The following is a 277,500-nucleotide window of genomic DNA, read 5'->3' as shown; positions in this document are numbered from 1 at the left end:
AAGCTACTTCAGCGATAATGTGCGTTTGGTGATGTACATCGCAGTGACGATGACCTATAAGATAGACTGCACCCCTAGGAGAAAATTCCCAGAAAGGGTCGGGCAGTTAGATTTCAAGAGAGGGTGCTAAGAATGTTCATGCGAATTTTTTTATCCGATACAATTTTTATTTCAAAATTTGCATATTTTTTTCCCACATTTTCACGTTTCACGTGTGTATTTTGTTTTCAAAAAGCAACATGCAATGGCTACATTTTGTAGCAATTTTTATTCTTCAGACTTTTTCTCCCCGCACTTTGTACCACTCCCCCAGATATCTAATGAACGATCCCTACATCTTTCAATTTCCACAAGTCCGTTCGATGTTTCGTTTATTTGCTTTTTATTGGTTTGTATATTTTACTATCAAGGCTTGAATGCTCAGCATTGCTTTTTAAAGGAAGCAGTGTCCTAAATTCGTGGCGTTTATGAAATTCAAATATTGAAATTTTGACCTAATTTGCCACTCTGTTCCAAATCTTCGCTCCACCGAGCTTGACTTTTGTCTCTGGCAATATCAGAGAACGTTTCACTGGGACAAAGTTGCTTTCAAGCGATGTTTTTTGTGCGGAAAGAAAATCAAATATTTCACTAGAACAAAGAATGAACTCGAATCAGTGTCAGGCATGAAGTCAAATTAACGTCAAACATGATACAATGGGTGCCGTCCGTTGCCGTTGTCATAGCAACTGTCACCCCGTTAGCATATACATAAATATCTGTCAGTACCAGAAATTTGCTGTCTTTATCCATTTTGTCTGTCGTCGGTGATTATGCGTCTGTTTGTTTGCCCGTCTATACGTTGAAAATGCAAAAAAGGATAACCCTATTGCTAATATGACGTCACGTTAATCAACAAAAGTCCAAATTAAATAGCACTGATGATATTTTCGTCATTGTGTAAAATATCGATAAAATTTAGGACTTCGATTGTTTTTTTTTCAGTGCATACTAGCTAAACATTGAACAATGTACTTCTCACTCGCGGACTGTGTGGAAACTTTTTGATCGTCTTCCAAATTATAGGATACCTAGTGGTCCAAAAACAGATATAACGGTGAAAATAAGAAACCAAACGTGCTTTTGGTATTGCATTTCCGAATTCCCCCAAAACCTTGTCCTTGATGCCGTTCCGACGATATTCTCGCGAGAAACATTAACGTGATTGCGGATTAACTTTAAATATTGAAAAAATAGCCACCGAACTTGTTGAAGTGTGCACTGATGAAACTGCGAAATTAATAAATCGGCCTCTTTGCTCCAAATGAAGTGCTCTGTCACGTGATCAAGGTGACTGCGCCATACAATGGCTTTTCTGACAAAGCTATCTGTCACTACCACAATCTTTTAACTTCTATCAGAGAAGCTTAACGACTCCCTCGGAGTTCCTCGCTAATGTGCCGCGAATTTATGGCTCGGCTGTAATAGAATTAAAGAACCATAAAGAAGGGCGATGGGTTCTTTGGCGGTCACGTCCGATCGCCAGCGACGGTTTCATGGGCAGATTACGCATGCCTTCGGGCGCCTCCTGACGACTGCGTCGTAGTATCTTCACGTTATTGCGCAAAATAATTAGAAGCGGCTCTCGTAAGTATCGATTGGAGAAATCCACCAATCGCAGTTAGTTTATCGCGTTCGTGCGGTTGCTCATGTCAATCGCTCTCCGCGCCTCTCTCACCTCTCCGAACTGCTTCCCTCTGCAACTTCTTGAAGGTCAAAGTCGCTCCTTTGTTGACATCAATGTTGTTATTAAGTTTGTCTTATTAAAAAAAACTCGAATGTTGACTAATTCCTTCAAATAGAGAAAACGATGCTGTAATTTCTCGTACCTCTCAGGAATATTATGCTAATGACAATCCCAGCGTACGGGAGGACACAGTCCCGCCCTGCAGCGGTGGGACGGTTCATAGAATGAAAATTTATTTGTCAATTTGTCATTCATGATCTTCAGGTTGTATGTTTGCGTTATTTACGTATTTTATGTATTTATTTATCTATGTATTTATTTAATTATTCACTTACTTGAATGTTTGTTTCTTTGTTTGTTCGAGTTTATTTCTGATTTTCAGAAGTCATTTCATGGCACAGGAAAAAAACTCAAAATAGCGACAGGCGACTATACGGTATAGTTTTGCGCCAACAATATCATGATTGGTACATCCCTATCGACTGGGGAGAGACCACACTCAGGACAACGAAAACGCCCTAGTATATGTGAGCGTATGTGACCATAGTTCCGTCTCGGGGTTTTCTAGGTACAAATCTCGATTGGCACGTAAAACTATGAGGTATAAATGACAGGGATAACCGTTATTAAACAGAAGAATTTAGACCAGAGACGGTAGCCATGCAGAAATGGCTGTACTGACGGACGCCGATGCTGTTGCAGGTTCTTTCGTTTCAGTTGTTCTAGCATCGCATGTTTTACCTGGATTGTTGGTTTGTTTCTTACATTTTCCATCAAATGTTTACAAAAATGTGTAACAGTTGTCTTAGCGCAAAAGTATTAACACGTGTGAAAAAAAGGCAAATGAAAAAGACAGTATCACCGACAACATGAAAACAACACAGCAATCAACATATATATTTTGAGAGGCGATCGCTTTCGGCCGCTTTTGAGAAAGAACGACAATGCTCGCGTGTCGGCTTTCGTTTCGCACGTACGAAAAACTATTCTTAAGCCAAGGGGTTTATGCGAATCCGGTACTAAACACGGCAGAACCCCGGGCGGAACCGTGTGGATTTACCCGTCTGAGCAGGGATCTAAAAACAGAATACACAAATCAGTCGCGTCAATCAATTTAATTGCGGCCAAATTAATAAATAATGAGGAAGGGACGACGATACTAACGATTTAAGCAAAGTCGGTAAGATTTCAAATTTTATTTGAGTTCCCGCAGACACCATGGGCTAGTCAGAGTTTGGTACAATTGATCCAATTTGAAGTCTCGATCTTTCCAAATAACGTGACTGAGACACACTTTGAAGTGACTGTTTTTCTCTCTAATCAGACTTGAATGTCACGAATACACAGATCAATATCTCCCATCAGAGATTTCGTCCGGTACTCTGTGAATCTTGTCCGTGTCTAAGAAAATGGTCCAGAATATCTCACGGATATAAGACTTGTCAGCTCAAATTCTCGTCTGTCTATCTCTTTGTCTCTGTCTTGCTTTCTGTCGGTCTGTCTGCCTGTGTCTGTTCACCTTGTCCACTCACCATCGCTCACACAGCATTCTCCAAACTGCGAATTCTCCCTCTGTCAGTCTGTGTTTCTCTTTCTCTGTCTACCCTCTCCGTCTTCCCCTTTATCTCTGTACCTCTCTCTATCTGTCTACCTCTGTCTGTCTGCCTCTGTCTCTGTCTCTCTCCATCCCTCCCCTCCCCCTCTCTCCCTCTCTCTCCCTCTCTCTCTACCTCTGTCTGTCTGCCTCTGTCTCTGTCTGCCTGTCTCTGTCCCTCCCTCCCCCTCTCTCTCTCTCTCTCTCTCTCTCTCTCTCTCTCTCTCTCTCTCTCTCTCTCTCTCTCTCTCTCTCTCTCTCTCTCTCTCTCTCTCTCTCTCTCTCTCTCTCTCTCTCTCTCTCTCTGGGTCTGACGCTGACTCCAACAATACCTAATACTTACAGACAGGAATGGTTTCCTTTCAGAGACCCTGTTGAGAAGCCTAGACGAACGCAAAGCCAGATTAGAACAAGCAACTCTTCAAATTAACATAAAAAACGTCGCCTATATTGTATTTAGTACAGTAACTGTATGTCTCTATCTTGTTTGTCACTTGGTTGTTATGAAGGTATCGCTTTGCCATTCCTGCCTTTGTTTCCCAATGTTTTCTTCAAGTGTTGTTATTCCCTGCCTTTTTATGTTGGTCGTTGTCTTTGAAAGACTTTCCTCTTCCCAATGCTCATTATTCTTTTTCTTTTCCCTTGTCTCTGTCTTTCTGTGTCTCTCTTTATGTTTCTCTATCTGTCTGCTCTGTTTCATTATTCTTTTTCTTTTCCCTTGTCTCTGTCTTTCTGTCTCTCTTTATGTTTCTCTATCTGTCTGCTCTGTTTAATGTCTGTCTGTCTGTCTATCTGTCTGTCTGTTTGTCTGTCCTCTGTTTATGTGTCTGTCTATCTGTCCCCTGTCTGTCTGTCTGTCTGTCTGTCTGTCTGTCTGTCTGTCTCTGTCTCTGTCTCTCTGTCTCTGTCTCTGTCTCTCTCTCTGTCTCTGTCTCTCTCTGTCTCTCTCTGTCTCTCTCTCTCTCTCTCTCTGTCTCTGTCTCTCTCTCTCTCTCTCTCTCTCTCTCTCTCTCTCTCTCTCTCTCTCTCTCTCTCTCTCTCTCTCTCTCTCTCTCTCCCGCCCTCTCTATGTTGTCGCGAGGCTCTCTTTTACTGTAAATTTGTTGTCGTACATAATGGAATATTTTGTTCGTGCAACTTAAAGAGTGCAGGCCTTCTGTATACATTAAACCTGAGGCCATTTACAATTCTTCTAATTCCGATGGCTGAATAAATGTTTTCACTCGGGGGAATCGTCAAATACACTTCTTCGCTGAACGTACAAAGAAACTCTCTCGGGCATAAAATGTTGGCAGGCAAACACATTCAATGAAAATTTACCGAGCTATCCGTACTTTAAGAAGTCTCCATGGTTCAACTGAGCGCCAGGCGACGCGACAATAACTTCTGGCACAAAGTGTATGCCGATATTGTGTCTTCACTCGGTCTTGAATGCGTTTCCTTTCTATTACTGAGCTGTGTGTTGCAATTACAGCGAGACCTGATTCTTCAGCGTCACAGCAGATCTAGAACTGTTCAATTTTAACACACCACTCACGAAAACTTCGTTATGTCATGAATGTGTCTGCGTCGCGGGGACAAGAAATGAGAGAGCCTTCATTGCAAACGTTTATACCGGCTATATTTTTAAGAGAAGGTCCAAACTCTCTATTGACTTAGTTTAATACCGGTGGTTGGCACAACCAAACGAAACAAGAAGCGAATCGGTTTCTTCTCCAGTGATGTGACAAAGTATTTTGAAATAACACCACTCACACTTAGGCTTAGAATATTTGTGATCATTCAGTGTCGTACTAATATCTTCAAAACAAGATAAGTACTAAATGAATCACCCATTTCTGTATCGTGCGCATTTTGCCTTTAAACAATAAACTGCCATTGCAGAAGGTCATTCTGTGATAAATGGCGCCCATTTGAAACGATCGCTGAAGTCAGATTTACATAGCTTCTGTGCGCTGACCATTAATTTGCTTCTAGTATCAGATGAGATAACGGTGCCTGAGAAGGCTGCTTAAGAGAGAGAGAGAGAGCGAGAGCAATTTGGCGTTTGGCGTTATGATATCGCGAAGGTGGACTGTCGCATTGCGGTGCTTGATAGGACGATGTCGGTATTTTCTTCGATGCGTCAAACTTAAGATCGGGTATTCTTTCCTACCCGTGGACAGCGTCCATCTTTCGTTAACGAGTTATATGAAAGTTAATTTGGTAAATTCGCTTCGGCTTATTAGCAAAAGTATATAATCAGTTTGAGCTCCACTGAGAAGGCGCGACACGAGCCATGATCATACATGTTCTTGTTTGACGTCACATCACTTGCACTTGTTGAACAGTGGACGTCTATGGACTGACAGACACGTACTTCGCGCCATCGTCTTTTCCGCCTGCCTGTCAAGGCTCTGAAAGGGTCAAATTCTTTACACAAGTTTGGAGCCTATTTTCAGAGGATTTTAGGCAGGTTTCCATTTTAGGAGAACTTTTCAAAAGTTCTTGGCTAAACTGTTATAGATGTTATTCAATTTTGTGCCTGCGTCACTCTCTCTCTCCCCCACACACATAAACACACACCGTTCAATGATACATGCGATGAAATAGAATTTTCAACAAACTTTGGTTTGTCGGCGAGGGCGCTGTTTACGAGGGCGATTAGGAGAGAGTTCGTGGATTCTACAGGCATTCACTATTCAGCTGCCAACGCAGGTCATCATCACACAATATTATCTTTAGAAAGCTTTATGCACCTAACGCACATGAGAAGTTCTATAGCAATATTATTTCTTTTTTCTTTGGCTTTGTATTGATATTTTCTCTTATCAATCGACGAAATGAAAGTAGCTACAAGGCATACAGAATTTTTTTTTCAGCACTAAAATATATACCAATAGAACAATTGGTAGCGAATTGTACGGGGCATGATCAGATGGGTCATAGGTCACCATTCGTGACGTCACAGAGTTCATCGCTCCGCTCTCTACTCTGTCATCGGGAACGCAGAGACGGAGAAAGCGGATATCGGTAAACTCCCGCACCGAAGATAATTGCCACCTTGTACCGTTGGGAAAGGGTTCGTTTTTCAATTGCCAACTTCCGAAAAGTCAACTCCGATTGGGTGGTTAGAAGCCTAAGCGGGCTAACGAGCTGCAATTTGGGGAAATCAACATGGGGAAGTTGCTCAAGCGCGATTGTTGGACCACTCAGGGAAAAGGTCCTCAATACACTTGATGACGTAGCAAATAGTAACAAGAAGTAATTGTCATTCCGAATCCAGTCGATGATGCGCCGGCATTCAGCGAGGGTGGGTTTGTCTTTGTTTGTGAATGCGCGCAATTCATATCTACGGTTACAAAACAGAGCAGACGTTGAGCATGGGAGAGGAATGGTGCGTTCTGATGAACGTTATTGATGTCCTTTTCATAACCTAATTCCGGTAGTTAATGGTTACTCCGGAAAGCTGTTGTATTTCATTTTCAAAACTTGCAACTGGATGCATACTCGCATCTGTCTATGTTAGTTAGTCCATACCCGAATGACACGCACACATTAATAACGATTATGAAAATTTCTTTTTATTTACAATGCTTGATAATTGGCGAGTACAAAGTCGAGCACCATTTCAAAATATACAAGATGGATGTTTATACAACACACTCGCGAGCATGCAACTTGAAATGCGTCCGTGTGCGGCGCGTGCGCGTAAGTGCACATATGTATGCACTGTGTCTTAAAGGTTTGTGGATATGAACACGTATGCCTACAATAAGATAAATTTGATATCATATAATTTTATTGTATTTGTATAAAATTATTATGTTGTATCAATATCCTACGATGAGCAAATCATTATTTACACGGTGGCTGTCATTTTTTCTCTGACTATTAATTTCATAATGGTTCAAACTTAGATTATTTTTAAATCTACTGTAGCCTATTCTTATAATTATGTACAAAAATGCAAGTTTTCTGTCTTTTTTTCGGTCAAGTACAAATTTTCTCAGACCCATACACGCTGTCATTCAAGATCCAAAAATAGATTTTATCTCGCGTTAAAAGGAGTTCATCCAATTAGCAAAAATTTTTATCAAAAACGCATGTCTGTAAATCGTAAAATTGCGCCACTTCATGCATATTACTTCATTTCGCTCTTGAATGTGAGCAACCTCACCACGGAAAGAAAATCAAAACCAAACTCCAGATCAGTTCTGTAGTTGAGTAACAAGTTTCACATGAAATCGTTTTCTTGAATGACAATCGTGCTCAGTCCGAAATATCGCCTATTTTGGAAACAGGGTCGTTTATTTCGTTTATAAAATGGAGGAAAATCCAAAATTGTTGACAATCTTGAATTCGGCGATGTTATCGCCTTAGTCACTTTGTTCCACCAATGTACAGTCCTGTGTTGGCCTCTTCTTCAACGATTCTAAACAACGGCTGACTTGTCTTCAAAAAAGAATTATCAGAGCCGCTTATTTTTGTTTGTTTGTTTGTTTTGTAACCTCGGCGACCGTCATCAAAGTCAGCGTTTCACCGTTGCCATGGCATCGCCGAGTGATGGTCATAGTTCCTCGACCGTGATTGGTCAGTTTTCCGTGCACCGGTTGACGTCGCATCTCTCGGGTCATTGCCCTTTTCGTCGAAGAAAGTTCACTGTCCGTACAATTGCACTGTACACAAAACTCACGAAAATAAAAACTAAATAGTGGCATAGGCATGTGAATGCCATCAAGCTTAGTACAAATTATCGCAGTAGTCAGGTTCCGGCCAAACAGTGAAATTAAAGAGATTTAAAATAATCAGAACACTACATATTGGAATGCTATTTACAAAAGTTGGGAAATTCTTGCTTGTATTTTTGAAGGACATTAGTATTCCACATGTTACAGCTATGGCAGAACAAATCCGATATTTTGTTAAATGAAAGCTTGGGAGGGAAACGAGTTTGCACAACATGTTAAATGCCTGGTATATCATTTTTTCTCTGAAAGTTTTGTTTAAACAATAATCATAAAAAAGAGGATTTTTTCTTTACTTACTATTTATCTCGTATTATAAGAATAAAATTTTCGGGCTTCATCTTAAAAAAGAGAGAGAACGCTTTAGATTAAGAATAACTTTTTACATCATTTATATTTACAACATTTATTTTTTCGCATAAGACACAAAAGAGAGTGTCAGTGAAAACTGACGTTGGTGGCGCTCACAACAATCGCGACCAGGAGCGTGATGAAGCTCGCCACGGGCAGCCTGCTGGATCCTGACAGGGTCTCTGAGTTGCAGTAGTCGGAGCTGCAGCAGTAGAAACATTCCGTGACGCCGGATGAATCGATGCACACTTGGGACGAGGCTGCGTCGCAGGAGAGGGACGTGGACCCACTTTCGTAAGTGTCGTTACAAATTCTGGAGGTATTACCGTTGCTGTCAAGAATCGTCTAAAATTTGAAAATGAAAAAGACAACCATGAAAAATGCGAATAGTCAAAATGTTACATTACAACACCGTCCTTACTGGTTGGTTCAGACCTTAATTTTTCTCTACTTTTTGATTGTATGAGCAAATATGCAAAATTTCGTTACACGTTCTGCCCTCGATATCCTAACAAATGAACGCGTTGCATTCTATAGAATCGTTGCAATAAAAGAGAAAGAGGGCGCTTCAACTGCAGGAAAAAATATGAACACCAATATTGAATACTCAATGCATTTATATGATGATCTTGAATTAAATTACTATTTTTTGCAGTCATTTTGCATTGTAATTTTGTTCAAACGCTTGACACATTCACAGTTATGTAGATTTGTTTTATTTGCCACTTTGTTGAATAACTTTATCTTTAAACAAACACCAATATTGTTGTGTCGTCGTTTGAAGAGCCACCGTCGTTGGCAAGTCGCTAAAAGATCGTTTCGATCACATCTTACCGATGACCATGTGTGGTACAACTAACGTGGCCTCTGTCGATGAACTATCGATAGCAAAGTCAAGTCCTTAGTGCAAGAGGCGAGGTGGATTAGTATTCATATGCAAATTATACAAATGAGCATTGTTACGATATTAAAATGTTATGCTAATGAGTTTTTTATCAATGTGGAATATTCGAGTACTTCTTATATTGCATTGCAAAAAGTCGCTACGGTCTAAACCTACTCACCCAACAGTTATACTGGCAAGTCTCGTTGTAGTCCCCGGTCGAGGAGAGATCCGTACCACAGTCCTGGTCGTTGCTCTCGTCACAGACATAACATATAATCGATGAATCTATAAGTAACGCAGGGCATACATAAAAATTGAAAGAAGTTAGATACAACAGCCTGTGAAAGCCCCGGTAGCTGCATGAACCTCTCTCTAACGATTTCGCTTCGGCAAATTTGATTGTTATTACGCCGTACAAGAATGTGTTGGTAAAAATTGCACGTATATATAACTATATCTGCTTTCATGAAGAAATTTGGCTGCAATGTTACGACTATATTTTAACACTGGACCTTATATTTTCGCTCAGGGAACACAACATTAGGACGTATAGTTACAGGTCCTTCTAAAACACATCACTGAGTCAAGTCTTTTGGAAAAAAGCGCATGGAGATAGTTTAGAAACTACAACTAGGCTTCAGGTGGAAATACAGATACTTGTGGCGGCCACATCACACGTAATTACGGAACGGTACTATTGACAGTGACGGAGATGAAATTGCCTTTGGAAGCTACTTGGGAGAACGTGCAGAGGAAGACTGGATGGTATTTCGGAAAAGATGATTAAAAAAGCTGCAGCTACGGGCATTGTACCCTTGTGTTGTGTTGTGATCTTCGGGATGCGATGGTGAAAGTAATTGCTATTGTACTGTGTTGTTGGCAGGCAGGAAGCCAGATCGTTTGGAAGTAATCATAGGGCCGTGTTGCGGCGCGGCTTTTGGTGGAATGTCGGGCGGTTGTCGAGATAGATGCCGTATCTCTGGAAACGAGACTTTTCAGTCATCTTTGTCAGGCCACCGGTATGGCTGATGATACAAATCGTCTCGTGGTTTCGTCCGTGACGGAAAGAGAGAGAGCTGTGTTCTCAGGATGGGAGGCTAGGAAATGAGTGGATGGTGGCCATGAGGTCGTTTGTGATGTAGAGACAAAGTGGGAAGGCGACAATACTGTTTCCTTACCTTCAAGTCATGTAGAAATACCAGCAAAAAAGTTAGTATGAGTGCGATTCGTGGGTATTCATATGAGTGACAGGCAAATGACAGTGAGTTGATGTGCAATGATGCAATGTGCAGTGTGCATACCGTTACGCCAGGGACACGGTGATGGTGGCTAGTCTACAGCTGTGAGACAGGTGGTTGTAGTGCGATATTATTAAAAAGTATTCGAAGTATAATCAACGACGTGCAAGCGACATGATCGTCTATGCCAAGTGGGGACGCATGCGTATGCAGTGACCGTAACCAATCAATCAATTATCGATCGATCGATCAGTCAATCAATTAGACAATTCACAGGGTTCAGTCATTGGCATTCACATATACAGTGCGCCCTCTACATTATGTTTTGTGAAAGATCAAATACACACACCGTCCACTGATTACCACGTCCGTTGGTTCTTATACGATAACCCTTATCGGTCCGTTCTTACATAACTGCACAATGCTTGACAGCGCATCTGTGTTTGGACTTGTCGTAATCATACACAAAGGAAAAACAATTCCTTCTAGATAGCAACTTGGCAACGGAGGCATTGTACACGGCCCTTCATTTGCTATTTTATTTTGAGTTGATTTTATTATTTGTTGAGGTTATTGAATCATCGAGTCACGATCTTTTCTGTCTACACATTCTGATGTCGATGAAAAGGCTGGAATATTTGTGGTTGTGAGCATTATAACATTTTTGCAAGGGTATACTGCATATATTGTTAAATAAACATGGCAGTAGTACATGGAGGCCCTGCAAGGAGCAGACTTAGGGACAGGTCATTAGCTCCTGGGAGGGGTACTGATAATAAAAAACAAATTCTGCAAAACTTGCTTTATCAAACTGCAGCCACGCTGACGTTTTGGAAAATAGATATTCACATAAAGGTCAGTTGAAAAATGGGAAGATTTGGGGAAAGAGTGTGATGCCTAGCGATGGGAAACAAAAAAATGCGAAGTGTAAGCATACGAACACAAACTGCGTGTTTGAATCCTGACGAAACCCACCCAAGACCTGTTGGCATATCCCTTATCATTTTCCAACGCCAACATCATCTGCCTTTGATTAGATCCGCCGCAATACATGCAATTTTTTGTTTTTTTCGTTTCCGCTGTTTTGTACTTGGGCGGGCTTTAATGTGTTGTAGGGGACTGGACTGTTGAAACGTAAGATTACATAGTTTTGCAACATCATAATACTATAATAGGAAGCTTTGGCAAAGGCGAATCGTGGCCTTCGAATGTCACAGGAACTGTGAAGTGTGCACGGCGTTGAAATAGCTGGAACGTTAAAACACGCATGGCGCACTATGACCTGGTAAATAGCTAGTGTGATATACTCTCAGTTATTTCTTCAATGATGCTTTCATTCATGTTCAAAACTTGACATTCTTCCCAATATGACGCGACTCTCGTGTCGGGGGTACCTACCCACGGTGGTGAGCCTTGCGTCGGTCGTCACAGCGGTACTGTTGTCGTCTGCCAGCGTTGTTCCGATGACGGCGGTCGAGTTTCCGATCACGGTAATGTCTGTGGTATAAATGTCTGTGGAATTGTCTACATCGTTGGGTCCACGTTGGCGGCAAGGGTTGAATTCTGCCCTTCGACGACGTCAAATTCAACGGAGCAAACTGAAAGGAAACACGGCTTGGGGTCAAAATACGTGTCAATGTCTTCGAGTAGGGCAGCTGATAAGGAAGGGGTAATCGTAATGAGGAGGTCTTCAAATCACACACGAACATTCCATCACGTCGAGGTACATTTTAGGCAATATAAACTTAAGAAATACAATACCAGTCACCAGTATGAATACGAAAATAAGTTTTAATAATGGACAACCCATCTATAATTGCTAGTGTATGCATACTTTAATATACACAAATTTCTCGGAAAAATCACCACCCACGACCTCGTACAACGCTAAGACTCTCTTTGGAGACACCACAAATTCAACCCATTGCGACCAACAATCAAAAAGTCCCATTCATGAAAATTCTGTCTTCCAATTTCATTCAAGTTTCCAGGCTTGTGTCTATAGCTCCAGACCATCGAAATGTGAATTCGCTTACCTACTACAAATGCAAGGAGATGTTTGAGAGGAGACATCATGGTAGCCGATCTGAGGAAGAAGAAAACAGGAATGCTATCAAATGCGCAGACGTCACAGATCTCAGTTCAAAGGTCATAATATATATGGAGTTGGCTTTCTGCTCGTCTGCCTCCCTGTCCTGCAATTACTGAATATATGTACACAGATTGCATCCTCCTCGTGTTGGCGCGGAATTTTTGTGAAAAACAAATATTTGGAAAGTAAAAGCTGCAAATTAGATGCAGGTATGTCAATAGATAAATATATGATGTAATCGACATGCAGACGCGTGGTTTTACGGTTTTAATAATTTACACCACTGAAGCTGAATAGTGCAAAGAGGGACGACAAAATGTGGACGAACAGACAAGTATTAGACCAGTCGATTTGGCGCCTGTCAGACAATTGCGGACATCGAAGGGTGACGACAATCAAGGCATTGTACAGTAGACATAACCAAAGGAAGGGAAGATGCAAGCTGCAGCAGGTGGACAGAATGCAGTGTTAGAGTTTGGAGAATCCAGAAAACTTGTTCATGACAGAGGTGTTCGTATTACAAGCGATTTCTTGGCAAGTTCGGACAACGATCGAGAAATTGTATCTTGTATCAATGGGTAGAACGGGCGGGCTGGTATTCCATAGGCTGGCGGGGAATTTTTTGCTCGGCGGGCAGCTTTAGAAGAACAGGCAGAGACTGAGTATGATTCGGTTATTTTCGGAAATTTGTCATCTGGATTGGTAAACACACGTGGTGAAGAGACGGCGGTTGAAAAACTTGCAGTTCGGGGATGGAAAACGGGGAGATATCTAGTGGGAGAGGGGAGAAGGGAAAAAGGGGGAAAATACCAACTTGTTGGTGGAGGCCAGCTGCGGACAGTTTTTAGTGCCCCCTCTCCCACCCCCACCCCCCCCCCGCCCAAATCTAAATCGTACTAAAAATACGTTACAATAGCATAATCACATGCAAACACGTCTTTCATTTTCGCGACAAATTCTAAAAATTGACTGGCTGGTAATTGCTGCCCCCCCCCCCCCGAAATGTACTGGACACATTGTGTGCTAAAATACAGTAACGTTTAACTGCAGGGTGCGAATTCCAAAATTTCCGTAAACCAACTAGCAAGCTAAGACTGACAAACATGTGTTAGTTCAGTTCTAAAAAAGGATGTGCGGGCTGACCCGTAACGTTTGTAGATGTATGTTAGAGCGACTTTTCATTTCATTATTTTTCAAAGACCTCGTTCCTATAGTTTTAATTTTTGTATAACCGACAATACACACTCACAAACTGTTTTATTACGAAGTCTTAAAATCTTTAACTGGCAAACAAAAGCTCAATTCGAAGTTTGTGAACTATCATCTTTTGATCATTACCAGTTTAAAACTTCAAGGAAAGCAAAGTTAAGTGGCTTACCTTTAATGCAGTGTCACCACTTCGAAATCCAGCGGCTCTGCTCACGTATGCCGGCAGTCTCCGTCGATTAAACCTTCTTCCGATCTGCGACTTTTCGTAATGCGGGCCGATAGCACTGCCTCCCCAAGATAAGCCATTCTATATAGTTACCTTTGCCATAGCAAACGAGTAAACAAAAGTCGGTGGCGTAAACTCCAACACCAAACTTTACTCTGATTGGTTTTGGGTATCACTGATGTGACATCACATTTTATTGCGACTCTCTAGATCTCTGGATAACAGTTTCGATATTTCTGTGCGTGACGTCGACTTCGCCTTGATACGAAATTATGACACACGAAGCTTCAACAGTTAAAGTATCAAAATTGATCAAATCATACAAGACGTACTTCATTTTTTTATATTTTTATCTACAGTCAGCAAGGACCGTATCACGCCCCGATCTTATGAAACGTGTTGGAGTTACGCAATCGCCGCATATCGCCCTCTCCGATAGCGCTGGCGACCAACGGTGAGATTTCCATCGCAACTTTGTTTGCCTGTAACTAAGGTAAACAACAGCGACGTCACGGAAACAATCATCGCTGGACGGAAAGAACCGGACGCAGGAGTGGTGGAATCCGAGTCATATGTCGGAAGACGGAAAGGTGATATTTTGAGAATATACCGTTTTGTGCGAATTGTTATCGGTGATAGAAATCAGAGTCAAAGCAACAGAACACTAACAAAAAACAAGCCCCATCCGGGCATGAATTAATTGTGACCTTGTCCGTCACACATAGTACGGTATTCTGAACATGAACGTAGCATATACTAACACAGATATTAACGGGATGATGAGTAATTATTGAGTCCATCATTTTGCGGACTGAGTAGGAGGCCCTTGACTTCTGACACATCTTATCAATGACAAAACAACAGGTTTACATACAAATATGGAAACATTCCTCGTGGAAAAATTCACTGGACGTCGCATTCAGATCATGTTCATGCACTACCCTAAATCGAAATGCGTCGAGACAGCAACGAGGAACTCTTTCATCAAAGAATCTCGGAAAACAATTTTATTCATTTGTATCAACCCGAAAATTATATATGTTATCAATCCCTGTTCATGCGCACACGTTTGCTCCGACGAACAACCGCCTAAACTTTCCATGGCTATCGTCATTTTCTCAGATTCATCAATATTAACGATGATAATGGGCAATCACTTCTTTTCGAATTTCCAAATTATACTTCCTTTATTGATTGACCCTCGTTTGACCTTTTAAAAGGGGAATTATGGCATTAAAAATAGCAATTTCTACTCCGTAGAAAAGTTTTTAATGATGACTTGCCCATCCCCACGCAATAATGGACTTTCCCTAAGGTCTACTCGATTGCTATTCAAAAGATCTGAACTTGAACTCTGCGAAAAATGTCCAGTCCGGTAGACAAAGGCAAATAATCAAATCGGTTTTTTTATTTAATATTCTCTATATTTGGTTTGTATCCGGTTGTTTTTCGTTTGTGTGTACTATGCAGAATGCGAATTTCGGACCATGGGTATTGCTTACACGTGCACAGTGACGTTGACGCTTTAACTGTAAGACCACCAGACTTCTCAAACACAAGATTGTTTCAACACTAGCTTCCATAAGAATACTAAGTCTCAATAAATAATCTCTCACTCATAGTCGAATGATCCAAACGAGGCGACGGTCAAACATGTACTTGAGAGAGCTTCAATCAGCGGTTTGTTGAATTTCGGTAAATGATTGACCAATATTAAACCGGACCCATATACAGGCGATATTTTGAGTAGCAGTACGTTTGAAGTGTAATTAATCCGAAACTCTGTGTTGTTTAAACCGTGAAAGTTGTGCTTGAGACGTCCTGATCGGATGCTAAAAAGCAATATCGACCCATGCCTTCAAAACTTATGGAAAGAAAACAGCCACAGGGCTTTCGTAATCTTGGCGGTGACGTCAACTTCTGCCCCTCCCCCCGGCCCCTCCTCCAAAAACAACCTAGACATCGACAGAGCCAGTGAAAAAAAGATACGATGTGACTCTGATTTATTGAGTAATTAATCTTACAAGTTAACATTTTTACAACAACGATAGAGTTGGATGACGTCATCCTTGATGATCAAGTAATTTATAACTGTTTTGGAAAAAACAATCTTTCAATTGAATGTTTTACTTAGATTTCAACCTTAGCAATAGATTTTAGGCCACGTTTGTAATTTGAATTATTTGGTTTATTTGAGTTCTCCGTGTTCCGTGGGACTCTGTTAACACTTCTTCTTCCCGTTTCCTGCACGCGAAGTACCAAATTTTGTGTCGTCAACACTGTGTTATAGTAGTCATGGAGGTGATAAATTATGTTATATAATCATACAAGTCAAATTTGTCCAATTCGTGATATCTTGCAACAGAAAGCACAACAACGCCAGACATCTCTCGATCTTCTCTATGGTCAACTTTATTCAACTTAATTGATTGACAGCAAAGTCTTATAATGACTGAATTGAAGTAAATGTGTGATGTTGTACCCATGGACACAAAATGTTAAGTTCTGGCCTTTGAACCTGCGGCCTGAAGTAATACCAACGTCTTGTACAGTGACGTTCATCACGTCATCATCATTATCATCATCATCTCCTGAAAGATTGTCCGTTTACATGATGCTAACCGTAAAGACAGCACCTCCCAAAGACAACAGACCGTGTGTCATCTTGAGTGAATAAAGTTAATTTTTTATTAGAAAAGAAATTGTTACTGAACGAAGAGCGTGGCGACGACGCCCTATCGTTGTCTGAATCGCGCTGCCTAACCTTGTACGGTCCTATCGCCTGGCTCTCTCCATTGTGACGTCATATGGCCCGCCAAGGCCTTTCAGAGTGAACTGTTCGACTCATGGATTCCGTGAAGGCGATGTCGGGCTTTGCTATGCGTCATTGGTCAAGCAAATCAACATCCGGAAGTCGTACCGTTGCAATTCTAAGAAATTTTGCGATTGAGTCAATTCGTTGTACTACACTAGTCTCTTTAAAATGCAACTACACTTTGCGTAAAATATATATGAGTAAAAAGGAGAGCTTCACAAATTTATTTAAAAAACCATTCTCTTCTCATATGTCTATAATGTTTCATCTTAATCAATGTATAACTATATTTACAATACACAGCACTTTAATTACAAACATTCTTGTATAACTACTACAATATTCAAAGAATACTTTTTAAGTTTTTCTTGCTGAATGGAAGGCCAATTCTCTGGATACCTCTTAATAATATTGATTCCTCGCATGTGAGAATTACCATACTTTTTTATCGCTGAAGACCGACATACGCCGGCTCATCGCTGCTTCAAGTTGGGCCCGATCCATTCGTAAAGAAAGTGTTGCGTCATCGCTTTGATTCATCCTAATTTGTACCATTATTCAGTAGCCCTGTGAATCGATCAAAAGTGGCTGCAAGTCTGGGAACTTACTAAATACGGTAAATGCCTTCAAGTGACGAATGTCTACCAGATATAGTCTATTTTAGAAAGGGGTTAAACAGAGCACGAGCTATCCGAACTGTATGTTTAAAGAATAAATTTATTTGCGATAGAAATCAACAGAAAATATGTTTCATACTGGCCGCCATATTGGTGAGTGATTATCGCTTAGCAACAGCCGAAGTCGAGGTCACAGCCTCATTTTGATGTAAAATTTACTATATATATGATAAAGATCCGATATCACTATATTTGGTAGGTTCCTGAACCGGCAAATGCCACGTCACGGTGACTTGCGATACAGTTTACAATCGGTTACATTCATTTTCCTTTGGTTGGACTTCCTGAATGTGGAAACATTTCCTTTAGGCCATTCACGCCAAAGTTTGAAGCATATTACTCTTACCTCCAATAAGCCCCGTTTTTCCCAGGTACTGTAGCAGTCTCCCGATTAAACGACAGATATAAGCTGACATAATATATTAAATGTAAAATCCTTGTTTAGCAGTCAGGAAGGTAGAGCAAGAACCCTATAAAAAACTGATAAATCGTAAGAGATTTTTCGCCCTGAAGTTTTTCGAATACTTAGCTGTCTTTCAATGGCAGAAAATATTAGGACATTATACGAGAAACACATCATCTATCACTCTTTGGCAGGATGACACGTTTTGCTACAGCATTTCTATAAGGTGTCCTGTACAGGCACACACTCGGTGTCATATTAGAAATATTTATTGCATTTATGCCAAAAAGGGAAAATGCGTCACTAGCACTTAAGTATTATTGTATGTCACTCGGTAAATAAGTGTGAAATAGTTTCACAAGAAAGACCTGAATTATTTATTAGTTACGTCAGAGAACTGCCTATGAATGCATTTATCACCATGGTGGCGGGCTTTAGACTCGGCAATAAATGCAAATGGCGGTAATGAATCGCTCGTGTAAATAAGGACATTTTTTAATTTTAGTGTTTGAAATGTGACTAATAATATCCAAAAGACGTGGATTTTCCGCAGTAAAAAGCCATTCAATATTCTCTCCACTATTCCACCGATAAATAAACTGATGACTTATGGCATCTGAATGCTTAAGCTGATTTAATAAGGACAATTTTAGAAAAAGTTAATTAATTGCATAGCAATCTACTTCATACAGTACTTACTTCAGAATGAGGAACCAAGTGATCGAGATAAGGAGATTACGGAAAATGGTTCTTCGTTTTTTTCGAGCCGATTACAATAATAGTCTGTCTATACTTTGTGGAAGTCTTTAGCAGTAGTTTTCATCCAGCGAAACAGTATCTTTTTAATAGGAGTCTTACAAAATTTATATGCGTAATATTTGAGTATAATATACGGTGCAGATCGTATGGGAAAAACTAGCTGAAAGAACCAAACAGTGCACAGTAGGAAATGTGTGACTGAGATACGCCTGTCTGCACCATAGAATAGCGAACAATTAGTCTCGGAAAGAAAATGCCGAGAAATAAAACAAACATCAAAATATTCAATTTCAATGACGATTACTATCTTGAAGGCATGATGCTCTGCGACCCTATTTTCATAGAGGCTATGTCGAATTACAGAAGCAAACGTAACGATTGCGAGATTAGAGGTCTTGACGTGACCACAAGGCCTCGTTGGGGCGCTCTTTGGTATCCTGGTTCTCGGTTTCTTAAACTGCAGTGTGAGGTGCCAAATGAGGATCTGCAAATGAGAGTCCTTTACATGTTAATTTATAGCAACTGTGGTATTGCAGCCGGTTCTCATCGGTCGGGTGACGCCCCCAACGTCATTTGAGTACGCGTATTCGTTTTTTCTCTTTTTATGGTTTTTCTAGTGTTTTCTGTTTTTGCGCTTCACTTTGTATTTTGTCAGGGTTTTGTGTAATGAATCAGCAGTACTTTGTTGCCCTATATATGACAACATATTAAACTATCCAGTATTAAGCTTGACAACATTGATTGCATGGTGCGTTGTTACTGTTGGTAAGGCCAAGAAAAATAAAAAGTTTGTTTCTCATCCTAGACATATTGCAAAATTCATGCGCCGCCGACGCGGTTTATTTTTTTTTTTTTTTTTTTTGCTCCTCAATTTTTTTTATTCTTCAACCAACAAGAACGCGCAAAAAAAAACCATGAAAACAACATAGGAATGCACGTAAAGATAAATGCACAGCAGAGTTGCTTTAGTATTTTTGTATAGCAACAATTCTGCAGTTTGACTTTCAAGCTAGTGCAGTAATGCACAGTTTTGACAGCATAACAGTGACATTGTGTACAGTTCTGAATGGAATGTTAGTGTCAGTTATTTTGTTTACAGTTCTGTTTTATACAACACTCTGTTATGCACTATCGACACGTATTCTTGCGGGGTTTTTTTGTCATTTTATTTCCCCATGAGCAGAAAAAAGGTTGACGTGGCGGATCTGGAGGATGAGAAACAAACTTTATTTTTCTTGACCTAATCGAATTTAGGTCCTGGGTCCAATTGGCGACAATAGCAATGCACGTAACACTGACACTACGCATTTGACTAGCAAAACACAAAATTTCAGGAAGTAGACAAAGAAGCTGTAAATGATAAGAGAAAACATTTTGAAACATGAAATAAATTGTAGAAAGTTACAGCTTCTGTAGCTTTTTTCACATTTCTAGAATGCTCTTCTGTGATCAAAGTTAAAGGATTGTAGGAGATGTGATGAATGTATTCAATATACTATTACCTGTAGCGGCCAAAGAAATACAGGCCAAACTGTTGTGTAAAAGCTATCATATGTTGGATAGTGTTTATTTTACATTTCATCAAATAGCCGTTGAAAGTTCGACGTTTTCGATGCATCAAATTTATTTTCTGTGTAGTTAACAACAAGAGCGATTCTCGACGAGGTGTGTGAATCGAGGATGGTGCGGTATTGCTATGCGGGTTGTTGGAAAGACGAGCGAGTTTTGAAGTTGACAACTTTTTTTTTCGAGGAGCTTTCCACGGCTTTTCACTCTTTGAGTTCCTTTAGCAAGGTGACTATGCAGAAGGTCAGGATCAACACCAGAGGGCTCCCTCTTTTCCTGGCTTGCCCGTTCTTAAGTGTAGGCGTCACTCCTGCAAGATAGGGAAAAAATCAGCTTTAGTGAAAGGTTAAGACTTTGTCAGAAGATCATGAGATATCGGTCAACAAAATCAGACGTTACAACAGTCTCGACTTATCAGGTAAGCGCGCTGAAAAGTCTTCTCTGAACCGATGATGTAAGATTAAAAAGTAAAAGTGCAGTTAAGTATGCAGTTCTCATAGAAGGGTCATGACCCGACTTTCCTAAGATTATTTGGTCCAGAAACCTTGACAACATTCTATCCTGCCGCTGTCTTCACATTCATGCATCCACTCACTCATTCGCATGCCCATTAGCCAAGATAATTATTACTGTTTATAAATCAGTTAAGAATATTTTCTCAGTGGCTCAAACCTTTTCATTTCCCTGCTGACTATAAATCTGTCGCAGACCGCCGGAATTTGTGTTCCACGCATAATCAAAGTTGAGGCTATCTTTCCGAGTGTCGTAATAAGTTTAGGTCATTTGTCACTATTTTAAGTATCATGCATATTTAAAATTTGTAATAACATCGATTAAACTCTGCATTGTTGGCATTCAATATCAGAGATTTCAGGCGCTATACATTTACCTACTCTTCGTCTTGAACTTGTCCTGGGTTGGAAAATGGAAGATGTTCTTCTTGTCGGCGTTGTTACCTTGGTACTTCTGGTCACTGCAGGAGTTGCGGTCCGCCTTTTTGGTGATGTTGCGGACGTTGTGGTGACTTCAGCGGTCTGTGTTAGCGACACTGTGGAAGGTGTGCTTTTCCTACAGTTGCTAAATTTGTGTTTGTCGTAGGAGTCGCTTTTGCGCTGGGTGTAGCTATTGATGTTGCTATCACCGTCGAGGGCGGAACAGATTTGCCCTTAGCTGAGGTAACGGACGTCAACTCTGTCGCAGGGGCAATGCTTTGATCAGTTTCTCCGTCCGGTGATGTCGTTGCTGTCACGCCGATTGTTGTCATTACCTGCGACGTCGCAAGCCGGCTTGATGTGGCGCGTGTGGTGAGCTCGACGGGGGCAAGATTGCTCGTTGATTTGTGTGTTGCTTCTGTGGAAGTTATAGGTGTTGCTGTCGGCGACTGAGAAGCGCCCGTGTGGTTGTGTCCGAGGTTTGCTCCGCGGTACAGTCGGTGCAGGAGACGGTACGTGCTTTTCGGTGATGAAGTCATCATTACGCTTGAGTCATGAGTGGAGTGCCCTGCTGTGACAAGCGTAGTTGTAGACTTATCGTGCGTCGACCCTTCTCTCGTTATCGCTACGGAAGATTTTGACGCCGTCTGTGGCGTTTCTCGGCTTGCTCTGGTCACGTCTGTAGCGATGGTTTCGGTTGCGGATGTTGAGAAAGGGTCGCTGGCACTCGCATGGCTCCGTATATCATAGGTGCCGGCGGCTTTAGATTCGTCAGTTGTCGTGGAAGCTACAAGAGTTGTCGTGACAACAGTTGGGTTGTGGGGCCCAGTGACGACGTTATCCGTCGTAGTCGCCCTCGTTTCAACTTCGGGTGACGTACTCTGGTCTTCCATCGGAGTCTCCCGATCGACAGAAGATGTCGATTTTGTGTGAGATGGGTATGACAAAGTTGTACGTGCTTTCGGTGATGAAGATGTCATGACGCTTGAGTAATGCATGGAGTGTCCTGTCGAGATAAACGGAGCCGTAGACTTAACGTGCGTCGATTCTTCTCTCGTTATTGCTACGGAAGATTTGAACGCTCGTCTGTGGCGTTTCTCCGCTTGCTCTGGTCACGTCTGTGGCGATGGTTTCGGTTGCAGATGTTGAGAAAGATTCACTGGCACTCGCTTCGCTCAGTATATCATAGGTACCGGCGGCTTTAGATTCGTCAGTTGTCGTGGAAGCTACAAGAGTTGTTGTGACAACTGTAGGGGTGTAGGGCCCAGTGGTGACGTCATCCACAGTAGTCGCCCTCGTTTCAACTACGGGTGACATACTCTGGTCTACCATTGTAGTCTCCCGATCGACAGAAGATGTCGATCTTGTGTGAGATGGGTATGACAAAGTCGTCGGCGACGTCACAGTGTCGCAAGTGGAAGTACCAGTGCACATCGTCTGCTGTTTTGTGGTTTGGTCGGTGTTGAAGGTGGTTAGTTGTCCCGTCTCCGTTGCCACACTCGTATCGTCTGTTGTAGCGTCAGAAATCAGGAATTTCTCAATCAAGTAACAGTATTGAAATGACGAAGCAGCTAGTCTCAAAATCCATCAACCGCCAAAAAAGGAATAGCTCTCTGCTCCGAGTCGGAAAGCACAGTCTCTCCTCCAATGGAAATTTCATCGGAAAACAAAGACTATAATTTGTAAATAAACATGCATAAAGATTGGGTGACGGCTTAATACCGGTACTGTGATGTGATGTAGATACTGTGACCGAAACCACGTGTGGTACGCGCGTGGTCTTTGGAAGGAAGGCAGAAAAGTTTGTGAAAAACACAGAGTAGTGGGATGAAACGTCATTTCGAGAGACAGAGCTTGAGAAGAGGTAGCTCACTTTGCCCGGCGCACACATCGGTATTTGAAAACCGTGCATCGCACAGAGGAGTGTATTTACGCCCGTTCGTTCCAGCTATTTGCAAACGCGTGCGATTTGGGAGTTTTGTGAAATGTGCGCTGTTCAGAATGTGTGGGTCTGAATGTGAAAATATCGGTTACCCAGACGACATTGCGAGACTCGAAAGCGAGGCAAGACGACCATATTTGACCTCGCTTTCGGCCTTCGTAGCCTCACTTTCGGTCTAGGCGACAGAACAAGGGAACAATTGCAGGGAACAATTGAGTGATTGTGAGGTTGCTGTAGACTGGCCCCTGTCGCTTGGCTTTTCATGGCAGCTGCTACTGGCTGGCAAGGCCAACGTGTTCACCAAACGATCTATGCAGCAGCCTACCACTAATGTGACAGTCGGCTGAAGTTTATTACCGTAACTTCAATTTATTCTAATTTGATAATGATATGCCAACAGACTTGCAGCAAGACTAAGGAAATGCACGGCAACGGACACTTTGTACTATTTCCCCTGTCTATATACAAGACTGTAAGATATAACCCTTTTTTTCAATCCTCAGATCACGTTGATGGTAGTGCATGTGCATGATGTTTTACATACCATCAAAACTTCTTGAATTTAATGTTTTCCAGAAATACTGAACTTTTCGAATATTCATGTGCTTCATGACTCAAATCCTGTACATGAAGAATACAACGACTACAAAGAAAGATATAATGTCCGTCACCAGCCAAGCTTCACGACATCCTGTTTTTTGTTTTGCCTGATCGTCCACTTTGCAAGAGTGCCAGGGAGTTCAAATTTACGTCATCAAACTCAATGTTGCAACAGTGCGGGTGCAGTTCATGCAGAGTAGTGACAAGAAGGTGAAATGACACACTGTGTGCACCGTGCAGTGATGAACTAGTTGTTTGTGCTCGTGCTCCAAGTACTGAGATTGGGAACGTTCTTTACCTGTCCTGGTCCCTTCTGTTGAGCTTGCAGTGCTGTTCCCGCGCCTCACTGTTTCAAACGGCGTTGTTATCTTTGTCGTCACAGGATCTGACCTTGCTGTGGGATCTCCAGGAACCCTTGACCCTGTTGTGGTATTATCAGTGGTAGAAGCATAGACAGTAGGAGTAAGAAAGTAGTGGGATCCTTTTTTCTTTCCGTATTAAGCATCTTCGATGGTGAGTGGGTTTACCACAGTGGCGTTGCCTCTGTACTTATCCCTGTTCTCCCCAAGGTCGTACCTTAACGTAGATCTTACCCGGTAAAGATGTAAAATTACCATAGAAGCGCCGATAGCATGCTGGGCAAAATGGTCGAAGGGGTCCACCAGAAGTTAGAACCAGTTGAGGATTGCCCGAAATGCACTGTATCGGTGGCTCTTAATAGTGTGCGGGAACTTATAAAGCATGATGCACCCGGTGCATGATATAATTTACTCACACATCGGTATCTTACAGTTTATGTTTGCTTGTTTGTATGTTTACTTTGCTTACAGCAAGAGCTTTACGTTGCTTTAGGAAAATGCATGCTCTATGTCATCAGCAGAAAATTATAGGCAAGGCAATAATGCCAGAAATTTTAACAGTTTTTTTGTCCGTTAGTTCATCCAGTTTTCGCCAGCCATTTTCATCTAACTTGCTTTTCATTTCCGAAAACGCAGATCCTACATAGATATGAACTAATCGACAGCTCGAGACGAGAACCGCTTATCGAGAGTTTTAAGTTCAGTAATTTATCGAATGAGCTAATGGAGCGATCTCTAAGTGCGTCCACTCGTGCATCTGTCAGTCACACTCGCACGCTGTTTAAAGGGCGGGGGTCGTCACTTACGTATGTCCCAATGTTTCTGTTTACAAACAATTATTTAACCAATAGCCAACCAGCGGTTTCTACCCATATTTAGTGTGACGCCATGTTTCGCCATGCAAAATCAAAACGAACTTGCTTAATTTCGATGAAAATGTCCTGACAATCCGGCACTTTCAACTGTGAGGGAGTTTCGGGGGATGTCCGACAATAGAGACAAAATGAGACCATAGAGACAAAATGACTGTCTGTGAATATTGTTCTTTCACTCCGAATCACTCGTTTATTTTCATCTAAGGTGAAGTTATTTGCAATGGTTGACCGGACCAAACAGTGGATAATCTTGTGCAAGAAAACATTATCACTTCAAAGTGAAGACCCACGCTCTTTTAACTACCTACCTGTCATGACTTTATAAGCTTACTTCAGTAATCAATGAGATTATTTTAATGGGTGCACTTATAGTGAAAAAGGCGGGATTAAATGATCATAAAATTTTCTATCCATTTACCTGTCGTTCCTGCATTCATTGTTGTGTCGCCTGTTGACGTCTGGTTGTCCGATGGCGTCGTCTGTATATCGGTCGTATTTTCTGTACTGTGAAGCGATGTCGTCCTGACGGTCGCTGTATTCGTTACTGACGTCGATGCAGTGGGTCCGGATTGCTGTTCCGTCGTCCTGGTGTTGTCTGCAGATGTCGGGGTCTCATTGTTGCTCGTTGAGGCAAGTGCCGTCGTGTCCGGTCCCGCTGACGTATCGCCATTGGTGGTAATAGTCACTGTTTGCGCAAGTGAAGTGGTTGTTGCGTCAGTGTTCGTCATGGTCGTCGAGTCGACGACTGTGGTTCCCCGTGTCGTTGGCGCGTTCGCACTGGTCGAATGTGCGGCTGGTGTTGATGTGGCCATTGTTGTGTCGGCGCCAGCGGCTGTTGAGACTTTTGTCGACACGGCGTTTGTGGATTGACCAATGGTCGTCGTCAGTCCACCGGTTGTTCCGCCTTGCGTCGTCTCTGATATCGTTGACGTTTGTCCCGATGCCCCCGTCGTAGCAGCCTGCGTGTTGCATCAGTAGTCGTAGCTTGTGAAGTCGTCGCTGCCGCCGTCGTCACCGCTGCAGCTGTCGTCGCCGCTGCAGCCGTCGTCGCCGTCGTTGAGGCAATGGGTGTTGTACTGTCAGCTGAAGTTGTCGACTGCATGGTGGTACCGTCAGTTGTTATAGCCGCCGCAGAGGGCTGTCCGGTAGTTACGGCCGTTGAAGTATCTGCCACGGAAGTAACATCGTCTACGTTGTAGAAACTGTCAATGTTGCTGTAGTACCGTCTGTCAATATAGGTGTTCCCGTTGTCACTGTTGGCGTTGTTGTCGCTGTTGTACTTGATAGTGAGAACATCACAAACAGGGTTCCTTGACACGAAGAAATAAAAAGAGGTAAGGGACTGGTCAGTTTCTTCGGCCTGGGGGTCGGTGGATTCATTGGGGGTCACCCTGTTTTTGACTTTGGTGATAGGGGGTCACCATGTTTTTGAAATGCCCAATAGGGGGGTCAGTGTGTTTTTGAATTTCGACACAGGCTCATCATTGCCTAAAATGCATCGTGTCAGCCACAAATTTCATCCAGTTGCATTTTTCGGCGCGCCCTTTGGGCGCGTAACTTTAATAATAAGACATATTTTCAGCACGCCAACTTTAACATATCAGGCATACATATATCAGAGATATCTGTATGTTCAATATTTTTCAGCGTGCTCTTCGAGCGCATTACTTTAATATATCAGACATTTTTCAGCACGCCCTTCCTGTGCATGACTTTAATATACTAGACATATATATCAGAGATATCAGGATGTTTCCGGCATATTTTTCTCCGCGCCCTTCGGGCGCCATACTTTAATAAATCAGAGATATATGCCAGAGATATCTTGATGTTTGCTATGTGAAAGTGTACCATTATGAAATCTGCAGTTCATATGAAAAGTATGACAAATTCCTGATACTTTTCTGTTCTATGAGATTCTGTATGAGAAAGCAACATGCACAAATATTTCACAATATATATTTGATACAGTGACTTATTAGAAATAGCTGTGCTTTTATGGTTTCAATGTTACAGAAAAGGTCATCTCAGACACTGCACACATCAGATTTGGCTAAAATGCCTCTCTATGGCTCCTCAGGAGATTTAATTGGATGGCTGGCAAGTCTTAACACCAATCAAAGTTTTTGATTTACTGCTTTTTCCTGTTTGATTTTAATGATTGACATCCATTTCTGTACAACAGTTCAGGACATCTGGGTAAGCATAGAAAGTGTGAAATACATTCACAGCTCATTCAAAATGTACTGTATTCAAACTTTAAGATTGACACTTTGAAATTCCTATCTTACAACTGACATGTCAACAATTTCATTAAAACACAGAATGACTGTTAAAATATAAATGTATGTAAAATATAATATTATATATATATATATATATATATATATATATATATATATATATATATATATATATATATATATATATATATATATAAAATTTATGTCCACCTTTTGTTTTACAGTTGTCGCGTGCAGGGGGAGTCACCTTGTTTCGAAATTTGGAATAGGGGGGTCACCCTGTTTTCAAAATTTGGAATAGGGGGGGGGCCAGCCACTTTTTGACGTCGGCAAAAAATAATCCACCGCCCCCCCCCCCCCGGCCGAAGAAACTGACCAGTCCCTAAAATAATTTTGTCTAGAGTGCGCGAATTTGGAAATCGATGCGTCGGTACCGTTTTGCGGAGTAAAATTACTTGCAAACTGCATCACGTGATGCATGGGCATATTTAGCAACTCTCCCGCCAATTCGTCTCGGTGTTTCCGACGCGGCACCAATCATGAAATAAAATAATGTTGCACATACACACTATGAATGTCAAGTTAAAGCTCTCTGTCGATCGTAAATGGTTAAAGTTTTTGACAGCCCTGTAGCACACATTATGCACGGTGGACACAAGAAATTTGCAAATCCTTAGTTCAGCCGTGTTTCGTCATGTCGACCATTCTCTGGGCTCATACGGCGCGTCGGTTCTAACCAATATAAGGTGACTTTCAAATGACGTTTTAAAAATGCATGTCCAAAGACTGGTTTTGTCACAAATCACCCAACCCTGGATATACCAACCAGGGGACGTTGGGGGGGGGGGGGGTCCTTGTTTGCAGTGGTAAATATCGTCATACGCATTAAATACTTGGATCGACCGTTGTGGAAAATCTTCGGGACTGCGCGTTCTGGCATCCACTTCTTCCCCGTTAAAAGATTCAACAATTGGAAACAGTACAAATTCTCAACCCTTCAAGATTTTCTGAGTTGAGGCGACAGCAAAATACTATAGGTATAGGAGTCAGTCGAAATCCAAAATGTTACGCAAAAAGTGAGACTCTATTCGCCCTTACGATCACAGAGCAATAAGTGTACAAAACGTTCCGTCATGATGCGAGGAAAATTATTCGATTCTGTGTGAGGGCGTCCTTCTCAACTTTCTACAAGTACGCCACTCTGCGCAAATCTATCAAACGCACCCATCACATCTTCTGGCCGAATGTCGTCGCAATCTTTATATGGTAACAGCGTCAATGTACATGTATTTCATCAGCGAGATTCTCGCTAAATGCCGAGGGCCGGGGAAGGGGAATCAGCGTCGAGCCAGAGAAATGGTACGAAGTTACAGCTCAGTCAAGCCCCCCTAACCCCCCCCCCCCCCACCTCCAGCACTACATGCAGGTAACGAACAAATTAAGGTCACACGCTTTCACTCGAGCACATAACCGAAACTGAGAGAAACAAATTTTAAAGCTTCCGAAGAAGGGAAATGAAAACTGCGTTACAATTATTAGGCGTTTGGTGCTACACATCATTTATTCGTCATAATATGATTATTCATCCCAGGCCTGTCCTCTTCAAAACTAGATAGAGCGGGACTCCTGCATCTAGAGGCTTCAAGTACACGTAACTAGATATCAAATTTTGGTAATTCATCGGAAACATGATATCAGAATTTACTTCATCTTATTTTAAAGCTCTAGAAGCAAGTTTAAATGTCTCCCACCCTGGTGTTAAGTTAATTTGAATGCCGAGTTATTTTCACTTGATGAATTAGCCGATGTTGCGTGCTGCAAAGCGATGCCCCCGAACAAGTCTGAGCGTGTCGTTTCAGTTCATGATTTATTGATTTGGAAATACATCTGAAAGCTTAAAACCATCCACTGTCTGGTCCCAAAAGTGAATTCGAGGAAAACAAATTGATTCACCTTAATATACTGATAGTAATGAATTCCATGAAAACCCGGTGGCTGTTCCACTTCCCCCGAAGTGTATTGCATTGTAGTTGTGCATTACGCTAATTCCATGATGGAAAAGGAACTTTGGTCTTCAGAAGATTCCATTATTGTTACTCACCTGCAAGTATTATCGATAGAATATTTTCCATTGTCCGCCTTCCCTTGCTCGTTATGCACAGAATGTCAGAGACCTGAAATACTCGGTTGTCGTTCCGTTTCAAGCAAATTACTTAGTGACTCTGAAAAAGAAAGACGGAGAGTGGTTCTGTTAGATTGCTGTTCTACTCGCTTTCTCCTTCCTTCAAGAAAACGATGTCTTCGAATATTGTTGTTTTAAATGAGCGAAAGTTGTTATCAACTTCAGGGAGTTGGGTCAAACTGATCCAAGGGTCACAATATGCTGCCCAATAGCCATATAAAAAAAATTACTTGCCCTATCATGGATACGGAGCATTATATCCGAGCTCCTTTCCCTGACGATCAGGGGCGTGCACGAGGTAGAATGTTTTAACAGTGGATCACAAGTGGATCAACAAAAGCCCTGGCAACCACTGTTGTCAGGGTGACGATCGATGACGCACACTTTCAAAACAAATTGCAAAACTCGCCTGCGGTCATTCTACGAAAGATAGCGACAGCATTCCGGACAAAGCATTTGGAGTTTCTAAAATTTATGGACGATACTTGTGATTAATCCCTCTTCCACGTGCTCACACCGACAAAGAAATACCCCGGTGACATTTTTTTCGGTATCTTTAATTTAATCTTTTATATCATTTCCCTGGAAAGTAATACCGTTGTGCCGATACCGACTTTTCCTCTTGTGTCGTCTCAGAGAGTTAACAAGTCACGTGACTCCTGCTTTTTCAAGGCAATTTAGAACCAATGCGCAAGCCCGTACTATTTACAAGAAGAAAATTCGCCATATTAAATGTTTGTAATTTTTAAATATAAAATCATATTTAGTGTTCTGATCGCCTCGCACGAAACCCATATAAGTTGAGAAATGCAAAAACAATTGGAGTAACACCATCAACAACATGACCTTTGACCTTTAAATGCAACATTTTTTTCCGTCCCAAATTAGTGGGTAATTGTATTTTTTCCAGGTCCCCTTCTTTTGAGCTCCTTAAGCGTTATTTTTTACGTATTTCCTGGTGTTATTGTTCTGTTTGTAAAACATTGTTTCTTGCCCTACGGCCAAAACCGAACCAAAACGCCAAGAATTCAATTCTTCAATACAGAATCACTAAATTTCATCATTATTTTTGACAGCTTAATGTTAGTATGCACCAGAATATACGTTGCATGTTATTCACAGCACACGGTGCTGGAAGGGTTATTGCGTTGTACTTCAACACACTTCACTGAAAAGAACATTTAACTGCCAGCACTTGTTTGATAGAACCTAAAAATGATACCTTATCAAAAGTTACAGCAACAGTCCGCATAAACACTCGGTTTCTGTCTATACAGGAATAATAATACCAATCTTCTGACTAGTACCTACTTGGATATGAATTCAATGAAAAAAGCGCGCGAAAGTTTTATTTGAAATTTTCGGCTGGTCATTAAAGATTCTTCTCGAGTTAAAATTTGATTCCCTCTGACATATATTAGATTGATTTTTTTTTAATAACGTTGGAAGACCACAGCGGAATTTGAGGCTTCATCTTGTGTAACACCCAATGTGTTTTCTCATTATTTTTTGTGCTGTTTGTGAAGCACACCTCCTCCTCGTTAAATCGCGCCTAAAATGCTGTTCAACACGGTCTGCCTCCCTTTATTGCCCGGTTTCGTTGTGAAATTGAAGCCGCTTAATGTCAGTGCAGAATATATAGAAATTCACTTCTCAACAGTAACACTATATACGATGCTTTACACAACTCACTGCCTCATCAAGGCGATTAGCCTTTTGTTCATTCAAAGTACTCAAGGGAGAAGGATAAAAAGGAGACGAGTTTGTTTTGCGGAACAAGAACGATGAAAATATTAATTAATGAGAGGTAACAGCTATTTCTCTTTCAGTGGCTTTTTGCCAAATTAAATAAAATTGACGTCATCACAGGTCATTATCCATTGACGATTAGGCCTAATTAATTAATTCACTCCTTGGTTCTCTTGTTACATGTGTAATCCCTCAAGATTTTTTTGCGAATCTTCCCCTTTCTGTTCACCAGCCTCTCATAGTTTATTCTCGAAACCATTGCTATGTTTGTTGTGTGTAGGGGTTCATTACAGCCAGGTTATGAACTGTTGGGATTAAAAGATGTTTGCCTCGACGCTTAAGGGGCCGTCGATAATAAAAGCTGACGCACAAGAAACGTAATTCCTTCGTTTTACTTGAAACCCCCTCCCTCCCCCCTCAAAACGAAAGTTCTTATGCGAAATCAATTTCGTATTATGATGCCGTTTCTGACAAACCCACACGCACCTCTCCGATCCGCACGCCCATGAAAAAATACCGGAAGGGCACATGTATTTCGCACGTAGGAAAATGTTTCACATACATGTTTCACGTATAGGATAAAGCCCGAGTACAAGGGCTCTTCTGGTATATAAAGTCCAACCCAACGATAAAATGTCGAGGCCGCAGGCTGAGACATTTTATCGTAGGGTTGGACTTTATATAGCAGAAGAGCCCGAGTACGAGGGTTTTATCCGACTTAAAAACTATCGCCCCTAACTGATATATTTTCGTTTTCAATGTGTTTACGTCAACCGTCTACTTTGTCAATATAACATGTTTAGGATATGAATTAAAACTTTTATTTGTGAAATAGCCTTCCAATGTAATGGAACATCCTATAAATGCCCTAGGGCACATTATATAAATGCCCTAGGGCAAAGCAGATTTTGTGCTGCAGCTGGTTTCCGCTGTGTTACCAAATTTGAATATTAAAACGTACCAGATGTCTACAGAATATGACATGTTCACTTTTGATTGGACAGTACTTTACTACGGCGATGTCATTCGTTTCTGGAATTTGGTGACCAAGGCTTTACGAGTAAATAAAACACCCTGAATTGAGCACTCTGATTGGTCAATCAACAGTAGATAGTTTTTAAATTAAAAAAAAACATACAAGTTTTTATTTAACCTTCATGTCTTTCGTTGTCTTTTCTGTCTCCGTATTTGTGGTCATTCTGTTCTTGATGAATGCGAAGGTAGTTTTGCGTTCTCGCTGCAAAGTCGCACTTCGAAAACAATAGAAAATCCTTATGCGATTTTGACGCACACAAAACGAAATGAGCTTTTACCCCCCCCCCCCCCCCTAAACGAAAGAATTACGTTTGTCGTGCGTCAGCTTTTATTATCGACGGCCCCTAAGTAAACACGAAGGAGTTATCTAATGCAGAAGTTAATGAAATTAATTTTGTCTGCAAAATGTGATGAAATGGACCAGTCGCGCTTGTTCGTCTCTGCCATTACAACGACTGCAGCGACAAACCAGATGCGAGTAGGAAATGATATTTGAAAAATTGGATTTTGCAACCATATTGTATGTGCCTTGATCATGACACAAAATTAGAACCGAGTACTTTTGATGGGTTTTCGTGTTACCAGCGCCTGGGAAATTTTCAGACCACCCGCAGGTGTCTCTGGCCGGGGTACCAATGGTTACGGTGGGACTTAGACGTCCACCAGCTTCCAGTGTTGACATATCGCCATGGTAACTGTCGCTTACCGTTTCCAAAGGAGGACAGTATTTATTTTGCAGTGGGTTGATAAATCGATGTACTTACGCACTCGAAACAAAAGAACGGAGACAAAAAACACGATCGCTGGAAATTTGAAGCCAGTGTACCGCGGAAAGGTCTGTTTGGCCTGCGTCCAAACTTTACGGAAATTTTTCGCTGTGATGTCGACATCAACGTCAACCGCCATTACTTCTTCAAATAAAGATTCACAATTAAATCTGTACGAATGAGGATTTTTGAATGTATCCCTATGGATACGGACTGAGAGGGTTTACCTGCCGGTCTCTAGCTGGGTATTCATTTTCAACCCGAACCTCAACGACTATACAGATGAGTTGCCATTATTACAGATTTCTACAAAATACTGCATATAGCAGACAATGCCCACTGCTTAACTATCGCCATTAAATCCTGATGAATTTGTGGAAAGATTATGAAAGTCCACCACGAAAACGAGGAAAATTTCACGAGGCAATTTTTTTTTCAAACCATGCACACGCCCTTTCGCTTATTTATGTGAGTGTTATCGTCGGTGTCTGCCGCTGCTATGGTAACCAGAGCTTTAGAAAAGAAAGTTCGTTTACAGAACGTGTTTTGTAAATCACAGGTGCATGATGTGTAGGTGCAGACAGACAGACAGACAGACAGACAGACAGACAGACAGACAGAGAAGGACAAACAGACACAAATAGACAGACAGACAGACAGACAGACAGACAGACAGACAGACAGACAGACAGACAGACAGACAGACGGATAGACAAGATGGATAAACACAAACGAGAGGGACAGATACAAAAAAGAAAGACAGCGCCAAGCGAGCAAACAGAGAAATCATCACACAGACACAAAGAAGTCATATCGACAGTTTGTACCAGTTTTGAACGTCGTATGGAGACAGAATTCTTAAAAGCTGAACCTAAAATACAAAAATGATGAGAAGATATACCAATGATCACCCTTCATGACAAATGCGCCATGCCCGTCAATGTTACAACCATAATGGCTTTTTAGCTATCCATTGATTATTCCAAGCCCCCACAATGCAGCCCTTCATTTTACTGCGAGAGAAACTTATGTTTAGTCAGAGAAGGTTTAGAGGTATCCGGAACTGTGTTCAAGCATAGCAATTAAGGACTGTTAGCGTTGGATTCTTAGATTTTTGAAAGGGGATGGTATATATATATATATATATATATATATATATATATATATATATATATATATATATATATATATATATCGGTATTTAGTATCGGATACTTCTTCCTAGTTGAAGGTGTGCAATGCTGGTTGACGGGAAAATTACTCATAGCAGGATAAAGAATGAACTCAAACTTCCTGTATACCAGTTTCAGGAGAGATACGATGGATTGTCAAATATATTGCTGCATTGTCAAGAGAAAGGCAAGTGCCTAGTGTTCAGGGGAAGGCCTCTGTGTTCAAGGTTGAGGTATAAGCGCCCCCGGGACATGCCCTTGAGGAAATTTCTAAACTATCTTGCAAATGATTTACTAGAACCGGAGTGCAGCTCTTCGGGAGCTCTTTGGAATCCTGAAGAAAATTGAGTGTTTGTCATCCGTTTTTTTGTAAGACTTGAATTTACTTTTCCACTGGACGGCTAATACTAATTTCAAATACTCACGAGAATTTGAATATCGACTCTAAAAATTGCAGAGCAGTCCTAATTGTTAGTATTACTGTAAAAGCTTTGGGACTCAAAGCTATTTGCACAATGTGTGAACAAGACTGAACTTTCGGTTTCCAAGTTTTATCATCCGGGCATTTACCCACAATACTTATCTGGAAAGATGGCGAAAATGGCCGCGGTGAATTCAATTATGTAGTGCATGCTGAGCATTTATTTCCGTCATTACATCAACAGCACAGATATTATTGGGAAAAACGACACACCGTAGTATTCATAACCTTTATTTGAACACATTGAATAGAGGATGTCTCTACAGAGAACTGGTCTTTTAAAAGGCACAAGAGATTTGTGTAACTTTTGAAACAGCTTGTTTCGCCACCATTGTTTTTATACAACGAATTTATAATATGTGCCTTTCGAGTCAATGTCTTGCACAGTCAGAATCACAGTCTGGGTTAAAATGCATTTGGCGGACCATGACGTCAGACATTAAACGCGTGCAGGTTGTGTCTACAAATTGGACAATGGGCATTTTTGAGTGATTTGAGGGAGGTGAAAAAAGAAACTTGTATTTTCAAACACGACTCTATCAAAAGTTGATGCTAATTAAGCTCTGGATATTGACAGGCTGTTGCTCTGACGTCAGTCTAATTTCCTGTGAACTATCGACTAATCATGTTAATTAATCCTGCTAATATCGCTTTAATCGCTTCGACACCTCCAACTCCACAAATATGTTTGTTATCGACTAGTATAATTTAATCATTTAAAATATGTGAATAGAGTGGATGCTCTCCAGCCGTGAAATTATGTGCACTTTCCTCATGAAAAATTAAAAATATTTTTTACAAGTCTTTGTGTCGCCTGGTAACAAAACGTTTATTTAAAATGATAACAACCTAAAATGTCAGAGTTTGAGCGGGGAAGTATTGTGCAGATGGGTATAAGCGGATTCTGATACATTAGAGAAAATTTGACTGAAAACATGAAGGGAAGCAAGGCGGACGGCAAGACGAACCATGGCGAATGAACGAACGAACGAATGAAAAAATGAGTACAGCAGTGAGAGTTGATTTAAAATGTAAACAGCAGGTCAAAGGGCAGAGTTAAAAAAAACTCAGGTGACGTGGGAGGTTTTCTGGAAGAGAAGCTCGTGAAGAGAAGCAATGATATTCAACATGAATGAATGTATGAATGAATGAATGAATGTATGAATATATGGACGAATAAATGAATGAATGAATGAATGGACGGATAGATGAATGAATAAATGAATGAATAAAGGGATGGATGGCTGAATGAATGAATGAATGAATGAATGAATGAATGAATGAACGAACGAACGAACGAACGAATGAATGAATGAATGAATGAATGAATGAATGAATGAATGAATGAATGAATGAATGAATGAATGAATGAAGATGATGAGTAAATGATTGAATGGATGGATGGATGGATGGATGGATGGATGGACGGACGGATGGATGGATGGATGGATGGATGGATAGATGGATGGATGGATGGATGGATGGATGGATGGATGGATGGATGGATGTATGGATGGATGGATTGATGGATTAATGAATGAATGAATTTGTTTGGATAATACAAACAGGAGAGACAAGGTCAAAGGGCAGGGTTGTTTGAAAATCATCTGAATATATCTACACACACTTGTGAGTTTCAAGATCCAGTGGAGTAGAGAGCGCGATACCGAAGCAGAGCTAGATAAATTACTATTTTTACCAGGATAAACCAGTTTACATTCCCACTTCTAATTTGTTTCGTAAAATCATAGTCATTTGTAGTGGGAATGTCACCTGGTTTATCCTGATATATATATATATATATATATATATATATATATATATATAATATATATATATATATATATATATATATATATATATATATATATATATATATATATATATATGCTGTTTCAATATGATTTGGGACTACACTAAGGGAATAAAGTCAATATACGGAACAAATAAACCTCATAAATTGTCAAAAATTACTGTTATTTGCGCTTCGCAAAACACGATGGTAAGATCCATTAAAAGTTGGAGTTCAAATTACAATTTAACAACAGAAAGTATCGCTTTCGGACACTGGAGCTGGGAGGGGGGTCTGATTTGTCTGGCAAATTTTGAATTTAAATATGCAAACGATGAACATTTGACCGACAAAAATACCAAACTGTGTAAGTAAGCATTCTTATCAATGCATGTGCTTTCCATGGTAATTCTGAATGTAGACACAATTAGACACAATTTGACTTTTAAGTTTCAATACACATTAGCGGTTGAGTCCAACGCATCGAACGTCATCAACTGTATCAATGTGCAAGATCGATTAGCGGTATTTGGTGTGTCGCCTTTAATACTACGTGCCTTTGTAACCCCGGCCGCTGTAAATAGTACCCGCCTGAACGCCGTTTTTCCTAAAACACACTCCCGTCTACCACCGGCAGCAAGCTCCCAAATTGATTCGACAACGGTTGCGCCCGGCACTAATAGTGTCGCTGATCGCGCATGAAAGAGCGATCGGTCATCTGAAGTGTCGAACTCCATTATTTATGTATGATGCATGTATTTATGGAAATACAAAGTTTTATGAGCGCTTCTGATAGATGGCAAATATGTACACAGTCGACTTGATTAAAATTAGGTTGCTGGCTTCTTTAGCTTGTAACATCAGTCAGATCGTTCACTAGACGGCAAATGGTTGGCGCTCACGTAGACATTTTTGATATATGCGCCCGACGAATGAAACTTCCCTAATCAGATGAAATATATCTGATGCTTTGAGTATTAATCAATGACGTTTAACGACTAGTTATCAATTGTAGTGTCGCTTGGAGCGTCACTGTCATATTTCACATGCAAGAAAGTTTACACGGTATGCATACACTAGTTTTATGTTATCGGGGAAAATCTGACCGTGTGGAATGTTCGGCCTTAGCAGACAATTCGGGTCTCTTTACAGGAAGGCGGTCGTCGAAGCTGCGCATGTGCGAATTTCTCGTTTACAAACATTGTAATTCATGCACTATATATAGATGCAGCATGTCAACATAGCTACCACATTTAAATCTTACGAGGTATATTATGACAAACATGTTTTAACTTTCATCAATCGCCAACGTACGTTGGCTACAGTGTTGACATCTGTCATAGTGCACAGTAAGTGAGGCTACCCACAATTCCCCTTGATTGTTCACTGAGACGTTTTTTGCTAAAGGCTTTTCAATTTTATCAGTTTCTTAACAATTTTTAACTTACAATTTAAGTTCAGGATTATTTGTTAAAAACTATGTTCGAACATTATTGATTATGTTTAAAATTCAATAGTAAATTAAATGAGAAGTCGATGTTTTGAGGTGCTAAAAATTGTTACACTTGTCAAGGTAAAGTTATCAGCAACTAAGATGGTCTAATCATACCACCTGTCAGACATTCAAATTTCCTTTGTTACGAACATAAAAAAAATCACTACCTTTTCTTTTGCCAACACAGATGCAACTTATTCCCTTAGTTTCCTTGAAAATATTGTGTATGGCTGTCAAAAATCTATGTCGACAAAATTACAAAATTGCTATCTCCTCCGCGGAAAAGGGGTTGATCTTCTTATTATTCACAGTGAGAAATCAGAAAATTATGATTATCAGAACTATGTTGCCAGAATTTTGAAATATGGACCGAGTTGTTCTGTGTACAGAAGAAATTTGCTTCAGTTCAGTGAGTGATCTCCGTGTGTACAGATCATGGAGAATTGTGGGTAGCCTCACTTACTGTGTAGTGGTCCCTAGCGATCTTTGAGCACAGTTCCGACGACCACCCCTTTAAATGACGACATGAAGTTTGGGTCACTTATAAACTACGGATTCTAGGGGTCATTCTTTGTAATTGTAACAACGAATTTCCCTCCAGGTGTTTAAAGATATTCTGTCACCTGTTCCAATTTTGCCACAGTTACCACAGAAAGAGAAAATCTAACCGACATCATAGATTTTAAGCGGGTGGCCGCTTTTTAAAAACAGCGCTCTCACATGGCCATTTTAATAACAAGGAACACCCCTTTGACCATATACGGGCATATTTAGATTACAGGTGACTGTATAATTTTAAAGCTGTAACTTTCAAAGACACAATTTCACGGTTTTTTTGTTTTTCATGTCAACTACAGTTCCTTTATATACTTCTCGTAGCACGTTGAGATACACAGTATTCAGCTAGTCACTGAACTCAGCCTGCACACATGTAAACTGCATTGTTACTGTCGTCGATTGGATTCTGGTCCGGACTGGAATCCAGATGTAAACAACAGCATTGCATTTTATGCACGTTTAGACGCTAAGTCGATAAGCTGAATAGAAGATATGATTTAGGAATAGAATAAGAACTTGCGATTAACATACAAAACAAAAATAGTGAGGAAAAAATCAAAAGTTACTGCTACTGGCCCTTAACCTTTGATGGACTTTAATAAATCATCTTTATCGATTTAATCGACGTGTGATGGTACTATTATTACGCCTTAATCGTCTGTGCCATTTCTGTATACGTCATTTGCTAATATATTTAATCAAATATTTATCCGTCAGCTGTTGCCGTATGACGCTGATTGTCATTTTTTTTCATTGAATTAAATAAAGTTTGAAAACAAAATACACGTACCGCAGAATTCACTGTTTACTAAACTCTGCGTATTTTTGATCAAAATGGGCCGCCTCGAGGCACCTGCAGGTAGACAAAATGAGCTGCGTTTCGCGAAAAAAAAATGATAGGCTAACATCCTTCAATTTGAAAACAAAGGTCATGAAATAAAGTCATCCCAGCGACCTATTTATCAAATTTTATCCTGAATCATTAAGCGGAAGCTCTTTTGACCTAAATCGACTGAAAAACAAATATATAATGTAAATGTGCCGCAAATTATAACAGTGTTGTTCGATTTCTTTTAAATCATGTAGAAGTAAAAGTTTCGTCTTATAAAAATGTGACATATTACCGTTTTAATATAGTCAGGACGGACCTGAATTTATTACGACTGTACACAATAGAATTAATAAATATTGTTGTGCTTACATATTTCACGCCTGACCTTAAAATCACTACGATGTGATCGATCAAATTCCGCGAAGTGATCACATGAAAACATGATTTATCGGGCGAACGCAAATCACAAATTGTTCAACAAACATAATGTGAAATGGAACGCTAACGAGTATTTATATTACCGCGGCTTCCCTGTTGTTTGAAAAAAAACTCGACAGAATCATGGGGACCGAAATCGACATCAAGAAACTGTCTTCAAGTTAACGTTGGTAAATACATGGTACCAGTTGTCCCACCTTCGGAGGAAAACACCCTTCGTTTTCCCCCGGTGCACTTCTTTCGCTTTCCACTGTAAAATTAACCAGGCATGACTGTATTAACATGCAAGCACGGTCTCCTGACAGAGTGGGTTTTAAATTTCCGCAAAACGGCACATACACGGACACCAAACGCTCATGAAATGGTTGTCAACGACTCGACGCGTCGACAGGTGTTTACGCGTCTGCCGTACATGATAACATCGCAAGAAAGGCGGTCGAATTTTGATAATTGTTACAGTTGATGATGGCATGGACGTCAGCAGCACATATGAGATAAAATGCTGGTCTCACCGTTCATCCAGTTTTTCCTCAGTTTAGATGGTTTTTGGGTTTATGTTGAAAATCAAAAAGAAAAATGCGAAATGCAATCATTTCATTTTAAAGGAAATTACGAAACTATTTTTATCACAAATGTAACAACAAAATAAGGGAACATATTAATGTTTAAATATGATAAATTAAACGACGCGTATTTCTCCAATCTAAAAATTGCACTTATACAAGGGCAGAAGGGCAGTGTAAAATATTATTTGTTTTCTGTACATAAAGCATTGCATGAGGCTAAGTATCACGAAGTCTGTTGATCTGTACACATGTCTGTCTGTTTGCTTGTGCATATCTATTTTGTCTATGGGAGATTAGGTAGTTCGACCCTCGAATTTGGAAGCCTTGATCGAATTTTCGCTCAACTTTTCTTCAGACAACTTTGAATGATTACTTTCGAAATAAAGAATAAAAAATCAGGGGTGCAAAATTTGGTACAAGAGAAACAAATTACCCGATATATTTACCGTTACTTGAGATTCAAAATGGCCGCCATTCCTGTATTAACTCTATGGGGAAAAATAACATTTTCTATTTTCAGAAAACAAATAGTCTAGTCGGAAGGTAGGGTTCCCATGCACCCCATGGATGTATTTTTTTAACCTACATTTTTGTAATCCTTAGGGTCTATATTTAATGAATTTTGATGTTCCCAAAATCAAATCGTGTCCCATGGGGTTCATTTGGCGCCATCTTTGCCGCCATCTTGGCCGCCATCTTGGATTTCAACAATGGGGTAGGGGTCACGTATCTACCGCTCGACGGAAACAGAAACAATAAAATACTATAAACGTTACATTTTTAGAAAGCCAAGATCATGGCCTTTTCATTGATATATAACTTAATAGGGATTAATTAATATTTGAACGTCGATTAGACTTTATATCGGTCATTGGCCGTAAATCGTAAATTTGCGAAATTTCACACCCAATAATTAAGTTCCCGTTCCCCCAAATAATTTTTCATAAGGTATTTATATATTTTTGGAAGAACTCGGTGCAATAAACAAGAAAACAAGATTAAAAGTATGTGTCTTGAGATTTAGTGGGTGCATGAGCTTGTTTTCTGATTACGCGGTATGCCACATATCCGTGTGTAACATAAGGGGTAGGGGTAATGTTTCCCTTTCTGTTTCGAATCATGAATAATGAAACCATAAAAATGTTACATTTTTTGAAAGTGCTGCATCAGACCTTTCTAAAAATATATAGATTTATGGGGAATAATTGCATATTTAAAAGTTACAAAGCTTAAACCTTTCGGTTTGTGTCAATTTTAAGTGATTTTTTAAGAACGAAATTACAACATATGGGGTAAGGGTAATGTTTCCCTTTCTGCCTCGAATCATGAATTACGAAACCATATAAATGTTATACTGTTTGAAAGCTCTGAAATTGGCCTTTCCAAACATGTATAGTTTTATTGAGAAAAGTCCATATTTTAAAGTTACAAAGCTTATGCCTTTCAGTTTGTGTAAATTTTAAGTGATTTTTTAAGGACGAAATTACAACATATGGGGTAGGGGTAATGTTTCCCTTTCTGCCTCGAACCATGAATTATGAAACCATATAAATGTTATACTGTTTGAAAGCTCTGAAATGGGCCTTTCCAAACATGTATAGTTTTATTGGGAAAAGTCCATATTTTAAAGTTACAAAGCTTAAACCTTTCAGCTTGTGTCAATTTTAAGTCATTTTTAAGAACGAAATTACAACATATGGGGTAGGGGTAATGTTTCCCTTTCTGCCTCGAATTATGAATTATGAAACCATATAAATGTTATACTGTTTGAAAGCTCTGAAATTGGCCTTTCCAAACATGTATAGTTTCATTGGGAAAGTTGCATATTTGAAAGTTACAAAGCTTAAGCCTTTCAGTTTTTGTCAATTTTAAGTGATTTTTGAACAAAATTATAATAAAAGGGGTAGGGGTAATGTTTCCCGTTCTGTCTCGAATCATGAATTACGAAACCATATAAATGTTATACTGTTTGAAAGCTCTGAAATTGGCCTTTCCAAACATGTATAGTCTTATTGGGAAAAGTCCATATTTTAAAGTTACAAAGCTTAAACCTTTCAGTTTGTGTCAATTTTAAGTCATTTTTAAGAACGAAATTACAACATATGGGGTAGGGGTAATGTTTCCCTTTCTGCCTCGAATTATGAATTATGAAACCATATAAATGTTATACTGTTTGAAAGCTCTGAAATTGGCCTTTCCAAAATGTATAGTTTTATTGGGAAAGTTGCATATTTGAAAGTTAAAAAGCTTAAGCCTTTCAGTTTTGTCAATTTTAAGTGATTTTTTGAACAATATGCACAAAACAGTTAGTCCGTTGGACAGGTATCGAAATCATCCCCTCTAAGGCATTTTACCCACTATGATTTTAGCTAGTATTCTCAGCTGTCATAATCTGCTTATTTTCCATTTAACTGATGGTGTGTGCGAGTGTAACGACTTGTTTGTGAAGGGCTGTCACGCCCCGGTAGTAAAATAGGAATGGGTTAGGGGTAACATATTTACCGCTAGTCGGAAACAAAAACAAAAAAGCACCATAAACAATGCATTCTTAGAAAGCCCAGATATAATCTTTTACTTTTTTGATAATTATTCGACTTTAGATGGCGCCAATATTCCGTATGTACATGGCGGTCAGCAGCTGAATTATTCACATAACGAACGTTGATATGGCCTAAAACTTCAGTAAATTCATTCAAGCAAACTCTTGTTTGATTAAGTTGATAGTTTTCCTTTCTTTTTTATTTCGAGTATTTGCCATGGCATGACTGAAACGAACCTTGAAACGAAGGCTGTACGTATCTATATTAGTCCGAGCCTGAGCGTGATCTGAGAGCAAACAGATCCGCAGATAATGCGAACGATCGCAACCGTTACCAACAGACTCATTATGCAGAGCCACGCCCCAAAACGCCCAACCAAACTTGGCACTAATCATGATCCCAGTCCATTTCGAGCCGGGCTTTAAGGGAAGTGCGGTGGCCTTTGAAAGACCCTTTGGTTTGGTTTTGTACCGTAGTATAGGAAGAAAACCCGACCTGTCGTCGTTGCTGTGAATGTTTGTGTTGGTTTTAGCCTCTTTTTTGCCTATTTGAAGAATCGTCTTTGCAGCCTTCCATTTTGCGTTCTGTGAGGCGAGTGTCTTCGATCGCTCTCTAAGTTTGTGATGTACAACTGTCTTGAGTCTCGGTGCTTTATTGGGTATAGAGGTAAATAGTTAGAGATCAGGGTGATAAATTGGTTGCCGCAGTGTCTTTCCAGGTGTTGCCACTTTGAAGGAATTCAACACTCGGTATTTTATCCTGGTAAGTATTCTTTAAGGTGTACCTGTAGGATTGCCACTTTGAAGGAATTCAACACTCGGTATTTTGGCCTGGTAAGTATTCTTTAAGGTGTGCCTGTAGGCTTCGTGGTACTGAATAGGGGCCACTTAGGTTTCAACACGTTCGATACTCTTGGCTTTCGCTTATACCCCGTTGTATGAGTAACTGGGATCGGAAATGGGAAAGGCTCAATTAATATCCATCTTTGCTAATATTAATTCTCGTTTGGCTTACAGATGGCCACCTCTACTTGTTTCGGTGAAAATTTGACTTTCAATTGGACAAAACATTGAGTATGACTTTCTTCTGTGTGTTATTTAGGCCTATGAAAAATATGACAATTGCATACATATTGTTGTCAAATATCTCAAATCTTAGATTGTAAGAGATAGGCTTAGGCTTCCCTGTAATCATACAAATGAGTTAAATGGGAATTTATTGGAGTAGATTACAGTAATCGAAGAGAATGGTTGACACTATAGAAAGACTTATCTCGGATTGCGGGGACCTAACTATAAAAGAACAGCACAGAATACTTGCCGGATGTATTGACTGTTCATGTATAGTACAGGCTAGTACAACATGGAATGTAAAACATACAAATCATAGAAGTGGCAAATTTTCTCAACTTTTCACAAAGTTTATATTCCATCATTACTATCAGGATTAGGATTTTCCCAATCTAAAATAAGCTATTACTTGATTACACCTTGATTCAGCATGACTAACATTTTGCATTTGCCACACTACCAGCCATGCCCGTCCCTGGGATCGCGAACAATGCCTTTAACGAAGCTTTTGAACGCTTTTTGTGAATTGTGTAAGAATGTCCTCTCTGTGGAGTATAATGTGTGAAGTCGTTGTCTACCTCGCTTGACTCTGATGATTATGTTGACTTATTTTTTCTCAGCTGCTGGTGGCTGATCTAGCTCGAAAGTTAGATCAATCTAGTCTCTCTGATTCGATCATGCTAGTGGAATGGTATCTTCAAGCATTGACCCTAAAACGTCCGTTTGTAGGGTCTTTGCTTCAAAGACGTCAGGGTCTAACATTGGTTAAATGTCATCCATGATAAGAAACTAATGATAGATTCACTCACAAGGCATTTTAAACATTGAGGTGTCAATGGGAATATAAGCCTTTTTAGTCATTTTCTGAGGTTTGTCTCGCCTTATTATTGCTTGGTGTAGAGAGTGTTTGTTCGCCTTCTGTTTACTATTTAGTTGCGTAATTTGAATGCGTTCTGTGACATTTGGCTTTTCGGGTTTAGTTCCAGAATTATTTTGCTATTGAATTTTAGTACCCAGTCGAAAAGGTAATCCTCATTGGGAGTATATAGTGTTCTGCGTTGTAAAATAATTTCGAAAAATTGGTTATGATCTCTTGTTTTCTGGTAAGGAAGGTAAAGTGTTGTCGATCCATCTTATCTTATTATGGAGAAGCTATATTGTGGATTAATGGTGATTGGTTTTCAGCGATAAAAGATTCTCTCGTGTTCCCGTGTGGTATTAAAAGTAACACTATTAATAGTGAGCTCTGATTTGCCCAGACGGTCACGTGACTGTGCATGTATTTACGATATACTGTAAAGTTGGCCATTCCTATCTCCAAAGTGGGTTTCTTTCACATTGTTTGTATTTTCATCACAAGTTTCAATATACTGATATAATATAGCGATAAAAAACCCCTATAAGTTGGGTACACCACTCGAGCTCGGTTTTGACCACTTCACTCCTTATACAAACGACTGAAGTTCGTGCGTATATGTTGTTTACCGGTCCAAACCGTGTGGTATCCTTTCAAAGTGGTGCGTTATTGCCTATATATCTCTCGCGATACAATTAAAGAAAAGGGATTGATTGTTGCTGCTGTCATATCAACTTGGCATGACGACTATGACATCCAATTTAGTGTTTGTGGGTTTGGAATATATAATTCTTGACATATTATAGCTGTTAACTTTCTTTCCCTAATTGAGTTATTGAAATTAGTAAAACGTCTTTTATTAACCACCATTTTAGCTTTTTAGTGCTATTTAGTGCCTATAGAGTATTTTTCTATGTTCCTTGTAACAAGTAAATGTCAGTAAAGTAACACAAACTTTTGAGTTTAGGCATTGTCACTGCATAATTTTGAGTTTACCCAATCAAGCCATATCTTGTTGGAAAAACAACTGCGTTAGTGTTTCAGAGATATGATATTTATGTGGCTTCCTTATTCGCTGCGTTTGGTAGTAGAGGAAACATTACCCATACCCTATCGCTTAAATGTATATTATAGAGGGATGTACGGCATACCATATATTAGGTAAACAATCGACGCACCCCATAAGTCTCAAGAAGATACACTCTTTTAATGTTTTTTACTTCTCTGTTGCATTAAGTTCTTTCAAATGATATATAAATACCTTGTAAAAATTGTTTGGAGGAACATGAACTTAATTATTGCGTTTGAAATGAAGCAAATTTAACAATTTACATTTCATGTCCGATATAAAATCTAATCGATGTTTGAATATCGATTTATCCCCATTTAGTTGTATACCAATGGTAAGGGGATTATCTGGGCTTTCTAAGAATGTATTGTTTATGGTACTTTTTGTTTTTGTTTCCGACTAGCGGTAAATATGTTACCCATAACCCATTCCTATTTTACTACTGAGGGTGTGACAGCCCTTCACAAACAAGTCGTTACACTCTCACACACCATCAGATAAATGGAAAATAAGCAGATTATGACAGCTGAGAATACTAGCTAACAGAAAATCATAGTGGGTAAAATGCCTTAGAGGGGATGATTTCGATACCTGGCCAACGGACTAACTGTTTTGTGCATATTGTTCAAAAAATCACTTAAAATTGACACAAACTGAACGGCTTAAGCTTTGTAACTTTCAAATATGCAACTTTCCCCAATGAAACTATACATGTTTGGAAAGGCCAATTTAAGAGCTTTCGAACAGTATAACATTTATATGGTTTCATAATTCATGGTTCAAGGCAGAACGGGAAACATTACCCCTACCCCTTTTATTATAATTTTGTTTAAAAAATCACTTAAAATTGACACAAACTGAAAGGCATAAGCTTTGTAACTTTAAAATATGGACTTTTCCCAATAAAACTATACATGTTTTGAAAGGCCCATTTCAGAGCTTTCAAACAGTATAACATTTATATGGTTTCATAATTCATGGTTCGAGGCAGAAAGGGAAACATTACCCCTACCCCATATGTTGTAATTTCGTTCTTAAAAAAATCACTTAAAATTGACACAAGCTGAAAGGCATAAGCTTTCTAACTTTCAAATATGAACTTTTCCCAATAAAACTATACATGTTTGGAAAGGCCAATTTCAGAGCTTTCAAACAGTATAACATTTATATGGTTTCGTAATTCATGATTCGAGGCAGAAAGGGAAACATTACCCTACCCCATATGTTGTAATTTCGTTCTTAAAAAATCACTTGAAATCGACACAAACCGAAAGGTTTAAGCTTTGCAACTTTTAAATATGCAATTTTTCCCATAAATCTATATATTTTTAGAAAGGTCTGATGCAGCACTTTCAAAAAATGTAACATTTTTATGGTTTCATTATTCATGATTCGAAACAGAAAGGGAAACATTACCCTACCTTTTATGTTACACACGGATATGTGGCATACCGCGTATTAAGAAAACAAGCTCATGCACCCACTAAATCTCAAGACACATACTTTTAATCTTGTTTTTCTTGTTTATTGCACCGAGTTCTTCCAAAAAATATATAAATACCTTATGAAAAATTATTTGGGGAACGGGAACTTAATTATTGGGTGTGAAATTTCGCAAATTTTACGATTTACGGCCAATGACCGATATAAAGTCTAATCGACGTTCAAATATTAATTAATCCCTATTAAGTTATATATCAATGAAAAGGCCATGATCTTGGCTTTCTAAAAATGTAACGTTTATAGTATTTTATTGTTTCTGTTTCCGTCGAGCGGTAGATACGTGACCCCTACCCCATTGTTGAAATCCAAGATGGCGGCCAAGATGGCGGCAAAGATGGCGCCAAATGAACCCCATGGGACACGATTTGATTTTGGGAACATCAAAATTCATTAAATATAGACCCTAAGGATTACAAAAATGTAGGTTAAAAAAATACATCCATGGGGTGCATGGAACACCCACCTTCCGACCCGACTAAAACCACTAAAGTCTAAAGTTACTCTGTGAGGTTCAAAATGAGTCATCACAAGTGGTAGACCGAAAAATTGTAAAAGTGGGAGAGTCCCAATCTCTATCCCCGGGGAGCATTTTACCTGAGACCGAAAATGGACAGTTAAGATGTAAGGCTGATATTCGGGTTGTGGATACTTTTATTTCTTATGTAGATCCGTTTATCTTAATGAGGCCAAAAATAAATTGTGCTGTTCCGATAACATGGTTTTCAAAATAGGATGGGTAGGTCGGCAGGAATTTTTTTCCATAATATTTTAATTTTGAGTATGCATTTTTCAGGGGTTCAGGGCTATCAAACACTGACCACAACATTTCCAGAAAAATGTATCGTACATATAAAAGGAAAAAAAAACATAAAAGACATCCTCGTTCAAGCATAAATCGAATGCCAAGTAACGAACGCGTGTAGTTTACGATTTTTCTTTTTTCTTTTTACTTCCGTGTTTACGTAGCTCTAAAAAGTTTAGGGTCGGCAGGTAAAAAATCGGGTAGGTCGGGTTATCGGAACTGCGCACGTTTTTTGTTCGGCCTTAGATATTTGTAGTTTTGTCTTTGTTTAGTTTGTCAAAATATAATGATCAATCTGCCCACCGTCAAAATCTTCTCAGCAACAACTCACTCTGATACTTAGGGATCCGCTCGAATATTTTGAATGCGTTGAACTTTGGCTTTATGAGTTCTATATAGGGATGTTCCCATATAATTGCGTCATAAACATTGATTGAACCCCGCGGAAAAGCAACTAACTTCTCAGTTGAATTAATATTCTTCACTATTATGGTCGAATTGCACATGTAACGAGATATGTCCAAATAAATCGATAAACTGCGTTGGACCGAGACACTTTGCGCCGGGCTTAAATTGAACATTGTCATTAGCAATCCAACCATCTCTTCGTCCAAAATGGCGCCAACTGTGTCATATAATCGTGTTAGGTAATGTTCCGGATACAGAAAAGGTACGGGACGATATATTCTATGTCGATATGACGTAATCAGGTTTTGAAATTTTCAAAAAATCATATATATATGTTTTGTTTATGTTTCTTTTATTTATTTAGTTATTGTTCTGGTTATTGTTTTGCTAAATCGCATCTTTATGTCTCCCTGCACGATTGTTTGAAAAGTTTTGTCAGACGCTGTTGGCGCCAATTTGAATATCTCTCACCCTCCGACACGTTTCTCTTTTACCTTTCCAATTGACGACTCATACACAAACATCACATGCACAAAGCATGGGTGCTTACCCATCATCCATCAAATGCCATACAGGGTAGCCGCCAAATTTTGGCAGTGTTGTAACATATCGTTCAAACAGGCACGCAAAAGCATTCCCGCCAATTCGCACATGTATAGTTTTTTCCGGGCCGTTTCAATGTGACCGACGCGTAACTCATTCGCCAGTGTAGGAAAGTGCATTGCACGACGAGATTATGAGATTGCAAAGCCGAAATCGGAGATGTTGCAAGGGTGCAACCAAAGAGTTTTCGAAATTATTAGAGCGGTGGCGATTACCACAAAGAAGTGATTGTTTTTTTTTCTCTACAAGTGTATAGCATTCTTTGAACCATTCCACGAAGTCTCACCCAGTTGACCTCTGTGACCTCAAACACTCTCTCACCCAAATCTTTACGCACGACTTGCGATGAGTTAAGGGCTATTTTGATACTTTCTTCGACCTTTTAGAGACCGAATTACACACAATTACAAGAAATTTCAAAAATGGCTGATCTTGGATTTTTGGATAAAAACAGGATGAATAGGTGAATTGTACGAGCACGCGTGTCCAGCGATTCACGCCGACGATTGTGTCACATATGTATGGATACAATTTTGTAGTTAGTTTGTTTGGTTGTTGTTTTGCTTTTGACTGGAGGTCAGCCATTGGTCAGCCTTTTAACCTTGACATTACTCGGGATAACATCTGATTTGGGGGGTCAGAGGAGGTGGGGGTACAGCAGTGGCCGGACATGACGTAAGTGTTTCGCTGTTTATCTACAGTTGCGACTTAAACACGCTTACTTTTTCCAGAAAGAGGTGCGTCGGCACGGGTGAACACACTCGAATAGTAAAAGTTGAACAGTTTAATTGTGAATGGTAGAGCATGCGGAAATAAAGCGATTTATGGGACAGACTCCAACCAGTACAGGGCGAGCATGTTTAATTACAACTCGCATACGTGACATCTCTCAGCTTTTCCCCGCATATCCAGAAATGAAATCATGTAAAGCCGATCTTTGGATTATTAAAGTTGACTGAACTCAGAAAGATTATTTGATACTTAAAATATGCTCACTTCTTGCAAGTTCCGATCAGTTTGCAAGTAACTGCGTCAAAGACTGAAGGAATGTTAACTCCCATGAACCTTGCAACTTGGCTCCTATCTTCATACCTCGGTGATAAACGACATAGTGGCCAGGGATAAACCATTCAACAAGAGAGGTGATACAGACTGTAGAAATAGATTTTGGAGTATTTTTATGATATTAAAGTAATATTCAGTTATGTTTAATATTACGAGCAAACGTTTTGACATAATTCCCTGTTTCCGATTTTAACAGCCCTATATACCTTAACAAGTCAATCGGTGATTTTGTCTACATACATACATACATTTATACATACATACATACATACATATTTCCACATAGGACCTACTTAATCAATTTTGCAAGACTTTCGTTGTTTTCGTCATTTAATACGTCTTGAAAAACAGCGGCGCACTCGATATCACCTCGGTCAAGCCACTTTGCACTGTCAGAAATTTGAATCTTCTAAAAACAAAACGAAAGAGCATATGTACCAGCTTCCAGCATCCCCGATCAAATGCCGAGAAACGCTGGTCAGTTCACAACAGAAAGAGAACCTTGTTTTCGAGAAATTGGTGTTTTCAGGACCTCGCAGTGCACGATAATCTTAAAACACTGGCACAGACGAAACGTGTTACCAGCTTATGTTTCTTTTAATGCGAGCTGTCACACTCTACTGCCTGTTAACCTTTTTTTCTGTCAGTTCAAAAGGCGGACTCTTAAAACTTGTCGATGGACAGACAAAGAAAACGACACACCTGCACTATTACACATCAATTCGAAGATGAAAACACTTCTGGCTGATACCAAAAGACATTCCTCCGATGAAACCGCATCCGGAATCCTAAGCCGGAAATAAATCTGGCTCTGCACGTGCTGTATACGGTGTACTGCAACCCCTCCCCCGATCGTTTCTCTCTTGAGGAGTTCAAATATCAAAGACATTCCAGTTTACCTTCGGTTTAAAACAGATGCCTTTTTAGCTTACATCAACTGTCCCCAATTCAAAACGGGACAAGGTTGTTTCTCGCCGTCCTCCGAGGCCCTGTTGTAGAATTGGCATTCTCACAACCGAGTTACAAAGAGCTCATATCTAACCTAACCAGTTATATTTTCATCCAAACAGCTTTAAATCTTACAACTTGTAAATATGAATGAGTTCATGTTTTCACAAAAGCAAACAGTGTCTCTCTGTCGACGAAATAGTTGAGTTGGTTTTAGTATGTATGACCAGTCGCATTTACTGTCACATAGTATCTTAGGAAGATTAATTCATGGGGCACTCCTGGTCACATTTCGTTAACGGCATCTGAACCCATGTGGTACTCAGGCATGGTACTACTTTTTAGACACGAGGTAGCTTTCCTATCATTATCTGAATCCGAAATCAAGAAAATGGAGAACCTTTTTTTCCAAAAACAACTTCATGAACGAATCACTGTTAAATGCTGAGGGGCAATACTCCCACCACTTTATGAATAATTTTGTATTTTCCGATAATATTTTTCTCTTTCAATGATTTCTGCAAAATCGGTGTGTCGGTGTCAATGACAAGTACAAAAAAGGGGTCAGTGTTCTGATTTTCCGGGAAGGAGCGATCAGTCTGGCACTCCCGCCATCTCGGGAGCAGGGTAGTGAGAAACATGCTGGGTCTACTTTTTGCACGAAAAACAAGTGTTTCTGTAGACTAGATCTGTTTTGCTCATTGGCTCCAGATATGTACAAGAGGAAGTGAAAAAATTAAAACTTCTCTGACATGCGACGCCGTGTTTGTCGGCTCTCTTTAACCTGTGAATTTCGAGCAGTTCGTCTTCAACCACTCCCAACCCCCTCACTTTCGCCTCGCTTTCATACAAAACTTGGCCTACCTTGGTACGACGCGATTTGGATGGTTTCGGCGTGAGCGCGTCGGAAAAAGGAACACTATGATCCGCGCCTTGGAAACCTCGTGACTCTTTCCGCTGTTCCTTTTTCGCCTTGATCTCTCTGTGACTTCTAAGACTTGTTTCCGTCTCGGGTGTGTCCTGTATGGGAGTTGGGGAATGACCTAAGTGAAATGTCAACACTCGCTTCTTATACCAGCGGGCCTCGGGTTGCCTTGGTTGCTGCATGCATAACAACTCGTGCTCCTTGCCTCGTTTTGGTTACCCGCTGATGATCAGGGTGCTATATTTCACAAAGTTATGTCAAAACAACTTGCGGATATACTTAGGAGAGAGGACAGTGAATTTTGACCTGATTTCCCAGTGACCGACTGACTATACTCTCCGCTTCCAATCAGATATTCAATAACGCACATCTATTCACACTATCGTGCCCTTTTCAACTTCTACTTTCCATTTTCTTCCTTGAAATTTTTTTTTGACAGTTTTCTATTCTATGTTCTAATTTTTTCAGGGTCTATTTCTTGCCTTGGTCTCCAGGACCTGCGGTGGGAGCATTTTCACCGTTACCAATCATTTTTGTAATAATCTGTTCATGGATTGATCGATTGATTGGTTGATTTCCTTGCACGTTTTTCTTCGACATGAAATCATATATATATATATATATATATATATATATATATATATATATATATATATATATATATATATATATATATATATATATAAATAATATGACCTGTTTAGTTATATATGCTAGGACCAGTGTTCCGTTGTCTCTGAAATGCCAATCTCTGAATAAAATTTACACGGTTTTGTCCTTTTGTGGAACGCGATTTTAATAATCACCTATTGTGAAGCCTGAGCAAAGAAAGTTTAATATTTATGCGCAAGTTGAACAAATATTTCCCGCCAACAATTGTCATAAACGTCAAAACAAAGTAAATTAGAGGTGCGAAGCCAATATACATATTTACATACACGTTTATGCCATATCGTTGGCGCGCGACATCCGTCAATGGAAAGGGAACTTGAATTGAGAAAAGACAACTTCACGGATGCTGACTTGTAAATCTATCGGAGATCGAGCAAGTGGAGAAAAAAATTGAACAAAATTAAACAGCAGAGGTGACGAACACAATAAACTGATGGTTAAAAAAAGCAATTTCCCTTTGATATGTAGCATTGGCCAGGCGCCTGTTTCCGTTGAAATAATTCATCAGGCCGACGTTCACAAGCAATCTCAAAAGGGATTTTGTACACAGTCCTTCTTTGCATCATATAGCCCCACACAATCATATAGCCCAAACTTGTCCAATGATTTTAGACACCTAGCCTCTTAAAATCATTTCACGTCTCCCGAGCTGGGCTCGGTGTATAAATGGAAATTGTCCGCGCGGTTTGTTGTGAACGACTAAAAGTGGTCCAATTTTAGAAATATGAGTATGCTTACCGTTACCTCGGCTCGATAGGTTGTAGTCGCTCCTAGTATTTTGTATAAATTATATTTAAAAATGGAGGTTTAGACCGGTTTGTCAAAATACGCGATATTTGAAAGATTTCGCTCGAAATTCGTTTACAGAAATCTAATGACATTAAAATCATATAACAGTGTATGTCTGCAAATCTACGGCTTATCCCGATAATCGTCAGGATTTAATGCAAGGACTTTTTTTTATAAATATTTCACACATTTTATGTTTACTTCTCTACTTCCCATTCGGTTCCCTTTTACTAGGATTACTCTGTAAAGTCCGCCCTCCAACCACAATTTGATGTCGTCAAAAGCTATCGACAAAATGAGCTGATAAACATTCACAAAGTTAACATTTTAGAAAAGTCGTTTCGCTTTTGAGAATTTACATTACAGTATTCATAGCGAAAATTGACATCTTTCCATGAAGTTTATGGTATCCACCCTCGCTAGATTTAAAATTATTAAGAAATTACATAACGAAGAAAGTACATTTAAAGAGAACAAATTTCATATTCGGTATATTTCCAAACCCCTCCCCGAGTTGTAATTACAATATTTCCATGTACACGCATTGTAACGTTTACAAAATTGCTCCTCAATTCTTCCTCTCCCTCTCTGCGTGTTAACCTAAGGCAGAAAGCGCCCGGGGACACAAATCGGTCTCTCAAACTTTTACATTCTTTTTGATAACACTTGCGGGGTTCATTTACAAGCTCTTGGTGTAAGAAAACTTTTCACGGCTTAGTTTTTCGAAATTCGAAAATTTTATTTGTCTCTGTAGAGTTAACGCAGGGATGGCGGCCATCTTGAATTTTAAATATTGGTAAATCTTGAGGTATTCGTTTCCCTAGTACCAAAATTTGATCGGTGACTCCCAATTTTTATTCTTGAGTTTTGAAAGAGAATGATTGAAAGATTCCTCAAGGAAAATTTGAGCAAAAGTTTAAGTCTTTCACTTTTGAGACGCATACTACCTTAACAGGGAACTGGATTGGGCGACCGAGTACATATCATAGGAAAACTGCCATTCCTTTTCATGACCCGGATGTGCTTCATAGCCAACGTTTAACTTATACAATGCAATGCAGTGTTGCGATTTTGTTGTTTGTCTTTTTTATGTTCTTGTTTGTTAAGGACCCATAAAGATAGAGTTTTTGGACTTGTGAGATAATGATATACCTGACCATCTCATCGATTTCGCACTATTTGTTAACTTCACACACACTTACGCAAACCCGGGCCGAGTCCGTCACCATGGATACAAACAAACCCAACGTAAACACAACCACTGAGCGTGACCGGAGCACAGCTTCAAAGAAACCCCCGAAATGCCAAGGGTATATGGAATTGCCCGGGACCGAGTCATCAAACGATGCGCCGTTGGAAGAGAACATTTGAAAGCAGAGCGACTCGGCTGGGATGAAAACGAACGGACCCGTGGCTGCCCATTAACGGTATCATACATGTAAAATATTCGTCCCATGGGCACGGAGCATAAGTTGGACGTATGTGCTCATTGTATATATTCCGTCGATTAAATTAATCCTAATTAAATTGTGCTCTCGACTCTATAGAAACTTAAGCCAGAGGCAAAAGCCTCATTAAGGTTAGTGAATCGTCCCTAAAAAGAAAGACACACAGGAAGAGATCTAGAAGGACAGTTCGTCTTCCCGCCCTGTGACTTTCTCTACATCTCCTTTCCCTTTTTATCAACTCTTTTTCCAATAAATGAAACCTGTGAACTGTTTCTCCCGCCAGAATTAAAACTACTCAAGGAGCAAATTAGTTACCGCTTCTATGCGACCCGCGAGAAGTGCGTCAATTATGAATATTGTCAGTCACGTGATACCCATTCTGCATGGCGGGATGATGATAACACTCATCCCGCCAAAGCGAATTGCTGTAGGCGGGAGCACCTTTGTGAAGTCGTACGACTTTGTGCCTCGACAAAAATATTTGGCGGTTGCTTTGAAATGCCATCGGCAGTTTTATGATACTTGAGGTTATTCAGGGAGCGTGGAATTTTTCATTTAATGAGAAAATTATGACCTTGTGAAGGTCAACATTCACAGGGTCTCGAGGTATTCGGCATGCCAGCGCTAATCGTTTTCAAAAGTCCCTCGACCTTCCCCGTTTCGAGGCTATACAAGGTAAAGTCAAGTGCCCGAGGACGGCCGAAGCGTGCACGAAGACGTCCGATCGTGCTTCGAGGTGGTCTTTTACACGTGCGGTCTGTTTTTGGTACAGATACTGTAGTTGACACATGCGAGACGACACTCGTCGCAAATACTAGAAGAGCCAAATCGGTACTGTCAGCCCCGATAGGTTCGCTGAAACCCGCTGTCTTTTTTGGTAGGTGGTCCATGATGGACGGCCCTGTAGGTGTGCATAAACCATAAAAACCCAACAGGTACACATGTAAAGCGCAACCCAATGTAACCCCGACAAAATGAAAGTACAATGATTTTATGAAGTGCCAACAGAGCTCTTTTTAAATGCCCCATGGGTACAAATTTAGGAGAAAACTCTAAGAACAACAATGTCTGTTTGACAAATAACTGTCAATAATTGGTTAATCTCAGCTGAATAGATTTAATTGCGAGTTGATCAAAATATGATGAACTTCCCTTCTGCGCATATTGAAATTATGAACTGCAAAAATAGATTCGTTTGGGGAAAAAACAGATCCGAAACCACAAAGTTAATTGTGCGCGTACACCTGTTCAAGCGACGGGTAATTACCTCAGCCGAGGATTTCGTTGGTGGAACTATTCCGAAAAAAAAAAAGAAACAAAATTACCCGGCTTGCTAAAGTCATGAGAAACGGGGAATCTCAGTCTGATAATATAACACAGTTTATTCTTTGCCTTTTTTGCGTATAAAAGATCTCAGCAACAGATATGTATGGAGGGTCTTGTTTCTGCTGTGGTTTGTTGGCAAATTACGGTAACGCAGGGTATTACATATATCTGAGCGGTTTAAGTCTCGAAATCTCACTTCCTTGCGTGTGTGTGTGCGCACGCCTCTGTGTGTGTGTGTGCGCGCGCGCGTGCGTGTGTGTATTTGGTGTACGCATGCGTTGCTTCTCATCCGACACGACCACCACGTCACAGACGTAAGGCCTCTGAGATTGCTTGGAGCAGCCGAATGCCCCTACCATCCAACCCCTACACACATACACAGTCGCGCATGTGTATACATGTCGCCTTGGAAAACTGACGGACTGTTTCCCCGTACCGCGCTACAGTATGATTTATCGTCTCCTGTTAAAGGTGTCAACAATCTCGTTACGAGCTAAGGCGTGTGATCCCTAAGTGAATACTTATTGCACATCTCGACAAGTAATAAGGTAGAAAATGGAATTAAATACCTACGTGGGTTCTTTACTCCTCAATTAAGTACCTCATCAACTCATCTTGGAAGAATATATTTATACGTTGGATTGCCTTTTAATATGTCTGTAGTAAGTCCATAGATTAACTGTTTATGTGATTTGACTAATGTTGAAATTTAATTATTTTTTATCGTAGAAAGTAGTAACGTCTGCTTAACTCCTTGTCAGATTCAAGACGCGAGGCGATCAATTGCCCCGTTCTTCGTTAAAGTTTGAATTATAAGATATCGCGTTGCTTGGTTGCAATGGAGGCTCCCTGTAAACTGATGCATTGTGGTCGTGCAATCAGATCCGACAGTATTGCATAATAAATGGGAAATGGTAAGTAACCAGAATGAGCCGGGTATTGGCGGCCTCCTAAATTCAAATATAACATGAGTGAATTCTTTGAACAAGAGTATGTTTCAGTCGTTGGCATATGACGCGCCGTCGCATTGATCCGCTGATCGTAAACATCTCTCGTGAACCGAACGAACCAAAATGCATCTCCAGTCGACGTATCGCGAACGCTGAGAAATATACACCATGCCAGACAGAAACATCAAGAGGGCGGGTGCACTAAACTGAGAGAAAAAGGACCGCCAGGCACACGCGTTCTTGTTACGTGACTCAATTATCGCTTTGCCCGTGTGTCTCATCAATCTTTCAGCTTGTCACTGAGCTACACTACTCTCAATTATGAATCGTTCTTATTTCCATAGCAACAAACGGACCATGCTAGGGTGTGCCAATCGTGTGGAATTCAACAAATCGTTTTGCAACTGACAGATTAAATTTTAAATTCTCTCCCCTCCCTCTCTCCTCTCTCTCTCTCTCTCTCTCTCTCTCTCTCTCTCTCTCTCTCTCTCTCTCGTGTGTTAATCGTCAGTAATTAAAAACCACACCTTTCGTTCCTTCCTCATTTACCGTAACATAATCTTGTAACATCTGTTAAATTACTCGAAAAGTCACTACGAAAACTCTTCCCTCTTTCTCTTGTTATTATGTGAATATTAGAATTCATTTCCCAAATCGTGCAAGCGCAACATGTGTTCGCTGTGAAGTGCGAATGCGTAAGCGAGTTTCGTGAGCAGGTGGGAGCCGTCATTGTCTGAGAGTCTGATAGGGTCGGGCCGAAATGCCTTGTTGTGCATATTTAAAACATAGTCTGGGTAAAATGACATCAACCAATTGAATTTTTTTTTATCGTGGCCTATCACAATTTATTAGTGAGAAACGGGTAGCCGTGTCAACGAATAATGCCCATTGCTAATTAATTTCCCGCGCCGAGGAAATTCTGCGTTGATATATGTATCCGTGTAGACTTGATTACCTGGTAAGTAGCCAGTCTGTATTGTGATAAATTGCCACGATCTTGTGTTGACTCGCAGCGGTCCACCTCCATGGCGTCGGGAGTCTCTGCTATGCCGGTTTAATAGCTGCAATTATTCCTTGTGTTTTTGTGCATGGCAGAATGTATACCTTTCTTAAAATGTGATTTTCAAGTCCTTACTTGACCAGAGACTCTCTTATAATAGCGATAACCCAAACGAGACTCACGAGCTTGCCGTCCGTGGGAAGCTGAACGCGCTGCACATCAACGACACACCCTCGAGGAGGTGAAGTGAAACTGCGGTGTTTCATAGCGATAACGCCACAAAAAAAAACTAATTTGGAACGTTACAGCTGCTGGCCATTCGTAAAAAGGCGATGAAATGTTCGAATTGTTTTCACTAAAATCATTTTGCGTTGGCAACTGCATCCGTTGCAATTCACTACAAAAACATCAGCAGAAAATTCACGTTCATCTGATATGCGATGCGGAAGTTATTGTCACTTAGAAATGAGAACGGATTTCGACATAAGGCTTAGATGGAGTTTTGAAATTATTTAAGGAAACGTGAACCATATGGAACACACGCACCTGCCCGAATACAGACCTGTTCGCATTGCTCACATATAAACGGAAAAAAATGCACTTTCGGTTTGCTGGCTGAGCGTGTCACCCGCTGGGACTTGTCGACGTTACAGCGGCTTACAAGAAGATTACTCAACACGGTTTGGCCACACACACACACACACACACACACACACACACACACACACACACACACACACACACACACACCACACACACATGCAGTATAACGTAATTGTAGTTTCGTGAATAACCGCTTCGGGCAGTCACGGAGATTACTCTGGTCGACAAAATGATGATTAGACAGATATGCAAATGCTTGACGTCCAGCAAACTATATTCTTGGGAACTGATATAGACCATGCTATGAGTATCATGGTCCAGTGTCTTTTGTTTACGTTCCTGTAAAGCAAGCTCTCTTTCGCATTGCTCATTTAAATGCAATTAGTAATGATCTGATTACTTGCAATGATTTAATCTCTCATTTAAATCAATAATCTTCGCATTTTTTTCCTGCGTCGTGACCGTGACAGCCCGTGAGCGCGAGCAAAGTAAGTTTTTGAGAACAAACCTAACACGATCCTGGCGATTCTAATTTCTTAATCGTCGTAATATTAATTCGTTTCTGCGAAAGACTGAATGCATTAGCTAATTCGATAGGTAAAATCAAAAGTGGACATACGTACTTTTAATTATGCAAGCCACGCCCATCAATAAGTCATCTCTGATGACATTCCTAAAAAAAGTCATCGTTCAGACATACCTTAAAATCGTTGGGTTTTTAATTTTTAAAACCAACATATATAGTCATGTCAATAAAGAGAGTTAGTTTATAGTGACAACTTTGTTTAGAATTTTCGAAGTTGACAGAGGAAAAGTGTTTATACAAACTGAGCTGTTCAAATTTTTAAGGTTTAGGAAACTGCATGAGATGTCAATGCGATGTTCGCAAACAGCATAAAGATGCACTTTCGGTTTGCGGTCTTTCATTCACCGAGATGCTGCTACATTCAACCGTGAATGGCGGAACAGAGAGGCAGATTTTGAGCAAACGGTAAAAAACCTTGTTGCGCAGACAACCTACAAACACGCTCAGAAGTGAAAACAACGAGGAGTTTGTGCTTACCTTGGAGGGCAAAAAATCCGCAAATCTGATCTGCCACGTGGTATGTATGTCCTGAGCGGTAACACACAAGGTGCAGTCACTGTGACGTATTCATTAAAAGACCTCTCCGGTTCCCCTCCTCAATACAGACTGAAAGGGTGCTACTGTGCGCAGGTCTGCGGGGGTGATGCAGGGAGTCACGTGACCACCAGGTCTGATCTCGAATGCGGAAGTTTAGCAACGCTTGAGAAGCATGCCATCTGGCCCACGTTGTTAGGAAAAAAAACATCACTTTGGAAGGCGGGCAACAGGTATTAATTGACATCGTAATTGTTTTCATAGTGCAAACAACAATCGAAATAAATGATATGAGCATTATGAGAAAACAGACCACACGTCTACTTGTCCGAGAGAGTTTCTTTTTTTTTGCGACGTTTTATCTTTGTACCGTGGTCTTGTGTTTTCGAAACCGATGAAATATTAATTACTCAAAATACAATTATCGAAGCGTATCACCTGATCACAATCATGATAAAAAAACGGTGAGAACACATATGTATTCATCTATTAGAGAATAATGTGGCAAGTTATGGTTTGGAGAGACAATCGTTACTAATTCGCCTGCAAGCAGCTCATTCAATTTGCATTTTGCACATTTGAGAAACTCTATGAAAGTAATACTGGAGCTGAGACTATCCACAAAAGTAACAAAGGGTCGTTTTCAGGTCGACAGAAGTTCGCAGGGTTATTGACCTCTGGATGTTGACGGGAAAAAATGTGCTTTATGTGTTATCTCACAGACTGTAAAACTGTCATAAACCTTGCTAGGCACCTGTGCGGTTAACATCATCGTGTACACACATTCTGGCTGTGTGACGCGCCTCGAGGACAGACATTTGGACTCTCGAACTTTGAAAGTATTCTTTCGGCCTACCACTTGTGGGGGGTTCATACTAAAGCTTATGGAGTAAATAAAGTTTACACCAGCTGGGTTTTGTGAAAATCGGGAAATTTATTTTTCCCCATAGAGATGGCCATAGAGGTGGCCATTTTGGATTTTCAAATGTAATTTGTTTCTCTAGTACCAAAATTTGCACGGAGCCCCCCTCCCCCCGCCTCCCCCGATTTTATTCTTGATTTTGAAAGAAATGGTTGAAAGTTTGAAGGATTGAGCAAAGTCTAAGTGTTTCACTTTCAAGGCGCAAACTACCTTATATATATATATATATATATATATATATATATATATATATATATATATATATATATATATATATATCAGCAACAGGTTCTTACTGTACCATTTACTTGATTTACAAGTCTCTTTTGAAGGAACAAAGTCGCGGCCATCTTTGCAAATTTGTTCGGTTATGTTTGTTTCGTGTTAAGAGTTGTTCTGCTTATTGATACATGTGGACTTAGCTATATCATCAGAGCTCTACTCACGCCTTGAGTACACAAATAACGAGTAAATATACTGATGACATGATTTCTGGTATGTGCCATAAATTATGTCATCGAAGTTTTCATTGTTGTGCGTACTAGCAGGTAGAAAGTAGAGAGCTTACAAGTCACGGTTTATCATGTTTAAGTGAGCAGAACAACACGAGTTGCTCTCTTGAAACAAGATAACCGAAATAATTTGAAGACATACCGACTTTGTGCCTTTAAGGTAGTATGCGCCTCGAAAGTAAAAGACTTAAAAACTTTTGCTCAAACTTTCCTTGAGGAATCTTTCAACCATTCTCTTTCAAAATCAAGAATAACAATCGAGGGTCACCGTGCAAATTTTGGTACTGGAGAAACAAATAACTCAAGATTTACCGATATTTAAAATGCAAAATGGCCGCCATCCCTGTGTTAACAATATGGAGAAAAATAAAATTTTCGAATTTCGAAAAACTAAGGCGGTGAAAAGTTTTCTTACACCACAGGGTCTCACAAGTGCCTATTTAAGTCAATATTACAGCGTTTTCCTTTCTTTTTCAATGTTAAAATAATCCAGCTGAAGAGAACAACACTTGTGTAGCTGTCTTTTGTGTAGCGTGTATTGGCATGTATAGTGAGTCCTCGTAAATGTGACCTTTAGTTCCGTGACCTCTAGGCCCGGCTCTAGCCATGCCTACTTCCTGCCCTGCCCTCGCTATGCTTACTGTACTAAGTAAACACAGCGACGTCTGTAAACGTGTACAGAAGGCATGGCCAGAGGAATTGGCTAGAGGTCACGGAACTAAAGGTCGTATTTACATATGATCACATTCCCCATTGAGGCGCACTATACATGCCAATACAAGCTACACTAAAAGACAGCTACACAAATGTTGTGCTCTTCAGCTTTATTTGTAACATTGAAAAGAAAGAAAAACGCTGTAATATTGACTTAAATAGGCACTTATGAGACCCTGTGCTTACACCAAGAGCTTTAAAATGAAACCCCTCCCACAAGTGGTATATCAGAAAAGAATTTAAAAAGTTTGAGAGTCCAAATGTCTGTCCCCGAGGCGAATTCTACCTTAAACAGAGAAATTTTAATCAAAATATTGTTATCAAGTTTAATAAATAAATTTGTGTTCTTATCTGTTATTTAAACGAATTTTATTGACCATTATCCATAGTCAAATATTCTATTAGGAATGATTGTTACATTAAATTTATTTTTTTAACGTTTTTGTCACGAAAGGTAAATAAGTGCTAAGAAAATTGAGCGAATATTGTCTTGAGGTCACAGAACTAGTTTTCTAATCATAAAATATTAAAACATTCACATACAATTATTTTCTGGACTTTTAACTTATTAATGTCATAAAATTTGGTCTCACGGGCTCTATTAATCGGATTTGAACAAAAATATGGAACGATTTCATTAATGATTGCATTTATTCATGAAACCTATTACCTGTACTCCGTTCATAATTCATAAAGTAGTACGCTCTGCCTTTTATTTTTACAGTCACAACAAAATGAAATACTTTAAATCATTAAGCATTTTTTGATTCTGCACTCGAAAAATCATTAGCACTTTTATAAATTCTTAACATTTTTAATATTTCTCAACAATTTTTTTGCATTTTTGCTTGATGATTGATGCCTATTTTTTGCGCAAGATATCGATGACAGAAAGTTTGGGGTCAACGGACTACCTTCTGCATAATGTAAAGGAGTACTCAACTCATTTCATAGAAGAGAATAAAAAAACCGCGAAATTGTAATTAACTGTGCACTCAATACTAAACTGCAGTTTTCCTGCAAATGCAGAGAAATTACCCATGATGCCATGCGTCATGCCTTGTATATTCCTATGGGCAATGCTTACAGGAAATTTTTGTTAGAACTGGGGATAGGGACAACTTGAAATGATTCCCATTATCGCTAGATGTTTATATTTATGTAAGATGTTGCAATCGCATTATAAATACGACGACGTAGCACGTATTAGATCTATATCATACCAGTATATTGATGGCACAAAATACAGCGTTCTGATTGATCGAGATATGAAAAGAACCACGCTATATTCGCGATATACCAAGGCTGGTACACGAGCGAGCTCTCGGCCAGAGCAAAAATCCTTTTTTGACGTTCCATGCCACAATTTCAATATACTGTTATGATATAATAGCAATAAATCACGTGCTTTATTGTTTAAATAACACGCGTTGCTCTGTCACCCTCAAAGTTCTGCCGTGCTCGGAAGGTTATATCTGATTGGTCGATTGTCACTATTCACAGCGACTTAGGCAATCTATTTGTATTATGCAATCATTCAGATTCAGCCAACCAATTGGATAACAGCTTCCGAGACGCTACACATCAGCCCTAAAAGTTCTCACTGGTTTAAAAATGAGTTTGTTCTATTGATATTACCTCACACCAACGTTTTGCTACATAGGGCAGTGATGGTGACGCATCCAGGGACACCGTACTGCAAAGATTCTTCTCATCGAAACTGTTTATTACTGATGATTGTTGCGTGTAATTTTGACTCATACTCTGCGAGATGTGTTTGAACATGTATGCCAGGGTCATTCTTCGCGTGGCCTGGGGTCCGAGGTTACATTATGTAAACCATTCGGGTCATCAGTACCTTGTGCCAATGCCCGGACCATAGCAACCGTATCTATCAAACTGCACGAAATGCCATTTCTCCTGCGTTGGGCAAACAGAATTCGATGAATTGATAGTTGAATTCTACATCTGTGGTTAATACTCGGAAACCAAACTGGCTGTTTCTGCGGAAAAGGGTGCGCCAAGAGCATCTTGCTTTTCATCGCTTCGTGCTACAAAAAACCGCCAAAAGCAAACACTCAACGTTTCCGCAAACCTTCAAGTCGCCTTGCCCACTCGTTATTTGGAGTTTGTCAGCTTTCTGATAAAGATCAGAAACCATATCAGTAATTCCATTCTCTTCTCTGTTGGAACTAAGTTTCCTTCAAAATGTAAACTGTATTTTGTGTTTTTGTTCGAGCGTACGTGGAAGTAACTTGTTCATTTACTGTCGGGGATGAATAATTACCATTATTGAGCGGTCATACTATTTGTATGTGTATGTATGTATGTATGTATGTATGTATGTATGTATGTATGTATGTATGTATGTATGTATGTATGTATGTATGTATGTATGTATGTATGTATGTATGTATGTATGTATGTATGTATGTATGTATGTATGTATGTATGTATGTATGTATGTATGTATGTATGTATGTATGTATGTATGTATGTATGTATGTATGTATGTATGTATGCATGTATGTATCTATGTATGTATCTATCTATGTATCTATCTATGTATCTATCTATGTATCTATCTAGTATCTATGTATCTATGTATCTATTTATGTATCTATTTATGTATCTATGTATGTATGTATCTATGTATGTATCTATGTACGTATCTATGTATCAGGGTATCTATGTATAAACTGTTTATCTATGTATCTATCAATTTATCTATGTAAATAAGATGTATGTGTGAATTATATGTGCACAGACTTTAGGGGCCGTCGACAATAATCAACCCTGATGCATGACCAACGTAATGGCTCCTTTTCCTAAAACGAAAGTACTTATGCGAAATTGAACAATCAATGACGTCAGCATGATGCATTTACCTACGCGGTCACACTCCTACAGATCCCAGATACTGGGTACAGTATAAGTCTACACAAGTCAAGTCCTAAACTTCACATTAATCGAACTCAACTCATGATAAATTCACTTTCCAAGGTGACAGAACATTTTGAATGTATTACTCGCGACATTGTTTCACTTGTAGTTGTTAATTCATTTTCAACTCATTTTCCGTTACTGTCAGGCCCTGCAGTTCTGCACATCTCCCAACATTACCTTGTGGCCGAGTTACAGAGAACGATACGAAAGTTCGCATGCGATTTTGACGCACGCAAAACGAAATGAGAGTCTTACCCCCTCTCCCTGTATCCCGAAAGAAGGAATTACGTTCGCCGTCAGTCAGCTTCTGTTATCGACGGGCATTGCACATTATACGTTCATGGCCTTTAACACAGTTATTTTAAAATCATATCATTAAAATTTGTGAATGGGGACAAAACCATCAGTGTATCGCAGTGTTTGTGTTTGGTGCTAGAATGGACGCTTCCATTTACCATGGGCCAGGTAGCTTAGGTAATAGGGTTGGTAATGATATAGTAGAGCCCTAGACGAGTTGAAACCGGTGAAACCCATTGAAAACGACCCGTCCAATGAAGGAAAGGCACTAAAAGTAGTGTGTTAGTCACCATGGCGACAAAATCACCGTCCTGTTTAGTTGTTTTCCCGTTTAAATGACTCGCTTTAATCGTTTTAAACTTGGTAATTGCCGAAATTGGATTGCATCTACGTGAGGATTAGATTTCAGGTGAGGATCTCTGGTGTAGGGGAGAAATGCCATGTGCATTAAAGCAGTTCGTAGTCAAGCTCAGCTACAGGTCATTTCGTTTCCTCTCACGTCATCGTCAGGGGAAACGAAGAGACCAGTTCCGGAGGTATTCGAATGGATTTGGGTGTGAGAGTGTTGGCGGCTTAAGGTAGTATGCGCCTCGAAAAGTAAGACTTAAAATTTTGCTCAAATTTTCCCCAATTTTTCCCCTTTTAATCATTCACTTTCAAAATAAAAAATTAAAATCGGGGATCACAGGTGCAAATTTTGGAAGTGGAGAAACAAACTACCCAAGATTTGACGATATTTGAAATTCAAAATGGCCGCCATCCCTGTGTTAACGCCATAAAGAAAAATTAAAATTTTCGATTTTCAAAAAAAAAAATAACACGGTGAACGTCTTTCTCACTCAAAAGGCTTCAAAATGAACCCACATAAGTGGTAGATCAGAAAAGAATTGAAAAACTGAGAGTCCGAATATCTGTACCCGATTTAGAGATTTTTGCTTTGTTGTGCGGTGCTGACGCTAACCTACAAAATGCGTCGTTAGAGTCGGTGAGAGTCTCTCCACGTTGAACACTTGTAAAGCAAACATTTTCATAAGAGATCAATTCTTGTTTGCTACAACTGTACAATGTATACGAGAAGTGTTTGGAGTGAAGTAGCTAAAACCTGGTTTTGCACAGCATTCGCGTAGACAACTGAACAATTCCACTTTGCCGAGGAAAAGATAACCACACACTGATTCTAAGACGCCGGTGAAATTGAAATCGCTTCGGAATACTTCGGTTTTATTCATTTTTTTGTTGGTTTATTCGCTGCAAGACTTTCCCTCCATCTTCATCACCACAAACCGCGATCAAGTAAACGCAATATTTAACGGTTGTTTACTTTCACTACATTGAGTCTAAAAGAACAGCGATAAAGAAATAAAAAAAATATCCAAACAAATTTAATTGCTATCGCTGATAATTACTGTAGCTGTAATAATATTTGTGTTACACATATATTTGCTATTTGTTCGATTTTTTACTTTTTCGTCGGACGCTGGGCTGCTTTGAGTTTTCTATCAGGCTCTCTATGACAGACGTCACGAATTTTTCCCACTTAATTTATAATGCAAGGGCCAATATTTGATTTCAGATTAATGATTGATAGCGCGATCGATCAACAATTGTTTGAAAGTCCCCGCAGTGCGAATGATACATTGACCTCTCCGCTATGTCTCATCGCATTTGCGTTGGGGAGGGCACATCAAGAGTCAATTAAATACCCTGCTATGTCACGTTCCATCGTAACATGACACCGGTTCGGGGGGGGGGCAAAAGAGTGGGGCAGGAAAGAAAGCGGGAGAGAGAGAGAGAGAGAGAGAGAGAGAGAGAGAGAGAGAGAGAGAGAGAGAGAGAGAGAGAGAGAGAGAGAGAGAGAGCAACGGATTGGGAGAGTTTGAAACACAGGGAGAAGAAAATAGGTTGAAGGAAGGAGTAAGGGAAGGACAGTTTTAGAGGAAGGAAAGAGGAAATTAAATGCCTCCGTACCAACACATAATATATAGTGACGCATTTTGCGATGTGTCAACTCAAAACAATAAGCCATTAGGTTATTGGATAGAAAATTTCATTCTTCAACCTAAGTGGGTTTTTTTCTGTTTGTTTTGCTTTTAAATTATTGAAAGATGGAAAGATCGATGACCGCGGTGTTATTTCAGTGAATGATTCATCATTTTGCCAAATGAATAAAAAGTATTTTAGTTTTTTTGCTGGTTACCCGACCAACTCAGAAAAAAAGCCGACCCTAGACATTTTTGCGCATCTTCAAAAAATATTGAGTAAATTCGTAATGTGTTTTGCGGGTCACAGCCAACAAAAAATAATAAAGTATTTCCCCGACCATCGTACCCTAATTGTCGTAGGCATGTTACAAGAAACACAACCAATTTTTTTTGGCCCTACAATTCGATGAGTACTATTGATTTCCGAATTTTTTTTAAAAAAAAAAACGAGAAACTTGCAAATTCATTATGGACATTTGACGGAGGGGTAGAATGACCTTGATCGCACAGACGCTTTTTGGTGTCGGGCATTGTACATGTAACCGGACCAATTTCATCTGTCCACTACACTCCGCAAGTATCAACTTGAAAGCGAAAATGACTTGGGAGTGTTTGCGATATCGCCGAGGGCCATCCGACCTCGACGCGTTGATTTCGTCGAAGTATCGTCATAGATCACAGTCAAACTCCCGTCACTTGGCAACCACGGTCGTCCAAGTGGATACAACCACCAAACGGTGACGCATACCGCCGTTGCCAGCGTAATACGGAAAGCTTGGGGTCGCTGCAAAAGAGACAATCGATAACGTCGCCCCTTACGACATGAACAAACAAAGCGAAGTCGGCGACTTGAGTCGAGCACGACTAACTCTCACTGAGTTATTGGAACAACTGTTGCCGTCCATGCAGGTCAGAGTTCACACTATATATCGTGAAATCGCGGGGAGAGAGAGAGAGAGAGAGAGAGAGAGAGAGAGAGAGAGAGAGAGAGAGAGAGAGAGAGAGAGAGAGAGAGAGAGAGAGAGAGGAGAGGAGAGGAGGGAGGTAAGCTAGAGAGATGGGAGGGAGAGGGAGGGACGGAGGGAGGGGGGAGGGGGAGGCGAGAGAGACTGGTATATTTCTCTGGCCATTCCTTACAAATCAGTCTGTGAGCAGTTAATCTAGTCCAAACGGCCTATCTATTTACCAATTGTGCGACAGAAATAGAGTACCTCGTTGTTAATATTTACAGATAAATATCGCAAATAAATTACGGGTTTTTTTCAGGTAATGCAATTTTTATTATTTCTGTGACCTGCAACAAACTGCCACCGTGGCGGCACAACTCAGTGGAGCACGAGTCATCATCCGAAACTAAGCTTATTTCATCGTTTAGGCCAAGAAAAATTAAACGTTTGTTTCTCATCCTCGCCCGCGTCAATTCAGACCCGCCGCGTCAACCTTTTTTCTGCTCATGAGGAAATAAAATGAAAAAAAACCGCAAAATACGCGACGATAGTGCATAACACAGTGCTGTATAAAACAGAAATGTAAACAAAATAACTGACACTAATATTCCATTCAGAACTGTACACATATGTCACTGTTATATTAAGCTGTCAAAACTCTGCATTGCTGCACTAAAAGTCAAACCACAGAACTGTTGCTATACAAAAATACTAAAGCAACACTGCTGTGCATTTATCTCTGCGTGCATTCCTATGTTGTTTTCATGTTTTTTGTGCGTTCTTGTTGGTTGAAGAATAAAAAAAATTGAGAAGAAAAAAACCGCGTCACCGCATCATTTTTGCAATATGTCTAGGATGAGAAACAAACTTTTTATTTTTCTTGGCCTTATTGCAGTCCATTTTGAAGATGACCATGATCTTCCTACGACGGTCAGTCAAGTACATGCTCCCGCAGAAGGGTCGTTCGCAGGACATTTGAGCAAAGTTTAAGGAACTGACTAAATTAAAAGCCGATAACGGAAACAAAGTGTTAAAATGCATATCATGAAAAGTAAAATCTCTCGATCTTTTCAGAGCCGGCGTTTCGGGGGCGGGACATTTGATGTGCCTCAACAAAGGTATTCCTAATTCCAAACGACGGTTTCGATCCAAGCCACAGTTTGAAATATTACTTCGAAAACAGTTTTTTTTTTTGACGTCATTTGAAGACTGGTGCATGTTAGTGCCAACCAAGCAGAACGAAAAAACCGTTGCTTCAGTTTGCAAAGTGAGAGCAACACAAAACTACTGTCCAGAGGGCGGGGGGGGGGGGGGGGGGGGGGCAGGTTTGATGCCGGGGACACATTGTACTGACAATAATTAATCTTTTCACCGTTATTTTGTCAGTGTAGTTCCTCTGTAGCGTTTCCAAGGGCAAATTTCATATCAGTTTAAAATTGTGGTCTCAACGCATCATCATAAACAGTCTCCCATTAGATACACAAATTAAAACCGAGCTGGGTAATCATCATACAGACCTATGGCTCATTAGGTAAATGCGGAACTGGTTCAATCTGCGAAGTTAGTCGGAATATTTCCATAGTAATCCGTTTTAATCTCGTTTGTCGTTGTTGTGCGGCCATCTCTGAGAGCATGTCATGTAGCTTGTAGCTATACGGCCATGCAGCGGGTTCGTTGGTCTTTCAGGGCCTTCAATTGGCAAAGCTGTTGATGCAAAAAGCTGTTCGTAAGCAATATCTAGGCTGGTGCGTGGGCAGAAGGGAAATTTCATTTGGTTTTCCTTAGCTCGAGTCGCAGGCAGTTAGCGAGACTTAGTTGTAGCGGGCATGTCTTAGAAACGTCAGCGGGGAGAGGGCGTCTCCATTTATGATGTCGTGATCTGTCATGTATCATCAGCGCCACAAATATTACAAACTTAGGCGCTTTAAATAAAATTCTTTGTTTGCCGGCAGGTTCTCAGAGAAAATTACATAAACAAACACAATGTTAACACTATTACAAATAAAAGTATTATTTTTTCCAAAAGAAACCAAATAAAAATTGAGCTTATGTTAATAGACATTATGGTTTTTTGTCTGTGTTTTTTTTACCTGGCTTGCTGGTAGGTTTTTCAAAAATAGCTTAAATAGCTTAAAAGTTTCATCTGCAAGGCTCGTATATTCAACGTAATAAAAAAATTAAATGTATCGAGTTTCACCTTGTATGTTTCACAAAAGTCATATTTCATGAAATGACATCTGATTTCAAATTGTACCGTGACTGTATTCAAAAGATTTGATATCATAGAATTGTGAAAAGGATATTTAACATTTTCCACTGTTTTTTTCTTTCACATATTTGAAATCAAATGAAACGCTATCAAGATTTCGATCTGGACATTAGATATAGTTCCAGGCGACACCAACGGTGAATTTCCCAAAACCGTTTGTTTTCGTTCAATCAAATGAGGCCTTTGCTGTCTATCGTTGAACCGTTTCACCGCATCGATTTTCTCGGCAGGGTAAAAAGAGAGAAGAGAATTTAGCCCGGGGTTAAATGGTTGACCCTTCTCAATCTTTCCAGGGAAAATATTAATTTCTTAAACTGGTCTGTGATTAACCATCGCAAGTGGAACTCAACTGCTGAGTGGGGTTGCTAGGACGAATTCGACTGAACAAGACTCTCTCCATGGTGTACTCGGCAACAGGTTTCACGAACACTCCAAACAGACAAATTTGACTGATTTCTGTGTCTTGGAGTTTAAACTACGCCGACCTTGAACAAACATTCGGTTCGAGCCAGCAGTTGACGTTTTTCACGACCGCCCTTGTGTCATCAACGTGACGCGTGGTTTTCGTGACCTTTTTTTTGTCCCTACATGCCCTTCGATCTATTTAAATATTCATATGTACATCGCCCGGGATTGTTCTTACCAAGTCAGTGACAACAATGCAGATTGATAAAAATGATATCTTTGGAAAATCATTTAAGTTGTTACTTCATATTCATAAAAAGTGGACAATCCACTAAACGCTGAATGGTGAGGGGGATAATTTTGATTTATGATTACAAGTAATGCCTGTCGAGTAATATTCCCTCCGCGCAGTGACCAGCCCATAGTTTTTATGTCTATCAGCTCCTAAAGGAGCTGTAGGGCTTGTGATTCATCTACGATGATTTTCGAATAAGACACGTTCATTAGCATCCAAACTAGTGAAACGGGGATACTCGGGAAGAAGGCTGAAGAGGTCTTTCAAAACGTTTTATGGTACTTGGAGATATTGTGGAGAAAATATGACTCTTCTGTCACTAACGGTAGAATTCGCCTCGGAGACAGATATCGGACTCTCAAACTTTTACAATATTATTTTGGCGTACGACTTGTTGGGGCTCATTTGAAGCTAATGGAGTAAATAAATTTTTCACCGGCTTGGTTTGGTGAAATCGGGAATTTTTATTTTTCCCATAGAGATAACACAGGGATGGCGGCCATTTTGAATTTTAAATATCGGTAAATATTCGGTAATATGTTTCTCTACTACCAAAATTTGCGTGCCGACCTCCGATTTTTATTCTTGATTTTGCAAGAGAATGGTTGAAAGTTTGCTGTAGGAAGATTTTGAGCGAAAGTTTTGAACTTTCAATTTTGAGGCGCAAACTAACCTATTTGTAATTCATCAACTGTTGTAACAGTCACAACTTTTTACAGTGTTGTTTCTAATTCTGACGGCTGTGGCATGGCAGCAGGGCACGCTTCCCCATTCCGGGTACCTGTTACCCCCACTTACTATGTTCAGGATGGTCAAATTTTATATTTTTAAGTGATTAATGTCTCACGTGTCTGTTCATGTTTTACCTTGAATGGATATGGTGATCAGGTTTAATTCTTTGAGCACTGTAATCCCCCCCCCCCACCAAAAAAAAAAATATCAGGGCAACATTTCACCAACTTTTACGAATTTTCTGTAATCTTTTCCATTATTTTGGACTAAATGGACATAAATTTTCATGGGCTACACTTTTTGACCAAAATTTTGGGAAAAATCAGAAAAAAATTGTCTACATCTGAAAGACATTGTTGGCGTTATATTGTATAAAGGCAACAAAATCGACTTTGGCACTCAAAGGGTTAATGTCTACTGGGATACATGCCCTTCAAGTTGAATGTTTATCCCAAACCAACCGTCACAGTTGTCCCAGCTTGATTACTTTCTCTGTTGTCTAACTATGACTGTAGAACCGTATACGGAACTTTCCAAATCAAATTCACTTTTCTTCTTTAGCTTTTCCCCGTGAGTGAACGCCTAGATTTAGACTTGCTGCTCGTGACTGTGATGCAGGGTGCATGTATGTAACTGCCCTGTAGAACAGAGCTGTAACGGCCTAGATACCTCTGACACTCACTGCAACTGCTGAGCCCTGGGCCTGGTACCATAAAGCGATAATTCAGTATTGTGCTGCAGTGATACCGCTGGACGTGGCAGTACACCAGTACTGCTGCGTCGAGGGAGTGTGGTATAACACTATTGCGCGTGTCCTGACATGTTAGTGTAAAACAGCACGACTCGACTGCGACAATAGTCTCCGTTGGAGCCTCATGGTACTTTCAAAATTACAATAGCCTATGGATGGAATGAAAAGGTAATGCTGTGATTTTTCTGTAGTCTTGCAGATATGTCGCACGAGGCCGCTCGTCTTAATCTTCCTTTCAAAGCACAGTGTCATTGATTAGTCCTTATGAATACATATGCTTTAGTACCATCCAAAATACTGACAAGTAGCTCGTCTTGTTTTTGACTTTCAACGTGAAATAAATTACAGAAACAAATGTGTCCATGTCAATGAACGAGAAGTCGAAAATTGCAGTGTGAGTACTATAAATGTATCGAAGATTGTGAACATTGCGTCTTTAATTTTTTTATGCGCAAATCAAGTTTTTGAACTATACTCATTGATTGACTGAGCACTGAGCAGATCACATAAAAATGGATTACGTCTTTTTGGAAACTCCTAACCGGAATGTGTTTAAAACAAAGGACTGATATACAACACATTTCCAATTTTGGATAGAAAAATCGACGTGCATGAATATGAATAAGAAAATGGGAGATTCTATCCAATTATATAACTGTACGGGTTTAAATTGATTATCAACTAAGAATAAGTTACATCATTTGCATATGTACATGTACAACTATCATAATATACTACTAAAGGAAAATGGAATAATAATACATATTTTCCAGACACGAGACAACTACATCGAACACCCTAGGTACTTAAATCTTCAAATCATGGCTGTAGTGCTTTTGAAAAGTACTTATTGACCCCTCCTAAAGAGTGAAACTTCACGCTGTAAGAATTACATTCTGTTTATTGATAACATCTTGATATTTTTTTTCCATGATTCAAAAAATATTTCCCACTTTGCACATTGACTCGTGACTGTTGGAAAGAGTGGCGGTAATACCAGGCCATGGATGAGATGACAAATCCGCAATAATCAAACTGATAAACAATACACCGACGATGGTGTTTTGATATGGTATTACGATATAAATTTTACAGTCAACTTTAGAATTTAGTTCAATGTACTGTGCGCCAACTTTCAATGTGTCGCAGGTAATGCTCGCGTCGACAGGGGGAAATTTCAAACTTTTTCTCAAACTTTTCTCTTCCATATCAAAGAATAAAAGTTTGGCATTATAGAAACAAGTTCATTAAATTTACCAATATTTGAAATCCAATCGACCAATCGAGAAAAATCAAACTGACTATTTCACAAAAAATAGAAGGGTGAATTATCATTGGCTCCAAAGACTTCAGAATCAGTTAACAAACGCAGCGGACCAGAAAGGGTAGTGTAAAAGTAGAGTATGCGAAAAAAACTGTGCTCAAGGCGCACTCTATCTCGTGTTGCGCTTTACAAAATTTCCGAGGATTACTGCCATACATAGATCATTCGATCACTTTGTATACGGGACTAAATACACTTGCAGGAGGCAAAGGTTACCGGGAATAGAGGAGGGATTATTCTCTGAAGTATCTTAAATCCCGTACAGAGAACCGCCCAGCTACAATCATTGGGTAACTTATTACCCTAGAGGGTACAGCCATGCATATATTTACAGTGGGAGCGGGTGGTTGTTCAGTTTTGCAAATGCAGGTATACCCTGATATCGTTGGCCCATTTCCTAGAATCTACCGCTAGAGGGCGTTATGTAACGGTACGCTGGTACATGATACCACTGCAGTGACTAGCTAAAGAATTTATGGCTCGTCATCATAAATATGGCGAGCAATATGTAATATGCATTATTTGAATATTTCTGGATGAAATCCGACTGATAACAAATAAAAGAAATCTTTTTGGACGCTCTTGCAAAGATTGGTTTCTGGAGTAGGCAGAAACTTGTTAGTAAAATGAAAACAAAAATTTAAAAAATATTAAACTTGTATACTCCCAGCAAATCTTGGTACGTTGGCCTGTCTGTGAATCTGCATACCAACAGGCATAATCAGTACAAGGTGTTGGTTTAACTCATTTTGTTTATGCGATTGACACATGTACAATCAAGTCATGATCAGTGTTAAAAAAACGGAAGTGTGAAAAATATAGAAATCTTGCAAGGGCAGATAGAATAATCCTCATGCAAAAGTTCCGGGTATTAGCGTGTGGCATTATTACAACGTTAATGTCCCCAAAGTGATGTACCTGACCTGCACAGAGTAAGATTTTTTATTGCAGTCATAACTTTAATGTAAACATCCACATACAAATCGCCCCACGACATTCTTTTCGGGGGATGCTGGAAGGTGGAAAATCATATTTAAACACATTAATTTAATTACACAAAAAATTACCAAAAATGGCAGTTATGTTCTGTCCACTCGAGAGTTTTCATGAAAGCTCTAAAATATCTCCCCATTTTTTAACATGATTATCTAATTTACCAGAACGTGTAGCAATATACTTTTCTGTCTTGTGAATATCACACAAAAAAGTTTTAAAGTGTACAATACTAGGTTTTTTTGTTTGACATCTGCAAATATAAATAAAACGTTTCGCAACAAGCAACATAAAATTCAATAATTTAGTTAAGGAGCTATCACCAAAAAGTATCTGTTCCAAAGTGAGCATGGCATCAAGATGAAAATAATCACCCCACTCATCAAGAAAAGTTTGCCAGAAGTTTGAAATGAATTCACAGTTATAAAACAAATGCAATATTGTTTCATCTTCCTTTCCACAAAATGTACATGCAGCAGATGGAAATTTCGAAGGAATCATCTTAGTCAAACGACTATTAGTCATAAGAACATTATGAGTCAATTTCCATTGAAAACTCCTCAATTTACAATCTAAAGTAAGCTTAAGTGTAGATGTAATCCCAATTTTCATGTCTGGCTTGAAGAACATGATCAAAGTAATATTGTGCTTTTGGCCAAATAAAATACCTTGAAACAAAAACCTGCGTTAACAGTTTTGTTTTACAATCTTTTATGAGACTCCTGAGAAGGTAATACAGATGGTATCCTCTTCAGTGTCAAGTTCTATGACATTAGAAAAATCTATATTAACTTTCCATTGCCTTGGAGCACAGAGTAAGATGGCGTAACAGGGATTTGCTCCACGCACTGTTAACATTGGTGCGCCACGCGGCAGCTTAAACGGTGTACAATGCAGGGCGACAACATGGATGCTGCGGCAGTAATCGTAGCATTTTCGACCACTGTAAAACTTTTCGAACGATGGTACTTTTGTTTTTAAAGGGATTGGATTGTCTTGTCTGCGCCTGTTTTGATTCGTATAATGAAGGACGACCTGAATCCAATCAAGAACATTTGAATATACCATACTCCAGTTAGTGTACACGTTAGAAGTCCGTACCGTACAGTAAATTTGTAAATTCTTGCCATCGCTGAGTTTTTTTATACCGATGTAAGTTTATGGATTATTTTTCCAAAGGCGTAAGCAATAAATTTTACCAAATTTCCTTTACAAATTCCCTTTACATATTTGCACTTATATAAGCTTACAGTGTTTTGAAGAGCACAATCTAGTACCGATACAACCGAATACAGTTGTACCAAATATGGGGTTCGCTGGGCGGACACAGCGCCCTCTTTGACAGTGCTTTAGTAATAACGCGATGGGTAACAGAAGCACACGTAAATATCTACCTCGCCTGGTCAATCCTTATGCGGTCTACATAATTTATGATAAAGATATACATTTACTGTCGTAACAATTATCATTTGAACCATGGAGTATTTTTTCTGCCAAATTTTGAATGCAACGTCAACTTATATCTTTTCTATACTTATTCGTTATCGATATCGGTGTTTCTTGATCTGTATTCTTTCTCTTGCCTGTCTATAATTTAGCGTAAATATAGAGACAATGGCTTGACGTCTTCGGTATAAATCTGGTGTTTTTTCCCGGAAGAAAACGTTAATGCGGCAAATGTTATTTTGGCTACAATTCAAAGCATGTCCTTAGTTGGCGATGACGGGCCCAACGTCACCAATCAAGGTGTAATTCTGTCAGCGCTGATGATGTGATAGTCAGTAGCGAGGGGCGTGGTGCCTAGCGGCGCTAACTTCTGACGTTCGGGGTTCAAAGTTTATCTGGCATCGTACCTGTCCGCAGTTAAGTTCCGTGGCCCCGATTCGGCTGAATGCGTCAATAACACAAGGGGCTGATATTTGGAAATGTGGTTTAGCTCGTACGTGACCGTTAACCCTAGTGCAGAAACCGGTGTCCAGCATCTTGATATATTGTACTTGTAGAAGATATCGAATATAAAGACGGGAAAATGCCGAAACTTGTATCTCTGAAGAGGCTCAGCAGACGAAAAAGTTCGGTAAGATAATCCCCTTGACTTCCTCGTTTCAAAATCCATCGTAACCTTCCTTCTTCCATATTGACATACGAGCAGTCCATCGGCCTTTCCGTGATCGATTTATACAACCACAGTCATAAAAATCCGGAGGCAAAATCCGAGTGTTGCATTTTTTCAGAACGTTGGTAAACACATTACCATATGAAGTGGAACACTTTGGACTCCGGGAAACGCTTGCATGCGTGATTAACCTATGCTAATTCTATACAGTTCGATCTTCTTACCACTTCCCCCTTTCTTTTCCTGTTTTAATCCTAGAAGACAATGGTTTCACAAAAAGTAGCGATTAGAAAGCGGTAGCTAATGGGCAAAGATGTATCGGTTTCCCGAGCTTGGGCGTTGAGATCGACGACTTTCACAACCCGTTTCGTAGGCGGAAGTTTGCTTCGGTACAGCAAACAAAACATGCATCGTATATCTGCATACCGTACCTGTTCAGGTGTTGTACGTGTTCCCCACGTCTGAAGAAAAAATGGTATCGACTGACCCCCCGCGGGATAATGAACAATCACGACCGTCTGCTCAGCAGGCATGGTGGCTTTGTTATGCAAATACCAGTCCGCTCGGATTACACGGCCTCGATATGATTTTTCACTTCCGCATCAGTGTGCAACTTGTACCCTGTACGAACAAGTGCTAACAGTCTTTTGATTCTTTAACAGAGTGATCCGGACGACTCGGACATGGATGACCATACCATTCACTATGAAGGATTTCTTGAGAGAAGGTCAGGCGTGATGAAGGTAAGAACCGTTGGCTTTCTGACGTACGTGCTTTTGTTTTTTTTTCTCTGGACCGGTTCTGTTCGTGGCCATTATCATGCAACAGCTCAGTACAGTTTTGTTTATACCCGTACACGGAAATACACAAGGTACTTTCACTGATAATGTCAGTGACAGGGTCGAGATAAACCACCCGTCTTTTCATGAAGGGTTATTCTAATCACGGACCGTGGTCCAATGCTGCAAAGCATATAACTCAACATCCCACACTCCATCTCCATTGACTCAACACGTATCTTAGCTCAGCGTGGCAGGGGCTATATGTGTTACCGGCTATTTAGACCTATAGCCGGTAACACACAGCCCTGCCACACAAACCGAGTGCAGCGGTTGAAGGGCGTCACGTAAACCATTGTAGAACAAAGTGTGGTACCAATGTTTGTCTCTCGACCTTTCTAGGTCATTGGGCTTTCGATTCAGTTTGCCTACAAATAAACCATGTGATAGGCCCTTCATGTCCACTAGTATTTGCGAAGACTGATTAGACGGCAAGTAATATAAAGTCTCAAGATTACGATATTCGTCATATTTTGACGGAAGAGTTTATGTGAAGTCGCTGCAGAAACCATAACTGTTGACAATTTGAAAATTTTCAGTATTCTGTCCCGTTTATCGTCAACATCTATTTTGTGTCACTCAAAAAGATTGAATGAAATTTAAACAGCATCCGTGACTCAGCTGTGGATGAGGTGTGGCGTTTTAATTGACAATTGAACTCAGTCCGGACAGAAACTCAGTTGTCAACAACCAATAACAATGCACTGATGATGGATACACAATCTGTGTCGACAGGTTCAAACCGAACACACTGGATTTTATGAACATGCTATTATAAGGGCATGGACCAATAAAGTATAGTTGAAAGTGTTATATTTAGAACAATAGAAGATTTATATTGAAAACATAACTAATAATTAAAACAGTGATTGAAACTCAAATAACTGCCATTTATTTTCACATTGTTGGTTTTATCGATAATTTCACTCCTGGGCAAATTTAATTGATAGGTCAAAGGTCGCACGATTTAAAAAAAAAATATTTTGACAGTTTTGTTTCGTGCTTGAAGCGATGCATTTTATTATGTTAACTAAAAATCGGTTCACGCACATAGAATCAGCTCCACCTCGCTGATCAACTGTGCACAAGATATAATTCTCTGTTGATCAAAATCATCATCCGTGCTAGACATAATCTTATGGCGACGTTTTTCGCGGTTTGCCAATGTGCATAGCTTGGTATTACATACATGAACTGTCAAGCAATCATAGTGGCATTTCTCATAATGACTTCTCACACGGAACAAAATATAATGAAAAATTATATCAGTTTTGAACAGCAGGCCCTGCCTAAGAACTTCCACCAAATATATTTATGGGATATATATATATATATATATATATATATATATATATATATATATATATATATATATATATATGTCGTGATTTCTGTTTTGTGATTTCGAACGTTATTACGTCACTGTACCACTTCCCTTGAATCAAAAAACTCGAAAAAAAGAGCGACATCACGTGAGCTTAATGTACAGATTTGAGATTTGAAGTTGTCACTGACAGTGGTAGGATAAATATGAATTTATGTCATTTCTAAAACGCCAATGTGCACGCCAATGACCGAACTGTCACAAACTCTCAGGGCAAGTGACTTCCTTTCCCAGGGTTAAATAGCTGCAATGGTCAGCAACGGTCAGTTTTCGTCTTTTTTCATTATCCGTAGCTATACGTAGCTGGAGCCAGATGGTCGTTTTAGTCGTATTTTCTGTACTCGAAGTTCCGTAGAGCCAGCTCGTCGAAACTTATACGGTTTACATTACTGTTTACACAAAACTTTCTATTCTCAATTCCTGGTTTCACACAATATCATTGAATTTATAGATTGCTCATATTTAACAACGCGATGGACCAGACAGATCCCCAGTTATTTTTTATGAAAGGCATTCGTAACTGATGCAGTGTTGAGTGTAATGATAAGAAATTTACGCATACGACGGTCAAGGATCAGGGACAGTTTTCTTCCTTGCTTGGGAACGTTGACTGTAAAAAGAGAATTAAGTACCATGAAACTGACTCAGGTTACGTTGCTACACACCGGCATGATACGACACCCTCATATAAATGTACACGGACTTCTCTTACTGCAAGGATAATATTCAGAACAGCAGAAACGCCACCAAAAAAGTTCCCGTTTGTGAACACGTAGACATTGCATGAAACGCCTCGTTATGTGCAAACATTCGCCCCAATAAACGACCGCCAGTGACCAGATAACGACATAGCTTTAGCGATTATGTCGTGAAGTTGTCAAATAAAACGAGTGGTATACCCGTTGCTGAGATGGTTTACTGCTATTGTATGATAAGAGCATATGGAAATCCAGGCGCTAAACATCATAAAGACATTTCTCAGTAGCTGAGAAACCCGCTCATGTTCTCCCGTGTAGTTTATGGCGAATACAGCACGGTTGTTTTACCGTCTCAAATCTACCGATATGTTTAATGATATGTTTTGGGGACAAATACGATGTATACAAAATGGAACAGAATACTGAAAATATTCTCAACAGTTACGGTTTCTGCAGCAACTTAAACTTAGCTTAACTCTTCCGTCAAAATATGACGAATATCGTAATCTTTGGGACTTTATATTCTTGCCTTCTAAATTAATCTTGAAATACCCGTAACACTTGTGAGAATATTTTCGTATTTTCATTGTTCTTAAACATTAAGCAAAACATGAAATGAATTCTACTCCGGACTGAAATTCTTTTATCAACAACAATATTGAACATCACAAACATTGTACGGATATCGCTGACAAGTTGCATAAACACGAGACATTTCGACATTAAATCCGTTGTGGAACAGAAAACTTTTATTATTTTATTGACAGAACAAAAATACTGCAAAACACGTCGAAAGTAACATTTAATGGGGCTTCATCAGGAAATTAGTGTATTGGATCGTAAAATCGGCATTACCGTATGAAACCGAAACAACGTTTGTGTTGCCCAAGCGAGAAGATATCTTTAATTTCGAGCGTGATAAATGTTGTCTATTTACCCGGGTCGTAGCAGTTTCTAAAGGTCATTGACTTTGTGATGTGGAAATGAAAATAAATATTGTTGGGAGATTATATACAAGAATGACGTAGAAAATTCTTAATAACTTCCATTTTATTATTGGTAAACTGTAAAATTGTAAATATCTGTTGAAAATTTTAATGATCCTGTTCCTTGGTATGGCGACGTTGATAATTGATAATACTTTCGAACAACATGACAGTAAAATAAAATGATAAGGCAATCTCACGACAAAACAAAAGTACGTATGGTAATTTGCAATCGTGAAGTTTTACAATAATTTAATGTCTGAAATAGTGAAATATTATAGTCGCAAAAAAACCACCATAGCCGGTGGGCTAAACATAGCCGAGGCAGCCCATGTTCGTTGACACTATGATGCAGGTTTGTTTGTTCTCACATATTTTATACGTTTGCCTCCACAGACTTACAAAAGAGCCTGGTTTCAGTTACACGGCAAAGAGCTACGACATTACAAAACAAATCCAAAGTGGGAGTCGTCGGTAAGCAATTCCATCTTCATGGCCTGACATGTTCAAAGTGTTTCACGCCAGCAGGAGGTACATTTTTTTGCATAGACTGCAGAAGCGACATGCGATCGGCAGTGGGATGACGAACAGCGCCCGCTTGCTATTTTCAACCGTTCACCAGACACATTTGTTTTCAGTCACTTTTTAACGGTTGCGTTATGAATCGCCAAATATGTACCCATTAGATAAACCTCTTACAGCAAAAGACAGGGAAAATTTGATGATGACTTCGAACCAGATGTTGTTGTATATCAGTGGTATATGCACTGTATCAATCTGGTAGCAAATGTTCTCAACTTGTTTTCAGAAGTGTTTCTACTCCCTATGGCTATTTTCAAACATTTCGCATTTCATTTTGTTGTCATAAACTTCATGAATTGACATGCCTGATCGTCGCAAATTTGACCATATTTCGTTTTCAGTGTGTATCGGTCAAAAGTAACCAAACTTTGATGAAGTTACGCGAGTCATTGAGCGTTTTACAGGGTTTTTGCTGTTTTCAAAAAGTCGTCGGGTTTGACGACGTTTTTGTAGTTTTACTGTCACAGTGATCTCAGACATCCACACGTCAGATCTTAATTTCTTTTCACCGTGTCATTCTCTTCATTTCAGGCTCCGAAAGGCACATTTAATGTTGCGGAAATACAGACCGTGAAAGCAATGTCAACTCAAAACCGTCACATCATCCAAATTATCACTCCGAAGGGTACGGTGTGTCTGGTGCGTATAAAGGTTAAACCATGGACCCTCGTCTTTTCTCGCGGGTCCTATGCTTCAGGGAGCTCTGTGCATGTCAAACATTTTTTTCTGTTTTGCCATGTTGTGTTGCTGCGATTGCTACTTTTGGACGTTTGTGTACTGAGAGCCGTCAATCGTTATGAGAGCGGCCACAGGCGGAGTTAAAGGCGGGAAATGTACGGAATATGCAGGCGGAACATTTTTATGGGATCAACAAATATTGTATGTCTGAGTCAGTATGTTGTGTTGTGTTGCGAAACAAGCATCAATTGGTATCAGTGTATACGTATCTGATGGTCGATTTCGCTAAGTTGCAAGGAATCATAAATGGATGACTAACTCTTGTGGTCTCTCCCGCATTTTTGCCCTGTCAGAGTGGTGAAAGTGCTAGTTACTGCGAGGAATGGGCCACACACTTACGACAGGCGATGCAGAGAGCCAAGAAGTCGGCGACATCGATTTCTGTCCCGAGTCACCGTAAGTTTAAATCCCATATTTTGACAGTCAGTTTTAGTAGTAACAGCTAGTTTAGCGAGTACAAAAATTAGCAACAGCTGGTTAGTACATTGTCCTGGATATATATGCATTTACTGAACAGCTTGCCAGGAGCTCGTGTCAGTGGTTATCGTGGGTTGTCAATGATTTTCGATGGGAGGACTTTGGCCATCCATCTCAGCCTGTCGCTGGCTTCATTTACAAGTGACTGTGCTACTGGGCCATCTGACATGATATGGTCTTGTTTGTATGCATGTGTTTCGGTACCGTTTGTTTGTGCTAGATAGCCTGAAATGACACTACGGTTTCAGTTTCTGTCTGCGATTTCACTGGTGTGGACTCGATCAGGTGTTTTGGTCGGATTGGTAAACATTTCACCGCAGACTATAAGTGATTTGAATACTGAGAATGGCCGTTCTTCCTTGACATTCACAGGCCGAGGAGGGGCGTGTCGATGCGGAAGGCGACGATGAGCACTGTGTCCGAGGAGGAAGAAAAACGAGCCAGCAAAGCAAACGCCGGTCAGGAATACGACTTGCTTGGCAGTGCCGAGTCGACGCCAACATCGCAAGAGGAGTTTCTCTACGAAGAGGTGCAGCCTGTCAAACGGCAGCCAGTCCCGACACTAGCAGTTGAAAAAGAACCCGACTCCGCCGTCGACGACGACAGCCGGGCGAACGGATACCGGGACCAGCGGAGCTCGGCGTCGTCTGGCTATTCTTCGACCGAGGGGCTGCCGACCGAGCAAGACTCGGACACGTCGGTGTTCGGCGAGGATTGCTACGTCCCGGCACTTCCGTATCCGCCTCTGGTCAAGAACAAAGATTCATCCATAGAGCAGCTCAGGAAAGTGCTATCAGCAATGGGCGTTGACGCTACTGAGTCGGAAGGGGAGGGCGATTTGTACATGAACACAAGCGGCAGTGGGACTGGTATCGAGGAACTAAAGCAATTTCTTAAATCCAAATTTTTCGTAAATTTTTAATGCAAGAAAGTGTCCGCCATGTATTCACAAGACTAAAGGGACAAAGTCGGCCATTTTTCATGATTTTTTTTTGATACGAGATACTACTTATATTGTTTGACATGTTGAAAGATACTGAATGAATGGGTGACCATACATATATTCGACCCCGGTTTCAGACACGACACATGAAACCATCGCGAAAATGAATTAATGGTCATGGCCATTAATTCATTTTCGCGATTGTTTCATTTAATTTGTCTAAAACCGGGGTCGAATATATGCATGGTCACCCATTCATTCAGTATCCTTCAACATGTCAAACAATATAAGTAGTATCTCATATCAAACAAAATTCATGAAAGATGGCCGACTTTGTCCCTTTAATTAGTCGTCTGTGGTAATGAGATACTTATAATGAAATAGTACAAATGTGAAGTTAAAGCTTCGTATACTTACAGTGATAGATTTATTAGCAGAGAGTTATAAAAGGTCTATAACACCAAAACACACACACTCTCTCTCTCTCTCTCTCTCTCTCTCTCTCTCTCTCTCTCTCTCTCTCTCTCTCTCTCTCTCTCTCTCACACACACACACACACACATATCCCACACAAGAGAAATATGGATATGGTAGTGAAAGCTTGTAATTTATGTTGGGCAGAGTACTTTGTAAGCGAAACAGATGTATTTATATTACAAATATATACTGTAGGAGTTGTGTGAGAATACGTCATTGCATGTTACTTTAATAGACTGTTTGTAAAGGTGCATCACCAGGACGTGTGCGGGAGGGCGCATCTTTCAAACGCCCTCAACGGTGAGAACGTTACCCGATGTTTACAAGTCGCCTGAGTTCGAAATAATTTATTATTTAAATAGGCTTCACCATGAGGTTCTGCAATGTTTCAAGGGTTGGCCAGGATCTGGCGCTGTCGAGTCTATTTACGATTTCTGCTGTTACGATTCAAGGGAACACAACGTCCTTGGCAATGGCAAACTGCGTAAGACATGTATTCGAACCGCCGCATCACACGTGCATGTGAAATACGTGATGTTGTAACTCGCAAACGTTACGTTGATGTCACTGAAGAAAATGTTTAGTTTTCTTCATTCAGTGGTGTAGTTTTTCCAGATCATTTCTTAAATATTTACTGTGAAAATACCAATTGCATTATCCAAAATTACATACGGGTGAGAAAAATCAAACTTTTGCAAGCAAGACGTTTTCTACCCAGAAATACTTATTGGCATATGATAGCCGAGGTCGCTATAAACATGTGCCTGACTCCACAAAAAGTAGCATTTTTGGCTGTTAATATTACTACTTACATCTTACGTGCAATTCTCCTACTGTAGGCCTAAGGCACTTGTCTTTGCTCGGTGAAAATGCCATTTCCTTGTATTCAATCTCTCTTTCGTTGTCTTTTCTGTGCAGTTCTTTGAAAAAAGGGGAGGGGTTAAAAAAAAACGCTAAATTGTCCAATGACTGAAGAGGATGAAGTTTAATCTATCGTAGTACTATAGCCTGATCTAAGTTGAACTGCTGAGAGTCACCGAGTGGCAGTTAAACTTAGTAGAGTACAAGAAGTTTCCATGATATGTACACTTTCTCCACCGCGACTGCGCTGTAGTGCGATGTATGATAAAGTACAATCACCTACAGTGAAATGTTGTGCGTATGGCAATAAATCAAAATGTAGTACACTGTTGGCAATTATCTGTTTCTATATGTGTCTGTCATATATATATATATATATATATATATATATATATATATATATATATATATATTATATATATATATATTGTTGGTTTCAAAATGTCGCCACGAAACATATAAATAAGACTGGCAAAGAATCCTTTCACTTCTGTCTGAAGATTGAAGGATGCTTGAAACTTAAGTAACAGGTGTCGTTTCTTTGTACTTGAAGTAAATCGGTGTTAATATATATATATATATATATATATATATATATATATATATATATAATATATATATATATATATATATATATATATATATATATATATATATATATATATATATAATTTCGGAATGCAAAATGTATCTCGTAATACTATGCGAAATCACATTATTAAATTTCCAAATAATCGGGCTTGAAAAAATATAGCACGGTAACGACATACAGACGTACGAGGGAGGCAGCCTGACGTGTTTGTTTTTATTTTGGTATGTATGTATTTATGTACATGTGATGCATATATAATGTACATATAATGTACGTATACAAAGTTCGGTTTATGAAGAAAAGCAAATATATTATATAACGATAATTTAACAAAACAGAAGTTTTAAAAAATAGACCACAATTATTCCAGAAGCTGATGTCATCGTCCCTACGTTATTTAATCGCAACAATGGCGGGAACTTATCCTATACTGAGCCGGATCGGTTGGTATCATTGTTGAGGACATGCGAGAGAGGAAAAGAAAAAAATCGGTGAAGAGACAGTAAAAGTGGAGTGTACCCTCCAACAAACTGAAAATCGTTCATCGCCCCCTAGACGAATACCTCATTAGGAGACTATGCTATGAACTTGGCAACCGGTATAATTCATATGGTATTAGTCGGCATCGTCCGAGGCCGATCAAAATGGCGCGCGCCACGGTGTCATCAATTTTCAAGGTTTAATAGGTATACAGGAACGCGGGAACCTCCACCGTCTTACTTTTATTCGCACATTGTTAACAATACCTCCGAGCATATCAATTATAACCTTATGCATGTAATCAAGATCGATCGGCTTATTGGACATACGCGCTGTCGCAGGATCAGATGTCCACAATCCATAATAATTTCTGTGGAAATGCGTGTGTTCGCGTGTACGGTGCGAGTAAACCTCTTTTAAAACGTGGGCAGTAGCTCGGCAGAACATTTGGAATGTCGAGTGTAACTTTGAAGAGAAAATTATTAATGAATATGTAAGTAGGTATAGATGAATAGACACATAACTACAATTACAGTAAAAGAGACAAACAAAACACTAACAACAACTATGAATTTAATTATTTTGACATAGTATGTAAATGAATTAATCAACATATGTAATTATGATAATCCAAAGTTGTGGTCATTCATGCATTCGATCTATGCGACTCGTGGACATTCTACCCCCTCGGTTGTATTCACTCGGCACAACAAATTGCGTAGTTTTGCTTCATAACGAACATTCCGATTATTAATGTCGGTCGTGGAACTGTGATTTGCAGACACCGAGAGTTGATCTCTATTCCGGGTGACTAATCTTGCATGATTTGCGATATTACGGTTTATTTCTTTTCCTAATTCCATGCAGAGCATTTCGGAGGCCGTAAAAGAAACAGGTGCGGTCACGCTTTGGCCTACCACCACCTTTATAAAACACGACTAGAAATGAATGTGTATGCGCCACGTTACAAGGCACTTTGGCGGGCTGTCCTGTGCGTTGGGGTCGCCACTATTGTTTGCGCAGCGTGACGTCATGGGGATCTTATAACGTTGGTATTCACTACACTTGCAAAGAATTTCTGCCGCAAGCGTTATGGAAATGACACTTACATAATTAAGATTGATTTAGCTCTTTTAAAATGGAGTGCGCCACAGAGCAGAATATTCGGGCTGTCATATTTTTGAAATGCTGCGCTGGTAATGATATGATAGCACTTTTATGTGTGGACTCATATTTTTCGGGGGTAGGCCCTATATGATTGAAGCTTGTGAAGCAAACTGTCTTTTATATGTTTATATTTTTTGTGTGAAAAAAAATCGAAAATTTATTTCCCCGATGAAGTTAACATGATGATGGCGGCCATTTTGAATTTCACTGAAATATCGGCATTAAAACGTAAGGTAAGGCCAGAGAAAATAAAGAAACCATACCCCTGAATCGCTGCTCCTACTTCTGTCGGTTTCGAATTTCTTTAAACCACGAAAAATATCCACAAACGCATCGTTTTCCGTTGTCTTATTAAGAAAATTTTATTCAACCTCGACCGTGAATTCCATAAGAGTGTCATTGTACTCGTGGATAAGTTGTTGCTTGCATGAGCTCTATGTAAACGATTGACAACAGTACGGCACCTTGCTGTTAACATTTGCTTGAAGAAATATAATATTTCCAGTTTCGAGACAAGGCCTACCTATAATAGACAATATGTAGGCGTCGTGAAAGAACCACGAGATCAAGTACAATTTACCAGAGCCCCCTCTTGGGCCATGCTATGTTGCCCTCTCCAGTCCGTATTTTGATCCCTGGGTAGCCCGGCTCAGCGGGAGCGGGTGTGGTGTTGCCAGTGAGGATAACATGTTTGGCATAGGATCGACCTATATAGCCAGACCACTGTGGGCACATCAGTGTATACGTGACAGCTGTGGAGTAATCCAGTGGGCTGCAGCTGTGTGAGGGAGAGGGATCTCCAATGACCACCATATCCGTTCAAAACTCTTCGCCTGGTCTAACAGGCTGTTACAATGCGTTTTCTCCTGAAAAGTTTGTTCGTTATATCCATCCCAGGAGTGCGTGAACGTTACACGTTTATAACAGAGCTCGACTTTGTGCGCTATACCTCCGTGTTGGTAACACTTTCAGTTTCACGACAAAGACAAAACGATACTGAATAGAGATACAAATCTTGAAGTAGTCAACAGCTTTTCGGTTATAATTACTTCAAATTCAAGTTTGAGTCACATTTCAAAGATTATCGGCATATTTGTGCATAATAATAGATGTCAACTCATAAACTATCAGTGATAGTACCACGTCCCCGTTTTGAGCAATTAATGTCACAGGATGTTTTTTTGCACTGCGACGTATCAACAGCGCAGTGCAGCTTATCAACACGGCTGGTATGAACTGAAAATGTGTAAACTTAATTCAAGTATAATTCGCTTTATAGTGACCGCAGCGCATGCTTCACAAACTTTAGAACAATTGATATCGATATTCTCCGTGATTCTACACAAATTGCGCATGGATAAAAATGTTATAAAAAAATCAAAAGATACGGTATCACTCATTCAAATAACAACAGAATCACAGCTGAATCTGAATGCGATGCGTGTATCGAGCACACAACCGATTTACTTGTCATCGAAAATTAACCTTCAATGTCTTATTTCATTCCAATGAAAAATAATCTTTTTCAGACAAACTTTTTGATTAGGCGTCGGGGGCATCGATATTCGGACTCTCAAACTTTTACAAGACTCTTTTGGTCTCCCACTTATAGGGGCTCATTTAAAATATTGTGGAAATATAAAAGCTTTCGCCAGCTCAATTTCAGAACAAAAATTCTACGTTTGGCCTATATTTTTCCCATTGTGTGAACACAGGGATGGAAGCCATTTTGAATTTCGATCGTCGGTAAATGGTAGGCGATTTGTTTCTGTAGTCCCAAATTTTGTATTATGACCCCTTGTTCTTATTATTGATTTCGAGTTGAGCAGAAGTGTTAAGTTTTTCAATTTCGAGGCGCGTACTAAAGTGTGACTGCGTCACGGTTGATTTCCGATACCAGTACCACGTGACTGAGAATAAAGTACGTCACGGCTGATAGGCTAACGCAATGGATTGTCTGTTCATTTCCATTGTTTAGGCCTGAAAAAATAAGGAAATTCAATTTTGCTTGTGTAGTTCTCCATTGTATAGTCACGACAAGGGATCATTTTTTTAAATATCAGGAACAGATTGAAAGATTGTGTCGTGCAAGGGTGATCAGCAAGCTCCAACCTCGGAGCACTAATAAACAAACAGAATATTCAAGTCTATGCTAGCAATCGATATCCGTTAAAGTTCTGATTAGGGAAAGGGGTAGGGAGAGGTATGTGGAAAATCACTAGCACCCGACCCCCTTGCTCATTGTTTCTCTCTCCAAAAGACATTGGAATTTTTCTGACCTTTGAATTCAAGGAAATCTGAAGTGAAATCACTATATATACCATCAATCATGAGTGTACAGTTCTGACGGGTGACGTGTAAAATTATCAACAACTTTGCATTCTCTGGCTCCTAAACTCATGTGACCTTTGAAGGACCTCACGTGACACGGTTCAAATATACAGGCCGGAGTGGATCGCATTTGCAATCTAAATTCCCGTTAAATGGATTGACCCCATTGGAATTCAGAGAGGCGTTCCCATTATATATATGGACGATTACCAACTCTGTTGTGACAATGACTAAAAACGTGCACAACTTCATTTTTTGTCATTTCCTGGTAGATATTACCGTATGGCCTGTGACCTGGTGGACGACAAGATTTGGGGTTTCCAAGTCAAACGTTACGTTACCCGCACGCTCCAAACATACAGTGGGGTGAAGAGGGTATATACTATGTATACACAAGGTCTCTGCCTCAACCTGTGTTTGACAGGGCTGAGTGTTAACGGTTATAGGCCTCCCACCCATTGCACACACTCCTGCTGGCCACTCAGAGGTATTCTGCTTGATGCTTAGTGGTCATCTATGACGTCACATGTTACTGGATGGAATAACAGAATAACAACGGCCGCAGGAGTTGCCATTTTGAATGTACATTTTTCTTGGTTGCTATGAGACGAAAAACTTGGCAACGGAGGTATTTGCATATTCAGTGGACCGTTTCACGCCACTGTAAGGTCAGCTAACTTAGCGGGGGCGCACTTGCCCGCGCTCTTTCGAACTTAGTAACGGACTTTCCCCCCAAAACTGCAAGATGCACAAGGGTTTTTTTAGAGGGAGGGGCAGATTCGGGGCAAAGAGGGAAAATCCGGCATGGTTAAGAAAATCGATTGCACACAACACAGAACAATGTTACAACGTACTTGCACACTCAGAAAATTACCACGAAGGCAAAGATATTCATATAAAATCTGTTGTTTTTTATTACAAAATCAACAGTGAAAATGGTCTAAGTGAAATATCCACTTTACAAAAGGACGATAAAAATGAAATAAATTACTTGAACGTATGTGAAAAATGCATTGTTCATTTTCCAGTTAAAATATCAATGAAACGAAAATAACTGCGCAAAATGAACAAATAACAGTATATACAATTCTTTTTCCAATTTTCGTCTTCCGTCGATTTTCTAGTGTCACTAAGTAAGTGTCCTTCCGTTGAAGACGACGGTTAACTACACATGAACTGAAACAAGTTTCCAATTCAAGATGCTAAGGTCCGAGTGTACTTTACCGCTACAAAATATATACAAAATGCATATAGTATTTATATATCCATCTGGTACTTAAAACATGTCTCTATATAGTTCTATTTACTTCTTTGCGGCCTTCTTGGCCTTCTTTTGCTTTACAGGTTTCTTCGCCGCCGCCTTCTTCGGTTTTGCCGCCTTTGGCTTGGCTGCCTTCTTCTTTGGTTTAGCTGCTGCTGCCTTCTTGGGTTTCTTGGCCTTCTTCTTCTTGTCGGCTGGTTTCTTTGCCTTGGGTTTCTTTGCCTTGGGCTTCTTAGCCTTGGTGGCCTTCTTTGCTGGTTTCTTTGCTTTGGGCTTCTTGGGCTTCTTGGCAACCTTCTTCCTCTCGCCGATGCGGAAGCTGCCTGATGCACCCTTGCCCTTGGTGTGTTTCAGTTGGCCACTGGTTTCCATACGTTTGAGTGCCAGCTTGAGATGGACATTGGCAACTTTGGGATCGCCGACTTTGTAGTTAGCGACGACGTATTTCAGAATGGCCTGACGTGAAGAACCACCACGCTCTTTCAGTGCTTCGATGGCCTTGACGATCATCTCGCTGTATTTGGGATGAGCAGCTGGTGCCTTTGGCTTTCTTGGCTTCTTAGCCTTAGCCTGCTTGGCGGGAGCGGCTGGAGCTGGAGCTGCGGCATCTGCCATAATGAAAGTTTCGATACACCTTTCGACGATTGGTTGGAGACGAATGAATCAGATTGAAGTGACGCTGAGTACGCTGCACTAATAAATAGACTCATTGCGAACGTCGGAGAGAGCACCAAAACAAACTCATACAGTTGACACGAAAATGGCCGCTACAGTGAAGCGATGTGCTTGTTACTACATTTACACAAGAATATTCCGTAACAAGCCTGTTTTCACCAGGGAATTTTTGCGCCATTCTGGAGATGAGAAAGTTGGCTTTCTTCTGACACAAAGCTCAACGCTTGGCGTTGCTTCTTCGCAGAGATCGGTTAATTTTTTTTCGAATATGTCGTTACAGAGAAACACGTCCCTCTAATTCAAGACGTGGTATTTCTTTAATGGGGCTTGCGGTATGTAAAATATTATATCTGCCAAAAGGTCTGATATATCCTCTTTACACTTGGAGTGGGTGCCCATTTTATTGTGTTTCCGCATTATTTTGGCAACATGATCAAAATAGGATAACAAGCACATCTTTCCTCGGCCCGCCATCTTGCATCTCCTCAGTATTCCGCCAAAAACACAAAATTCTTTTTAAGGGCCGATTTTTCATCAAAACAACATAGACTGAACGAAATGTGCATTTTCTACACTTGAAAATGGTTGTAAGATATGCCAGATCGGTTTTTTCTACGATTTTAAACTGCAAAAATTTGCTTGTCAATAATGAGATTCATGGACAAGCTACGTCAATTTTTTCCAAGGGACCTCGGCGTAAGCATTTGCCAAAAATCGTTTGGGGGCTACATATCAACTTTATTTCAGGCAAAAATATTCTACTCTATAAGGAATCAACGTTTACATATCATGTACAATTTGCAGGTCACAGAACTCACTAAAAGTCTCAAAAACGTTATTTTATGCACAGAATCGGTTTGCATTCACACTGTTTGTTTGCGTCGTCGTCATCAAACCCTTCTCTTCCTGTTGGCTCGTAAAGTATTTTTGTTCTCTTTTTGGAACTTGTGAGCACTGAATTCGACAAAATACATCCCAGATGTGATACACATGTCAGAATTTACTCAAATCCTGCAACTCGACAACTTTAGGTTGATAGAAGCGGAGTAAACCTCAATTTATTGGGACTGGCCGCGAAGCCCCAAGCCAGCAGCTCGCCATATTGAAGAGAAAAATTTCTATACCTTTGACCCTAACAACTCTCCTCTCACTTACTTTTTGTGACTTTTGGCGCAAAGAAACGTACTTTAACCTTGATAAAACCATGGATATCGCTTTATTTCATCGTTGTTTATAACTTAAGTCAGAAAGAAAGATTTTGTATGACTTATATCCTAAATTTTCAAGACATTTCTGTCCGTGAACTGACAAGGCGTTGCCTGGTGTAGCGTCACTGAGCAAAAGCTTTTGTGATTGCGTCGTACGGCACTGGCGACCGAACTTCGCCTTTTTGCGTAAAAGCCCCGCAACATTTTCCCAAATTGACCTTCAACTTGAGTAAATGTTTGCACCTTGTATGCTACTGTGACTCGTGTATGAAGAATAAGTGAAAAATAGTGGTGGTTTCCAGGAAAAAATTGGTCGCCTAGCTTAGCACAATACACCATGACACTAGCAGCCATGTCAGCTCAACCACAATCAACTCGGTCAGATCATATTTCTCGTTCGGGAACATATTCAAGATTTAAAACAATTCTTTATTTTTTCCAGTCACACAATATGTATATTAGTGGAGACTTTTTAAATACTGATAATATTGAAAGACCCAAGCTATGAGCTTAATATTTTATTTACGACGGCGTTTGCGGAAAATTCCACCTACATGTATTCGCTGAACAGACGCGACGCCAGTGTACGTAACAACCGCTAATCACACTGCCATTTTGATGGTCGTCCAAAATGTGCAAACGTGTAACCAGAGGACTTCTTGTCACAATAAATATAGCGCATTTGAAAAACCAAAGCATGTTATTTGGACAGTCCTCCGTCCATTTTGAAGACTGGGATTGATTTTCGCGGGTTTTCCTAATAAACAACGGCGCAGAAACGCACGCAGGGGAAAGGGCGCTATATTTTAATGAAGCTATTGACCGAATTGTAAGGGGTTTGTTTGTGGATAGTGTTGGCTGACCGGAATGTAGCCTCGAATGATAGGTCGCTTCCGCACCGGGACTCCGTGTTATAACGTAAACCCCATTAACACTCTAAAATTTATTTACAGTGCGGTTACATGCTAATTACTTGAACTTAACCGCAAGGTGAAGAATGTCCTGGTGGTATAACATCTTTGAGTTCGTGGACGGGGACGCGGACGCGCGCGTCACCAAATACAGACGGCGTTCAAGTAGGGTCTACACGACTGGACTATGCGACGCTGTCTAGAGAACTTGAAATGTCTGAACAAATTGCAATCACGCGAGGCAGTAAAGTTCGCTTGTGGTGAAAATTATACACTTTTACTTAAAATCAAAGCATGTCGTTTCCAGTTCCGCAGCACATCAAATGAGAATTTATTCTTCCATTTGCAAGCAGTTAGGTTTACTACATTGCTTTTGTTACAACAGTATACGGTCTTTGTTCGGCGCTTTTGGTGAACTTTCATTGCAAGTGCTGGTCTGATTGTCATTGTCAAGATACTTTAGTAGCATCAAAGTAAGATTACACAATTTGGTGTTGATCTCTCGATAAGAGTTAGACAAACCAAGTGAAAGTTTGTGCGAGTACTTGGCTGTTACATGACTGGAGATGAAAGAATGATGCTGACAACACGGACTAACCCGAACTGGAGTGGATATTATATTCGTGGGTCATACTGCACGCAACAGTCGCACAATATCCTGGTTTGTTTTTCGCGACGTTCATATATACTTCTTAAGTGAAACTATGTGGCAGACGAACTTCCATCCCAAATCTTGGCATCGTCCTTAAGGAAACAAAGAGTTTTAAAAACTTATCATTTCATGGATAAAATCGATGTTTCAAAAAACAACGTCTAGCTGACGCGTTCCAAATGTAATCATCATATAACAAAAACTGGTGTTCGATTGTATGTGTATAAGCTTACATGAGAGAGAGAGAGAGAGAGAGAGAGAGAGAGAGAGAGAGAGAGAGAGAGAGAGAGAGAGATGTTGAATTGCATGTGTATACATGAGTTCAATTGTAAGCTTATGTGTCTACATGAGAGTGAGTGAGTTTGTGTGCATGTGTGTGTGTTCCATTGTATGTGTATACATGAGACAGACAAACAGACAGAGAGCTGTCTGCCACACACCACTGCATTCCTTGCAGTCTGACCTTTTCACGGTAGGGGCGGGGCACATCAAACATTTCCCCATAGGCAAAAATGTTTAATGAACGCCCACCTATGCCATCATTTTACGGCCACTGATGATATGAGAGTTGGGACAACCATATCAAACGTGAAGTTGGCTATCGTAAAACGATTAAGTGAGGTGTTAGATCAACATATGGTGTCGTGACGGCGACTCACCAAAATATCACCAGGAAAGAGGAATACATATCATAATTGACATGGGATTCCAATCGATTTCGATATGAGTACATGTTGTGATGCAGAAACTTCCTTTTTCATCGATCAATCATTTATTTATTTATTTATTGCTTGGGAGAACTACCATAGTAGAATCGGAATATCTCACAATCTGCATAGGAGATATGCTTTGATTCAGAAGAGAAGTACTCAACGTCGAGATGGCATAATACAACGTGGTACACATTTAGCAATTCCTTTATAAATTTGCTCCAATATCGTTAGCAGTATGCCACAGAAATCACTGCAAATAAGTAAAGTTTTGTTGAACGGATCGTTCAGTTCAAATGATGTCTAAAAGTTACTTGGACCTCGAATGGCAAAAGTATCTCACTGGTTTTAGAAAAAAATAAGTTGAGGGATGCAGACTATAAATCGTGTGCTCACAAAAGTGCATATTTTGAAAGCAGATCTAAACAAGAAATTTTGGGGGGACAAGCCATTGGCTTTGTTGTACATCGTAGAGCAGACTTCAATATTAAAGATAGAGAGTCTGCAAAACTTGCAAATAACTGATCTGTTGACATCTTACCGTATCTTATAAAATGATTATCCTAGCTTGATTAAGCAGATAACTATCCTTCAAGCATCCTTACCCGGGGCATCGCCAAGTCACTTGCCAAATGAAATGAACAAGGCCTATGAGGATACGATACACTCTGACCTAGCCAGAATTAAAACTTTCAAAAGTATAGGCAAGTTCAAATATGAAGAAATCTTCTCAGCGTTGACAATATCACATAGTACCATGCCAGAATGCTGTTCAAGATGGTGTATGTTGCAATCTGTCGCCGTTGTGAATCCAATTGTCCTTATTTACTAATAAAGTGGAAAATGTGACCATGTAAGGCTTATTCTGATGTAGTACACATGGTTGAGATGATCTTTCTTGCGGTTGTCTAGCATCATTACTGGCCTACAAAAGTAACATACGATACTTTCATTGTGGTGTTCTGTTTGGTATTAAAGTCAGTATGACCTGATGTCTATAGAAACCTTTATGATTAAGCAATACGCCAGCAACCAAGCTCAGAAATAATTTCTAGAAACAAAAAATTGATTTACCTGCAAGTTACGACTGTCTGTATTCAACTTTTTGCTTGAACATATGAAACCGAGTTCGGGAGTTGTTGGAAAAGTTGGCTGCTATATCAAATGCCACTCAACGGAGGAAATTGGGCGAAAAGTTCATAAAAAGAAAGCAGAAGAAGAAACCCACAGAAACGGAATCGAAGATTGCGCAGCAACTTTGCAAGAGTTTCATGGTAGATATTGTCTATGACAATTGTCTAGGCCTACGGAATTACTGGAAGATACCATAGCATAGATTGATTCAGCTTCTGAACACGTCAAAAATTGGGTCTCCAAACATCGGCCCCTCCATCACTCGTACCCTTTAATAGTCACCGTGACGCCTTTTACCCGTTCGACAAACAATCGTCGGCTGACATTTAGCACTGTCATGTTGCTGATTAGAAGGTCCGTCTGATATTACTGCAACGAACTGAAAAACTTGATCGAGTGAGGGGTGTTATCCTCCCGGGGTTATCCTACATGCATACCGAATGGGCTCCTTCACCGCACGATCCGATGACAAACGTGTTAAAGTGGATTGCACTCGTAACAAATATTTAAGCTTTCATAGGGAGAACGTGGAGAAATGTCGTGAAATTACCATTATCGCGGACAAGTGTTCTTCGTTAGGCATGTATCGCATGTCACTGCACGTGAATGCAGACCGTAAACTCAGCGAAACACGGCCATCCACTGGAGTCTCCTCGCAACAACTTGCCTTAGATTAGAAGTCCTTCCGGAAGGAGAAGCTGTACATTATAACATATTCAAAACGATAGCGAAATCAGAGGACAACGCCATGTGTTTCAGACCATACGAACAAGTTCACGACCATGGGAGATCTTCGCAAGAGCACAGGCGTACGGAATGTTTCCTAGATCGTCGTCGGATGGGAAGTGACGGACACTGCATGCACCGTGAGGCCGAAGGCCGAACCTCGGTACTGTAATGTTATACAGTACCGAGGTTCGGCCTTCGGCCTCACGGTGCATGCAGTGTCCGTCACTTCCCATCCGACGACGATCTAGGAAACATTCCGTACGCCTGTGCGCAAGAGCGGACATTTTGTAGCAACATGCGCCGTTTGACTGCGGTTGCAGAATCAAAACATCCGGTTGGGGGAAGCCTGCTACGTCATTTATGTAAAAGAGGACAAGAGACTTGTGACTGCGCAATGTCAGTTTGGGTACCTTTAACTTATTTGAAAGAAAGCCAAACTTTTAAAATAGATTTCATGTCGACAATATGCAATTGTTTTATTGTCTATGAAATATGATAGTTATTTATGTTTGCTCTTAATGAAATTATAGTATACTTTTCTGTTATGTTTGGTGATGCGGCCAATATCTCTAACTGTGGTAAGTTATGCTTCTTTGATAATCTACGCTGTCTTGAGAGGTTGTAGTCAAAGAAAGTAAAAAAAAAACTTATTGGTAGCTCATGTCAGAGAACTACACCGCTGAGTGTAACGAGAGGCAGGGGTTTCACCAGACGCGAGGGCAGGGATTTGCCTTGAAAACATCCCAAGTTGTACGCCGTCTGGGTAGTGTGACTGACTGAACTGACGACAGTGATGAGAAGATCGTGAAGTACAAACAACTTGGCGCGCAAAGCAAAGTTACACAGTGAGTACCGTGTGTGCGCTCCGTGGTGAGGGCGCTGAGCGGATGGCGTTGTGTTCATCCGCTCATGGAAATTCTACCATACTACAAAAGTTCAAATTATAGGAACCGATTTTATTTTTTTCTGCTTTTTATACGTTATTTGAAAGTGAACTTTTCAAAATTTATTTCGTCATATTTCGACGTATTTCAATCGGACATCGACAGCTGGGCAGCTGCGAGGATCCGCATGATGTTGACGAAAGCGTGCACACACAGGCATTGTCGTCAAAAATGACAAATGACAGTTGTACTGATCGGAAATAATTTCCCACCAATATGCTTCAGGATTTCGTATAATTTTTGTGGTGTTTTTTGTCTTAACTTATATTTAAAATTTAGAAAAAAAAATCATACCAGTCAAAAATGAAATATTACAAAATGCTGTATAGCATTACTGCTTTTCAATATATTGACTGTGAACACAAAACTTAACTGACTTATTAATGAATGTACAAGAAAATCTTCTTAAAACTGTAACACTGGGTAAATTTAGTGTACTTTTTTCCATTCAGTTGTTTTAATGTGACCCAGTTGTTTTTATGGACAGTGCTGAAATGTGAATGTAAAATTTTCACGCAGGGTGAAAAAAAATCCAAATGCTTTTGACCTTGCAGCCTGATGCCAGTCTTTCATTCGTGGTTAAGTGAATCGCCCATGAATGACCTTATTCATTGTCCCTACCTTTTCCGTATTGACAAAATTCAATCAGCACCTTAAAAACAACTCTTTGTGTTGAAGAAACAGCATCCAACTCATTACGCTTTTTGTAATTAATGTATTGAAAAGTTTGAAAGCATATGTCTGACCAGCTCAGATTACGTTTAGCACTTCCAAACCAATAGTTTGCCAGTCCAAGGTTAGATAAAGGCATCACTTTTACTTTTCTTCCTTACCAAGGTTAAACCACAATATTAGTTATTTTATTTTAATAATACAATGAATTTGTTAGGTGAAATTGTCAAGTTCGGTTAAAAGCAGTAAATTTAGAACAGGAAAAATATCGTAGGAATGTTCGCATATTTTTTTGCCTTTAGCTTTTATCCTGTCAAGTTCACATGTTACCATTAGATCAAGTTGATCAAAACTGATGAAACAATTAACACACTGACTTTTAACAGTGACCTCAACAGCTTAAGGCCCTTTCAAGCATAGATATTTTAAACAAATTTTTCACTAATACACCTGTAGGTGAAAATACTTGTAGGTTTTCGCTCAATAGCTCACAATACATTTATTTACTGACTTGGCAGATAGGGAAGCAATAAGCTTAGCAGGATAAGAGAGATAGATTCAAAACATTTGTAAGTTCAGTTGATAAAGTCTCTGAATAGCAATAATTGCAAATGACATCATTTTTCTTTCATTAATATGCAAAACAATATTTGTCTGCATTTTCAGTTACAATGGATACTAAAAATCACACTAATTTATGGGTCAGACTACAAGCTGCAACAACAGCCACGCATGCAACAATAAAATTTGTCCGAATTTCAAGCAGTAGTGTCTGATGTCGTACACGTTCAGCTATATTAGTAACAATCCTGAAATAGCGATCAGTGCCATTACTGATGTTTTCAAAGAAAAAATAATATTCCCTTCAGGGTAACAACAGCTATAACTTTTGTTAACTTCTCGTAATTATGTCCATAAAGTATGTTTACTGGCATTGTTATCATAAATATTTTGAATTGACTTTAACCTTTTTTATCAGGCAAGAGCTTTTCAAGGAACAGAGCAAGTTTCACTTGTTGAGTATTCTAAGAGGGAATCTTGTCAAGATGATCTCTATGCACACTGTCATTGACAGTAGCGGATACGATGTGGAGAGTGATGGCGAAACTCATGAAAATGGAAAGAATGCAGGGATGGGTGGCAGCGACGGCTTGCCATTGTTAGATCTGCCTCAGAGTTTGGAAGATGTGAGTATACCTAGTTAGTAATTTCAGTCAGAGATTTTTTTTGTTTCTTATCGAATCCAACTCTGCAGCCATCATAAATTTCAAATGTGTTGTTGGATATTTAGTCCTTCTGAGGCCAGGTCCTAGTCATCTCTCAGGTCAAGTTTGTGAAAACCAGTCAAGCAATAATATATATGATATAATGTATTCAAACTGACTGATAAATTCAAGATCCCTTAAAAACAAATTCAACATGATTTCAGGTCGAATTTTCTTGCAAAATTTAAGGTAAGCGGAATAACTGATATTCACCAACTTGCCCTCAGAGTGATTATATTATATGTCACATACATATGTACCAAAACAGTAATCTGATCTGGTTACCTTGATATTTTAAGCTCGCTTTGAATTAAATGACCTGAGAGGGTTAGATTTTAGAATAAAGTTTATGGTAGTATATCTTGATCTCCATCATTACAATTCCTTAGGTTTGGTCTTCCCATATGAGCTTACTGAGATTTAAATGCTGTATTGCAGATTTACTTGATAAGCAAGCTGTGATCTGATCCAAAAATGTGTGCAGGAAAATAGGCCCATAGGTTTGCTTTGTTGACATTGTAATGCCAATGTACACTTGTTTTAAAGTGCATGACTATAGTTCAAGCTTTTAGGGGTAACATTACCAGCCGTGCACACAGGTCCATGTAATACCAGTCTTACATTAGAAATTAGTATTATATAAGGAACACATAGATCTAAGCTGTGTGTACATGATTGTCTTCCACATACTGTGGCTGTTCTACAGTGGTGTGAATGCTTCATAGATGAAATTTTCACAAGTACTGTTCTACAGGGAGTATGTGAACTTCAAAATGTACGTACATTGATACAAGTGTTAATATTTCTGTGAGCACAACGACTAGCAGACTGCAAGAACAACAGTCTAGCTATAAAAGATTCAACATTTGGTTTCCAAAAGTGCCTTGAAAATATACCAACAAGAAATGAATGAAATCAGAACTGAAGGTGTTGTCAGTAATTTGAGACAGTGAAAACGACAGTGCAAATAATGTTTTCAATTCTTTAAAGACACCTGCCGGCTATAGAAAAAATGGTTCTGGTCATTGCACTCTGAACAATACATTTCTATGTTAAAACAAATCCATCCACAGCAATGCCATGTTGGTCGAAATCAGTCCAGTTTGAGAGAAAATAATCAACTAGCTTTTCAGACACATCTACTGACTGCTGAACTCTGTTGCCAAAATATTTTTTTTCAATTTCAACGAATGCTTGTATGTATAATTAGACCCATAAATTATTCAAGGCCGGCCATGTTGTCCTTTTCAAAAACACTTTGGTATGTCGTATTTGCCTGTGTTTATAAGCATAATGGATTTGTGTCATAATATCTAAAGTTTCATCCAAGTTACTTACTTGGAGGAGTAAATCAAACAGAAAATTTCAAGATAGTTTGTAATTTCCTTCTGATTTTCCTTTCCAATTTTACTTTACAAAATCTTCTGAACTCTGCACCAAAGTCACACAAATCAATGCATGTGCACAGTTGCTGGCAATATTTCAAAACTGGACAGGTGTTAGATACAGATTGCAAATCCCTTAACAATACAGTAGTTCTCCAACTTTTGAATGATTGAAACCAACCTGGAAAGGGATTTTTGAACCCTTACTCTGCCAAGTTCATACTTCACCTTCGGTTGGTTTAAACCAGTGAGGCATAACATGTCCCATATGCTGCATTTTAACAAAGACTTTAACATTTCATGGCCTCTGAAAACATATAGATAAAATACTACATAAAACATGATTTTTTACTGACTAAATCCATACCAATACCAAGTAGGTGAGAATATTTTTAATGTTTTGCTCAATACTGCTTTTCATTTCCTTGGTAAATCATGGGGAAGTGATAGACCTGGAAGGCTAAGGGTTAATTCTGTCAAGGGACAATTAGTTCAAGTTCCCCATGGTAGTCAACAATTCAAGTTAATATGTGAATTAACTGCTTTGCAACAACAAGTACTGAATGTACAGATACACTAATTGTGTGTGGACCAGTTCTTGTGGACACAGTGCAGCCACTTTCTCTTAACAAAATGAACACAGTCACTATCTTCCCAGCTGTGACCTCAGCAAATCAAAGAATTGGAGGGTAACTATACCATATCAATCACAAGCAGTATATTGTTAATGAATTATTTGCTTGATTAATAGTACATGTATGGTGATTCATATTATGTTATTTGAATACCAGGATAGGTCATAATATTCTTTAATCTGTTTATTGAGAGTTGAGAGAAGTGAACTGATCATTATTATCTAAAGTTTTAGGGTAGATTGTACCAGCGAGAAATCATAAACAGCCAACAAACAGGCCACATAATGTGCATTGTGAACAGGTTCATGATGGTCAAAAATCTCTTTATTACAAGAAACCAACATTTCCTGTGATGACTTTTCCCCCATGCAGTCACTGCTTCAGTTTCATAGATTTGAAAGAGTAACTTTCAGTGATGAAACCTATAGATTATTAAATCTTGTGAGTCTGTTTGTATTGGTGCATGATAAGCTTGGGCTCGGTACAGTACAGCCAATGGCGTACATCCTAATGCTATGCCAGATGCTCGGTCAGACCTGCATCTATAGACTGTCCACAGTCCATTGTGCCTTCATCGTCTAAACCACTGCCATAGCCAGTGTCATGGGCAAGTGCCATAGAATACTGTAGGTATGAATTCAGTGCTTTTTACCCATACGTGGCTGAATGCTGAAGGCATGAGGGGAGTGCCAGAAAGGCACGACCTCTGATCAAAAATGTGACTCTGCTATACGAAGGGAAAGTAAAAGGTCAAAATGGCACAGACAGCTGTCGACAGTCTAACCTGCATCCTCTGCAGAAACACACATCCTGCATGGCAGCTAGATCTGTGCATCATCGGTAAACTCAACAGCACAACATACATGAATGGGCTTGGTTTGTGTCTGCAGACACAAACCCTACCATTCATGTATGTTGTGTTTAATAGTTAATTATGGCTCTGACCTGTCTGCACATGTGGTCACCCCTTGTCCACCTCGGCTCATTTACCATGAATTAGACAAAGGCAAAGAAAAACAAGATCTGGATAACAAGCTTCATTGTATTTGTCAGCTTTGGATGTAATTGTACGCGAGCTACAGAATTACCTAATGTGCTTAAACACTGTATTTTTGTTGTTTTTCTTCCAACGATAAAATCTGAAACCTTTTGAGCAAAAGCTGTCTTTATTCAGTTGTAGAAGTTGATATTTTTTTATCCCACTTGAAATCTTCAAGCAAAAAAACTTGAAACAGTCATTTAAAAGTCATTGAAACCTATTTGGCTCAAATACTACTTTAGGGTGTCTTTGCTAAGTTTTTGGGTCATGGATTGATGTTGAGTACAATGATACAGAGGTTTTTGAACCCCCGTACCATTCCTGATGTTGCTGAATAAAATATCATTAATATACCGACAAGAATAACCCCAAAGATACAGACTGGGAACCCCAAGAAAATTTTCCAGGGACACTGGCCTTATAAAAGCATTTATTGTGTGTCTCAGTCTATTTTTGCAATTATTGTTTCTTTCAAATTGAAATGCACTAGCCAATGTAGATGCTATTTCAGGTTCCTAACATCTTTTGCAGCAATTTTGGTTTGTCTCTTTGCAGCTGATATTTCCACCATATATGCATATATGTGCATGAACTCTTTCTCAAACATATTTGATTTCTCATGTCCATCCCATACTGCTGTGGGAGTCACAAGATAACAATGGACAAATTCAAAGTTGAAAAGCCGTTTCGAAAATGCTGCTCTATGAGAACTACATGCACTGTGATTGCATAGTGGCTGCCTGAAACAATAAACCTTTTGTTATAGCATTGTTGGTCAGTGTCCGTACAGAAAGGATCAGATTTAACCCTTTCACCACCATGGTTTGGTCCAAACCCATTGTTGTCAATGATTAATATGGACCTGAATACAGGGAATCGGGGGTGACAAGGTTAATAATCATGTAGCGTTCGTATTAATTTTAATAAGTATGCATAAAATACGCAAATATTATATGAAGCTGTATGGAGGCAGAAATATTCTAGAGCATTAAAGCCTAACATTTGATTTGATCATGCAAGTCTAGCTGAACATTACCTGTACAAGTGTAATACTACCCAGACATACATCTCGCTATAAGGATAACAACGTGGCATAAAATTAGTTTTTAATTAAAATCACGAAATATTATGAAAATTTACAGATGTATGCCACAGCTGCTCACACTAGTTCGGTTTTTGTAACTTTCTCACTAGGAAGCACATATTCAAATTCAGCATTACTGGAAGTCAGCTATGGGAAAATGTACCCCATGCTTCGATCATGTCTGTAGGTCTCACACCCATCATATTTTGCACTACACATGCTCAGTGGTGGCCTAAGCATAAATGTTACCGGGGTCCCCTTTGATATCAATGCAGTCAGGTCAGGGGACAGCACAACTGATCAGGGTTCCCAAATCATTTCACAATGTTCCCCAACATCAGAAAAACACTGCTTGGTGCAGGCTAGCCACAAGTCACAAGTGTGCTGGTCTATGACACTGTAACTAAGTTTTAATACCAACTAAAAAGGCAAACAGTCAACCTTCTGCTCAATTGAATGTATTCAGTAACCATATTATAGAGTTGTTTGTTTCACAAGAAGCTTTTACATGCTCCTAATATATAAATGCATAAAATGTTTACCATTCTTTTGAAGCTATTTGTACCATTATTGAGATAATGCCATTCCAGACTATAATGGCCACAGAATGAGATTTGTTGATCAACTTCAGATTACGCTGAGCTGATGGTCTCTACTACAACTGTGTGAATTTGGCATAAATGTTAATAATCATTCAGGATTCCAATTAGTTGGGTAATTTTGTAAGTACACAATAATGACAGAAATATTACCTTTTTATCCATAATATTCATAATCATAAATATATCAGTAAGGCCAAAAAAAAAAAAGAAATGTTTCTGGTCAGGTCTCCCTTTAAAAAAGGTGCGGCGACGCGCATTTTATTTTTTTTTATTTTTATTTTTTTTTCCCCTCAATGGAGGGAGGAGGTCAGTTTTACAGTTTTATCAATATAGTCACATATATACTGTTCATGTAGTCACTGATCATGCCCCCCAACAGAATTTTCTCTTTCTCTTCAGCCATTTTGGTTTTAGTGTCAGCCACGGCCGCGGCCACAAACAGAAAAAAAAAGGGTGACGCGCTGTTGTTCAGTGACGCGCGCGCTGACCAGAAACATTTCTTTTTCTTTTTTTGGCCTAACATGATTTTTTTTACACTTTTGTTATGACTAATAATGCCTTGTGGCCCTGTGGGGTTTCCAAACTTTTTCACAAACAGTCAACACATCATCATTGATAGGCGCAGGGAAGGGTGTTTACAAACTGTTTATTCCAATTTTAATACAGATAAGAAAAAGTCTCAGCGGTTTAAGAAACCAGTCCAAACTTCATGAATGGCAGGTCACTTCATCCGGTATCTGGCTAAAAATGAACTAACTTTGCAATGAAAGGAAAAACTTCTTTGCTTTGGAAGTACTAAAGTAACTAGTAGGTATATTGTCTCCCTATCACAGACATTTTTGCCGGGTTGGATTGCTGTACATGCATTGCAAGTTTCAACCACTGCCCTCTGGTGGCCAGTAAGAGAATAGCATTCAGCAGCCAAACACCACCAATTAGTACATGAACAATGGTTAAAATAGATCTCTAGTATAGGAAAATATCACAGAGTGGCTTGCTCTAACCTATCAGAAAATACTTTATTTCAAAATCAGCTTTTTTTTTTCTATATCGCAAAATATTTGTATGTATAGGTCACTGTGATACATTTTTGCAACACACCCCTGCAGTATTTTATTCGGCTGTTTCAGTGTCACTTGCGGAGCATGTTGCTGACTTTGTTCTGTTGTCTTCCATCATGCTCAGCAATCATTCTGTAGACTTGCCAGAATTTCATGACAGTTGAAGAGATAGTTCGATATCATATTTGTACTTTAAATTGTACTTGATATGCATAGCACTGCTGTACTTGTGCATCTAGAAATTAGTACTGTAATTCACAGTGTCACTGCTATTGGAAGTATAGTCCTGAATAATACTGGACTCTGTCTTCCTAACGGTAGTAATTTACCTGTGCTAGGGTGCCATTCGTAATACATACCGTACATATAAATAAAGCCACCTGGGCTAATGTTGAACTGTAATATGACTTGGTTTGAACCCAGTTGTCTTTTGGTCTTCCTGAAGAAGATTAACAACGTTTGCTGTGGACAAGTAAAGTGTACCTAGAAAACTTAAGATCATGAACTCCTTGTTAATCTTTTGACTCAGAGTGCTTCAATTAAAGTAATTTTTTGCATTAACCTTGGAAGGTGGCATTTAAAACCAATTTTTGAAATCGTAGCATTGATGACACACAGGTGAAAATGTATTGCAATGAGTGATAAATTGTGGCCTTGAGCAACAATTTTACTTTAAAGTAGAATTTCAGATGGTGTAACATCATTTTCTGATGAAAAATGATTTTACTATGAGTATCATTTACAGGCCTTTTAGGCATAGGTGAGAGTTGTCATTCTGTTATAATACACCCTGTCAAAAAGAAAATGAAAAATGATAGACGAGATGTGCATTAAGTTTTTAAATCTTCTCTTCATCAGCATGCTAAATTGTTTGTTTTTAAACATGCATATTTCAAGCTGATGCAAAATGTTACTTAAATGGCATCTTCTGTTGATCAGCTATATAGTTTGATATCAGAATGAATTAAAAGTATGAAATCTAACTCCGCAGTGACTTTTTAGTATCGTAACAACCTCAAACACCAGAGGGCGTTTTCCCCATGTTTCTCCTAATTTCCCCTCACCAATCCCTTTTCTAATTGACACATGCCAGTGCCAAACTCCCCAGCTGACCACAGAGCCTATGCCTGCCTAATGCATTGTGCACTCTAGCTTTCAGGATTGTTTTAACATTTTGACGGAATTTACAAATTATTGAAACTTTCCTGAGTTGGCAGAGCAAGATTAGCTGCGTCGCCTGTAACCATATATGCAATTAAGTGAAAAGTTTCGCGAGTTGAAAGAGAATGCTTTCAGCCAAATCGTGGGCACATCACACAGGCATAGAGGGAACAAAAAGTTGCATCTCAGTCCTTCAGAAATCAGGCCTTTAGTTCTGCTGCCCCCGCCTTATGGAATGAGTTTCCACAGTGACTATAAAAATAAAAAACTACATATCCCTCAATATTTTCAAAAAGAAGCTGAAAACTGACCTTTGAGGCTTGCATATAGCCTGTGTCCCAGCTTTTCATTCTGTTTTAAGCTTATAGTTTGTTGATTTTTTAGCCATAATTCTATCTTTAGTTGCATTTTTCCTTTTCCAGCCAAGTTTTGTTTTATTTTATTTTCGTTTGAAGTTTTTCCTTTTTATCCCTTTTAATGATCATATCTTTTTATTGCTGCCGTCTTTATTTTTGTGAAGTGCCTTTTGAGAACTCTTGTGGACATACGGTGCCATATACTTAAGTGTTTAATTATTATTGTGAGTATTATTTCTGTCTAAGACAAGATAGTCCATTAGAATTTCAATGTGATCTCAAAAAAATTCCTTAATATGAACTTTGATAATGCATCAGAACCACTTGAGACAATCAATGTAGTATTGCATGCAAATTAAGGGTTTGAATACATGTTGCATATTTCTGGTGTATGATTTGTAGGTTAAAATTACAGAACAACATGCCGCTTGAATCTTTAACTGTTATTAACACCGCAAATTTTCAGGTATTCCCCTATTTTTGCATGAGTAATAAAAAAACTTTTGATTTTGAGGGAAATATTTTGGTTTCCCTTCAAGGAAATTTCAGCTCATTGTGTTTGCTTTTTCACACATTGGCTTTGGTTTAACAATTCCACATGTGACGATGACTACTAGGTCAATTGTATGAAAATGTAATACTTTCCACAAAGCACGGCATGCGGAAAATCCATTGAGATTCTGGGGAGAGATAACTGCTTGTCACTTACCCATCATGACAGTATTGATTTATGGCACAGGACCATTCCATTTTGTGCAAAGGAGGGGATGCAGCCTGTCTTGATCTAATCAGTGAGCATCCCGCGGTGGGCCGTCCCCTCAGAAGCTGTTTCAATCACCTGATTGTCGGAGTTGGAATGCCCCAGAGGGTGTTCGGAAGGGGGAATAAGAAATGAGCTGATTATCCAATTATTCAGTCACAGGATATTTTTCTTTCCCCGGAAAGCATAACGGGAAAAAGAGCCGCGTAATGTTAATTGTGCTGTGAGTTTTACGCATGTCAGGTCCAACCTTTAGATATCTGTGCGACTGTATCTATCATAAAGGCTAAACCATCACTGCCGGCAACTGCAACATGACATTTTTGGTTCAACTTTGTGTTTTGATGTATTTATAAATTCATTCCACCTCAATGATGTGTACATGTTTTCCATCCTCCGGCGGCGTTGGTTGCCATTTGATGAATCTTTGATATACCACGACGGACTGTCTGGCGATACCCTGGGAACTGAACTGAACTAAACTGGGAACTGTGATGATGCGACTGCCTGAATGCCCCGAAACCAACACAATGCTGGCACACAACAACGCACAGAGATGGAAGCCGCTCTTCGATCAGGTAAGTTCAAAAACAGCATCTTTTTCATTTCAATTGGAACCTGGTTCTATTCTGATTGCTTTAATTCTCCCCAGACATGTAAAAACATAGAGGCAATACATTTGTGCCATCCACATATCCATCAGCCCGTCAGAGATGGATTTCAAAGTGCACTACACAATTGCCTTATGTGAGATCTGCCTGATAGTTCCAAAGGCAGCTTGATTTCTGATAATCATAGTCTTTTAGGGTTTTACACTGCAGCTCTCACAGTAATATTCATTTCATTATTCTCTCATACAATGTTCAATGAGTTCTTTGTAAAGCAAAGAATATGACCATATAAACTTACAATTATTTTCCTTTGAAGATAACTCATGAATTATTGTCAGCTTCTTAATACCATTAAATATGAATCATGTTTTAATGCTGTTCTAAACTCTGTTGACTAAGTTACGCTGATTAAGTAGTAATGGATGGTATAAAAAGGAAAACAATGCCATTTCTCATAACTTGTTATTTCTGGATGATTCAAACTGTCTTCCTGTTGATTGTTTTCATTGCTTTAAATCTTTTCATGCGTTAATTGTTTTTGTTCAAGACAGGAATTCAGACTCCGACATCAAAACTTAATATGTATCCTTCACGCAATATTGCCCCCTTTTGCATACTTTGTGTCCAAAAGTGTGATTCATAGCTGTGGATGTATCTATCTCTTCCACGGTCTTCCAGCTAAAATCGTGACTCGAAATCTTCTGTAACTAGAAATTGAGCTATGCTGTGCGTTCAACAACATCGTTGTCATTGAGTGCTGGACGCTCAATTTTTTAATGTCCACCCACACTCATCTGGCATAAACACGTTTTAGTTTCAATCTCTTTAGTGCTCAGCCACTAATTGGCAACCATATTAAAAGGGGTATAATTATTTCAACACAACATTGCATGTTGCTAGTACAAGTTGGTTGATTGAGCTATGTGTTCGTATACTTTGGATGGGCTTTGAAACCCCTTGCACCAATGTCATATTGGCTCAAGCTGAGCTGTTATCAATGCAGATGATGACAAGTTACACATCAGTGTCAAAATTATGAATAAATGCTCTCAGGTTAAAACAAAACAACTATACACACATTGATTTAACCCTCATTAGCTGTAGCTTTTGATGTGCTTTCTAGCGTTTTATGAAGTTTTTTCTCTGTTCATAAAATGTATCAGCTTTTTACTTGACTCCTGAAAATCCTAAAAAAAAGTCTAGTAAAGTTTTCAACTAGTAAACATAACCTATTCCTGGCATGTGTACGATTCTAATGTTACTCTGTGGACGTCTGATCAGCTTAAAGGGAGGTGATCATCAGAACTGCACATGTGCGACTTTCTTGTTTACAAACAATGTATTTCATGCACTATATAGACACATCATGTCAACATAGCTGCCACATTTAAATTTTACAATGGACATTATGACAAACATGTTTTAACTTTCATCAATCGCTAACGTACGTTGGATACAGTGTTTACATCGGTTGTAAGGGTCCCTAGTGACCTTTGAGCATAGTTTCGATGACTGCCTCCCTTTAAGTTCCAACCAGAATTCTTTCAGTAACTATGACATCACATTTTGTACAGGAATGCATCAAGTTTGCAAGGTACTTGGTATTTCAAACACCAAGAAGAAGAAAATACCCTGTTTTGTTATAGCTATATTTTCCATGTAATGTAAAGTACATTCAGAGTGGTATAAGAGATTCCGATGATGAGAATGCTTTCAAATGCCAGCTAACAATATCCAGAAACATCTGCACAGACCAGATCATCAAAGCAGAAATTACAGCTCTCTCTCTCTCTCTGTGTACAATGATTGATCTTTGTAAATATTGGCTCCATCAATCACCATCACCAGTGTGCCATAGTGGAGTCACCCATCACAAGACTTGGCATCGTTACTACATTAAGAAAACATTACTTTTATTCATGGATTGGGAATTTCACCTGTTAAAGCTTAAGGCATCTTTACAAAATGCCAGCAAATGATCAATTTCCTGATATTTTAAGAGAGCAGATAGATTTCATCAAAATTGTTTGGTTTTGCCCTTTTTCTCTTTTCCAAATTATATTTACGGCAAGCTCAGCTGTAATCAGTCCAATTTTATTAATGGTCAATTTAGTGATTTTCATATTCTTGCAACTTTTTCATGAAAAAAAATGCATAATTATAATAAGTGCCAATCAGATTGAATGTTTTTATTGTGATTAAGAACCAATTTTTTATGAGGTAAACCATCCTAGCTACCTCTGCCATATTTCATGGTTCCACCAGCTGCTTCTGACCACTTCCAACACATCTGTGTTTGCATATCTCCACCCCCCCCCCCCCCCCCCCCCCCCCACATCTGGCCTACCTTTGGCACTTTTCCCACAAGTCTATGCACATGCATTGGGCCAGACCTCACTTCGTGAAAGTGTCTTTAGATTGGTCATTCGTGGCTGATCACATTTGTGGTTATAATACGCAATCTCATCATTAAGTTTATCAAATTTGAACCGTGTAGGAGTTACTACTATGCAAGCAATGTAATTGGAGTTGAATCTTGTGAAGTACAGCTAACCTAGAAACAGGGACTGTCTTTTAATTTTAATATTGTATTCTCAGTATAACCTTAATTTGCCAATACCTTGAAAAACCTTAAATTTTGTATCTTAAAATGTGCATCATTTATTATAGCCCTCCCCCTATTTTCAAGCAGAGGATGACATTCCCCCTTGTGAGGGAAACCTGGAGAAAAACCATGCCATGATGGTCATGTGCAATGTAGAATGTGATTGCTCATAGCTGATTTCTAGTCTGGACTAAAATTCTGTTGTCAACTGTAGATACACGTATATACAGTCTGTGTTGATAAGTTATGTGGTAATATATGCATTTGGCATTGTTTGGGGAATAAAACAAGAAACCATACCGGTATTTTATAAACGGGACAAAGGTAATGAAAAATGCATAAAAATTGACCAAAAATGGAGCTTTACAATTCTCTGTTCTGATGTAAAATGGCAATGTGCAGTTATATAGTTATGAGATACAAGCTATACTCACTTGAAATAAAACAAATCCATGGTTGCTAACTGAAATGTATTACATGACAATGAATCATTATTAATTTGTAATATGTACATTTCTGCAACGTGTGCAGTATGAATGAAATCATTGATTTATAGCTAAAGCCATCAAGTTACAATGTAAAAGTATAAAGGAATGTGGTCACGGATGCCCCATGGTTGGTGGTTGCCATGGTAATCAGATTGTCATCTGCATTGGGACAGTCACTATCCAATGGTACATGTAATTCATAATACATGTACACAAAAAGTGTACTGTTGTTTCTAAAAGCAATTCATCATTCAAAATATTGGATAGGTTTTCCAAGTCGGCAGTAATGCTGTGTACATCAAAGATGCCGAAATGGTTGTTGAAATTTTCTCACTGGATTACATCTTCTGTGCAGTAAAGATGTCATATATCCAATAATTCCTCATGAGCATGCATTTTGAAATCCCAAAATGTGTTCGGTTTCATGATTTAGGGGAAAAAAGAATCAAATTTCCGGTATACAGCTATTTCAACCGCCTCATGCCCAAAAGGCCAGATCAAGTTTGTGTCAAACCACATGATATACCAATCTCATCATGGAGATGACCTTTGACCCTTCAGGTGCTGTAACCTTCTCATCACCTGGGAATATTACTGCTAACAAAATTTAAAGTAGAATGTGCCTCGGGGACAGATACTCAGACTTTTATAAAAATTATTACAATATTTCATCTGTATGCTCTCAGTGTTGATTCATTTTGAAGCTTGTAACTTTAGAATGGTAAAAGTGGAGTTCAAATCTTATCAGTTTTGAAGTGTAATGCAAGCAGCTGGTTTAAAGAGTGGTTCAATTTGAACTTGTGTTAATTTCCAGTCAAGCCACTCATCTAAAAAGTTGATCTTTCTCTTCATATGTATTTTAACAGTAACATAATCACACCAATTCCCTGAAAATAGATGCCCATTAAATCACAATGGATAAGAATGGCTTTAAAACCATAGCAGTGAAAAGGTTAAACATTGTAATAAAACAATGCAATGTTAGCATTTTGTAGTCGTCTTTTTTAAAAACGGGGAATTCACATATTTGTTAATATTCTGCAGGGACTACACCTACCATCACAAGCAAACGTTCAGTTACATTTTAAACGTGCACCAAATTATTTCCTACAGCCTTATTTTTATTGTAAAACATATAACACTGATCAGAAACAATACCATGACTGTGTAAGATCTCTTTCTCTTATTTTTGAATAAAGTTGATAAAAGCTCTGTGCTCTCTTTGATTCAAGACACAATAAGAAATATGCCAACATTTCCCCATGGAGTCACTGTATTTTGCTCTTGTGGATTTTGTTTTCATTTACTGAACCAACTGGGACCAGATCATTACCGGAGGCTTTTGTAACTACGCATATCTCATTGACAACTTGCAGGCAAAATTTTTGAACAAAATAGTTAAATATATTTTCTTTAAAATTTTTTTCATTAAAAAAACCAAGTCAACCACTGACGTATTATTTGCAGGAAGTGATACAATTTCAAAGTCCGATGTTGAAGATAAATTGTATTTTCATAGAAAAGTGTTACAGAATGATACAGAATGAAGATTTTTTCTGTTGAGTCACAATTTTCCAATTCAAAATCTTTAGATGTATATTCTTTCACCAATTAGAATACACACTCATTCCAACACAGTCTACACCACCCACAGCCATTGATAACTTCCAGCTTTGAAAGCCCACAGGGAATACAACCAATATTGCTTTGCAATGCTGCGCACACACACACACCATTATTATACACAAAATCAAAACGTGATTGAGTCTGGCAGAGCAATTTAAACCATTTCTTTGTTGTAAATTATGGAATTTTCAAAACTCACAGCAAAAAAAAAGAAGCACTCAGTCTCCGATTGTGAATTCAAGGAAAACCCTGCGTGATCTTTCATGTTAAACGTGAGTTTACTGAATTACATTTTCCCATATTTTCATTGCGTGTTTTCCCAAAGGGCGTCACCGCATGACCACTTTTTTCCTTCCACAATTATCTCAAAAGGCATGTGAAATATTACCAGCCAATGGAAAGCCAATCACAAAAGTTTTTCACACATGCATCGTGACTTCAACACAAGATTGGCAAGGAGTTCAGAGACCCAATTTATTTTGAAATGAATCATTCAATAATCATTTTTCATCTTAAATTTCCGCCCTGCCTTACAATGAGCTAATAAAATTGAATTTCTTTTTATTGTACATTTTTTTGGAGCCCACACTTCCAATGTTTGTGATGAGTAATCACTGCTTGTGATTGTGTAATTAAACAGATGTCCGTGCACTAATTTGGACTGACTGAGCAAATGAAAGTGGATAAAATGTAATGAAAAAATCTTGTACTATTACATACAGTAGTGAAAAAAAGTCTGGAAAGCTATCATCTCATTGTGTCAAAACTTTTCACGTCTGCTTTTTTTTTAACGATTTAGCCATGATAACGGATCAAAATTGACTCGCCAACTTGTAAATCATCAGCAACAAGCGTCGCTGACAAGCCCATACATAGCTCACGTGTAAGAGTGACTCATTCCGAGCCGAAACTGATGCCTTGAAATTTGCAATGGCCAAGCTCTAAATGCCAAGATCGCTCATTAGAATGGGTGTAGAGATCAGCATTGATATGAGATAAAAGGTGTGTAATTGTCCATACCTGGGGTGTGTAATCTCGCTCTATATTTCACTCAGGCAGATCAAGCCAATCTGACTTACAGTTTCCTTACTATTTTGTCCTAATTTGTTTCCTATAATTTAGGGGTTGTTTTGAGGCCCTGGGAACAGTTTTGGACTTTCAGAATTATGAAGCTCTTTGCTGGTCAAGTTGTGCATACTCATCTGAAAACCTGTAGAGAAATTTATTGTTTTATTTCTTTTTTGCCTGAAAATTGAAATTTATTTTGATATAAAATATTTGCAAATTTAGGGCTATTTGCTTCTCTAATTTGATTTAAATATTTACACTTTGATGCATAATTTTTCATCAAACATATTAAAAAAAAGATAAGTTTAAAGCTTCTAGGGGGAAAATATAGGCAGAAGTTTAAAACTCATGTTTGAAGTACAACCACCACTTCAAAATTTGTATATGCTAATTGTTCTCAAGGTGAACATTCACACCAGCATTGCTTAGATATTGAATATTAACACTGCCAACCCACTAAAAGCCACAGCCATGGTTAGTTTCATGATTCCAGAACATTACAATGGAATATTAATGGGATCTTATTGAAGCCAGAGTGAAAAAAAAAATTCAGTTGCATTCACAAAATCCATCATCAGCACTTTGATGAGTATCTGAATCATCAGGTAACTTTCATTTGCTGAAAAATCCTCATCATTTCTGTTATTCGTCAATTACATCACTGGCACGCCTTTTGCCCATTGAACAATAATTCCTGTTAAACCGAAACATTTTCTCGGAAATTGGCAAACATGATTGCAGGGTTGACTTTTAGCGCGACATTTTCTGGGGATTACAGTTCAAGAGATGAGAGAATGATAGCGCAGCCGTCTCATCCGCCGATGCACTCTCCTTGTTGTGAATCCGTTATTCGACACCTATCTGTCTTCAAATGTCACTTTTGAAAAAACTTCAGTCTCTCTTCACCTTGTCATAAAGTAACATTGAAAAATAATTGATCCGGGAGTTTTCATCAAAGTTCATATATTATGTAGGATATTAATTGTACATAATTTAGGTAGACAGATAAAACATCCTATTTCCAGCTTATCATATCATATAGCTTTCTATCTCTTAGTCTCTGAGTCAGAGAAATGAATATATATATATATATATATATATATATATATATATATATATATATATATATATATATATATATATATATATATGATATCACTTTTGTACCAATTTAGTAAAAAGTCATCAAAACAGTATTTTTTGAGAAATTTGTGCTGTTTTTGGTATTAAAACAATGGTTAAACTCATCAATTCAAAAGTTCCTAACAATCATCTGATTGCTTTTGTATGCAGGCAGGTTTGTAGGGATGACCCAATTCAAATTTCTTGAAATTATGAGAAAACTTGCATACTTATATATCGGGAAAGTTTTGCTGGGTTTTTGTCATACGAAACATTTGTCTGGACAGTTGAGCCATGCTTCAATGTTGATATTCAGGCAAAGTGCACCAACAGTCGCAAACATGGTACCGAGTCGTATGCTAATGATCTCAGGTTTGACTTTCCTATCCGTATGTTCGATGTTCATCAGTATTCCATTAATTGACAAACCAGCCACACTTATTATCTTAATCATCTTAAATATCACAGTGGAGCTATAAATGGCCGCAAGGTCACTTGTTACAATTACCGGTACAGAAATTTTGCCATGAATGAAGGAAAAGATGCCACTTCCCATAATTTTGACCAATTTTGGTGTTTCCACATATAAGGCCATGCATTCCCCTCAGACATAACTGCAGTAGCGAAATGGCCAAAGTATCACATGTTAATAAGTTAAAGAAATGTTATCATATTTTACATTTATTTCGAAGAAGTCAAAGAGTCTGACATCTAAAATGTGAATGATTGACTTAGTCTGCTTGCCCAGCCAGTGTGATGGGCCATCTTTCCCGTGACAACAGCGATGCAGCCGCGTGAAGCTCAGACGCCGAGCACCATTGAGGAGGATGTAATATTACATGATACCTGTGTATTGGAAGTGACTGGCGCTCAATGCACGCATCATCGTTACAGACACTGTGCAAACAATCTGTGTTGAGTAAACCGCCATTTGTAGTGTGAGTAAAAAAAAGAAATGCGCTTTGAATTACATGATTACATTCATCTTGCAGGTCTGATTGTGGTGACAATGGGCTGTCGATGTGTGTTTGCTCTAACTGGATTATGCAGTTGGGGGCTTCCTGGTGATGTTTGATATCCGCAGCATTGCATGGATTTTCATGGTTTGCTTAGTGTTGTTGGGTTCACCGGCAGTGAAAATGACGCCTCAGCTGCACTAATGGTCACATTGGTGGCATATGACTTCAGACATTGTATATTATAAGAATCAAATAGCAAACAGTAAATATCTTTAACATGATATCAAAGTAATCAGATATGATTGATATCAAATGAGTCAAACTTTTGTACATGTTTGTACCACAATTCCTTTTTTCGGGAGCAATTGAGAAGCTAAACTTGAGTTTTCTCTTATATTTCATCATGCCATGCCGATAAATGCATATAGGAATTTTGAATGTTTTTGAGTATCTTACAATTCATTCTATGTTTTTGTACTTTTGATATTTCAGTAAAATTTTCAAGGTTTATTTATTTATTTTTTTTGCAAACTTAAGGTCTACATCCAGTGAAAAATAAACTGTGGTAAGAAGCAATGCGTTGTACTGGTAAATATCAAAGACAAAGATAAAAATGGTATTTTAGGCTTCTTGTTTCATTGCTTACAAAACCACAGCTTTGTCACCATGATATTGTAACTTGTCAGAAATTTCACAATCATACCAGCTAAAGTAGTGTAACCAAGGATACTAGGTGATCAATACATTTTTTTTTTTTTGCGAAAAAATAGGAAAGCTCAAAGTGTTCATAAGAGTAAGTCAATCTGAAAGATATTCAAATGCTGATTGCATTGGTTTGATAATGTTCATTTCACCTTTGCACCAAGCTTGGATGAAATTCTCAGCCTGATGTCATAGGTCACACGTAGTCAGGGGTCAAAGGGTTTCTGTATGATAGGGGTCAGAGTTCAAAGGGCTGTTTGATAAGGATCAGCTAGGGTTCAAAGGCCAAATGACAGTATGATAGCTTATTTTGGTGTATCAGTATTAGAAAATCTGGCACTTAGTACCACTTTCTCTGCAGTTTGTGAATCCCAGAACTGTTAAGGAGACAAGGTTGCTGTTTCTGGTACAAACCTGTAATTCTGTCCAGCCAAAGTGACACAGCTGTTAAATCTAAGATTCATGATGAAGTCCACCTGTCAAGGTCACAACCAACACCTGCAGAGATACAGTGGACATCTGGGATGAATATATCTTCATCCAGACCTTGGCCGTAGCTCAAGAATCCATATCCACGCAGAATCTTAATCAGAGGCTGACTGCATCCGTCAGATCACAACACTGCTGTATGTTATCTATACTAGTCCTTGAGACTTAATCATGAAGTGGATCAAAGACTACGTTGTCTTTCAAAAGACAATCAAGATGACCACTGCTGTCCATCTGCTAGCAAGCTAATGTGTCATTGATTGTGCTAATGTCAGATTTGTTGACTGCTTACAGTGTAGCTCCCCTTGTACAAATATATTGAAACTACCCTAAGCCTCATACATCACTTTCTCATTGTAATGAGGAAAAACATTGTTCACAGTGATCCCAAAATCTTTAGGCGAAAATAAAAAATAATATCTGTATCCTGTAATGCGTACACCAACTTGAAATAGATGACAGTCATCTTCGTTAGAACAGCATGTTTTTGTATTTCAGATATTATCAAACAATTGAAATATGAATGAAAGTTTAGGCACATAAAATAGGCATGTCTAGGATACAGGAAACATGTATTGTTGATTTGTGGGCTTTCTATGATGAAGACATCATATTGAATAAATTTCAGTACTTTTCAAGGAATATTTTTCTGAATAATAATGACAGCCATATTACATAATGTTTCACGCATAATGAACATCAGTCTGTTTTAATATGAAAAATGCCAATATCAGTAAATTTTACGAAAAATTTCTAATGCTCTCATGTGGAATATCTTGAAATTATGTTATTATCTATCAATATTGTTAAAGTAGAATTATCCACAATTGAATTACAGATTATTTGATTTTCATGTTTAGCCATATTGAATGTAGAAGATTATCAAATCTTCATCTTTTCTTTACAAGTTAAAGTTTCATTCTATTATACTGAAATTTTTCCTGCAGGTTTTCAAGAAAGTTTGAATGTATATATACAAGCAGCAGATGAGACTGCTACTGGTATAGTGCAGTCAAGAGCATAATGTATGACACAAGTCTATAATCATTAAAACACCATGAGAACGTACTGTCTGCATATGCAACTTCTGATCAAAAGAGAAGGATTTGAGAAAATCTGCTCACAGCTAGCCATTAAGTCCCTTGTTTTCACTAGAAAAGTAGGTGTACTCGATAAGGTCATCTTGTTTTCCCTGGAGGTCAAAGAACAGGAAATATTTCCTTGTACTGCCTGGTACTCGGTAAATCTTGAGATCTCCTCTGTGGTCATTTTGTTGGCAATGCCTAATGAACGGAAACTGTACCCTATGGTGTATTTAGGATTGAGTTTTCCATCCATTTGCAGTGTACCAGTTTGATCATACACCTAGTTGTGTGTATTCACTGAAGTCAGAGTTTCTGTCCCTTTGATAATTGTTATAGATGACTGTGTATAGCTTTCAGGTCATTTGTGGACTTATTTCAACCTAAAACATATGGACTCTAGGGTGAACTCAAGTTGACACAACGGTTAAAGTTAGTAATATCTCAGAATTTAAAGTGCACTGGAAGTTTCAAACTTTTAAACTCAGACTTTTAATCGAGGAAATTTTACATTTGTTAGTGACAACCAACTATTGAAATCAGGGGGTGGGTCGCCATTCAATTTGCACATTAAGGAGATGCATTATTACCCTAAATTTATTGGTGTGTGAAATTCAAAATGGCTGATATTGTCAGGTGCTGTCTATGGGAAAGAATTTAATTGTCCATTTTCACAAGAATCAGAATGAGACTATATACAAGGAAAGGTCAACTTTTCCTCAAGTTTTCAGAATGAATCCACACAGTGACAAGTGATAGACCAAAAAATAAAGAATCCTGTTAGATTTTGAAGACTTCAAAAATATATCACCAAAGTATTTTTTTTCTCTCAAACATTTACAATAAAAGTTTGTAAGTGAATTGAGCTGCAAATAACAGTAGAAGGTCAGATACCAAGTTATGAAAATCACTGCATGGTACAAAAAACTTTCTTAAAAGCATTTTTGATATATCTTTCTTTTTATAATGAGCACTGGTAACTCCATGTTCAGAAAAATTTAACCTGTTCACCCCCAATTTTTAGTACACAGGTCCACATTCTCCATTGATAACAGTTGGTTTGGGGTAAACCATGGTGGTGAAAGGGTAAATTTTATCATCTGGGTGACATTTTAGCAAGAGGTTCTGTGAGTGAGAAAAGGTGACAAAAATATATAATGGAAGTTTTATTTATCATGACAACAATGTTTTTCTGTATTACTATTAGAACACTGAAGACAAGTGTAAACATCCAGTTTTAATAGCTTTTGTATGCATGATTATCAGAAACAAGAAGGGAAAATATTTCCAGTTTCTTTTTAGCAAGAGGTTCTGTGAGTGAGAAAATGTGACAAAAATATAAAATAATTGGAAGTTATTTTTATCATGATAAAAATCTTTGTGTTTTCCGTCAATAAAACTGACAGAGGCACAGCACATTAGCCGCTCAGTCATTCTGGCGAGTAATACCTGTACGTCTTGTCATTATAACTCCTATTTAGACCCTAACGTGTGTACATATATTACTGTATTTTCCTTTGAAAACGAGCCTAGGAATTTGACTGATATCAATTCCACTTAAGGTTGTTGATGAGCAAAACTTTTCTCACAATACTAGAGAGCATGAGTACTGTACTTTGTACTGATTCTAAAAGCTAATGATACAGTAATTGCCATGTTGTCCTCCAATATTGACTTGAAGTGTGTCTTGGGACTTTTTGAAGACCATTGGCCAGCATGCAGATACACTGGTAGTCCATATCTGTGCACCAAGTACAATGATGCTAGCTATTTCATGAAAAATATGGATTTCTATTATGGAATAGGGATATAACACTACAAGATTGGCCATTGACCCTGTTTTTTTAATGTATTCCCAGTGCAATCTACCATGCGGCATATCACATTACAAAACCAAGATATTTCATACATCAGAATTTTACCACAACCTGTCACTAATTCTAGTTATCATGGGAAATGCATGAGTTTCTGATCAAATACATTCTCAAAAGAATATTTTGAAGAAAAAAATTATTAAAAGCTTTTCAGCCACTGTTAATAATATGCATCACTCCTGAGTGGGGGAAACACTTTATTGCCATTTTAGAAATTGTTTCAATGAAAGATTGGCTGGAAGATAATGCTTTGCATCAGAGCATATGTGAAGTCCAACATCTTTGTCGTTTAGAAAAGACAATGATAGTATACTTGAAGTTGTTTTTATTTCTGTTCACTTAAGTCATTTGATGACGAATGGAATTTTTTTCTCTATAATTTTCACTACCTGCATTCATCAAATTAGAGCAAAGTGCAGCATCTCGGAAGCTGTTATCCAATTGGCTGGCTGAATCTTACCATTACAATTGAATAATACAAATAGACTCCATAAGTTGCTCTGAATAGTGACAATCGACCAATCAGATATAACCTTCCGAGCAAGCTGCACATCAGCAGGAAATTACAGTGATTGTTGAATGGTGAATACCATGCCGTCGTTGTGCACCCATCTTGTGGCGCAGTTATTTTCATTGACCGAGGTTTCATCGTGTAAAGTTCAAAACAAATGTAGTTTTGGCTTTAAAATTGAGCTGATCTAGGGTGCTCAAAGGTAGCAGTTTTAGCAGTATGTGAAATGGTAGAATTTTGACCTTTTTGCTACTAAAATGATGTAGCTTCTGTTGTTTTAATGTTTTGACTATCCCTTCACCTGCCAATATTGTGTCTTGTACATTGGTAAACGTCTTGTAGAAATCACGCTAAGCTCCCTGTCCAAAAAAAATGTACATGCTGGATGATCTGCTCTTAAAGGTTATTAACAGCAGACAAGGGTATTTGGTGGCAGATATAAAACCTCTCTGGGGAAAATTAGCATACTTAGCCGAGAAATAATCACCTAACTAAGCCAAGTGATTGTATAAAACTGAAAAAGTGAAACTGGTCTCCATCTCGCTCACTCATCTTAAGCTTTTAAATTAACGCATAAACGTTCTTTAGGAGTAACTAAAATGTACGAAGTGAGCTCACGAGAGCACATGTGTTGCTCGGGGGAGTGTCCAATTACACTAAGAGGTATTTTAAAGTGGAGCTTTTCCACATGTCAAAGGTGAAAATAGGTATCGTCTTTGTGCTTGTCCGTTCCCATTAACACACTGAGTCATTGGAAGCCCAAGGGACGACTTTATGATGTCGAAGACCGTACTGAATAAAAATCCTGAAGTAGTTGAAAGATAGAGTAGGCAAACCCACACGTACATTTGCCGAATAAGAATCTCTTTATGTGAAGAGTAATAGTGCGATATTTTTTTTATTTCCCATTTTTCCCTTTCATAGTAAATAACTTCCATGAAGTTTCCTGCTAATTACGTGTCAGTTTGAACGGTAATGCCTCGCTTGGAATGAAAGCCATAATTTTGTTGAAATTTACCCCAAAATAGTTTTGAAAAATAGGTGAAAGTTCTTGTATAGCCATGCAGTGTCAGCAATCACAGGGCAATGGATTGTGTCAAATAATATTTGATATCCGGCCACAAATATGTTTGTAGAATCAGGATTCTAGCACTGAATATATTATTCCAGTCTTATTTAATTTTTATATTCCTTTTTTTTTACTTTTTTGCTTTCATTTGTTTACTTTATGACTGACGAAGGCCCTATCGATATCCATACCGGTGACAATAACTGGTCAGTCCTACGTCTTATCATGAAATATACAGTGGCTGTGAATTATTATTTGATGTATCATCGGGTGGAGCAGACTAAAGTCACTCAGATTTATGGCTTGGAATGTGAGACTTGGCACCCATAACTCAAGCCTTGCAGAATTTTCACTTTACAGAGTGTGACATTTATCGTGTTCAACCTTCTGTTGCACTCACCTCAATGACATATAATGTGTGTACTCTGACATTCTGGAATGTTAGAATGACGGAGATGAGTTTATACACAACAAATTTGTCTCCCAAAGTCTGTTGGAGCATGATTTTCCAGTCTATTGCCAGTTATTGTCACTTTCCTTTCATTGCTAGACATTTCTCGATTTCTAGTATATTTTTATGCTGTTATTTTGATGATCAAGTAATAATCATAATCCATGATTAAGTTTATACAAGGAAAAAAATGCCATGTCTTTGTTTTTGTAAGTCAATCATGTTAGCGTAGATCAATAATCAATTGATATGAGCATTTAAATGATCGATTGAGAAGCTGATTGTAAAATTGAAGTGGAGGGAGCATATTTTAGAACCATACATCACGCAGGCTTTAAAAGTCAGCATAAACATTTAATGTGGCTGTGTCTTTATAAAATTAACCCTTTGAGCGCTGAAGTCAATTTTTGTCACCGTTATAAGATATATCTTTTTATCACATTTTTGCCAAAATTTTGATAAAAAAGTGTGGCCTATGAAATGTTGTGTTCATTTGGTCAAAAATTATCAAAAAAATTACAGAAAAGTTAATAAAAATTCGTAAAATGTTGCACGGAAATTATGGTGGGAAAAAATACAGCACTCAAAGGGTTAAACTAAGTTGAACCATCAAGTATGTAGTACAGTTTATATATTTTGATCATATACTGTACATTTACAAACTGGTATATGTTGTCTAGCAGAATTTTCCAGCTTGTTTAGCGTGATTCATACTATACAGATCTTATATCCTGTAAAATCATGAATTTTCATGGGGATTTAATTTCACCATTTTGATGTTTTAAACATTTCACTACCACTTAAGTTTACTGTTTTTGCCAGTATAACAATAGATTCTATTGTTATTTAAGAGTTTTACTGGGATTTAATTTAACGGATTTTATGTTTCAGCGCAAATAGCGAAATTAAATCCCAGTGAATAATTAATGCCGTTGCAGTACATGTATGTGTAACATCAGCTCGTACCTTAAGGTGGGAGGTTATTCTAGATCAGGACAATACTAGCCCCTATAACATTGATGTTTCTTTTATGGTAGTTCAGATTTTTATAGCGTTTAATCTGATTAACAAGGAAGAATAAAAACGCATCATTTGAAACACTTTAAGTACGTTCAGACTGACGACTTTGCGTCGGCCCAGGTCCCGACCAGGGCCGGGCCGACGTAAAAACCAGTGTGGACACGCTGAGTCGGCCCTGGGCCGACTCAGTTTGGTCCGGTTAGAAGGGGGGGTTCAGGGCCGACTCAGGGCCGACACAAAATTTGGTCCGACGCAAATCGCCAGTGTGGACACGTTACGCCGGCCCTGGTCCCAGTTGACCAGGCCTCCGCTATGGATCGAAGTTGAACTAGTCACACTATTCGCACAAAACAAACGACGTTTGAAACTAAAGTTTACACCTATCGAAAGTTTTCAATCCAGTCTTTACATTTTAATATCATCCCATGTACGCTGAACTTCCCACCAACCTTTGTTCCGCAAACGAGACCATATCATTCGATTCCACAGTGCACGTAATAGACTAGAGAGGCATGTCAAAAATGCCGCGCACTGGTTATTTCTCCACCGCGTCTTTAATATATATACCATATGCTCATCCAATAAATGGTGAAGATCTCTCCGATGATTAAAAGGGTGAGTGGTAGTCATATTTGCCCTTCTTGTGCGTAAAAACACAGGAAAATCATGAACAGTAGAAACAGCATGCCATATTCAAATGCGCCATTTTGAACTTTGACAGGTCAGAGGTCACAAAGGAAGGTAAAGTTACGTCGGCCCTAATTCTGGTACCGGTAAGTGTGGACACGGACCAAATTTAATCCCAAAAGACAATTATTTTGCGTCGGCCCAAATTTCAGTTGGTTGCCAATGTGAACAAGACATTTATCAGATGCAGTTGACAAGATACAATGTTGTGACACAAACGAGAGAAACTAGATGTACATGTACTGTCAGCCTGTGAGTTCCCTGTGCTCTAGATCTCAGATGCAGTGTCAAGGCAACCACACCATTATCATCATCCTCATCTTGACCGTGGCACAAATGTGTAGGCTTACATAGTCAGGTAGATTACTCAGAAGGGGTATAAAAGTTTACGATGTGCTCTAGTGAGGTCTTATCACCGAACAAAGATTATTATCATGAATTTTTCAGCTTTTTCCACCATGGCATTGACACTTTGATGACCAACTAATTGACCTTGTGTTAGTTAAATTCCTGCAAAGTAGCAGTATACATGTACTGAGTGAATTTCAAATATGTCCTGAAAGCATTGCCCCACAACGTCATCCTCACTACATGCAGAGAGATATGCAAATCTTCTTTGCCAGTTCATAATTGAAATTTGCATTGTTTAAGGTAGTATGCGCCTGATATGAAAATGAAAGACTTAAACTTTTGCTCAAACTTTTCACAAGGAATCTTTTCTCTTTCAAAATCAAGAATAAAAATTGGGGGTCACCGTGCAAATTTTGGTACAAGAACTAGAGAAACAACCCAAGATCAACCGATATTTCAAATTCAAAATGGCTACCATCCCCGTGTTAACTCAATGGAGAAAAATGAAATTTTCGATTTTCAAAAAACTATTAAACAGTGTTCGCGGTGACTTTTTTCTCCTCACGTACGGCATACGCATTAGTCTGCTAAAATTGCGTAATGGCTGGATTTGAGTGCGTAATTTCACTTCCGCACTCGATTGATGAAAAAACTGACTGCAAAATACAATGTGCCGTTGAATAAACCTACACTACATATTCGGATTGTACGATGTAACATTATTTTAATGAAAACAGTTTAACGAACAACTTGAACAATGTTGAAACGTAACAGCGAAGGTTAGACATGCGACCGTCAAACACATCGGGCAACCCAAAAGTTAGAGTTATGGCAGCTTATCCAGACGGTTTCTAGACGTTTCGGCACCAAGTCGTTTCGGCCCAAGACGTTTCGGCCTTCGAATTTCAGGCCCCAAGTCCGACGTTTCGGCACCGCACCCAAGACGTTTCGGCACCGCTGAAGGCTACCTGTGGGAACTAGTGCTGGAGCGTAATGTTACAAATCAAAGTACTAAAAAGTACAGTGTCAACTAATATTCACGTACATGCTTTAATATTTGTGAGAACATGGGAAGAGACCGTAAAAAAAAACTTCATATCATTTTCAAATCTGACACAAGTTTATCGATATCAATAGCCGCCGACACGGCAAAAGTTTGAAAGCGGTGACGAAACAGCACGCAAAATTCACACAAAATGCACATAAAGTACTGGTCAGAACGCAAGGTCACTCTTACGAATATGACGGATCAGTCAATTACTGAATAGTTTGAAAAAAAATCGAAGCACAGATGCCGAAACGTCTTGGGTTGCGGTGCCGAAGTGACTTGGGACCGGAAATTGAGAGGCCGAAATGACTTGGGCCGAAACGACTTGGTGCCGGAACGACCAGTTACATCCAGACACTTCTGCAGTGTTCAAAATTTATCGGATTCCGACGAGCTCTACCGATAAATCATTTTTTTCACGGACTCGTAGAGCAAAGTTGAAAGAAAACAGATTTGTCTGCTTCGACGCCATGCTGCATGTGTGCTTGATCAAAATTTGGGAACAGCGAGACGCGATGATCGTGCACGGTTGGCATTTATATAATTTGTCGCAACATTTCTGCCAATCACTCACTTTCAGAAACTATCGCTCGCCTGAAAATTAGCAACGTATTCATAGGCACAGCTGACATAATATCGTGCCTAACGTGATAACGTGTGGACTACGATGCCGATTTTTCAGACAACGTCCAGAGAATCCGAAACTTTCCATACAAAATGAGTGATTGACAGAAATGTGTTGCAACAAATTTAGTCTGGTTGTCGCCTAAGCTCAGTCGTGGGGAGTGCTTTCGGTGTTATCCTTTGCGTATAGAAAACGCATAACGATGAAAAAATGCGTAGAGAGTCAATTTCAATGCGTATATACGCACGATTTTTGCGTAAACGCGAACTCTGTATTAAAGCCGGTGAAAACTTTTCTTACACCAAGAGCTTTAAAATGAACCCCCACAAGTGTAGCCTAGATTGTATTCGTCCGCTTGCCTCCGTACCTCGGGAGTGGGTCGGAGGTACGGAGGCAAGCGGACGAATAGAATCTAGGCTACCACAAGTGGTATACCAGAAAAGAATTGTAAAAGTTTGAGAGTCTGAATGTCTGTCCCCTAGGCGCATTCTACCTTAACTTGCTGTGTAGAGTAACTTTTGATGTTACTATTATTTTCAGTTTTACTTTTATTATGAAAGTACAATTCCTTGCTCTGCTCCCAAAAATGATTAAGAAATGCTAAGTGTTCAGCTTTTCAACATAACATGTGTGTCCAACGTTATTCGGTTGACAACTGAGTTTTAGTTCAAAGTTAGCCCTGGGTTCCCTAGGCGTGGAGTTCAAGGCCACATTTGTGTACTGTGACACCACTGCCATTGTGCCAACATAGAAAAAACAGGGAGCGCGCTGCATCACAGTACACAAACGCGGCCTCGAACTCCGTGCCTACCCTACGGAACCCAGGGCAAGTTCAAAGTATGAAGTCAAATGTCAGTGCTAAGGTTGCACACCGGTACTGTACACAATAATGTTCATAATTTTGGTTTTACAGCTGACTTTACGAGAAGGATAAGGTATCACATTTGTTTCCAGAACAATAATAACAAAAATATTATAAAAACAGCTATTGTCTACATACATTTCTATATTCATGATGCTGATAGCGAATGGGTCATGGTAACCTAGATCGTATCAAGTCACGACAGCACACAGGCGTACCGCATCAACTAAAAACAAATGACACTGGGTGGTTTGATATAAACGTGTTAATGTGTAGGCAAAATTTTAAACGAGATAGGACTTCTGAGGGGAATGACAATCTGGCACTGTGAGATTAAGCTGAGGTGACCTGCATTAACAGGATGTTATTGGCTAATGATCGTGAATGGTTTGACATACGGAATGCGAAATGGGAGGAGCGCAAATTCTCCACTTTCTGACTTTTATTACTTGGTCATCATTCTCACTCGTTTTATTATCATTGATACCTTCTTATCCAAGCATGCTGCATTATCAGCCATTAAAGCATCTTTAGCAAGATTTCAAATAATGTGAGGGCGTAAAAAATACCAAGTGTCCATACTCTGTGCAATTCATTGAATTTTTACAAGTAGGTTCAAGGCAGCTTGAGGTGACTGACTATTCATAATCCAGAGTACACTGGCAAATTCAAACTTTTAGCCCTACTTTCCTGGAGATACATTACATGTATACAGGGATTGTAATTAATGCGCAATAGCTGTACTAACTTTTGATAATATTTTCATTGGTTTATTCTGTAAAACAGGTACAGTTTTTTCTTTACTTAAATGGATGTTGAGCATACAAAGCATCAGTCTTTCCAACACATTGTATCAAGTACAGTATGCCACACCTTGTTGTTGTTACCAAATGAATTCTAGTCCGGACTAAAATTTAATTGTCAACAAAATACATTTTTGTATATTAAACACTGGACATATGCATACTGTTACATTCTGTTTGACAAGTTGAAAACTTGGCATTTCAACATAATTTTCTCAGGAGGACCAGCAAAATACCAGAAAAAATATATTTCAATTGCTCATAATGAAGGTTTAAGGTAGTACACACCTCGAAAGTGCAAGACATAAACTTTTGCTTAAACTTTCCTTTTGAAACCGTCCACCATTCTCTTGCCAAATCAAGAATAAAAATCAGGGGTCACTGTGCAAATGTTGGTACTAGAGAAACAAATTACCTAACATTTACCAAATTTCAAATTCAAATGGCCGCCATCCCTGTGTTAACTCTATGGAGAAAATAAAATTTCGATTTTTAAAAAAACTAAGACTCCGAAATTTTTCCTACTCCAAGAACTGCAAAATGAGCCCCCAAAAGTGGTGAGATCAGAAAAGGAGTGTAAAAGTTGGGAGTCCACGAGGCGCATTCTACCTTAATATTTCTTCCTATAGCACCCTAGAAATGTTCTTCCTCTGTGTTAAACACCAGGCCAAGCATTCTCAAGCAGAACAGAATAACATGTAAGAATTTCAATGATGAATATTGCAAACCTCAAATTTCTTTCCTTCAGCTAATTTAATTTACAAATTGATCGCATAAATACCATCAGAGAACCGCAATGAAATGGTAATTGAGGAGGGCTTTGCGAATTTTTTCAACTAATGTGATTATGACAAGAAACATTCAGTTGTATATCCATGGGTACGAAGAGAGCTTTCACACCCAAATCAAATCATGCCTTGATTATCTCCTCTTGATTCCTCTTGATTGTCAATTTTTCAAATCAGCACCGCCTCAACTGCTGCTTATGTAACTCAATTCAGCAAAAATTAGTTTAACATCTTGGCATTCTGAGATTTTCATCCGCCCCCAGGTACGAAACAACGGTTTACAGATTGACCTCACGCTCTTACAACAAACACCATTCATGCACGATTATATTGCAAGAGAGAAAATGTGTAAGATATGTGCTGGGTACAGTGTCCTACATACCTTGATTTTTTTATTTACCACTTAAGAATTTAATAAGCATTAAGATGCAAGATTTATACAATGAATAAAGAATAGGATGAACAGAATAAAAAACCTTAGTGCCAAAAAAGGATAGATTTTGTACTCCCTTTTTAGCATTGGTCTTCTCCGGCTGTGTCAGCTTTATTTTTATCTTTAGAATTAAGTATAAGAAAACGAGAGTGCACTATACAATACAGAAATTTATTATACAATTCTGAACAGCTTGTCATCTTGCAGTATATAATGAGAATAAAATGTTGCAATTGAACACTTCTGTTTATGTCATTTTCATGCTTGTAATTTGATCAAAAATATTTAAAATAAAGCTTTGTCACAGAATCGTATTTTTATCCACAAGAATAAAAACAAATTTATAATTTAGGGGTCTGAAGAATTTTTTAGAAGAATAGTATGGAACTGACTTTCACCTCCCTGTGTCTCAGCCAGGTCAGATTTTGCAGCTGCTGTCTGTTTTGATACATTTAATCTCCATTTACAATCATCAAAATTTAGCATGGATTGCTCAGATATGGTTTGTCCAGGAATTAAATTCTCCTGGGAAATCCGAGATGAATATATTAAGAACGGCTTGATTGCCTCGCATGCAGACTGCCTCATTGGCATTGCATTTTAACCACCATTTATTTTCAATCGAATTCCAGTCATTCTTGGTGTCAAGTTGTAAAAATAAAATAATTCTTGCATTTTTCCTGTATTTCTGCCGGGATTAATTTGATATGATGCCAATACGATTTCCATTTCAAATATAACTTGTATCTGAAACTGACTGCCTTACTCTCCATGTTATCTCATGTTGTTTTAAAATGGGATTGCAGTGTTGCACAATCAAGCCAGACAAGAAAATTTGAATCAGTTTTATCTTTACTATTTCAAATAAATGCATGAGCATCTTTCAAACTTATACCGTAACAGCTGGTCTCAACCAGCAGTTACACCTCATCAAAGCATCAGTTATGTTATGCTTTGAAATTTAAAAAAATTGTCTAGTTTCTCTGCTTTTACAAAGTTGATACATCCATCAAAAGAGACAACTTTTCAGTTAATCCCAGGGACTAGTTTCAACATTTGTGTTCCATCATTTACAAATTCATTATCAACAGTCTTCTGCCTCTATTATACTGATGCCTGCTGCCTGACCTACATAATTCACGTTTACAAAATGCAGAAGGACCCATGGAATATCTTTCATGTCACATCGTGTTAGATACACATCTGGCAAATCGGAGATCTGCCTGAATAATTTAACCAAGGGTTGAGACTTGAAACCACTCATCTGATTCCAACCTGGAAATCATCTCCTGAATTTTAAACATAGCGTTATGGCTGGCTTAATCCAAAGAAAATGAAATGCAATTCGCAGAGGGTCTTTGTCAATGGATATACTGTGTGTATATCTCATCTTCTTTCCGTTGAAAATGAACATGAACATGTTCCTTTGTTTGTCTGTCCGTTTAATTCAGATTACATTTTAGGATCTGATGATATTGACTTGAATGTTTACCAATACGTACAACTGCGGACTTACATGTATACATGCTTCTGAATACAAAAGTGAAATATTTTGAAAAGAACCACCAAACTTAGGCCGAAAAAAAAAAATTTTGCTGTTCCCATAACCCGACCTACCCTATTTCCTACCTGCCGACCCTAAACTTTTTAGAGCTATGTAAATATAGAAGTAAAAAAAAAAAGAAAAAACATGTAAAATCATGCGTTTGTTACTTGGCATTTGATTTTTGCTTGAATGAGGATGTCTTATACTTGCAGTGTTTTTGCAAAGGTTGGGGAATATTGGTAAATGATTTGGAACCCCGGTAACATTGCTGCAGTCCCTCTATTGATTGCATTGATATAACAAGACCCCGGTAAAATGACTGGGGAACCCGGTAACATTTACATGCTTACCGCCCTTAGCAAAAACACTGACTTGTATGGGTTTTTTCCTTCTATATGTATGGTACATTTTTCTGGAAATGTTGTAGCCAGTGTTGGATCGCCCTGAACCCCTGAAAAATGCATATTTAAGAAAAACCAACCTACCTACCCTATTTGTGAAAACCATGTTATTGGAACAGCGCAATTTATTTTTTTGGCCTTATAGTTGTGTGTATAGTTGTGTGTGTAAAAGAACAGTCATTGGTTATTTTTCATCAGGGATGTTGATAATAGAGGAGAGGTAGTTCAATTCTACAATGACTGCTTTTTTCTTTATGATAATATTCATCCTCAGTTCCAGGTATTGCCGCTGTATCATCTTGATAGCAGGAGAAAATGTTTTTAAGTGCAAATTTATATAATTTGCAGACGGGGGTGGAAAGAGCTATTTTCAAAATATTGGCAATAACTATGAATGTAAAATACATCCTAATAAATATCAAATGATGGTTTTATTCAAGTAATTTCACTATTTTTTACCTTTAAAAAAAAACATTCAACCAAAAATGCCAGTTATGACCCATTTTCTCTGCTACAAAAAGTATCCATGTTCTCTGCTTTTATCCTACTTCAAAAGCAAGTTCCAAATACAGCATAGTGCAAATTAAATGTCCCAGTAGACAATCAAGATTTGATGTTATCACTATGAACTTTCTTAAATATTCACGTAGGCAGCCGCACATATTTTATTGTGGTAAGATCAGTGCAAATAAGACTTCCCCTCCTAAAAACATTTACAATGAAAAATTAGTCCCCAAAAGACCATGAATGACACTGAAACTTGAATATCAACCCTGATTAATCAATACTAATGAATTTAAATGATTTCTTTAACCCTTTCACACCACCATGGTTTGTCCCAAATCCATTGTTTTCTATGGTAAAGTTGGCCCTGTATACAGGGAACTGGGGGTGAAAGGGTTAAAGTTGCTGTTCACGCAGGCCCAAGGATCTTCAACATCATGCAGTATCAAAGCTTTTAACAAAATTGATAATAAGTTCTCTTTTATAACGCTTTTGCAGAAACTTATGTTGTTAATCTTTAAACTTATAAGATAGCTTTCAAAACTGGAGAGTCAATATATTTTGTTCAAAATTATGCGTAACCTGTTTAGATTTTGGTTTTGGCTATTTTAAATTATGAATACTAACATTTTCAATCCACACAACATGGGTAATATTTATACTATAAATGGGGTCCCCAATATGAGTATAAAATTTTAGCCTTTGCTGGATAGTGACAAAGTCAAGAGAAAAGATGACCACAGGGACAAATGATCAGTACACAGTTTTGTTGCTATGCAGGATGAGTCAAAGCAATTAGCATTGCACAAGGTTACAGACTTAAATTTTGAATTCAAATGCAATCAAATATCTGACTCATGCTCTTCCCTGTGTAAATTGAAAACAATGTAAAAGTAATTAAGACACTTCTACCTAATCACTCAGATCTCAAATATGTCATGAAATTAAATCATCTAATCTATAGTCCTGCTGCTGTTAATTAATTTGCCATTATGTAAGAGGCTTAATGAATCAACTGTGTAAATATTCCTTTTTTAATGACATCATCATTAGATGTACATGTACTTGGCTATCAGCTGCAACATTAAAAAGTAGAGCTGTGACTAGGATTTGTTAGAGAGGCCTAGTCTTTTTTGCAACAATTTCAGTGATTTTTGACTAAAATCATAATGCCCTTTCAGATCTGTGAAGGCAACAACAATTAATAGTAACGATACCCTCATCCAATGCATAATTCACAACAAGATGCAGTATGAAATCTCCAGCTGTGTACATGTAATTCTCCAACATTGTTTTGCCCAAACCTATTGTTATTGATGACAATTGTCGACTATTTATCCTATAGAGAATGAGGGGTGAACATGTTAATTGACCAAATCAGGTCCAAAATAGGAGACTTTCAAACATCCATGGTGGTCTTAGGTCAAATTAAAACAATTTCAGCTACATACATGTACTCATGCTCAAAGCCATGCCATTCTGTTCCCCTCTTTTTGAATCAAAGCTCAAGTTCAAAGTTAAACATGTAGAAAATGTCTTAAGGTTATTACAGTTTATAAAACCTTCATTTCTTTTCATCTGTTATTCCTTTCTACCCAGTTTGACGAAGAGGGCAATGGTGTCATCTCCATGGGTGACTTTGATACCATTCTCAACCACTATGGTTTGAGGAATGAGCTCGATCAGCACAAACTAAACCGACTCAAAACAACAATAGAAGAAAATAGAGATGGCTACATCAGTTATCAAGAGTTTGTCAATGTTGTAAGTATAACACTGAAACAATGTTTCAAGTCGCAAGTATAACCCTGTAGCAATGTTGCAAGTTAATTGTGACTGTAACAATGTTGCAAGTTAATTGTGACTGTAACAATGTTGCAAGTTAAGGTAGAACGCACCTCGGGGACAGACATTCGGACTCTCAAACTTTTACAATTCTCTTCTGATATACCACATGTGGGGGTTCATTTTAAAGCTCTTGGTGAAAGAAAACTTTTCACCGGCTTAGTTTTTCGAAATTCGAAAATTTTTAATTTTCTCCATAGAGTTAACACAGGGATGGCGGCCATTTTGAATTTCTAATATCGGTAAATCTTCGGTAATTTGTTTCTCTAGTACCAAAATTTGCACGGTGACCCCCATTTTTATTCTTGATTTTGAAAGAGAATGATTGAAAGATTCCTTGAGGAAAGTTAGAGCAAAAGTTTAAGTCTTTCACTTTCGAGGTGCATATTACCTTAATTGTGACTGTAACAATGTTGCAAGTTGTGACTTTAACTGTAACTTTGTAACATTGTTGCAAGTAACAATATTGCCTGTTGTGAGTGTAACAATTAGTACGTTCAGACTGATGACTTTGCGTCGGCCCAGGTCCCGACCAGGGCCAGGGCCGACGTAAAAAACCAATGTGGACACGCTGAGTCGGCCCTGGGCCGATTCAGTTTGGTCCCGGTTAGAAGGGGGGTTCAGGGCCGACTCAGGGCCGACGCAAAATTTGGTCCGACGCAAATCGCCAGTGTGGACACGTTACGTCGGCCCTGGTCCCAGTTGACCAGGCCTCCGCTATGGATCGAGTTGAACTAGTCACACTATTCGCACAAAACAAACGACGTTTGAAACTAAAGTTTACACCTATCGAAAGTTTTCAATCCAGTCTTTACATTTTAATATCATCCCATGTACGCTGAACTTCCCACCAACCTTTGTTCCGCAAACGAGACCATGTCATTCCATTCCACAGTGCACGTAATAGACTAGAGAGGCATGTCAAAAATGCCGCGCACTGGTTATTTCTCCACCGCGGTCTTATATATACCATATGCTCATCCAATAAATGGTGAAGATCTCTCCGATGATTAAAAGGGTGAGTGGTAGTCATATTTGCCCTTCTTGTGCGTAAAAACACAGGAAAATCATGAACAGTAGAAACAGCATGCCATATTCAAATGCGCCATTTTGAACTTTGACAGGTCAGAGGTCACAAAGGAAGGTAAAGTTACGTCGGCCCTAATTCTGGTACCGGTAGGTGTGGACACGGACCAAATTTAATCCCAAAAGGACAATTATTTTGCGTCGGCCCAAATTTCAGTTGGGTTGCCAATGTGAACAAGATAAATGTTTTATATAGGTCTAGTCGTAACTATGTTGTTTAAAAAGAAATAAATGAAGAAACTCGAACATTTTTTAGTTGTGTTTCCATTAAATCAAGGTTGGATATTGTTAAGTTGGTTTTATTGCTAACTTCTTTGTAAGGTGTATAAGAACTGTAGCTAGGTTGCGAGTTTGAATCTGACAGAAAAATTATTAAGATGTAGGGTAGTAACTGTTCTTAATTTGTGAAAAATAAAAGTGTAACAATTGCAGGTAAAGAACATCTGAAAGTGAAACACTATCAATTTTGAAGGTCCTGGGTAAACAGTTCTTCAGAAACTCCGGTACCTCACTCTTATTGTTGATTTAAAATAAAGAACAATCATTCTTATCCCAAAAATGGAAAGTTCATGCAATATATAATATTGTTAAATCTGCCCCAAGTTTTACTTCTGAAGGTTTCCTATATGCAGTAAGACGATCACAGTACTGTTGTAATTCAAACTTCCCTTCAGCACCAAGGAAAACATTAGATATGTCAATACTAAATGTCAATAAAAATGTCAATGTGCTCAGAGCAGATCTTTTATCAAGCCTTACTTTGACAAAAGAAAGGAGCAGCTCGTGAAGTATTCTGACTGAGAATACATATTTGCCCAGTCGAGCATGGCATGGACTGAATCAGATTATGTGACCTTTCCCATGATCTTGATTTCTCACTGAAACGTAGCATGATACTGTCATAAATATTGAATGATGGGACCGCTGTGATCTGATTAGTAATATTTAGGTCAATACTCCTTAGTGTGCATGTTGATACAGTCCCTGATCTGTATTCTAGCAACGCGCCGTGGCTAGACTCTGTGATAGAAACCATAAGTGGATCAGAGTCGAAGTGGTGGACTTGTGTAAAGTTCATGTATGAATTTTATTGCCTAAAGCATTAAACTGGGATTCTCATTTTTTGAAATTTGGAAATTCTAGCTGCTTTTTCAAATCACAGTGTCCAAGACAAGATTAGTCATGAATTCTGCCGTCTATCACTCTGTAATATATTTGTATTTAGCCATATAATGTCAATAGATAGATGTTTTCTCTATCTCAAAAAGATCTCTTTAAAAACCAACACACTTCTAGTGTATATATAAACAAATAAACTAAAATGGAAAAGAAAGAAGCTGATTTAAGTTGTAAAAGCCATCAAATACAGCTAAGTATATTTAACATTGGTTTGACTGTGGCTTCTAATTTCTGATACATTGCCATGGTAAAGAAATCAGGCATACTTTTCAAGCAAATTAAGGCTGAATTCCAACACAAGTAGTCACGTATCAGAATTATTCTTTACCTTTGAAGTATGACATTGATAGGCTCTTTCACAGAGTGTTTTCGACTGTCAAAATTTGCCTTGTCTATTTTATATTACAAAGTTGTCTTCATTTTATTGCATTTCCAATGCTAGTGGTAGATTTTGTATACTTCCATTGTTAAATCGTTTTGATGTGGGTTCAGTGTGTGCCACATTGAGGTATTGGCACGCTATACATGTATGAGAAATAAAGATAATAAGAGATTTGTTAAGTGTGATATGTAAGTTGAGGAGGAAGACAAATGGATTCCTATGTCTCGTTGATACACCTGCATCAATTATTCAACTCACTGTGAAAGATTTATTTCAAAGGAGGGATAATGCATTATTGTAACATTTAGGTCAGTGTATCTCTATTTTGGAGTTCACCAGGTAAAGTGGTTTAGCTACGCTGTAGAAGCATAGTTTGGAATGTACAAGAGTATAATTTTAGACACCCCTTTCTTGCACATTTTTACATTTTCACAAGTTGTCAGTTTTTAATTTTCAATCCATTTTTGTCGCATACTTACTGTTAAATAACTCTGTCAAAATTGGCCAGAAGCTGTTAATAGCAGCTGAGACAGGGGATGGGCTCTTCCATTTGCATTATCAGCACTGTTTGTTCAGTGATTTAGAATCAGATAATCCCTGAAATTGGAAGTTTTAAATGACAGTCAGAAAAGAAATTGAGATTGTCCATCTTGCAGGGCTGTTCCTGATTGAAAGTTTGCCTTTGAAACTTTGAGCTTGCCTGAAACACAAAATAATGTGACCAGTGCTATCATCCTGTCAGACTCAATTTTATTTATGATTTTTGTTTTCAAAGATGAGCGAGAAACGAACGCTGAGTTTCTCAATCGCTGTAAGAGATGGAGACTATGACGAGAGCTGCCAATCCAGGTACAATCAGTTGTCATGCAGACAGAAGATGCTGAAGAACATAGCAGATGAAGTACTGACCAACAACTATGACAGAAAAACTTACGTAGCTGGCTATAGCTGTTGCCCACCTCCGATATTTATGATTTTCATCAGCTGCTTAGAGGTGAGTTTTTTGTGTATTTATTTACTTGTTTGTTTGTTATTTTGTTTGTTTATTGTGTTTTTTTATACAATTGAACCATTTTAGCCCATAAAGTGAATTCATTTTTATCAAATTTAGATTGGGATATTCATCACTTTATGATACGCCGTGCATTCCCTTTGAGTAGAAAGAGCGCCCTCAAGAGACCGCTTTCCACTCCAAGCAGATTCTCTTCTGAGAGTTGGCACCATGAAGAGGACTTAAAGAATACAAGCATACAGTTTCAAGCATTTTGCCATCATTTTTGAATCGGATATGCGAACAAATACCCAGTATTTCAGAGCTCGAAATTAACTTTTTTCCCTGGTAATTTCATGTCCCAGGCTTTTGTAGTCCGTGTGGGCTACCATTTCATTCGTTTTGGTAGCCCCAGGGAAAAGTTGGTAGTCTGTGGATGAGGGACTACCGCTAATTTCGAGCCCTGTGTTTGAAGTGGGAGATTCACGAGGCAGCCCAAACAAAATGACTGCATTAAGGCAAAGTGTACATATCTGAAAATAAGGTTCAGAGTTCAAAGAGAATGCACAGAAGAAAACATTTGACATTGAACCGTCACTTTTATCTACATGGCAAAAAAACTTCTATTAAAGTCAAATGAACTGAAAAAGCTTTACTTGTCTTGTCTCCTGTCCAGATAGGTGTGTATGCTTTCTATGCTATGGACGCCAAGAGAGGAGTTGAAAATGATGAAGGGATCATAGAGAATGCCGAGGTGGACTACTTGACTGGTCCAATCCCAGAGAACAGTCCTTTTCTATACAAACCAGCTAAGCGGCTAGAACTATGGAGGTTTATTACCTACATTCTAATACATGCTGGGTGAGTAGAATGATATTTTTTTATGTTTTCTGTACTTTGTACAAAGATTCAGTATTCAATATTCTTCAAAGTTGGGAGAAAGCATGTTTTGCAGTATTTTTGGCACTTTTGAAATATTTAATATTTTTCAGTAATGTATTAACTGAAGTCCTGCCAGCAGGGTAACTTTGTGTAACTTCAAAGATGAATCTGCAGACAACATAGGCCGTTTGAATTCAGCCATTGTCAACTAAATAAAAATTCATAATTTCAGTCATTGCAACAGCAGAATCTCTCCATAAAATATGGCTATTGTGAAGCCAATTGGCTGTTTTAAAATGATTCATTAAAATCAATTGTATTCATCCAACCAATAAACTACAAGCTTGTGAGATGCTACACATTGCCAGGCTGTATGTACACATAAACCATGTCTAGTGTGACAGTCCTAAAAGTAGGGAAATTTGATGGTTCATTGCAGGCTGGAGCATCTCCTCTTCAATATCGTCATCCAGCTCATACTTGGAGTACCGCTAGAAATGGTACATGGTGCTGTAAGGGTTGGGTCTATTTACTTTGTTGGTGTACTTGCTGGTGAGTACCGCCACCCATTTCAAATCCCTCTTTGTGCTTTGCTTCGTGCTCTGTCTCAGTCCTCTCCAACACCACAAATTTTCATCTCAGTCACCTCTGTGGCAACCCTAACAAAGGAAAGCCAGAAATTATGGAATCTCTTGAAAACTTTGATTTTAAACATCTATGCAATTTATATATGATTTTTTATAAATGTAAATTGAACACATTATTTCATTCTTCAAGAAATCTTACAACTCAGTAAAAAAAATACACCAAATCACTTCAAGAATTGTAATTATAATAAATCAATTTTTTGAGATTGAGCTATACATATGATATCATTGAATAACTAGCTTACTATATGAGTTACAATACATGTACCTTTTACCAATCATCATAAAAAATGTATTCATGCATTGTGCATAAGTGGAAAGACCATCACCTCAACAAGCATGTGCAGTTGTTCCTGAGATACTTGACAAAATCTGTTTTTTTTGTCAGGTTCCTTGGGTACATCAGTACTGGATATGCAGATCTACCTCTGTGGAGCGTCTGGAGGGAGTTACGCACTCCTAGCTGGTCACTTAGCCAATGTTATATTGGTAAGCATTCATTAATGAAATGTTCTGCCTCAAGGCAATCCATTTTCGTGATCAGGAGAGAGTGGAAAGTGGTGTCTGTCCCAGGGCCAACTAAGATCTTGAGTATAAGGTGGACAAAATTGCGCCTCGGGGACAGATATTCGGACTCTCAAACTTTTCAATTCTTTTCTGATCTACCACTTGTAAGGGTTCATTTTAAAGCTCTTGGCGTAAGAAAACTTTTCACTGGCTTAGTTTTTCAAAATTCAAAAATTTTATTTTTCTCCATGGAGTTAACATAGGGATGGCTGCCATTTTGAATTTTAAATATCAGTAAATCTGGGGATATTTGTTTCTCTAGTACCAAAATTTGCATGGTGACCACCGAATTTTATGCTTGATTTTGAAAGAAAATGGATGAAAGATTCTTTAAGGATAGTTAGGGCAAGAGTTTAAGTCTTTCACTTTCAAGGCACATACTACCTTAATGACAGATGATTCACCGAGTGGCAAATGCAGTTTTCTCTCGCTGCTAGAAGCTTGCTTATGCCAATAACTGTTACTAGGCTGAAGCCATCCTTGAAATTTGAGCAAATGCCGATATAAAAAGAAGGGGTTACAAACATCGTGTTACACATGAAAAATCCTAGGCACACCTGGAGGATTGTAGGCACAGCCCTTTTGGTAATAACCCTGTTGGTCTAGCATATGTCCTTAACAGTTAATGAATAGAAACATCCTCGTGAGATAATGTGGTATTGCCATATGGTGAAGTGTTATTCCACTGTTCTCCACTTGTGCTAAGCATACATAAATTGCTTGCAAGTATTGCAAAAGCACTTTCTCCAAACCTTTTATCAAATTAACTTACACAGAACCTTCGAGTGATGTTTGCTTCATCCAGTTCACAAAGCAATAATCGTGACAGTGAGCTCAGTCATTTGTATGCATGTTGTTTATTTTTGCTTGTTGTTAGTCATACTGATATAGTCACAATATTTCATATTAATCATCACATGACAGCTAAACATTATCTTCAAATACTAGTAGCTTGAAAGAAACACCATATGGATAACAAGTCATTCCATTTATAATGACGGACAGTTACAATGTACGGTAGTTCTTGTTTTAATTTGAATCTACTAATGTTGTCTGTCATATTACAGATAAAACACTCTGACTAACCGATAAATCCATTTCCTTTTTCCCTGACATTTTCCAGAACTTTTCAGAAATGCACTTTGGTATTCTCAGACTAATTCTAGTTTTCCTTCTTGGTAAGTACTCACATATATTTACATTTACCAAGTTACACCTCTCATTAATGAACTGATTTACAGAATCGCTCCTCAGATCTTAAAATAAGAATAACTTACTAACTGGTACATCATTATTTTTTCCACATTTAGTTCTTCCCCAAATGAAACTGTTTCTCATACTACTTACTAATTGAGTCGTGATAATCTGAGGAGTACTTCCTTGACAAAAGACCAATTAGTCACACAAATTTTCAAGATATGTATTACCTCTATTTATTTATTAGTTTGTTTGTTTATTTATTTGTTTGTTCATTGATTTATTTATTTGACTGTTTATTTATTTGACTGTTTATTTTGATTGCATCGCATTACACAGGTTATATAGGTTGTACCATAGACAGTAGCTTCCCCTTCACTGTCTGTACCATACGGTATTTGTACACACCCTACTGTGATACCTTTATCCCTGCCAGGTATATTGTTGAGTCTCATGCTTTTCTTACCCTTTTATGAGTTAGATACAGTCAAGGAAAGACAGTCATGTAAATTATCAATGTCAGTAAAATCCAGATAATACCATAACAGCATAGAAGAGCCATTTGTCACTTAGTATTAATCAATATTGCAATCGCTCAAAAATGATTGATAAAGTCCTAGCATATGGGAAGTAATTTTTCACTGTCACAGAGAATTACTGATAAATAATGTCATAAAGCTTGGCTGAAGCATAGACCTTAGAGAAAAACTAGGGTCTATGGCTGAAGTTACCATGATTTTGCTACAGATACAATGTCAAACACAAGAGTGTAGCGTGTTGTGCTGCCACTAGAGGGCAGTGTTTCAAACCCGCTTCAATTACAACATGGCCTCTTTCAATTGTGTTTGTACCAAAATATAGTCCCCTCAAAATAATTTAAACTAGTAGACTGTCTTCAGGTTCAAACAGTATACTCTGCTTGATCTGTTTGTCACAATCAGGAGGAGGACGTTGCACCAAATACGCGAAACAGGTCTCATATGACATATTCCAAAGGTCTTGACCTTTTGAAGAGACCCCTAATGACATACATATCCTCATGTATGATTTTCACAGACTTGTCCCGCTAAGACATACATAAACAATGTTAACATAAACTGATAAACAAAACACATGATACCATGAAATCATGGTGTAATTGCCACAGCAGTGTCTGTCAAGGAAATTTTGCATTCCTCGATTTCGCATTGATATTTAACAACCTGATCTTAAAATGATTAATATACAATTTGTTATTTCCACGACTTTTTCAAAGTGATATGTTTCCTAAGTACTGAGAACTTACATGAAAAGAAAGGTGTAATTTTGATAATCTTAATACTCTCTACAGCCAGTGTAGATGTTGGGTTTGCCATTTGGAGACGCTACGCAGGAAGGGGGATTCCCACGGCGTACGTGGCGCACTTCTCAGGAGCTGTAGTCGGGGCCACCATCGGTCTCCTGGTGCTGAGAACTACGACCAGAAACTCCATGAACGTTTCATGACCTGGGTTGCCATGGCAGCCTACATCATCTTTATCATCTTCACTATCTTCTGGAACATCTTCTACAACCCAAACAAACCGGCACCAACATGAGAAAGGACCATCAGGCTACCATTTCAACGGCTTGAAAGTTAGTCCAAAAGATAGCGAAACTTTACCAATACCTGTTGATGGTGGAACTCTGTGAAAATGTGGAAGAAGTAAAAATGAAAGTGCAACACAAGATTATTAATGATCTGTCTTTGACAATGTTTGGACAGTTTGTGGAGGAGGAGCTCTGATTAGGAAGAGAATTCGAGTGCTTGATTTGGTAGATGTAGACAATGCATTGAATGAAATGTGAGAGGCTGGCCTACTCTTCAAGTTGGCAGTCACCTACCAGTGAGTGAGAGAGTCAGATTTGATCGCTTGACAGGAGTGTTTCAGATGATCAGGTTCATGGTGATAGGCTGAGCAGGACAGATGTGCAGTTAATAGTATGGTGATATTTTAGAATTACCATGATCAAATGGTCCTTGTTGTACCTAGTGAGTGAAAAACATCTGACTCTGAGGGCGCTAGATTTCTCGATGGACAAGGCATTGCCTTTGTTTAGTTTTCGACTGTGAGGTATCATTTTAAACACTTATTTTTTTTTAACTTGATTATCATTTTTATGTGTGTTTGTTTGTTAAACGCAACTATGTTGACTCATGATATGTAATGCTTTGTTACCAGATGTATTTGTATTTGATTTTTAGCTACTATAGACTATATGCTATAGAAGCTATTGGGATGGGTATCCGTCCGGCGTCCGTCGTCAGTCTGTATATATGTATGTATGTATGTCCGTTTGTGAGGCGTCCGTCCACTCAAATATCTTGAGAACCGCAGTACTTACTGATTTGATATTTGTTGTGTAGATGAAAAATATGATTTTGAGAAACTACTTTTTTTAATTTTTTGATATTGTTGAAAATAGGCAAATTAATGCCAAAAAAGGTGTTTTTGGTAAAAAATCTTCTTCTTCATAACCGCTGGTCAGACAGCTTTGTTATTTGGTATACAGGTCCCTAGGGATAACCCAACTTAGATTTGTTCAAATTGTGATGAAATATGCAAATGTGTATTTTTAAGGAATTTTTTTGTCATTTTTGGTCAAAGTTTGACTTACATTGTATGTAATTCTTGTACTGTATAAACCCTATCAATTCACCCAGAAAAAAATAATTAATATGATTTTAAATAATTGAATTAATTAGGAAATTATCAAAGCCAAAATAATTTTAGTGTGGAATTATCAGAAAGTTCAACTTTTTTTGACAGTTCATAGTGAATTGAGGATTAAACATGTAAAGGCAACTTTCCTGAATCCCAACTTTGATATATTCTGAACCACCATTTATGTTATCTAAAAGAAATTGCTCATAATAGTTTGTCATGATAGGGTGGTCAAATAAATAGAGATAGAGAAAGTTCTAATTTCCATTTATGGTTGACTTGGTAAGGATAAAATAAGATTACTTTTTGAGGAAAAAAATAGAGTGGTCAATTAAAAGAGTGGTCAAAGTGATAGGGTTTTTATGGTAAAGCTGGGCTGTAAGATTCCTCATGTGCTATTTATAGCAATTATGCAATCTGTGTAAACAGTGCAATGAAAGTGTAACATGATTCCTTATAATGCTTTTGATGACCTTGAACTTCTTAAGTTTCAAACATTTGTCTCTTCAGTGTGCTTTCTCTGAGTACGTACAGTCTCAACTTATTCAACAGAACTTACTTACAATGTTAATTTGAAAGTTAAAATGTGCTTGGTTAATAGGATGAAAATACTGATAATAAAAGATAACCAGCTCAAGATTCTTTATAACCTGACAGATATGCTGTTTTTTTATGACGTAAATCTTGATTTAAGCAAGTCTTGTTTACTTTAATATGAATGTAATTAACTCTCGTTTATTTGCTATTATAGACTAATATAGTCTGATGAAATATGCAAATCTGTATTTTTACGGAATTTTTTTCCATTTTTGGTCAGGCCATCCTGAAATGAGCTATCAAAGATATCCACCTTCTTCATCAATACATGTGTCACAAAAGGTTATTCTCTACATAACACAGCAGAGCTCTGTCAACTGTTGAGTCGCTTGTTTTTTCAAAACCGCTGGTCAGACAGCTTTAATATTTGGTTTACATGTCCCTAGGATGACCTTAGTGAGATAATTTCATACAGTCAGGAAATACTTAATTTTGTATCCATGTCTATAGTAGCTTCAGGGACTTTGGCCTATGTTTAATCACAGTGCAGCATGGTTTGTTGGAGGTGCCAGCCTCTAAAGCAACAGTGATGTGAATTTCACAGCTGTGGTTCACTTACACATGAACCATTGAGTGCATCATCATCTCCATCAAAAATAGTTTACGTTTAGAACAGAAAAATGAGATCACGCAAATTTTTTTGCGTTCCAAGTGACTTGCTATGTCTGGATTGAAATATTAGAGAAGAGGCTCACATGCATTGCAGAAGTTCCAGTGATTGACAGTTGAAAAACAATTATTTAGGAAAGCTTCTCAAAAAGATGTATAAACTTTTGAACCTACCGTCATATAGATACAGATATACCAGCAGTGTTGGTACAGCATGTCAGAGATAGAAACAGTGCAATCTAGGATGATTAGATAGGAATACCATACCTAGTTTGAAACCTAAAAAAATTGTAAGTTATTATTTTTAAATCAATTATTCAAACAAAATGCTAAACATCTGTAGTCTCATGTTATATAATACACGTCAGAAACTTTCTGAAAGTGAGATAAGTTTCGTGAATTTGAATATTTGAACTGTTTGTTTTCATATGAAATGGTAAAATGGTACTGTAATTGATTTACAGATTTAATAGTGAGATTTTCATTCCCTAAGATGAATCCCTAAAATGGAAAGATACTCTTCCAATGATACTGACACAGGTGAAATTTAAAGGAACAAATATTTTTAGACTCCAAGTATTCACTGATTGCTTCTGGTGTTTTTTTTCTCATATATGGCTGCCTGGTGCAGTCAGACAGAAATGCCTCCTGTACTCATTGACAAGCAATGTCATCCGGCTTGTCTTTTCAGCATCATGATATTCAAAAAAACGCACAGATTTCCTAAAATTACATCAGTATTGATAAAAAGTGAAAATGCCAAAATAATCTTCTCAGATGTTTCTTATAGTTTTGTCGTTTTTCATGATATAAAAATGAATCTGTGGCATTCAGCTCACATAGGATTGTTTTATTGCATTTAAGAGGGTCAACAAAGATTTTGAGACCTTACCAACAACTTGAGGTGCTAAAGACACATCTGTCTTTTGGCCAATCACTTTGGCTTTTATGTGATCGATCTCCATTTTAGCCATAACATTTAGCCATAACATTGCATCATTTTAGCCTAATGTTACTTACATTGTAGCCATTGTGATCTACATTGGCTACACTGTAGCCATGATTTCATTGCATCATTTTGGCCTAATGTTACTTACATTGTAGCCATTCCGCCAACTGTGATCTATACTAGCTACATTGTAATCATAACATTTCTTTGTGTCATTTTAGCCTAATGTTATATACATTGTAGCCATTTGGCCAACTGTGATGTGTATTGGCTACACTGTAGTGTACCATAAGTTTTTTTGCAACATTTTAGCCCAATGTGATTACCAGTACATTATAGCCATAATTTTTCATTGGAACATTTTTGCCCACCAGTGATTTCATCTTTATTGTATAACCATAATTTTTATTGCATCACTTTGGCTAAATATGGTCTACATGGTAGCCATAATATTTTGTTATCAGGTGTAGAAGAAGTAACATATATAACAAGTTAAAAAGAGCATTTCACTCTGATCTTAACACAAGAGTAGCAGAAAGTTTTAATGTATGAAAGTTAAAGAAAACATGGTATGATGATAGTTTGTATTGTGCCCGTTAAAACCCACACAACAAGGAATTGCAAAGCACATGTTTTTAACCATCTTTAGGCTGCTATTCACATGCATATCCCTTTCACACCTAGTAGTACCAAACAGCACTGCTACTGTACATTGGAATATCACTATTGAATACCGTTACTGAGCTCAGCAAAGATCCACTCATTACCATCCAGTATATATTCAGAAAGGTATCATGTAAATACCTTTACAACGAATATAAAAATATGCCACCTGTGGGGGAATTAAAAAAGACACTTTATTCAGATAACTTTGAGACTGTCAAGCAATCAAGTGTCTCCTACTGTGCATCGTTTTGCTTTTTTAAATCAGAACCATGACAACAGATATTTCTTATTCTTCCAGAGATCAGAGGTCAAATATCGAATGAGCGTGTACAAAGTAATTAATGCGTTGATCTCATACTAGAATGAATGTTCAAAGTGAAGAAAAAACTACAATTTCTTTTCATTATAAAATGAAGACAAACTTCTTCACTTTCGTAATTAGTATTGTTTTATTTTTTACAGTAGTAAAGAACATTCTAAAGTTTTTATTTCATGTGAATTGTGTTTTACTTTGAATAATTCTTTTTTCTTCAAGTTTGAAGTTCTAAACTTTTTTAAACAGGGTAATCAGTGTCTGTGCTGTGTTTTGTTTGTATATGTTGACAATATTGTTTTGTAACAGTACTTTTTATATGTATTTATTTGATGTGAATTATGAGAATTTCACCTAGCTTTTGAAAGTTTTATTGTTGTGCTATTTTAAACTGTAAAGGTTGTAACACTGTGATGTCTTTGTTGTCTTTAGCAAAAAAAGTTAAAGCCATATTATCAAAGCTGTCTTTTACCCAAATCAGTTTTTCTTTCTTCAAAGTCCCCTGTCGTTTCATTGAAATGGTCAGTAACTCTTGTATAATGTTGTTTGAGAACGTGTATTCGTCCAGTGTATCAAATGCGCATCATGTTTTGTATTGCATCTCTCTTTACAAGTTGAAAAATCCACATCTGTAGGGATATAGTTTGCAGTTCCTCAGCTTCTCAAATCCATCAGGGAAAATATATGTCATTAATTATGCCAGCTACAACACACCCATCAAAGTCTTGTTAAAAGCTCATCCAGTCTTTGTTCAACATGCTGATCCGGGAATTTTAACTTTTGACTGCCCATACATTTGCATTATAGGCTTACACACAATTGAAATGAAAACTTTCAAGCATAGGGAATCCATCAATCTTCAGCTGTCGACCTCTTTCAAATACTGCTCCCTCTTATTGCATGCCCCCTATACTGCATTGAACAACCCTTTGAGTGCCAAAGTCAATGTTTGTCACCTTTAAAGAACATAATGCAGACTCTTTTGTTAAATCTAGACAATTGTTATCAGATTTCCCCAAAATTTTGATGAAAAACCGTAACCAATTAAAAGTTATGCCCGTTTGGTCCAAAACTATCAAAACTATTACAGAAAAATTCATAAAAATTGGTAAAATGTTGCACTAAAATTTTGCAGGGAAAATCACAGCACTCACAGGGTTAATGCGCCTCAACGGTCTAACTAAGCGAGTATCACCAGCAGAACTTTGACTACGCCAGCACAGACAGATAATTGAGGCTACCAGCAAAATGAAAGTGACTTATGGGCCAGCAGGGGGCTGTGGAAGAATCTATTAGAATAACATTTATGATAATATTAAGTTATTGATCAATTGTTTTCAATAGATAATTGAATGTGCATAGGAAATAGGTGTCTGGTGAGGTGGTACCTGTACATATTATGGGTATAACAAAAATATGACAAAAAGGGAATTGGGAAATGCTGCCGATGTCCCTTTTATAAAAGCACGAAAGCATCTTTGTTGTGTCAGTGGCGACTGCAACCTATCATGGCAAATTTTCATGCCCTCTCTTTTCCAATAATCTCTGCTTGGTATGGGAGCCGGCCCTGGATCGTGCAGATAGTTTTACCTTTCATGCTACATTCACTATTGCAATACCATCATTTCCTCTGAAGTAGACCTTGTCAAAGAATTGGCTCTACAAATACAAATTTAAAAATTGTAAAACAATAAAAAATCTATTCGCGGTAATTCTTGTAACTCAGAGCTATTTTGCATTCGGTAGAATATTCGACTGAATCACTCAGCCTTCATCAGCTGTTTGTCATTGTGAATAGTACGATGACGTAACCGGTCTGCTGACCGCAGGAGGGCATTGTAAACTGCTGGAATTTCCATCCCTTCATCCCACAGTCGCTCGAGAGCTATTCAGCTCTGGGACTATTCGCCCCATAGACGAGTATACAGAAGCGGGGTATTTCTCGCTTCTGTATACTCGTCTATGGGGCGAATAGTCCCAGAGCTGAATAGCTCTCGAGCGACTGTGCTTCATCCCTATTGAGGGCTGGCCGTTGTGCTTTGATTTCAATAGCCTCTTTCACTCTGCGTTTGATGCAATGATCTTCGCATGAGATGATCTTGACATTGTCAGGATTGATTGAATGTCCTGTCTTCTTGCAGTGTTCATAAATTGCAGAGGTTTCTCGACTCTGATGTTCCGCGAGTCTCGTTCCTAGTTGTCTAGCAGTTTCCCCGATATAATCCTGGTTACAGACTTCACACTTAACACGATAAATTACACCACACTTTTTTAGCTTTTCCGTTCTGTCTTTGACGTGGGTAAGTATTTGTCGCATGGAGTTGAATGGCCTATGGTACATGTTGATGCCATGGGATTGAAAAGCCCTCAGTAAAACTTCAGAAGTGCCTCTCACATACGGAATGCCTACATTGATGTTGACTTTCTTTGATTTGTCTGTGTCCTTGGCCCCTGTGTCCAAAGCACAACGGCCAGCCCTCAATAGGGATGAAGGGATGGAAATTCCAGCAGTTTACAATGCCCTCCTGCGGTCAGCAGACCGGTTACGTCATCGTACTATTCACAATGACACAACAGCTGATGAAGGCTGAGTGATTCAGTCGAAATATTCTACCGAATGCAAAATAGCTCTGAGTTACAAGAATTACCGCGAATAGAATATGATTCCAGAGCAAGGAAACAATATTTTTAGTTGTAATAAAAATCTGTAGATTTTGAGAAAGTTAGGGAAACAGTTTCAGTACAGGCGATCAAGAATTAGACTTTAAAGAGATTTGAAAAATGAAATTTTTATGGAGGCCTATGACCTTGATAGACAACAGGGTGTCTTAGCATGTTTTGGCCATAATTCATGTTCACAAACCCTAACATTGGTTTCAAAATTTGAGAATCATTGTTTTAAAGCTCTATTAAAGTGGTGCACGTGCATTAAGTCACAGACCCTAGGGTCTCTGTGATTAAGTAGTTTGAAATTGTTAATCATTAACTTTTACAGTACTGTGTACTCAACTATCATTTGTCATTAATGTGTTTTAACAGTGAGTTGTAATAGTTACTTATTTTGTAGCAATCCATTTATTGTGATGTTTTTGCAGTTTTTTAAATGCATGAACTACATACAAACTTTGTACACAATTTGCAATTTCATTTTGACAGGTTTTATTTTTTTAATTCCATATTTTGTATTGTACATGTATTTTAGTTTTGTTGAACTGATGTCTGTAGGATGTGGGTACAAACAACTTAGTGTACAATTGTGTAATGGCAAACTTCCATTTTCAGTATGCATGTTATTTGATGGTAAAAGTGCAGTTGGAGTGAAGACCTTCAGAAATAAAAGTGAAAGCATTCAATACTAAAAAAAAGTTTGATTCTTATTTTAACATCACACACATTCTCCAAGCTTCCTTCATGAGCTGTAAGATACAGTCTCAAGGATGTTTTGACCAAACTTGGGTAAATTGAACCGAAAATGTATACTTGCAAACTTTATCATTACTTCAAGTTTTAATACCATATTAGATCAAAAGTGAGAACCACATGCCAGGCGATTTCAGAGCTATTTAATAGAGGGTGAGATATCTTGGTCCTGAAATTTACACAGAATACCTATCAGATGATTCCTTACACCTTTGACAGGAGCCAAATTTTCAAAAATGCAAATGTGTAGATAGATATATCGTCCCAGTACACATATTTACCAAATATCAAAGTAATAATTATTTTGAAATTAATGAAGTCTAAGCCAGATCTATAAACTATTAATAGTTCCTTAGACATTCCACCAACCTTCAGGCCATAGTACTTGAATTGCGACTGCAGTTTTGACAGCCATACACAACATTTCATGGTAAAAGCAAATCTGCTGCACTTGTTTTGCAAAAGTTGCTCTAGTTATCTATGACAGAAATATTACATACCACAAGTGGTATGATCATTCTTTTCGCGAATACTTGTAAAATTGTTCAAAATTCAACAAATTGAATGAGCCCCATCTGTATTGGTGCACAAATCAAGTAGAATTGCACGCAACCTTGCTGTAAAGCAATATTCAAATAACATGATCAACCCATTGAGCAGTCCACATGCACAATTTTTTTGTACATCATTTTTGGTGAAAATATGTCTCGAACATATCACCAGTTGCCCAAATTCTGTAAAGCAAGCTTTATGCCAATTAGACTATTTTTATGGTCAAACTTTCGAAAAATTCAAACTGGAGACACCAAAATCAAACTCTTGAAAAACCTGTTTTGGAATGCAAAGGTGGCTTCCTTGTCAGATGGGAAAAGAATTCTTGGCTGTATTCGGGGCAAAGAAACACACGGCACAAGAATTTCAACAGTAAAATGTTTAATTTAAAAACTAGGTACTGGTAAATGCAAAACAAAAATGTTCACAAAACACAAAATGACAAGTTTTGAAGGAGTATAAGCCAATGATGTGGTGTGGTCTACAAGTACCAAGGTGAAAATCTGAACTTTCAAACTTGAATAACATCTGCACAACTAATGTAAAAAGCCGCAAACAATAACGGAAAGAAAGGCAAATCATTGTAAAAGCAGCAACCACTCTTAAACGATATAATTTTTCTGAAGGGTTAAAAATTGCTACCTCCATACCATTGCATAAGAGCCCAAAAACAGTGACGTAAAACCAGAGCGGTCGACAAAGTCATACAAATATGCATAAATTAATGATCGCGTGAAAATGTCAGGCTGTAAATTCGGACAAAGGTGAATTTGCTGCAACGATCGCTAGTTTATATGCCATAAGCAGGAGTTTAGGTTGCTGACGCGACATTTCACAGACCGCATAAAGTTCACCACGCACGTACATGGGGACGGGACAGTAGTGTGCAAAGAAACTTGCATTTTCGCTTCATCTTCTGACAGTACTCTCCATTGTAAATAACCACATAACGTAAATATTAGCACGACCAGGCCTTAACAAGTAAAATGAAGGCAACTGACGTATTAGCACACTTTGTTCACAGCGGCGATATGAGGACGGTAAAATTAGGGTTAGGCATTTTGGCTTCGCAGTAACTTCTCCGCAGCCCATTTCTCACCCACTGAACAACAAGCTCAAAATATTTAGGTTTCATCACACTTGGGAAAACGCTGTGTTCTTAGAAAACATCGTTCCTGCCTCGAAAGTGTCTATACTGCAGTGTTCAGGTCAGTTTACTTTGATTTCACTTGGGTCTTCTTCGGAAGCAGTACAGCCTGGATATTTGGCAACACGCCACCTTGGGCGATGGTTACACCGGACAACAGTTTGTTCAGTTCTTCGTCGTTGCGAACGGCAAGTTGCAGATGCCTGGGGATGATTCTAGTCTTTTTGTTGTCCCTTGCAGCATTGCCAGCCAATTCAAGGATTTCAGCGGCCAGATATTCAAGCACCGCTGCCAAATACACTGGAGCACCGGCCCCGACACGTTCGGCATAGTTCCCCTTTCGGAGGTAGCGATGGACACGACCAACGGGAAACTGTAGTCCTGCTCGGCTAGACCTGGTCTTCGCTTTGCCTTTCACTTTACCTCCTTTGCCACGGCCAGACATATTGACTTGATATTTCTTCGGTAACTTTTCTGGTCTGAACGATATCACTGTAAGGCTCACTGACGTCTATCAAACGATTCTTATGAGGCAACAACCTTCCTGTCGCTTTACGAAGCTTTATATATGGCCATCGAGGATTCTAGAAATTTGCTAAAATGACCAATCACAAACCAGTATCCGAACGTTATGTAAATTTTATTATAAACAGCTGTCGATAATGGTTTTCGATAACGTTCGCAATGCAAATTTCATGGAAATTTGTAAATGTGACATCATTTCCGCCTCAAAACGCGGTTTCTTTCAAATTTTACTGAATACATGCACAGCAACAGGATCAAGGTCCGACCGTTCGACTATTAGATCTTAAGGGGTAGTCAAAACTTCTTCGAAGCAACATTGTTTTTACAGTAAAACATGCGGCCTTGCTGTTTTTGCAAAGATAGGCCTAATGTTAACTTGGAAAACAAATTTCCAAAAGAGGTGCCAAAGAACGCAAAGAAAAATTTGATGTCTGTACGCTTACCCCTTCCGAGAGACAATGTGAATTCTGAAGAGAGAACTGTTGGGTGATGTGCGTTTTATCCATGGTTTGTGGAGGGACCGTGGTTACGTTTACTGTTGGAGTTCATTTTCCTCCGGCCTCTGGAGATAAGTATTTGGACTCTAAGGGTTTTTGCTTTTGTTGGTATGCTGCTGTTGATTAAATTAATTTTTCATCGTTTTGTTTGGTGAAAATCGAAAATTAAAGTCGCAATAGAGTAATCATAGGGAAAGGCGTCCGCTTTCATTTCAAATATCAACTCCATCTCTGATTGGGGCCTACGTTAACCAACATTTGCACGGTGTCCTTGATTTTCAGCCTTGATTATGATAAACATCCCTTGAAAAACGTTTTGGGCAAAAGTCTAAAACTTTCAGTTTCAAGGGGGCTATCGTGTGATCTTGACATGGAAATTGACCAGGATAAAAAAAAACACTATGACTCAAGCCTAGAGGCAAATTCAATAGTGCCGTACAAAGATTTACGGGCTTTTACCGACCGTATGCAAATTTTGTGTGACGTAAAATGCACGACACGTGACGAATAAAACCACGGTGACAGGTTGCAGCATGCACACCATACGTCTGCCATGTTTTACTCTATGGAACAATGAAATAATATAGCTCTTATATTTAAAAAGTACTACTGTGTCATTAACATTAAAAAAAAGATGTATGACATGTATTTGGAAAAAAAAAACTATATGCAGTTGAATCGGCACCCATGTACGAAGGCAAAGCCACGTGTCACGTGACCTGGCCAAAACCACATCCGGAACGTGGGTAAAAAAAAGCAATAGGAGAGACGGAATGACTGAATAAGTTGACAATCTTTATTTAAATGTCAAAAATGACAAAAAACACGCCAAGCGACTAGTGGGCTAGTCTTTCGGCGGAAAACCAAAAATTCACAAACAATACACTATACAGAAATATGACAAATTATGATGAAAAAGTCATACTTTTCGACGAATACAATGATCTGACAAATTTCAAGGTGTCCGTCATACCATTACCCTCATGGGGAAATCGGTTCCTCTGTCGATGTCAACCAATCAGGTCATCTATGCAATAGTTCTTCGCATATTGGGCAATGCTGGCCAATCACTATCAACGTGCACTACTTTCCTTGGGTAAGATATGCCTGTCTGCATGATGTATTTACATGTGAATAGAGAATGCAATTTTTCCATTGGGATACAGGTGTTCACCCTTGCCAGAGTATAAATGCGAGAACACGCACTTGGTGCCGTTACAGGTTTGAAAATCAACCAAGAGGCAATCGTTGATCAAGGTGAGCGTGAAAGACTTGGTGACATTTTGCCAAGATGCAAGAACTTTTTTTCGGTTCATTTCTCTCTATATTTGAAGTTTTGTCAGTCTTTCGTACGACTTAATAGCTTACAATGTGACTGACGTTTCGCAGAAGCATGTACATTTTCTGTCAACCCGTTTGTCTGTACTCTGAAATTTTATCGGGCAAAGTACTCTAGGCCGTGCCGTAAAATCAAGACAATTCTGTTCAACAATTTTGAATTTGATAAGATTTTACGTACAACCGTATAGAGCTGAAAGAGTCCATGTACAACATCCATGCAAGTTCCACCGCTGAAAGGTCTCATTGTCATAAATTTTGGCCACGTGGATTGTGCTCTTTTGTCTGACCAACTCGTTAGTGTCTACGTTATAGTATTAATAGGTGCAAAAGTTTTAGGTGCCGCAGACCTGTTAAAAATGTAGCGCTATGCGCTTTTATAAGATATTTTTCTAACCTTTATCATTTATCCCGGTTTCTTAAAGATCTAGTGTTCATCTGCAACTTCCTACCGCCGTCGCTACCGCCACCACCCTCCACCAGAACATCACCATGCCACCCAAAGCCGTTCCGAGCAGCAAGAAGGGAGAGAAGAAAGCCGGCAAGGCAAAGTCCTCGGGACTCCCTCGTCTTGACAAGAAGAGGAGGAAGAAAAGAACTGAAAGCTATGCTACGTACATTTACAAAGTATTGAAACAGGTCAGTGTGCCTCGTCTATCAAAGTGTTCTCCCGGGCCGACCGACACAAATTTAGGGTACAGTTTCCTTGTTCGCCAGTCCATGTGTGGCCATGCACAAAGTTCGTTCAGTTTTTCCCAACTTTTTGCAATCTTTCTGACAAAATGCGTTGGAGATGATATACACCTGTGTGTTGGTTTTTCTTTGGTTATTTCCAGCGGCCTCGCAATGTTGTCTGTGATTTGTCGATTTCTTGTTTCGTTACGCCAATTCGCACGACAGGTGCGCAAATGTAACAAATTCAAATGCGCCTCAGTGCCTATACAGTCTGCCCTGGCCATGGCAAAGCCCCTTGATGAATAATTTCAAATTATAAACTGTGTCAACAGGACCGGCGATGAGCTAGATTTTCCTAAAAACTTGCGAAGTTGGCCCTTGTCTTATTTTTTAGCAAACATGGCGTTAATGAAATGTGCTACAAGATTATGTCATCTTCAAAACGTGTGCTTTCATAATTTGAGTAAAAACTAAGCTTATAGTTCCCGTCATTGCAGATAAGCGCACACCTACTTTGTGAACCGCTTGCATCCAACTTTGGGTTTTTTCCCATCTGAGATGAATTCTCGAAAAACTCGCTGATGCCTTGTTTACATATACAATTCTCTCCCTAAATTCAACCAAACAGGTTCACCCTGACGTTGGCATTTCGAGCAAAGCCATGTCAATCATGAACAGCTTCGTCAACGACATCTTCGAACGAATAGCAACTGAGGCCGCTCGGCTGTCTCTCATCAACAAGCGATCCACCATCACCAGCCGAGAGATCCAGACCGCCGTCCGCCTTCTACTCCCCGGTGAGCTGTCGAAACACGCCGTCAGTGAAGGGACGAAAGCCGTGACCAAATACACTAGTAGTTCGTAAATATAAGAAATGAAATTAATTGCATCTGAAATTGACTGGGACAATTAACAAATTGGAATTCTTGAACGGTTCTCCTCAATGGCTGATTCAAATCTGATTGTATTTTTAGTATCTGCTGTGTATTTTCTAACTTATTGATTCGTTTTTTGTGATAGTGCGTCAGTCTTTTGTTTTTTGAAAGGCAATAAATTTTTATAATTTTATAATAAAAATTGTTTGTTTTGATCTGTTAAGAGGTTCTCTTTGCAGTGATAGGAAAAGTTGCCAGCTTTTCGCGCAAAATGATTATAAATGAACTCCCTTTTTAAGAGGGGGATACTGTAGTCATTAGTCAATTCCGCAAACAAAAAATACACTTCATAATATGCTGAAGACCTGCCTCTTCACTGATTCAGTCTCCACTTAATTTTGTCAAGTTTTAAACTCTGCTGGGTTGAAAGTGCAAGACAAATTGATGTGTGCAGTTATTCAAGAACTCTGATCGCTTTGGATGTTTTGCCGCTAAAAGGGTCACACTCGGCCACCTACCACCGCCATTGACACTTCTTGTGGAAAATTTATTAGCCCTGCAAGAGTTTCTCCCTGCGTTTGCGAACTGGCCATCAGATCTTCACGGCTGACGACTTTTGTTAAAAAAAAAACCTTGAACTTGTCGTAAAATTTTAAGGGCATTGTGCAGCTCCATGTCCAAAGTCTACAGTTTTGCAAGATTATTAAACCTCAGTTTCTGGTGTTGCCTACTGCGTTTGTAAAGGTATGAGATGGGCAAAGTTTTTCTGCTTGAAACTTGCAAAAAATTAAACCGAACTTTGAAGAATCTGAGAAATCAGAGATCTGAGAAGACTTGCAAATTGCTTAGTCTTTGTGATAAGTCACTCATTTTAACCCTTCATTCTGCAAGGCCTATTATTTCCTCATCTGTAGAGTTCTATAAAAAGATGTTAAGCTAAAACACGTATTTTTGCCCAAGCACTTGACATGGTATATGTTCTAGGTGGTCAGTAAATGTTTATAGTACGTTATCAGAGACCTGGTTTTTAAAGCCTTTGTTAAAATGCAATAAACTGGACATCTGTTTATGCCTCGCTGGTTTTAACCGACTTGACCCTATGGTGACCTTGGGATGAGAGGCTTAATTGTCCATCCCTTCAATGCTTGTACTGCTTTGACGGTGGCAATAACGCACTGATCGCTCATGGTTGCAGTTCTTGAAACTTGGCGTTGATCTTTCATTAACCATCCTTGCATAAGCCTGTGCTTTCACGAATATCGTAGATGGTTCTTTCCCTTACCGTAGCCACGGTGAGCGTGTTTAGATAGTGGTGTCCTGCACGCTCGCCCATGTACAGGTATGTGAATATCTCGTCACCGCTCGTATTGAATCTAATCGCCACCATCTGATGTTTTTGTATAAAGAGCCACAAGCCAATAGACATCGACAAACGATATGTCAACACATAATTTTAGGTCGTTACAATGAAAGTAGTGGGTCTACCACTGGATGTTGGATTTGGTAGAAGAATGCCGACATATTTCTTTTTTCGCGTTCAAAACTTTGATAACTTTAGGGGAGATTGTCGAGGGGGGTGGGGGGTACATGGCATGCATACTTCCATTCCTTTTCCTGAACTTCCACATATTCGGTCTACCTCCATGTGAATAATCTTTTCAAAACGCTGCACAGCTGCAATGTTTTAGTATGTTCTGCTCTGCTGGTTTGGTTTCCCCCTTTTTTGACCACTACTTACGATCGACCCTTGAGTGCGGCTCATCATTTCAAGTCATAGCCCACAGAGTACAAAAGACTCAATCTAACATATATATATGTATATATATATATATATATATATATATATATATATATATATATATGTGTGTGTTGTGTGTGTGTGTGTGTGTGTGTGTGTGTGTGTGTGTTTGTGTGTGTGTATGTCAAGTGCTTGGGCAAAAATACGTGTTGTTTTGGCTGACATCTTTGTATCGAACTCTGCAGGTGAGGAAATGATAGGCCTGGCAGAATAAGGGTTAAAATGACAGACCTTGTCACAAAGATATATCGTTTGATTTTTGGGCGGACAAGGCAGATTATTGCCCCAGTAGATTATTATTAATACTGTTACATACAGTGGATAATTAACGTTAATGTGAATTACCAAGATTCTGCTGTAATCAGTTGAATAGCTCTCTCTGTAGCAAACTTAGCTAGAGCACCCGAAGGGATGGGTGGTATTCATTTTACGCGAGGCACAGTACACGTAGAAATGGCCACCTCGATAACAAAACAGTTATTAATATTTCATATTTTTTACTTCAGTTCTTGTAAACGATAAGCTTATTTGAAGCACTTTGCCAGACTTAAAACACTTGTCAGACCCCGACAAGCCATGACCCCGGGGGTCAACCGACATGCTTGTATCTCCTGCCTCCTGAAAAATTTACCAAATTGTACATGCATATGGTTTATATTTCGAACCTAGCATTGGTTTTGAAATGAGGGCATTTGCTTTGGCATGCTTCACATATTTTCAGTGACGGAACAGACACGAGTATTTTCATATCAAAAAGACAAAACACTATATATAGCTGGAATGTTCCTCTACGTAACACACAGCCGACACTGTATCAATTTTAATAAATCAACATTATCGTCACCCTCATGATATATAGGCATACACGATACTCATATTTGTACGATGACGTCATCAAAGCTATATGCAATAATCAGCTGACAGAGAACAAAAGGCATTCATCACGTAATTAAACTTTGAACCAACTCTGACAAACAACAGACAAATTTCACACTATTAAAGGCCGACGTAACTAAATTCTTCGTTTTACGTCCAGCGAGTATTGGTTTCGGGTTTTTACGTGATAAAAAACGTATTTGAATAAGACTTAACCGCGTAGTTTTCTGTCTTCAAATCTTTGTTCCTAAGTTGTTTTTAAATATACGCCTGCAAGTTGTAGAATGTCACATTGTAGTGTATATTATAAAGAGGTGACAATGAAGTTTCTGCTTTGATTCTTAAAGGAATACAGTCGTCGGAACTGCCCTCAAGGGTCGTATGGGACCCATACGACCAATGGCAACACTGTATCCAAGCATAGACAGTAGAGATAATACTGTATATGATCCAGGTATGGTGATTAATGAAAGTTAAAACATGTCTGTCATAATCTACATCGTATAATTTAAATGTTACAGCTATGATGACGAGGTGCATCTAGATATCGTGCACGAAATACATTGTTTGTAAACTAAAAACTTGCACAGGCGCAGTTCTGAAGACAGCTTCCCTTTAAAGGCACTCATATTACTTTGAAACAATCAAGTACATATAAAACTCGCGTGTGTGAAATTTTCTGTGTGTGTTTTTGTACCGCTTACCGATACCTTTCAAAGTGTTGAGGTAATGCAAAACAAAGAATTTAATCACTCTGGCCCGTACGTAATGACACAGTTGTGCCAGATTTTCCTTCACGATGTGCGGCTTTGTGCATTCGACCGCATGCACACGGAAGTTTCGCGCCTGGCCTTAAAAGATAAAATACATCTGGTTTTTTTAGACAGTTTGCTAGTAACCTCGAGACAAAAAGTGGAGATATGGCAATTCCTCTTTTGGAATGTACCTTCCTGGGTTGAAAACCCCAAAAAGCAGACTCTTTAGTAATATCCGGTAACATATGATGTCATTGGAGCCCCAAGCTCTTGTTATATCATTGCATTCAGGCCGAAGACCTGTCCATGTTCATTTGGTAGGCGGAATTACAATCAGAGGAACCAGGAGGTTGAAAAACACCGACTAGTGTTCACATGATCGGAGAATTTTTCTGATGCCAAGGATACAAAACGGAAGAATCCCGTTTGTGACAGGAATTCCATCGGAATTTGTGACACAGATGTATTTTTCTATCCACCGCGCGCGCGCGCAAAAGAAAGCATTCGATGGTATATAGCGCTTCGACAAAATGAAAGTGATGTAAGCCCATTCTAGCTTAGTCCCCCTGGAATCTGCTTGAGCTGTGTTATGTAGATGTGCCTGGGGGTACACTTAGCCTTCTATACAGCCCACCCCCATTCCAGAGCGTCCAACCCCACGCCTCCCATGAGAACACGTTTTACAGGGTGCGAATCTCATGGAAGCTTTTAATATGATCGTGTTTTAATTGGTGGTCGCATACGGATGCCCAAATCTCATTAATATGCTGCGGCCGCCTTTTTAAATGAGCCGTATTTTATTTGATATGCATGCTACTGCCACACATTAAACGACTCACTGCTACGTCATACAATTGGAGTATGTAAATACGGGCTATAAATAACGACATCACACGACACTTGTACAGTCGGTAATCCTTGCATCGCCAACGAAATTCCCAAGGTGAATTTCACGTCCGCTTGAACGTCAACATCGAACATACGGTCATGAGTGACGAGGCCAGTTTCTACTATACCACATGGTGCGTATTCGTTCACAATCTTTTTCAATTATCATGATTTTTTTTAATGTTGACGTCGCTGCTCTTGAATGATATGTATTGACGTCTGGACTACCCACGTGATCTTGGAATTGACCGCACGCCGAGCTTAAAGCGTGTGGTTGGCAGTTTTTCTGACCTCAACCCTCCGTCGGCGTGACATCATCGGGTGAACATAATTGGAAAAACAAACTGTGCAATCTTCTTCCGATACGGTATGTTGTTCTACTGGTTCGAGGTCCACTCAACGTTGGATTCGTCGTGTGCGATTGGACTCAAACAGCTGTAGACAACAGACTAGATTTCTGTGATTTGATGTCGTTTGATGCTCTCATCCAACGTTTTGACATTGTCACATCTCTACAAGGAAGACGGCCTTTCGTGGAATAGCGGGTGTGAAGAGGGTTTTCGTTAGCAAGTCAACAGCAGTTAGAAGCAGCGCTCTCCGTATGGGTGGCGTACATGTATACGTGTATGTCAGTCACAGTTGAACGCTGATGGCGGGTATAGATAGGCTCTTCAATAGAACCTGCTACGAGGATAGTCCTGTGTAACGGTCGACATACACACGACACAAAATATACATCAACGGTCAGGTAGTACTCGAACAGGTCGATTCACAGTATCACCTATCATTATCGCTGTAAAAAAATGCTTTTCATATCGATTTGTTTTAACAGTTCTTCACATTTTCGTGCAACATTGACACAATTCGTTTGTCGTTGAAATTTGTTTGATGTCGTCACGGTATACGCAGCTCTTGCGTCCAAGATTTATTTTTACAGGAATTTTACCGAAGGGTATATCATTATGCTTTATGTGTTCTGGGTGAAAGTTGAATTTTGTCTTTTCTGGGGTTAAAGTTGGTGGCTGTACGGTATGATATTCTGTATATATTTAATACTGAGTGTACACATCAAACACATGCAGGCTGATATATATTTATCGTACTAGGTAGCCCTGCGTCGAAGATCTCTGTGATGGCGTCGGCGAGCATGGATGTCGTGCGTTCGAAACCGGCCTACCATCGCTCGGATTCCCTCCTTAAAACCGAGGAAGCCGCTCTGGACGTTCTCCACGAACTGGACTCGTTCCTGGAGGCCGAAATCGCCGCGGCTCGGCAGAGCGTATCGCCTGGGTCCAGCTATGGCTCCCTCGAGGTGCTGGAGAATGGCCGTTCACTCGTTATCAGTAGCCGGGTCTGTCAGAAATGCGGTGGCAAAGGTGCCTCTGAGGATTTCGAAAACACTGTGAATACTGTGAATATCGTTACAGCCGTTCGGTTGGGCCACAGAGATTGTCTGTCAGACCTCTTACAATACAATCCCCTGTTGCTAAGGGAAACGCCGAGCTCAAGACGATCTCTCTTACAGCTTGCCAGTGAGCTCGGGCATGCGACCGTTTTGGAAGTACTCATACGTCATGAACTCTCGAATCCGGCGGGAGCTGACTCGAGAACACTGTTGGACACTACGGCGGACGGCCGTGGCAGATGCGCCCTTCACGTCATTGCTCGCGACGGAAACCTCGCATGCCTCAGAGTGATTTTGAAATACTTCGGGAAGGCCTGGCAAGACGTTAGATCTGACGACGGGCGGACGGCTCTCCATCATGCCGCCGCGGAGGGCATCTTAAGTGTCTTCAAGAACTTGGAAGAGATCCTGGAGATATTAATGTACAGGACGATGCGGGAAAAACTCCAGGTGAGAAACAACATGGGAACCAATTATTGTTTCCTATAAATATTTGTTTTGTCTCAAAAAGACGAAGTTTTGTCTTGGGAAGAAACAAAATTAAGGCAAAAATGAAATAATGTCCAGCTTTTAAGGCAAAAAGCAATAAGGTGCGTTTTCCTGTAATATTCCTTCTGAAAGTAATGTAGGTCGATCGGAAACTTCGTTTTATTTTTCCAATTTGGCGCAACCCATAAAAAACAGCAAAAATCATGCGTAATTTTCAATTGAAAAAGAAGTTTAGGCTTTGGGGTTTTAAATAGGGTAGTCGGGTTACTTGGAAATATATTTAATAAAAATATTAATACTTTCTAACCCTTTCTGTTTTCGGCAACTAATGAAAACTGCTCGCCACCTTATACGGAAATTGTATACTTAACAATAAATTGAATGTTAAAAGCTGCAGAGAACGGATTAACGTGAATCCTACACCGGAAATATTCACTGTTTTACGGGAACCATAATGACATCTTAAACCCGATAAATGTTGATTTATGTGTGTGATTTATGACGGTTAGGTCTCAGGTAACTATTGTGATAAGCCTGTAATATCTCACGCAAGACAAACTTTTACGAGTAGTTGCTGCGAGGAACTATTATGGTTACCCTACGAGGACAAAGTTCCCATCTTCGAATTTAATATGCTGCATTTTTTTTGTTTCGTAAATGCACATTTTTCGCGAGACCGAGACAATCTCATTTTCTCCCATCCTCGAGCTACACGCCAACTGCCGCGTCGCTGCAGTGGCATTCGTAAAGATTTCAAGCATATCGACAACTTGCACATGTACAGTAAGAGAAGATCCGGTTTACAATTTTGATGTTTTTCGGTTTTGCTCCCTCAACTTGAACATGTCAGGATTTGTCTGGTCCAATATCTCAACATCTGTACAGACAACTACATCTAAAATACACACATTTTGATTTATTAAATGAGTGCACCCAGGCTTGTTCGATGAGACAACAGTATACCATTATACTTCCATATATTGCGAGCATTTTTTGCTAAATATTATCTAACAGTTTAAGGGCTGGACCATTAAATCTCCGAGGGGGTGGGCAGAATGATGACGCCCTTCCTTTCTACATTTTGCACGAACAGGGAGGCTTCACTTCCCCCTAAATCTTGCTATGCAGATTGTTTTAATTCTAACACCCCCTACCGCGATCTAATGGTGTATCCCAAGGTATATAAAGTAATGTCCCTGAAGTGGCGCTATCGATCGTCTGCAATCACTTAGGAGGGATAAGAACAGTGTTAAAGCTACGGTTACGACAATGCAGCACACCTAAGCCCTCACCTTATTACATATATAGACCTCGCGCAGGAAGAAATATTACTTTTATTTTGAGAAACGAAAAACTGACAACATAAACCATCTACAGACAACCGCAAACAAAGACAATACAGCTAGTAAATATCAACAGAGCCACGGTATTATTATCAGAGGCAACGTGGGATACCGATACCGAGTACCAATCGTGGCCATTATAACAACCGCGCTGAGTCCACAGACCGTCAACTGTAGATTATTTGCCAACCCGCACAATTTATCGCATCATTATTTGCGTAAAGTTCTCGCTGACTGTCACCGCAGTCCGTTCGGGGGCGGTTTCTCGTCGAAACTGTTAAGACTATATTTATTTTGTAATGATATTTCATCAACAGATGCTTACAAAGGCAATGGTTTGTTCTACATTTAATTTCGAGGATTCTGTGACCGTGTTTGTTTGTTTGTTCGGTGTTTTGTTCCGACTACTGATAGATGTTAACAAACGATTATCATAAAAATATTGCCTAATATTTGATTATCCAACATCTATTTATCTCCCACATTGCCATAACAAGATAACTGAACACTGAGTGGTAGATCTCTCTCTCCCAACAAACAAAACTGCTCGCAAAAAAGTAAGCGTTACATTTCCTGTCCCGTCATTCGTCAGCAAAAATCGAGTCAGTCAGTAAATCAAGTGACCCGTCGAAGTATTCTAAATTACAAATGCTCTCTTAGTGGCCTCGCGAGATTCTTAGTTGCTTTGGGCAACATTTAAGCACATTTTAAGAAAGTTGACCAAATCCCGCGTGCCATCATCATCCCTGATTTTCTGTTTACACTCTGACACGATGTTGGCACACAAGTTAAGCTCGGCGGCGGGTTCTTATGAACACGGTATGTGTGTTGAGTATAAGTGATCAACTTTCCATCTGCCACTGATATCCGGAGCTCTCGAAAAACATTCGTTTAGTACAGCTGGAGAAATAGAGCTTTTTCTCAGTTACCTTGAAAGATAAAGATATATCAAGGGATTTTTACACACAGAAACCGAAAGCTGTTTCAATCACGATCGTTGATACATCAAAAGATGATAAACTGAACGGAAATCCTCTAGAATTTTAAAAGACTATCACTTACACACGCGTCAGCCTCGCGTCCTCTTCAACTTGGCCAACCTCACGATTTCGTAGAGAAGTACGGTAGTACGCGCATCAAAAGCTGAAATATTTGAGCGTTTGCTCAGAATTTTCTCAGGGAAACGTTCAGCCATTCTCATTCCAAATTACAATCAAAATCAGTAGTCACCGTGGAAATTTTGGCAGCAGAGAAATAAAAATACATAACGTTAATCCCGCATTTGGAATTCAAAATGGCTGCCATCCATTATCAACTCTATAGTGGAAAGTAAATTTTCGATTTTCAAAACAGTATAAGAATGTGAAAACCGTTCCAAGAGCTTGAAAACGAGTCCAAACAAGCTGTAGGACAGAAAGTATTGTAAAAATTTGAGCGTCCGAATATCTGTGTCCGAGGCGCATTCTAGCTGAGGCCAAAAAATCAACCAAAATTTGAAACATTTTATTCGTTACTTCAGAATAAGTTTATGTATCAATCAAAATTGAGAGTCGGGCCAATAAATAGGGTCTAAGTGGAGTATCTGAAAACGTTTTCTTTGGCCCTTTCATTGGTACATTCTATACTATAGATGATAAAACTATGATTATAAAACAAATTAAGTTATTGTTTCTCGTGTGAGTTTGTTCATAAGTGGTTAGAGATGTGTGTCATTGGTGTTATCAGTTTAAATAACCTCAAATTATTCAACATCGACAGAAATATACCCAAGGACGGCTGTGTCCCTTTAATGGCCTTTACCGTTGTTATACAAGCTTAAGAAAAAATGGTAGGAAATGGCTTTGAAGAGATAAGATTGGAAATTTTAAAACCATACAGGAACATACCAGGAAGTGAATGAAAATTTAACAAAAATGATTTCAAATGTATGATCATGCTGCTTTCTATTTCTGAATAGGTCACTTCCACAAGACCATCCACATCAGAAAGCCAATTTAAGCACAATATTAGGTAACATATGATAAAATGCGCTGAAACTGCGATGTTGTATTTTCAGCCCCTGTAACCAAACAGCTATATCATATATTCTGCGCTCTATCAATAACGACAAAAACGTTATAGTTTCAAGTGTCAGTATGGTCCGGGTGCATATAGTTAAAGCTCCATAAGCTGTATCATTTTGGCTATTTTTTCAGAACTTTTGTTTTGTGGTTTCCCTACATTCTCTGCATTGAATCCCCAAACTGGAATTTAATGTCAAGTATTTAGCATATCAACACAACCTATATGAGTATAATCACCATTGTTATTGCTGAAAATTGTATTCAAGTCCGGACTAGAATTCATTTGTAAACAATAAACAATGATCACCACACACATACAAGCTGTGTTGACATAAAGAATACTCGAAATTTCAGCATGACAAACTGATTAGGGTCAGACACGGTAGTTGATATACAGAAGCAGAATACTGAAAAACTTGCCACAAGTTACAGCTTATGTCCCTTTAAACTGTTCTATAATTTTTTTTTCAATGAGTTTCCTTCTGTTTCCCGCCAAGTCATTCAGAAGACTCGTCTGCTGATAATGCGGCGTACAACCTGACATGCAAATATATTCAACCCCATAAAATCCAACCTCTTAAAACTTCCTTCATATATTTATTTTGTGTTTCACTGTTGTATTTTCGACCAGATGTTCACCGCTTTCGAAGTCATCGTCAGGTCGTTCCCTTTAGAATTTAAGCGCTTGTAATCCGTTTCCAGACATTAAAATTGCAAAGACTTTGAGGAGCCTTGTCTGAGTGCGTCTGGTCACACATCTGTATATCTTCCAAGAAAATGTGCTTTTACCAGGCTCTCCAACTGTTTTTTTATCCATCGATGTGTTATTGTGTCTTTGAATCGAAGGTGCAATAATATCGGACCATATTTTTGATACAGGGTCAACTTCGCTATATATATACGTGACGGTGCGGTACTATAACCAGCGAATGTGGGAGAGTTTTTGCTTTGCAGGCTTTGACGTCGCTGAAATAAGGTCAATCATACACAGTCCGTAAAATGAAGTAGATCATCGCGATTATCTCATTTGATGGGTCTTTCCTTCTATCTTCAAAATAATGAACTGAAGTCTAACTCTGATTACATGACTGATGATCTCAACAAACCAATTACTGGCCAATAGTAGCCGCTCTGAACTCACTTCATTGTGCAATTTTTCTGATACTGACTGAGATTCGCTCAGCTCGATTCCCGCCAAATGTGGGGTCGGAAATTGTCGTCTGCCTTTTTACAGGTTTGAATCTTCTAGTTCACATGTAGCAAGGCAAGCCAAAGCAGGAAATTTTTTAAACTGCAAGTTTCAAGAGACTCATTTATCAACCAATATAGGAATTTATGCTACCGAATGCCTATTTGTCTAAAAAAGTACGTGTTGTATATCTGCAAGTCAGTTCACCTTGTTTGAACTCGTATCCGAGGTGTAAACTTAGCACCGCCATCCATTTGTTAATATCTAGTGAGCTGAACAGGTGATTCTTCTAGAATTCACGTTTATTTTAGAAGTAGTGCCATTTACCAAGCCAGTTCATATTGTGCACGAGTGCCACTAGACTCACTTTTTCTGTTATACTGAATGTAATTTTCTTTTTGAAAAAGCCGTAGTTAATTGTTGTGGTCGACTTTATGGAGTGAAGATTGGTCCTATATATGGGATGTAAGCCCAGAGAATACCGACCGGAATTATACACAACATGGGCTTGAGCCAGAATAGAGAGGCTAGAAAATACACGCAGTGCATAGAAAACATAGCTCACGGTACAGATGAGGCAATGAAGTGAGCTTTATACCAGAAGGTGCAACCATTTTGCAAAAACCCAAGTAGGAAAACTTGGCCGCGTTAAATGACAATATCGCCGTCAATAACTATCGTATACCATGCTCTGCTCCGAAACTTCAATTTGCAAATGTTTGATCATCTTGAACAAAGTGGTGTTGAGGCCGCTCGCATAGAATTTAGGATATCAATCTTGTACAGTAGGCTTTTTCCCGGCGATTTTTGCCTCCATAAAGAAGCGTGGTGCCTTTTTTCGTAGTAATTTTTGTTCTAACCTTACGTTTCTGATGCATACTACAGGTCAGCGCCCATTGCAGTCAAAATCTAATAGTGTCACTACGCTTGTTCATGAAACCCCTGTCATGAATAATACTACTTGTGATAAATGCCTTTCTCGATAAACTCACCTACAACGAGTCAGGGTACCGTATTCTTAGAAGTGACGTATGGAAGTCTGAATATTGTAGGCAAAGATAATCGCATTTCCCGCTATCTGTTCGATCGATGTGCCGCACGCGGACTTCAGAGGTTCAGCTACACTGTACTTAGAGCAATAGAAAACCACCCGTCCACAGACTTGGAAGCAATTAGTACTAGCCAGGGGAAATGTATCGACCGATATCTGGGACGTGACGAAAATCCTAAGGGTTGAGTTACGCTCTTTCGCATCTCGAATGTGACTGGAGATGCTGCACATCGCTATTGTGACAGGTAGCCATAATTTCACAATTAACTTATCACTGGCAAGAAACCCAGGGATTTTTTAGGACCCATGTCAGGGCAAAACCACGCGTTGTCGTGTCTTCCCAATTCCGAAAACCAGCTAACCGAAGACCATTAGAAACATCATCTTTGAATTGGATCCGGTAGTCTCTGATTTGTATTGTGCGTGTGTCCCCAGCATTTCTGGCGCCAAAGAGCGTCGTTCGCAGTCACGTTTCCTCACCGACGTACGCGCGCACGCTCTGCGTTACAAATCGTGAACAATGCACTTTCGTACAAATTGAAATCGCATGATCACGCGCGCGTGACTGGCAGAAAACTCGCCAATAACGATGTTTTGCAGTTTATGAGTTACAATGGAAAGAATATCACCTTCTTCAGACAAAATAGTAGTTGGTCACGATCAATCGATAACCATGTACGCGATATGTACGGACCGGTGTGCAATTCTTTTCCATAGCTTTCTTTGCTGGAAATATGCATTTGCTCGATTGATTTCATGTCAGTGCTACCATTTGAATAATCCAACACATTCTGTAAGAGGCAAGCTCCAAAGTGCGTTTCGTGGCAAGCAAGAAAGTGAACGAGAGAGAGAGAGAGAGAGAGAGAGAGAGAGAGAGAGAGAGAGAGAGAGAGAGAGAGAGAAGAGAGAGAGACAGACAGACGACAGACAGACAGACAGACAGACAGACAGACAGAGACAGACAGACAGACAGAACAGACAGAGGCAGAGATAGAAGAGGGAGAGAGAAGGGCGGACGGCTTCTTGTGGTAGGGTTTATCAGCTACTCAGCGAAATTGCTGGAAAGTGTAGAGGAGAAGTTGTAGCTTCGGAATTACTGCTCTTCACTTCTTTCTCATAGTATTACCTCGGATGTAATGTACTCTCGATAGCCGTAATGCAACGCTTGGTGCTCTGACTATGCGTAAGAAAAAATAACCAGAGAGATTCATATTGACTCAATAACAGGACGGATTTACAATACTGTAAGGGATGGGCCATTAGATATTGGGAGGGGTGGTCAAAAATAGAAAAAAAACATTTCAAAGCAAAAAGTTAAGAAAAATATCTGCAGACTAGTTTGCAAAAACAAAAGATGATATCGGAACACAAAAGTTGTAAATCTTCAGTTTACTTATAAAAAATTAGCACATCATGACTCACTTGGGAAAACAATTCAAAATTCACAATTGTAATTCACAATCTGATTGTGACCACCCCCACCTCCCAAGGTCTAATGGTCCGACCCTAAATAGTCAAATTTTAGGCCTCGGCTGCCATCCGGCAAAGTCCGTATCCTAGATTTTTCGGCATAGTAACTACGTTTACGACCATTAAACGGTCTTATCATGATGGTCATTCAGAATGAAGATCTAGATCACACGGAATTGCCGTCGGCGAGAAAGTTTTTTTGCCTTACGTATTTAACCTGTTGGAACACGCGCGCCGTAAAACTGAGATCGTGACCAGGTGATGGCGTTCAGACGTCGTTGCATGGGCAACAGTTACTCGGGTAACTATCTTTGTCGGTGGTGGAATTCTATCAGGGAGATTAATATGAAGCCACTTCTGGAGAAAAAAAGACAAATGCAGCCTTGGGGAAGGTCGATATAAATGCTAGTCTCGGTTACCCAGACTGCTGTGCGGAGAGCCCCGCAGAGTATTCTGGGTAACCGAGACTTGTATATAATGCGTGCCATGCTACCAAGACGCCGATATAATGATGAGAACACCTTTTTCTAGCGCATAGCTCATTTTAGCGAAATGTTGTCGTGACCTGTGTGAGGCTTCTATTGACTCTGTCGGCTACCGTGGATCCCAGCTGGTACAATGGTAGGCAGTATAGTCATGCCAGGAAATACACATGGTAGAAACTGCTGCTCGGCGGTATGATGCAAATAAAAATTAATGGCGTCAACATCCTATTGTCGACAAAAAGTCTCTTTATTGAGGAAGTCACGTGATATCTTGACTAAAAACGCGCACAATAAAATTGTTGATAAACATCTGTTTCGTCACCTTAGGTTTCGTTCGCATTCAGGCGAAGGAAATGATGTCTTAATACTCAGGCTTATTGTCTTATTGAATACTTTAATCAACGAACTTTGAACAGGCGGCTATTAATATCAAAACTGCGCGTTCCGCATTTTTCCGCGACCGCGAAATATAGCGCCAGAATAACCAATCGATCAATCGCTCGACGAATTATGGATGCCTAACACACACTCAGAAAGTGGTGTATTGATGACTCGGATGGAATGCCAACTCCACGGACGCCCTCATCCCCCAAAAAATGCACACGTCATTCCAAAATATGTGCCTTTCCTGGAGGCATCTTTGAAGTTCAAAGGTTACTTTGAATACCGAGCTTAATTGGCCTTCTAAACAGTAAGGGGCAAGTCCTTCGATTGTAATGATCGACAGTGTATATTGGTGACCGTCGAGATGTCTAATTTTACATTAAGTCTGGGAAAATGACCATATTCGCTTACCTTGTTAATAACTCGATCGGTGTCTGGTGTGCGCTTGAAGTTGGCTGGCTCGGGGAAAGCATTTTGAACTGGCATTTTTTTCCGGTAATAGGGTCTGTTTTATCGATTAAATTCTTTTCCTATCATCTAGGATACAGTATAGTAATTTAAAGGTAGATGAAATATCACCACATGTAGTATCTGATTGCAATTTTGAGCGTTACGCTAAACTCATGCAACTTTCCTCGAAATGAACGAAAAGGTAATAGTTTGCCGAGCCATAGACATACAAAAGATCATAAAGGATACTCTTAGTATGTTCACAGTGACGTTTATCAAATTGTGCGAGCTTACAACACAAAAAAAAACTTGTATCCGAGCTGTGACGGTTAGGTGACTCCCATGTCAAACATACAACCAGAACGATACAGTTTGATATCATTTTTCACAGAGTGCAAGCCTTTAACGTTCAAATGCCTTAAGAGCGGTATAGATTTTCCAAGAATGCTGCCTCGGTACGTAAAATCTTGCTCGGTATATGTGACCGAGAAACAACAACTCCGGAGCTCGCAGAACAAACCCGATCAAATAAACTAACGAGGGACTACTTTTGTTTTGAATGCCAACTTACAACTACAGTTTCTCGTTGTGCTCCCCAAAGCATATTGAAAGTATTCAGCTCGTCAACTCAGCCAGACCAACATGTTTTGACTGCATTGTTATAGTTGACAAGTGAATTCTGGTCCGGACCAGAATTTAAAATGTGAACGATAACAGTGCATTCTACACGTACACGTATAGACGGGGTGTTAACGAGTTGGTGTTTCAGCATGCTTTTGGGAATAGAATAAAAAGCTGTAGCTGACATCAGAAACAAACTAATGAAAAAAAGTCCATCAAAAAGTTACAGCTACTGGCCCTTCAAAGTTAAACTATACGACGCCTTTGCTTCTATGATATGATTCATATTTTTCAAAATGGAAGATGTGACGAACGGACATCCAGAACGATAGAGCGGAAAGAACACAAAGTCGACATGTTTTGCTTCGTAGAAGCATGCCTAACTAGGAAATAAACCAGTGTAATCAGCATATACAGTGTGAGGCTTACAAGGTAAATGATGTTCAGCCATTCGTGGTTGATCATAGTCGTGCATGTGCCAATAATTGCAAATCATCATAGATTTGCAGACGACTGATACTGAGTCGTGGGAAAAAACAGACGGGAATTCCTTTGAAATACTATCGGAATTTAATTATCGTAGGTCATGAGAGAACCCTGGAAATGTCTTCAACGACTTACGTCTCTTTAACCAACGACCTCACAATGCGTGTGTCCATATTTACAGAGCAGCGGCGTGTAATTCTCCACTAACAAGGAGCAGACCGCAAAATAAACAACTCGACCGATTCTCAGACAAGTAAGCAAATTTCAAAACTGACATTCGCACGCTTCGGGCGAGTAACGACGCGAATAAATCTGTACGGTGCAAGTATTTATGACGTTCGGCATATGTGAGCTTTTTTATCGTAAATTTTTTTCGCCATGATACTGAAGCCGTCGAAACATACGTTGTCATTGTTCATTAAATATGCAAATTGGGAATTGGCTGAAGAGAAAATGCTTAATGACTTTCAATAATATTGTATTATAGTGTCTTTATTGTACATAGCAAGTTTCATCAATATTGATCAAGTCAATTCAGATAAATATCCCTAATTATGAAAATTTATTTAGTATGCAAATTAGTACTTGGCTGAAGTAAAAAATGTCTTATGACTTTCAATAATGTGATATCACAGTATCTTTGATGTATATAGCAAGTTTCAACAACTACAATCAAGTTAATTCAGATATATATCCCTAATTGGAAAGTTCATTAAATATGCAAATTCGGAATTGGCTGAAATGCTTAAGACTTTCAAAAATGTTGTATCATAGTAGCTCCAAATACATGTAGCAAGTTTCATCAACGTCGGTCCAGTCAATTCAAATATATATCCCTAATTAGCAAAGTTCATTAAATATGCAAATTAGGAATTGGCTAAAGTTAAACGCCTAATGAATTTCAATAATGTTAAATAATAGTATCTTAATATACATACCAAGTTTGGTCGATTTTGACCGAGTCAAATCAGACATATATCCCTAATTAGGAAAGTTCATTAAATATGCAAATTAGCAACTGATTACCATTGCTGATATATCTTGGTGTGATCAACATTTGTAGCAAATCTCATCAAATTTTGTGAAGTCGTTTTTAATGTATATCCGTTTTTTCTAAAATCATTAATTTTGCAAATGAGGAAAAACGTATGCAAGCCACACCCACCAAAAACTAATCAGTTCTTGCCATTTGCTAACTGAATCTATGTATCAGATTTGATTCTGATCTGATTAGCTGTTTTTGAGATATTGGATCAACAGACAGACAGACACACAAACACACAGACAGACAGACAGACAGCCAGACCACATCGCTGCGACATATGCTCACGTGTGTAAACACGTGAGCAAATAATGACTTGCTTCACTTTCGTTTTCGCGGGGAAAACTAATGTTCTAGATATTTTAGATACATGCACGAATTCGCTTGACCTCAACCTCGGTGGCCCAATAGATGACATGTTAAGAATGTCGCACAGCTGTTTTCTGACTGATGCAGAATCTGAACTTCACGGCAAGTGCCGCATCAAAGGTCAGTTTATTTTAAATCACAATGTGAAAACACCAATATGAGTAAACCCGTCGAATTTAAATAATCAATACAAATTTAGTGTAAGAATGAAAGTGTTGGAGGGCAAGCAGCAGAAACAGCTTCATGTGGGACGTCGCTACTGTTTCAAACTGCGCGCGTTTGGGAGATTGGGTTGCAAGAGGGCATGCGCAGTAGTGTACAAGCGCGATCACTATTCAGTTTATGGTAGACTGGAATTCTGAGGACCTATCGCTGCAGCGAATGTGCCAACTTTCTGTTTCTAGTCGGTCAAACCAGACAGCGCCCTGTGATTTCCTTGTGTGCAAGGCCATTTTGTCATCATTATTTTCTGGAGCCTTTTGCTAAATCGTGAGGCACAATTGTGTTCATCGTTACATAAATCACGGTCCCTCGTTGCATAAATATTCAACAGTCGAGTACTGCCAAGAAACTAAATATGAAGAAATGTCATTATCTAGGTGGCTTCTTTCTCTCGAACCGAATCATGAAAAGTCATAATTGGGACGAGACTTCCGAAGTTGGTCCGCGTGACCCAGGTGAGGAAATGCCAATGAAACCAAGAAGCCATAAAACGTTATCTGCCTCACACTGCTTTCACTGGAAATTGTTACACAACTATGAGTCATTTCCAGTTGTCGAGATTCGAATTTTTTCTCTGTTCTCTGATATGTACAGGAAACCGGATCCATTCCGTTAAACCGTTTTCTGTTCCACAGGTCAGGGGTCAAGGAGCCCATACGAGGTTGCCATCGATCATTCCATATTTCAGAGTTGTTTTCAATGTTTTCAAGGCAGTTCGTAAATGGTGATTTTGAAAAGCATGAATGATTGACGGTCGCCACCCCAGATGGTCGGGTTAAAATGCATAACCTCTGAGTATGTGTCGCTAGGGAGAATCGATTCACAGTATCTATGTATTTAATGTGCATTTTATAGCCTGAAATGTCTCTTCCCTCCATTTCAACTGCAATTCTATTTTTTTTCAAAAACGTGATCTCACAACTGCAATTCTCCTTCTCAAAACAACACGATTTTCTGTTCATAATTTTCACTTCTCTCCCCATGTCAATTACTGAGTCAATCACACGATAGGGTATACTGCAAATCTTTCAAAATTTTCACATTTTACACATCACCCTGTTTTCTCAAGAGATCCATAATTATTTTTTTATCTCTTAGCAAGAAAGAAACAGTCGCCCATTCTGCTTCTGTTATCGAGGCAGATCATTATTTGAATACCAGCACACTGCTAGCTGCAATACAGTAGCCCGAGGTTTTGCCTGGGTGTTTGGGTCGACCCAAATACCCAGGCAAAACCTCGAGCTACTAACAGCACTGCAGCTATCGCACTTTGGTAAGTCTGTGAACACTTCCCAGTCGCAGGACTGATGCCTTTTGGGTCTCGACTATTGCACATGCGCACCTTTCGGTCAAGTCTGAAGCCCCCACTCAGGCAGCTGGGCTGTCGTGCTTACGGACCCATCTGATTGGCAAACACTGATGAAGCCATTGTACTTCAGCTGATCACAAATGGAATTCCAATGTAGGCTGCCCAGTGCCTCAGTGATAGTGAAAACATCACGTAGAGTCTATCTGCCGACCCGTCTCTTTTCCCGAATGTTAAATGGAACGAGCATCATTAACGGCAGGGGGCGGAAGATAATAGGTGGGGACCTTGAAAATTCCCGAGTACCATAAGAGGTGCCTACAACTTTCCACTCAATGCAAATCATACCGACAAATTACTCTGAACAGAGCATACAACAATTATTTCATAAATCACTTTTCTGAGATTATCCAATGAAACAGCTGTGTTTCAATGACTGATGATCATTTACTTTTTGTGCTTGTGAACACTATAATGCCGACTGTCCAAGTGTGATAATGAGAAATGAGAGCAACAGTTGACTATCATGCGGGTACTAAAGAGGTAGGCAAGGGGCTGGAAAAAAGACATCAGGCAAATAAATCAATTTTGATAGATATAGCTAGTTTTATATTGATTTTTTCATAGTTTTCCTGTAGAGTCATATGCATAACATGCTGATATCTTGTAATGAATTTCAATAGTATTTTTGTTGCACAGTTCTAATCACCTTATTCTAGAGGATTAGATTGAAGTCAATTGTCAAACATATGCAAATGCACAAAAGAAAACAAATTGTTCATAGTTTACACTATAGGCACCAATGAATAATGAAATGACACTTTGGTTGAAATTCCAAAATCGAATTTCATGTACACAAATGCCCTCAAAGATATACGAATGCACGGATATATCTAGTTTGTATTAGAAAACGTTGTTCATAGTTTGCACCACAGACCACCCAATACAGTGGAATAACACTTTTAGGTGCGATTTCAAATCATCGTACTCATGTGAGTAGATTTATATTTAAATGAGATATATATAGTGGCTAATTCCATGTTTGTATAGCTTTCATAAGCTCCTTTATCTGTGTGTGGTGCATACACCCATACATACATACATATAGGGGGCCTATACGTACATATTTTTATCTAGATATCTTTATATATATATATATATATATATTATATATATATATATATATATATATATATATATATATATATATACACACAACTGAGTTGATCAGGATAATCTAAAATATTACATTTCCACTACAATTTGTTTCGTATAGCTCTACTCTAGTATTGAGCACTCTACTCCAGCTGATCTTAAACTAAACAAGTATATATATATATATATATATATATATATATATATATATATATATATATATATATATATATATATATATTACATACAGATAGAAAGATATACACACCATAACAGCGATAAGTTGGTGATATATAGTACATACAGATAGAAAGATATATAATACACACACCATAACAGGGATAAGTTGGTGATATATAATACATACAGATAGAAAGATATACACAAACATAACAGGGATAAGTTGGTGATATATAATACATACAGATAGAAAGATATACACACACCATAACAGGGATAAGTTGGTGATATATAATACATACATAGAAAGATATACACACGCCATAACAGGGATAAGTTGGTGATATATAATACATACAGATAGAAAGATATACAACACGCCATAACAGGGATAAGTTGGTGATATATAATACATACAGATAGAAAGATATACACACACCATAACAGGGATAAGTTGGTGGCGGTCAGCTGTACATTTTTATGTTGGAGGGGGCACTGAAAATATTTTTCCCAACAAAGGTGGGGGGGGGGCTCTGAAAATTCTTGCTAACGTCGTTAGGGCCGCGAAAAACAAATAGATGAAATATTTTCTCTTCTGCCCCCCCCCCCCCCGGGGCCGTTAATTGTGCTCATTCCCTAATTTCATTTTTGTTTCACAATGTGGTAGCATCTATTCGCTTATTAAAATTATAATGATTAGGATTGTTGAATGTTCAAATCAATTGATAGTGAGTAACTTTCAATGGAAAATATTCATTAGCATAAAATCGTGCATTAACTAGTGGTATGCCTCGATTAAAAATCAGGTCGTTCTTTCGAAATTCGTAGGCATTTTAAGACCAATCCAATCACTGTATGTGACGTTTTGTACCATAGCCCCTCCTATGTTTTTGGAGGGTCTATGTTTGTACGAAGGCGTTAACGAAACATAATGGCAAAAGATTCTTGGTCTGCAGATACAGCAAAAACCAGGTCGCCATTTTAATTGCAACCTTCTGCTCACCGATAACGGGAACCGATTTAAAAATTTTTGCTCAGTTCCAACAATGTAAGCGGAACATGTCGAGATCGTTGACGGGCGACGTGCGAAACTCGGTCATCCTGTTTGCTGAACTTCTGTTTTCTCATTATCCCAGTGATAGCGCCACCTTTCGCTCTTACCGTTACATGAGCAGAATGAACAGACGAGGCAAGTCCCATAGCCTGTTGGAATAAAATGTGTATTGCGGTGTAAATATTAATTTCCGTCTTCATTTGAGTTACAACGAGAAGATTAGTACCATGTAGGGTTTGCACTCAGTTCCGGAGGCATATCCAGGTTACACATATGCATAAATACGTCATCGGCATCTGACACAACTAAATTGTGAGATTTTAGGGATATGTATGACTAAAGGTGGTTTGATTTACGTTACGAGGCTTGAACGTCAAACCATGACGTAATAACTGACTATAACGACGGTGATTTAAATTATATAGAATCCACACGGTTTAATAGATCTCGACGTCGTTTAGCCAAATGAGTGTAATTTAATGGAGGAAAATGTGGTATCCTGGCAACATACCGCGATTGCCGGGCACTTCACGGCTTATGATTACCTACTTTTTTGTCCTTTTTTAGTGTTCCTTACAGCCGAGAATGGTCACGTAGAATGTTTACAGTGGTTGCTAGAGAACGCCAAAGCTGATCCTCATCTGGTTGCTAGGGACGGGAGTACGCCTCTCCATGCAGCGGCTGAAGCAGGTACAAATAAGTGTAAATTTCCTGTAATGATGGGGACCAATCGTACCCTCGAAGAGAATTACAAGACCGTTATGAAACATATGCTACTTATACTTGACGTTTTTTATCTGCATTTCACTCGACCGAAGTTCTCGGCAACAGGCAATGCATCGACAAAAAGATTCATAATTACGACTAGAAAATTTAAAATGTCAAAACAATTTTGACCAATTTCCAACCCACATGCACATGGTACCTTTATTTTTACTCCGTGTCGTGGTGGGCTACAACATAGTTTTGTAGTTTGCGCATACAAAATTTGATCTTTTGCCAGCGAGCATAGCGGGACATATCGAAACCCTGTGTTGATAACTTCGCCTTTATAATATTATAATATTTTTTCATACTAATCGCTACTCGAAGATTGAAGCGGCAAATTATGGGTAATAGTTCCTATTTTTTGTCACACACTTGTCAAACATATGTTCGGGAAAATACCAACAGTAAAATTATTAACGATTTCTATGAAGACCAGCAGATCCATACAAGCACTATTTATTTTTCAATTCTTAGTGTAGTCGAATTTTCATTCACCTCCAGGTCATTTACAAATTGTTCATTGGTTGGTGCGAAGAGAGTGTTGTTCTCTGTCCACGCAAGGGGGCGCTGACAATTCAACGCCACTTCACCTTGCGGCCGGTAAAGGTAAGACCCGTAACCTTCAGTTTTTTTAAGTACCATTCCGTCAACCGTTGTGACTAGTTTAAAATATTAAAATATTAAAATTTTAGCGCTTGTTGTACAATTGTTTTCGATCACAATCTTACTTTTAGAACTGTATCTAAATCCCATTGTCGCAAAATGATAGAGACCCCCCCCCCCAAGTAAAAGTGTTACATCAATAAACAAGTAAGTACGGTGGATTTCAAAAGACGGTACCACTTCCACTCAAAGGGGACCGATTTGTGTCTTGGCTGCGTAGATAAAAGAAACGCCGGTCAATGTAAAGGCCGAATGCGCCTTGGGGACAGATATTTCGATGTTCCATTTTTTAGCTCATATTTGGTTTTATATATAAATACCAAAAAGAGCTTATATGATGAGTCTGAGTGGCGTCTGTGTCTGTATATTTGTGGGTATGTGCGGATGTATGTCCGTCACACACAAAGGCTCCCATACCGCCAAAGCTACCATCTCAGTATTTGGTGTACAGGTAGATGTAGGGGTTGAGATGTGAATTTGTTCAAATTAACACATCAGTGTGAAAAATGTGCAAATGAGGTAAGAAAAAGGGAAATACTGCAAGTGTGCAGGAGTGGTGGCAGTAAACTTAATCAGCCCACACATCTGAATAAGAGGATTTTGAAATTTAAGGTATTTGTATGCAGGGTACCTATTATGTTTGGGAGTGATAGCAGTAACTGAAACAGCTAATTTGTCATTTCCTGTCATTGTTTATGAACTGTGACATATTAACAGATCTGCAGAAACCATATGGATGTCTATTTTTGTACATCCATGGTAGAAAGATTCTCTGCTATGCATGTTGCTAAAGTTGACCTTCAGTACCTAAAGTTTCAGACCTTATTTACTTTTGTCATTCTTAATTTTCTGGTTTAAATATTTCTTGTTGTTTTTCTGGTTGTATTTCTTGTTGTTTTTCTGGTTGTACTGTGCAGAAATTGTCATAAAATCAATGCATAATTTTCCTGCACTGAACAGATAGAAATAACACTTATTGTTGATCTTTGGTATGTACCAATTCTGATCAAATTTGAGCGACACCGTATAATTGCGGTATTTTTTACCATTTTTGACTGACGTAGCACTTTTTGGGGTTCGTTTTGAAGCCCTTCGAGTGAGAACAATTTTCACCGTCCCTGTTTTTCGAAAATTGAAATTAAATTTTTCGCAATAGAGTACCACGGGGATAGCGGCCATTTTGAATTTCAAATACCGGTGAATGTTGGGTAACTTGTATCTCTAGTACCAAAATTTGCATGATGACCCCATATTTTTATTTTTGGTATTGTAAGTGATGGTTAAAATTGTCATTTTGAGAAAAATGAGAAAACACTTTAAATCTTTGATTTTCGAGGCGAGTACTATCTTAATAGTGGTGCGGCATAACCAAAATTTCATAACAATTGTGCATTTTGTGATAAAAGCATGAAATTTGGTACGAATGTAGATTATCATAATATAAATCAATTTGGATACCGAGCCACCACAGGTTGAGCCTCGTTCTGGTCTGGCGGCCATTTTTAAATATGGCGACCACCAGTCACTATAAAATCCAATAGTTGCTGCTCTACAGATGATTCTGTGGTGAATAAAGGACGTATTACCATCATAAATGCCTTTTAAGATTACCATTTGCATATTTTTTGTTTTTAAAATCAATTTGGATACCGATCCCTCACAGGTAGAGCCTCGTTCTGGTATGGCGGCCATTTTTAAATATGACGACCATTAATTACTGTAAAATCCCATAGTTGCTGCTCTTATGGATGATTCTGTGGTGAATAGTGGATGTATTACCATTATAAATGCATATTGCATTTTTTATTGTTTTATGATTTCATTTTACCAGAAAAACGGGTTCTCTTAATAAAATTATTGACAATATGGTTGCAACAAGGCAAAAGTGGAAGATTCAAAATTGTCAAATTAATGTTTTATACGGTGATCAGCTGTCAGCTGTTCTGTGTAGTTAGACTATCAGAACTTACTGTTCAGACATTTTTTTTATTCTATTCTTATTTGTAATCGTTGATGCACCAGTTTAAAGCATTTTTAGAGTTGTAGCTGGTACGTGCGACACTCACCAGGTTTTGCAAATTGGCCTAAATCGGCCCATGGCTGTGGTGGGGAGGGTATGATGCGTCCGAGTGTAAAAACAGCATGTTCCATGTTCTTCCAATGGATGGAGTGTTCTTGAGTAGAAATGTTGAATATGTGCAATATTTTGACATTGACTGATTATCTTTTCTAATTTTTATAAGTCAGCCATTGACAAGTTTTGCAGGGTGTTCAATCACAAGGCCTCACATGGAAAATTGTGCGGGGAATTTAACCAAATCTCTCACTCTTGTTCATCTACATTCACGCGTAGGCCTACATACCAAAAAGCACAATGGCATTTATTGTATAACAAACCTTCTAGTTTTAACGTCAAAAACAATAACATTTTGGGCGTAAATCTCTTATATATCCCCATAATTGTCAATGTTAGAGATTTATCATGTAACTACAATTAGTACATAAGTGCGGCCGTTTAAAATTTGACCACGTGGAGAACACGATCATGTTTGTATATTATTTTTCGGCTCTATGTACTATATTTTATACATTACTTTTCATAATTCATTTCACATGAAACTGATCTTGTGTAATTTGATATCTATTTCATGATTTACATATTGGTTTTAGAGTTATTCAATGTCAATGGTCTATTGCATAAATATATATATGGATTCATGCTAATAATATTTTGAACATGGTATATTTTGGTATTAATTTCTCGGTCGTACATAATTTGTTGTTGAAATGCAAAAACGTAGCACCGTAAATTAAATTGTATTACTCCACTTTCTTTTGTTTTAACAAACATGAAAGGTAGGGAAAGCAAAGCTAAAACACAATGCTGCACTTTTGTCCGTCATGTCCGTGCTTGGCACTCCCCGGATCTCTGCTTGCTTTTGCATGGCTAGTCAGCTGGCGAGTATTTTATTCCTTTCCATGGTGTTTACATAGGCTAAGACAACAAGTTTAAACGACAATCCTAAATATTTGCCAATCATTTTCTTGTTATCCACTTGACACATACACCCAAGACCTAAGCAAGGTAGTGTTGGCTGGCCAATTATCTGATCAAATGGGAACCTTCCTATACAACAAGTGACACTCCAGTCCAAATTGAAACATAAACCTTAGAGATTTTACGCAGTTCAGTATTCACAATAAATCATTTGCATATTCAGTAACACACAATTACAGAAAAGCTATTACCAAATTTTGAACTTTTTGAACATGTCAGCCCTGCTAAATCTAACTACTTTATAAAGTATACTGAGTGTAGCGATCAAGTATCAGATACATGCTTTTAAACTATAGAACATCCTTTGATTTCATTCGTAAAGATTAGAAACGATAATTAGATCGGTTCAATATCGGATATATCCTGAAAATATTTTACTGAAGAATGCCATAAAGTACTTAAGAATGGCTAGCTAAATTTCTGCTTATTTATGAAGTTTAGAAATTATCATTAGAGAAGTTAAATATTGGACATATCCCTATTTTTGTTAATGAAGAAAGCCAAGCTATATGACATATCTTTAGACACTTATGCTAATTTATGAAGTTTAGAAACGATAATTAGAGCAGCTAAATATCGGGTATATCATAATAGTTTCATAATATATTGTTCATGAAGAAAGTCCAGCTTTCTGATATATCTATACAAGTTTTCTTCAGGAACGCACAGGTAATTTTGATGTAATGTATAATGTTTAGAAACGATTATTGGATCAGCTAAATTGTTGAATTAGCTGTGCTCATTTATACAGTTTAGAAAACAAAACCTTTAAAGGCTCAATTCCGCACCTTGCTTGTCATTCAGTTGGTTGTATAATTCAGTATAATGCCTTTCTTTTTTCATATCCATTACAGCGAGTAGAACAGATACCATAATTGGTTTTCAAAAATTGCTCTGCCAAGAATATTAAATTAGAGTTCCACATAAGAACTTTTCAGGTCAAATCTTACAAAACACACTTGAAACAAATAATTTAATGCACGATGCTGATAATATTTCGAGATCATCCGTACCTATGATTTTTGCTTACCTCTTTTATAAAGACATGTTTGATAAAAAATTATATGTTTCAGGAAATTTGCCGTATCTGTGAACCGTTAGAAATATGATCCCAGTGGCGACTAAATCATATTAAGTTCACTTTATGTTTTGACATACGTCTGTTACAAACGAAACGGATTTCATATAACCATTATATTGCCTTCTGTATTGTGTGGAGCAAAAACAAATGGTAGAACGTAAGATAAGCCGTAATTTGCAATGTATTCTTTTGGGGTATTAGGTAAGTCTTGGTCCTATTTCATGAAAACTGTAAAGGATATTTGTATATTACAAAAGGTCACCTTCAAGAAAAACAAATCGCTTTACTAATGATACCCCACAACCAGGTTATGTATAAGTTAGGCTCGGCATATGACTTAAACAAAGACAGGTTTAACAAAAATGTTCGTGGGTCTCAAAATCGTGATTTTGCGGTACCCTTCAACACATGACTGTGACAGCTGTTGCGTCCCAATATTTTTTCAGTTAAAAGTCTATTTCATATTTTTGACATGTAGCAAATAAAACAGATTTCACACAAGGCATTGCCCAAAAGTCTATTTCATATTTCTGACAGGTACTCATAGCTTATAAAACAGATTTCATACAAGGCATTACCCTTTATTATATGTCTAGGTTAAAAAATGGTAGAATTTGACGTTTAACAAAAACGATGCGATTCGCAATACTGTGACTTTACAGTTCCCTTTTCCAATGTTTTTTTCTGTTAAAAGTCTCTTTCATATTTTCATATGTCTTCATAGTAAATAAAACAGATTGCATACAGAGAATTGCCCTTTGTAATATGTTTAGGTGAAAATTGGTAGAATTTGAGATAAGCAGTGACAGTAATTTGCAATATAAAGTTTGGGGTATAGGGTAAGTTTTGGTCATATTTTATAAAAGCTATAGAAGATATTGCATATTAAATATGTCATCTAAAAGAAGAATAAAATCCCTTTCCAATGTTAGCCCACAAGCTAGGTTATGTAAAAAAATAAGCTCAGCAGATGACTTACAAGAGATAGGTTTAACGAAAATGCATGCGAGTTAACAATACTGTAATTTTGCGGTACCCTTCAAAGTATGTCCGGTAGACCTATAGCATCCCAATATTTTCCTATCAAAAGTCTATTTCACATTTTAACATGTCCCTGTAGCAAGTAAACAGATGTCATACAAAGCATTGTCTTTTGTGTTATGCCAAGGTAAAAATTGGTAGAATTTCAGATTTTGGGGTATAGGGGGAAGTTTTGGTCCCATTTCATAAAAATATATCGAAGATATTGCATATTACATATGTCATTTTAAAGAGAAATAAATTTCCATTCTAATGATATCCGACAAGTCAGGTTAAGTTAAAAAAACTTAGCAGATGACTTACAAGTACTACAAGAAAAATGTACGTGGGTAGCAAAATGGTTATTTTGCGGTACCGTTCAATAGTCGACTATGACAGTTATTGCATTACTATATTTTTTCTGTCAAAATTCTATTTCGTATTCTAGGGATCCCAAGGCTTCTACAAAGACAGTTTTGTTATCCTGGGGGTGCAAGTAGACCCCTCTAGCCCACGGCCTAACATATCTTGACTGCTACATAGCGTCATCCTTTTATAGGTTCTAATACCGTGCATTTTATGAATAAGAATTGTGTTTTTTGTCTGTATTTACCCGTTTAACAAGTCAGGTGGTGAAGAAAATTTAAAAGAATTTTCAAATAACTCTTTTCACAGTTTCTTATTGAAAATATCCAACCTAAAGTTATCCCACAACTTCTGCAGTTGACATTTAGTAGGTGAGAAATACCTGTCTGGCAGCCATTTTGAATAAAATGGTTGCCATGGCAACACTTCGGCAGATTTTCAGTGGCTCGGTATCTGAATTTGTTCAGCACATATTAAGACACATCTGAGCCAAGTTTGGTGCTTTTATCACAAAATGCACAATGGATTTGCCATGCCGCACCACTATAAATGGTTTAAAAAGTGTAGCCTGACTCCCCCTGGTTTGCTACAATGTTTCATCCCATACAGTGCAGCTATGTGTATTCGTACCCCGGAAATTGAACAAGTTCGCCAAAGCTAAAAAAAGTATGTTTTCTATATTTTAATGTAACTTCAAAAATGAGCATTCCTAGCAGCAGATACGAGAAATCTAAAGTTCGCAACAGACCGCTCCTTGTTCAATTTTTTGCACAGTGTGACAGTGCAATTTCAGTCAAATCAGTGTAAGTTACCAGAAGATTCTGATGGTTACTTTACTGATGGTATACCGAATTGGCGCGCAGACTATTCATAACAGTGTTAAAGATGATTAAGTCTGTTTTGAAGTTCATCGCCACGGCGACGACCTCAATGATGGTATATCACAGAACTATTAAAGTAGAGTAGACCTGCTGAGTCGAGTTGAATATTTTACTTCGGCTCTCTTTACTTTATCATTGAGGTCAACATGTTTTCTTATTTTAATATTTTCTCAAAATTTTTCATCCCTCCTCGTCGATCCCATTTTTTAAACCCGTTCAACTGAAGGCCGAAGCAATATACTGCAGTGGGCATTACAGCAGAAACTTTCGAACGGGAGCGAGCTTGATCGGAACGGACGGACGCCTGGACACTATGCCGCCCTCAACGGCCACCTTGAAACGCTACAGATCTTTCTCAAGTTTCCGGATGTCGATATGAATGCAGAAGACGACGACTACCATACGCCAAGGTTGGAGCGATAAAGTCGCTGTTTAATGTTGTTGTCGTCATAATTAGAGATTTTTTGTTCATTTTGGTTATTTTTAGGACAACTGTGATACCGTTCGTTTCCTACATTTTCAATTATTATTCAGAGTCACCAATATGTGGTCTCCGAATGTTCCATGTTTTAAGTTGCGTGCGTGTTTTCTGTAGTCACGTACACATTTTGGGACAATTTCTTACATTCTTCAGAAGAAAATTTCTAAAACCAAGGAATTGTATTCACAGATAAAGAGCGCCATTTCTTACAATAACCTACTCGTTACGTTATTTCCAAAACAAACGTCCTCAAAAGACTTCATTTACTCCACTGAGAGCAATTCACAAAACTTCCATTCACAAAACTTCCATCTGCATCGTGTATAAACACAACTGTTAGGTCCTCACGCGAACCAATTATTGTGTTGATAAAACAGTTTTAATCATTTTTGGTATATTAAAATACAAGGCTGAAGTGACAATTTTTGGACATGGCGCACAATAAAGAACGGTAATTTATATGTCACATGCGTAGGAAATAAGATTTCGGCCCAGTAGTGCGTTGTTACGATGAACCAGGTAGTACGTGTGATATCAACTATTACTGTAGAAATTGTTCAGACGGCTGATGTTCAGACAAGATGAATACTGAGCTTAGATTTAAAAGAAGCCTATTGATATAGACCAAGAATCTGTCAAAAATAAAGGCATACCATCACATGATCCGGCTACAGATCGCTTTTTAAAAACTTGCACTGTCCTAAAGCCTTTTCTCTTCTGACCAAATCAAGGGACCTTGCCGAAAACAACGGGCACGAAGCCTGCGCCAATCTGCTGAGCGTGATACAAGGCTCCAAGAAACGGGGCAGCTTCCGACTGGTCAACAGGCTGACGAGGTCGCTGTCCGGACCGGCAAGACCCGATAGGACGGGAGACAGGAGATCATCGATGAGGAAAACCAAGGAAAGGGTGAGTGTGCTGCTCCCTGGAGGAGAATAAACGAATACACCCCTCGATTGTAAAATAATTCACCTATAAAATTTTAAATAATTATGCGACCATATTTTTGCGGAAGAGCCATGTTGGTCGGTTCAGTGTTTGTGAACAGTGGGAGCACTTACAAATCAAAATTTACATTTAATAATGTAATACCGATTTTAGAGTAGTGAGAGTGATATTTAATTAATAGCCACGAATTCCAAGGATGCACTTGAAACTTATTATGACGTAGCTCGCTGCGTCAATTGAAATTAGGTATCCATTTTGTAAATGCTGGGAGTCCATGCTCAATTGAATATTCAATTTACACCCACACGAATGTACCACCAGATGTTTACTTATTATAAAGAATGCAGTTATTCATTATTTGTGACGTTATTTCATAAACCCATTTCATGTTGTCAAAGCACTACTCATTAGCATTATTGTCACGTCCTACATCGTGTAAATACAGACTGTAGCACATACGTACGTACGTATATAAACACACGTCTATATATATATATATATATATATATATATATATATATATATATATATATATATATATTATATGAGTATACGTTATATATCATACCATATATGCATACATACATACATTCATATATGCATACCATATATACATACATACATACATACATACATACATACATTCTTTCAATTCTCATCTCCTGGTAAGCATTCTCAATGTAATGATGCATAGGTGTATAAATAAGAAATAACTGAAAGTGTAAAGTGAAATTGTCCTTAATGTGGGGTTTCAAACAAGGGTGTTTGCCTCGTAGGGTCTATGATTTCATGCATCGCAGTGATCAGCAACGCAAGAACTTGGATACAATGTTTTTACTTTAAAAATTATCACAAATACATTTATCCACAAGTACAGCCTATATTTGTAAATATTCCTCGAACGGTTGACCTTCAACTTGAAATCACATTATATCTACCCTGCCATAAAAGGGATAGTTTGAAAAAACGTACCTTAAACTCTAAGTTGTATATAACCCTATACAAAAACTATGCGAGAGTCATCATATTTGCACACGGCGATGCAGGCGGATGGAGAAGTTATACATACAAAAAATGAAATTTCCTCGAGGTTTGTGCACCCATCTGTAACTCGGCCACTCCTAGTATGTGGCAGCGATCTGCGGTTTGCAATTGGTGTCTTCTGAACACCAAAAAATTCAATCAGAATAGGTGAATCTGTTTACGTGAGAGACCGGCTACCAGGAGTAAGCGCAATAACATTCATTTGTAATTTGTATATCACACCGGTTGAACGACAAATACTCTCTCTCTTTGAATATTTTCACAAGTATTGCATGTTGCCGTTAGCGGGAGATACGTTTGCTCTTTGAATACTTTTCACACGCATCATTGGTTTAGAAAGAACTCGACATTGCAAGAGAAATGTGATGGTAGTCTTCCTGTTGCACGTACGTGTTCTGCGGGCTTTAATGGACTGTTTTGCACGGCATGGGATGGAACCAGGTCATAGATCCCCGGCACTGCCTATTTGTATTGCAACTCTCCTTTACTGAACAATATTTGTTCTGCTATGGTAGTGTAAGTGCAACCTACCATCGTCTTGCGAGACTCCTTTTCGTGAAGGGAACAACATCTGTAGCGTCTGAAGATATTTTCTTTATGTTTATTCCATAAACAAGTGGAGTTCTTCATCTCCCTATACAGTATGTTGAACTACAAATTGCTTGTCCTGGAAACAGCACAAAGTGTACAGTATCTCTGTTACTGTTGACAACTGAATTCTACTCCGGACCAAAAACTCATAGGCCATGGCAAATGCAGAGAGTGTGTTAACACCATGCATGATCTTTGGAGAAAAGCAAGATACTCCTTTTCACAAACAGACAAAACCTGACGGATAATACATCAAAACTTATAGCAAATGGATCTTGAAGTGTGCCTTCTCGTACACGGTTCTCAACTAACGACCATCTAGCGTACATTTACTATACGCGACTTGCTCAACCATATCGAATCGAAGGTCGAATAAATTACAAACATATGTATGTAATCAGTGTCATTGTACCTGATTGCAGACAAACAACTATTTAAAATAGTATATTTCGTCTATTGTGGAAAGATGGACAGAAAATTTTTACATTGTGAATATGGTCAAACAGAGGCAATATAAAACACACGGAAAGACTTTGCCAGCATAAATAAGGTATTCACAAAAGCCATAAAGAAGATTATCAGTGAATGAATTCGCAAAATGAATAGTTTTGCAATTTGCTCCAACCTGGAGACACTGCGATTTCCAAATGCAACGAGAAAGCACGATGAAATAGAGTGGTGACATAACCAGTGGGGCATTTTTTCTCTAAAAGGATGATTTTTTTCATGTGGCTAAAGGTTGTTGTCATTATGATGTGCAGATGCCATTGTTCACTGTGAAACATTATGTTGAAGATAAACGGACTGTCGTGAGGTATATGCTGCATAGTGTTCCTGAAACCTTGAAATACATGACAGATGCAAACGTATTGTCTGAAAGTCAGTGATTTTTATTTAGGGAATGAAGGAGGAAAATAGCGTTGATCGCGATTTCAGATTTGTCACTAAAAATTTAGCTTCACAACCGCGACATCGGACAAAATTCGGACAAATTTCATTGTTGCACGCTCGGCTCTTGTTGCAGCTTGTTGTCTGCGCCATAAAGTCAGACGAATAAGTGTGACTTTTAGTAGCCATTGTAACTCTAGCCGGTTTTTTTTTTTCGTCATTTATGCGGAAAATACGGAGATATATTTATTTAGGCATATTAATGAGAGAGAAAATGACGTCATTTGCAATCAGCGCTATTGTCCCTCAGCATCATCACTTACACTTGTGAACTTCCCACATGTCACGGTCCGATATCAGGAGTCTTGGTTTTGTGGCCTATGTGTACAAAAAGATTTTATCTTCAGACATGGCAAAACGGGAAATCGAAATATAGCCGGCTGGCAACCATTTTGGAATGCGTTCCAGCTGGCGGCCATTTTGGAATGCGTTCCAGCTGGCGGCCATTTTGGAATGCTTTCCAAAGGATCGCAATTGGGCAAGTGTGATATCACGATGGCCAAATTTGCACGAGCCAAGGTATTTCTGCTTGCTGACTCAAGACGCAATCGGAACATAACTATTATCTTAGACGGTTTCATTGTCATGAGGCTTCATTGTTATGTATCAAAAACAATTTGGTGTGTTTTACGTAAATTGGTCATGTTTTTTTGCCTTTGCTAATTTTAAGTAGATTTAGTCAAGTTTGTCTTAGTGTAGTACAGAGAGACTTTAAATCGTCTTTACAGACAGCATACTAAGCCGTGTCTTCAAATAGTTTAAAATTAACGAGTGATAGTCATCTGAGTATCAAGTTATCAGAAAAAGTGATGCGCCAAATGGCTCCGGATGAAAAATGAAAAATGTGCACAGTGAGGGCGTAAATTTTGCCGATATTTCGTATCTAAAATGGCTCCAATACTCTATATTAACTGTATGGGGGAATTCAAACTTTCGACTTTCACTAAAACAAGACGTTCAAATGTAAATTTACTCTCTATATGCTTCAAAATGAGTCTACAATGTAGTAAATCAGCCAAGAATTATTAAAAAGGTGATCGTCTGAAAATTTGTTCGCGAGGCAATTCTATCAGAGCCTGGAAATACAGTATCTATCTGTCATATCCATCTGGAATATGTATTCTAACATTAAACACGGCGTGGTATTATAAAAAGGAATTAAACATAGCGCATTCTGTAAGTATATGTTATTGAAAGTAGCTACGATAAATGCCGAAGACTGTGTAACCTGCTGAAAGGCTTCGATTGTATTAAAACTGTCTGTTTTCCAATATCCGGAACACTACTTTTGTATCTCTGCGACACGTTAGGTTGGATAGTGAGCTAACATTCGGTTTTCCGTCAAATCTGCGTCAAATAGCCTTTCACAACAAATATTTCTAACATTGAGGAAAAGAGCACTAGCTCTGGCCAGAGGTCCATATATCTTTCTTTCATGAATGTGACTTACTTTGTGTGCCGTCTATTTGCTGTCTGTTCTGTGCTGTTTTGTGTCTATGTTTACAACTATTGTCTTCCGAATTCCGACCTACTGTCATTGGATTATGGATTGGTATGATTGCGATTATTTGGCTTGAAATATGTCGTCCAAACACGGAAATGCTAAGCATCCCGAACAGGGATGGGTAGGTTTTGGCAGCACAAAAACAAGATCACACATGGAGTCAATACAACATTTGACTCTTCCAAAAACGACTCTGGCTTCTCCTCTCTGTGGGACCCACCAAATTCAAGAATGGGAATACAAAAATTAGGGCAACCGATGAAGAGAAATAATACCGAAGTGCCGAAACCCTCGTTAAAAGACGATTCACAAATTTAAAATGTAAGCGTAATCTTTACAGGTGACCAAGGCAAATGACCATCAAGGTCAAAATACAATGATGACGGTACTTTGCACAATGTTTAAATATCGGACATTAACATTCTAGTATCGAAGTTTGACGTCCAACATATTTCCGTAATACATAACAATCTATATATTGGGTCTAATATCGATACTAGATGATACAAGAATGACTTGCCTTCTGTCGTGGCACGCCGTGTTTGAGAAATTGCAGATATTTTACCTCAGGCTGATACATACACCAAACATATATATATATATATATATAATATATATTATATATATATATATATATATATATATATATATATATATATATATATATATATATATATATATCGGCGATTTGGAGATTATTTATGGTATAAAACGATACCTGGCAATTCTGGAGTGACTTGCCTTGCGTCTCGACACGCCGGATCTGTGAAATCACAGATATTTACTCAATATTTATCGGCGATTGGGACCCTAATATCGTTACTAGAATGACTCGCCTCGTGTCTCGGGCACGTCTGGTCTATGTAAAATCACCGATGTTTATCGGCGATTTCGAGACAAATGTCCGATCTTTATGTTGGAGATTTGCAAACACATATCTTGCCATGCCCGACTTCATCATTTCGGCTCTGACTTCGATCGTAGACGATACTATACTTGTCAAATCACGAGCAAATAATCGATGTATGTCTGGGGGTCCGACTCTAACTTAATTATACGATACTAAACTTGTCTAAAACGATGGGTAAATATCCGATATGTGAGATTTCACCACCTCACATGACCATAGTTTTTTTCGAGGGTCCATGATTGACCAAACAATTCTAATTTCGATATTGTGTTGTCAAGTAGCTGTAAAAATCCGATATCATATAAAAGTCCAATGTTAAAGTGTCTTCGAAATCCAGTTTACCTTGACACATGCAATACGGTCGGTACGCTAAACAATAACTCCTTTTGACCACGACGAGATCTCTAACCTAACACATGCTTAACAAATAATAATAATAAGCTTTATTGACGTTATTCCCTCAAAGGTGAACATAGTCATGAACTAATACTACAAAAATAAGAAAAGGATACTTATCAAAAAATAATAAATATATATATATATAAATATAAGATATAACTTAATGCAGAATATGAAATGTTGGGTAATCTTCAAAAATATATGTTTCTTGGATAAATGTTGCGAGGTATATCATGCTATCTGTATTGCTCATTATGTAGCAAAATTTGGCTTGCAAATCCCAGTTGTTGAAGTTTTCATTGTTGACTGCTATCGAGTCTAACAATTTTTGTCGTGATTGTGTATGACATGGACAACACATGATATAATGAAATTCGTCCTCAACTGAGTTAGTATCACACCTATTACAAATTCTGTCCTCAGCTTTTAGTTTTGGTCTCATGTGTCTACCTTTCTCAATCATCAGATTATGGTCACTTATTCTCAGCTTGGTAATGTATTTTCTGTCATTTTTATCCTTGATACAGCTTAAATACTTTTCCATTTTAAAATCCGTTTTAAACTTTCTATAAACGCGCAATTTGTTATTCTCTCCTGATGATGTCTTTTCTGCATTAACTTCATTTTTCCATTTTAAAATGTAGTCATTACTTATCTTATCTGTTAAGTTTTTCACACTATGTTTATCATTTTGCCAAAAATTACCAACACTCTCCAATCCTGTAATTTCTTGCATTGCAGTTGCCCAGGCCATGTTATTGTTAGTACAAAATACCATCACCTCATGGATCAAAGTATTTTCTTTCTTAGTGTATGTTCTATACCAATATTTAACCATCATTTTCTTGATAAAAGTTAAAAGAGGATGCCTGCCCATCTCACCTCTCACTGCTAAATTAGTTGCTGACTGATTAACTTGGAGAAGTATTTTACACAACTTAAGATTCAATTTTTCAATTGGTGTCCTATCTGAATATTTCTCAGTTCCCCAAATTTCACATCCATAAGTTAGTATAGGCCTAATAACATGGTCAAAAATATGAATCCATGCATGAATATTTATGTTAGCTGATGAACTGACCACTTTTCTAATATAAAAGAACGCTTTCAGTGCCTTCTTGTATAGAGTCTCCTTTGCAATGTCGAACTTCCCATTACATTTGAAGTCTATGCCTAAGTATTTGTAGCTTTGAACAATTTCTAATTTCATACTACTATAATAAAAGTTATATTTATGACGAAGGACCCTAGCATTCTTGTTGAAAACAATGACTTTGGTTTTGTTAGTGTTGACTTCTAAATTCCAGTCATTACAATATGAATGAAGTTTATCAAAGCAACGCTGTAATCCAGCCTCTGATTCAGAAATTAATACAAGATCATCAGCATATAATAGGAAATTGATCAGGGACTGTCCTAAATTAACTGGTTCACACCTATCATCAAAGTAACCTGATAAATCGTTAACAAACAGATTAAAAAGAATGGGACTAATATTGCAACCTTGCCTAACTCCTCGCATTGATTTGAACTGTCGTGTGATTCCACCATTAAGTTTTATACTGTATTTGACTTCGTCATACATACTTTTAATTATTTGATAAATATTGCCATTAATATTGTGTGTTAGTAACTTATAATAGAGCCCTTGACGCCAAATACTATCAAATGCCTTTCTAAATCAACAAATCCTACAAACACCGATTTATCTTTTTCCTTTTATCCTTCGCATTTTCAATGTTTGATTTACTAATATACTTATCAATAACCGATTTTAAGATGAACATGTTGTCTGTTGTTCGAAATCCAGGCCTAAACCCAGCCTGATATTGACTTAGAATATCATGACTCTCAACATACTTATGTAATCTGTTATTCAAAACTGAAGTGAAAAGTTTTGAGAGACAACTTGATAGAGCTATCCCTCTGTAGTTATTTGGGTTATTTTTATCCCCTGATTTGAAAAGTGGTTTTATAATGCTAGTGCGCCAAATGTCTGGAAACTTTTTTGAATTTAAAATACTATTAAAGAGTTTTGTAATTGGTTTCAGAAGGACAGACTGACCACTTATTAACATTTCATTGATTATTTTATCATCACCTGGCGACTTTTTCTTTTTAACTGTTTAATTGCCTTCATGATTTCAGTGGAAGTAATATCCCCATTCAATTCTTCATTAATTTCCTTACTTTCTAGCTCCTTTATAATTTTGTCTAATTTTGAACTATGGTTATATTTCTTATTTTGATTTGAGAAATGCTTGATCCATTCCTCAACACTTATACTATTACTGATATCATCATTTGTTGGTAAGGAATTGTTGGTTTTTAATTCTTTCAATGCACTCCAGAATTGATCTAAGTTACCACCATTCACTTCCGTGATATTATTTAAAAGATTCTCCTGGTACATTCTCTTTTTAGTTCTAATTAACTTTTTATACTCCTTCTTAAGTTGAAAATAGCGACCTCTCACATATGGGTCATTTGGATATTTCACAATCAGTTTACCCATTGCTCTAACTTCACGTTTTATTATAAAACATGATTTGTCATACCATCGACGACCTGTTTTCTTTTTCACATTGCCTTTCTTTACAACTTTATGAGTGCAGGTTTTGAGTGACATGTCTGCAGCCGTGTAAATTATATCATTCAGCCTTGTACAGCATCATCAATATTACCAGTCAAATAATTAGTGTGTAAATACTGAGTAATTTTGGAACTGACTGGTGGGCTTTGGAGAGCCTCTTGATACTTCTCAGTTGAACTTTGTTCCCATAAATATCTTTTGGGAAGGGGGTTAAGACCGGTACTGTTGTCCACATTTTCAGTTCTGACTTGCCCAGTGAGTGCAAAAGATAGTGGACAATGGTCTGATAAGTGGGTCAATTGGTGAACTCTCAAGTATTGAATTTTAAAGTGAAGACTTGATTGTGCAATTACATAGTCCACAAGGCTTGAGCCGTTATATGTGTAACATGTAAAATCTCCATACAAGTCGCCAATTTTTCTGCCATTGACAATTTTCATGTCTGTTGATAAACAGAGGTCAATAAGTTTCCTTCCATATGAATTGATATTATTATCCTTATTCAATCTTGCTCTGAAATTATCTATAGCATACATATTTGGTAATGTAATATGTCGTCTCTTGAGTCATCTGTAACGTAATCATCAAGTCTTCCTGTACGTGCATTGAAATCACCCATAATAATTATTTCACCCTCGGATGAGTAATTGATTATTTCTTTTTCAATATCTTCAAAGAGAGTATTTACCTTCTCTTTGTGAATGGATGCGGAGCATATTGAATACCGCCACTATACTCTCGAGAAAACGTGGGGCAAGGTCTAAGTTTCGCTTTGATGCAGTACCGATTAGTCTGTTCACTTTTTATTTGCGATTATTGCAAATCTCTTGAAAGAATAAATTTCGTATCTTTGAATAGTTTTGTCAGGTATTTAGCTTAGCAAAACATCCTGGTAAACTTTTGTATATATAGGGAAAGTTACTGGCCCGCGTCTTTAGGAACAGCAGGACATCTTTCAAGAGTTACTGGTCCGGCATGAAAACTGCTGGTCTCGGGCCATCGGGTTAGCGTGAATTTCGCACGCTGCTTGGAAGGTTTGGAAAAAAAAACCCGAGTGGTTGCCTTTCAAAAAAATTCAGCCCGCCAAGGATGGTAGAAAAAGTAAAAAAGATTGCCATTAGATCTTGAAAACTCAATTAAACTTGTCCACGTAGGCTGCACCGGGTATAGTATGTCCAATGTTGTTTTTTTACAGTGATGTACATAATAGTTTGTAGACACATTCAGTTATAAGACAGTATACATTCTGTACAAAAGACTGACCCAGTTGACCTCAGCCTTGGTAGCCGAACAGCACGTCTGTAGGAGACAAAAAAACAAGTACAATGACTTCAGTGTGGCAAAATCAGTTGGCGTCGGTCGGCTTCAAGCCAACAAATTGGCTACTTTAGATTGTTGTGTCAAGCCGTAATTAATGAAGACCCGTTGTGACGGAGGCCATTGCATGTGGCGTGCTTTTAATATTGTTGATTTCTTGCCAAGTTTTACAGGACTATCCAGTCTGGCGACGCCAGCTACGGGTGCACACACACAGAATATTCAAACATCCCTCCCATTTTCGCAGATAGCAGACTGTATTGAAAAATAATGTCACAAATCACACATTCTAATTTTGGGAGCAATTGGTCTCAAAGGTTTTTATTCAAAACATTCTACCTTGGTGAGCCACCGAGTCAAACACCATGTTTGCAAATTGACATGTGTTGTTCTGCTTTGATGGTCGAAATTTTATCGTTTTGACCCGATTACAGTGTTTATCACGGCTGGAATCAACCCCACACCAATCTTTCAATATTTATACCTTTCCTTCCTTATCAAGTTCAGGACGAGTATGTAATTGTACTATGTGTACATGATAAATTACAATCATAGAAACATAGGGATTATATATCATCTCAGACCTTTGGAATTGCCCGATTCTTTATCTGATACCCAAAGCCAATATTTGTTTTATTGATTGGCCGTTGACCAACTGTTACAACAAACAGTGATTTACTGATATTCCAGGACCATGTTTTTCTGTAATCAATCAATCAATCTCTCTCTCTCTCTCTCTCTCTCGCTCTCTCTCTCTCTCTCTCTCTCCCTCTCTCTCTCTCTCTCCTCCATAAATAGTAACACAGATTACTTCATGTACATGACGCTATGCTTCGACATCGAGCACTGTAATTTCCCACGAATAATATATATTTACTTCCACCTAAGCTACAAAGGCATATGCTCAATCAACCCTTGAGGTAGAAAAACGAGACCTGCATGATTAAAAACGTAGCGGTCGGCCATTTTGATACAGCTGACACGAAGCGCAATTTAACATGTTATAAAGTCGCTTCTTTAAACCCTCCAGAAGGGATATCAGCTTCCAATTGAAATAATTTATGAATAGTCGCAGCCGACACTGACGAACCAATTGTTTTCTGCCATTCTAAACCCACAGCATTCATCCTGTAATTTTCGGAGAAAAGAAAGAAGTCTGGTTAATTTTTCAAGCAAGTGGTACTGAACTATTCTATCATGTTTGTAAGGTTTTACATTTGCATAATATGATCCGTATGGTTAATCTATAACCAGCAATAACGGTCAACATGTTGATTTTTGCGTCATCATAAAGCCGTCGGCAATTCCGGTAAAACACCAGTTTTTGATCGATTTGCCGTTCCTGAAGCGGGAGATTAGAATGATTTCATTTTGTTTTTCGAAAATTACGGGACGGTGTCAAGGTTACTGTACTGAATGCTCGGAAATGTTTATTTACCCGTCGTGCACTTGTCATACTGTTGCTTCATTCCTCAAATGTAATGTTCAGACCTGATCAAATAATCCTTTACGTAAAGCTAATCAATGCACCAGCACATGATTCGACGTTCTAGAACCTTATTGGTGTGTCTGATGATTTATTCGTGTGTTATTGAGGAATAATCAGTTCTAGTTATACTGTCTGTATCAATTTGTACGCCCACATACCATTAACTTTGCCGCTATTTTTCGCTGTGCCTTTGACATGTTCGAAATAAAATCTCTGTTTGGACAGTTTGCGGTTTGATTTTGATGTAATTTCACCCTATTACGCATTAGGACGGATTAAGACAGTGTTAAGGCATAATCTGCATATGAATCGTTTAAAAACGGGAAAGTATTGATTTATTGCAGTATCTACAGTCAGCTAACCCTACACGTATTTCACCAAGTTGCCATGGTCATATAAAGATCACCAACTCTACTCGTGATATAAACCTGCACAGTTGTGTAGACCAGCCGCTTATAAGGTTGTGCTGTGTTCGGTCAATTATTGAAACAAATATTTATGCGGGACATTACTCGCGATTGCATTTGAGAGTGACAGACTCGTTTGCGTCATCAAACGTGTTCCATGCTTGTACATTATTAGTATCATCGTCTAATTTGGCACCCACCATCCTTGATTCTTTTCTTTCTTTTAAAATCAAATGTCAGAGGTGTATAAGCATGCATGTTGGTATACTTTACACTCCAAGCCGATAAATGGCAACACTTGCAAAGCACAAAGTGAACTTGTGCTTTAGTATGATGTCGAAGATGTCAAGGATCTCGGTAAGACTCGTACAGTACTTTACAAGGTTTCCATCACAGGATACCTCCACTGCAATAGTTCATTTGCGTTTAACAGTTTTAATTTACTTCAATTTCCTGAAAGCATATAAATGGACAGTCGACAAATGCCAAATATAGTATAGTGTTCGATATTAATCCAATATTTGAACGAAATGTAGCGGATCAATTTTCTGCATCTTACTAAATTGACGTCATATTAAGCTAGGTTTCACATTTCACGTCGAAGATTGCCAACCAAAAAGTAAAGACATGTATATCTGAAACTGTCAGCATTTTACAGTCTTCCTAAACACGATGACAGGCAAGCAATGCTGTGACTGCTCAAGTCGCAAGATGATAGTGACCATAATTCTGCGTCAACCTAAAGAACATTTTCTTTTCATAAAACTACGTGCGCGGACACACGTCCGCAGTAGGTGTAATAAACCCTTAGTCATCCATGGTGCAATCGCTATCTCGACAAATACAGTAGACACGCTGTTAATGGGTATTCCCCATAAACACACCTGAACGCAAGTCACACTACTGTGATCATGAAAGGTCCCGGGGCTCAGAGACTCCGAATGGACTAATCAGCCATTGACTGTAACGTCAGTAACAGTTCCTGACAAAACCAAATGACTTCTTGCCTCGTTTGAATAACATGCTTGCGTAAATGGGTCATACAAAGTAGTTTGCGAAATAGGTAGCTGCATTGATAACTTTAATCAAATAACACATTCTGATCAGATAAACCGGCGGCCAAATCTTTCATACAAATGGTTCGGTGATTTATTCAACGATAAAGTTTCATATGCGACACGTTCGCCTAATAAATAACACCAATCATCTTTTTTTAGGTCCATGGTCATTCTGAGGAGCATTTGTTTGGTAGCAAATTGTAATCTTGGTACGTAAATTAATCTGTTTGTGAATTAAAACGTTTTTAGTCTGTTTATCACGATGCTACATAGGACGTTTTGTTGAATAGATACTTAAGGTTGTACGCGCCTTGGAAGTGAACGACTAAAACCATGGGTCACCTTGCAAAGTTTGGTAACAGAGAAACGAATTACCTCACATTTACCGATATTTAAAATTCAAAATGGCCGCCATCCCTGTGTTCACAGAATTGTGAAATGCACAATTTTCTATTTTCGAAAAGCTGACACGGTGAAAAATTTCCTTACTCCGAAATGAGAGCCCCTTCAAAGTGGTAGACCAGAAAAGAATTGTAAATATTTGAGAGTCCAAGTATCTATTCCCGAGACACACTCTACGTGTGATCGATGGGACGCCTGGGATAAATTGCCAAGCAAACAAGCGAGGATACTTACATGTAACCCCTAGACAGATTTGCAGTTATGTAGATCGGTGCACCACTGGACTGATGCTTATAACGTCAGGAATTGTTTGCGATATAGGTTTGTGCTAATACTTCGAGCGTAGCTCTGCATGTCTCCAATTTCGCCAGTCGAGCTTACAAAATCGACTAACCAGTTAATATTATTATTATTTCTTCGGATTGTGTCGGTTTCTCTTTTCTCCTTTCTTAGTATTGCCCAAGATCATGGCAAAGCACCGTGTAATGGACTTTGCAGGCAGTGAAATAAGTAAATTTAAATTAGAAAAAATGGCCACATTTACACTGTCAGTAATTGTATTGAAGTAAACCTGCGTCCTTCGAAAGTAAGTCCTTTGACTGCCAGGGCAGTGAAATATTTCAAGCCATTGAATTGAACTCTGTTAAAATGAGATGATTTGACAGTTTTGAGAATATGAAAAAAGCAGCCTTGGTGGGCTTCACCGGCATTTCTCATAAAAATCTTATGGCAGAGACACATTTTATGGACGACTTTCTAGTTAGACTTTATTTGAAAATAAAGCTTTATTGGGACTGTAAAAGGCCCTTTTCAGATAGCGCCTATGCAAAATATATTCATATCTCGATATTTAAATGTGTGGATAATGTTTATTCATAAATGTATTGTAGTTACTGCAGCTATAAATATACGCTTGTGATATCCTCCTTGTGCTGTTTTCCCAAAAATATGAAAAATCAGCTAACATTAAGTGTGCAGTGTTTAAAATCTTATTATTCTCGGGAGAATTCGCAGATGTACCTTTTGCGGGTACATATTTCGTGAAAATGCTGTAGGCCTAAAAGATATAACATTATGCTAAAGTGTGAATGTTCATTACATGAGAGACACAGCATGCAGTGAAAAAGAGTCTGTTTGACCTCAATGGATAGGCAGTTGAAACATCTAATCGCCGCGATTTGCTTCCTTTATATAATGTGTATTATAATGTTTTGCCACGTTGAGATCTTACATAAATTTACCCTTGCTCGGCCGACTCTGTTTACCTAAGTACGCGATATAATAGCTGAGACATGTCAAGGTCGTGTTCCGCTAATCCCTCAGCGTATGCATGCCACTATACACATTCAGACAAGTGACCCATGGGGTGATCGATTGGTTTGTTGATATGCAAGCATGCTCACTAAATCATACCAACGTCGGCGTTAGACTGTCCTATATTTGTTCTTGCTAAACTGTGAAAAGTGTATAGGCGGCACATTTTATCAGACGATTGGCAAAAGCAAAGGGTCAAAGTTGTTTTTGTTCTTTGCGTTTCAACACTCGAGTACAAGTTACAACGCAGTCAGGCAGCAGACAAGACAGTGCACCCTGAACGGGCCCCTCTATCACGCGCGGTGAACGTGATGGCTTTGTGTCCCTCAGCATGGCATCCGGTGGGCGGGACTTGCAATAACAGACATGATACCGTTGTTGCTAAAATATGAAGAAACCATTTCGTGATCATATTCAGTTTTTGCCGACGGATGATGGCTGTCGGACAAAAACCGCATTGCGACAATTATGCGTTCAGAGAACCCACAATTACGGGTTGAGTAGGCGTGTAACGCACAGATAGCAAGTAAACGCCAAGCCACAGTCCCTCTGTGGCCAAGCCTATGCTAGTAGCGCCAGGGCGATAAATCTGGGACGTTATGAATACCAGCAGGTGTAAAAATATTGAAATTTTAGAGACATGTTCATCTAAATAATTGTTCGCTTACTTACCCGCCCACGGGCAAATCCAGTTATTGGTGTTATATTCAATAAGTTGCAGGCAGCGCAAAATTAAAACACTGAAAATAAATAACCTCATACTAACCCTGCAAAATCAACTCTTCAGTGACAATGTATGGCTCTTCAAATGCATATACAGTCACTAGAATTTCCAGGAAATTCTCTAGAATCCCGGATTACGAGTGTATGCTGCATATTTCCGGGGTGCTGACGATATTGAACTGTAGATATCACCTACATATCAGGAACTAACAGTATATCATTTCCAAACGCACATCCTCGCTAAAAATCACCGTAAAATTCATATCAAAAACATAATCATGTATCGAGAACTTCGTATATAAGACGTCACCGGCTAACAATCAGGCAAATTTACATCCCCAATCAACTATCTTCCAATGGTGTTACTTTGTGTATGTGTGGGGGTTTTTAAATTGATAACATATATTGATGAATATTGTCGATCAAATTGTGTTCACTCATTTACATCACTGCTATATGACACTATCACAAAGTAGATACCCTTTTTTGACTGCCAAGCAGTCCATGTTTAGACAGATTGCAAGTAGAGCAAGATGACATAAATCACAGGGAGATGCTCAGTCTCCGATGGGTTGTTTGTTTTTAGTTGAAATAATGCAATAAATAAAAGATACAGTGTAAACTGAAAGCCAGTGCAGCAGGAATTATCACTACCCGTGAATGTTTGGTCGGGGTCAATTGATTGTCTCAATTTCGTATGGTTGGCCAAGGAGAAGACCGTCTTTTTTTACCTCCACCGGTAGTCGAACACAGCTCTGATGGTCTGCACAAGTACTAATAATATTCACATTTTACACACATTGATTTTGATGCAGGCCAGGTTATAATCCGAGGGTGGTAATAGTGTGAACAAACACAATCCTGACGATATCCATATGTGATTTTAATAATGATAATATGCATGTACGTGCATTGTAAATATACCCAAAGAGCAAGTACAGGTAGTTTAGTCGTACACGATGCGGCAGTAAGAGATGGTCCATTAGCGCTACAGGGGACTGCTTGATAATAGAAAAAATTTTGGGTGGTGAAACTTGTTCAAAATCCTGACAAGGTTGGAGTATATAGCAAAATTGCAGAACTGTGATGGGAGTGTGCATGATATGTATAGAAATCTTGGTAGGCGGGAAAAAAATCCCTTCTTTTGATCACCCGTACCTCCCAAAGTTTACTTCTCCTTTCTCAGTTACATTTCGCAGTGTTTCATGCAGGCAATCAGTGGTCAGTCGCCTGACTTCCTTCACTAAATTCCCTCTTCACTATACCCTACTTAAAGTATGCTATAATTACATCCTCTTTCTACTTTGCTTTCCAGATTACCGTTTTCTATAACAAGCGCCTTAGGGGGAGAATGGATAATTCACAATACAACTGCACGATCTCTTGACCTTGTCACCTTCCTCTGAACCTGCATGCTGATCTCTTTCCTGCTGGTGTGTGCGTCTTTGACACGTTTTAGCTGTCGGTTTTCCTAGTACCAGCACTGCTGCACGCTGCCCTCTCCTGTCCATCACTCAGCGAGAGTACCTCTGGCGTTGCCTTACGCTTTTGGAAATGGGGATTGTGCAACTATTAAAATGCAGCTCGAATGTTTAAAGGAGGGGGTGTCAACGGAAATGCGCCTGTGTGACATTCCTGTTTACAAAGAATGTATTTCATGTACGATATCTAGACACACTATGTCTACAAAGCTGCGACATTTGAATTTCACCGTGTACATTATGACAAACCTGTTTTAACTTTCATCAATCACCAACGTACCGTGTGGATAACGTTTGTCGTATGGGTCACATACGACCCTTGAGCACAGTTCTGACGACCCCCTCCCTTAAGCTCAGTATCTGTGTCTTTCTGTGTCTTCCGTAACAAGATATCCTGCACTCCCAATATTGGTTCAAAATTACACATATGATTTTAGCAGTAAAAGCTTTGTCAGTGTCGACAAGTGTCGTTCAACCGTGCCGACCAAGACGTTACATGAAAAAGGGGCAGATTTAGATTTAAAAGTGCACCATCAGAACTATTGGGCCTTTCAATGAATAGTAATGGTCTAAAACGATCAACTTTATTGCAGTGTTGGTAGGCGAATACGAAAGGATCGGTTTCTCATATACTTCTGGTGCCTCGTAAGCAGGCATAGTAATGTGAGATTGTATATGCTCATATTCTGAGATGCGCCCCAAGATATAGGTCGTACAAAAATATACACGTGCATTACTTTTTCAAGTATAAGACCATGCAGTTACAAAAGCACCATGACGTCAAACAAAATCGTGAAAATTTTGTAAACATCACCCACACTAGGGCTTTAATGTTTACTGCTGACTGTACACTATTCTGTCTTAAAGGGATAAAGTCGGCCATTTTTCATGAATTTTGTTTGATGCGAGATACTACTTATATTGTTTGTCATGTTGAAAGATATTGAATCAATGGGTGACCATGCACATATGCGACCCCAGTTTTAGACACGATACATGAAACCATCGCGAAAATGAATTAATTGTCATGACCATTAATTCATTCTCGCGATGGTTTCATTTAATTTGTCTAAAACCGGGGTCGAATATATGAATGGTCACCCGTTCATTATCTTTCAACGTGACAAACAATGTGAGTAGTATCTCGCATCAAACAAAATTCATGAAAAATGGCCGACTTTATCCCTTTAAAATGCCTCTCCTCATACCAAGTCTAATTCGTTTAGGGGAGGCTTTGTGTTGAAATAGATTGTGTGGGTGTTTATTGGTACAGCTGCAGACTGAAAAACATATTTTGCCACCACCAACAAGTGACATACATTTTCCCAATTGAAGGAATTTTTCAATTTTTTAGACCTACTTAATAAATCTTGACTATTTCCCCAGCAAATAATCACTGTAGCCTGTTCAGAAAAAAACATGAAACATGAGCTCTGCTAAGCATGTACCACGTGGGCTACGTGATTGGAACGGCAATCGATTTAAATTTATGTGCCTTCCTCGACCTTGTTTATCTCGTAAGACTGCCAGTCACATTGGCTGCCTGTTGCATAATCTGATCGACTTCTATTTGTTTTGTTCTTCTCCAATAGACAGAGACGCTGAAAAGAAATTCAAATAACAATCGACTTTCTGTCCATTATTCGGATCTGAGTGGGGATTACAGGAAGTCTGGAACTGCCACCCTTTTCGAGGACGGACTGACAGCGCCAATGATTGCTCAAGTGGGACTTGTGCCTCTCTTTGCAGCCTGTCCGGACGAGACCCTGCATTCTGCCTTACTCAGAGCATCTCCCAACCTCTTCAAGAAAGCATAAGGTGGATTGGGTTTTGTCACTAACAATCATGCGAGCCTGTTATTTGTTATATTTAAACAACACAATTCTACATCAAGTAGAGATCCCAGTTAATTCTCAAGAGAACGTTACACAGACCTAGGCTATTGAACAATTGAAATGTGATGAATTTCTGGCATTTATGTACACACGATGACCCCCCACCGATTAACCATCGCGCCACCTTTGTTTGCACAGGGTTTGTCAAGCCAGGGCCACTGTTGTGTTGTGCCGCCACATCGTATTTACCGTTTCGCATAACTTTTAATCAACATCTGAAGAGTAAATTATATTTATGTTTTTGTTTCAATAAATATAGACGATTTTACAAGTCTTCATATTCTTGTCTTGCATTTACCCGACTTACCCGTTGTTTTTGTTTTTGATGTTGTTTTTATCGTCGTCGTCGTCGTCGTCGTCGTCGTTGTTGTTGTTGTTGTTGCTGCTGCTGCTGCTGCTGTTGTTGTTTGTTGTGGTCGTTGTGGTTGTTGGAAGATAACATCGACGCTTTCTCCCAAGGGCCAGCCTTGCCACTGATAGGGATTTAGCGGAGAGGTTTTGACTGTGATGTGTTCGCAGGATGACTGAGTGCCATACGTTGTGAGTTCGAATCCCATCGAGATGAATGCTATACAACGACAGCAATTAATGTAAGCTTACAGGAATGTAAATTGACTGAAATTGTGACATTTTCAAAGACAAATGGCTTAATGACGAGAATACAAAACATCTCCCAGAAGATAGGAAGATATTTCTGGTACGCAAAATGCGAAAAGATACATGTATAGGGGCTTTAAATATCGCCATATATAAAGTCGATGTTTGATCTGATGCGTGTCAATTGCAACCTGGCTGTGCTGTTCGCCAGGGTCTGCAATTCGCCGAATTATGCCTTATGTGATTAGAATGCTTTTCTTTTAGTCGATACGAGACATTCGTGTAATTGCCTCCTTTCATTGATTTGTCTGTCAGCACGTCTGAAGGTATTTGCCTTCGACTGTGATTGCAGCTACTTTCAAGATGCCGATCAACAGATGAGATTGACCAGTCAAATATTAGGATTATTTCACCGGAAAAAATAAACGTGCAAGATAAGACTGTCTGCTCTTTATAAACAACTCGCGTGTAAACAAATGTTACAATGTGGGTAAAGTGTGATATTACTACAATAAAGAACATTTTCTGACCTCAGTAGAGATATGGAAACAACATGTTAAACTTGCATGGACATGCATTTTTTGAGTAGAGTAGCCCTAGGCAGATAAAATATACCTAAACATGGAGCAGCAGCCTTATAGGTTAACACTTTATAAGAATTATATATATATATATATATATATATATATATATATATATATATATATATATATATATATATATATATATATATATATATATATCCATATATAAAGATGTGTAAATCGTACATGCCTCAGTAATTTACTACGATAACAGGCTAGCTTGTGTCTGCTAAACTTACAGTCAACCTCACCTAGATCAAAAACCACCTACAGATAGATTTCCACAATTGTTTTTTTTTAGATTTACGCAAGAGTCTGGTGTAAGATTTCATTCCTAGGTTTAATAATCAGTCAGTGATCATTCTTGCCACTTTAGATCACTACCTAGGTATGTGAGAATTCCAAACCCTAGAGGTTTTTATCTAAATGCGATCTCACTAAAGCATATAGGAATCACACATTTCAAAGCCTATGTCTAGACAATAGTACAATTCCTTTGTACTGAAAAGGTTTTCACATCTGGGGACCAAGGTAATCTCGCGACAGAAAATTTCGCCTATTTGATGTGAAATAGATTGATGTGTTGCAGATGATAATATGTTCCAACATTTCACGAGTGAAAAATAGCCAACCGTTTAACAAGACTTATGCAGTCTCATAGTATGTCACCGTATATCAATGTTAATACTTCTTCAAATGGCAAGGATTTGCTGAAACATACAGCGGCCATTTTGAATTTCACATCAGATATTTGAGGTCGTTCGCTTCTATAATCTAAAACTGTACTAATACCTCTGAATGTTATTCTTGATAATCAAAAATAATAAGATTCTTCAGCGAAATATAAATAATTAATACCACCAGCAGGTATGTTACCTGAAACGTACGAAATATTATATGCGAGGTATTTCGTATACGTTTTAGGAAATGTGCGCATGCCTAGGGTTTCAAAGCTTATCGTCATTTTATTGATAGTGGTTCATTAATGGTGAATGCCCTGACCCTCATTAATCCTTAAACCCAACTGCTCATACCATCGCAACATTTTGTAATCTCTTCTGAAAAGGTAATCCTATGAAATAGTGACGGATATTACGACTTTTCTGAATATTGCATATTCGGATCGGTGTGCCCTAACCAAATATACTGTAGCCGACATATTTGTTTCCATGGAAACTGATGACGGAACGAATGTCGCTTTGAATATTATGTTCGGTCGGTACTGTCAAATTTATGTAGTAAAGCCCCTGTAAAATACTTCGAATAAGTTGCATTTGTTTTAAGCATTTTGGGATTTTCATTGCCATCAGTATATTTTTAATACAGCTAAACCAACATCCCAAACATGGTAAACATAGGATAAAGTTTAAATTGGCGACATCTTCAACAAGCGAATTGACATATTTAGCGAAATTAGCTAAAAAGGTATGCTAGCTAAAAACATTTTACACTCAACACCCACTATAGCGGAGATGTACACCAAAACATATGGATGCATGTTTTGCTTAGGAGTTTTGAAATGTTATGTAGCAACGAAACATGATTCAGGGTAACTATATTAAATTTCTTTGAAATCCATCCATGAATCAAATCATTCCATGAAACACGCCCAGTTTCTTCAAATAACGAGAATAATTCTGTGGTGGGTCCTGTTTTTTTTTTTTTTTTTTTTTTTTTTTTATACTTAACCTCGTCCTTCATATAAATGAGTATTCTAGGGAAGATGGTAATAATCTGACGGTATTCGAAGTCAAAACCTGAAACAGAGAGAGAAAGACAAACAGAGAGCTCTAAGATATCATCAACTTGGCGTGTTCGTGGATTTAGGATATCACAACAAAGGAAGCCAGGTGAGTGAGTGAGTTAGTGATTGTGTAAATAAATATGGCTTGCAGATTTTAAGTTCAGGTTGGTTTTGCCAATTACTGATTTAAAAAATCTCTCTCGCGCGCAGGTTCCTTACCGTAAGCCATATAGTAACACAAAACGTGCAACCACTACCAATAAATGTGACAAACGACCACAAAGATTATTTTATTAGTTTTCTATATATTCCAATTCGTTGACATGGAAACGAGAGAGGGGAGAGAAAAGAAGACAGACAAACAAACAAATGGACAAAGAAAGGTATACTTATGCTGACATTCAGGCAAACAGACAGATAAAACCGAAACAGACTGACACAACGCGTTTTTAAGCCCTGTCAAAATTTGAAAATGAGGTCAATGCTTTTATCAATAACCCGAAGGAAAATTTTGAATATGGCCACAGCAATTGCGTCATGTGTCAACTGCTATGTGGAAATATCGCCTGATCTGATAAGTATGGCATATTTACTTCGTTCTTCTATTATAATAGATCCTTTTTCATTGCAGTTGTAATGGAGGACGTAACGCGATCTTTGTTTGTCCTTGATTTCAGTATATTTTCATGTTGAATGCCTCATCTTGATGTAAATGATATGGTCAGATTTTCATTTTAAGAGTGCATCAAACGAAACGGAGTGGCCATGACGTATTTAGAACGTGATTAAAAGGTTGTGTCACTTGCAAGTTGTCGCGGTACATGTGACAGTTACCAAGGAAAGCGAATCCTGATGATGACGACAATGCTATAGATCCACTCAGAGGTCAATATGGAGTTCTAGATGGGTTATAAAAATTACAAGAAAATGATAAGACATATGTAGGGCGTGTAAGTCATGAATGTCGAATTTAATTTGCTGGTGCGAAAAGTCACCTATTTGTAACATTTTAAAGTAAAGGATCGTTGCTTCTCAGAAATTGTGGTGCCGCATGTCCGCCGGCGGCGATATGAATTTGACAAAGCCTAGCAAACCCAACAAATCAAACAAACACGCTGAACAACTATGGACATGATCTTTACAACCAACATATCATGCCGAAGAAACATGATTGTGTCCAGGAACAAAATCCTAAAACCCAAGATTTAAGAAGCAATAATGACTGAACCGTCATTGATATATTACAGCAATGGCATAGGGCAATTATCACTATTAAATCATTTAAAAAGTCATCTGAATGGGTAACGTCACCAAACAGAATATTCAGCCACTATTAAAAAGCATTCAGACAATCATTTATAACATTTAACCCCGATTTATTTTCGATTTCCAGAAAATAAACAATTGGATAACCTAAATAATTTAGGATATTGTTTTCAAAATAACACTATTGAAAATACTTATCCAACTGTACACTAAACGAATATCACTATCCTAATTGAGATTGGGGCTTTGGCCGAGCGGTTTTGTCTGTGGCTTCTCCGCTCGGTGACTTGGTACCATACGTTGTGAGTTCGAACCCGATTAAAACCACCGAATTTAGTATAACCAAATCGAAACACGATACTGACCCACTATGTAATGATTTATATCCCAATATGCAATCAAATGTAACCCTACATACAATACTTACCAAGAAAGGAGACAATTAAGGAGACAATTAACCATTTCTGCAGTGACCCAAAATGTAACATTAATCATGTAATACCATTTAATTAAACATGTCATACCAACGCACTTTGTACTAAAGTAATCCAATTTAGTCATGTGTACATGTGAAGATCTAATTCAGAGTGGGAATAAGAATAGATTGGCCATGTGCTATAACATCTGTGCTTAAGGTTTCAAGACAAGTATTGAACTATTACAATTAATGAACTCTCTGAAAATAAAAAGGTGTCATGTCAATCTTCCACAGTATGTCTGCGATTTTTGTTTTAGGCTCTAAAACGTTTTTTTATGACCCGACAATTACCTGACCGATAACTGATCGCTCGTCTATAACACCTTTCAAAGTATGTAACATAAAAAGTAGGACATATTAAAAACTCCCAGGCACGCTTTGGACGATTGACATGACACCTTTTGATCATGCTAATTTTGACTGGAAATACTGCAACGTTACCCAAGGGAAATGTAGAAACCAATTTTAAGAGGTTATTCAAATTGACTGTCACGTGGTTCTTATGTAAACAATTGTCAAATAATACAAAACACAGTATTAGCCAATATCTAGGCTTTCAGAAAATATATACTTTTAGGGGGGTTAAAAGCTTAATTTTCTGCACAGACTTTATTAATTGGAAGGGTTCAATACTTGTCGTGGATCCTTAAAGTGCTTGAAGGGTGTCTAGGGATCGAATGTTTGCCTAACAGTGACTCAATGACGTCTGTTGACAAAACATGGGTCCATCATAGTTTAAGTGGTCTACGTTTAGTTGATTGTATTGTAGTAACCTTGCTACACGTTTATATTAACATTAACCAAGGCATTGTAATGGCAAAGGCACCAAAGTAAGTTCATGCGCACAACGAAATATTGATCCTCTCTCTTCTCTGACAAATCTTATTAGGGGCCCAACCCTATGGACTGGGCCCCTATGGTTTTTGAAGGCGATTAATATTCCTCTACATATTCTTCCAGAACTTTTTGGCTCACCTAGAACTCAATAAACGCTTGACGTAATCTTCTCAAACTTGCAGGACTAATAGATACATATGAGTACTCGTGCACCTATTCGTTTGATCACGTGACCTGGCAGCCATGTTGGATTCTCCCAAAATCTAAAAATGGCTTCTCCTGATAACCTAGGGGTCTTGTCGATTTGAAATTTTGTGTATAGCAAGCATTGATTTAGGTCTTTGAATTTGATAATACAGTGGTACGCAGTCACATGACCTTGGCCGCCATATTGGACTTTTGAAAAATACCAATTTAATCTTTAAAAATCTTCTTCTCCAGAACAAAGATATCAATTGAACAGAAATTTTACTCGTATCATCCTTAGGGTAAGCACTTTCAAGTTTACGAAATTTATATGGATTGTTCACGTGGTTTTGCCACCATTTTGGGATTCGGGAAAATCCAAAACGTTATCTTTAAAAATATTCTTTCTGGAACCAATGCACCATTTACTCATGTCATCCTTAGTGTGACTGCTTTCAAGTTTGCGAAACTCATTTTTATCAGTCACCTTTTGGTTTTGCGAAAAACCTACAATTACCAGCAAATAATATTCAAAAATATCCTCAAGAACCATAGCACCATTTGAACTGAAATTTTGCTCATATTGTCATTAGTGTAAGTACTTTGAAGTGTACGAAAGGCATATGGATCGGTCACATGGTTTGACCGCCATATTGGATTTTCAGAAAATACCTATTTAATCTTTAAAAATCTTCTTCTCCAAGACCAATATATCGTTTTAACCGAAATTTGACTCATATCATCGTTGGTGTAAGCATTTTGAAATTTGGGACAATATTTTAATCGGTCATGTGGATTGGTGGCCACATTGGTTTTTGGGAAAACCTTTGAATAATATCCAAAAATCTTCTTCTCCAGAACCACCCCACCATTTGAACTATAAATTTGTTCATATCATCTGTAGTGTGATTACTATCGAGTTTGCGAAAGGCATACGGATTGGTCATGTAGTTTGGCGGCCATGTTAGATATCAAAAAAAAACCTACAATAACCACGAGATGATATTAAACATTTTTCTTTATAGGGACAAAAGACCATGCAAGCTCAAAATTTGCACAATCATCAGTGCAAGTCCTTTCAACCATGGCAACCGCTTGGTGTGTGGCAAGCATGATTTTAGGTCTTTGATATTTGCAAATAAAATCACGTGCGGTCGCATGACCTTGGCCGCCATATTTGATATTTTGAGAAATAACAATTTAATCTTTAAAAATTTCTTCTCCAGAACCAACGCACCGATTGAACTGAAATATTACTCGTATCATTCTTGTTGTAAGCACTTTCAAGTTTGCGAAATGCATGCGGATCGCTCACGTGGTTTGTACGATACATTGGCTTGTTTGAGAAATACCAATTTAATCGTTGACAATGCTTTTGTATGCCAGGGCAGAACTACCAGGGTCCACGCACAGCAGTTATGTCTGTGAAAGTTATGGATCATAATTGAGGCTATTTGAAAGGCAGTTTAAAGCCCAGGTTTTTGATATGTCATTTTTTATGTAGATTTTTTTTGTATACAGTCGTATTTTTGTCTTTCAAACTGAAAAGGCGGGCAGGGCGGACTTCACTGCAATGGCCGCTGTCAACTAGAACTGGCAGTCATGCGAGCCCTAATCCCTAGCCCTTCTGTCCAAAGGTGGCCGTCCTGATCTCCATACAGCTAGTACAGCCTCTCAAGATGGACAATGGCGTATATATTATACGTTTACTAATTTGTACGTCGCACACAAGTTTTGTTGATAACACTGTAGGTAAACAAACCGACTCATTTGAGTGTTTGGATAGAACACACAACTGAGGTGCCAAAATACTTATCATACTGATTAGATCTAAACAGTTTGTAGTAGGTTAATACGTCAACACTCCGTTGACTTCGGGTGGACGAAACATGATACAACCGATGCAAATGGCTGCTGATCAGTTTTTCTGTGAAGCAGTACGATATTTGTATGAGACACAAGTGTCTATCGAATACTAGTTGTTATTTTGTCATATGCACTGACTCATGGAAACCACACAACATATTCATGTTAATCAACTTCAGTCTCTACGCTCAGGTTGATAAGTAATTGAGTACTTCCTTTGTGTGTTCTATCCAAACACTCAAATGTATTTCTTAGTGTTTTGAATTCGATTTCAAGGTTTATGTATTGTAACCGTTGAAAGGGTTCTTGGTCTAATGGCCGCCGTTAGCCATCGACCCTCTCTCTAGCATACTTTTCAAAATCATTTTAAATGAGAATTGAGATGCGTGGGCTTTTAAAGGTAATTTTCACATGTGTTAACACCTAGTCCCAAGATTTCTCTACACGTGAGACACATGGAAGCTCAAAATTTGCACATAGTACCATCAGTGCTTGGGCCCCGCCAACACTGCTTGCAGCTTTAATTGCCTTTATAACCGTACTCGAGTAAAGTCTATATATGATAAATTCTTGATCGGTCATTATAATTGTTTTGTTAATCAAATAAGCAGTAACGTTTCTATAGCAAATGTCAGTTTTATTGCACATGGAGTTGACCAAATATGTAACAAAGTGTCCAAACAAGATGTGAGTACGTATTGGGTTGACCAAAGGTGTCCAAAAAATATGTCCAATTTATTACATACTGGGTTAGCCCATTATGTAATACAGTGCCCCTCAAATGTGTTCAACGTTGTGCTCATAGTATGCAATAATAGTATGCACTTTTATTGCATATTAGGTAGCCCTAAATGAAATGAAATGAAATGAAGTTTCCTGAAAAGATGGACTTAAGCTGTGTACATATTTGGTGATCCGATATGTATTAAAGTCTACACAGAACATCGATGTAATTATTTTTGCCAATCCACTTAAACGAAGATGTTCTTTGTTGAATTGTTTATTTTACGGAAATTTGCGATCAACAAGAAGCAAACAAATGCCAATTTGCAGATCTGTCATGAGTGTCTTAATATTTGCATTGCTTACAATGTTCGCACTGACATATTTTAATGATTTAGCTAAAACTTTCGGGAGCAACTACACATGTAAGCAGTTGATTATTTTGTCGTGATGATTGTTGGGCAAATTAAGTTTTATTTTGATAATGTAGCACTAAACAATTATCAGCATCATTCTATGACCTAAAATTGCCGTAATATATTTGTTTATACAGCAAAGAAGAGGTCATAATTACTGCGTATCTTTTTTGTTTTTGTCTTTGTTTAATTTACCAAACAATTATGACCACATTTTTCGTTTTCATACTAAAACTGAATGTTTCTTGGTTACTAAGAGCATGGTCATAGTTTCGATACACTATTAGATTGTAATTTGATTTGTTTTGTTCATTTCCTGACGAAAATATTTTATGAGCATGTTTACTTAGCCAGAAAACTGAAATTTGTCAGTTGTAAAAGGTATGATCATAGTTGCGTGGCGTATTTGTATCTATTGTAGATTCGATTTAGTTCCATTGAATATTGCCTTCAGTGTTATTACATATTAGTTTAGAATTAAGGATTGGATGATTACATATTAATAATACAACTTTTTTAAACGCATAAACTGTGACTCTTACAGTACAAACAGTACTTGGTACTTGGTAGCACTGTTACTGTTATAATTCATCGATATCTCTATAGATTGTGGTTGATGTTAGGGGTATCAGAATTATTTCATTTAGGCTGCAGGATTGCAGGATTCCTTGTATTCGGCAAGCCAAGCCGTCTAGGTCAAACTCTTAAGTAGGCCGAGGTTTTAAATACAACTTCCTGGACATAAACACTGACTCATTAACTTCCTTCCCATGCAAGTTAGTTCAAATTACAGGAAACATGAAACATGAAACTGCTCAAGCCACTTTGCTTTATCGACAGCACGTTGCTCATTTAAGACTAGGACAAACATAATGACATAAATAAAAGGTGGAACGCGCCTCGGGGACACAAAGTTGGACTCTCAAACTTTTTACAATTCTTTTCTGATATACCACTTGTATAAACATAAAATTTCCATTTTTTGAAAAACCAAGACTATGAAAAGTTGTCTTACACCAAGAGCTTCAAAATGAGCCCCCACAAGTGGTAGATCAGAATACAATGTAAAAGTTTGAGAATCCGAATATCCGTCCCCGAGGCGCATTCTAACTTAAATAATATTCTCATCCAGGGAGAGGGTTCCCTCTCATTGCTGCACTCCCATCCATCCATCCCTTTGACCAGAAAGCTCGCCACCTGTTTGTCTATCTTTGCTGCCTTTACATAATATTTTGGAGGACCCAGCGTTTAAATACCATGCTCGATATACTTTTTGAAGACATTGATTATGTACAGTCTTGGGGGACAGGTGAGGGCAAATCACCTAGTTTTTATCTTGTCTTGCGATCGTTTTTACTTACCCACAAGAACCGATAACACATATTTTGCCATGTACGAAAACTACAATGTGCAGCCCACCAGCGCCTTTGTGGTTAGGAGATGTAATTTATATTTTTGGAGGGGGCCATGAAATTAATAAAAATCGGTAGAGGATATTTTTGAGATGTTTTGGGGTTATTAGTTGGTACTTAAAAATCAGGCAGAACTTTATCAAATCCCCCAAGAGATGTTTGTTCACGTAGCTACATGAAAGAAAAAACAATATACGTACAAGCGATGGACGGTACATTTTCTATTCATCGTCTCTAAAGAGTTGTCACCGGTGATACGTGCAATGAGAAAGCTTGCAAATGGTTTTACACACGTGCAGGATGATGTTTCTTGGTCCCTTCCTGAAATGAATTAGCATGGTAAACATTTATTTTCTGCACACTATTAGAGGACATCATCAATCTTCAATTATTTAAACAAACTTTGTAGTCTTATAACAGCACTGGGGTCGCATACAATCATTCAGGAGTTTATACCAACTACGCCATATCCTCGTGGAATATACAAGCGTGTGACGATTAAGGAAACAACAGGAAATGATGACCTATTTTTCAAATGTACTATAAAATTTGTTCCTGGAAAGATCAATTCACTTGAAGATATATAGACGAAGCTACTGTGTCTGTTCCTAGAAGTTTTAATTCACTTTTAATGTACGTATACCTTGAAGCCAAGCAGACACCATACCCACCAGCATCTCGTTAAAGAATGAGTCTAGCCTTGCAACCAACCGCAAACAGGCACCAGTGTACTCAATTACATCACGTTCAAATTACATTTCAAATTATTGCGGAAAATTTGAGGTCTCTGGCAATTGTCAATTATTATGACATTTTCCTCTTTGTCTCTAAAACAATTGACTTTGGTAGATAGGTATCATGACTATAGTTGGGAAGAATCAGATTGCACCAGGGGTTACTAGGTTCGAACCTTCCGGAAGTATTAAATTTACTGACATTTTATGAAGGCCATTTCCCTGTCAGGGCACTACTAAATCCCAACTATAGTGACTTTTGACAAAATGTCAAAGGTTTTGTCGTCGCTTGTACAAAGAAAGGTTTGACTTATATATCCTAAAAGTTTGTTGAACTTCTTAGTATAACCAGTATTGTGCGTGACTTGCATCACTACACCATGCATGGCAGATACTTTAGGTGGAGACTTGAGTACTTAGTCAATAGTTAGCATGCTCATCACAAAACATACAGGGAAACTTGACATGCAAATATCGAGTATTCATCTGTACTTGAAGTTGCTGACCAAGAAACTAAAGTTTAAACATGCAATAAATAGCTGGCTTTGAATTTTTGACAAGCTTGGGTCCCTGATATGCAAACTAAAACTACATACAGTATCTGACTGAGTTGCAAACGGTGTTGGGAATAGTGAAATTAGTGGCAGAAACATAAGGACCAAAAATGGGGCTTTTATATTTTAAGAGCCAAGAAGGCCCCATGCTTATTATCTACCACATATCAGCATGTATTTCATAAGAGGACAGCGGTTAGTAGTATGGCAGCTAAAGATCCATTCAGGTGTACTGGTAGTTAGTGTGTTATCTGGGTCGGTTGCAGGTGACCTTTGGTTTTGAAACAAGATTGTGGAAGTAAATAACCTGAGCTTATGCAAACCCTAGATTATATTATGATGAAAAAAGCACAAATGAAACATATATAGCTAGAATACATGTCATGACATGTGTAAAGAATGTTCTTTAGGTTATCCTGATCTATCAGCAGGTCTTGACGTGGTGAATTACATTAGCTTCTATCTACATCATGGGCATATAGGTCAAACGTTAGTTGTGAGCAATTAGGTGAGTCAAAGGTAAGGTTTTCAAGTCTGTGCGATAAATTTTACAAGAGCCATGAAGTTAGGGACTTATAGATAACCATTCAAACTTTGCCACTGAACAGTACCGTCAATTTGTTTCGCGCTACGATCCAATGTAGAGTCAATGCAGTCATTTCGGTGAAAAATCGTTGATGTTCGGGTTCGTTGATAAGATATGAGACCACTTTGTTTCAAACCTAATACAACAAAATGTATCTGTTTGTATGGCGACCACTTGGTTGAGAGACAGATATTTCCCGTACAAACACCTTACCTAGGCACACAACATTCCTTTACACATGGTACAAAGTCAATGGACTGCAAGACGCATAATTACGACGTCAATATGATAAAACCACGCTTCAGAAATTGCGAAACCGATTACTTGAGTATGGGGAAATTCGTGAAATATTCCTGGGTATGAAAGCTAACTGAACATTTGCGAACTTGGCTTCTTTCAAATGAATTTCAGACAAATTTTGTAAGCTTATTTGGGCTTGTCCGTTGTTGCAGGTTGTGATCCGAACCTTTTCCATGTGATCTTTTCAGTTGTCATCATACCATCGGCAATAAGATTAATGAAAACATTCATTATTCTCGTACTTCGGGCTCGCATAAGTTTGATTGAAGATGTATGGAATGGATAATTATTTTTTTAAGTGAATTACGAAATGTGACATAATTTGAGATCAGTCATATTAAGGAACCAAACAGCATGAGTGGACACCTAGAAAAAGTTCAAAGCTCGTCGTTCAGTTGAAAGAGACGCCACACTTACCTTGTAGCTTCTTTCTAGTTCCTGCAGACATATTGCGGGAGACTTTTGTTTTGAGATGCATCCGTCCATCCGTCCCCGTCCGTATACAGCCATATCTCAGACATGCCTCCTCTGATTTGTTCAAATTTAGTGTAAGAATAATAAACTATGGCATACATTCATTAATCATTTGATACCATCAAATATGGCGGCCATGCGACCATTTTTGTTTGTTTAGGTTTTTTTTCATGTCTAGAGCCATCAATAAGACATACCTGGACCGCTTTATTTAAAATTTAGCACGAGGAAAACATATATTTAGTGACATATAAGGGTTTTTTTTTATAATTTTTGATAAGACCCAATATCATGGCCATGGCTGGACCAAATGACTGTATCTGCACTTCGATTTATTCTTTGGTACAATCTGATGTGGCTGCATGCTAGGCGGCAATTTTATTCGAAGTGTTTATGCACTTGTATGGTAAGTGAAATGCATTGTTTTGCTATCGTTGATTTGTTTATTGAATAAATATGAGATGTGACCTCTGGTATAACACCTTGTACTGGGCCATGATGTCTCCTGCAAACTATGACCTTATTGATCTTGGACCTAGTATCTTGGCCAATACAAAGGGTATACACTTTTTTTGGTATGATGAACAAGTAGATTGAGTTCTGCCATTTTATTGGACACCGTGGGCTGAAGCCCACGTGGTGTCCTATGGTGCCACGATATCTGCATGTGTTTGTGTGTGTGAGTATGTGTGTATCCGTCCGTCAATCGACATGTCTGTATACGTTTTTTGTTCCAGCCATAACTTACAAACCATCGGTAAGAATGTCATGCTATCTAATACGTAGCATTATCGTAGAAAGATCTAGATCCGGTTTTATTTTGGTGGATATGGTCTGAGTAACTAATTCATGCATTCGGCTTTATCTCAAGAATTGCCCCACCAAATTTGATGAAACTATGCAGGCACTCAAATTATTTTACAGTCTAATTATGCTTAAAGTTTAGTGGGCGTGGCTTATAAATTTTAAGATCATTTGCATATTGAATAAATTTCTGTAATTAGGCTCTATATCGACAGTGTACAAGTATACCACCGCCTTTGATCGTACTAAGGTATCCTTATTTTGTAAGCTTTATGGGCATGACGTTCTTATTAATAGCTCATTTGTATATTTTTTATGAATTTCTATAATTTAGCTATTTATCTATGTTGACTGCATGGATTTTGACCATGCCTCTACTAGTTAATTTATCATAATTCGGTCTTGTTATGTTGTAAGTTTTGTGAGTTTTGATTAGCATGAGATTCTATTTGCGTATTTAATGTCGTAACAAAAAAGCGTGATTGTTGATCGTTTGGTGAACACAAAATCATGTAACCTGGAAGGAGCTTTACAGAGACAAGCATTTGCTAGAAGGGCTCTTGAAAGAGGGGAACTCCATGCAGTGAGCTTGTATGAACTTGTATGTCAGATTCACGAGTGTGCCTGATGTCAAGAGACATGAAAGAAGGTCAAGTTCTGCCAAACTGAGACAACGCCGATAAGAAGTTAATACATGTTCCATTGCGACGGAATGCAAACCCTCTAACTTAAATGGTTGCTGAGAAATGTGGACGTAGGTCAAAGGTTAGCCAAAACTTGTGGAAAATGTGTGACCAATTGTAGAACAAAATATAATAGTAATTTAATGAGAGTCATACTAATAAATAAATGCAAGTCTAAGGTGGACACCGTGTGCCAAAAGGAATGCATTAGAAACATGGTATGGAAGCAAAAACAACACAGGTGACTCATCAATGTTATACTTGTTCAGATTCAGAGTATTCAGCTTTGATATTTGGTCTACATAGATTTAGTCATATGCAAATGAAATGATTATGATCTGTCACACTCATCAAACTTCAAGCATGATCAAATGTAAGTACTATATATATATATATATATATATATATATATATATATATATATATATATATAATACTTCCATTTGAAGGTTTACCCCGCTATGTGTCGTCACTTTTTTGAAATAATTCTTTTGATAACATTATACATGCCATGCTCAATAAACCTTCCTCATGAGCAAAAGTAAGTACGTCAAATACATCTTGGAAGACATGATCAAATCCACTTCATTCAGTTTTGGCCATGGCCTAATTACAGAAAGTCATAACTTCCACCATGACTTGGATTCAGTAAAAAGTAAATCCATAGTCTGATTACAGAATTTCATTACCTGTTCAAAATATTAAAGCTATTAACCAGTACCGTACTTGTTCGATTACAAGACCCTGCTCGAGTATAAGACCCTCCCCACGTTTAGAGGAGTTTCAAATATTCAACACATCTGTGTATAAGACCCCTCCCTAGTTAAGTTAAAAAAACCAACAAATCACAAATCAAAAATTGACAATAGTATGACTTCAACGATCTCATATGCGAAGTTGTTGCAGACTGTAAGCATAAGCATAGATTTGTAAATTATTAAGTGGTTAAAATGTCCTGTAAGACCTAGAAAAATCATTAAAGATGCTAAAATGACGTGGCATTGACATTCCTTTACTGAAACGACAGGCAAAACTAAATTTTGTCCCTGTACTTTTATTTCTGTAGCCTTCCATTGTTAACCTTCTATGGTCCCTACTCCTTATAATAGAATAGTCCAATGACCGCCATATAGCTTTGCTGCATCAGTGCATGCTGTCAGTTGATTCACGTTGTGTGTGTTGCCATTTCATGCAAGGGAATATTGTTTGTAGCTAACAGTTTTTCACTGTAGGTCATGAATTTTTTACCGTTGACTACCATGAATTTCATTGCCATATCATTATTTTACTCGACACAAACCTTAGATTCAAAGAAAGGTTGTTTGATTTAATGTGTAGCAAATGCCATGTATATGCCATGTGAATACGTGATCAACTTTCTGTTTTGAATTTTCTCCGACTTTCAAATATTGTTTCAAACTTTAATTTTACCACATCAGTCATTTGATTAGCCAGGGATTGTTTGAGCAGTTGAATTTTGAACAGCGATTAACAAAAGAGCATGTCAGTTAGGTTGGGAAGTAATCGGTAGATCGCTGTGTTTTATCTTTGAAGGAACGGTCGCCTGTCAATTTACATGTATTATTATCATGTACGTTCGACTTTTTTGAGTTCGCGAAAATGATTAGACAGATCTTCCTCATGTAAGTAAGCTTTTGTACATTCTGCCAAAAAAATGTGTGAACAGTCTAGAGTTATGCTGAATGAATTTTATTAGCAAAGATGGCGGAAAAAATGGAGTCGCTCGATTACAAGACCCCCCCTGTCAATTACGTCCATTTCATGTTGCTGACTTAAAGTCTTATAATCTGACGAATACTGTACGTATGATCAATTAATAGCAGAGGATCAGTCAAAATCACTAAATATTGATATGTAGCCTAATTACAAAAAATAATTATGCAAATGAGCCAGTAATAAGAATCTACTGCTCCTCAAACTTTCAATACATACTCTGCATCTACCCCTCACTCTGCATCTACCAACAAGTTACTGGAATCATTCATTGCGAGAAATGACCTTGAGCACTTTTCTTAATAGTCTTTTTAGCCAAATGATATAAATTAAATTGAAATATATTGTTGAATCAAAGAAAACGATAAGGGTGCCTAGTGTAGCCCAGACAGCAATACAATTTTCCCGCAAGGTTGAGCACAAGTGGTGACCAAAATTGTCCGCAAAATTACACGTCTAAATATGTTCCCGCCTAGTACACAAGACAAGAAGGCTACTAAGAGGTCTAAAAATCTAAGATGAGGTATTTTTAAAGTGTGAACGACATGAGGTGATATTTACTCGATAAAACCCCATATGTATCCACATTCAACACAATACAGCGTGAGCATACTCTCTCTCTCTCTTTCTCTCTCTCTCTCTCTCTCTCTCTCTCTCTCTCTCTCTCTCCATTTTTGTTTACTGAGGTATATAAAACCTTCAGGAGATATGCTAGTACTCTGTTTTTGGATTCTTGTTGTATAATATATGTTTAGGCCGTAAAAAATTGTAAACATACGTTATCACAAATTGTAAATATACCCTTTTTATTATACACTTTTTTGGTTTTGCTGAGTGTAACACCCCCAAACATGCAGGTGTTTGTTTGATAAGCACTTCAAAACGTACCAAAATAAAATACCAGTTTTTAAACGTTTAATCTGACAGGTGTTTGTTTATTAAATCGCCGCGATGTGTTTCCGATCGCCTTACATTTTACGACGAAAACTGAACTGTATACAGATGACATCAACATACATAGTTTGATAAAACTGATTTGTCAAAACTACACATAAAAAATTGTCTGCTTCCGATGCAGCCTGTTCTGTTCAATGACAACAAATGTTGAGGTCTGACCCTAAGTATTTGGAATTCTTCCCTTTTGACCGTATGATCATTCGCCTGGCACATAATATTAATAAATCAACGTACGTACCCATTTTAATTGCGTCTCGCTGAAATTAATTTAAGACAAGTTGCTCATTTTAATAACAACTTGTTCTTGATTAAAATCACCCCGTAGTAAGCGTTAAATAATGATGGCCTCATTACACAATTGTCGCACTCTGTTTCTCAGGCATTTCTGTCATGCGAGATGGTGCTTTTAAGCACAGGTGTACAACCTCATTAAATTGACTTATAGCTTCGGGTATGACCTTCCTCAATTGTGAACAGGCATCTCTTTCTTCAGTATGTGAATGATATGAAGAGTCTAACCAACTCACATTTGGAAAAGAAATGTTTCATTTATTTATCTACACCACACACAACGGCAAATAGGCAATGAAGGCATTTGAAGCCGGTGCTGCTTGTATATCTGATTGAATTGATGCATTTGAAGTAGAGGTATCCTTTTACCTTTCCTACAGAAGAGTTGGCTACGACAGTTTATAATTATCGGAAAGGAAAAGAGAGCTTGGCAAGCACTTTGCTCTGAATGTGTACTGGACGCCATTTGTAAGCTTATTGTATTGCGTCGAAGGTCGATGGGCACGTACTCTGACGTTTATGCTTGCAGATTCTGACCTCTCTCTCTCTCTCTCTCTCTCCTCTCTCTCTCTCTCTCTCTCTCTCTCTCTCTCTCTCTCTCTCTCTCTCTCTCTCATGGGTTGATAATTAGACACAAATGAGTACTATATAATTTGAATAAGTTTAATCAAGAATCTATACATCGTTTCGATATCCTAACGAACTGTAGATACCTTTCTTCTTACAGCGTGTGGTCCGCCAGTCCAAGTTGACGAGTTCACTTGGCTTGTCTTTTCAATTACAAATCCATCTGCAGGAACATACATGAATAAAATAAGTCTTGACATTTAATCACTTCGTCAACGAATTACGTAAGCCTTGCTTTTTATTTATTTTCCAGTCAAATTCCAATTAAATTATGTAAACCTAAGGCAGCACTCTTGATACCGTACATCCTAATCTTGTTACATTTACTATCACAAAGTAAAATATCTTGCAAATCTAGTACACAAAGTGCCAAAGTAATTGTTAAAGTATCAATAAGTAGAACATTTGATCATGGTAATTCTTCAAAAGTGTGTTCTTACAAGTATCACGTTCTTCGTGTTTGATCGAGGCAAAGTTGCTGTCAGTCTATGAAAGTGCGACATATAAAGTAAAAGGCAAGTTCTAAAAGCCAACACTGTCGAGATTGACGTATACCGTTACGTCATCGAATAATCTCGACTACTGACTGACTGATGAGTGGTGCTCCGAAAAGGCTCAACATGAACATAGGACACAGTCCAAATGATACAAAACAGACAACAACAAATCCTAGATCTATGTTAAATCCTGATAATTTCGTTGGATATTTATAATATGGATAATGAATACAATACTCAAAAATAACTACATACATACATACATACATACATACATACATACATACATACATACATATATACATACATACATACACACATATGTAGTTATTTTTGTATTCTGTATTCATGTTTTTATCCATATTATAAATACCCAACGAAATACCAGAATAACTACATAATACATACATACATACATACATACATACATACATACATACATACATACATACATACATACATACATACATGGAGACAGACACAGACACACAGACACTATATATATATATATATATATATATATATATATATATATATATATATATATACATATATATGAAAAATATCTGTGTATGGATATGTATGTTTACATGCATGCATGTGAACATAAAATTATTAGTCCCATGCCTTATATTACAGCTAGCTGTAACTTTGGTTAATCGGAATGCCTTGAGTTGGCTTTGTGTGTGTAATTTCAAATGATAATGATGAAAATGATTTTCGTTCGGGCTTCTTTTAATCAAATATAATGCATGTTTGTACACAATCTTTTGTATTTGGAAGGCTTCAGTTTTGTATTTCAACATAGTGTATGGAAACCAAGACGAAAATATGGTGGTTGTTTTATGTAATAAAACAATGAAAATGTCATCAAAATTTCATCTATTATTTTTAAAACTGAAGTGATTGCATATCACTTCACACATTATATAATGATGGTGTAACTGACATGTGGTCATAACAGTATAGACCACACAATGGACGTGGCAGCTCGTGGTCGTCGGAACTCTGCTCAAAGGTTGCCTGGGACCCCTACGACTGATGTAAGTACTGTATCTCGGGTACGTTGGCGATTGATGAAAGTTGAAACATGTTTGTTAACAATGAATATCGTAAACTTTATAAGTTGCAGCCATGTTGAAGTGATGCATATAGATATCATGCATGAAATACATTGTTTATAAACAAGAACGTCTCACACGCGCAGTTCCGACGACAACCCCTTTAAGGTTGAAACGTTATGCAGGATATAAAACAATCATACGACCACAGAGAGACATCATTCTAATGCAGCTATCTCCCTCACATCAATATAACACACAGCCGAAAGTAAATGACGATCCTGGGATGCGCAGAACCGATCGGGAATGTGCACGTCGCGGCAAATGCCAAGGGAAGTAAGATTTATAACGTGTCTACCTTGCCCGCAGTTACGGTATCGGTGCGTTCGTCCGGTCCGCAGGGCTTGGTTAGGTCGTTGAAGTTTAGTCATAAGGGTATCTTTTGATCCGTCTCTGCCGGAATGAGCATTGTTGGCTTGTGAATTTGTAGTAGATTCAATATGAAGAGCAAGTTTTAAAATGAATTTTATTGGGAAGTACGTCTCAAAATTACCAAAGCAAATTGTCATAGCAATTTTAAAGCATTTCAAAGAAAAACAATATTTATGCTGATCAACCTAATTATGGAAATCCTTCAATTGAAGAAAACATGAAGAAAACTGTGGCTGGATAAGTTTGTCAGTTGATGTTATGTACTTGGAATAACTCTCAAAACTTACTAGGGTGTTTTTTTGAGAGTTAAACCTATTTCCAAGTACCAGCCATGCAAGTAGTTGTCGTTTGCGATAGAGGTTAACTTTATTGATATCATGGATCATAATTTCGACGGCAAATGACTACCACAGACAGTTCTGGAACTACGTCCATGTCGGCACACCGTCTATTTATGTAAGCCGTTATTGCTGTCGATGTTGTTCTTCCGGTATGTTCCATTTTTCATTCTCTCAATGCCAATGCTTAATTGTTTGATCTTCTTGATATTTGTCAGAATCTACGTATCATGTCACCTGTCTTCATGCGTTTCTGCCATTCGGATTACACCTCACCACTTTTTAGACAGTGCTTTGTTCGACTGAAGGTAGATGGTGACAAGGCTCAAAGGACAATCTCTTCATGGCTGAATGTACGATTCATAGTTTCCTGTAGCTCTGTTGATTTAAGCTGACATTTAACGTTTGGCTCATAAATCGCCTGGATGTCAAACAAGCAGGTCTGCAACTCGAGTGTGGGCTTTTAAAGCCTTGCCGATACTCCGCTCCAGGTAATTTGTCAACCCTATTGAATGAAGGAAAGACCTTGGTCAAAATGCAAATTAGAAAGACCCAGCGCAAACGTGATGCCATCAAAGTTAAAGTCCAATAATACAACAGCGAGCTAAAAGAGTACTAACTGCGGATCTGATCTGCTGGTTGATTGAGGCCCGATTACCTGACCGCCAGCTGGGCTAAAAAGGCAGTAGTCATAGAATTACTGCTTCTCTAAAACGACAGACACACATGAAAAGTGTCGGCTAAAGCATAAACAGAAGAAGGTAATACATGAACATCATTGACAATACAAACAAGATAGCTGAGTTTGAGATATTATCATGCAAATAATGAAGATATCATGGATTTGGTGTCAAGAACTGAGTTTGGTGATCTACAATAAAATTGAGACAGAAAGGCCCTCCGGATGAATCTAGGCAGACATTGAATAGGTACATCGCATTATGAACGTCCTAAACTTCAGCAGTTCAAAGGTAGTTGCATTATATTAAATAAAATACTGAAACATCTATTTGTTTGGCATTTTTAATTATTTGTTATAATTTGATAAAGGTCGCCTCCAAAATACCGGTACCATCTCACATGCTCCATGTTCAACCAGGAGCTGCTAAAGCTTTCAGCGAATTTCCGGTAATGGTTGTAGCAAGTTGTCATGTAGGTTTTATTGTTTGGGGGCCACAGCATATCTGGCCGAAATGGAGCGTAAATGTCCATGATAAACAAATTCTGTTCAATTGCTTTCAAGAATTGTAAGGTATAGAAAGTTGCACTGTTGAGATATGATAGATAAAACAACAATAAACATACGCACTTCTTTTTGCTTCAGAAACATTTTGTTACAAACACACCTTTACCTTCGTAGAAAAAAAACCCCAAACTATTGTGTTCCCAACGAGTAAGCAGGAGCTTTATCATTGCTGCTAATCATGTAGGTCAGATCATTGCAAAGGTTAATCCACCACACCCAGTAGGTCCAAGTCAACATCTGGCAATATGCCAATTTGGAGTTGACGTGCGGCGGAAAAAAGTATTATGACCCTATTCCAATTTACGAGTATGACGAAAGGGGCTTAGTCAGTGAAGTGGTTTGTTCTATTCAGCTTTGTTATGTGGTAGATGTACAAGTAGACATAGTACCCTTAGCGAGTCATTACCTCGAGCCGTATGAGTCCAAAACAACAGTTGTATCTATATGCAGCGGGTCAAATTGTAAATCTACAGGATTGTACACTATATGGCTGTACAACTTCACATGCATATGTGTTACCGTGTGCCGAGTGCATGCATTTGAAGTGCGTGACTCGAGGACATATGTTCAATGTAAAAACAAAGAATGTGCATTATTTTTTTATAAATATAAATTATTCAATTTTAGTATTTAAAGTGGCGGCCTGTCGCTATAAATGGGTACAGAGAGAGTGAGTTGACCTAAAAGCTGGACAAACCAGTCAATACGTTCGTTGATTGGGGCGGAGGGCATTCATGAATAAGCTTCCAGCATTGCCTGGTACCACGATCGCCACCCAGTTCAAATTTGCACGTACGTTGGCACCAGTCCAAACGATATTAACAAAATACCCAGTAAGAGGTCGACAAAACAAAGGATTGTATAGTCTCGACACTTTCTGAATAAATCTTTTGTTCAGATATTCGTTTGACTGTGTCTTTTTCTGTCGTGAATGCGCACCCTAATATTTGACGAATTGTTGTTGAATTGTCTGACCAGCTTTGGCTTGGCTTGTATTTGGCGTGATGTATTCGAGTGTGACCGCTGTGTTACGGCAGTACATAAAATACAATAGAATTTCTAAATAGACAGGAAGAATATATTTTGAAATTGTAAAATTATAATAATGACGGATGCATAAGCATAGAATTTTTGACCCGCAAATTAAATATTTACGCACCAGGAGTGATATTACTATTTCATGATTTTACTTTGTAACTTTTGAATGTATGTACAGGCGTAGTATTAGTGAGAACGTGAATAAGCTAAGATATTTCCGAAGTGTTACACTGTAGGCCCTAAGCTTACTGTAGACAACAAAAAACTCTTCAAAAACCTACTTCAGTTTCACCACCCTCTTAGCAAACCTTGGTACGGAGGAAGAATCGCGCGAGGAATCTAAGGACATGGCAGTCAAGTGATGTCAATGTCATTTGCTGAGAAATAAAAAAAGTGCCGATGTAATTGGGCATGTAGCAGGCCTACGTGTATCTCCCGACGTAAGCCAATTTTCTACGGGGCCTAGATACAGGTGTTTGGAGGCAGCTTATTATTTTGAAAAAGAAAATCCAGTGAGCATTTTTTCATGGAAAATACATTATTTAATACTAGGGCAGACAAGAATCACGCCTACGAAAACCAGCATAAGGACATAGGCCTATATCGTCCAAACGTGAGTCCTGTTTTCCACAGAACAGACACAAACGCTACACTTTTACATTGTTGGTTTAATACGGAACCAGTTTATAGCTACACGAAAATTCTCCGCTGAGATTTGACAATTTTTTCTTAGTGAGAAACGCTCGTCCTGGCTAGGTGCTTGGCGGTACAAAATATCACCCTGTGTTAATATTCATTTTTGAGAAATACAGGCACATGAGTAGGCCTAAATATGCTTACATTTTCAAGAAATATATGCCTAAACCTCAACTGTAGGCCTAACGTGTAGTGTCAGCTACAACGTTACCTCTACCTACCTATGTGACTAATGTTGTTTGTTTTTGTCAATATGAATTTTCAGAATGTTGCTGGTCGCGCTAGAGCGACCTAAGCGTAGCGTCAGCCAGTTAGTAAACAATGCTGCTGTTCATATGAATACTAAACTGCATGTGGTGATTCATGTGGCACAGTTGCCATATGGAGGTCATATGGCAAACATGTTGCGCGCGCGTCCATGTTTGCACACGGCACGCTGACTTATCTTTTGTACTCTTCAAATTTTAGGGTGATTGGCATACGTAAATATTGTGTTACGCCTACAGTGCTCCAAGGATACTTTTGAAAAAAGCTCTGGAACTAAACCATCTGGCAGTCCGCGAACACCAACAAAAGAACCGAAGATTTCATCACTGATTAGAATCGATAGTCTCGTCGTAAATGTAACTCTTCTGTTGAGGTTCGTTTCCACCCATTTCGTACTAGGTAAGCTGATACATTTGAAGGAGAGTGTCCCTCGCTTTGTCAGAAACTCCACATTGTCAAATTCGCCGGCAGACGATAAGTGTAGCGCCGTATTATTGAGACACGGCACAGGGATATTGACTTACCTCTGCTCTGTATGTGTGATCACTCGTGAATATATATGCCCTTTGACCGAGCTACATGGCCAGTCCGTAACATACTACCGTCGCTGTTATTACATTTTACAGGGTTGATGGCTGGCTGGAAATTATGGTAAAAGGTAAGTGATTTTCATATATTCTTTTGAGTAAGATTCAGCAACATGTTCAGGGTAATCTGTATTGATTTCTTTAGATGAACGAACTTCACGTGGTTATTCGCGTGATCAGAGGAACAGCCATCGCCATGAGGCCCTTGTTTAGGTCAAATGGGCTACCTATTATGTTGAACTCTTCAATGAAAACATGAAAAATTTCAAGCGGAGTGGATGTGGTCAGGCATCCCCAGATTCCATGATTACAGTTGCGCTTTTCCTTTGATAGCTTAATTTGACAGCACTAGTCATATCCGATTTATAGTAGTCGCACGCACTATGTGGCATGGCAATGGCATGAGAACAGTACAGACACTGAGACAGTGTAAACAAAGCCGCGGGTACGGGTTTTCAGCAAAAAAGAGGCCCTACTAAAGGAGATTTTGGCAGGCGCGTAGTGAAATTTTGAAGTGGTTCACAGATTATGTTCCACGCGTTTTAATGCAAGTCTACATTTTTTTAAACTAGTAAAGCTAGTCATCTGTACAAATAGTGTATACATTACGATAAACCGTCCAAGCATGTTGCCAGACATCCGAATATTCTTTTTATTCTTGCTTTGTAACATTTATATATTGTATAAAAATTTACAAATTTTTTTATGAAGTTGCATAATGTATTCACGAGGAGAGTTAAACTGTTCTAGCAAACTTTCCTTTTATGAGTTACACATACATATATTGAAATATTAACGTCATCTAAGTTTGTCACCTCAGTCAGGAATAATCCCTGATTAATTATTGAGTTACAACCATGTGATCATGTGAAATTAGCATATCTATATCATGTGGCATGTCTTCTGTGCTGCCTGTTGAACATGAGAGCAAAAAAATCATTCAAATTTAGGACTTTGGGAACCTCAAGGAGACACCTAACTCATCAAACCTGCCAGGACTTTGGCCTTGATATTGAATGACAGAGGAACAAAATGCAGCTAGTCCTTGGCAGCATGCACAGGCATGACCCTTTCAGTGACAGCAATTGTGCGCCATTCCCCCTATCTGATCTAAACTGCCCTAAAAATAAGCCTGCAATGTCACCCCAACAGTGAGATCTTGAGATATTAATTAGGCAGAGTATTGAGTTGTATTCGCACCATTATTAATGCCCATGATGTAACATCACAGATTTTGCATCCAGATAAACTCTGTCTGACACCTTGATAAACCTAAATTTGCATAAAAATTTACATAATTTATCATCGTTCCAAAATCCCGAATTTTTCAAGGAGACGGATGAGAAACCTGGAGAAAACACTGCGAAAAGCTAATCAACCTTGCCCTGTCACCAACAGTGCTACCTACAACTGTAATAATTACTTCATGTCATTGACAAAAAATGCTGAAGGCTTATCGCAATTGTACATATCATGGTTATTACGTTTTCTGCAAATGTACACAATTTGAATGCTGTCATATTGCTCTAGGATTGACCATTTCATCAGATTTTAACCAGAAAAAAATCAACTTTCTTATGACCGTTGTTTAGTGACTGATTTTGTGATCCAAATACTGTAAAAGCATTAATTCTTCACTGGGATTTAATTTTACTATTTTTGCTGAAACCCCTTTAAATCCCAGTGAAAATGTTAAATAACAATAGAATCTGTTTATTAGCATAAACTATGAACTTAAATCCTTAGCTCGTGAAATGTCTCAAACATCAAGACAGGGAAATTAAATCCCTGTTAAAATTAATGATTTTACAGTATTGCTTTGTTTCAGGGCATTATTGATAATTTAGATGGAAAGACAACGGAGTCTTTGACAAATTGGTATTATATGGAGGTAGAAGCTAGGAGTCACAACCAATGTAATCCCCACAAAATTCTCTTGCTTGTTTTAATGTGTTTTAATGTTCCATATCACCTTCGTTCGAGATCTGATGATAGTGACCCTACTCTGCAAAAAATTGCAGTGCTCGGGCATTCTATTACAGTGTACATGTTCTAGAGTGATCTTCCTGTGATGAGGCTATGCTAACTCTACATGCACACATGTATTTTACTGTCAACTAGAGAATGTCAATGCCATGTGAATTCAGAATTTTGCCATCAAAATCCAACAACTTTGGCCAACTCAAGGAGATTGACTGACATTTTGTCAGAGCTTACTTCATATTTTCAAATAGCAAAATCTTGTGATGTGGTTGTTTGTCATTTGAAGTAAACTAAAGATGTTTCTTTGTCAAAAGTAAAGTACTGATTGTAAGTTTTCCAACCATGCAAAGTCAAAAGCGTACAAAATGACCAACTTTATACAGTTTGGTTTTCTTTCACGTGTATTTTGTTACTCACTACATCGAAACGGCGTTAGACCCCAACCATGACGACTTCCATTTGTCATGCGCATGTCTGTATTTCCACGTCCCCTTTGATAAAGATAAAAACAAAAGAGAATTAAAATAATATTTTGTCTCATTGCTGAACAGTTGAACTTCATGAGTTCATCATAAAAAGTTTCAAGTTTCAAGTACTGATTAGTTAAATTATACAATTTTTACATGTACAAAGGAATTCTTCCATGGACTAAATTACACCTTGAGAAACTTTTAAAGGGACAGTAGCTGTGACTTTGTTTTTTTTGCTCATATTTGGTTTTATATATAAATACCAAAAAGAGCTTATATGATGAGTTGGTGGCGCGTGTATGTCTGTATGTATGTATGTGGGTATGCATGTGCAGATGTATGTCCGTCACACACAAAGGCTCCCCTACCGCCAAAGCTACCGTCTCAGTATTTGGTGTACAGGTAGATGCAGGGGTTGAGATGTGAATTTGTTCAAATGAACACGTCAGTGTCAAAAATGTGCAAATGAGGTACGATAAAGGGAAATCCTGCAAATGTGCAGGAGTGGTTGCAGTAGCTGAATCAGCCCACACATTTGAATAAGAGGATTTTGACCTTTAACCTATTTGTATGCAGGGTATCTATTATGTTTGGGAATGGTAGCAGTAACTGAAACCGCTAATTGGTCATTTCCTGTCGTTGTTTATGAACTGTGACATATTAACAGACCTGCTGAAACCATGGATGTCTAATTTTGTACATCCATGGTTGAAAGATTCTCTGCTATGCATGTTGCTAAAGTTGACCTTCAGTACCTAAAGTTTCAGACCTTATTTACTTTTTTCATTCTTTTTTTTCTGGTTTAAATATTTCTTGTTGTTTTTTCTGGTTGTACTGTGCAGAAACTGTCATAACATCAACGTATAATTTTCCTGCAGTGAACAGATAGAAACAACACTTATTGTTGATGTTTGGTATGTACCAATTCTGATCAAATTTGAGCGACACCGTATAATTGCGGTATTTTTTCAGTTTTTAGTCAAGAAATGTGTTTCTCTGAAACCACTCATCTGATTGCTTTGAAAGTTGGTATACATGTTCCTCAGTGTGACCTCAGTCAAGCTTATATTTGAATTGGATCTTTGCAAGGGTGTTACCCTTCTAATTGTTGAAATTACGACAAAATTGGAAATATTACTGTTTTGGGGCAATTTTTGTCTTTTTTGGTCAAAAAATCTTACAAAAATATTTTCTTTTTTTTTCTTTCTGGACAGACAGCTTTTATATTTGGTGTACAGATGTCCAGGGATGACAATAGTTAGATATGTGGAAATTGTCCTGAAATATACAAATTTATATTTTTAAGACCATTTTGTCAATTTTGGTCAAGAAAACTTGTTCTCAAAATTACTTGTCTGATAGTTTTGTAATTTGGTACAAAAGTCCCGAGGGATGTTATTAGATAAATTTTCTGCTCGAAGTGTTGGGAAACCCCCAAATCTGTATATTTTAGGTAATTTTCTCAGTTTGTGACCTTAAATGACCTACACAAACCCAGGATATGTTGTGAGAGAGTTTCGAAGGCTGTGAACATAATTTTGTCATATTTAATATCAATTTGTAGTAAAATTTGATCCAGAAAACAAAGTTGAGGTAAATTTTTTTATTGCGAACCAATTTTTGCAACTTTTGCATGTAAGACACACAAGAACTGATGAGAAATTTGGATCCAGGATAATTCCAGATGTTGTAATCCCCCCACAGTGGAAGGCATTTCACTATGTTTACATTTGAATGATAGCACTCATAGCATTAATTGAAACATCCCCAAGGTTGTAAATACATTTCCTGCCAGCTAATCTTAAGTAAGGGGTTGAACATTTGATATTCAGGAGGGGGTAGGGTCTAGAAGATTGATGAGGTAGCATTACTTTTTACCAGATCCCTTGTACATTTTTCCCACTCTTTATTTTTTCCCCCACTCTCCCACCTTTCTTTTTGTCAAGCCTTCTCTGGCTATTTTTTTGTTGACATTTGCTTATGTATGTAGGATCTGCTTGTCCCATTGCTATAGAAGTTGATATGCATGTTCCTAAAGATGACCTCCAGTACCTAAGTTGCAGACCTTATTTGCTTTTGTCATTCTTGGTTTAAATATTTCTTGAATTTATCAATTCAAACCGAATGTGAGCACACTGTCCTTGGCGGTATTTTTAAGAATTGTATTGCACATTTTTATGAAAGTTTTCTCTTCTGAAACAACTTGTCCAATAGGTCTTGATCTGGAGTTTTAGGTTTTTTAAGTTTTTTTTTTATGATAGCCATATGATACAGGGGCCATGAAAGTCTTACTTTGATTTTCCATATTTTCACAGGTTCTCAGCAAAGAAAAGGGACATATAGGTAAGTCATGATTTGCATAATTAGTGTTCTGAATGTGTACAACTACATTGTACCCAAAGTTTGCAGCTGCACTTAATTTCCTTTGCACTCAACTTGAGTGCAGTGACTTAATTTGCCATAATTTCATAATTAACTAACGCCTAGTTAATATACAACCAATTAGAAATTGAATCTGTTATTTACTTCCAGTTGAATCCGTTGCCTTATGAAAAATCATGGCATCAGCGGATGTTAATGCAAATTACCAAGTTTACGAAATTTCAAAATTTACTTTGTAATGCTAGATCATTGTCCCTCCACAAACAGTAGGGAACGCAGTGCAATCTATAGTCAGGATGCATGGTACAATTCTGTTAGATTGTTATCCACATAAAGAGAGTATGGCTAGCATTGCTGTGATCATGGTTAACACTAACATCTGATACGCCCCAAGACCTGCATTGCAGAACCAGCATGCTTGCAGGAATGGAGTTAAAACAATGGTTTTTCCAGGGGAATTCTTATGTATGAATAAGTCAAATCACAAAAAGGGCAGTGTCAGTATATTTCATTAGTTTGTCTGTAGCGACACATATATTTCATTGTGTCTGTGCATCCGTCCATCCGTCTGTTCACGCAAGTTTCTGGAGTGATTTCTTTCAAATTTGGTACAAGGAATATTCCTATGGCATAAATATGCACTTCGATTTGTTTTGTGCTACAATCCAATATGGCTATGTGGAGGCCATTTTTAGCTCATATGTGGTATTTATATAAATACCAAAAAGAGCTTTCCGGTATATGATGAGTGGATGGCGTTTGTATGTCTGTATCTATGTGGGTATGTATGTGTGGATGTATGTCCATCAAACGCAAAGGCTCCCATACCGCCAAAGCTTCCATCTCAGTATTTGTGCAAAGGTAGATGCAGGGGTTGAGATGTGGCGTTGTTCAAATGAACATGTCAGTGTCAAAATTATGCAAATGAGGTAAGAAAAGGGGAAATCCTGCAAATGTGTAGGAGTGGTGGCAGTAACTGAAACCAGCCCACACATCTGAGTAAGAGGTTTTTGACCTTTAACCTATTTGTATGCAGGGTACCTATTATGTGTGGGAGTGGTGGCAGTAACTGAAACAGCTAATTAGTCATTTCCTGTAATTGCTTATGAACTGTGACATATTAACAGACCTGCTGAAACCATAGACAGTAGAGGGGGAAGACTGTCTATGCTCAAACTAAGAGGGACTAGCTGTTTCTGCTATGCATGTCGCTAAAGTTGACCTCCAGTACCTAAAGTTTTAGACCTTATCTACTTTTGTCATTCTTTATTTTTCTTGTTTAAATATTTCTTGTTGTTTTTCTTGTACTGTGCAGAAATCATTGTCATAACATCAACGTATAATTTTCCTGCACTGAACAGATAGAAACAACACTTATTGTTGATCTTTGGTATGTACCAATTCTGATCAAATTTCGGCGACACAGTATAATTGCGGTATTTTTAGCTCATATTTGGTGAATATAAATACCAAAAAGAGCTTATATGATGAGTCGGTGGCGTCTGTATGTGCGGATGTATGTCCGTCACACGCAAAGGCTCCTATACCGCCAAAGCTACCATCTCAGTATTTGGTGTACAGGTAGATGCATGGATTGAGATGTGAATTTGTTCAAATGAACACGTCAGTGTCAAAAATGTGCAAATGAGGTAAGAAAAAGGGAAATCCTGCAAATGTGCAGGAGTGGTGGCATGCCAGTTAAAGACAGGCTAACTCCACTGACTTGAGTCATTTCCTGTCATTGTTTATGAACTGTTACATATTAACAGACCTGCTCAAACCATAGACAGTAGAGGGGAGGAAGACCATCAGTAGAGGGGAGGAAGACCGTCTATGGTCAAACTAAGAGGGGCTAGCTGCCTTTCTGCTATGCATGTTGCTAAAGTTGACCTCCAGTACCTAAAGTTTCAGACCTTAATTACTTTAGTCATTCTCGTTTACGTGGTTTAAATATTTCTTGTTGTTTTTCTGGTTGTACTGTGAAGAAATCATTGTCATAACATCAACGTAGAATTTTCTTGCACTGAACAGATAGAAACAACATTTATTGTTGATCTTTGGTACCCATACTGGTATATACCAATATTGATCAAATTTGAGCAACACCGTATAATTGCGGTATTTTTTATGTAGTTGATGTCTACGACCAATACTCAGACAGGTTTTGACCAATGTCTTTCCAACTTCGCACAAGGACAAATGCAGTTTTTTTAGTTTTAATGATTGTGTTATTGAATAAAAGTGAACAACTGGGATGGCTGCTGTCTTTCATGCTGACAAATTTCTTGTAATATGAAAATGAAATTTGCTGAATCTTAGTATGAATCTTAATCCATTTTTAGCTACTATAGACTATAGTCTATAGAAGCTATAGGGATGGGTATCCGTCCGGCGTCCGTCGTCAGTCTGTATGTATGTATGTATGTATGTATGTATGTATGTCCGTTTGTGAGGCGTCCGTCCACTCAAATATCTTGAGAACCGCAGTACTTACTGATTTGATATTTGTTGTGTAGATGAAAAATATGATTTTGAGAAACCATTTTTTTTGATTTTTTGATATTGTTGAAAATAGGCAAATTAATGCCAAAAAAGGTGTTTTTGGTAAAAAATCTTCTTCTTCATAACCGCTGGTCAGACAGCTTTGTTATTTGGTATACAGGTTCCTAAGGATAACCCAACTTAGATTTGTTCAAATTGTGATGAAATATGCAAATGTGTATTTTTAAGGAATTTTTTTGTCATTTTTGGTTAAAGTTTGACTTACATTGTATGTAATTCTTGTACTGTATAAACCCTATCAATTCACCCAGAAAAAAATAATTAATATGTTTTTAAATAATTGATTAATTAGGAAATCATCAAAGCCAAAATAATTTTAGTGTGGAATTATCAGAAAGTTCAACTTTTTTTGACAGTTCATAGTGAATTGAGGATTAAAACATGTAAAGGCAACTTTCCTGAATCCCAACTTTGATATATTCTGAACCACCATTTATGTTATCTAAAAGAAATTGTTCATAATAGTTTGTCATGATAGGGTGGTCAAATAAATAGAGATAGAGAAAGTTCTAATTTCCATTTATGGTTGACTTGGTAAGGATAAAATAAGATTACTTTTTGAGGAAAAAATAGAGTGGTCAAAGTGATAGGGTTTTTATGGTAAAGCTGGGCTGTAAGATTCCTCATGTGCTATTTATAGCAATTATGCAATCTGTGTAAACAGTGCAATGAAAGTGTAACATGATTCCTTATGATGTTTTGATGACCTTGAACTTCTTAAGTTTCAAACATTTGTCTCTTCAGTATGCTTTCTCTGAGTACGTACAGTCTCAACTTATTCAACAGAACTTACTTACAATGTTAATTTGAAAGTTAAAATGTGCTTGGTTAATAGAATGAAAATACTGATATTAAAAGATAACCAGCTCAAGATTCTTTATAACCTGACAGATATGCTGTTTTTTTATGACGTAAATCTTGATTTAAGCAAGTCTTGTTTACTTTAATTAGAATGTAATTAACTCTCGTTTATTTGCTATTATAGACTAATATACCGGTAGTCTGTTGAAATATGCAAATCTGTATTTTTACGGAATTTTTTTCCATTTTTGGTCAGGTCATCCTGAAATGAGCTATCAAAGATATCCACCTTCTTCATCAATACATGTGTCACAAAAGGTTATTCTCTACATAACACAGCAGAGCTCTGTCAACTGTTGAGTCGCTTGTTTTTTCAAAACCGCTGGTCAGACAGCTTTAATATTTGGTTTACATGTCCCTAGGATGACCTTAGTGAGATAATTTCATAGAGTCAGGAAATACTTAATTTTGTATCCATGTCTATAGTAGCTTCAGGGACTTTGGCCCTATGTTTACTAATAAGTTACACTGACAGATACCGGTATATCATATAATGAACAGCCCAGAATTTCCCTTCATCCCAAGTACTTTCAAGTTAAGTCACATTTTACTCTACTTGTGCTTCTTAAACTGAGCTGCATACATTGCCAGGTCAACAAATTGGAAACATTTACTGTACCAATACCTATAGACATTTTTTATGTGAGGGACTTCTACATCTGTCCACCCATATCTATCCTATCACAAACCAACACTCAGATTTTGTGTAACCACATTGAAACCATTGATCACACATGGAACTTTTTCTCAAATGTAGTTAAACAATTCAATAAGATAACAGATTGTCCCGCATCTTGAAATTTGCAGTCAATCTTTGTGTAAGGACAAAGTTACTGTGATGACATTTGCATGTCAATTTGTATTTGGATATACCCGGTATATGATCAAGGTTCTATGACATAAATGTATGTCATGGTGCAGTCTCATATAGGCCATGTGGTCTCAAGATCACCACTGATATGCATTTTTAATTTTAACCCTTTGAGCACCAAAGTCAATTTTTGTCACCTTTGTAAAATATATCCAGTCAAATATTTTCAGATTTTTGCCAAAATTTTGAATAGAAACTGGAGCCAATGAAATTTGATGTCCATTTGATCCAAAATTATCAACAAATTACAGAAAAATTCATAAAAATTGGTAAAATGTTGCACATAAATTTTGGTGGGAAAAGTTACAGCACTCAAAGGGTTAAAGTTCTCGCATGCCAATGAAAAGAACTTCAATCAAGTCATCAGCAACATGCAAGGATCAACAGCTGCCGGTGATCCATTTGGGACTGTGTCATTTATGATGACCTGATTTCTTTTGCTTCAGACCTCAGTTTTAATCAGTCTGTTCAAAGTTGTCATCTCTGAAATGACTTGCTACATCTTTTCATTTTGAGTGTCTCACACTGTTTGTGAGGCAGCTTGTGTCAATCAAGTCCTAAGCTTATGCAACATTTCAGTATTGGCAGCCATGGCAAGTTACCAACTCAAAGGTTAAAAATACACAGATTGCAGGGAAATTTCACCCACATTATTGTAATGTGCATATATATCCTTTTGATAGAATGTTATACACAGCATGGTAGAAAAGGTTGGTCACAATGAACTACCGTACACAGTAGGCAAACCTGAATACAACAAAATTTGTGTTAGACTCAGTAGCAGAATTTGAAGTGTGCAAAACTAGGAGGGTTATCTGTCATAGTGATATCTTTTACCAGTTGACAACGTTATTAATGTTAAGGCTTTGTGCTATCACTTCAATAACCTCCAGTATTTCAAAATACAAGTGAATGGTAAAAATTCAGAGTTTGGCACAGAATTACATGTTGCAGAAATGATAAGCACACACAGATGATGATGTATGTTGTCTGTAAAACATTGACGTTGCACGATAATTACTCTTTATTGGAGACAAAACAGAGACCATTTTATAAGAAAGGGAAGTTGTACCAGGGTGTTGATGATACCAAAGACTTGTTATTCATTTGAATACGTGTCATACAACAAGACGACAGAGCTAATAATTTCAATCAAGGGACATTGTTTACAGCAAAGATATGACGTTCAATGTGATTGGGTAGATCCACCTGACTGCTATAAATTTCATTTGCATACAGAACTGGTTCAAACTGGTTTTGCTTGTTACCATATTGATTTTCAGTACACCCTGACCCCCAGCCTATCTGTCCAATTTATCATGTGTAGAATTAGTCAAGCATAAAATATAGTGAAATGTTTTTCAGTGTCATCCCCTCTCCTGCCCCCCCCCCCCCCCCCCCCCTTTCTCATTCTAATATTTTACGGTCATTTTCAAGGGAACATTGCAGATGAGAGATCTGGTAGGTGAGCAATTTATGTCACATGCCAAAACCTTGTCTATTTATCACTCAACTATCATGAGAAGAAAGATACTCATGACAAACAAATTGTGTTCTTTGTGATACACTTTCTCTGCTTTTGCTAGCTGGGACTTTGATGAATAGTACCACTTTTTGTATATTAATAAATTATGCAATTGAACCTGCAACTGCCAGTGATATTTCTTTTTAAAAAGTGAAAGAATTACATTGTAAGATTCTAGGAATACAGGCTCTCCATGAAAAGTTCTTGACAGTAATATGAGACTATGTTTGTACACTACTAGTAGGAAATGTAAATCATAGTAGCCAGACATAAGGGGGCCCTGTCAGGGTATTCAGTCTGTCATTGAGAGAGGGAACTTCTATTCTAAGTTTTATAAAGAGAGAGACATTTCCTCATTCATGGTATCTCTAATGTAATTAACTTTAAGGAAACAAGTAAGTTGTGTCCTTGTTTATACTACATACATTGTATTTCTGTTCTACTATTACAGATTGTAGGGGGTGATAAAAACAACTTTATGGCTGGTAGCCATGTAACTGTTGTTAAAATAACCTTTGACTTTGGTGGGGATTCTTTGGAGTACTGTGAAATATGTCCACCATTCTTGTGCATGATACAAAATATAAATATAAGTGGTATTAATGATCAATCCCTTTGTATTAGCAGCCAATTATTAAAGGAAGTCATGACCATGCTTCAGGAGGACATATTCAGCAAATATGCAGTGCTGAATGAGTGATGCGTTTGAAACTGATATGAAATTGCAGTAATTGCAACATTTGGACAAAAGTATAAAAGTAGCAGCGTAAAGAAAGCGATTTCCAGGGAATGCAAGATTTTAGTGAAGCATTTCATGGACCAGACAAGATATTGATTGTGCTGTAACTGGTGGCTAAGTGGAATGAACCTATCTATACAAGATTTATTGTCAAAAAAATGTCTCATGTATTTGATGAGGACATACTTGTTTGTATTTTAATAGTTGAGAAGGTTTGTGTTAAAATCTACATCAAACCAGTTAGTGAACTGGGTAATCAAGTGGCAAAGTGACCAAATGGGCATGCTGCATTTCTACAAGGTCACATCCTCTTTCTCTCTTATTTGACCTTGCTGACCAATATCTACATTGATTGGCCTCTTTCCGCTCAAAAGTTACAATTACAAAAGTTTGCTTCTGTGTTGGCGTATGTTGCAAACATCCTGGGCAACACACAAGTTTAGTTGTTCTGAAGTCAATACTTTTTTGAAGTTTTCATGTTTTATGTAATGAGATTATGGAAATTGTATGAAGCAAATGCTGGAGTGATTGCCCTATCCTTTAACCCTTTGAGTGCTGTAATTTTTCCCACCAAAATTTTTGTGCCATATTTTACCGGTTTTTATGAAATTTTCTGTAATTTTTTTGATAATTTTGGACCAAATGGTCATCACATTTCATCAGCTACAGTTTTTTATCAAAGATTTTGGCAAAAATCTGAAATATTGACTGGGGTATATTCACATTGGTGCATCACTTTGTTCAATAATGATAAATTGTATACACTTGGCGTCTTGTGATTTTCATTTTAAATTGGTGTAGAGGTTAGATCAACAGTGAGCAAAGGGTAGTGGATTAAAAGGCATCTCTGGGGATAATTAGCATATTTGGCGGGAAACAAATCACAAAGCAAAACAAAGAGATTACTCACACAAAGTGAGCAGTTCTTTCCACAGAGTTCTTTGCTACCAAATACCCAAGTGCACTTACAGTGTGACAAGATATGACACAGTAAGTAGTTACCTTACTATAGTTTAACAGTGTACCCCATGTTAGTGACATTGGGGAAAGGATACACAACACGTACGAGTTCATGAGCCTCATATCGTGTAATATGTTAGCAAGAATCATATGTGCTTATTCAAATGAAGTAATCCTGTTGCTTACTGACAGGGGATGCAATTTTTTGCTGAATTGCCATATAAATAATCGCTTTGAAAAGCTCTTTGTTGATAGACTCGTTTAAGTTGTTAGTCCCCATGGACAAGTGCACAGTGCGGGATGACTGATTGGGCTCTGTCTGTCTGTGTGTCAGTCTGTTTTTCCAAGTGTCCGGCTGAAGTGATTACGCTGCCATGGCTGGTTTTCTATTCCAAGGACAATGTACTATGACATTCATGTGTGTTTCAATCTGTGTTGCAGTGTCATTCATTTTGTTGCCACTTTTCCTATGTTTGGAACTGTGTAGACTAGACTGTCGTCAGTTCCTTGTGTCTTTTCTGTTGCTTATTGGTGTAGTATCTCGCACATACTAGGACGATGGGGAAGCGAAAGTACATGTATGCAATATTGACACAAGGGACTGTCCTCTGTTGCAGGATGTGGATTGCTATTAATTATTCATAAGACATGACGTCAAGAACAGGGCTGAGGCAAAGAAAGAAATTTGCATAGACTTCATAAGAGCAAGTGAGATCCTACAGTACACATATACCGGTATGTTGTGTTGACTTGTTTAAAGTGGGAATTGCGGCTGTATTTAAGATGTGCACTGTATCCACTAGAACGTCCAGACAAACAACACAAGATAGTGCAGGTCCGACCCTTTGCTTATCTTACTATAGTGTCGACAGTAATTCAGACATCTTTTAGGTAGCATATTAAACTGTCAATAGCTGGTCATGCTAAAAAGATGTTCAGAGACAAGTTATTGACGATCATGCTGTCGGTAAAGATGTCTTTGATAGTGTGTCGACAGGGAGAAGCAAATCCATGTGGCACTGCTACAAAGTGGCTTCCATATTTATTTGTATTGCCAAACAAAGCATTTTTGACTCGCCAAGAAGACTTGTTAAGTATTGTGCCAAGGAGCTACTCCGTGGACTGTACCTTTATATTTTGGGGCGACCGAGACATGAGGGATTGCCGTCTATTTCGTGGACTGTGCTGACAGAATAAAAGTCGTGTTGAAATGGAAGAAATCAATGACGATTTCTGATTTAGAAATACTAACCAAATGTTAGTTTTGTACTTAGAATAATATCACCACCAGATAGAAGGTAGAACTAGTCTCAGTGCAAACACTGGGTGAGACAGAACATATCTGCATGAACACGAGAAAGTTCTAATGGCAAAAAATAACTCGTTGCCATGTAATCAGAGATATAAGGAAATTAACGGGACCAAGGACCTAATGGGACTAACGGGCCAAACAATTGTTGGCCCAAAGGGCCAGAACTGTCAACAACAGACATCACTATGATAAGCGTGGGAGGACCTGCGCGATCTTGAGTTGTATATGTCTGAAAGCAACTGAGAGGATATTCAAACAAAATTAGGCAGAAATGTTTAAGTTTTTACTAAATTACATACTGTTACATTAATCAGTTGATACAGTATGCATCTTACAGCCACATTTCTTATACTCAAGACAAGTCAATATACTGTTGACCTCACTTGCATCATAGAACAGTAGAAGCACCGCTTCTAGTAACTGTGGTAGAAGCGAGACTTATACTGTATAAAGCCTTCACTTATGTGCTCTTAGTCTAAATCTTGTGAAGTATTTTTGGCCTTCACCTATACTCTATCTAGCCGCGGGATCAATGATAAACCTGTAGTATGCAAAACTGCTAATTTTCATGTGAATGGTCTCCAACAGAGACCTTGACATCCCTGGCATCCCTTTCAAAGTCCATCAGTTAAAATGGTCCTCTCATGATTGGCTAATGATTAAATGGGTGTTACTCACTAATGTTCATTGTGGCACAGGTTCTCTGGCTAGTTTTTCTTGCTGATATTACATTGTAGCTATGCCAAAAACAAGACACATGAGAGGATCATTTTAGTCCCCATGGACGTAGTCTAGGTGGACTAGGGGTTTTGGTCATGTCCATGCGTGTATGCATGCGTGTGTCCATCACCAAGCATTTTTCAGACATGTGCAAACAAATTTCTTTCAAATTTGGTACAAGAACATTGACCTATGTCATATATATGCATGCATAATACGATCCAATATGGCTACATGGGGACCCTTTTTGTTATGATTTGTCTAGAGCCATAACTTAGACATGTGTTAATCAATTTTTAGCTCACATTTGGTATACCAATGTGAGGTTAAAGTATAAGCTGAAGTCGATGGCGTCTGTATGTGTGTATGTATGTATGTATGTATGTATGTATGTATGTATGTATGTATTTATATGTACCGGTATGTATGTATGTACGTACCGGTACGTACAGTATGTCCGTCAACATCAAAAACATGCAAAATGCTGCACGTTTCAGCTTGGTATGTGGTGTGTTGATGCATCCTAGGCTATAGATGGGATTTTGTTCAAATGAAGTCTGCATTGCTAAAATTATGCAATGAGCTGACAAAATGTGAAAATAGTGAAGAATTATTAATAACTCACGAACCGCTGTTTTGATTGCTTTGAAAATTTGTGTACAAGTACCTTAGGTGAATCTTATACATGTTTGAATGGTGGAGATATCTTTAATTTTGTAGTTTTGCTGAATTTTTCGGTGATATTTCTCATTTTCGTTAAAAATTCTTCTCTGAAACCGCCAACCCAATCGCTCTCAAATTTGGGTTGGATGTTTGCAAGGGTGCATACCCTGCATGGTTGCAATGCTTACAGAACCCATGATATAATACGACCACCTTCAAGTTTGTTTCCAAAAATTATGTAATTCCTTAGGGATATACAAGCTTTACATTCTTGTGCTTTCATAGTTTTGATTATTATTGTCATAGTCTATGAAAATATTGATCATACCCATGACGCCTCTAGCTTTATGCTCATGGGTGGAATGATATTAACAATGGCGGTGGATACGAACGCTTCCCTCACATATAGAGAGAAAAGTGGGCTCTTGGTGAATTTACAAGCGCAGCTGAGCACAACTAGGCGAAGTGGATGTGCTCGAAAATGAAGATCTATGCAAGGTTTTGATTCAAATGGGCTGTTCTTGGCGGAGAAACTGCGTGCCACAAATCGAGGCGCTGTCAGAGGTTTTGTCTATGGCAGTCAGCAGGGCTGTGTGTGGGAGGCCGTATTAACGCCGGTAACACACAGCCCTGCCATGCAGAGCTAATCCTTGCTTGGTTAGGTGCTAGCTATGTGGAATCTGTTTGGCCCTGGCAATTTACCTAGAGGTGTGAACGGTGTTCCAGGCTAAAGATTATTGTAGGAGAATTACAGTCTTTGAGCTTAAAAATGGGGTACATTGTTGCATCTTGTCAAATATTTATTTTAAACAAAAGCAAAGTGTCACAGCAGCTGATGTCAGAATTCTGAACAATGTAATAATAATCACAGGTGCTTGTGTTTCATTTTGTACAGTTTCTTTTGCCTTGCCCTACACAGACACAATTTACCTTTGAAATAGCGAAAGGAAGAACAGTACCGTTCTACCAGAGTGAATCCCAAGATGGTATACAAATTGCATGTACATGTACCGGTAATTGTCTATAACCAGGTGTAAAACAGTCTAAGATGTGTTCCATTTTCTCAATCTTTCCTGGACCATTATTTTTAAAACCTTTGCGATTTAGTCACAATGAAAATATGCAAATTGCCAATTGCAAATGCCTAACACAAACCCATGTGCCTAAGGGGCCGTCGATAATAAAAGCTGACGCACGACAAACGTAATTCTTTCGTTTAGGGGGGGAGGGGCTAAAAGCTAATTTCGTTTTGTGTGCGTCAAAATGGCATAAGGATTTTCTGTTGTTTTGCGACTATGCAGCGAGAAAGCAAACTACCTTCGCATTCATCGAGAACAGAATGACTACAAAATACGTACGTAGGCAGAAAATACAATGAAAAGACATGAAGGTGAAATAAAAACTTGTATGATTTTTCAATGTGAAACATGTATGTGAAGCATTTTCCTACTTGCGAAATACATGTGCCCTTCCGGAATTTTTTCACTGGCGTGCGGGTCGGAGATGTGCGTGTGGGTTTGTCAGAAACGGCATCATAATACGAAATTGATTTCGCATAAGAACTTTCGTTTTGAGGGGGGGAGGGGGTTTCAAGTAAAACGAAGGAATTACGTTTCTTGTGCGTCAGTTTTCATTATCGACGGCCCCTATACGTACATAGAAATTTTATGTGTATTTCTGTGCATGCCTTCATTTACATGATTTAGTACCACCATAACTCAACTTCCTCAGTGCCCACTTTCCATAGAAAGATGCTCTAATTAGAGTGCAATATTTATGCAAGAGACTGAGTATAGCTATTTAAATATCAGAGATATTGATATTTTAAAGTAATTCAACTCATACGAATAACAGCACTGATCACAACCGTACACTTGCAACTACTATGCCTGAGTGAAATTGGCTTCTGCTTACAGAATTTCAGACTGCTGTTTGTTAGTCCCCACGGAGGACTTATAGGTTTGGTCATGTCCATGCGTGCGTGCGTGCGTGCCTGCGTCTGTGCGTGCGTCCATTCACGCAGATATCTCAGACATGCCCAGGTCAATTTCTTTCAAACTTTGCACAAGGATAGTACCCTACCCATACAGATGCACGTCGATTTGTTTCAAAATGTGATCAAATTTGGCCGTGTTAGAGGACTTTTTAGTTTTCACCTCCATAGACTCCCATGTATAAGGCAGTCTCCATAGACTCCCATGTATAAGGCAGTCCATAGACTCCCATGTATAAGGCAGTCCATAGACTCCCATGTATAAGGCCAAGAAAAATAAAAATTAGTTTCTCATCGTATTCATATTGCAAAAAGGATGCAGTGACAGAGTTTTTAGTCCCCATGGATGAAGTCCAGGGGGCTTATAGATTGGGTCATGTCCGTCCGTGAGTCCATACGTTCATGCAGATATCACAGATATTTTGACAAAATGTCACATGACCTTGGTGACCTTTGACCTCAAATATATATATATGTCCATAACTCGGTAACCACAAGTGCTACACCCTTCATATATGGTATGATGAGACAGCTTATGACACTACATATTGTACCTCATTAATTATGTGCATATCTAATTTTGAGCGAGCCAATAGAGCTAGAGGTCTGATTTTTGTTACATAGGGATCACTTAGCAATACTGGTTTTTTTTGGACAAAATGTCATGTGACCTCGGTGACCTTTGACCTCAAATATACATATTTGTCCATAACTCAGTAACCACAAGTGCTTCACCCTTCATATATGGTATGATGGGACACCTTATGACGCCATATATTGTACCTCATTAATTATGTGCATATCTAATTTTGAGTGAGTCAATAGAGCTAGAGGTCTGATTTTTGGTATATAGCGATAACTTAGCAATATAATTATTTTGACAAAATGTCACATGACCTCGATGACCTTTGACCTCAAATATACATATTTGTCCATAACTCAGTAACCACAAGTTGTACACCCTTCATATATGGTATGATGGGAGACCTTATGATGCTTCATACTGTACCTCATTAATTATGCATATATCTAATTCTGAGCAAACCCATAGAGCTGGATGTCTGATTTTTGGTATATAGGGATAACTATAGTATAGAAATTTTTTGACCAAATGTCATGTGACCTCGATGACCTTTGACCTGAAATGTACATCTATGTCGATGAATACGTAAGCACAAGTGCTATGTCCTTTATATTTAGTAGGATGGGAGAACTTATGACAACACACGCTTTACCTCGTTAATTATGCATACATCTAATTGTGGGCAAGGGAATAGAGCTTGAGGTCTGATTTTTTGCATATAGGGATTAATTAGCAATACAATTTTTTTTCAAAATGTCACGTGAACTTATGACCTTTGACCTTGATTATACATATATATGCATAACTCAGTAACCACAAGTTCTATACCCTCCAATTCTGATAGGATATTAGACCTTAAGATGTCACATCTTGTACCTCATTATTATGCGCATATGTATTTCTTGGCTGGCCAATGCAGCTAGAGGTCTGATCTTTTTTCCCGATTTAGAACCATGAATTAGACATGCTTCATGTGTTTCAAATTGGGAACAACGACATAGACCTATGCGCCCATAGATCTCAACATATACACTCCAGTGATACTTCTTAATGACCACATTTCCCTGCCCCATCAAGACTAATACTCCTATTACAAGTGGGGACTATGTCATTGTCAATGACTTGTTTTACAATGTCATTCATTTCTTGCTGGTCATGGCCAGAACCTTTTACCTGTGACGTAAATGGTTTACAATCAAAACTTGACAGTAACCACGGATACTGTTTTAACATGTCGGTAATCAAGGTCAATATCCTTAATTCTTGTACTGGTGAAGGGAACTCAGAACAACAGAACATATTTGGTCGCCATAATGCTGGTATCAAAACTTAATCGATAATTTAAACATGTAAACTAGAGCTGTTTAAATACTTTCACCTATAGCTTGTTATAACCAAGGCCTGGCTCACTCATACCTACATTTAGCGACATGTGGGAATATTTAATTGTGTATTCTTTCTGTATTACTATTCTTTCTTTGTTGAATGTTGTACTGCTTTATGACACCTAACCCTTTCATCCCCAGTTCCCTGTATACAGGTCCAACTTTACCATAGAAAACAATGGATTTGGGACAAACCATGGTGGTGAAAGGGTTAAAGGTATACAGTCACCTGTAATCTAAATATGCCCATATATGGTCAAAGGGGCGTTCCTTGGTATTCAAAATGCTCATGTGAGGGTGCTGTTTTTAAAAAGCAGCCACCCGCTTAAATTCTGTGATTGGTTAGATTTTCTCTTTCCATGGTAGCTGTGGCAAAATTGGAACAGGTGACAGTAAACGTTCCTCAGATTGGTTTCATGATTTGATTCAACATGCTTGCCACTTTCCTTCTATGGCAATGTTTTCCTTGTGTTGGCGACAATGTTCCAAACAAAACATATGGCGTGATTTATTGTTTCATCTAGATATTACATACCCTAGCTATGCAAATGGTAATTATATTCGCTTCAAGATTCACAGCTTGTATAATGCTAGTCTAGAACCCCTCCCATTCCTAGTTAACGGTGCACGCGACGCTACCATCAAAACCTAAGAAGGTTTCGATTGGAGCGTACTGAGGAGAGGTCCTAGACTAATAATGCTACCAAGCATAAACGTTTACAAGTTCTTTATAGTCAAATAAAGTATTGCTGTGACAGATATGATTTCCTGTTTTTTTTCATGTTTTGATTTGTTTTCATAGAGGTGTGTTAGACACTACACTACACCTTTTTACTTTAGTCTGTCACATTGACACATTATCATACCAGAACTTTCTAAATGTATATGAATGTACTTTTCCCTTACTGTGGAAAATTCTGAGGACGTGCTAGGTTTTCACAAAATATTAAAGACAGAGCCTCCCTTCAAAAGGGCACGAAGCTATGGCAGCGTTCACTGTGTAAGTGGACACCAAACAGGCAACACGCAGGCAGAAAATGCTACTTTTTAGCTTTTTCTGGCTGCAAAAACGCAAACAGACAGCAAAGCGGTCAGCGCAAAGCTGCTGCTGATCGAACTCTGTTGTTATATTCAAATTCTAACGCGACTGGAAGGCGATTTTTCAGGAAATTCGAGTGTTGGTGGTGGGGAATCAATGACCGTTGGCGATTTGAACCGACCATCAATCAAATGCATGTATAAACTCTTTTTTGCAAGATTAGCAAAAGGCGCCAAAAGGTTGAGATCAGTTTGAATAATTAGTGTTATAGAAGTCAAACATTGTACTTGCTAAGTGTTTGACTGGGAGGAGAGGTTCCACTAATGTAAGAACCTGGGATTGAAAATTGCGGCTTTAATAATACATGTTTCAAATTCAGATGACAGCCCCAAACTCAAGTTTGAGCATATGATACATTTCTACTTTGGCAAATTGTTCGATTTGTGTCCCTTTTAACAGTCATTCTTAAAACTTTATTAGAGCTTTCAGTGTTTAAACCACCATTCACACTTAATCCAAAAATCCAGCAACAGCAATCTTAGTTAATCCCAACTCCACGCCTTTTCGAGCTAGGGTTTAAACCAGGACCACCTCTTTTTTGGTATTTTAAGCTCACATTTCCATGAAGTTGAGGAAGTCTTATACAAGAAGTCTTATACAAGCTCCTGTGGGAGCTTCCATACAAATCCATAGGCCTGCTGTATTAAACAACACTGTTAGTGTTATTCCCAGCTGCTGCATATCGGCAGGGTGTATGGTCACAGACTGGTGTGCTTCGATAGAATATTTGAATGAAACGTGCAAATTAGATTCCATTGTTTAACATTTCACCCATTGAAAACAATAGTGTAACTGAAACAATATGTAGGCAGAAAGGGTACTGCAGAAGCCCATGTATATATTGCCAGTAAAGAGTCAATATATTAGGTAATGTTATATAATTGTAATGCCACAATATGCAAATATATATAAAGCCATGCAAATATCAGGTCAGTGGGTGGGCATAGTTCTTTTAAACTCACAAGGTACGTGGTCGCCATCATCCAACAATACCGGCAGTTCTCATAATACTCCTACTAGATCAGTTAAAAAACAGCTCTCACCATTGCTGTGTGGAAGACACATTTGAGATGATAGAGACAAGGAGGTAATTTTTTTGACACTTTATTTTGTAAGTTTGTGGTTGGAGATGAGGTTTTATGTATTTTGTCAGCTCTGTGAACTTTGACAAGCATGGTGGCATACATGAACATTGAGTCAGCTGCTGCCGCAAGTCCATGGTGATTACCATGCGAGCTCTAGAGAGGTTAGAGGTCACACATGGCTTTGCAAGTGATTTATGTACCAGTACAGACTGCTGCTGACATTATTAAATATGTGTGGGTTTTTTCTTTCAAACATGTGTGGCTATTCTTATAATCAACTAGTCATCAAAAAACTTGCCACTAAGCATAAACAACCAAGAGGTCTGCATACATCAGTCACATTTCAGGTTACCATATAATTAATAAAGAAACTCTCCCTTGGCTATAGGCATGCATCTTATCGTAATTGATGTATCAGTGTTAAATATTAACAAAATATCATTAACAATATCATTTCAGTTTGCCGCCTTTTTCAAGGATGTGGACAATCAGATTATGTAAACATTAAGAAGATAACTCTTGTGTAGGAAATATATAAGGAGTGTAATGTGATACACTGTGACAAATTGTTCTCTGAAGTTGATAACAGATGAACAGTACACAGTAGAGTAACACACACTGCAAAGTGGAATTGTCCAGTGAGATGTGCCACAGTCCTGCCACAAAACCTGGTTGTGCTCAAGGTTTGAACAGGAGCAGAAATATGATATGGAATTTTTTATCTTTTGTGTACTTAGAGTAAACAGGGAAAAGGCATGGTTTTGTTTGTTTTACTGGGATTTAATGTGCAGAGAATGAACAGTCAAGTAGATGATAACTGCTGCCATGAATCTGTGTGTTTTGTGTTTACCAACAGACAGACCTAACATTTTGCACACATTGAATAATATCATCATACTAATCCTTGAATATCTTCCTCAGTGCCCATGCAGTTTTTCTCCTTGTCTGTAGTCCAACACAATCTCCAATGAGAAAAGTAATTGTGTTATTGAAAAAAAATCTCATTTATTATGATAGCAAGACTAGTTGGAGCTAATTAGTGGATGACCTGTCAAATCTAATGAAATTTAGAAAACAGAGTTTGAAAAGTTCCCTGAAAATTGGCCATACTTTCAATAAATATCAGTTATGTAATCGGTAATTCTGAACTTTAACCCTTTTAAAGAAAGGATGAATCATATACAAACTAAGGCCATTTCCTCTCATGACCTGTCAGTTGGGAAGTTCTCAAGGAACAGCAGAGGGGCTTACGGTGATCAGTCCGGGTTATGTCCATAGAGAGGATAGTATGATTGACCATCAGCGAACCTGCCGCCGCCAACGTCATGAATACTTAACCATGCAAAACCTTGGCTCGTACATTGCAACGAGTTTGGAACTTTTCGGCTTGATTTCGCCCTTTATTTTTAGCACTGGGTAGTTTTAGATATAGACGTTACGCACAATGTTCAGTGCGGTCGAGATGATGACCGACACAAGTGGTTAGTACATTGAAAATTACTTATTTGGATGAATTCCTGGCGGGTACGGCTCCCAGAAATCAGCATTTGACCCTTGTAAATCTACAGTAAGTTATTTGTCGCCAAATATCGCCTATTTTTGGTCAAATTTCAATTAACCTTGCCATCTGCAGTATGCAGAATTTTTCAAGCTTTACAAAGATGGGTCAACTGTTTTAGTCGGTCATCGGAGCACGATGGAGCACGATTTTTTCGATCACCATGCGTTTCCCGGTACGATTGACCCTTCGCTCAGAAAAACGCGCGCCGGATCAATCGCCGAGAAGTTAACCAAAAGCTGGAAAAGAGAACGAAAAACGTCCAATAACTCTTTGTCGAATATGGTTAAGGGTACAGAAACTCAGAAAACTATTCCTGAAGAAATCTTACAATTTTTAACACGGTAGAACGTCGCCAATCGACTGGAGCTAAGATACTTCCGGGTAGCCAACAGTCTCACTCGATCGGTGGATCTGTCAGGTCATATCGCGATCTGAACAAAGTGAACCAACGTAACCTTTGACCCTTGTTACATATACAGTACGTGATTGGTTCTTGCCTTAATTTCATTACATATACGGTACGCCATTGGCTCTTCCCTACTATCCTCTATATGGACATAACCCGGACTGGTGATAGAGGTACCATGAGATGACTAATCCATTCTTTAATTGAACACCAATGTCATGAAGATAAGAACATACCGTATGTGCAAGATGCAAAAATGTATTCTACCATCCATTCTTTCAGCTCATTCTTGCCGATCTGTTATCAGCTAGATTGCATAATTTTCACAACAAAATATTAAAATTTATCATACGTGTTATACCAGTATAGTTAACCCTATTTTCCCACCAAAATTTTAGTGCAAGATTTTACCAATCTTTATGAACTTTTCTGTAATTTTTTTTATAATTTTGGACCAAATGAACAACATTTCATTGGCCACAGTTTTTTATCAAAATTTTGGCAAAAATCTGACAAAAATTGACTGAGGTATATTTTTATAAGGGCGACAAAAATTGACTTTGGCGCTCAAAGGGTTAAGGGTAACATGCACCTTGAAAGTGAAAGACTTAAACTTTTGCTCAAAATTTCCTAAATGAAACTTTAAGCCATTCTCTTATCAAATTAACAGTAACAATCATGGGTCACTTTGCAAAGTTTGGAACTAGATAACAAATTGCCCATAAATTTGTGATATTTGAAATTCAAAATGGCCGCCACTTCAATTTAAAAAAAAAACGGTGAAAATTTTCTTCCAGGAGCTTTAACATGAGCCCCCACAAGTGGTAGATCAGGAAAGAGTTGTAGAAATTTGAGTGTCCAAGTGTCCGAGTATCTGTCCCCTTAGACACATTCTACTTTAATGAAGTTGATCACAAACCATCGTTGATTCTGATGACCGGTTGTACTTCATAATTTGCTGCACATTTTTGATCGGTCATTACGAAATACGCATATTTACATATTAGTGTTGACATAAACAGTATACACCTAAATGGTTACGACAAGAATGCGTCAGATGTTTTTTAAATCATCTCATCTGGCTCTATCAACTGGAGGCAAATGAACAATCACTGCTATGTATTCGTTCATACAGTTTCAATTGCGCTATTTCACTAAGTGAATACATTGTACTTCTTCAGAATTGAATTCAGTAAAATCTGGTTAATAAGGTTTTTTCCAACACATTTAGTGGATTTCAGTTCAGTCATAACAATCATTTACGGCTCATTTATTTTGTAAGGAGTTCAAATTTACATTATTTGCTCAAGCATGCTGACCTAATTGTTTGGGTGATGTATACATCCCTGCATATTATGGGAATATTTATGCACACGGCTGTCGTTTCCTATTTTCACTCACTTCTCCTTTCTATAGAAAATATTTTAACTTATGAAGGATAGTAAACACATCAAGAACTTTTGCTTACCCCCTCTGTTTTGAACAAACAAAAAATATCGAAGGAACTAATGTATAAGTGCAACATCAAGGTACCATCCTTTTTACATGGCTTTGGATATGGTTGTTTCTGCCTGTCTAAAAGCCATGATCATTGCGTGGCGTAGAAGTTCACTGCTGCAGATTTCTGCTGTTGTGAAGGCATAAAACATTCCAAGTTCACCTACGACAGTGTTTGATGGATAAGGAGTGGAAAATCATCTTTTTCATAGATATGTGGAAAAATGTTTGCCATATTTGAAAGATATTCAAAAACATCTGCAAACAATAGCAGCTTGGAAAATTTTAGCAAATTGAAGTTTCCCAACAGCTCCAATCGCATGAAATGACCTTGTGCTTCAAATGCTGAGTGAAAATTGATGCCGTGAGTTCCTTGTTGCACATTTGCATATGATAAATATATACCGGTATATGCATTTACAGCCAGGGTTACTGTTGGGATAGAGCATGGAGGTAGCCTTTCTTCCTCCATGGATATAGAGTAACCATTGTAAGGTGAACAAGACACCTCTTTGTAATGTATGGGTCTCAAATTACAGGTGATCACCCATCCTCATTGGAAGGCTGAAAAGGAGCTTGTACTCAAACTAAAGGAGACCTGCCCTCCTCATTAAATTGCCCCAAAAATTGTGATATACAATTACAAGGTTTCACAGGTTTTGCTTGGTATTCCTATCGTTTATCTTGGGAACCTAAGACTAGCTGGGTAATAGACTACATTTTATAGGTTGAAAATATTTATTCAACAGAAGGTAGTTGTTTTCAAAATACAGAAAAAAATTGGCTAAATACCAAGATTTGTCTATGTAAATTAGGCTTCACCATCAACGACATGTGAGAAAACATTTGAAATAGGCAGATCATCCATCCAGAAATTAGTCGATCATAACACACTGATATGAGTGTGAGATTTCAACAATTTAGCCATAACATGTGAACCAAGCTGCTATCCCCATACTTCATAGTCATAACCGGATTGAACATTTAACATACGGCCCCAGGCGTTAAACATGATTTGCATATTTATTATGGGTAACACAAAACAGTGACACGTTTCGACAAGCTTTCTATGTTTATTCATTGCTCTAACATGTACAGGGAGGGGTTTATGTGTTGACATAACAATACAAGCACAAATATGTTCATGTTTCACTTCTGTGTTGCAGTTGCGTGTACAGCTTTGTGCAGTGAAAACACACAGAAACATAATCACGGGATGATAGATATGCAATATGTGGTCTTGTCTTTCGGTTGCATACTGTTTTCACACATACATCTCATAACTGAGTGATGTTATTACTTTCGTTATAATATTTAGCTGTGGAAAACAGCTCCTTCGATTACGGAAATAGTCACGTACCTCTGCAATCTTTAAAAATCAAAACAAATATTGTGAATTTCATCAATCATTGTCTGTCCATAAAACAATGTATGAAATGACACTGTTATTCTTTCTGGTATTTAAATCATTTATGTATCAGGCTTCCAGCCAACACAGCATGGAAGTGTGACCTGTGACACTTTGCCAGGCGTTGTGTCGTCAGACTCAGTCTTTGGAAAGCAAACAACACACTAAATGATGAATGAATACGTCTCACTTCACCTTCAATTCCCGATCTCCCTTGTCTTCTTTCGCTCCTACTACATGTGTTGATTGTTTGACAGCAAGCTAATTAACTCTATCAGCAATGTCTACAGAAGCTAAACATTAATCATGTTCTCCTCATTGATTACATGAATTTCTTTTAGAAATTTTCTTTCGTCAGTGAAATAAGTTGCAACTCAAAGAAAACTTGTAATTTGCCATCTGATTGATCATTGTTTGTTTTATTTCAGGAGAAAGGCAGACAGTCTACGCTCACTTTCTCACAAGTCAGGGAATTCTAGGCCCGTTACCAGAGGTAAGACATGTTTATGCGTTTTATGATATTTTTTTGTGCTTTCTTCTTTAGGAAACATATGTCAAATTTGATAAAATTTTAGTAATATTAGGTGCATGTCCTTTTCTGGCATGGTAGTGATATTTGAATACCAAATTAAGGCACCAGTATCTGTATTTTGACAATTCCATTATGTTTAATTTCTAATATAGGTTAAACTAGCTTTACAATGAAATTTGAATATAGCATACATTTTTTTCCCCTGCAAAACACTAAGTCAACTAAGGACTACTTTCTGTCTTTAATCACTGTTTGCCTTGCTTGGTGTCTATCATCAATGTTGTTTCCAATGTGCCTACATGCTAGGGATTCCATTTCCAAGAACAAAGAGCATTTCACACTATTCACTAAAAATGGTTTCAGTTGTGTGCAGCACACTTCCACTTCAGCGTGCAATGCTTGCTATGCTTGCATCATTTATCAAACCAGCCATAAAGTAGCAGCCATGTGGTATGAGTCAAGCCCCGCCCATCACCACCACTCCGGCTTTATAATTATGTAAGAGGAATTCACAATATCCTGCCATTCTCTTCAAAACCAGCCATCAAAATGCATTGGGACTGGCAGCTATATATATTGGGTTTCCTGCTATGTTTGAATACACAATAGCTCTGAGTGTCAGTTCCCCCTGCCATGCCTGGACTGTCCACCCTTGTTGACCTCGCACTTTGAAACATGTTCCCATTGTTTCCATTTTTGGAAGCGAAGCATTGAATCGCCACTACAAACTAGCAGTCATTGAACAAGTTCACTAAATGAAGATTATTGAAAATTCCTGGTGACCTTCAGAGCAGCTAGTATGTGCGGTGTAAGTACAATGTATATCTTTGAAAGGACCTCATGCTTTCACCAATTTTGTACCTCTTTGTAGGGATATAATCTATGTAAATTTATGCTGATAGCTAACCACCTCACATTTAACTCATAATCTACTTGATGTCATATCGAAAATGATAATACCCAGGGACATATATCTCTGATTGTTATTCAAATTTAAATTCAGTACGAAATTGGCCTTTAGCATTCACAATACCGGTATGTACAGGTTATCCACTATGCAACTGAGAAGTGCCATGTACTTTTATACCCATTCAAAATGGTGGCCCATGCCAGTGTTTGACCCAGATACATCTAATTATAGATCACATGAGAAATATTTGAAAACAAGTTTTGGCTTTTGTCAGAAGTCTGCTTAGGTTTAAAAATAATGAGAGAATAACAAACTTTTTTCATATTTCGAACTGCAGGAATTAAATATAATGTAAGATATATGAAAGTTCCATGGGCTGTAACTTTTAATTGTATCTTCAATTATTTTCATACTGCTTGTAAAATATGCGTTTCTCTTGTTCTGTTCGCAAAACTATGTCGAAATGACCAGTTTTCGACTTTTCAAAACAGCCTGTATCATGTGGGTTCTATCTGATACCATTTAATTGACAAATGAATTTTTACCATTGATTCATTTGTCGATGAACAATTGATTAACCTTGCACAAGGTGCACAGTTGAAGTGCTAGTTGCAAGGCTTTAAATACCATGTACCGGTATTGCATAAAACAGTGCGGAGAAGAAAATATCCTTGCCAATGAAAAAATCAAGAGTTACAGTTATTGTCCCTTCAAACCTACAAGAACAAGTGTAAGCTGATTCTCTTGTAGCCTGAGACAGTCTTTTCCAGTTACTTCAAGGCACTGTTACATTACCGACGTCCTTTAAAAATAGCTGGCAGCGAACAGCTGCAGATCACGATAATGATGAGATACTAGGTCATATGGCCTGAATTATCTTTGTGATACTTTGTACATGGTAATGGATATGAATTGAGAGTGACAAAATTTTTGGGGTTTATTCACTAAATTTTCCCATTGACACATGGACATTTGAATTTTGCTACTCTCAAGCGAAAGCAGTTGAGGTGTTCAGGATGACATGAAGAAATTCTTACAGTGGCTGTTGCTGGAATCACCCCTCCACGAAGCTTCTGATGAAGCTAATGTTTAAATAAATGCCCGTGTTTGCTGGGCAATCGTTAAATCTGTTTTGCGCAAGCATTCATGCTTTGTCCAAGTGAATGGCTGCCGCATTTGAGGCCAGTGAAAGGGGCAGATTTTTATGGAACCTTGAATGTCTACAGTTGCTTTCACTGACATCACTGTAGGCCCCATTCCCTGCAAAAAGCAATTTTAACAGGGAAATCCGTAGCTTACCGTGTCACGTGATTTTCAAATAGCTTGATGAGAATGTATATCTTGTAGTGAAATGGGCAGCTTCTTGTTCTTCAGGTTCTGTCTGCATGGTGCTTATCTGTCACTGGGTTTAAAAAGCATGTGATGTTTCCTGGAAAGCAAGGGATTTCAACGAACTGAAACAGCAATACCTACATATATGTACATGTAGGAATATGCCTTAATAAATTGTGGCTTGGTCATGTAAACAGTTTCATACTGTATATCATGACTGCTGTACGACACTTGGGTAACAATGATGGAAAAGAATGTGCATAGTGCCATAGGACTTCATGTTTTTGTGCTGGAAAAAATCACCTAAAAGTGTGTTTGTGTCATTTATCTTGCCCTTTCATCGTGTCGTTGTATGATTGATTTTTTGTACTGTATTTATCAAACTGTGTCGGCTTTGTTGCAAAGAAATATCAAACGCATCACAACTACAGAGTTGATGTAACAGGGCAGAGATTATGGCCATTTTGGCGCATACTTTAATATACCTGTCATCAATCATCAACTGTCCATACCTGAGCTAGGGGGTCCTATATGCTAATACTTACAGTTTATTCAAAACAGTTGGCACTGTTCCAAAGCCGTAATGACTTTACTGCAGCACACTTTAACATCTGAGCCATGTGAAAAAAAACGTTCCAAAATCTTTGAACACCATAAAATGAGGCATACCAACAAAAAATCCATTTCCAATTTCTTTTTGTCTTTCAAAAATCATTTAAGTATGTGGTGACCTTCACATTACCGGGCATATCAAAATATGACTTGCGTCACAAAAGCCTACGTGCTGTTGCAGAGGTTGGCAGTGTTCCAAAGGGGCCCTGACACATGTCATGGGTATTTTCTATTTTTAAACCAGTGTTTCAAGGTCCACTGCAACTTAGTAATCAAAAATTTGACTGGATTCCCAGCATCAGATAAAATTGCTGAATAAAATAATCTGCATATGCTTATGTAGTTAAGTGTGTAATATTCACACCAAAATGTAGGAAGCATTAAAAATTAAAAAGGAGGAGACTGATATGTAGTCAGTTGAATCTACAAAAAGAAACAGGGAAATATATGTCAAGGAATCATTCAACCTGTCAAAAGCATGCAGACAGTCTTGAACGATTTGTATCAACAAATTTCCAGCACCAGTGTCTCCCTTGTATACTGGACCCACAGTCCATGACTGGACTTTAATAGGTTGGTCTAGTTAGATGGTTTGAATCACCTTGACCCTTGGTTCACAAGGCTTTTGAGAAAGTTACTGTCCAGATGCCGGGATCACAGATTTATTACTTCAACTCAAATTCCAATGCAGTTACAGTAGACTAAAATCAAGGAGAGTGTGGCCTTCACCCTCCATCAAATAAACATCCAACCGTTGGTTGTGGCACGGTTATGAGAATATTGAGGGAAGAATTGGTCCTCCTGTCAACATTAGCACTGTTGTTTCCTAATCAGATGCAGTCATCTGAAAAAAGTGGGTGGAGTCAACTCCTTGATAATATATCAGGCGTGTGTACTTTACCACTGCAAAATTGAATGTGCTCAACCTCTGCTGTGTCCAAAGAAAGACCATCACTTAACAACCGGTGCATTGTAGGTATCAACCGTCTCACTGTGAGAACTGGCCCATGTCTTGATTGATACATGGATTGGATCCCTGATTATCCATCATAGCTTTGTCAGATTACGTTATCACAGTTCTATGTACCATGAACTTCAATATATCAGTCGCTGCATGACATGGATGTTTATTGCATTGGCAGTGGACTAGGTAATGATATCGTGAGTGAGTGTCTACAAGGTATCCTTTTCAAGCGTGTTTTCACAGTTATACCAGTAGTATCCTAGCTGTCACCATAACTAGTACATATCAAATTTGCACTTTGTATAGAAGCCAAAGGTTAGTGTCTGCAGATCTAAGTACCTATAGAAATGGTCTCTCTGCTTTATCATTTTATTCTTGTTCAAAAGTTTTCACTGAACGTTAAAAGTTTATCTACTCTAGATTTCTTATCCCATGATGCTTTTTTTCACCACCAAGTCATCTCAGCTGTTCTTCTAGTAAAACTCCTCGAGAGATTGGCAAATATCTCAAGGCAGAATGCTGAAATGGCGCTTTATGATCTGGCTTGTTATTCCATTCCACATTATCGAGTTCTATCATTTGCTTGTCAATGATTTATGAAGGTTGACAGCTGCACATGGTCAGTTTACCCAGGATACGTAGTTACTGTACTATAACCTGCACCTGCTCACTGAGCACACTTGTGTTTACTTATGCTTTCACGTGACTTGCAATCATATTTGCATCACCCCTAGTAACACTGGGTTGGTGGTAACATAACAAGACGTCAGATGGTGAAACGGTTTCAAAGAGGCGTGTAGCAATGTACTGAATACACTAAAGCTTACCAAGCAGCTACTGACAGCAACATCAGTGCAGTGCTGTTAATTACAGCAGTAGTGTTCACCTTGAATCTGAAATATTAAACGTTTACTCATACTTGCTTTAAGCAAACTTTAAACCATTTTCTTTCAAAGTCAAATTGCTAATTTTGGTACTTTAGAAACAATTTATCTAAATTTTAAAAATATTTAAGATATTATGCACCTCGAAAGTGAAAGACTTAAAGTATTGCTGAATCCTTCCTCTATGTAACTTTCAACCTTTCTCTGACCAGTCAAGCATAAGAATCGGGGGTCACATGCAAATTTTGGTACTAGAGAAATAAATGACCAAAGTTTACCAATCTTTGAAATTCAAAATGGTGGCCTTTTTCTATGTTAACTCTATGGAAAAAAATGAAATTTTCGAAAATACAAGATGGTAAAATATTTTTTCACTCAAGTCAAAGAGATTTCAAATGAGCCCCCCATAAGTGGTTGATCAGAAGAGAATTGTAAAAGTTTGAGAGTCTGAATATCTGTCCCCCAGGCACATTCTACCTCAAAATTCAAAATGGTGACTACTGTGTGTTAATCCAAGGAAAAAGTTTTTGATTTTCACAAACGAAAAGAGAAGAAATCTTTTCTTTACTGTGCCAGCTTTAAATGAGTCCACAGAAACAGTGTTTAAGCAAAATATTGTGAAAATTTGAGAGGACACATATCTGTCCCCAAGGTGCATCCTGCCTTTAATAGCAATTTTATCATTAGCAAACAGCCATTCTCATGCTTTGCCTGCATCAGCTTAAAACTAACCTTTCAAAACCTTGTAAGATACAGGAGACTCTTGTATGTAATCTTGACTGTATTACACTGAACAATACACTAGACCAGTTCTGTAATTTACCATGATATAAAATTTGTATCACATTATTTGATTGTACTGTCTTTGTAGGGTTCGTTGTAATGTTAGCGTAATACTGGCATTTCTGCTGATGACAGCAATTGTTAAACATTTGGTTAAAAAGAAAGATACAATTCGCAATTTGGTTTTGTACAGCTAGAAAAATAGAGTATTTGATATTCTGTATGATATGCAAAACATGCTCTTTCTGACCTTTGACACATGTCTCATCCAACCAGAACACAAGCTAGGTTAATTATGCATGACCTTTCTTTGATTGAAGCCTGTATATATGTGCATATTTCTGAGTGGTATATAAACATGTCTCTTTCTTGACATACAGGTAGCAAACTGAAAGTTTCTACGACTCAGAGTCTCTCTCGCAAGTCTTCAGCAAAGCCACAGGTAGCCAAATCAGCAGACCGTGGCTCTGACAAAAAACGTAAAACCCACACCAAGACAGCGGACAGAGCGTCATCCGTTCAGCCTATAAAAACAACCAAGACTTTAGCTATCTCCGTTTCACCCGTTTTGTTGACCGAAAATTCACAGACACTATATCACAGAAACATGTAAGTGGATAGGAGGACCATGGTTTTCAGCATTTTGAATTCTGCAAAGAATACTTCAGTTTTGTCATTCTCTGACATTTGTATATGGTTAATTAGAGTAGCTTTTGACATTATTAAAGCGCAGTGGTCGTCGCGCTGCGCGTGCGTGATTTTTTTGTTGATAAACATAAATTTTTGTAAACATAAGTCTTCTCAACTTCAATAGGAGTGAGATGGGAGCAGTTCCCCACTTTGTTAAGGCCTTTGTAAGACTCAACATCACGCAATAGTAAAATATTAAGATCAGAAACGAACTTCAGTGGTGTATTTTTATCTATAAACTCGTGTAGAGCTACGAACATTGGGACACTACACTCAGCACATTATGTCGCTGAGTTTACTGCACGCAGACACAGTGAACAAAAAGGTTTGATCGCGCGCGATCACGCTGGTTGTACACAATGCTATGTACAGTATAGTGAAAATACATAACTAAAATGATCAACATTGCCTATATATGTAGACCAGCAACAAGCACAATGCCTACCAAAAAATTACACTCAAGACCATGATCGGCAAGCCAGAGCAGGACACGGAGATGTGACATGTTGTTAGGAGACGGTCACCGCGTTGACGTACACGGATATAGAGAATCAGGTCCCACAACGTACCGGCCGGCCCGCAACGACTTGGCCCACAACCAACTGTTGATCACCATGTCTTACTTCTCCTATTGTTACGTGGTAACAGTAAAATGACAGGAAACAATAGACAAAACGAGCGGGTTTTCGCGGCATTTGGCAGGAAAATTGCACGGCTACACCGTGCATAGACGTATCGAGAGATCCTGTGCCCCGGTCCTGTGCACGGTCATGGCAGTGATCCAAGCGCTAGCTGGTGTAGGCCTACCGGTGCTGGGCAAACTTCGTTGTTGTACCTCCTGATTGCCGGGTAGCTCTGAATCCTCTTTCAAGTGAGATAACCCCCACATAACAAGAAGACCTATGAAATGTCCTTCGCTTGACTTGATACCGGTACTCAGAATTCTCGTTTGCACCCCAAAACGGGGTAAACTTTGTATTGAGTTGGATTCTCCACAGCCGAGTGTAGCGCGCCATATACCCGGTTTGACACGGACGTTCATACAGACCACGGAACGGAACAGATGCAGAGATGCTTCTTGCTGCAGCGGGCATTGCTCTGCGAGCTGTAGATTTCTGTAGTTTGAGTTGTTGTCTTTGTACAACTTGTTGTACTCCTGTCGGGCCTCTTGAAATGAAAGCTCTCGTCCTTGCTAGCGATGTCGAAAACTAGAGCCCGGTCGTTGATAGTCTGTTGGCGTATACATGCGTACATGCGTACGTCTAGCTCTATGGCTCGAGCGATATCAGTAGCCGAGCCCCATTCAACTGATTCAAGAAAATCATGAGCAAATGTGATCTCAATCCAGCGTGCAATTATTGTTCAATAGTCAGCAGATATTTAACTTAGATTAATTGACCTTTTATTGCGTGTTACATTTGGTTAGTTGGTATGCTTGTGACAGATCAGCCGCCATTTTAACAAGCGGCAATATCGCAAACATTACAATCAACCCGTAACATGTGCGGCGTTCTTGGATTTGTTTACAACAGAGGGGGACCCCCTCAGGAGGATGCGCAGCGCGACGACCACTGCGCTTTTGACATTATTAAGGTCTTAGGTTGAAGTCAAAAGTCGTTTATACTATGAAAACGACAACCCAAATTACTTTGTAGTCATGATCAGAAGTACAGGCAATCAGACTTTCCCCAAGAACAGTTTATTTAAAGAATAACTGTGTTTAAAATTGGTACAAAAAATTTTACAAGACAATTTCTACATTTTGTGAATGTTGAAGAGAATCGTTATTTATGAAGGGGGGGGGGTAGTAATGGTAATCAGCCACAACGAATTTGAGGCCTCTCAACTGCCTTTTCAAACCAACTTCCCATTTCCAACTCATCATGTTGTCCTATTATTGCCCTTGGTCAACAACACCTTTGTGATGCTAAATAGGCAATAAAGACCTGTTTGTTGATTGGTTTTAGTGAGGGCTGATGCACTTAGCATAATGGTTAGAATTTCAAAAATCTGATCAATTGTGTAATGGGGGCATAGGGATCACCATCCATGTTGTGAGTTTTATGTTTGGTTGGCAGTGACTTGTGTCAGTTTGGATGGTGCAATCTTAGAAAAACATGGTGAGCGAAATTTGTGTATGAGGTAATCGTGTTGAAGGGGTTACATGCACCCTTTTTAGAGATTAGTAGAGTTGGATTATGTGATATTTTAATCATGTATAGGGATTATCATTTCTTTGTATGGTTTAACATGTGCGTGTGTGTGCCTGTGTGTCGTGCATGGTGGTTTTGTCACGCTTGAAATTGATTTGTGTGCAGACAGCCTGCCAAGGGGTCATTTGCATATACAATACCTAAGCGTGTTTCCAGTTCTAAAAGCGTGACTGCTAGTGAACTTTGGCTGCAAAGGCCTTGCGATGTGACGACAGGATTTCAGTTGATGCTGCAGTGACATTTTGCATCAGTCAAAAGTAAGTAAAAGGGAATTATTTCATATCACATTGCTCGATGCTGAGTTACTGCTTTCACAGATGTTTTATTTCGGTTAATGTATCAAGGACATTCTATCTACTTTGTTTCTTTTGTGAATTTAGTTTTTAACTGACCATTTAACAGACCAGAACCAAATGGAATTCAATAGTGACTGTGAAACAGTACTCCAAAGTTTTAAATCATTCCGTTTTATGTACACAGAAAAATACATAGTTCAGCGTATGACAACTGGTAGGAGAACTGAGTTGCAACAAAGACATTTCATAATCTGGACTGTTTACAGCATTATACCATTTACATTACACCAAGTTTAAGGGAGTCTCTCAGCATCAGGCAAGAACTCACTCAAAATTCCCGCTATTCGAAAATCTACGACATTCAGTTTTCATTTGGGGTTACCAAAATGACCTATGGCTACTGGTGTCATAAGTTTTCAAGCCGTGTACTCCAGTGAACCCTTATATCTGACATGCAAAATATCAGTATTCACTTATGCAAAGTGTATGAATGTGTTTTGTTCAAGTATGCAAATCTAATGGCAATGCCTCATTATCTGATGAATATTCATTAAATTGGTATTTTAGACATGTGTCAACCCAATCACTAGCCGCCTTATTCCAATTTTCAGAAAAAGTGTAACTGGCTTTCTAAAGAAAGAAAAACACCAGTCTGTTACTTAGGGAGACGCCACTGTGTATGGCTTAGGTCAAAGATCAAGAGAACGCTTGAAAGTAAATGTACACATAACAGCCCTGCCCTAACGACATGAATGATTTATAGAAACATGAGACAGCGGCTTTAGAAACATTTGATACGATCACTACACCCCCGCTACAAATTAACTTCAATTGTGCAGCTTCTCTTCCCTTTCTGTCACATTGTAGCACCTTCATCAGTGTTGAATCATAGGGTCTTACAAAATTAACTGTTTAACAAAAAATGAAGAAATTGAGACAGGCATGAGTTATGTGATCGGTGCAGTTCTATTTGAAAGTGTAATTTGTATTGCCTGTAGAAAGGAGAAGACAAATACATTACGTGTTATTAGGGCAATATGGTGTCACAGGGCAAACATGTTACCTCATACTTTCAACCAAAAGTTATTTTTCAACTCAGCATCACTAACATATCGTGTGGAAAAAAACCCAAAGCAGGGAGTCATCATCAATCCCAGAAAGCTATGTATCACAGTGTGATACATTTGTGTGAAAACTACGTTGTGCATCTTTCAAGTTTGGATCATATGGCTCTCATGTCCCCCAAAAAAAAAGAATTTTCCCAAGTCATCGGTTGCTCATTATACTCCATGATACCCACTTGTGCAATCTTATAATCTGCTGTTTTGCAGTCTGTATTAAAGTGACAACCGGCACACATTTGATGTGAATGACCCCTTGGCTGACTGACTGAACGTATGCTTACATATGTGTATTTTAATGACAGGAAATACATTTACAAGTACCTGTTGGTTTTTAAGTAAGGCAATTGTGTTTATATTTCTGACCATACAGCACTTTGCTTCTGATAGCAGACTTTCAACTGTACTTTGGTGGTAACAGTTTACATTTAAAACATACCAGGGTGTTTTACATAGACATGTACATAGATATCACTTTACTTCAACAAGTGTCATCTTCTATTGCCTGTTTATTCACCCACTGTACTTTTAATTTGTCTTGTGAGAGTTTGCTAACATATACAGTATCTGCCTGCATGCAATATGTGATAAAGATATCTGCACTTTCACTGTATGCACCTCATGCATGTGGCGTGCATTCATGTATACGTCTTTATACCTATTGGGTGCATTATAAGCTTGATGGAGGATAATGTGAGTATATATAGTTTCCATTCAGTATGTTGTTCGGTTGGTTGTATGTGGGTGTGCAAAGACATGTGTGGTTGTGTGGGAGTTATGCTCATGTTGCAATTGTTTCACAGGGCTGAGTGTGAGTTATTTACATATATGTGGCGTAGTGTGGGAGTTATTCACATAATGTTACTGTCACACATGCTGATTGTGTAGTAGGTATCATTTACATATGTGTATGTGGCATAGTGTGTTAGTCTTTCACATTTTGTCCCTGTCACAGTAGCTGATTGTGAAGTATGATACCATATGCACATATGTGACAGTGGTGATGTGGAAGCTACCCACATAGCCATTGTCACAGGGCTGATTGTCAAGTTTGATTGTTCACACCACATGACATGCGCTAGAAAGGTAATTGAATAACGCGCAGTTCATTACAATTAACCACATATGTGAAACTCCTAACATTTGCCTATCAGCAGCTATATTAACGTATCATTAGCACTTGTAATTTCATGGTTTACATGTGTTTGATACAGTCATCATATTTTCTCCTTTTTTAATGCCAGACACCCTTGTCTTCTTTTTTTTCCCCCCTTCAATGTTTGACCGTCACATTTTCTGTGTTTCTATTCTAGTACCTTTGTGTTGAAAAAGGTTGCTGGGAAAGAAGACTGTTTTAAAGTAAATGATAAATCATCCCAAGGTTAGCCATTCCCCATATTTTTGGGACATCACGAAAGGGAATCGTAGCAAAAAAAGAAAAAAGAATACACTGAAAGCAGGCCTGCCATGCTTCCTACGATAGATATTCATTGAAACACACACACTTGGCGCCATGCTTTTTTTCACTCCAGTGCTTGCATGCTGATCAAATGTACAAATGTACTCATCGCTTTGCATTTTAATGCGGTGGGCTGGGCTTGAATCATTTACATGTTGCTATGGAAGCTTCGAGCAATATGTTCATTTATGGAATATAGTGAGTATGGGCAGGTATTTTTGGTGTACATGTGTTCAAAATGTGAAACTTGCGATTTGCTTGTGTGTGTGGGCACTTATTTGTTGTTTTCTTTGAAGCTATTATTTGATTTTGTTTAGTTGCATGGCATTGTCAATTTCCACTCTTAAGTCTTTCAACTTTTGACAAAGTCAGTGGAACAGCATCCATTTTTTAATTTCCGTCACCTAGATATTATAGCTTGTACTGTATATGTTAATTTGTTAAAACTACCAGGTACACACACCACACTCATTCCATGATATTGAGAGTTAAAGACTCTGCAAAACCTCTAAACACCACTGAATTTTGTGTTTAGCAGGTAACACAAGACCCTTAACCCTTTCACCCCCAGTTCCCTGTATACAGGTCCAACTTTACCATAGAAAACAATGGATTGGGACAAACCATGGTGGTGAAAGAGCCTTAATACTATTATGCAGACCATTTACATGTATGTCATTTCACCTGGTTTTCAGAAGAGCTGTTACTAAAACCCTGTAAAGTTGGGGATGTTATAATATGCCTTGTGAACTCAGTTGTGCCTTTAGCAAATATCATGTTCTCTAGAAAGCTTTCATTTTTCCACAACTCTCAATGTTAAGAATGCAGTCAAGCAAAACTACTCAGAGCTTATGAATAATTAATCGAGCCATGTCCTCACTGCTGTTTGTTCTTATGGCACAATAACCTTAAATGGCATGGTACACTGAAGGCACAAATAATTTTATAAAATGAGTTCAACTGTCAGGTTTGATTCAGGTAGTTTCCCCCTGTCTTACACACATTTACAAGTTCTATGTAGCTCAACCTATGTTAAAAGATCTGAGAAACAGGACCGTGCTCTTTCAGAAGTGTGAGTGAGCCACGCACAAATTGGGTAATATTATCCCAGCAATAACAACAGGGGACTATATCATTGTCAATCATACAGCAACACCAATTGCAAGTCTGATTGTGCACAAGCTGTGGTGGGAAGATCTCATCTTACATACTGCAAAATTAATCGAAGTCTTGTTTTCCATCGGGCACTTCCTAAATTTACATACCTCATAAATTTGAAATTGCAGCGTAAACTTGTCAGTTCCCACTGAACTGTTTTAATATGACTTCTCAACAGATCTAAAAATCAATATCATTCAATATAAATGTGTCAAAATCAACAGGGCTACAAAGCAGCCACATTGTTAAACCAGGCAGATCATTTTGTTTTATGCTTCAATCCAAGTTGGCTGCCCAGCAACCCTTTTGAGTAATGTTATCCGCAATGTCATAAATCAGAAACATCAGAACCCATTCATCAAAGTCTGTACATTGTGTTGTGTACTGCAGTATACGTACAGTTTTGCTTTGTGATGTGTTTCTGTATAGTTGCAAGTCTGATTGGTTTGGTATTTCCTTTGTCGCACAAATGATTTTTTTCACGCTAGGTCAAAAGAAAATGGTATGTTAAATGAATACCAGTATACATGACAGCATATTTTGATGTAGATTTCTGTACTTAAGGTAGAATGGGCCTCGAAGACAGAGATTCGGACTCTCAAATTTATACAAATTGCGGGGGAGGGGGGCTCATTTTAAAGCTCTTCAAGAGAGATCACTTTCACCATCTTAGGTTTTTGAAAATTCAAAATTTAGTTTTCCCCCATAGAGGTAACACAGGGATGGTGGCCATTTTGAATATCAAATATTGCAAATTGTTGGGTAATTTGTTTCGCACAGTGACCCCCGATTTTTATCGTTGATCTGGTTAGAGAAAGGTTGAAAGTTTCATTTAGGAAAGTCTGAGCAAAAGTTGAAGTCTTTCACTTTTGAGGCGCATACTACCTTCAGTAGGACAAAGCTAAGACTTAAATTTTAAAATCATAATGTAAGAGCCCTTGAGGAATATTTCTTTCCCTCTGTGTTTCTTGTCCTCATAAAATGCATACACTTAAACTCACTATTTTCTACCTCTTCAAATGGTATTCACATAGTAAGTTTACTTTCATAATCCTATCTTAAATCCAGATGATGTTCTTTTAAAGTTTCCTTTTTAAATGGATAAACCATGCTGATTTATATCAACTTTTTCATAAATCACTTTGTTATGAAATGTTAAGGGGTAACTTTACCCTCAGTTCATAATGGGAATGTAACTTGTGAAATAACTTGTCTTGATAGTTTGATGGGATATTCTCCAGTAAAAAACTCTTTTATGTTTATTTAGAGACACTGAAACTCTCAGTCAATGGTATTTGTTTTGAATTAATTGTGTGTTTATACATGTTCAATTCAATACAAATAACCCTAAGTTGCGTGTTTTTGCAAAGGTCTTCCAGTGTCATAAGAATAGCTCTGCCATGCCAGTAGATAACTTTGATTTTGCAAAGGGAACATTCCCGTAAGTCAAGTGCTCTGCATGACACAAAAATTCAAGATTCCTGTAAATATACCAATCTAATTAGCACGAAAATTCAAGATTCCTGTAAATATACCAATCTAATTAGCAGACAATACTGGAGACTTTACATTATTGTAGTGCGTGAAATACAAGTTTATGCTGCAGTTTTCATTTATGAACACTGCAGTGCAAATATGTGAAACACTGGCATTGCGGACAACTTTGTAATACTTTGGAAAGAGGATAATCCCAAAATGCCTTGTGCACATTCATAATTTACGTTATTTAAGTTAGAGAAGCATTATTTATATTGACATTCAATAAATTTCGGGAGTGTAGACTTGACATCATACTTTCAGGTTTACCTCTTAGGACCTTCAACAGAGGGCCAAAGTAGACATGGCAAAAAATTAGCTCTTGTTGTGCATCTATGTAATGATTGATACAAAAAGTGATTCCATATTATGTCACGTTGATGGCCTAGTACTTGAAAACCAGTCTTAATTCTATCAATTTCCTTTCATAGGTTTCTCTGAGATGAGTACAAAATCTGCAGATTCTCTCATCAGACATCGCAAAAACGTCGCCAGGAAATCAACGACAAAACCAGCAGGCTTTGAAGCTAAACTCAAAAGTCAGCAAAAGCGTCCATCCACAGCATCATCAAGTTCTCCATTACCTGTCAAGCGGGCCAACTCAAAGGACCTTTCTAGAAAAGACCTGACAGAAAGTCAAGGCAAGGACCAAACTGATTCTTCCGCTCCTGCGGCAGCAGCAACTCCCAGCAGAAGTGCAGCAGTCAATGGAGAGGTAACGCCAACACAGAACCAGTCAGAGCAGAAGACAAACGGTAGAACCACTAGCAACGGCAAAGCGAAGGACGATACATCTGGTGCGGCCCCTGATACAGAGACCTGTCCTCCGAAAACCATACACCCAACTGTGCAGAAACTTCGCAGCAGCAGATCACGGTCGCCTTCCCCATCCACTGCCAATCACACAAACTCCAAAAACACTCCTCCCAGGAACAGTTCATCAGACACCGACAGCGATGGCGCCAAGTCACCCAGCAGTACACGCAAAGCGGTGACTGACAGCCCCGTCAGGAAATCTTCCAGGTTGTCGTTGTCCGTACATAAACAAACCAAAGGAGACAGTGAAAATACTGAAGCAAAGGAACCAAGAGAAAACGGAGATGTGAATGACGAGGAACCTGACTCATCAGATGAGAAGCAGAAGCAAGCAGACAGTGATGTAATGCTGGAAAACAAAAGAGATGAGAATGCTTCCAGAAAGGAAGACAACAATTCCCACAAAGACAACCTATCCAAAATCAGTACTGATAACACGAAACCAAAAAGAACCTTTCCCTGTGTCCAGAGAAACTGAAATCTGTCTTATCCAAGGCTCAGTTACACCTTTCAGCAGCAAAAGCCAAACGAAATGAAGACAGTATTAGAAAATCTCAGGGAAGTCCTGAAATACTCGATGAACCATTGAACTTGGCAGCCAAGAAAATGACAAATACAACTTCTAACTCTGCAGAGAAGTCTGGTGATGCAGACAAGACCACTGCTCTCCCTGTTAGCCCAGGCGTCAGTGATAAAGACGAGAGTGAAAAGAACGATGAGACAAGTAGTAATACTGAGGAGATACGCAAAGTTGTTGGAGACCCAAGTGTACATACTCACAAGAAGGAAGAAAAGTCAGCCGGTATAGTCGTCAAACAAGAGCCTAGCAGTGAGCCAGAAGATGAAAAATTTGAAGAACAGATGAGCAATTTTGAGGAGAAGAACTCTGACAATGTTGATGGACATTCACCGTCAGCACCAGAAGAAGAGGCACCACCTTCGAAGTCGGATGACATCACCAACGGGCAACCTGAAGAAATGGAGGTCAATGACCCTGAGAATTCAACCAAAGTTGATAGGATGGAAACTGAAGAAGGCAAAGCAGATGATGAGGCTAACAAGAATGAAGATTCTCAAGATGGTAGAGATCACAAGTGTAAAGGTGAGATTGCTGTCACAGGTAATGGTCAGAATATCAATAATGCATTTTAACAAAAAATAAATGGTTTTATTTTCAGAAGAAGTATTATGTACCTGTGATTATGTAATTTTGAAAATCTGTAGGTACAAGAAAAGTTTCCCTAGCAGTCTTCAATTCATGTAAGTGGGCAACCCTTCAATGGTAAGGTATTAACCCATAGCATGCTCAATCAGGCATCTTTATGAAATTACTGAAGAAAGGGGGGGGGGGGGGGAGGTAAGTGGGGGTTTCTGGGAAGCGATGAATAAAGTAAAGTGGCTTTGTCTTTTTGCAACAGTGTTATTTTGAAATACCAATGATCTTTATTTGTCGCGGTAGTAAAATTGATGATACACAACCTGCAAAAAGTAATAATAAACAGCCAAACAATTCTTGTTCTGTGGAGAACTTACAGTCATCAGTGGAGAGCCACAAGTCAGACTTTGTTATATGGCATAGAGCTCTGCATTTGCTTTATTTCTTCATTTCATGTTTAACAAAAAATAGTGTGCTACATTGTAATGATAGATGCTTACCTCTCAAGTAGCATCAATGTTGTTTGTTGTAGTTTTAGAAGCACTTCATGAAGTAATTTTCTGATGATTTGTCACTTTTTGTGTAGATGACGAAGTGGAACCAGACAAGACGGATGCAAGCTCACCAATGGAGACTTCTGACATTGACACTGAAAATGCTGAGCAAGGAGAGGGCAAAATGGAAGCTGAGAAACTTGACAGCCCTCAAGAGACTCAGGACTCTGCCGAGTCCGAAAAACAATTATCGCATATGGAAACGGAGGACACGCAGCCGCCAGACAAAAAAGATGCAGAAGATGAAAGGGGCAGTGTAGAGAATGGAAAGGAGGGCATTGATTCACAGAAGGTATGCCAAGACAATCTCGGAGCGCCACCTGTTAGCGCATCAGGAGCCGAAGTTGAAGGAACAACAGCAGTGAAAGAAGAAAGCTCAGAAAAGGACACTGAATCTTCTGAGACTGCCGCAAGTAAGGATATTGAGACAATTGTGTCAGGACAGACTGTACAAACAGCAGGTCAGAAGACTGGCACTGATGAAGTGGTAGCTGAGAAAAGTGACAATACAGTCAAAGTGGAGACCAGCCAAACTGCAGCTCCATCAAAAGACAAAGATGTTGCTGCAGGGGAAGAGGACAGCAGTGCTGCAAGTGCTGCAGAGAAAATTGAAGCTGCAGCCGAGGTGAAGGACAAGGCTGTATCAGAATTGAAAAGCCATAATGCAGTGCCGCCGGAAACAGTATCTGAAGTAGCGAACGCTGATGTTGAGAAACCATGCAAGAGGCCACGTTCACCTTTGTGTGATCCGGATGACAGGCTTAATAAGAAAGCCAAATTTGAGAGTGTTACAGAACTCGAAGAAGAGCTCCCTGAAAAAAGTAAGTTATGTGGTCCCAGTTTTAATATTGGTACGCACACTTTGTCAGTTTATGCAGCACATTCAACCGTTGTCAGTTTTTGATCTATTTTTTATAAAATCAAAAAAATACTGATGCAAATCCTGGCAATGCAATGAGTGTCCTACAGTTGGTTCACGGATTCTTTTCAACAAGGCGTATCTTTTTAGGGACCGACTCAGATTGTTGCACAAGTTCAAGAAAGGAAATTCCTTCATTTACATCATAACCCTCCTCTAAACGAAAGTTCAAAAATGTGAACTGTTGATGTTTGCCTGAGAGTACAGTGTAGCATTTTGTCATAGCTACTGAAGAATATGTTTCCCCTGACCACATTACATCGTCAAGTAATCGATCAAATTTGAGTGCTAACCACAGTCAGTATGGCACGAACGAGTTGGAAATAGTTACATCAAAAATTCATGGTACGAGAGTGCAGATTTTATTTTTACACACACTGTAAAGAGAACTTGTAATCACAAAATATGCGAAAGTGAAGTTCACTAATTGAATGGCGGTCAACCCCCTCCCCTGTAAACAAATGAATTTCACTTTTTGAACTAATGCGACAATCTGAGACGGTCCCTTAAGTTAAAGTAATTCAAAATTAGCATACTATTCAAGTCACCTGCGTTCAGAAAATTATATCGGCACATGTTTCTATGACGTACAATCAGGGCAAGTCAGTAAAAATTGCCATGTTTATTTATATCTCAGTTAGAGAAGTCAGTGAAAATCATGTTGATTGGCCTCAGGGCCTTCAAGTGGTTGCCTTTGAAAAATACATGTACATGTAGGATATGCTATGTTTCATTATTGTTTATGTCACCTGGTTGTGACTAGTTTGCTCATCTTAAAGGGACAAAGTCACCCATTTTTTCATGTATTTTGTTTAATGCGAGATACTACTTATATTGTTTGACATGTTGAAAGATACTGAATGAATGGGTGACCATGCATATATTTGACCCCGGTTTTAGACACGGTACATGAAACCATGGCGAAAATGAATTAATGGTCATGACCATTAATTCATTTTCGCCATGGTTTCATTTAATTTGTCTAAAACCGGGGTCGAATATATGCGTGGTCACCCATTCATTCAGTATCTTTCAACATGTCAAACAATATAAATTGTATCTCGCATTAAACAAAATTCATGAAAAATGGCCGACTTTGTCCCTTTAAAAGAGTCGAACAAAAAATGATGAAATCAAATCATAGCTCTGAACACAGACTTTTTACTGCCAGTAATGCTTCATGGGAAATGCAACCGTCTGTTTATATCAAAAGCAAGGGCATTTTTGTCAAAATTTTTGCCTTGAAAGGCCTTGATTTCTGAAAGCAAGAATTTCAAAGTAATTTACTTGTGGAGATATTTCAATGTTGATCAAAAGACACACTGTTGTCTTCATAATAGACAGTTTACCCAAGTACACATGTACTGCCATAGAGTATACAAGGTTTATAACAGATAGTTTGGTGGATTAAACTCTGTGAAAAGCAATCCTAGTGTGTTAATCTCTCTGGAATAATCATTGTAGAACAAAGCATCAAGAAAGATGTCAATGCGGATCAAGACATCAAAAAAGATATCATGCCTGACCTAAGCAAGATTAATCTGGAGCTGTTCAAAAAGGTGAGATTCTTGCATGTGTCTTCAAGTAAAACTCAAAGTGGTCTTAAGTGTTTCCCTTTGTCAGAATATCAATCCAATCCCTATTGACATATATATTTTGTGTTGTTTGACTGCACTTTACCATTCTATGGGCATAGAGCAGGAGAATGTAAGTTTTTTTTTTTGGGGGGGGGGGGGGGGGGTGGGGGGGGGGGGGGGGGGGGGGGGGGGGGGGGGGGGGGGGGGGGGGGGGGGGGGGGGGGGGGGGGGGGGGGGGGGGGGGGGGGGGGGGGGGGGGGGGGGGGGGGGGGGGGGGGGGGGGGGGGGGGGGGGGGGGGGGGGGGGGGGGGGGGGGGGGGGGGGGGGGGGGGGGGGGGGGGGGGGGGGGGGGGGGGGGGGGGGGGGGGGGGGGGGGGGGGGGGGGGGGGGGGGGGGGGGGGGGGGGGGGGGGGGGGGGGGGGGGGGGGGGGGGGGGGGGGGGGGGGGGGGGGGGGGGGGGGGGGGGGGGGGGGGGGGGGGGGGGGGGGGGGGGGGGGGGGGGGGGGGGGGGGGGGGGGGGGGGGGGGGGGGGGGGGGGGGGGGGGGGGGGGGGGGGGGGGGGGGGGGGGGGGGGGGGGGGGGGGGGGGGGGGGGGGGGGGGGGGGGGGGGGGGGGGGGGGGGGGAGGTGGGGGGGGGGGGGGGGGGGGGGGGGGGGGGGGGGGGGGGGGGGGGGGGGGGGGGGGGGGGGGGGGGGGGGGGGGGGGGGGGGGGGGGGGGGGGGGGGGGGGGGGGGGGGGGGGGGGGGGGGGGGGGGGGGGGGGGGGGGGGGGGGGGGGGGGGGGGGGGGGGGGGGGGGGGGGGGGGGGGGGGGGGGGGGGGGGGGGGGGGGGGGGGGGGGGGGGGGGGGGGGGGGGGGGGGGGGGGGGGGGGGGGGGGGGGGGGTGGGGGGGGGGGGGGGGGGGGGGGGGGGGGGGGGGGGGGGGGGGGGGGGGGGGGGGGGGGGGGGGGGGGGGGGGGGGGGGGGGGGGGGGGGGGGGGGGGGGGGGGGGGGGGGGGGGGGGGGGGGGGGGGGGGGGGGGGGTGGGGGGGGGGGGGGGGGGGGGGGGGGGGGGGGGGGGGGGGGGGGGGGGGGGGGGGGGGGGGGGGGGGGGGGGGGGGGGGGGGGGGGGGGGGGGGGGGGGGGGGGGGGGGGGGGGGGGGGGGGGGGGGGGGGGGGGGGTGGGCGGGGGGGGGGGGGGGGGGGGGGGGGGGGGGGGGGGGGGGGGGGGGGGGGGGGGGGGGGGGGGGGGGGGGGGGGGGGGGGGGGGGGGGGGGGGGTGGGGGGGGGGGGGGGGGGGGGGGGGGGGGGGGGGGGGGGGGGGGGGGGGGGGGGGGGGGGGGGGGGGGGGGGGGGGGGGGGGGGGGGGGGGGGGGGGGGGGGGGGGGGGGGGGGGGGGGGGGGGGGGGGGGGGGGGGGGGGGGGGGGGGGGGGGGGGGGGGGGGGGGGGGGGGGGGGGGGGGGGGGGGGGGGGGGGGGGGGGGGGGGGGGGGGGGGGGGGGGGGGGGGGGGGGGGGGGGGGGGGGGGGGGGGGGGGGGGGGGGGGGGGGGGGGGGGGGGGGGGGGGGGGGGGGGGGGGGGGGGGGGGGGGGGGGGGGGGGGGGGGGGGGGGGGGGGGGGGGGGGGGGGGGGGGGGGGGGGGGGGGGGGGGGGGGGGGGGGGGGGGGGGGGGGGGGGGGGGGGGGGGGGGGGGGGGGGGGGGGGGGGGGGGGGGGGGGGGGGGGGGGGGGGGGGGGGGGGGGGGGGGGGGGGGGGGGGGGGGGGGGGGGGGGGGGGGGGGGGGGGGGGGGGGGGGGGGGGGGGGGGGGGGGGGGGGGGGGGGGGGGGGGGGGGGGGGGGGGGGGGGGGGGGGGGGGGGGGGGGGGGGGGGGGGGGTGGGGGGGGGGGGGGGGGGGGGGGGGGGGGGGGGGGGGGGGGGGGGGGGGGGGGGGGGGGGGGGGGGGGGGGGGGGGGGGGGGGGGGGGGGGGGGGGGGGGGGGGGGGGGGGGGGGGGGGGAGGGGGGGGGGGGGGGGGGGGGGGGGGGGGGGGGGGGGGGGGGGGGGGGGGGGGGGGGGGGGGGGGGGTGGGGGGGGGGGGGGGGGGGGGGGGGGGGGGGGGGGGGGGGGGGGGGGGGGGGGGGGGGGGGGGGGGGGGGGGGGGGGGGGGGGGGGGGGGGGGGGGGGGGGGGGGGGGGGGGGGGGGGGGGGGGGGGGGGGGGGGGGGGGGGGGGGGGGGGGGGGGGGGGGGGGGGGGGGGGGGGGGGGGGGGGGGGGGGGGGGGGGGGGGGGGGGGGGGGGGGGGGGGGGGGGGGGGGTGGGGGGGGGGGGGGGGGGGGGGGGGGGGGGGGGGGGGGGGGGGGGGGGGGGGGGGGGGGGGGGGGGGGGGGGGGGGGGGGGGGGGGGGGGGGGGGGGGGGGGGGGGGGGGGGGGGGGGGGGGGGGGGGGGGGGGGGGGGGGGGGGGGGGGGGGGGGGGGGGGGGGGGGGGGGGGGGGGGGGGGGGGGGGGGGGGGGGGGGGGGGGGGGGGGGGGGGGGGGGGGGGGGGGGGGGGGGGGGGGGGGGGGGGGGGGGGGGGGGGGGGGGGGGGGGGGGGGGGGGGGGGGGGGGGGGGGGGGGGGGGGGGGGGGGGCGGGGGGGGGGGGGGGGGGGGGGGGGGGGGGGGGGGGGGGGGGGGGGGGGGGGGGGGGGGGGGGGGGGGGGGGGGGGGGGGGGGGGGGGGGGGGGGGGGGGGGGGGGGGGGGGGGGGGGGGGGGGGGGGGGGGGGGGGGGGGGGGGGGGGGGGGGGGGGGGGGGGGGGGGGGGGGGGGGGGGGGGGGGGGGGGGGGGGGGGGGGGGGGGGGGGGGGGGGGGGGGGGGGGGGGTGGGGGGGGGGGGGGGGGGGGGGGGGGGGGGTGGGGGGGGGGGGGGGGGGGGGGGGGGGGGGGGGGGGGGGGGGGGGGGGGGGGGGGGGGGGGGGGGGGGGGGGGGGGGGGGGGGGGGGGGGGGTGGGGGGGGGGGGGGGGGGGGGGGGGGGGGGGGGGGGGGGGGGGGGGGGGGGGGGGGGGGGGGGGGGGGGGGGGGGGGGGGGGGGGGGGGGGGGGGGGGGGGGGGGGGGGTGGGGGGGGGGGGGGGGGGGGGGGGGGGGGGGGGGGGGGGGGGGGGGGGGGGGGGGGGGGGGGGGGGGGGGGGGGGGGGGGGGGGGGGTGGGGGGGGGGGGGGGGGGGGGGGGGGGGGGGGGGGGGGGGGGGGGGGGGGGGGGGGGGGGGGGGGGGGGGGGGGGGGGGGGGGGGGGTGGGGGGGGGGGGGGGGGGGGGGGGGGGGGGGGGGGGGGGGGGGGGGGGGGGGGGGGGGGGGGGGGGGGGGGGGGGGGGGGGGGGGGGGGGTGGGGGGGGGGGGGGGGGGGGGGGGGGGGGGGGGGGGGGGGGGGGGGGGGGGGGGGGGGGGGGGGGGGGGGGGGGGGGGGGGGGGGGGGGGGGGGGGGGGGGGGGGGGGGGGGGGGGGGGGGGGGGGGGGGGGGGGGGGGGGGGGGGGGGGGGGGGGGGGGGGGGGGGGGGGGGGGGGGGGGGGGGGGGGGGAGGGGGGGGGGGGGGGGGGGGGGGGGGGGGGGGGGGGGGGGGGGGGGGGGGGGGGGGGGGGGGGGGGGGGGGGGGGGGGGGGGGGGGGGGGGGGGGGGGGGGGGGGGGGGGGGGGGGGGGGGGGGGGGGGGGGGGGGGGGGGGGGGGGGGGGGGGGGGGGGGGGGGGGGGGGGGGGGGGGGGGGGGGGGGGGGGGGGGGGGGGGGGGGGGGGGGGGGGGGGGGGGGGGGGGGGGGGGGGGGGGGGGGGGGGGGGGGGGGGGGGGGGGGGGGGGGGGGGGGGGGGGGGGGGGGGGTGGGGGGGGGGGGGGGGGGGGGGGGGGGGGGGGGGGGGGGGGGGGGGGGGGGGGGGGGGGGGGGGGGGGGGGGGGGGGGGGGGGGGGGGGGGGGGGGGGGGGGGGGGGGGGGGGGGGGTGGGGGGGGGGGGGGGGGGGGGGGGGGGGGGGGGGGGGGGGGGGGGGGGGGGGGGGGGGGGGGGGGGGGGGGGGGGGGGGGGGGGGGGGGGGGGGGGGGGGGGGGGGGGGGGGGGGGGGGGGGGGGGGGGGGGGGGGGGGGGGGGGGGGGGGGGGGGGGGGGGGGGGGGGGGGGGGGGGGGGGGGGGGGGGGGGGGGGGGGGGGGGGGGGGGGGGGGTGGGGGGGGTG

General features: G+C 39.3%; 9 protein-coding genes across 23 annotated transcripts; 6 read left to right on the top strand and 3 right to left on the bottom strand.

Moving 5' to 3' along the window:
* Positions 1–6,861: 6,861 nt before the first annotated feature.
* LOC139151451 (uncharacterized) lies at positions 6,862–60,077 on the bottom strand. Of its 5 annotated transcripts, none has more exons than XM_070724274.1 (6): positions 59,928–60,077; positions 29,322–29,442; positions 25,396–26,287; positions 24,042–24,164; positions 9,463–9,569; positions 6,862–8,743 (listed from the first exon to the last, which is right to left on the bottom strand). In XM_070724274.1, the coding sequence occupies exons 3-6, from the start codon at positions 25,787–25,789 to the stop codon at positions 8,486–8,488; spliced, it is 882 nt and encodes a 293-aa protein (XP_070580375.1). In that variant the 5' UTR covers positions 25,790–26,287; positions 29,322–29,442; positions 59,928–60,077; the 3' UTR covers positions 6,862–8,485. The 5 variants fall into 5 exon arrangements, 4 of the variants coding, with proteins under 4 accessions (XP_070580375.1, XP_070580376.1, XP_070580373.1 ...); XM_070724275.1 differs by lacking the exon at positions 59,928–60,077 and adding an exon at positions 52,016–52,191; XR_011556430.1 differs by lacking the exons at positions 24,042–24,164; positions 25,396–26,287; positions 29,322–29,442; positions 59,928–60,077 and adding exons at positions 11,921–12,120; positions 12,559–12,608; positions 13,993–14,694 and having other exon boundaries at positions 8,694–8,743.
* A 16,781-nt stretch (positions 60,078–76,858) lies between these two features.
* Positions 76,859–85,510, top strand: LOC139151453 (dual adapter for phosphotyrosine and 3-phosphotyrosine and 3-phosphoinositide-like). The gene is made up of 6 exons (XM_070724277.1): positions 76,859–77,150; positions 77,852–77,932; positions 81,493–81,570; positions 82,210–82,317; positions 82,710–82,812; positions 83,266–85,510. The coding sequence occupies exons 1-6, from the start codon at positions 77,103–77,105 to the stop codon at positions 83,301–83,303; spliced, it is 456 nt and encodes a 151-aa protein (XP_070580378.1). The 5' UTR covers positions 76,859–77,102; the 3' UTR covers positions 83,304–85,510.
* Positions 85,511–90,634: 5,124 nt separating this feature from the next.
* LOC139151441 (histone H1-delta-like) lies at positions 90,635–97,093 on the bottom strand. Its single transcript, XM_070724250.1, has one exon. The coding sequence runs from the start codon at positions 91,618–91,620 to the stop codon at positions 91,048–91,050; it is 573 nt and encodes a 190-aa protein (XP_070580351.1). The 5' UTR covers positions 91,621–97,093; the 3' UTR covers positions 90,635–91,047.
* A 618-nt stretch (positions 97,094–97,711) lies between these two features.
* Positions 97,712–145,606, top strand: LOC139151440 (rhomboid-related protein 3-like). 2 transcript variants are annotated; one of them, XM_070724247.1, is made up of 10 exons: positions 97,712–97,869; positions 99,620–99,827; positions 108,543–108,566; positions 133,313–133,477; positions 136,981–137,199; positions 137,873–138,057; positions 138,518–138,630; positions 139,114–139,214; positions 140,416–140,470; positions 141,820–145,606. In XM_070724247.1, the coding sequence occupies exons 2-10, from the start codon at positions 99,687–99,689 to the stop codon at positions 141,972–141,974; spliced, it is 1,158 nt and encodes a 385-aa protein (XP_070580348.1). In that variant the 5' UTR covers positions 97,712–97,869; positions 99,620–99,686; the 3' UTR covers positions 141,975–145,606. The 2 variants fall into 2 exon arrangements, with proteins under 2 accessions (XP_070580348.1, XP_070580350.1); XM_070724249.1 differs by lacking the exon at positions 140,416–140,470 and having other exon boundaries at positions 141,820–141,931.
* Positions 145,607–150,643: 5,037 nt separating this feature from the next.
* Positions 150,644–151,984, bottom strand: LOC139151439 (histone H2A). The gene has a single exon (XM_070724246.1). The coding sequence runs from the start codon at positions 151,869–151,871 to the stop codon at positions 151,494–151,496; it is 378 nt and encodes a 125-aa protein (XP_070580347.1). The 5' UTR covers positions 151,872–151,984; the 3' UTR covers positions 150,644–151,493.
* Positions 151,985–153,651: 1,667 nt separating this feature from the next.
* LOC139151438 (histone H2B, sperm-like) lies at positions 153,652–155,538 on the top strand. Its single transcript, XM_070724245.1, has 3 exons — positions 153,652–153,705; positions 154,212–154,425; positions 155,090–155,538. The coding sequence occupies exons 2-3, from the start codon at positions 154,279–154,281 to the stop codon at positions 155,324–155,326; spliced, it is 384 nt and encodes a 127-aa protein (XP_070580346.1). The 5' UTR covers positions 153,652–153,705; positions 154,212–154,278; the 3' UTR covers positions 155,327–155,538.
* A 3,865-nt stretch (positions 155,539–159,403) lies between these two features.
* On the top strand, positions 159,404–204,034 carry LOC139151437 (uncharacterized). 10 transcript variants are annotated; one of them, XR_011556428.1, is made up of 8 exons: positions 160,004–160,401; positions 160,760–161,508; positions 176,985–177,107; positions 177,687–177,791; positions 184,481–184,664; positions 185,467–185,644; positions 201,698–201,815; positions 203,456–204,034. XR_011556428.1 is itself a non-coding variant. In XM_070724242.1 (7 exons), the coding sequence occupies exons 5-7, from the start codon at positions 184,630–184,632 to the stop codon at positions 203,678–203,680; spliced, it is 438 nt and encodes a 145-aa protein (XP_070580343.1). In that variant the 5' UTR covers positions 159,404–159,787; positions 160,760–161,508; positions 176,985–177,107; positions 177,687–177,791; positions 184,481–184,629; the 3' UTR covers positions 203,681–204,034. The 10 variants fall into 10 exon arrangements, 3 of the variants coding, with proteins under 3 accessions (XP_070580343.1, XP_070580345.1, XP_070580344.1); XR_011556424.1 differs by lacking the exon at positions 160,004–160,401 and adding an exon at positions 160,408–160,605; XM_070724242.1 differs by lacking the exons at positions 160,004–160,401; positions 201,698–201,815 and adding an exon at positions 159,404–159,787.
* Positions 204,035–227,381: 23,347 nt separating this feature from the next.
* On the top strand, positions 227,382–273,332 carry LOC139151450 (protein starmaker-like; the record flags this gene model as incomplete). Its single annotated transcript, XM_070724271.1, is given in 8 exon segments — positions 227,382–227,585; positions 227,813–227,844; positions 232,542–232,569; positions 254,267–254,331; positions 265,489–265,556; positions 268,760–270,246; positions 270,887–271,675; positions 273,238–273,332. Coding segments are annotated over 3 exon segments (1,380 nt in total), but the record flags the coding sequence as incomplete, so codon positions are not given.
* Positions 268,771–269,622, top strand: LOC139152271 (uncharacterized). The gene has a single exon (XM_070725414.1). It carries the CDS (start codon positions 268,771–268,773, stop codon positions 269,620–269,622), a length of 852 nt encoding a protein of 283 aa, XP_070581515.1.
* Positions 273,333–277,500: the final 4,168 nt, after the last annotated feature.

This window comes from Ptychodera flava, chromosome 15, assembly GCF_041260155.1.
Source record: "Ptychodera flava strain L36383 chromosome 15, AS_Pfla_20210202, whole genome shotgun sequence".
NCBI classification, from domain to species: Eukaryota; Metazoa; Hemichordata; class Enteropneusta; family Ptychoderidae; genus Ptychodera; species Ptychodera flava.
The sequence above is the reverse complement of the archived record's forward strand: the minus strand, read 5'-3'. Positions and strand labels throughout refer to the sequence as shown.

Excerpts from the sequence above, each read along its gene's own strand:
- LOC139152271 (XM_070725414.1), top strand. The coding sequence starts at position 268,771 with ATGAGTACAAAATCTGCAGATTCTCTCATCAGACATCGCAAAAACGTC.
- LOC139151439 (XM_070724246.1), bottom strand. The coding sequence starts at position 151,871 with ATGTCTGGCCGTGGCAAAGGAGGTAAAGTGAAAGGCAAAGCGAAGACC.
- LOC139151451 (XM_070724272.1), bottom strand. The coding sequence starts at position 25,789 with ATGGCCACATCAACACCAGCCGCACATTCGACCAGTGCGAACGCGCCA. Across the intron at positions 24,165-25,395 it reads AATGAATGCAGGAACGACAG|GGTCAAGGGTTCCTGGAGAT; the intron begins GTAAATGGATAG and ends ATACCACAACAG. Across the intron at positions 22,710-24,041 it reads AACAGAAGGGACCAGGACAG|ACGATACGAGTGTGGCAACG; the intron begins GTAAAGAACGTT and ends ACGCTACAACAG.
- LOC139151441 (XM_070724250.1), bottom strand. The coding sequence starts at position 91,620 with ATGGCAGATGCCGCAGCTCCAGCTCCAGCCGCTCCCGCCAAGCAGGCT.
- LOC139151440 (XM_070724247.1), top strand. The coding sequence starts at position 99,687 with ATGATCTCTATGCACACTGTCATTGACAGTAGCGGATACGATGTGGAG. Across the intron at positions 99,828-108,542 it reads TGCCTCAGAGTTTGGAAGAT|AGATGGAAGCCGCTCTTCGA; the intron begins GTGAGTATACCT and ends AACAACGCACAG. Across the intron at positions 138,631-139,113 it reads CTTTGTTGGTGTACTTGCTG|GTTCCTTGGGTACATCAGTA; the intron begins GTGAGTACCGCC and ends TTTTTTTGTCAG.
- LOC139151438 (XM_070724245.1), top strand. The coding sequence starts at position 154,279 with ATGCCACCCAAAGCCGTTCCGAGCAGCAAGAAGGGAGAGAAGAAAGCC. Across the intron at positions 154,426-155,089 it reads TTTACAAAGTATTGAAACAG|GTTCACCCTGACGTTGGCAT; the intron begins GTCAGTGTGCCT and ends TCAACCAAACAG.
- LOC139151453 (XM_070724277.1), top strand. The coding sequence starts at position 77,103 with ATGCCGAAACTTGTATCTCTGAAGAGGCTCAGCAGACGAAAAAGTTCG. Across the intron at positions 77,151-77,851 it reads TCAGCAGACGAAAAAGTTCG|AGTGATCCGGACGACTCGGA; the intron begins GTAAGATAATCC and ends ATTCTTTAACAG. Across the intron at positions 77,933-81,492 it reads GAAGGTCAGGCGTGATGAAG|ACTTACAAAAGAGCCTGGTT; the intron begins GTAAGAACCGTT and ends TTGCCTCCACAG.
- LOC139151437 (XM_070724242.1), top strand. The coding sequence starts at position 184,630 with ATGAATGCAGAAGACGACGACTACCATACGCCAAG. Across the intron at positions 184,665-185,466 it reads GACGACTACCATACGCCAAG|GGACCTTGCCGAAAACAACG; the intron begins GTTGGAGCGATA and ends GACCAAATCAAG. Across the intron at positions 185,645-203,455 it reads TGAGGAAAACCAAGGAAAGG|ACAGAGACGCTGAAAAGAAA; the intron begins GTGAGTGTGCTG and ends CTTCTCCAATAG.